At 39.5% G+C, this 274,384-nt stretch overlaps 6 protein-coding genes and 2 long non-coding RNA genes across 10 annotated transcripts in view; 5 read left to right on the forward strand and 3 right to left on the reverse strand.

Annotated features, from left to right (window-relative positions):
* thsd7ba (thrombospondin, type I, domain containing 7Ba) overlaps window positions 1-3,043 on the reverse strand; it is a 225,420-nt gene extending 222,377 nt beyond the window's left edge. Inside the window, exons 1-2 of the mRNA XM_037789632.1 lie at window positions 2,931-3,043; window positions 2,629-2,696 (exon numbers count right to left, since the gene is read on the reverse strand). The gene's annotated coding sequence lies outside the window, so the exon portion shown is untranslated. The remainder of the gene's footprint in view (window positions 1-2,628; window positions 2,697-2,930) is intronic.
* A 65,334-nt stretch (window positions 3,044-68,377) lies between these two features.
* LOC119500772 (C-X-C chemokine receptor type 4-like) lies at window positions 68,378-70,467 on the forward strand. Its single transcript, XM_037790681.1, has 2 exons — window positions 68,378-68,530; window positions 68,823-70,467. The coding sequence occupies exons 1-2, from the start codon at window positions 68,513-68,515 to the stop codon at window positions 69,948-69,950; spliced, it is 1,146 nt and encodes a 381-aa protein (XP_037646609.1). The 5' UTR covers window positions 68,378-68,512; the 3' UTR covers window positions 69,951-70,467.
* Window positions 70,468-75,539: 5,072 nt separating this feature from the next.
* Window positions 75,540-114,917, forward strand: dars1 (aspartyl-tRNA synthetase 1). The gene is made up of 18 exons (XM_037789264.1): window positions 75,540-75,696; window positions 79,881-79,986; window positions 82,207-82,236; window positions 82,612-82,669; window positions 85,882-85,974; window positions 87,915-88,017; window positions 94,454-94,556; window positions 95,928-96,008; window positions 99,776-99,835; window positions 103,613-103,724; window positions 107,344-107,478; window positions 108,828-108,975; window positions 111,044-111,190; window positions 111,542-111,584; window positions 112,648-112,728; window positions 113,862-113,973; window positions 114,149-114,220; window positions 114,337-114,917. Exons 1-18 carry the CDS (start codon window positions 75,674-75,676, stop codon window positions 114,426-114,428), a joined length of 1,599 nt encoding a protein of 532 aa, XP_037645192.1. The 5' UTR covers window positions 75,540-75,673; the 3' UTR covers window positions 114,429-114,917.
* A 264-nt stretch (window positions 114,918-115,181) lies between these two features.
* Window positions 115,182-124,032, reverse strand: LOC119499953 (protein lifeguard 3-like). 2 transcript variants are annotated; one of them, XM_037789267.1, is made up of 13 exons: window positions 123,895-124,032; window positions 122,332-122,506; window positions 121,284-121,560; window positions 121,126-121,193; window positions 120,954-121,018; window positions 120,799-120,852; window positions 120,603-120,653; window positions 120,455-120,494; window positions 119,000-119,037; window positions 118,803-118,890; window positions 118,363-118,458; window positions 118,173-118,226; window positions 115,182-116,454 (listed from the first exon to the last, which is right to left on the reverse strand). In XM_037789267.1, exons 3-13 carry the CDS (start codon window positions 121,555-121,557, stop codon window positions 116,305-116,307), a joined length of 978 nt encoding a protein of 325 aa, XP_037645195.1. In that variant the 5' UTR covers window positions 121,558-121,560; window positions 122,332-122,506; window positions 123,895-124,032; the 3' UTR covers window positions 115,182-116,304. The 2 variants fall into 2 exon arrangements, with proteins under 2 accessions (XP_037645195.1, XP_037645194.1); XM_037789266.1 differs by having other exon boundaries at window positions 121,284-121,565.
* On the forward strand, window positions 123,879-134,316 carry pnkd (PNKD metallo-beta-lactamase domain containing). Its single transcript, XM_037789265.1, has 9 exons — window positions 123,879-124,064; window positions 125,813-125,928; window positions 126,666-126,778; window positions 127,601-127,659; window positions 128,292-128,384; window positions 128,831-128,994; window positions 130,282-130,368; window positions 130,559-130,674; window positions 132,047-134,316. Exons 1-9 carry the CDS (start codon window positions 123,886-123,888, stop codon window positions 132,218-132,220), a joined length of 1,101 nt encoding a protein of 366 aa, XP_037645193.1. The 5' UTR covers window positions 123,879-123,885; the 3' UTR covers window positions 132,221-134,316.
* A 919-nt stretch (window positions 134,317-135,235) lies between these two features.
* Window positions 135,236-163,356, reverse strand: LOC119500282. The gene is made up of 4 exons (XR_005209587.1): window positions 163,091-163,356; window positions 160,596-160,601; window positions 135,546-135,556; window positions 135,236-135,249 (listed from the first exon to the last, which is right to left on the reverse strand). It is a non-coding gene; the product is annotated as an uncharacterized LOC119500282 (long non-coding RNA).
* On the forward strand, window positions 136,486-148,950 carry gmppaa (GDP-mannose pyrophosphorylase Aa). Of its 2 annotated transcripts, XM_037789945.1 has the most exons (13): window positions 136,486-136,676; window positions 139,319-139,416; window positions 139,701-139,804; window positions 140,024-140,216; window positions 140,391-140,450; window positions 140,539-140,669; window positions 140,819-140,833; window positions 144,334-144,468; window positions 145,233-145,330; window positions 145,413-145,459; window positions 145,616-145,708; window positions 147,820-147,988; window positions 148,326-148,950. In XM_037789945.1, the coding sequence occupies exons 1-13, from the start codon at window positions 136,637-136,639 to the stop codon at window positions 148,424-148,426; spliced, it is 1,284 nt and encodes a 427-aa protein (XP_037645873.1). In that variant the 5' UTR covers window positions 136,486-136,636; the 3' UTR covers window positions 148,427-148,950. The 2 variants fall into 2 exon arrangements, with proteins under 2 accessions (XP_037645873.1, XP_037645874.1); XM_037789946.1 differs by lacking the exon at window positions 140,819-140,833 and having other exon boundaries at window positions 136,489-136,676.
* On the forward strand, window positions 160,335-223,579 carry LOC119500283. Its single transcript, XR_005209588.1, has 4 exons — window positions 160,335-160,418; window positions 160,796-160,894; window positions 164,299-164,379; window positions 223,474-223,579. It is a non-coding gene; the product is annotated as an uncharacterized LOC119500283 (long non-coding RNA).
* The last annotated feature ends 50,805 nt before the right edge of the window (window positions 223,580-274,384 follow it).

A 274,384-nucleotide genomic window follows, 5' to 3' on the forward strand; every position in this document is an offset into this window, starting at 1 on the left:
GGTTTGTATCTGCGCAGCATCCGACGCAATGATTGTTACCGCTAATTAATCTGACAGCAAATGAGCCTTCGGATTTCTTCAGGTATAGAGGGCCAACAGATTTTATCACTTCCCTAAAAGAGCCAGTTTTCTAATTTATGAAGTGGAAAGAATATTCAGACAAAAGCTCTCGTCGTCAAGCATCGAATAAAAACTAAAATCAGAGCTGACTTACAGTTTCTCTTCGTTTGTGAGATTCCCCCTCACAAAAAGCCACATGGAGAGAACTCCCATAGTATTTCCCCTATAGCTACACAGACTGGAAAACACTTTCTGAATAATCAGTCACAAACTGAAAAGCCACAGACTAAAATGGAAATCTCGGGATGGCATTAATCCTGACAGTAAATTCAAATCAGCCGACGTTGCCGGTGCTGATAACTGACTCTCTGCATGCTCTCTCCCGTCCATGGAGTCACTAGCTGCCTGCGGTTTTGCTATCTGATTATGCGTTTTATTTAAAGCTGTTCTTTCCAAAGTACCAATCAGGCTTTCCATCAGGTTGCCTGTCTGTTTGCCTTTGGAGCATTTAACCTCACATGTCAGTGTCAGCCAGAGGCAAGCTCCTGAAGCCATATCTTTGAATATGGTTGTGGTTAAATTCACTTATCATATTAAGTAGTGTTGGAACTCATCGCTATCAGCTTCTTCATGCAATGGAATATCTCATTAATTACACCCAGCTATGGCGAAGGAGATAGCTTATCATCACCGACCTCCTGACTTTTACAATTAAGCCAGGCAGCATGTAAACACAACACAATATTGTATTAAAAGTATAAGGGATAAATGGGTAAAAGAAAACACTGTTATTTTCAGCATTTACAGAGAACCAATCTCTCTGAGAGCATAATGGCATGTAATTCAGTGCGCAGGTTGCATTCAAAAATCCTGTCAAATGAAAGCAAAGGCTGATTTAAAAATGGAGTAAAAGTCAGAGTGTGATTTACTTTATGAAACTGTTAACGGTGACAGATGAATTCCAGGTAATAGCATCGATTTTACAGTCATTTCCAATGTTCACTATAGGAACATAGAGTAAAATGTGAATTAAAAGTGATAAAAACTCTCTATGTATATTACTTACATTAAGATAATTACTTTTTGTAGTAAAAGTTTTCTGAAGTGTACGTTTAAATATGCAAATCAGGCACTATCTTATTAAATATGTGCTAATTTGCATACATTTCCAGAATTCGAACACTGGATAAAGCCAGGTTCAAAATTCTTGTTTCATTTTGTTGACAAATTAGATTCAAATGTTTTTACCGAGGGAATTTTTTATACCTCTTTTTATCAATCCATAAATCAGAAAATACTGTCAACAGCCATAAAAAAAAATCAATTTTTGCCATGTTTTTAGGAATAAAATGTTCTATTAATCAGGCTACAGTATAAATGATGTATGAACAAACCCTTCTGTAAAAACCTTTAGAATATAGAAACTGGAAAGTTTGTAAGTGCTACTGAAGTGGAAATTTCTGCCTCATTTTGAGAAAATGGCTTTTAATGATATGTATAGAAAAATTCTATACATTTTGCAAGACATTACAGATGAATGGGGTAAAACATTTAACTAATAGAAGACAATTATTTTTTTGTATTACAAGTTTTCTGAAATTCTATGTTAAAATATGCAAATGAGGCATTATCTAATACTAAGTTTTGGTGAATTTAGCAGAAATCTACAGATGCAAATAGACAACGTGTAGGAAAATAAACACCTAAATGTGTATTTTGGATGTTTTCGTTCCACTAGTCTGAAGAAGACATGTTATGGATGCAAAGGAGCCCAAATTCTCAAAACTGACCAGTGCATAAAAAACATGTTTTTGGCTGGAGGGTGTCTCGCCCTAATTTGTAGTATTTTGTGTCCTTTGTGTTGAGAAACGGCTGTCTCCAAGGTCAAGAATAGCCCAACACAGTATGTGGATTTATGTGAATATTATTATTGATGTTATTAATGTGCTTGCTTTCATAATGCTACTCTGCATCTGCAGCAAACTTTGGATGAAAACAAGACGTTGGAGTGATTGATGGGGTGAGTCTTTATTGTTCTGTTGAACTCTAGGCCAATGTAATGGGATGTGGCCGGTTAGTGAGGGCTGCAACACGTGTCCTGTCATCATGGTGTGATTTGGCTGTGATAGAGCGAGACCGCCAGCGTGGTTAGACAGCGAGACTTTGGGCTCGCTGTTGTTGGCGAGGAACTGACAAACTGCGCCTCGCTGGACGATATGCTACATTTTGTCCTTGAACGAGACAGTCACGGTGAAGATGATGATTGATTAATTTATGGCGGTGTAAAAAATGAAGAGGAGAGGTCAAACTTCTTCAGTGGCTATGCAAAGAACATACTCTAAAGAAAGGTGCTCATGCTTTTAAAGGGGATGTTTGCTGTACTTAAGTTCAGATTTGAGATATGTATACTTTACTTGAGTCTTTTCTTTTCATGGCACTTTCTACTTCTACTCCACCACATTTCAGATGAAGGGAGGGTTTAGACTATTGGTTTGGACAAAACACGAAATGTGAGGATGTCATTTAATGGATGTTAAATATGTTGGTGCAATGAAGGTTAAGACTTACTGAAAGTGTGTTTTTCCAAGAATGGCACCAACTCATCCTTGTAGAATGGTGTTTCATGTGTTATCCTTCTGTGAAGAGGCAAGCAGTACATGGATGATTAAAATGACCCGATGAAAAGGTAGCTAGCTGAGAAGGCTGAGGCTCAGTGTGGAGGCTATAATTAGGTTACTGTTTTCTGGGGTGGCTGGCTCTAGCTCCACTCGATTCCTCAAATCTGTATTCACCACTACACAAACATACCTAAGACATATTTCATAGGAGACAATTTGACAACCACAGGTGTAAATAACATAATAAATGACCTGAATTCAATTTAGCTGCTATACGGCTTCAGGACTTGTGTAACAGGAAAAGCACAGGTGAAAGAAATGTTGTTAACAATGTCTCAGCTCCATCAAGTGTGTGACGGTGAGCCAGAGCCGTCGTTAGTGTTATTAGTAACACCTGAATATGGCCAGTAGGCAATTTGTTCATCTTTAACAGAGGGGTAAGGACCCGGTTTGATTTGTTCACCAAACCCCACCAAGAAAAATAGTAGTTAAAGCAGCAGTGGGTAGAATTGGAGCAAATATGATTTAAAAAAATATATATCTTTATAAAACGGTCACTATATCCTGACAGTAGTGCATGAGACAGGTAATCTCTGTGTCCTCCGGGGTGCTCCTTATGGCATCTGCAAGATTTCACAGACCGGAGGAAAACAACCAATCAGAGCCGAGCTGGAGCCTGCCGTCTCTGAGCAGCTGTCAATCACTCGCAAACTCCGATCAAACGCTCAAACTAGGCAGCGCTGATCAAATATGAATCAGTATTGTAATGCCTATTTCTTACCTCAAATGTTTTCAGAAACATCTTGTAGTGTACTGTTTAGCTGTAAAATGAGAAAGTTTGTGACCCAGCAGCCATGTTGAGAACTGTTGAGGAAATATCAAGCACCGCCTACCAGCTGGAGTACAGCCAATAGGAACGCTCTCTCTCTGAAATGACCTGCAATTGGCCAAAGTCTCCCGTCACAGGCTAGATTTGTTAAAGCCTTCAAACAGAGCCAAGACGAGGAGCAGAAGTCTAGTTATCTCTCAGAACACTTGAATTACAATATGCTGAAAGGTTATTATGGAAATCTTTGCCCGATGATGCCAAAAACCTTCTGCCTACTGCAGGTTTAAGTGTGACAACTGAGCATCCTGTTTCATTATTTCATCTTGAGAGATTAATTAATTACGTTCTAACTAGATTAGTATGTAATTTTTTTAATGCTTTTAATTCTTTCCATTTTTTAATATGCATATCAAATATTTTCCATGTCACAGAATTAGTTAGCATTTTAATTTTTTTTAACTATAAATTGAATTCCTCTGTTTTTAATGTATCAGTTGAATTATAAAGCGTAACTCCCCGGCCGACCAGCAGCACCGATCAATCAGAAGGTGTAAGCCAAGGATGGAGCTGAAGGGGTCCCCAACAGGGTTATCAAAACATCAACATAAATAGCATGCATTTTAATTTTTCTCTTTTTTTTTTCATGGGACTAATCCTAACGGGTGTAATGAAAACAGTGCAGGCGAGAGACAGTGAGTAATTGCAGGCTTGGCGGTGTTATCCATTACAGCTGAGAGGACTGGGAGGAGGGGAAGCTCACCCACAAATGCTGTTCCTATTTACATTTAGACAAGCCTTTCTTTGATGTCAAACCCCCTCTCCCTCATGACGGGGTTAACAGTCTTTTAATCTGCACTTGACGGGCAAAGTCATGTGACGGATAAACCGAGGTGCAGGACAGTCTACATGGCGGCGGTGGAGTTGGTGAAAGCAATAAACACTTGTGTAATGCAGGTTTCCCTTACTAACAGGAAGTCATGGGCTCTCGTTGTTTTCACAAATGTATTAAAAGCAGCTTGCAGAGTCATACTGTTGGGCTGCAATCCATCATTATAAACCTGTTTTACATTTTTCCAGGTGCGATTTATAAGGTCATCCATAATCATTGCAGGTGCAATCACATCAACATTAAATCCATTCTGCCACATATGTGAGTAAGTCATCATGGAGTCATGATGCCTTAAAGGTCCAGTGAGTAGGATCTGGTGGTATCTAGCAGTGAAGTGAGGAGATTAGAGCCAACAGAAGCCTCTCCCGTGTGCCAAGCGTGTTGGAGATTAACGGTGGTCAACACGGACACGCAAATGTCCCTCTCTAGAGCCAGTTGTTGTAAGAGTATAGTAGGTCATTTGGAGCAGAGCCAGTGCTTCGAGTGTGTGTTTACATGGGAAGTGAGTGGTGAAGCAAGAGAGACAGCGGCGGCGATGGAGTTACGTTAGCGACTCCGGCCCAAGCAGGAAATGTTAACAGAGTTAGGTTTGTCCGTTCTGGGCTATTATTGAAATATGGCAAAGCAACATGGCGAACTCCGTGGAGAGGACCCGCTCCCTATGTAGATATAAACTTCTCATTCTAAGGTAATGAAAGACAACGATTCTTATCATCAGGTGATTATACACTAAAGAAAACATACTTATTAATATTATATTCCATTTCTGCCAATAGATGCTACACACTGGTCCTTTAAGTTTTGTTATGACTCTTCACCACCAGATGAAAAGTGTCACAGTCCAGCACTAAGTCCACACTCTCTTGGAATACAACTAAGCCGAAGAATAAAAATATTCTGTGCATAGAAATCCCCATGTAAGCTGCAATTTGTAATTGATTTTAAAAATAAAAACACAGTGTTATGGATGGCCTTTAATTGCACAGTCTGGCTTTTAATGTATGCCAAAATGTGATTAAATAAAGTACAAAGATTCAGTTTCAGAACAACTGGCTGGTTTGCTTTAATCATACAGGCTGGGAACAAAGCAATCTCAAAGTGCATTCAGTACAGCAAAGACGCTGCTGTAATATCAGTGTGTCCATCATAGCTACATAACTAGCATTAATGAATCAAACCTTAGTCAGGGCCTGCACACAGTAGTAGCACGTTTTGTTCCTAGATCAAGGCTAAGTAACTTGAATGGACTGACAAGAGTGTAGCCTTCGCTAGGCATTAAAAGTTATCTTTATGATATTCAGAGTATTATTTTTGCAGCAAACTATTTGCTATGTAAAAATATAGAGGAGTAATGTCTACCTGAGCAGAGAGTGAAGTCTCTCTCCCTCTGTGTAATCCAAGTTTCTCCATGCTTTTTTTTCCCAGGCTGGCCACACATGACTTTTAGTGTGTTTTTAGTGCATGTGAGCGTGCCCCACTGGCTAGCTCACGGCCGCCACTCTGCACTGCTCTCATACGGCGGTTACAGCTGATAACTACGTCCCGATCCGATGGCGTCGCCGCGGAGCCGTAGCACCCTCCCTCCAGTTAAACACCAGTTAACTCTGTCATCACAGCTGTTGTTGTTTGCACTCTTAGCACTGTTGGCACTTTGAATTTCAATTTTAGCACTTTTATGCGTCACATGCACACAGTTACAATTTTAAAGATGCTTTCCACTGATAAGACAGACCCTTAAACATTCATCCATCAGGCAGTAGCGTCTTGCGTACTGCCTTGATGACAAAAAGCAAAACATCACCAGCTGTATAAATCCTCATAGAACAACTCACTTTGACCTTTAAAGTTGGCAGCTTATAAAACTTGAAAATATTGTGTTCGTGAATCACTCTTTCTGCCTCTAATCTACCGCAAAGATTGTGCTAGCTTTCTTTATTTGTATCTTTTTTACCTCTTCTTGCTTTTGCCATTAGTCTCTTCTATACCAATGCATGACAAAAAGTCCTCCCATCTGCTCTGAATAATTGAATCTCCTTGATCCATTATCCTGTTTTCTCACTGATGATCTAACCAAATTTGGCTTCTTCTATAATTTAGTATGTGTTTATCCCATCTGGAATTCTTATCCCCCAAACTGAACTTTAATCTCCATGGTCAGAGCCGCCACCTTAAAGCCACCAGGGCACCACTTCCTTCTCATATATCAAAAAATTGATTAATACACAGCTAAAGAGACTATAATCAATGGTTTTATTGTAACAATGGATCAAATGACTATGTGTAATGTGAAAGGGGGCTGCTTGTAGCGATGAAGCGAGATAATCTGAAAATGATCACCCAACTCTGCTGTTCTCCATAGCTCGAAATGGAGCTTTATAGCATTTTTCAGCGCAATGTTTTGCTTCACTCTTACTGCTTTCATAGTGCAGCAGGCAGTTGTTTTCTGCAAAGCAGAGCTTTAAGAACCCACTGTATGCTGCAACACATTCTCATCACAACTCGTCACATACTGACGCATAAAGTACGTACTTAACAACCACTTGGCGTCACTTTTCGGTCGCAATAAACACATGCATAATGTTGTTAATCAAACAAAAGGTTTAGGTAACAAAACCTCTTAGTTAGGTTTAGGGGAAAAAAACATGGTTGGGCTTGAATTGCTACATTTTACAGTGCAAATGTGACTTAACATTGTGAACACAGGACACGAACGAATAGCTGATAGTAAAGTGAAAGTGAAACTTAACGCACAGGACATGAACAGCGGTCTCCTGGATGAAAGCCTTGCGTTTGTTGGACCACCTCCCCTCCTGCCCGCCCAGTGCGTCTCTTTTCGCTCTTTATAATACTTCACCACAGCACTTTCCCTGAACGTTTACTGTTGCCATGGATGGGTTTACATTGTAGTTAATGGAGAGCCAGATGCGTCTTTTACCGCAACGAAATGGTGCCTTGTGCGGCGGTAACGAATGCCGCTGTGACAAAGCGTTGTTATTAGACGCCCCATGGAATGAGAACAGGCTGCACACTACCTGCTCAGCACCAAATGGCAGACAGACAAAGTTAACAACTAGCTGGTGAACATAGTGGAGCATTTAGCAACTAAAGAGAGAAATTTCCATTGAGAGTTGGTGGAAACCAAAAACAGAGGTAAAAAGAGGTGTGAAAATTGGGCTTATATTCGACAAGTGGCCAGAAACACAAGTCCATATGATAATTTTGCTCTGTATCTGCTGGATGTGTAAATAGGACGCTGGTATCATTATTTTGCAATATCAACATGTTAGTGTTGGCCAAAAAAATCGCATGTTTAAATTCAATTTTATAAAGTACACTAAGCCCTACATCCTCTTCTCTGAATTAACTTTTTGGATTGATACCAACTACAGAAAAAAGAATATTATTGTAGTTGTGAATGTAAACTTAAGATGATGATTGTAGCAAAAAATATTTCAATATTTCATATTTTGTGCAAATACTCTATCCTATAAAATATCATGTCATGTCAGAGACTCAGTAGTCCCTGACATCAGTGGGTTTATGAGCAATAAAGGCTGCAGAGTGTTGTGTTTTCACAGATTGATTTTGGGGGACAATGACATCTGTATGTTCACAAGCAGTCATTAAATTAATTACTGGCTCTGGCTCTTAGAAATCATTACAAAAACGCAATTACAGTATGTTCTACTATATACATTTACACAGTTAGCGTGTGCTGTTTAAAGGACAGAGGTTAATAACTGCAATTTTGCTCAAAGATTGAGCAAAATGCATTGTGGCTAATAGTCTTTTTCATGAAAGCCATTTGCTGTGAGTCCAGTCTAAGGCATAGTATCAAGTATGAAAGGTGTGAGGAAAGAGCTCTAATGGATACTTTCAACCTCTGCCTCCAACCTCTTCCATAATGGCACTTCCACTGACTTCCATATAGCATGTCACACATCCTTGGTGATGCAAATACTGAGCAGTACACAGGGCACATTTGTTTTTGAAGATCCAGATCAAGATTGAGATCATACAGCGTCCTTGCAGCAACACCTCAGTGAGCATACTTCTGCAGCTGGATATTGGAGAACAGCTGTATTTCAGCCCGGCGTCATTGAGATGTAATTTGTTAAACACAGACATCCTGAGTGAGCACAATTACAAATGTGTTTACAGGGAAAGTACTGTAGCCGTTCCAATTACTCTGATGTACCAGAAAATAAATATGTTAAATAACGACTCCGTCTTACTTGCATGGGTGCATCTGAATCAGAAACGCAGACCTTTTGTTCGGTGGGGGATTCCTTTGGGGAACATTGGGGGCACAGTCAGGTGTGAGATGTGAGTCCCTCCGGGGCCATGGGTAAAATGATTAAAGTTTTCCATCTCAAGGAACAGAAACATACTGCCAACTCCACATAGTCTTAGTCTGTGGAGCATCATTGGATATTTAATTCTAAATAAAACCTGTGTAATGCTGCATGTCCATGCAAATAATGAAATAACAAACACAGGTAAAATAAGACTTAAAGGAGCAGAGTGTAGGGTCTGGCGGTATCTAGTGGTGAGGTTGCAGTATGCAACCAACTGAAGCCTCTCCAGTGTGCCCAACACATTCTCACTCCCAACTCGTCAAATATCGCTTGGTCGGTGCCCATCGGCATCGGACACCGACGCACGGGATACCCCTCTTATGTTACTTTTGGACAGACCAGGGACGGCGTGTCAATATAAGCTCGTTACATGCATAGTGTCCTTTCAAAATAAACTTCCGTTTTCATAGGAAGGCAACACAACCACTTAGGTAGGGTTAGGAAACGGTCGTGGTTGTCGTTAACTTCACTGACTAGTGACTCACGTGACTCATGGGACTGACGATACTAACGAGTCACGTGACTAAAGCCTGACTTGACAAAATAAGTCAACGTTACTTTTAGTTTCACACAGGCCACCAACAGTGACCGAAAGTCCTGTATTTGTTTGACCTATCCACCAGGACTCTCACGCTACCACATCACTTGCTCGACCGGCATGTTGAGAGTGTGTATGTGGGAAGTGAGTGATGAAGCAAGAGAGAGTGGGGGGCGGCGACGGGAGCAAATAACGTTATCAACTCCGGCCCAAGCAGGAAAAGTTAACAGAGTTTGGTTTGTCTCCATGAAGAGGACCCGCTCCCTACGTAGATATAAACAGCTCATTCTAAGGTAATGAAAACATTTATTTTCAGTCTTATTTTCAGGTGATTATACACTAAAGAAAACATACTTATTAATATTATATTCCATTTCTGCCAATAGATCCCCCTAATTGTTACACACTGGTCCTTAAACTGATCTCCAGAGAGGAAATCCACACAGTACATCTGTACAGGAGTCAGAAGACCACAGAAAGGGTTCTATTGTGCTTTAAAATTACTACACAAGTACCATTTGAAACTCCACTTCACACTGATACGACCAGACACAGCTGGCATAGAAAGACGTATTATAAAATACGAATTTTTAACTAAGTAGACTGACATAGCACCATCAATATAGTGTGTTGATTTAATTAACAGTCATAAATTCTGTGCTCGTTTCAAACAGCACATGTTGAATTCTGTCTAATATTCTCTGCAAGGTCATTTTATTGTTATTTTAGCAAAAAAAAAAAAAACTCTATCTGAAATTGGATGTGTTCAGCTCAAGAACAAAGACGCTTTAGAAGGCTCCCAAACAACAAAATAACGCCAAACAAAAAAGAAATTTGTAAAAAAGATAAAGAAAGGCATGTCTTTATTCTGCAGCCATGACGAGCAGGCCGCTGGATAGCTTTTATCATTGTGCAGTGTTGCTGCAAAGTGCTTTATTTGTGGCTGCTGAAAAAAGCCCAGTAGTTGTCAAAGAGGCTCGATGTCACACAGAGAAAGAGTGTGTTAATGCCGGGATAAACAAAAATAAAGGCCGTGGACAGAAACAAAGCTAAAAGAGAAGCCTTACGATGAACAGTTCAAACACATTTCTGCCTGAAAGAAATACTATACTACCGCTGTAGCATTCGATTTTTCAGTGAAAAACAACAGGAAACCGCCTGCAGATTCAAGATGATGTCTCATGTTTAGAGCAAAATGAGGAGGAGGGTCATCAGATTATTCCCACAGCAGGAGAGCGGAGCTTTCTTTCTTGGCATGGCGTTGGAATGATCGGTGTGAGCACAGAGGGGTGAAATTTAACTAAAATTATTCAGCGAGTCTTATTTTCACTCTGTATGGGGGGGCTGCCTGCAGGATCTGCAATGTCAAGCCTGCATCAACAGTTAAAACGCACTGAGAATGAGGAAAGAGAACACATGCAGTCTTGAAAGTCAAGACTAATTTACAGATTTTCCTTGAGAGGATGTTTGCGGATGATTGAATGTGCTGTGGAAATGGAAAAATATCAGATTTTCCTCTTCCAAAAACCCTCTATCCAAGCCTCTCAATCCTGTTCACGGTTTATCTCGCTCCCTCCACGACGCTCTGTCTGAAGAAAATATTGTTTAATCAATGTCCCGAAAGAACTTTGGTCATATCAGCAGATCCAGCTCCCCCCTCATCTCCCTTGACAGGCTCTATAGCGACTGTTTGTCCCATTATTTCATCTCTGATATCTCCGGCTCCCATGTCTGGTTGGTCCGCAGCAACGCTCACACCGCAATCAATCTCACCTTTGTCACCGTGCGGCAAACTGGGACTACTTTGTGAATGCGTGCGGAGAGAGAGATTGGCAGGTGAAGGAGAAAATAATCAGAGGTCACACAAGGTGCGATAACGTGACGGGGAGTGAAGGAACTAGCATTCTGTAAACACACACCGGGGAGTTACAGCAAGACTGACATACTGTCTGAGAGTTTAAATTCACATGGAAATAAAAACAAAATAGAGCTGATGGAGTTAGACAGTTTGCTGCACAATTATTCTGTGAAGGACGGAGGAGATACCACAGATGGATATTTTTATGGCCCGTTCATTTCCATGGGCCAGCTGCTGTATGAAGACACACACACACACACACACATACATACATTCTCTCTTCCATGCAAAGCTATTACCATAAAACTTCCCATGATGTAACATGAAATTAGCAAATGCAATGTGTCTCCATCCCACCCCTCTATGATAGATGGTTTATTACAGTGTGTGTGTGTGACATCCCCCTATTCTACCCCTGACATCATTCACTATTAGCATTTACAGGTCACAATGCATAGTCTCATCCACAGCTTATAGTCCACGGCGACACAGCGTTGGAATTACAATTCTGGAAATTTATAAATTGTAGAGGGACTTAAATTTAGGAAATGCCCTCCTTGTACTTCTTCACCCTGCCAAGGCAATTTCCTGAGGAAAAGGGTGGTAGTAAATATAGTTAATGTGCTGAGGCGGCAATGTTACGCCAACACGCTGTTAAAACAAGACGTGAGCTATCGGAGTGATTCTTCCCACAATTGGGATGTGAAATCCTGAAGCATAAACTAGTCCTGGATGGGATTAACCACGAGAGGACCACCGGGAAGGTAAGCATCTAGTCGTCCCTCCCCCTGCAAAAATACATCAAAAATGCATGAGGAACTGTCACAGCCTTGTTTCAAATTAGCCAAAATGTGTTGGAGCGTTTTATAATGTTTTGATGGCTCGCTACAAAGGGAACCAACAGGGAACCTCTTTGAACTCGGTCTAAAGTCAGATAGAATTGAAGTGATGTACAGTGCCACCAGTCAAACTGCACATAGCATGCTAATGTTGACCAGCTCAGCTTCTCTGTGATCAGCTCAGGGAAAACTAAACAGGCCAGAGAGGTGAGACGGGTTGACGGAGTGCTCGTAGCGTTTTAGGTGACAGATTTGAGATTTAAATTGGGTAATTAAGGTGGATTTCTAACATTATTTTCTGTTGCCACCTTTTAAGATGGGAGTGTTTTTGTGAGGAAATCTTGCTCGGTGCGATTTAATGAGGGAGGTAATGTACAACAATCAGATATTAGGTTCCAACAGAGTTAAACGATGAAAGGGTTGAGAAGCACAGACTCACTGTCATGTTTAAGACATGTGATTGGTTATGCAAGACGTGTCATTTCAGCCCGTTCTCATTCCGAGAGCGTCAAACACCGAGGCTTTGTCACGGCCATCGACATTCCATACCGCTGCACAAGCCACCCTTTAGAGCCTTTCCATTAACTATAATGTAAACCCATCTGCAGCAACGGTAAACACTCAGAGAAAGTGCGCCAGGAGTGTGGCTTTGTAGTTCTATAGAGTGAAAAGACACACCAAGGGTGGACGGGAGGGGTGGTGGTCCAACAAACACAAGGCTTTCATCCGGGAGGCCGCTGTCCGTGTTCTGTGCGTCACGTTACAATCAGTTTGTGTCCTGTGTTTAAAACGTTCAATTTCATTTTCACTTAACGAACATAGCAGTTCCAAGCCCAACCATGCAGTTTTTTCCTAAACCTAATAAGTGATTTTGTTGCCTAAATCTAAAGTGAAACAAACACAGGACTGTCACCCAAGAGAGCACTATTGTTTGTCTTTGTGTTCACACCATTAAGTTTCACTTTCACTTTACAAAATGTAGTATTTTTACCACCAGTCACGTTTTTTCCTAAACCTAACCAATTGTTTTTGTTTGAATTCACAACGTTAATCTCATGTTTACTGCGATCATAGTAGAGCATCATCGATCGATGCGCTGAGTCGGGATGAGAAGGGGTTGAGATATCACATAACCTTGATGACACAGAACTGGCACATATTGATAGAAAAATGTTTGCATATAGCATTCACATGTAGCATAATTGCAACCATAGAAACTGAAAGACATTTTACCTGAGGTGACAAAGTCCTGCATGGTTGATGTACTGTACGTAGCCTCAGTCACAGCTGCAAATGTATGTATGTGAGAAGCCAGAATCAGAAAGGCAGCCGCATCTTCAGCTAATCTGTAGCAGAACTGTCAGATGAAACTTCATGACCCTACAACCATAGCAACAGAGAGAGGTCCACCATGTTTACAGCCTCCTGCCTGACATCAAATGTTCTTTTCAAATGAAATAAAAAGTAAACATGTCTTAATTTGTAATCTCATTTACAAATGTCACTCCCACATGGTGATGTCTCAGTGACTCAGTGTCATTGTTGTTTACTTGTTTTTGACTCTTGATTTTGATTCCCAGCTACTGCTGTTCATTTCTTCGTCATCCCACGCCTGAACCACTGGCAGTTGTTGCCTGCCAGCTAAGCCACTAGCTTAGCTTGATTATATTTTAGCCAGGAGGCCAACCTTTATAGTACAGGCACTAATCCTGCTCTAATCATCTGGATTGTTACATAAAACACTAAAATGCGCTGTGATGAAGCAAACTCAGACATCATAAACCATATATGAAGTTTGTCAGATAAAGAGAATAAGAAATCCCTTCTGTCTAGTTTCTACACGGACACAGCTGTGAACTTCACACTATCTCTGTCTGTCAACAGGCCTTTCTCTGACATGATTCTGTAGGATTTCTCCTCTTCTTCACTCCCAACCTTGTGGAACTCCCATGTGTATGTGGATGGAGTTGGTGATCAGAGACCACACGGCTGAGCCCGGGAATTAACTCTTGCTTGGTTCATCGTGTTGATGCCTCAGGGGTGGAAACATTCCAGCTTGTTATGACTGGGACTTGTGTAATAATTCAACTGTGCAATACTCTGATTGACTCTGGCATTAATGCTGTATTATACTGTGCATTTACAAGCAATATTCTTATTTATACTATTATTGTATCTTAAAAATTCAATCCCATTTTTAGCATTTATATTATTTACACAAATATTACATATTGTGTATTTTACATATTTATTATTTATATGTTTCCATATGAATTGTTGTTTTATATTGTAATACAATGCACACATTTTACACGTACTTATTTATGATATATATTGTTCCATATTTATTGTTGTTAAATATTGTAGTACAATGCATACATTTAACATACTTATTTATTATCTATATTCATCCATAATTATTGTTATCTATTGTTGTTATATATTGTAGTACAATGGATACATTTTACATACTTATTTGTTATTTATATTTACATATTTATTGTTGTTTTATATTGTAGTACAATGCACACATTTCACATACTTATTTATTATCTATATTTTTACATATTTATTATTATTTATTGTTGTTAAATATTTTAGTACAATGCATACATTTTACATGCTTACCTCTTATTTATATTTACATATTTATTGTTATTCATTGTTGTTATGTATTGTAATACAATGCACACTTTTCACATACTCATTTCTTATTTCAATTTTTCTTATAACCCCTCATTGTTTCTATATATTTTATTCTAAAATGGAACAACTGTAACATAACCCAACATGCTTGATTAACATGAATGTGTCACTAAAGCTAAAAAAAAAAATGTGAGTATAGGAAATATTATAATGCTGTAATTTTTTTTGTAACTTCTCCACATGAATCAAAAATGTTTTTTGTAAAAAACTCACAATACACATTTTCTAGCCATACTGTTGCCTTGTATCGTAGTCTATTATTTCTACTTGTCTGAGTGAAGCCTCTTTCATTGTAATGGTGGACACTGTTCCTTTGTCAGAGTGATGGGGTGCAGGGCTGACATTAAACCAGTCCTTCCCTGTCCTCAGGGAGCCGCTGGTGTTTCTGTGCATCAGATTTTCTCTCTAATCTGTTTCTTCCTTCATGTCTCTGTGGGACCTGCACTTATCTGTGCTGAGGGAACGGACCTCAGACTGAGAGAGAATGGAGCCCTCGCTGCATTGAAGGTTGGGAACAAAAGGCCTGCCGTCGTCACAGTCCCCTTATATCTTTCCACAACTCTTTAATAGCTATTCTGGTGGCTGTAGGCTGTTATCTCCCATCCACTCATTTACCCCCCTTTTTGCAGCTGTACAGGCCATTATCAGATCCAGATTCAGCTGTTTTCATTTCCCTTTATTGTAAAAACATGAGCAAAGTTGGTGCTGGAACGCTTACCAGGCACAATCACAAATGGCCGCTAATGCTGCGAGGTGCCATAATGTGGCTGTGAAATTGAGGAAAAGCTCATTGTTTCCACACCATTTGGAAAGCCCAGTAGAAAAGAATAAATGAAGGTGGATGGATTGATGGTTGAGAGGTGCTGTTACCAGTGTGTGGGCCTCTGATCTACAACAGGTCAGCTAACATTTAACCTGGCTATCGATTCAAGCAAAGAAATCCACCTGAGAAAATGGAAGCAGACAATCATTCAAAACTCAAGGTGCGTTTGACACATTGTGTGTCTGTATTTTTGAACCCTTTTCTTGAGTTTGAGGTCAGTGCAGGCAGGATTAGTGTCACCAAAGGACATTCAAAAATATTCAGCACAAAATACACCAGCTTCCCACGTTTTAATGAAGTGAAGGTGAAACACCTCGGTTCACACTTCAACATTTTGCACAGTCCCGTCACAAAAAAACATTTTAAATTGTACTGATTTCCTCCCATTAGCGGGGAACAGTTTTAAACCGAACAGTGCCTTTCATGATGAAATATCGTGAAATGACAATAGTTTAATGGTCTCTCTGAGTCTACATTAGCCATATGCCAGCTTGCACTTCCTTAGTTTGATGAGTCATTAATACAATGTCTCCGAACTGAAATTGCATCATCTTTAAGCTTCAGTAGGCTGTAATTTGAGGCAATTACACTCTTTCCAGTGACTTGTTTATGAATAATGAATAGGTGGACGAGTGGAGAACTGCCACAGTTGGAGTGGGCTCATGATTGTGCAGCTTGGGTGACCTCTGTCAAATGCCATCTGTCTCCTGTCACCGAGATGCATGGGACCCAGCTACAGACAGCTCACCCGACCAGACGCTGAGGAGGGAGATGGTTTTGTCACAGCGTGCACTGTGAGGTTTAGTTTAGCCTTTGCTCTGTACAGTATTATCATATGCCATTATTCAAGTTCCAAGAATGATTCATAAGCTCACTGATGTCAAAAAAATTAACTGCACCGCTGTGTTCATTTAATTTAACCGGCCCTTAGCACATATAACCACAGTATATCATTTCCATTTTTGCGGATCACTGCCGGTTTTTCCTCTTCTTCCAATGTGTTCTCATCCCAACTCATCACATTGTGATGCTTTGTCAGAGCAGTAAACACATGTTTAATGTTGTGAAGTAAACAAAAACGCTTGCTTAGGATTGTCACGACGACCGTGACAAAGCGGCGGTATCTGATGCCTTGGGAATGAGAACCGGCTCCTCTCAGCTGCTGAGATTTGAAGCTTCCTAAACGTGCTCTCCGCTCAGACACCTTGACCCAGGGTGCCCAACACACTCTGGAACTTGAGTGAACATGAATGCAGCACGTAGAAAGTGAAAGCAGCTTCAGACTCAAGCTGTACTGTAGTGAACATATGCTACTTAAAGTTAGTGTTTGTTTTGTCAGACATTCAGTTATACAGTATATTTATAGTACTTCGCACCCCGTTTTCATTCCCAGAATACAGAGGCTTTGTCACGGCCATCAGCGTAACATAGTGGTGACGTAGTTTAAAGAGTGAAAGAGATGGGCGGGCGGGGAGGTTGATGGGTCCAATAAACCCAGGGCTTTCATCCAGGAGACCACTGTTTGTGTCGTGCGTCATGTTACAATCAGCTGTTCATTTGTGTCCCGTGTTCACAACGTTCAGTGTCATTATCACTGTATAAACATAGTAGTTTTAAGCCCAAGCTTCTATCCTAAACCTAACTATCGTTGTTTTGTTGCCTAAAATAAAGTGACGTCAAGGGGAATGACAAAGCGGCGGTATGTGACGAGTTGGGATGAGAACGTGTTGTATCTTGTCTTGCAAGTTGTTTGTAAGACTTAAAGTTTAACAAGTCATGTCATTGTAATATGTACATGCAGACATGGAGGCGAAAAACAAAGTTAATATAGTCGGATATTTTTTGGATAGATGTAAATAGAAGAAACTGCAGATAGCTGTAGAAATCCATGAAACAAAAAGTTTGTGCTGTAGGCAGGAGGATCAGAGACAATAATGGCAAATGGGGAGCCGTCCTCTAGCTGAATATGGTGGCAGTGGATTGGTGATCTGAGGTTTCAGCCTGAAGCGTTGGACATTGTACAGTTTAGATATAAATAAATAAAAGATGGGGTTATAGCTGCTGAAAGGGGTGAAATAAGGCCAGTGTATCGACTCAGAGTATCTGACACACTGAGGGAGGAGTTGAAAAGTTTGATGGCCACAGGCAGGAATGATTTCCTGTGGCGCTCCGTGCTGCATCTCGGTGGAACGAGTCCAGCACTGAATGTGCTTGACCAGCGCGTCATTGAGTGGGTGGGAGACCAAGATGACACAGAACCTGGACAGCGTCCTCCTCTCTGACACCGCCACCAGAGAGTCCAGCACCACCCCCGCAATGTCACTGTTCTGGCAAATCAGTTTGTTGAGTCTGTTGGCGTCCGCTATCCTCAATCTGCTGCCCCAGAAAATAGCAAACACGATAGAGCTGGCCACCACTGACGCATAAAACATCCTCAGCATTGTCCAGCAGATGTTGAAGGACCTCAGCATCCTCAGAAAACAGAGACGGCTCCGGTCCTTCTTGTAGAGGTTCTTATTCCAGTCCAGTTTATTGTCAATATACACTCCAAGGTACTTGTAGTCCTCCACAATGTACACACTGACCCCCTAGATGGAAACAGGGGTCACCTCAGTACCACAACCAGCTCCTTTGTCTTTGTCACGGTAAGGACACTGTTTTGGATTTCACTGTTTTAATTTGTTCCTTCATATGTGGTAAAGATTCCCTACCTGTGACAAGAATACCAACAACAGGTTTTAATTTAAATCTTCTCTGTTGGTGGCCCGAGTTAAGATTCATATTACTGAAATAGGATGGAATTTAGATAGTAAGATAGCTTCACAAAGTCAGACGACATCTCAGGGACTCAGTTTTTGCCGCCTCTCAAAAGTTGGGAACTTTGCACAACTACTTAATGTTGCAAATGTAAAATGAAGCTAATACTGGAAGTCACATCTGTCTCAAACGAAAGATTATTAAGCTTTTAGTGTCATAATGAATAATAATAACTTTATGAGAGCATATAAGGTGAGGTATTAAAAGAAGCCGCAGGTGTGCTGAGGGTAAAAGGGCTCACTGAATAGCATACAGCAACTTAATTTCCTCGAAGAAAAGCTGAGCTCCCCCGACATCATCACCCTAAAAAAATAACGAATCCTCGAACAAAATCAGTTAGAATAAAATGATTCAGTGTATTAAAAGAGTCTTTTTTATCAAATCAACTTTCTTTAATGAATATAACTCGTCGGTTTTGTCAACATAAATAAAGTGATGACGTCTTGACGGATTTGCCAAGCAAATGCAGATACAAAATATGATTTTTTTTTTTTTTATTAATTTACTATAACAGCATTAGAGCCAAAATAGTTTTTTTGTTATCATGGTTAGAAAAAAAAAATGTATGGTGTTGTTAGATTGGTCTCCCTCCATTTTTGACCACAGTGAAAATGTTGTTTTTGAAAGGCTAAATGCCAACAAATATGGACTGAAGCAGAATATTTAGTTCGATTTTGCTTCCAAGCAGCAAAAAAAAAAATAGTTTTAAATTGTTTTATATACAGACTTTTGTTTAAGTTATCCAACATGTTATTATGATTTTAGTTATACATAGGCAAATTTAATTTTGACAACCTCAGAGCAGACAAATCCTGGCGCACCCAATGTGATCTTTGGCGCCCCCCAGGTTGGGAACCACTGGCATACAGTAACCAGAATGATGTTTTTCCCATATCCCAGTAATCAGTTTTCTGATTCTGGGTGTTTGCCAAGTGGACTTGAGGGAGCTCTGCGTGGTAGACAGACGTTGGATGTGATAATAGCACTCATCTAGGAGTACCTTAAGCACTCTGTGGCAGTGATAGTCCTACTACCACTTCAGGTAGAGGCTTGAGTGCTAATCACTAAGACAAGTATTCATAGCAGTAGCTGTTTCGTAAAAAAACATGCTAGATATCAAAAATCAGATTTAGTCCAATGCAGCTCCAAGTCTCAAAGTTTGAATCATTTTTCTACTTCAAAGTATGATGAAGTAATATGGGTCCAAAGAGGGCTTTGAGCACTGTTCAGTATGTGGAAATATTCCAGTTGATTAGTCAAACTTCTAAGAAAGTCATAGCACACCATTCCCACTCAAACCACTCATTTCATGTATTTCTTTGTGAGTGCATTGGCAACGCTGCAAGACAAGTTTTTAACAAAACTTCATTACGGAAGATGAATAATAATAATTATAAGAAGAAGAATACTAAGTAGGCTATGGCCTGTGTGTTTTGCATAGCAGGTACACTAAATTCAGTCTCAACCCAAAATCTCAGCCAGTTATTGCTGAGCCCTGAGCAGGAATCAACCTCACAGGTGGCAGACAGTCCATTAACACATTACCTAGAATGGCACATAAAACTTTACAGCCAGGACATCTTCCATTTATCAGACGGTCACCTCTGTTTAAGGCCTGGCAGAACCTCTGTACTCCTGACAGCTGACTCAAAGCTTGATTGAAGTCCGACCATCTCTTCTTGGCAAAACTAGAGCAATAATTAATCTTTATTACATTGAAAAGAATCCCCTTCTATTCATCATTCATCAGTAGAACAATCCCAGGAGGCTCAACGAGTGGCATTTGTACCTGTTTTATAATGCCTGATGGCAATTTCTATTTTAGTTCACCTTTCTGGAACAAGACTTGACAGCCTCTTAAATGCAAGTGAAATATGAATTGAACTGAACCTTCTGTAGGCTAACAGGATGGCTCTAGGGATGGCAATCTGTCAATATGTCGATCCACCACTTTGCTGCAGATTAATCCCGATGACTTTGAGTGAAATGTCTCAATGACTGCTAGATGAATTACCATGAAATTTGGTACCGACGTTTATGATCCCCTCAAGATGAATTGTAGTAACTTTGATGCCCTGACTTTTCCTCTGGCGTCATAATCAGTTCAAGTCTAGTTTGTACAATATCTGCAAAACTAACAACATTCCCATCAGCCTCAGATATATGTTGTTATTATGCTGATGTTACCATTTGGCTAAAATCAGTTCTGTACCTACAAGGTAGGTTGGTACAAAAAAAGAGACTATGAAGAACATGCAAAGTTTTAACAAATTCACACACAGAATTATACAATGAAGTTTTATTTCAACACTTAATGGTACAGTGTGTAGGATTCGGTGGCATCTAGTGCTGTGGTTGCAGATTGCAACCAACCGAGTGCCCCTCCGCTCACTCCTCCCTTTCCAAGAGTTCTTTCTGTTGGAGAACTACGGTGGCCTTCAGGTAACGTAAAAACGTGAAAAACTGTCTCTACAGCCGGTGTTTGTCCGTTCTGGGCTACTGTAGAAACATGGCGGAGCAACATGGCGAACTCCATGAAGAGAACCCACTCCCTATGTAGATATGAAGGGCTCATTCTAAGCTAACAAAAACACAACCATTCTTAGTTTCAGGTGATTCTACACTAATGAAAACATAGTTATGAATATTATATTTCTACCATTAGGTCCTCCAAAATGTTACACTCTGTTCCTTAAACCTAGTATCGATACAGTGCAAATAGTAAATGTTAATATAATGCACCAAATATCAAACATTGTTTTTTCAACTACATGTTATTAGGTAAAAATGTAGGCTATTTTCTATTTGATTAGCACCAACAAAAGGTGTACAAATCAAGTGTTAATAGGAGTTGCAAATTCAGTCCAATTTATAACTAATAAGGAGCTACACATGTGTATATAGCAGTATTTAGTATAAAAATCTCTTTTAATGTGTGAAGGAGAAAATAAAGTGTTGCAATTAGATTTTTTAGCCTGCAGAGAATCTGCAGCCAGAAGCAGATCCACCACATCTTGACTGTATGTCACTGTCATTTATTGCTAAGGTATCCATTTTTTTCTGTTCAACCTTTGGTAGCAGAGCTGAAAAAAAGGTGGGAAAATTACAGCAGCGAACGAGCGCAGTTGTGCGAGCAGCGAGATGTTTTGTGCACAGCTTGGCATTACAAACGACATTTCATTAGGAGGAGAAGGTCAATTGTATCCATCACCTTTGTTGAGATAAATGAACAATTGTGTGGCAGCTAAAAGATCATCAATTGATGAAAGACTAACATTGATCTGAAGAAATAGGCCTCTCGCCTAAAACATTATTTAGACTGTGTTTCTTTAACAACATCAGCCTCTGAGGCACCGCTATAAATGCTAAGCCTTTAATTAGCATGTTAAATGAATGCAATTCTGAACTATTATACATAATTACCAGGTGTCTGAGATAAGGGCAGATTATTCATTCGTTTATCTATATTAATTAGCACAGAGGTGACCTATGAAGACTTGTGTTTATAATGGTGTTTATAATGATGTTTCATCTGTAGACTGCGGATCTAAAAATATTGCAGTTTGCTTTAACACCAGCCATCTTTTTACTGATTATACAGTTTTGTTCCCAAGACCAGAAAATGCCTGATTTATTCTGAACGCTAACTTTTAAAAAAAAGATAAATATAGTGTATTTTCCCTCCAGGTGTGCTCTTTAGCCTAAACAAAGCTGACACAGACACAGGCCAGTGTGAAATCTCTGAGGGAAGTCTAGTTTGGGAGAGTCGTCCCACCAGTCAATGCATGAATAATGCATGAAGGATCTGGAGACATCACTTAGAGATGCTGTCAATATCAGCTGGGGCCCTGCCCACCCCTGTGGCTGCTGCCCTTTACCACAACCTTTAAAAGGTGGTCCCCCTTAATGCAGAGACGCACTTGTTTTCTAAAATACCCAAATGATAAGATGGAAATAGGACATTCAGTTACCACAATAATGTGGGTTTGTGTGGGGACAGGGGAACATTTCCTTATCGATATAATAAGGCTGAACTAGATACTCCACGTTTCTTCCTCAACTGTGTTTGGTTTCACACAAAAGAAACAATAATAAACAAATCTGGTTCCTTGGTTTGACGTTTTGTGCATTATTTAATATTTTACTCTGTTGTAACTCCGGCTCCTTCTAACATTTTCTAACATTTTTTAATGTTCACTGGTAACGTTTTGTTCCAATAGAGTGCTCCAGGGATGACGAATTTTTGTAGGCCAACCAGGAAGTTAGCATCGCACTGGTTCCCTCGACAAAAAGCCAATGGGATTTTTCTTTGGGTTTTGGATTATTGCAAAAAATAAGCTACTGTATATGGCAAACAACGATTATGACACGCTTTGTTCAGCAAGATATTTTCCACAAATGAACACCACTTTTATGATTTTTGAAGTGTAATTCCAATCGCCAGAAGTAAAAAGTTAACGTTAGGCTATTAACAAACAACACCATGGTCGCATGAACACGAGAAAACACAACGAGGCTGTAAATGGGGACTGGTGTTCGGCGTGATGGCGCTTAGTGGTCTCATTTAGCCACTCGTTAGCAATCACCTTTTTTAAGACACGTAAAACCTTCAAAATTCATGAGTGGGATATTTACTGACGTATTTTATATCGTAGAACAAAACGTTATAATCTCTTCAGCTTGTGTTAACCGCAGACCTTATTTCAGGCATCTAACTAACAACCCATTAAAAAAAAAACATTGACTTCCAGACGAGGGAACCGGAAGTGCTAAAATGCTGACTCCTTTCCAGGTTTTAGGACTCATTCCTGTAGCCCTTTATGAGTGAAGTTTTATGTTCTTATACATATGCTAATCAGCACAAACGTAAGGCTGGTCATATGTAGCACAAGATGCCCCATGTCCCATGTGTGGTTATGGTTAGGCTATTAAAATAATGTGTTTAGGATAGGGAAAGACTGTGGTTTTGGTAAACATTTGAAAAGTCAACGCATCACATCTCATTCGTATGAACACTTAACCAAGGTTCCCTAACCTTAAGCAAGTGCTTGAGTTACCTGAACATGAGCATAAAAATAGTAGGGAAAATTAATTTAACAAGTTGACAGTGGACATTTTGCAGATACATACAAACATTTCATAATTATGTTGATAAAAAAGAAACATAAGCTGGGCAGCATTATGCTTCCTACAAGGTTAGCCAATGCAATTTAGTTGCAGATAATATATAATTTTTAGGAAAAATTGCGGAGATCTGAGACCCTGAAAATACATTTTCACATCACTCCGTGCTTCTGTTTTACTCTTCCAGATTATCTAAATGATTCAGTACTACAGGACACACTAATAATTCTATAGAAAGAAGTCACAGTAGGAGAAGAAAAGAGTTATCTTCAAGATGTAACACACCATCCTTTCCAAACTCTTGAAACTGAAATGTGATGTTTCATGTGTGATGTGCCTTCTGGTCCATGAATTGCCAAAAAAGTGTCCTCTCTCTCTTTCATATCAATCTCAATATTTGTAGACGGATGAGGCTGCATTCATTCCTTTGTTTATATCCCCAAAGTCAAGGCGAGTCTCACTTTTAAGAGAGATAAAAGCTGATGAGAGGAGTCTCTTCTCAGTTGCTCACATGAATAATTAACATTCACCATCTCTTAATGAAAAGCAAGTGCTCTGTTAAGTCAGAGCTCCTCGGGGGATGACTCCTGGTTCATTTTGCAGACTACCTGAAGGAGATTGCAGCAAACACAAGGCCTTTCAGATCAATAGAGTATTCATGTGTATATTTACGTGAATGATCACAATAGTATCTCCCGACCGATTAGACTGTTAAGCTATTAAATAGGTGTCGGTCACTTTAAGCCCCATAGATGTGGGTCAATAGGAGCCTACTACACCCACTAGTAGGTGTTATCATCTGTTCACATGGTAGATCACCAATAGAAGGTCTAAAAGAACACGACAGTGACCTCTATAGCGACCGTAGTAATTATGGCAGGAGCAGAAGCCGAAGTCAGGCGCTGTGGAGGAAGAAGTACTGAGATCTTTTACTTCAGTGAAAGTAGTAATATCACAGTGTAAAAATACTCCTGCATTCAACGTTTTACTAAAGTAAAAGTGCAAAAGTTTTTGCATCAAAATATACTTAAAGTACCAAAAGTTCTCATTATGCAGAATGGCCAATTTCAGAATCATATATATTTTATCACTGGATTGTAATTACTGATGCATTAATGTGTTTATCGCTAATGTTGTAAAGGTGCAGCTAATTTCAACTGCTGAATAGCTTAACCTATAATAATACATCATAATTATTAATTGATTATATATTAATAATCTAAATATGTAAAGTAAATAGTAACTAATGTTATCAAAATAAATGTATTGGAGTAAAAAGTACAATATTGGTTTCCAAAATGTAGTGCAGTAGAAGTAAAGTAGCATAACATGGAAATACTCAAGTAAAGTACAAGTACCTCAAAATTGGTTTTAACCCAGGAGACTGTGGTTTCTTAAGCCAAAACATTTTTCTCTAAACTTAATTGTTTTTTTTGCCTAAACCTAAAGAAGCCATTTAGTTTGTGTTCAAAAAGTAACGTTTTATTCAGTTTTACAGCATATTAGAACGTGTTGTTTTAAGTTTTGCTTTCACTTTTACAACATAGTAGGCGTAGTAGGCCTCTGATGACCCACATCTATGGTGCTTATAGCGACTGATAACACCTGTTTAATGGCCTGATAACAGTCAAATTTCCAGCTCCCCACTCGCAGGTAATTTTTAGATATTTACTTGTATATTTAAAGAGCAGAGTAAACACTGTTGACAGGACTTTATACAGCTGAATGAATGACAACCGAGTTGTTGGAAGGTTTTCAGGAGAGCGGAGGAGCTGCTGCTCTTTGGCCTCTAGAGAAACTGAGGAAACAAGAAAGACAAACCTTTGAGTGAACAAACTCACAAAAACAGAGTAAAAAGCTGTTGTGGGATCTCAGTCCCAGCTAACACTGTGCAGGTGAGTCCAAACAGAGCTTTGCACTCAAGGCGTCTCCTGGCTCGGTAAATACTGTACAGTATATCACATTAGCGGTTGATGAAATCAATGCGTAGCTTTACCCACGAGGTGAGACGAACCATCCTGCTGTGACAGGTCACAATTTCTAGCCTCCCCTTAAAAGGCAATGTGTCTGTCTCTGTGGGAGTGCTTGATAGTAACCCAAACCTGCTTCAGGTCTATGAAAACGCCCACCATGCACTCATGGTGGTTGAATGCTCAAATTCCCAGTCTGCCCCATTTTAGTGTTTTTATCCCGCCAGTCACTGATCAGAGTTTTATACATCAATGAGTTCTACTTTGGTGCCGCTGCAAGATTAATAGTGTGTTAATAATTATGATTCTGAATCTAGAGAAGGGAAGAGTCATTCTTTGATGTACTGACTATGATATGAATCGCTGGTGTTCACTCAGAGTCATTAGTATTACATGAACGAACAGGCATCCTCGCGGCGGATCACCCTGAGGTGAACGCCATGCGACTGCATCAGCGAGGGTTAAATCTGTCCTTTGTCACGTCAACCAGCTGTCTTTGACAACTCTGTAAAAAGAAATTCCTAAAAGGCACAATCTGTATTATGGATTCAACCCGTATCCACGTTCACAAGCCAATGAAAACTTCATCCTGTCTGAGAGGAGTCTCCCGGAGAGACAAACAGGGACGGTTCAAAGTATTCTCATGTTAGAAACCAAATCGTCAAAGTGTGTTTAAATCATCCCCAGGCTGAATAAAGTAGCAGGGGAGTTTCATGCAGAGTCAAAAAAAAATAGAGCGCCTTTAAGCACAGTCCCTTACTCTCCTTGACAGGTGCGTGTTTGTTTTCTTTTAGAAACAGCCTCTGTTTATGGAGCTCCTTTAAAAAGAAATGAGCCCCATATTCCACTTCTTGCCATATGCACCATTACGGAATCAGATTGTTTCTCCCGTTGCGGCTGCCATACTCATATTGTTGTATTGCTTGTCATCATCTCAGCGGAGGATTTGCTGATGGCTGTTTTGGAAGCTGAGAGGTGGTAAACTGAGCCCAAAGTGTGTCCAAATCGGTCCAGCGCTGTCTTACCAGGCAGACAGATTCTGTGACAGCTGTTGAACTTGTTGAAGGTCTCAGTTTTTTCCTCGAGGCGTCAGAGATCTTTTCCTGAATCATCGACTTCAGCCCACAGCCTCGACTTCGCTGCTCCAAAGACCTGGAACCAAACAGCAGACAGCAACATGATTAAAAACACTGGCATCACTAAAAATTAGGGCTGTCAAAGTTGACGCGATAATTTATCATTTATTTATAATTTTTTTAATGAAATTCGTTTTAACGCCACTAATTTCTTTAATGCATTAATTAAATTGATCTTTCTGAGGTTGTAGCGGGCTCAATTTTAAAGCTAGAGTGAAGATACTGGCATCATGTGAAACTAGAAAACCTAAAGAATCCATTGGTACCTTGTCGACTTACTTGTGACGCTCAAAACTTAGGCTAAATTTTGTCAAGGAAAAACTGTCATGGTCATTTTCAAAGGGGTCCCTTGACCTCTGACCTCAAGATATGTGAATGAAAATTGGTTCTATGGGTACCCATCAGTCTCCCCTTTACAGACATGCCCACTTTATGAAAATCACATGCAGTTTGGAGCAAGTTATAGTCAAGTCAGCACACTGACACACTGACAGCTGTTATTGCCTGTTGGGTTTCAGTTTGCCATGTTATGATTTGAGCATATTTTTTATGCTAAATGCAGTACCTGTGAGGGTTTCTGGACAATATTTGTCATTGTTTTATGTTGTTAATTGATTTAAAGTAATAAATATATACATACATTTGCATGAAGCAGCATATTTGCCCACTCCCATGTTGATAAGAGTATTAAATACTTGACAAATCTCCTTTTAAGGTATATTTTTTAATTTGCGATTAATCGCAATTAAATATTTCAATATATTGACAGCCCTACTAAAAATCATTAAAAACTATAATAACCAAATAATGCAATAGTTAAATTCTGGTTTGTTTGCCTACATTTCTCTTTAAGCTTTAATTTTGCATGGAGAGCTAATAAATCTAGCATTTTCTCCTTTAGGCAAATGCTGAGAAGAAGACATTTTGACAGGGTTGAAGTCAGAGCTGAGCCAAGCGGTGTGGAAGATCTATCGGAGTCACCTGTGTAGTTTTGACAGTTCAACAGTGGCAGATGAGTCGGCAGAGTTGAGGAGGAGGGGGGGTTCATTATCTCCTAATTACACGAGATAGAGCCGAGGTTTACTGAGCTGCAGCAGGAAAACACCTGCAGACTCAAGTGTGCCTCCCCAGACTCCAGCACCATGTCTGCAAAACACTGCATACTAACCAAAGGATTACAGTGCAAGATATTGCCAGGCACCTTTGGAGAGACAGAATAGAAAGGGAAAGTGGTGATGGATGTCGTCAATTGTAACCGGGGAAGTACATTCAGCCAGTCCAATCAGTAATTGAATAAACATGTCAATTTGTTTCGCTCCCCTCGGCCAAAAAACCCAACTGCCCACCAAACAGATTGAGCCACTGCAGTCGTGACCATGCAGCATCTGCTGTATGGTCTTTGAGAGAGTGTTAGACACATCTGGGACATAAATAGCCACAGGACACCGTGAACTCTTGACTAGATGCCATGTTGTTAACAAAGAAAGGTTGTTTGTGTCGAGCCATGTTATTAGAGTAAATGAAAACTTTTTCTTTTTCCTCCGGCAAATTCATCCAGCAAGGACCAGCTTCCTGTGAGTGACACCGCGACAAGGAAAATCTAATTTGTTGGGAGCTGAACGTAAGAGCTATGTAGTGGCAGCTTGTTCCAGATGTTTGTCTACAGAGAGAGGAATGTACAGGAAAGTGCTTTTACCTGCAATACTCCTACAGCGTGCTCTCTGGCCTCGCTGAGCAACAGCTGTGACAAGCTCTCCCCCCTCTCTGCTACACACACTAAATCTAACAAAAGGAGCACAAATCTCAATCTGAAGCCTGACCTGAGAAAACCTGACTCATCAGTTGTTCCATGCAATAAAGGTCATGCAAAGATTTATCTTTTTTTAGGAGGGATCTGGTTATGACAGAGAACCGCATGATGACAGAATGATTATTCACCCACAAGCGAGATTTGAGCAACTAAGTTAGCTGTACACAAAAGGTTTAAAATTGGATTGCGGTGTCTCATGTGGATATAGGCAGTGAATTGAGAGCAGCCCCTCCTCCTCTGCTGCTGCTGCTGCATAATGAGAAGATGCTGTGCCACCTAGTGGGAGGCTGGAGAACGACACCATTACAACCCTTTAGAAGGAGTAAACAAGTAGCTGTGAGCATCCAAGCTTTGCATTTATTTACCAGCCACTCCTATAAAACAAATGTGCCTCTCCAAACAAGACTAAATGGTACAGCCGGCTGGTGTAATGAGGCAGGAACAGAGGACAGGAACACAGTGCTTAATCAGAGCGCATTATTGCCCCCGTCTTCTCATCGGATTTTGAAAATTGGAAATGTTTTTTTAGTATTTTCTTGCACCTGTCCTCTTTCTGTAGCGAGCTTGAAGAGAAGCAAATGAATAGGCGCCCACAGAATAGCTCCATTCATCACACAGAAATACATATTGGTTACCAATAGAGCATTACCTTGATCCAACACTGTCGGCCAACCTCCAGTTTCGCTGCTTTCTGCACCGCGGAGCTCAAGCAGTCTGGATTTGATTGTGTTTACAGGGCCGGGTAAAGGTATTAACTTCACTCTATTTTTCTGTACTGCAAACAACAACACATGAGGTTTTTTATACAGAGGTAAATACTGGGACGTTGGGCCTCATGCAGTGACACTCTCTTAAAGGTCTTATTAAGGTCCAATAATATTTATTTAATAATCCAATCATAATTACTCTAAAACATATCATAATTAGGGCAATCAATTGGTTAAAATATTTAATCGCGATGAATGGCATGATTGTCCATAGTGAATCGTGATTAATTTGCAAATTAATTACACATTTTGTATCTGTTCAAAATGTACCTTAAATGGAGATCTGTCAAGTATTTAATACTCTTATCAACATGGGAGAGGGCAAATATGCTTGCTTTATGCAAATGTATGTATAAATTTTGTATTGGAAATCAATTAACAACACAAAACAATGACAGATATTGTCCAGAAACTCTCACAGGTACTGCATTTAGCATAAAAAATATGCTCAAATCCTAACATGGCAACCTGCAGCCCAACAGACAACATCAGCTGTCAGCGTGTCAGTGTGCTGACTTGACTATGACTTGCCCAAACTGCATGTGATTATCATAAAGTGGGCATGTCTGTAAAGGGGAGACTCGTGGGTACCCATAGAACCCATTTTCATTCACAAGTCTTGAGGTCAGAGGTCAAGGGACTCTTTTGAAAATGGCCATGCCAGTTTTTCCTCACCAAAATGTAGCATAAATTTGGAGCGTTATTTAGCCTCTTTCGTAACAGACGTGGTTGGTATCAATGGATTCCTTAGGTTTATCTAGTTTCATATGATGCCAGTTGCATCAGTGCATTAAAAAAATTAGTGGTGTTAAAACAAATATGCGTTAACAGCCCTAATAATAATCTAAATTTGATTATATGATATACAGTATTTTTTTTACGTTCCTCAAATTTAAAACCAGCGTTTCCTTTCTTTGGACAAACAACTTGCAGACTGTGAAAACAAGATGTTTTTTCTTATCTTGGTAAGAGTGCTCTCGGCCACTTGTAAAAATGTTCTCTTACCTGAGAGAAGAGCAAAAATAAGAACACATTGGTGAATCGCAGAAATCAATGAGTACTAAAAAAAAATAAGAACAAATCCTGGATATGAACAAAAATAAGAGGAAATTTGTTCTTGGCTTCCTGCATGAAACCCAATGACATAAAAAAAATTGCTGCACTCAAGAGTTTCAGAGGCAATTCATTTGGTTCAATACCAGGTTAGTTCAGAGAGTGAAATTACATATCATGCCAGCGCTGTAGTCGGACATAGCCTCTATCGCTTAATGGAGTACACTGTTTGCTGAGTTGCAGGGAGTACAGAAACATAAGTAAAGCACCGGGAGATATAGAACTGCAAGAGAACTATAATAGTGCACACTTTCTGCCTGATCTTTCCTCTCTTTACACAACCACAGTGGGTTTCATCCCAGGAGATGCATATGGGAAACACCAGTCAGACCTGGTCTGCAGAAACAGACGGCGAACCCGGCCTGGTCAGTCCATCCAATTAGCAATCACGGCAAAGCCTCAGCCCGAGGCTAATGGAAACGTAGATAAGAGCCTATGTACAAATTCAATTGGAGGTAGGATATAATAAGAGACTGGCAGATGGAGACCAGGAGCCTTAAGAGATGCTATCTGACACACGTGCCGCCGGCTGGCCCCGCTCCTTCTGCTGACCAAGCATTCAGAGCAGCCACTGAGCAAGAAGAAAGAGAGATAATTATGTCATATAATAATGAATTACACTGGCACCAGTTCAGAGGATTGCAGATAGCGTTCGTCAGCAGCACACCAATTGCTTTGCATGGCTTCCAATTTGGTTGAGACGAATAAAACCCTGGCAGTGGGGAATCTATTCTTCTCTTTCCTTCACAGAAGAATGAGGAATAATCAGAGAGAGAGAGAGAGAGAGGAGTGGGAGTCTCTGTGTGCCAACTCTTTTTCCATCACAATGTCTGAATTCAAGCCGCTTTGGCGCTCAAGTGGAGACCCAAACTTTGTGCCTTTTCTGTGTTGTGTCTCAGGGCAGCATGCATATTTCATGTTAATTCCCTTCTAATTGCATCAATGAGCAGTGAATGGAGAATCGCATGTGTCTGGTGTGACTACAGGGCAGGAGTTAAGACATGCAGCGTGCTGCTCAGCGGAGTAGATCACTGCAGACCGACTCCCTCTGTGTAATAAAGCTCTGGGCGGCTCAGCGGGGCGGAGGGTGGGTTCACTCTGCATGCAGTCAGAGGTGATTTGTCAGTATGGTTGTAGGAATATAAGTGTGGGGGCGGATCAGTCTCTGTGTGTCTGTGTGTGAAGATATTTTTCTCCACATTTCATCACCTCAAATTATCCGTCTTTTTTTTCGTCGTTGCTTGTAAGCAAATAATTGATTTCCCTTTTTTTATTGTAGGCTGATTGAGTTTTTTTTGTGTGTTTGCTTCCAGAAAGGTGTCCTCGGAGTATCGATTCACTTCAAAATCAGCCCTCATAGCCAGTTTGCAACGCTAAATGACTGCCAGGATCTAAACACAGTGTTAGTTGTGTAATGATCGAGGTGTTGGCACTCTAACCTCCAACGAGCTAATGAGTCCCTATACTCTCTCATTGCAATACACAATTAGAAACTTTTTTTGTTCCATTTGATTGGGATGAACTGCAAAGTAAGTGTGCCAAATCTTTTAGTGTAAGTAGAGTGTTACATCTAATGAAGGTAATTAAACAATACTAATTAAGCTTCCTACACAAACAGCTACAGTAATTACCTTAACTCCAGCTTCTGTGAGATAAAGCAGAGTTGCTTCATCATGAGCGACTGAGGTGAGGTGAGAGAGATTAGTCAATTTTTCTGGTTTGATGCAGCCTGCATATTCCACACTCAGCAGCCCCGGCTGCCTTATAATTAGAGAACATCACAGAGAAGACGCAGCTAAGGCAGATATTTACCTCAAGCAGCTTTTCATTTAGCCATGTCTGAGCTGCATTCAAATCTTTTTCAGAGACTCTTTGTTGCCAGGCAACATGAACCCGAGGTACTTTTATGGCATTCTAGTTAGAGAGTTTTCCCTTCAGGCTTTGACAATTCATATATCTGAGATATACACTGACATCCTCGTCTTCTGACCTCGACAAAGTCAATCTTCAAAATTAGAATCCTGCTATGAGATGTGCTGCTGATAACAGCGGTGCATGACTGGGAAGGATTTCCTGTAACTCTCACATGGAGAGTATCTTCTGCTTTTTTTCCTTAGGCTATAATTGGAAATGTATAGGGAAAAGGAAAGGGGTTATGAAATCATGTTCAACAGAAAAGTACAAATCCATAAAACTAGCTTGATATCTCCCAAGTAGAATCATTCACTCAAACAAACTTTATTTGTATAGCACCTTTTATACAGGTTAGTGCAATTCAAAGATTACTGATAAACTGAAAATAAGACAAGCGTGAACTCTGAAGACAACAGAAAAGCAAAAACAATTTAACAATGAGAAAATGTTAGACCAATGCACACAAGACAATCAAATTATAAAAATGTAATAAAATAGAATTAAAAGCTATAATAGCAATAATAGTAGTTCAACAGTGTGAATTAATAAATAGATTAATAAAATAGCAATAAAATAGAATCAAATTGGATAATTTAATACAATAAAATAAGTGATGAATAAAATGGCAATAAAATATAATAAAATTAAACAAATTTAATTTAATAAAATAAGTGATTAATAAAATGACAATAAAATATAATACAATTTAACAAATTAAATATAATAAAATAACGGATTAATAAAATGACAATAAAATATAATAAAATTAAACAAATTAAATATAATAAAATAAGGGATTAATAAAATGACAATAAAATATAATACAATTATACAAATTAAATACAATAAAATCTGTGATTATTAAAACAACAATAAAGTATAATAAATACAATAAAATAGGTGATTATTAAGACAACAATACAATATAATAAAATTATACAAATTAAATACAATAAAATACGTGAATAAAAAATATAATTAATAACCAGTCTTAATCAACAGCCTAAAGAATATTATATTCAGTAAAGAATATTATATTCAGAACATCTCCATCTCATTCTACCACTATAAAGACTCAAGAAAAGATTCCTCTACAAAAAAAAGTATATTATATTATATATATTACCCTCGTTGCTGAGGATGCTGTTGTTCTCCGTTGGCATGCCACTAAACTCACGCTCAGGGAATCTGGCAGTGAGTCTGGCTGACATGGGCGAGGTCAGAGAGTGTGACTGTCTTCACGCAGAACAGCGTTGAAAAGTGACAGTTTGGTCAAGACTCACTCTCATGGGGTGAGAGATGAACCGGAGTGGGCCTCTCACATTGTTGGAAGCTGTCCAGATTAATTAGAAGACAACTGAGAATACAGAGAGCTGACCCCCGCCACCGCCGCCGCCATCTTTTCCTCCCCCCCTCCCTCCTCATCTGACAGGGATGCCATCCCAAGTGTCTATGTGGGGATCTTGGGGGGAAAAGGAGGCCTGCATGATTTATCAGGAATAATTTCACAGCCTACCTGCTGAATTTGTAAACAACATTGATCAATCTGGTGCAGCTTTTACAAATGGTTGCCGTTTTTTAAACATGACAGATCATTACAACACCGGTGCAGGGGCAGGAGGGTTGCTAATATGGATCATGGCCTGGAGATAAACACAGATAGATTCTCAACAGCATCATTGATTCCTCATGCATCAAGAGGACCAACAGCACTTCAACACAGCACCTCACAAAAGGGGAGAGACTGGGGGAATAAAGTGTTGGAAAAGACACACTGGAACAAACCGCAGCTACTGGGACAAAGACAGCACATCAACCTTTTGTGATTAAATAGAAGACGCTCACTCTTTGTGTTTTATAGCATCGTCTCCGTGACAAGCGTCTAGCCCACTGTGCTTCTGCAGAATCCTCTTCTCTGCATATCAACTCCTTAATCTTTGAATGTGGCATTTTAATACTGCGTGGTGTTGAAGCGCAAACTCATAACACCGTCTGCACAGATACAAAGCCTGATATTTTTGGGTGTCTCTTTTCTGCTTGAGAGGGATCGTTTGCTGAAGAAATACATTTTTTTCCGGGGCTTTGATTCGGCATAGATAATATGACCAGACTAGGCGACAGTATGGAATATAGAATAGAGTGAAATGGAAAAGAATAGATCCTTTTTTAAAGCACAATGTGTCTTCAACCTTCAACAGAGCTGAAGAGTCTGAGAAGTAGGGCAGTGCAGTTTCCCTTGCACGCAGCCAAATGAACTGTAATTGCCTGGGGAGCTGGGAAACAGACTCGAGGGTACAGAGAGGAAGGCAGAGCTCATTCAGTACTCTGATCAGCAGCGATGACTGGCAGGTCATTGTTAACATTCAGAAAACAAACAACTCCGAGGGCCAACAAACAATGAGCTGGCAGCCACCAGGGACCAGCGATATAACTGCGTAGGAGTAGCTAAGCAATAGGCAAGAGATTTTAGATTATTCTGATAAAGCTTCGGGCTTGTAATTAGAAACAGAAAAGGATGATATTAAAATGTACTTAGTGTGGATGAACACAGAAACACAATGGTGCTTTGTTATTAGAATTTAAGACACGGTGTATATAGGATTTAGCTTAGGATCCTGGAAGTAGGGCAAAGACATGGTGGAGGAATTCATTTATGATCTATCAATTCCCCATTTGCTCTGTATTTAGCTAAGTATATATTACCTGAGTTACAATACCGTCAGCACCTTCCCACACCATATACACCCAGGCTCAACCAGCCAGATTCATTTTAAAGCTGCATTAATGGACTTTTGGCCACTGGGGGGCAGTGCAACAGGTTGTAAAGACAACACTGACACTATCACCTTAAAAAGTTAAGTAAACAGTTATTATATCCATAAACTGTATATAAGAAGTGGACGTAGTCACCGCGACGTCACCCATTGGTTTGGGGACTGCCGTTTTGAAGCCTGAAGCATTTTGACCATCGCCATCTTTGTTTTTTTGCAACCAGAAGTGACATGAGAGGATGATACAACTGAGCGCTGAAAAAGGCATTTTAAAATGACCAAAATGTTACAATTAGGCCTAACTTTCATGAACTAATAACTAATAAGTTAAAGGTTAAGGGGTTAAAGTTGTAAGACGAAAACACGGACAATTCCCAGACTGGACAACGCCATGGTAGCGACCTGTCAATCACAACGTAGCCACGTCTTAAAGCATACCCTGCTTTATGGTCTATTTGACTCTAAATGGGACCATAATTTATTAAATGAACATCATGCTGTATTGAAGAAGACGTGAAACTAGCGACTGAGACCATAAACTCATGTTTATAATGTTTACTGAGGTAATAAATCAAGTGAGAAGTAGGCTCATTTTCTCATAGACTTTAAGGCACTTCTGCATTGGCTTCACTTTTCGTTCATAACAGACGTTGACAAACAGCTCTGTAATATCAATAACACTTTAATTTAATTGTTTGTATAAGATTTAACGTAATATATTATTACTGGTTCAGACTTTATGATTCTCACAAATCATCGTTGGGTCACATGAGGTTGACACAGGTCATCATGGTTACATGTCTCCAACCGGCAAGGAGGCTCTCAGGAAGTGACGACATAAATAAAATTAGTGCTCAGTGCATCCGAAAAGATGCATACTATTGTTCACACAGTAAACATATTAGGTATGTAGTGCATATTATGCAATTTCGGACGCAGCCATAGTCATTGTTTCCATTGTTAATAGAACAATATTGGTTAGTGAAGCTTTAAGTCAATATATTGACATTAGATAGATGAAAAGAAAAATTGAAATTGAAAAAAATCATGGTGTCAGAAATGCTGTTGTACTGTACTGCTTGAATGTACAGTAATATGCCAAACAAGGCAAATATCTTTGGAATAAACATTAAAAATTGTAACCACTTTCCTTCCTCTACTATAGGTTGATATAATGAGGTGAGAAAACAATTTATATACAATCCTCTGAGGGAATACTGATTTGTTTTTTTCCTCTCAAGCAGCACGGTCCAAGGATGCCGATATTGGTCAGTCAGCAAGTCCATTTGTTGAATTCATTCAACCGTCTGCAGAGGAAAATAGAGTAATAGAGTACTTAGAGTACTATATGATTCGGTCAGGGTATGCACGGTCCACACAGGGCAATTTCTAATGATTACGGTGGCCTACTGACTTTTCGTCTCCTTCCATCCTCGGAGCCAAATGTTCCACTTGCACACCTCTCCAAATGTAATGGGCAGATTAGTGAAATTTAACTGAGCCTGTTCAGCCAGCGAGTGTCATCAGGTGCCCCAGTTAAGTAGACGGCTGTGGGCATGGAGGGTGAGCACCGTCCTCTTCAGAATATTCTGTGTGTCTATGATACTGTAGCCGTTTAATATGCAGATAAACAGACAGCTGTGCGGATGGAAGTGCCTCCCCCTGAGCGCTGCATTTGTTGACCTGCCGGGGGAAGCGCTGAAACACGCTGCATTTGTTTCACTTAGTGAGGAGGTGTGTGTTGGGAAGGGTATTGAGGCAGACTGCGTTTGAGTTCATTTGGCTTCATAAATGAGCCGAACACTTGAGGGTTGGAGTGCTATACCATATGAATTTTAAATGTGGCTGAAAAGCTACATGGACCATAAGGAGTCCCTAGTTACAAGATACCTATAAGTGCTGGACAAAAACAAACAAACAAAAGAATCATTTCTTAAAAATCATTCATCAGCGAGTCAGCAGCTTTCAGTGAGCTGAACCTCCCACTCCGAGTCCAGCAGCAGCTTTTTTCCAGCTAGTTGCCTTCTTCCTCCTTCCCACACACGCAAGCTTAGCTCTCTCTCTGTAGCCTCGGTGCAAAAACAAATGGCTTCTGCAAATTGCCTAAACACACACTGCCAATAATGGCAGTGTAAGCATTGCAAGAATGATTCACTGTAGGCTAAATCAATCTGAACAATGCTGTTAGGGTGGCAAACTTTTCTACAGTAAGCAGTCTACTTTTGAGATGTGCAGTTTTCCCTTCAGTGCTTGTCATTAATTACTTGGTTTGACATACCAGTATTGGTCCTGAATGCTGAAGATACATCACCCTTGTTTATTTATATGCCGATTTCTGACAGTTATGTTCCCCTAACCTAAACCATGTGCTTTGTGTTGCCATAAAAAACATAATCTGACAGTTGACAGAAGCAGATATGGTAATAAAAAACAATGAAAGATGTTGACACCTAACACTGAAGATATGTTCAACATACATGTCACAACACACTAAACATTTATATATCTAGCATTACATTTCCAACAAAAAATCCCATCCCTTGCACATTAAACGTGCACTTTGTAGGACTTGATGGCATTGAGTGGTGTGGTTGCAGATTGCAACCAAGTGAGTACCCCTCCGCTCACCCCTCCCTTTCCAAACTGCGATAACGTGAGCTGCCGAGTGCAAAACCGTGGTAGCGGCATTCGCCTCGCTCAGAGGCCATCCTTACCATAATAACACTACTTTAGGAGCAACCAACCTCCGGGTCTGAAAAGTGAAGCCAATGCAGAAGTGCCTTAAACTTGCTTTCTTTCTAATAGCCAGTAGGGGGCGACTCCTCTGGTTGCAAAAATAAATCCAATTGTATAGAAGTCTATGAGAAAATGAGCCTACTTCTCACTTGATTTATTACCTCAGTAAACATTGTAAATATGAGTTTATGGTCTCAATCACTAGTTTCAAGTCTTCTTCAATACATGATGTTCATTTAGTAAATTATCATCCCATTTAGAGTAAAATAGACCGTAAAGCAGCTTTAGGGCATGGCTACCTTGTGTTTTCAATTCATGAAAGTTAATTGAAACATTTTGGTCGCCTAAAGATGTCTTATTCAGCATTCGGTTGTACTTAGCTCCACCCTCTCGTGTCACTTCTGGTTGCACAAAGCCAAACTCGAGGCCAAACTCGAGGCTTCAAAACAGCAGTCCACAAACCAATGGATGACTTCACGGTGACTATACGTCCACTTCTTACAGTCTATGGGAACAACGGAAGTCAGACGGTGGCTGGCGGTACCACGGTTTTGCACTCTGCGGCTCACATTACCGCAGTTTCACAAGCGTGTCAGAGAACTACGATGGCCTTCAAGTAGCATAAAAATGCAAAAGGCCCTCTCTATAGCCAGTGTTTGAGTTGTCAGTTCTGACTCCATGAAGAGGACCCGCTCCCTGAGGGCTCATTATACACTAATGAAAACATAGTTATGAATATGACATTTCATTTCCGCTGATAGATCCCCCTAAATGTTACACACTGTTCCTTTGAGTGAATTAAATCGTCACTTTTAGGAGACGGGGTTGCTCACTGACAGATGGACGGACAGACCTGGGCAAAGGTATTGAGCTTTGAAAACGAAAAGTGTAATTTCCCCTCATCACATTTCAGGATGTCCCCTGGAATTGTTTCAACAGGAACCTCCCTCTCAGTCTCATCTTCTCCTAGATAAATTGGCTGCCAGCCAGCTGGTCTGGATCATTCGGGGTCTAAATGAAGACTGAGACAGAATAGACGGCCTTGTCAATTTGCTCCCAATATCCTGGCTCACAGTGCTCCCCGACCTGCCCACTTCAATCCTTCACACTATTAAGAGCATCTCAATCCATGCAGAAAGGAGCAGCGCTATTAAAGCAAAGTCGTGTCGAGACGCTCGGGTTTAATTATTGGCGTATATAAAAATTAAAACCTTATATTCTGTACCAGTGATGTCAGGTGGGAGTAATAGATGCGAGGGAGTGACTTTATTATGCAGCAGACTGTGATGCGTGGTTTACTACACAGTGGCTGTGGCATATACCTGTCAGGAGACTTTCCATTTCATTCAGATAAATGCTCCTGCAGCTCCTCCAGCAGCCTGTCTTCATCACTTTACTCTCCTTTTGGAGACTTTATGGCAGCGCAGCAAATGGAGGCAGCAGCCAGACAGGGTTTAGAGCAGGAGAAATGAGCGCCATTTCACCAACAACAACTGATATAAACGCTGACAAAATGTAATTTAAAGGCTTGTGTAACCTTTGACAAAACAGTTTGGTAAGACAACTGCTCCCCAAATAGCTTCGCTGACATTAGGAAAAACAATCTGCATTTACCTTGATTTGTGTAAACCCATTTTCGTGGACAAACCGCCTGTACCAAGAGATTAATGAGTTAATCCAAGCCATTCTCTTGTCCTCTCTGTGAATAAAGGGAGTAAATAATCATGGATGTGGGTGTCGTTTTGTACTTGGGGTCTTTAGTTCTCCTGGATGCCGAGTAAAATGAGAGAACTTTATCTCAATTGCGGCTGATAAACACCAAACTGTTTGTGGAAACAAGGAGAAATGCCTCAATGAATCAGGCCGAGGAGACGATTGGATTAGAGAGTGTGTCAGTGGCCCACTTACAGTAGCCACTTAGGGTTTGTTGATGCCTCAGATGGAGCCGGGTAATGCTTCATCATAATGTGCCGTACATTTTTTAACAAATAATGTCGCCTCTTTGTTGTCCGTCGTGGGATTACAATGACGTAAGTAAACAGAAAATGTAGATCAGCATTTTGTTTTCATGTGTGAAAAAGTGATATATTATGATATGATTCAAAATACATAACAGCAATAGCTGCCAATATTAAAATTTCCATTTCCCATTTCATTTCCCTGTCCTCCATAACACAACCCTGTCAACACAATACTTCAGTTTATTATGATAATCCCATGATCCCACGATGAAATGGAAATAGGGATTCAAATAGCCAATTGACATCTCATTTTCATGTTTTTTGTTTCACAAGAGTGTCAGTAATCTAATTCAGCCCCATTTACATGATTACGTTCACAAGGCTGTTTATCTACACCGCCAAAAAAAAATCAAATAAAAAACTGAAATTCTCCCTTTGCATTCTTATTTTCAAACAGGCTTGTAAATCAAACTGAGTAGGCGGAGACGGGAAAGAAAAGAACTGTTCAGTTCTCGTTTATCCCAGTCAAGTAAGCCTGAGAAGCTGAACATGAACTGGTGCAAAGAGCCAAACAAGCAGAGAGATCAGAGAGAATACGATGAAGACAATGACAGAAAGCAATGAGCGGTGTTCATTTTAACACCCGCTTTTGGATTTATTCGCTGTTTGGGCTTTTTCACATGACAATATGGTGAGAGACACAATCTGTGGTCATATTAGTCGACTCAGTGTCATTTTAATTCAGTCATATGTTACTTACTAATATGAACAATACTGTCTGAACCAAATTTATCCCATGATGGGATTATGGTTTTAGCTGCCTAAACCTACAACTACAGTGAATGATTGCAAAGAAAAATAAGGGACAAAACCACAATGTTACAAGTTACACAATATGCAGTAGTGTGATGTTAGCTAATATGGTGCAGTCAGTGGTCAAACTCCAGGTCTGAAAAGTGAAGCCAATGCTGAACTGCCTTAAAGTTTCATTATTTCTAATAGCCAGCAGGGGGCGACTCCTCTGGTTGCAAAAAGAAGTCTGATTGTATAGAAGTCTATGAGAAAATGAGCCTACTTCTCACTTGATTTATTACCTCAGTAAACATTATAAACATGAGTTTATGGTCTCAATCGCTAGTTTCAAGTCTTCTTCAATACAGCATGATGTTCATTTAGTAAATTATGGTCCCATTTAGAGTCAAATAGACCATAAAGCAGGGTATGATTTAGGGCGTGGCTACCTTGTGATTGACAGGTCGCTACCACGGCATTGTCCGGTCTGGGAGTTGTCCGTGTTTTCGTCTTACAACTTTGACCCTTTCGCAGTGTGTTTTCAGTTCATGAAGGTTAATAACATTTTGGTCACCTAAAAATGTCTTATTCAGTGTTCAGTTGTAGCTTACTTAGCTCCACCCTCTCATGTCACTTCTGGTTGCAAAAAAACAACATGGCGGCGGCCAAAATGCCGAACTTGAGGCTTCAAAACGGCAGTCCACAAACCACTTCTACAGTCTATGAGTGCAGTAGGCTACAGTGTGAAGGTTGAGGAAGTGTGAGCACATATACTAAATTGTTTGCCACCAACAATCAGTTACAAGGCTTGTGTCCTGTGTCATACTATTTGGCGTGTAAATTTACCGTAATTATGACCGCCATCTTTGTCTAACCTTAAAGTTGTTTAAGTTCCCTAGCTTTAAGACACAGCCCCTTTCACTATGAGCAGATATTAGACGACAACAATTGAGACATGTTGCATTTTTGGATCATCTTTGTGAAATGCTGAAGAAAACATTATCTGCATGTTTCCCTGCAAAATGAATTTGGTAATTTGACAACTTACAGCCAGGGTTGCTAAGAGACACGCTGTATGTCATAGACTTCAATGATACGTTTTTTTCCGTTGGTGTGTTTGTTTTTCCAGCAAGTCCACACTATGTATAATTAGCTATTCAAGCTGTCTGTTCACATAAAAAAATGTAATCATTTGGGATGACACTGTTGTTTTTCCATTTGGAAAGTGGAAGTTCGCTAGCCAAGCTTGCTAACATTAGCGCTGACGGTTTCCCATTAGACATTTTATGCAGGGTATTTTAACACCTGCTGAGAGCCATGCAAGTATTGTGTTTGTCCTGAATACATTTCCACCAATACATTTGTGTGTTAAAACTGTATTAATATTTCCTTAAGTGTCACAGTTGATGCAAGAATGAGCTGATAATCAGAGTCCACAAAGCAGGCAGGTAACATGCAGAACAGGTAACAGGTAGCAAAACATACAGACATCCAGACAAACTGACAAACAACTAGCGACAGCAAAGAGACTAAATACAGAAGGAAAGGAGGGAGATAACGAGGAACAGGTGAGAGCAGGGCTGAAGAGGAACAGGTGAAACTCATTAGGGCGGGGCGGACAATCACACAGGCGGGAAACAAACAAAGACAGGACGTAAAACAAGACAAGACACGAGAGGGGAGGACTTTCAAACTAAATCAGGACACAAACTATTTACAAAAACCCTCGGGCCATAACATAAAAGCATTACTATAATGATAGAGTAATGCAGAGTCAAATCCCTGTGCAGTGTTTGAAATACAACGTCATTTTATCCAGTTAGCTTGTTAATATATACACAAGAACTTCACCAGGCTCATTAGTTTTAGTTGTACGTTAAAGCCAGTGAAATGTGATTATAGCGTCTTTGAAATTATTCTGATTGCATAATGTTTTGATTGTAGATACATAAGATGCTCTGGGCCAATTCGACAGGGTTTTTCTTTAATGCTATGACACAATTCTTCATATGTCTTTAACATGATTTGAAGGAAATATAGTTGCAAAAATGCCAACAAACAGAAAGTATACAGGCCTCATTTGTTTGTTTTTTCTCCCATCATGTAATCCCCGTAGTGATATTCAACGCAGTTCGTGAAATAGTCACGAAGTTGAATCTATTTGATTTGTGTCCATAGACATGAATTTCCCTTATTTTTTCTTGACGCTCAGCACGGCTTTGAACAACACGTGACGCACGTATCAATTTCCGCTCCAGTCTTTTCAAAATAAAGCTACTTAGTTAGGCTTAGGAAAAGATCATGGTTAGGGTTAAAATAACACCGGAAGTGCCGTAACTGAAGTGCGGAAGTTCCGTGACAAAAACTACTTAGTTAGCTTTAGAAAAAGTTAGGATACTTAGTTCGGATTAGGAAAAGATTGACTTGGTTAGGTTTACGCAACAAAACTACTTACTCAGGTTTAGGAAAAGATCGTGGTTTAGGGTTAAAATAACTCTCGAAGTGCCGTAACTTAAATACGGAAGTTACGTGGTAAATAAATCAACTTTGACTTGTGGTTTCAAATGGGACACAAACACTGGTCACCTAGGCGAAAGTCTGGTTGTTTTTTGACGCACCCATCCACCCCTACCTCCTCACTACGCGGTTTTCACCACTCTCTTTACATCTCGGTTTGTAGTTTCGTGGATTGCATATGAATTGATTTTGTGCTGACCCTCACGAAAAAAATGTGAAATTCATGTCTATGTATACGAATCAATACATTCAATTTCGTGACTGTGGCCAGGACATGTCTGCAGTTTTGGGATGGGATAAACAGCTACTGTAGTTTCCACTCAACTGTCCCAATAACTAACTAACTAGCTAACTAGCACCTATGAAGGGTGCTATAATGATAAATGGACTTGCATAGTCTTTCTAGTCTTCCAACCACTCAAAGCACTTTTACACTACATGCCAACATTCAGCCCATTAACACACACATACACTGATGGCAGAGGCTGCCATACAAGGTGCCACCTGCTCATCAGGATCTAATTAAATGCTCATTCACAAACACTCACACACCAATTTGGGGTTCTTCGTTCTTGTGCAAGGACACTTCGACATGCGGACTGGAGGAGCCGCGGATCGAACTGCCAATCTTCCCATTAGTGGACGACCTACTTCCGGAGCCACAGCTGTCCCGATATGTAGAGGACATTACAGATTTCTGCTTTAAACCAATCTGATCTCATCCCTACTCGTAATATTTTGCCGTCTGAGCAAAAAAACGTTGTAGTTTGGCTGAAAATAAGTGCGCTTGTAATGTAACATAAGCTACGAACGTTTCATCATGTGACTCTATGAAAAAAAAGAAGATCTTATTAGCTGACAGAAGTCTCTTTCCCAATGTAAGTCTATGGGAAAAAGTCTTTTTGGGCCCAATGGCATCACGTGATGGACACAGAAGTTGTAGTACCACCGTCTGACCACTACGAAAATTGGGATGAATGACCGTCACTCTTTCTGGGGGCTTATCGATATCAAAACGCTGCAGGCCACTGCCCATATGTTGATATTTGACGCCCTGGGAGTGAGTCCAGGCTGTTTAAACTGAAAGAGAGAAAAAATCAGTGCAAGCCGCATCCAGTCACTTGTACTCTGATGACATTTTTATTTTAACAAGTATTTCACCCAAATTAAAGTAAAAAAACACATCTTTCTCTACTGCCAGCTAGCCATGCAAATATTTATGTGTGGGTTTAAAGACATCTGTCTCTGAGAGCTGCCTTCACCCTGATGCAATGGAGGTGAATGAAATATTATTCGTCATGTTCATTGCATTGAAAAACTACATTTTTACAATGCAATGTTTCATAACCAACGTTATATTTGAGTTTATGTGCCCTGGTCCTGAGGAAACGATGTGAACTGGCAGGGAGCAATTTTCCTGGAACTGGAAACTACACCTAAAAATCACTGTGCTGTGGATGAACGACTCGTTTGCTAAAATAGTTTCAAAAATAAACTCAACTACATCATTTATAGTGAATTCATTTCATTTTAAAAATGCATCTATCCACACAGGTAATGTAATTCAAACAATGAACGCCTTTGTATTATTCAAAGGCGTGCACAGTGCGCTGGATGCAATGGATTGCATGGTGCACATGAATGAGTTTAGTGTTTTTAGTGTTTAATGTTCTTACTAAGAATGCTAGTGTATCATCCATGAAGTAAGTATAATTGTTCCATCATCTTTAAATAGTCACTCAGTCGGTTGCTTCTTAACCCTCCTGTTGTCTTCGGGTCAAATTGACCCGAAGACAACAGGAGGGATAAATCCACAGAAATTCAACATTAGGTCATGAAAAATTAACAAAAGTATGCTCATATTATTAATCATAGCCAGACAAGAAAACATTATTGTCAAATAATAGCCTTGTTCATTATCATCAGTTGGCCTGTTTAACCCTCCTGTTGTCTTCGGGTCAATTTGACCCGAAGACAACAGGAGGGCTATTTGTGTGAAACCTGTGTATTGAAATCATATTGAGCCACCCAAGGACATAACCTCCCCTCATTCACGGCAACAACCATTTTCAAAATTGTGTGGTTTTTTTCTTTCGCTTTTTCTCGATTTGATATTGTGCCCAGGAGAGAGTGGCAATTAGGCAATCAATGGCCATCCAAACCAATCACTTTCCATTCATCTTAAACCCTCATTTATTTCCAACAAACACTTAAAAACCATTATCCCCTTTAAATGTGAGTGGGACTCAGTGGACAAAAAAATGAATTTAGTGACAACAAAAACAACAACAACAATTGACTATTTTCTCATTGTGGAATAGTTCATCTGAGGCTTTATACTGATTCACAAAGGGGCTAATCTGATATAATGAATGACAACATTTGAACAGCCGTCCACATGGAACTGTGCTGGAGAGGGAAATTGTGAATCTGTAATCTGTGGGAGAATTCATCTGTGTAATGACGCACATGTTTCCACTAGATGGCCCTTGCACCCAGCTGTGCTGCCTCTTCAGGAGTCATGTCTCATTAGCACTTGATCTGATTGCTGCTTAATTCTTGCCTCAGAAAAGGAGAACAGGCGATAATAGCATTTAACTTTTCCATTAAGTGACCTAGAGTCCATATTTTAAAGGGGACCTGTTATGCTTTTGTGCTTTTTCCCTTTCCTTCAATGTGTTATATAGTTTTTTGTGCATGTAAAAGGTCTGCAAAGTTACAAAGCTCATAGTCCACGCCAAAGGGAGTTACTCTCCCCACAAAAACACTGCTCCTGAACTGCCTGAAATGCCTCGCTTGATGTCCCGCCTTGTCTTCCGTAACCTGGTGATGTCACCAAGTAACACATTTGCATAATACCTGCCTAGTGGGTAGTTTGGCATGCCCTCAAACGAAGCTTGTTAGAGCGGAGCTGAAGCAGCATTTTCAAACGTCTCCGTTTTAGGGATTCTAAAACGCCGGAGTAGTGTGGACACCAAGCATAAACGTAGCAAAAGTTATGCGTTTTAAAACGAATACGTATTAGTGTGGATGTAGCCTCAGACGGAGGGTGAAAAGAGCTGCTGCAGCACAGCCTGTGTGAGAAAAATGAAGCATTTTTTGAACATTAAAGCTTGTAAACATGTTCTAGTAGAAACTCTGCACCTGAAAATAAGCACAATGGGTCCTCTTTAACTTAAAAATAGTTGAATTCAAAAAGCTGATGTAAACATGAACAACTTAGATGTATTTATTCCACAGTGTTATTTCTTATTATTACAGTATGTTGCATAAGGGATGCTGTTTGTTCTGCTTCATGCACGAAAGCATTGCAAACTACGTAGTAAGTCAGAAATAGCCCTCCTCATTGAAAAACAACAACAGTGTTACGCACAAGTACAATATGTTCTCCTCTTTTTGAGGAAGTGGTTTGCTCACCAGACTGTGTCACACGCGATCCTCATTTTGACACCTTATACTGACAGCATTTCACTAAGCAACTTGTAGCTCATAATCAACAGCTACTGTCTGCCCGAAATGAACAACGGCCTGTGTGCAGAGGCTGACAAACCCAATGCACTAAAGCCAAGAAAGTCTCTTTGCAGGATGGGAGATGTCAGTCACTATCTCATGTTGGACATAAATTGCTCTCTCCGCAATGATGGATTTCCCTCCCAAGGCCTCTCATAAACATCTCAGAGCTTCTTTTTTTTCAGCCCGTGGGCTCTCGCTCACAATATTACAAGGTTTCTTTTGTTTCCTCTAGAAGCATGGCACCCTGGGATCCATCCAAACTGGCCCACATGGGGATACTGGGTGTCAGAGGAGTGCTCAGCCTTGACGTGGCTTCAAGGCACAAGCTGAGCTGTATTGGTAGAGCTGGTGCGGCTCCTCTTGTTGATTTATGGTCCGGACACGATGATAAAATAACGTAGAGGGATGGATATTCTTCTAAAGGAGACAGCTCTGTGAGTGAGAGAGGGAGGTGGGGGTGTTTTGTCCAAAGCCAAGAAGTCATCGGCCAGAGGGCAGGGCGTGAATGGGTGTGTGTGTGTGCAGGTGGTGTGTGTGGGCTGTCCGGCCTTCCTCCTTTGCTGGGTCGGTTTACCTCTCTGTCCCCACACACTGACCCTTTAATGTGGGATATACCTCCTCTCCTTTCACCCCAGCTTTTATGGCCCCATGTAAATCTCTCTCCGGTAACACAAGCTTGTCAGTCCCCCTTTCTTTTCAACACATTTATCCTCATGGAGAAATCAAAGAGGCGCTGCTGCTGCCGCTGTGAGGGAGGTGGTATGTGGCCCTGCTCGACTTGAAATAGATTGAGAAAGGCCGAGGGATGATCAAAAAGGAGAAAGTCCGGGGCGAAACCTTAGACATGGGAACGGCTGGACACTTGAGTGGGCAAGAAAGCCCCTCTCAGATGAAAGGCAGTCGTCCATCAATAAGTCATTAAAGCAGACGTGGACGCAGAAACAAGAACGCTGACAATCACAGTCCGAGTGTGAGCTCGCATGAAGGCGGATTGCAAGGTGAGATTAATGCATGCCCAGGAATGAATAAAAGATTATATGAAAGCTCAGTCAAATGAGGGAGTGATGAGCACCACCTGGTGGATTTTGTTTTTTATGGCTTTTTTATTCGCTCTGCTTGTGATGAGGAAAAAACCTACAAGCTCCAGGGGCTTTCTATTTGAAATCAGGCTGTGTTGCAACAGTGGAAAGTCAGTGCGAGGAGGTCACTAACTGCTCAGACAGCACTCCCTTTAACAACATGATGCTCGGCAATAAAACACCACCCAGAGCAGTCTGTCAGCTTTACGTCTTCAGGGCTGTTTGTTGCTCTGTTTAGAGAGAAATACATGGATGGAGAAGCAAAGAAAAACACTTGACTCATGACAGACAGCTTTCTCCAGCTGGCTTGTTTATCACTGTGCATGTATTTGTGCGGATAAAAAGTGAAGCAGCAACCTTTAAAGGGCTATAATTGTATCCAAACTAGCATCTCTGACCCTGATCTGTCTTAGTTAACCCATGAGAGATATAATAGTCTGACAGGGGTCACAGAAACACTTAGTCATGCTGCAAAATGTCACATGTTGAAACCAGGAAGCTTCTGGAGAGAAGCACATAATAAAATTTACTAGGCAGTAAATCCGGCTGCTTTAGCGGGTATAGTGACAGCACAATGTTGGGTTTTATGCCATAAAATCGGTGCGCTGGGAGGGTAAAACCATACAAACATATTTCATGGAGTTTCTCATCTGATATGATTGCAAATTTTCCAACTATTTCAATAACAATGCGCGATGTCAACCTCAGGACGCCTTAATAATTTAGTGTTGTAGCTGCTGAGTGTTCATATCACCTTTTCAAATTGCTTTGTATTTTCTCAGTGTGACTGCCTTGAGGTGTTATGCATGACTTCAAAATTACAGAGAAATAACTGCACTCAATAGGGACTGTGTGCCGAATCCTAATCATCTGATAGACTTCAGTTCTAAAGCCCAGTAACGATTTGGATTGGCTTTGTCGCACTGATTGCGTGAAAGAATCATGACCAAACAAAGTCATTGTCCGAATGTCTCCCCCCCCCCTTTTCAGCCATTAGTTGTGTGTCACTTTAACTACTTACTATCAGGTCTTTCATGGCTCTGTGCTTGTTAGGGCTTTAATGACTTGAAATTCCCTGAACAAACACGGAGTTAGAGAGGAGGTCACACGGCTCTCCTTTCACTCTTTCACTGCGAGGTCGGTTTTGTTTGTTTGTTTGAAGGGTTCTTACACAGAAACATTAGCTTAATTCTGGATGAGGGGTCTCAGTTAACCCAAAGGTCCCAAAATGTCATACTCCCAAATCTTTGAAAGTAAATACATTTAAAGGGAAAAGTGGAACAATGAATTATATGATGGTGATGGCCAAAGCTTAAATAAAGAAATGCATTTGAATTTGAATGCCCAGGTCACTGACCTTTCACCTGTGCTTTATGGTGAACAAAATGAGTTGTTGTGCAATTTAGTTGAGAGAAAAACTTCTTTGTTCTTGAAATAGCACCATTCAGTGTGCTGGAGACGCTTCAGTACTGAGGTTTTCAGCAACAGTGGCAACAACACAACAACAGTCAAACTAAGCAATGTTGAAATTATCTCTTCTTTGTCGATAAAAGGGAAGTCTAGAAGGTAAAAGCTCTGACACACCAAGCCGACGGTTGGCCGTCAGACAGTTTGAGGTCGTCAGTGAGCATCTGAAGCTAAGTTGTGAGTCAGAGTATCATAACAACAGCTTGTATATCCTCAGTCCTCAGTCTTCCAGTTTCCCTTTTTGAATGAAGAATATAGACTGTCGCGACCTGCTGGTGTGGAGAGTTATTTCATCTCACACAGGTGCAGAACGTACGTGGTAGTTGTCCGTCGGTTATCGTCTTTGTGGTGTGTTTGGGTGCAACTTTTTGGCAAGACAAAGGCGACGTGAGGTGACTCAACGGTCGGCCTTCGTTCTTTGATGTCAGGTTGGTGTGTCTGGAACAAGCAAATTGCAACTCTCGCAAGACGGTTAAGGTTTTGCATGGACCTTGAACGGTTAAAGGTACAGTGTGTAGGATTTGGCAGCATCTAGTGGTGTGGTTGCATTTTGCAACCAACTGAGTACCCCTCTAGACACCACCTACCTTCTTGACATGACACCAAACTTCAAATGTAAGTCTCTTTTTTGGGGGGAAATGCTCTCCAGATAATCCAGATTTCTTGAGTAGTGGTGCAGATGTGATCTCAGACATTTAATAGTCGTGTGGTCTGTTTTTAAGAATTTTGACAATTCTGTTTTTCTGTTTTTGGTCTAAACGAGACTTCCTGAATAAACAAAGCTGAACTAAGCAACAAACTACACTTGTGATGGTGTCTTGGTGGAAATGGCTGTTTTTTTTTCAGGTGGCCAGTAGAAGAATTATATCCTGCAGTTCTGTCTCTGTAATGATGATGGCGAAACTTTTAGAGAACGAAACTGTGGACAGAAAGCATTCAACACGGATGCATTTCTTTCATCCACACTGGTGTGGACGTGGGCTGAGTGTGTTAAGTGATGCATCAGGAATGACTGGCAGTAGGACAGCGCTGGTCCTTTCCTGCCTAGTGAGCAGCTAATGGTGCAGAGAGCATACCCCAGTGGGGGAGACAAACACCGTGGCCCTGCTATGATGCCAGATGTGCTGTCAACTCCGTATTGTCTGCAGCAACAAAGCACACACAGACACACACACCGGGTTCGACGCTCGTAGGGCATTCACATTCAGAATGAGATCCTCTGCCATTAATGCTCCCTGCCCGCCTACACTGAGCACTACAAAACTGTCATTTATTCTCACATTTAGCGTTTAAGACTTATTTTTCTCAAAACAAGAAGAATAAATCTGTCAGGGGAGAGACATAATTCCACATTTTCCTGGTGCAGTTTCCCCTCATTTCAGAAATTTACAAGAAGCGAGTGTTACGATCTTGACAGAATATGGCAGATGGGCGCATTAGTATCAAAAAATTACACTTAATTTGAAATATTTCTCAGAGAAGTCGATCTGTATTGGTGACGCAGGTTATCTTATCTGAGCTTTTTCACCTGTTCTGATAAGAAAACGAGATCTTAGGACTCAATAATTGAGCAAATGACGCGTTAGATGGAGGTTTATTTTTTGCAGTGAACTGAAGTGACCGCACACACAAAACATACACACAGAGAAAAGTGAACACACCACACAGACATGACACACCCACACATAGACACAAAGACACATAAACACTGACACACACACACACAACCTCCCCCATTACTGAGGGAGGGGCGGCCATCTGCCCTCAACAGCAGCAACACAATGACCAGATCAGAGGAATCCACTAATGAGACTTTTCTGCTGTTAAAAATTCATTTGGTGCTTCTTGCTGTCAAACAACCCGCAGCCACACTACACATTACATTGCACATTCATCTGAGGAGGAGCTGTTTGTCTCCTGAGCACGTGGCTCAACCGCTTCAGCGCTGATGACTTAATCACCTGTGGCTTTTTTTACACAACACATCACAGAAAGGTCAACTGCGTGCCAGCTCCGACTTGAAATCGTTTGTTGCGCAAGATTTCATGACAAAACTAGCCGTGTCGACAAGAGAGCGATGGTGTTTTGACATAGTCTGACGCCAGCGCGGGAGCTAGAGTAGACAGAAAAACAAGCCTCTCTGCAGCAGTCGATAGTTCATCTTTTCAAACCTCTCACGCAATCCGAGATGAGGGGAAGTGCGACTCTGGGTCGGCTAGCTGTATTGTCCCGTGATCCGTGGCAGGGTGGGGGGTTGAGGTGTGGGAGGTTATTGATCTCACTGTGGACATCTGTGGTATCTATCAGGAGGGTTGTCAGTCATCAGAGAGGGGAAGTGAGGGCAGAGTGGAGTGGTTTTATGTGTGATGAAGCCGGCGGGCAGCAGCAGCAAGACAAACAAGTTCACCCTGAGTTCACTCTTCCAGTCCGATACAAGCAACTTGTTTTTGTTTCTCTCTGTCCTATTTCTGTTTGTTTCCCCCTTCTCTCTCTCTCTCTCTCTCCATGCAGCTCTCCCTTTCTACATTGCTGAACACTGCATGTTTGGATGAGAGAGTGTTTACTTGCACACAAGGAGTTAAAATGATGTATAAAAAAAGGCAGCAGTAAGAGAGATAAGCAGAGTATCTGCAGCTTTCATTTAATTATCGAGGCGGTGGGAAATGGGCTTGCTTGGGCCAAAATTCGTAGACGGAGCCAACAAAATGTAGAACTGGGCTGATGCTTCACATTCTTTTTGGAGATGCAGCCAAGCCGCCGGCTACATATGCGCTTATTTGTAGAAGATTTTGTCCAGACGTTCGCCTGAAGTTAGAGAGATTATCAGATTATCTGAAAGAGGAAAATGTTGCAACATCAGTAAACAGCGGTACTGACACTCTCAGGTTCAATAATTCTCCTCTATCCTCTATGTTTTGGAATGAAAGCATCTTACCATATTATTAAAGGACAGAATAGAGACAGCTCAGAGACGGATCGAAAGCACTTGTCGGCGATCTGCGTTATAAAAACTTGATTTATGACATTTTGCTGCCTCAGTGTTACAAAGCCGGTGTACTATCATTATCTATGTGGGAGAAATAGAAAAAGCCCTGCAGATGATTTAGAAACTTGATGACGGCAGAAACTCAACATATTATGATGGCAGCCAGCCGCTGGGCATTCAAACACGGTAAATTTAATGAATCACGGGGGATGAGAAAGATAGAGCCCACAATGAAAAGTAGCTGTGCACGGCGCCGGGAAGGGAAAAAGGTAAAGCGCAGTGGGTGTTGCATGAGTCACCATTACTGGAGCCCTGTCAGAGACTGCAGACAATGTGAGGTGAGTAAGACTAATAATAAGTCTGAACAACAGAGAGGTGAATGAGATCAGGTTACAGGTGCAGGAGAAAGTCTGTTGCTTTGTGTTTACCTTGACAATTGGAGCCTGTGAATACATGCATGGCATAAAGGCCCTGTTTGAGCTGAGCTGCTTGCGTGATAGAGTGTGATTACATATGCATGTTAACATGAGTAAAAACAGTTTTTATCACCTTCTGCCAGCCTGAACATAACAAAGAAACCAACGCCTTGTCTCGGTTAATAATAATGAATCACCAAATCAACCAGGACTTTATAATACTGCATAATAAGGAGGTTTAAAATTTTGGGAAATATGCCTATTCGCCTCTGCCAAGGGTTGAGATGAAAGGATCAATACCACTTCTATGTGTTAATTATGGAGCTGGAGTCAGGAGACAATTAGCTTAGCATAAAGACTGGAACCAGGGGGAAACAACTAGCCTGGGTCTGTCCACACAAAGAAACGGCGCCACTGCACCTCTGAAGCTCAATAATCAATGTGTCATCTCATGTTTGTTTAAGGCATATAAAAACTTAAGTGTAAATAACGTAGTTTCACAGGGGGTATAAATATTTATTAACAGGCCACAATTACTTCCCAGTTTGTATGCCAACCGTCTCCTGGCTGTAGCCTCATATCTAGCAAACAGACATGAGAGTGATGTCGATCTTCTCACCTAACTGTTGGCAAGAAAGAATATAAATTATAGCTGTTTTAAGGTTTTAAAGGTGCTAAATGTGAGATTGAGAGCATTTATTTATTTATTATTGCCTCCGCACAGCTCACTGTGTTTACCTGAGGGGGAACCAGAGAGTGGGTGCTACACTTCCGTTGGTCGAAACGACGTTGTGAGCTGTGACCGCCATATGAGAGCAGCGCAGAGAGGCAGCCGTGAGCGAGCCAGTGGGGCACGCAAACCTGCACGAACATGCACAATGAGGCACGCTAGGCCGGCCCGGCTATATAAACAAAGTGAGAGCGACTTCATTCTCTGCTCAGGTAGACATTACTCCATTATATCTTTATATAGCTAATAGTTGTTTGCTGCTCTATCTTATAGAGCGCCTTTCAGGATTAGACCTTTAAACCTGCAATAACTGATTTATTTATTTATTTTTACTACTTAAGTGCCGCAGAAACACATTATTATTATAAAAAATATAAATTATAGCTGCTTTAATTTTTTAAATAAAGATTTACAAATACATGGAAAACGTGAAAGTCATTTCTGATTGAATGATTCTCAACTGAGTGAGTTGTGATAAAAGCTGATCAAATCCAGAAATGCCACAGAAATCACCTTCAGGGCTTCCTTCCCTATATCTCCTTTAGCTAAGGACACATAAAACACCCCTTTATGATGGGGAAAGGACATTTTACCTTCCCCAAATTCCTTGTTTCCGCAACGGACAACCCCATAAAGCAGGTGTTTCCTGACTGACTGATTTAGCCTGGTTTTGACTATAATACAGTACATGTGTTTTTTGTTGTTTCTTTGTAAAACTTTGGATGGAATACCCCACATTTATTAAAAGTAATCACTGAACCTAACTCCCCGATCATATGATCATCTGTAAAATCTGATATATGCTTACACGCATTGATACTTCATCGGAAAAACATTCTTATAAAAAAATGTGACCGACGTCACATGTCATCTCATGACACTCCATTTATATGCAGTTCGTGATGAAAGGAAACAGGAACTGGTGTTTTTGTTTGTGCGTCGTTGGGTGTGACTGAAATGCCATGTCTACAGTTTTTCCAAAAATAGTAGCCGCAAACAGCAGCAGGAGACCCACAGTCACATGACATGAGGGGCATCACAAAAACTACGTCATCATCTCTAAGAAGTTACTCCTGTCAGTGCCCCAGACGACAAGTCTCTAGACATTTATTTCCCCCAAGACACTCAAAGCAGCCTCACCTCCACAGCATCCTGTCTCAACATCTGCTCATATATATATTTCAAAGTCTCCTAATTTTGTCAGATAACATATAAAACCAGATGGAAAGCTCCCAAGGGGGACAGGGGCCCTCTTTAATTCTATTACTCTGTGCACACACTCACGCACACGTCAGTCCGAGACATAAGCAGCTAGTGGATACCACAGAGAGCAGTTCTTACACATCCAAAGCTGCCCTGAAGGCAAGAGGCCCATGATGGATCAGACATTGATTTGATTTGAAGTGAATGTGAAAGCCGCCGTCCGTGCCCTCTGCCAGAGAGGTGAACCATGATTGAGCAATGGCTGTCTGGAGGGTTCACTCAGGAAACTGTAAGTGGACAGGCTGGACCTGCTGCTAACAATCACCTTTTGTACAAATCGGCTGGAAATGAATTGTTGATTCACAGAGTGGAAACAAAAAACGAGTCCCAGCTGCCAGCTATTCCACCGCACCGTCTCTAAGCTGTTGCTTCTTGGGGCACAGAAATAGACACACGCAATACATATGTTCAAAATTGTTTTGCTGTTTCAGCATGGCGTGCCATTAACGCTGTATTAAGCAAGAGTTTAATTATATTAATATGTTCACATGAGAGAAGAGAGCGCCGTACCTGAGATTCTCCTGTTTACCCATAATAAACTCCTCCGGTCGGCCAGGTTTCTCGTCTGAAATCTTCTCCGCCTACACAAAGTGATGAATCACAACTTCAGAGTAAAATACAAATGTGTGCTAAACAACAGTGAGCAGTTAGAAACAAAACTGTACCTGCCACAGTTTTGTCCCTCTCCTTTTTGTATAAAGCATCAAAGAGGAATGGAGTTGATAACATCACGTATGCAGTGGTGATTGAAGTATTCAGATCATTTATTTAAGAAAATATCACTATATAAAATGCTACAAATATGCAACACGTTTATGTTTTTGTTAGTGAAGGTTGAGCTCATTTTAACAGCTTTACTACTGTAGATTCAACACGTTCTCATCCCAACTCGTCACATACTGACGCTTTGTCAGACCCCTCGGCGTCACTTTTCGGTCACAGAAAACCAACACATTCTCACTCCCAACCCGTCAAATACCGCCGCTTGGTCAATGCCCCTCGGCTTCTGAGACCAACGTAGGGGGTACCCCTCCTGCATTACTTTTGGATGGACCAATATTCGCTCATTAAATGCATAAAGTCCTTTCAAAATAAACTTCCATTTTCACAGGAAGCTAGGCAACACGACCATTTATGTATGGTTAGGACGGTTGATGTTAACTTCACTGACTAGCGACTCACGTGACTCACGGGACTGACAATACCAACTACTACAGACGAGTCACGTGACTAAAGACTGATGTGACAAAATAAGTCAGAGTTACTGTTAGTTTCACACGGGACATGAACAATGGTGAACAGTGGTTGAAAGTCTTGTATTTGTTTAACCCATGCACCACCCGCCCGCCCTGAACGCACTCTCACGCTATTAATACTACGTCACTTGCTCCGACCGTTGACTCATGCCACGGGTCAGTTTACATTGGAGTTAGTTGAAAGCCTGGTTCGTCATGGCTAAAGGGTGCCTCCGTGCGTTGGTTTCCAAGTTGGGAGTGAGACCATGTTGAGTAAACTTAATGTTGTTAATTAAACAAAAACACTTGCTTATGTTTAGGAAACAAAACCACTATAGTTAGGTTTAGGAAAAAACTACATGGTTGGGCTTAAAACTGCTACGTTTGTACAGTACAAATGTGACTTGACGTTGTGAACACGGGACACGAACGAACAGCTGATTGTGAAGTGGAAGCGAAACTTAACACACGGGACACAAACAGCAGTCTCCTGGATGAAAGCCTTGTGTTTGTTTGACCCACCCGCCTGCCCTGTGTGCCTCTTTCACTCTTTAAACTACGTCACCACAGCACTTTCTCTCAGCGCTTACTGTTGCCACGGATGGGTTCACATAGTAGTTAATGGAAAGCTGGGTGCCGACGGCCGTGCGGTATTTGACGCCCTGGGAATGAGAATGGGTTGATTGAATTGTTTATCTAATGCTTCATTTTGTATGTATAATCTTAATCTGAAAAGTAACTGGTGATTAAAGTTGTTAGATAAATGTAGAGGGGAGTAAAAAGTACAATGACGTGAATTAGAAGTATACGGAGTAATAAATGAAAATGTTCTGGTATCTCAAAATAGCGCCTGAGAACAGTGGTTGAGATAATTTACTCAGTCATATTCAACCACTGTAGTTTCCTGACGTCATATAACTCGACCAAAGATGTTTCCTTCCTCTAATTTGAATTAATATTCTCATGGGAACAGTAGCTGAGTTACAGTAAGCTACTTTGCATTTTCTTTCATCAAATGAATCTGTTTATTGTTACTCTCGGTTTCCACAACAATGATTCACCCTGCAACCAACTCACAACAGCTTTTACACATAGCCTACTGTTTGAATTACCTCAGGAAAACCCCATGATGTGCTTTGCACCTGCGAGTTGTATGAAGTAAACAGAGAAGAACCGAAAGTAAATATTTTTCAACAGAAAAATTCATACACAAGAAACACCCCGGTGCTGTCCGCACAGTTTGACTGACAGCTGATCTCTGGGAAGAAGAGGAAACGCTGCGGCGAGGAGCACTTTGCAACAAAGAAGTCGAGACTTCAAGGACTAGCACGTGGAGGAAGTGGAGGGCACGGAGGTTACTAGTTAGTGTGCAGTAAACACTTCAAAACACACAAGGTTTATCTAGGAACAAGAGGAAAGTAAACAGTGAATCACAGCAGAGCGTGGAGCTAACTGAAACACAAACAGCGCTCTCGCTGTCATACAGATGTTATTGATGATAACCCAGAAGCTTTGTTGACACTCCTGATAATGACACATTCTGCCTGCTGCCTCGGGGCCATCCTCTCTGGCCACCGCTGCTCAAAGCAAATATCCAAGTGTCTCGCTGCTTGACAGATAATAATCAGTCTAAACAATATGAGTTCACAGGAGCTATAGCTCCTGCACCTGAGGACTGAAACACTTCTTCTATCTATCACATCCTGCTCTTCAAGCTCGCCGTGTTGATAAGTCATCGCTGCTAATAATTCATTAATGGATTCTTCCTGCCTCATTGTCTGTCACAGTGTTTTTTGAGCCAATCGGCCTGCTGAGGATGAGGGGAGACCACGGTTTTGTTTCCAGAGGCATAATGAAAACAAACAGCAGAAATAAGACCCAAAACAAACAGTGAAACAAACAGCACCTGTCATATCCTGATCAATAGGCTTCCTGTGGGAATACAGTGCTATTGGTATGCTGACGGAGTGACCATGCAGCGCACCCGTCCTATTTCCTGTCATAAACAACTCTAAAGCACGGGCCTGCTAAATAATCAAAAAGTCAGGAGAACCGGATGCTGGTGTATAGGCAGCAAACATCCAGATGTATTATTTACTCCACATCTTTGTTTACACAAAAACACAATAATCCTCACAGATTTGGGGCAGCGGGGGGGAGGTGGGGAGGAAAGGCAACACTTGGTATCAGTGGAGGGATCTACAGTCTTTAGAAAAGAAAAGAATTCAATTGTGCAGAGGAAATAAACCCAAAGGCAGCCGAGTACAAAGGGCCCGCGGGTCCCAAGCGAGCGCCTTTAGGATTCGACCGAAGAGCTGGCTCGAGGAGGAAACTCTATCACAGGGCTGGGGGAGCACAGAGGCTTGGTTTGTTTAGCTATAAATCCTGGTATTTCTTTAATTCACAGGGGGGCACTCCCTGTCTGCCTCGATGCATGAGGAGAAACAATCCTTTCATTGGCATTATGTGTGCTTCTTTTTTGACATTTCTAAGAGTTTCCTTTTGTTTCCACATGCCCAGTATAAAGGACATTCAGCAAAACAATGAGTACACCTGCATTTCGGTAAAATAGAAAGCTGGCTCATAACTTGAATTGCTTCACAATAGGCTCCAGCTTGATGAGTCAGCTATGATTAACTCATGTGACTCAGAACGAGAGCAGAAAAACAAAATTTCTTGTGTCAAAAGGCCGTGATGGTTTTTTTACTGCCCGCTCCTGAAGGCTGTCGGAAGAAGAAAATAAAACGACTATTTGTTTTCAGTTAGCTTCAGGCAGTCAGTGTAGACGGTGTCATCTTTCAGACAAGGAGGCACCACAGGGGCGGTAGAGCGTCCCTCTGGCCGGGGCTGATAGATGCTCCTCCACCGGTGCTTTGTTCTGGTCTGGTGCTGGACACTCGCCCGCCTCGCTCCAGACCCGAGCCTTATGTCACTCGTCACAGGACGCCCCTTCCCATCGACAGGGATACTCATATACACACAAATCCAGCTCGTTGGCTCTCCATCAGAGCGTTTAAATAATGAATGAAGTCTGTCTTCTTGTGCTGAGCGGTGCAATAAATCAGCACTAAAAGCAAAGTGCCAAAGGCGATAGTTTATATTTTACTCAGAGCCTCTCTGAAAAGGTTAAAATGTTCAGATTTGCTTGAATAATCTGGCACTGAGAGGCGACGTTCAAGTGTTAACTTGGGTGCTCTTCACAGCTTCTTTACCCTTCCCTGCCAAAGTATCTGATGAAAAAGACTCTTATATCATTGCAGGATTTTAAAAGAAGAGAAAAATAAATCCAAGATGAAACTCAAGTACATCATTCAAACACACACAACTAAGTGGATCATTTGAGATTGAAATACAGTGGTGGAATGTTACTAAGTATTGTACTTAAGTGCAATTATGAGGTACTTGTACTTTATTTGAGTATTTACATTTTATGTTGCGTTATTCTTTCACTCTACTCCATTTTTAAAGCAAATATTTTACTTTTTACTCCACTACATTTACTTGACGGCTTAAATTACTCTGCATATTCAGATTATAAATAGAAAATTTAAAAAATAAACTAATTAAGGTTGTCAAAGTCAACGCGATAATAACGTGCTGACACAGGAAAACCTAAGGAATCCATTGGTACCAACCATGTCATACCAGCTTGTCGCAAAGGAGGCTAAATAACGCTCCGATGCTGCGCAAAATTTTGGCGAGGAAAAACTGTCATGGACATTTTCAGAGGGGTCCCTTGACCTCTGACCTCAAGATATGTGAATGAAAATGGGTTCTATGGGTACCCACGAGTCTCCCCTTTACAGACATGCCCACTTTATGATAATCACATGCAGTTTGGAGCAAGTCATAGTCAAGTCAGCACATTGACACACTGACAGCTGTTGTTGCCTGTTGGGCTGCAGTTTGCCATGTTATGATTTAAACATATTTTTTACGCTAAATGCAGTACCTGTGAGGGTTTCTGGACAATATTTGTCATTGTTTTGTGTTGTTAATTGATTTCCAATAACAAATATATACATACATTTGCATAAAGTAGCATATTTGTCAACTCCCATGTTGATAAGAGTATTAAATACTTAACAAAACTCCCTTTAAGATACATCTTGAACAGATCGAAAATGTGATTAATTAATAATAATTAATGAATTAATAATAATTAATTGCGATTAATCCTTTTTAAATTGGTCCTATAGTCAGTATTCGACTCGTTCAAGTGAAAAAAACTAGGAGCAGTTTACAAAACACATCAAAACTCAACATAATTGTAGCTATAGGTGATTTTTAATCCATGATTACAAACCACTCCGCTCTTGAATGTAACTGTTTTTTGTAACTGATTGCTTCTTATTAATTTATGTTCTTGTGTGTATTTATTCTGCTTTATTGTTCTCTCGACATCATTGAAAATGAGTTCATGCCCTCAATGATTCCTCAAGATTTAAATAAAGGTTGAATGAATGATTTCAAATAATTTGTAAGATGATAAGCTTTTGTGCTGGCCATCGTTTGTGAGACTTTTAAATTGAAAAGGTTCTCCTTCCAGACTCTAGACGGCGGAGGTAATGAGGCGTTCTGGCTTGGCAGCAGGTCTATTCCCTCTCTCTCTCTCTCTCTCCCTCCTCCTGGTCACTCAACTCTGGAAAGCTTATCTGCTGTCATCTGGGCCTATTGTCCCCGTTATCTGAGGTGATCAGGGCTGAGCTGTTCGCGTTTGAGTCCCCTCCACCGTCCACACAGGCCAGATGGAGGAGCTCCACCTGCAGAGAGGCTGAAAGAACCCTCGCTGTGATCTTCTGTCATATACAAATGCAGCAGAGGGATCTCCACTGTGTCTGGAGAAAAGAGCGAGCAACTCATTCAGAACCAGATTGAAATTCTTACTATTTTAGAACTGCTGCGCCGGTGACAGTTACATAACCTCGTTTCTTTAGGAAAACCTGAAAAGAACAGGTTGTTAATTGAACATCTAAACAGTCATGCAAATGAAAAAATTCAAATCATCTATAAGCAGGCCAGTTTGCATTGTATTTGTATACCACAGATAAACCTGCATGGGGCACTGGAGGCCGTTTGCCAGCGTTTTAATACTGTTGCAAGGCAGAAACCACAATGGAGACGTTGGTGAAAAAGGAAAGGGAACCCCGGTTGCATTTATCATGGACTCATAGAAAACACCCTTCCTATGCAACAACAAGCAGCATTTCCCAACCGGCCTTGTGGCTTGCTTTTGGATCTGTGCCACATGTGGATATATATGTCTCCCCCTTAACTGCTTGAGGGCAGTGTCACCCATTTCACTTTTTATTGGTTCATAGCCCGTTGTCTAATTCTGCAGGGACTCCATGTCAGGACAGGCAGCGGCAGGATTCAGGGGTAATCAGCGTGAAAATGTTCCGGAGTAAAAAAAAAGTCGCCCACCAACATTGCAGACGAGGAAGAAGTCAGTGAGAAAATAAATCAAATGTATATTGCTATCCTGCGTTCACCCCCAAAATAACTTCAGCCCTACTGTTTTTCAGAAGGATGCATATATTTTAATCTGACTATGGAGCCTCAGAAACAAAGTTTAGATCTTCAAAAAAACAAAGGTTAGATACTCATAACTCTTTCTGTAATTGAAGACTCCAATAAGTTTTTGCTCCAATGAGTTCAGGTGTCATTCCTTTGTTCATTGCACCGTAACAGGTTATGACTCTTAACTGACACATTGAAATCAAATTCTCTCCTGGGAAGTGATTCATGCAGCCCATCCAACTTGTTAATACAATTCTAATAAGTTTCTCATGGGGAAAAAAAATCACTGAATAGCTAGATTGATTATTAATGTCAGTAATATTCATGTCATTTCAGTTGAGAGCACACCGGCAGTTTCTGCACACCCGTTGCATGTCATATTGAATTCACTGAGGTGTCGTGACCTTGTTTGAGGTCGAGGAAAGAGTTTTTAAAAGGGCCAACAGCAGCTCACGCAGCAGCCGAGTAGGAAGTTTAAGAGGGTGCCTTCCAAAGATAAGGAGCAAGCTTTGTTTTTTAAGTGGCTCTATTGTTCATATTCAAGCTCAAACACAAACATTTAAGCAAGCAACAATGCCGGACGCTTTTACAAATATTTCTTTCTGGAAATTAATATTTGTGTGTGCCAACAGTGGGAAGAAAACTGTTTCCACTGGCACTGACAGCTTCTACGTGTCACTGAGATTATGCTCTCCACAATATTTGCGTTCACGATTAAAGTCTTGTTATAAATTGTGTTCTGGTGTCATGCTTTACATGCTGAGGCTTGATGCGTCTTGTTCATAGACTGTATATAAGAAGTGGATGTATTGTCACCATGACGTCACCCATTGGTTTGTGGAATCACCATTTTGAAACCTGGAGTTCGGCATTTTGGCCATCGCCATCGTGTTTTGTGTCTTGTAACAAAGTATTTTTACACTAAAGTATTGCTATTTTCACTTATAAAAGAAGTCTTAAAGGAACAGTGTGTAGGATCTGGCGGTATCTAGCGGTGAGGTTGCGGATCACAACTTCTCCCGTGTGCCAAGCATGTAAGATTGCTACGACGGCCAACACAAATGCGCAAATGGCCCTCTCTAGAGACAGGTGTTGTAAGAGTAGAGTGCGTAGAGTGTGTGTGTAAGTGGGAGGTGAGTTGTGAAGCAAGAGAGAGAGAACGGCGGGCGACGGGAGCGAGTAACGTTATCGACTCCGGCCCAAGCAGGAAAAGTTAACAGAGTTTGGTTTGTTCGTTCTGGGCTACTGTAGAATCATGGCGGTGCAACATGGCGGACTCCGTGAATAGGACACAACGATTCTTATTTTCGGGTAATTATACACTAAAGAAAATATACTTATTAATATTATATTTTTCTAATTTCTGCCAATTTTGCAACCAGTAGTGACACAACAGGGTGGCGCTAAGTACAACCGAACGCTGAATAAGGCATTTTTAGGTGACCAAAAATGTTATTATCAACTTTCATGAACCTTAAACACACTGTGAAAGGGTTAAAATTGTAATACGAGAACACAGACATCACCATGGTAGCGACCTGTCAATCACAAGGTAGCCAAGCCCTAATGCATACCCTGCTTTATGGTCTATTTGACTCTAAATGGGACCATAATTTACCAAATGAACATCATGCTGTATTGCAGAAGACTTGAAACTAGTGATTGAGACCATAAACTCATGTTTTCAATTTTTACTGAGGTAACAAATCAAGAGAGAAGTAGGCTCATTTTCTCATAGACTTCTATACAATCTGACTTCTTTTTGCAACCAGAGGAGTCGCCCCCTGCTGGCTATTAGAAAGAATGCAAGTTCAAGGCACTTCAGCACTGGTTCCCCTTTTCAGACCCCGGAGGTAGCCCACTGGTCTCGTCTTGACAGAAGACAAAACCCAAACAAAGGATGGGAGAGAATGAAGGATGAATCCCTCACCTTGGGTCCAACCTCCCTACCGAAAAAAACTTCACAAACCAACCATGAAGAGACGGGAAAACAACAGCACCCTGATGGAGCCTTGACTGATAGATAGATAAAGAAGTTATGCATTCCAGGGTGAATAATGAACATGACTCTATGCACAAGAATGCAGAGACATTAAGGTCATATTAAATCATTTCAAAACAGCAAAATCCATACTTCAGCCCCCTACGGACATTACAGAGGTCATAGCTTTCCATTCAAATACACAATAAATGCCACAAAATAGATGTAATACTTAGAGTATGGATTGGGTTGCAATAGGAGATGGAACAAACACTACTTTAATAAGTGGAGGATGTTTTTGGTGCATTAATCAAACTGTCAGTGAAAAGGAGCTCTACAAAAAAAAAGCTTTTTAGTTACATTCCCACAAGTAAGTCTATCTACAATACAACAGTTGATCTGTGTGCAGCTGAAATACACAAAGCACTTTTCAGTGCTCAGACAAGAGATTAAAGTATTTAAGTTACCCAAAAAGCTTTAGTGCCTTCATGGGCAACACCCAAAGTCAGCTTCAACAATAAAAGCTGGATGTACTTTTGTGTACGTGGTGATTGAAAGGGAAAAAAAAGAAGTGCAGGTGATATTTGAACAGAGGTATCATTATGAAAAATGGTCCCGTGCCGACTTGCCGAGGGGGCCGGGATGAGTTGCAACTGGAGGGCTTTGGTGTTGACTGAACAGCGCTGCTCATTCTTCTCTTTATCTCTCTGGCATTCTTCTGCCTCATTTCAATAGCCATTCTTCACTGAAGAGCCCCCTTCGCCGCCGTTCACACTTCTTGTGATTTGTATTCTAAGTAGCTCACAGATCTTTTGTATTCCGGGCCGATAGCAATCTGAATCCTCACGCTGACAGTGGAGGCTGCAGATATCCTGCAGAAGCCAGAGAAGAAGAAAAAAAAGGTCTTATTTATTATGAGGAATGAAATCTCTTGTGTTGAAATCGTACAAAACGATAAGCTCAGTGTACACACAGACTCGACAGATGATGAAAGGTGCATTGCAAAAGCTGGTTGATTGCAGTGTAGTGATTATACCTGACAAGCTGCAAGACAAGGCACAAATGTTGCACTGGTGTTCTTCATGCTCTGTTTTTTAAAATTTTTTCATTTTAAATCAATTAAAGCATCAAAATGAATGACAAGAAAAAGAGAAAACATTCATAACTGCTGTGTCGCCCAATACGTCTCTACCAAAGCTACAGTATTTTGATGAATCTGGGCTTTATATATAAATTGCACTTTCCTAAAACCTCTAAACATTCACTTAGTTTTGATTCATGCACTCTTTGGACCTTATGAATGCTGCATTGTGGTGGTGGTGATGGTGTTATTTTGTAAATAATTTGAGTTGTAAATAAATTAGGGCGGTCAATCGATTCAAATATTCAATCGCGATTAATTGCAAATTAATCACACATTTTTTGTCTGTTCAAAATGTACCTTAAAGGGAGATTTGTAAAAGTATTTAATACTCTCATCAACATGGGAGTGGATCAATATGCTTTCTTCATGCAAATGTATGTAAATATATATTACTGGAAACCAATTAACAACACAAAACAATGACAAATATTGACCAAAAACCCTCACTGTATGCATACTACTACTACTACTGCATTTAACATAAAAAATATGCTCAAATCATAACATGGCAAACTGCAGCCCAACAGGCAACAACAGCTGTCAGTGTGACTTGACTATGACTTGCCCAAAACTGCATGTGATTATCATAAAGTGGGCATGTATGTAAAGGGGAGACTCGTGGGTACCCATAGAACCCATTTTCATTCACATATCTAGAGGTCAGAGGTCAAGGGACCCCTTTGAAAAATGGCCATGCCAGTTTTTCCTCGCCAAAATGTAGCCTAACTTTGGAGCGTTATTTATTCTCCTTCACAACAAGCTAGTATGATATTTGGTACCAATGTGATTCCTTAGGTTTTCTAGTTTCATATGATACCAGTATCTTCACTCTAGCTTTAAAACTGAGCCCGCTCCAACCTCTGAAACACTGATTGCATTTATGCGTTAAAGAAATTAGTGGCATTAAAACTATTTTCTTTTGTTATTATAGTGTTAACTTTGACAGCCCTAAAATAAATGTATGTTTCATGTAAGGATGGCCAAGTGATCTAATACCATGCAACTGCACCATATCAAGGACCTCACAACTCCAAACACATAACACTGAATTTAGAAACAGCCACAGGAAATTGGAGCAACATTTGTAGTAAAAATGCATGAACGCTTCAGAAGAAATACTTCTGAAAATGTAAAAAAAAAAAAAACTTTAAAAAGTGAGTCAGTGGAATTCCCCTCTGTAGTAAAAGGGATATCTGTGGAATGCAAAGAAACGAAACACTGTATGTTATTCAGCACACAAATCCAGGAGTTCTGCTTATAGACAGATAACAGAGAAACTGTCTGCGTCTGAATGACGTTGATAAGAGCATCATACCAATACAGTGGCCTTTCTCTGAGCTGCAGATTCCCCCTGTTCCTCTCCTCGGGAATCCTCCACTGCAGGAGGATCTGGAGACGACACACACACAGGATTAGTCATCTACCATCTGTCTGTGGATGCTGTATTAATGCTGATTATTAGATTATGCATTCATTAATCTTTTGGTATTGTATTAAAGTCATTATCACTGAGCTCCTAATTTGTTTCTTTCTACAAAGCGCTCACATCTGTGTGGCGTTTCAACACTGCGTTCTCAACAGATTGCTTGTAAATCAAACTGTTTCCTTTTCAGCAGATGCCTCACATGCTAACAACCCTTATTGTTAAAGAAAAATACATAGTTTCCTTCACACCAGGGGAGTTTAGTCATACCAGATACAGTTTGGAACTGCAAATATGAGAAAATATGAAATATGAAATTGAATATTTTTTGTCAAATTGTTCAGCTCAGTGTCAAAAATGTTAGAATCATTGGAAACTATTCTGAATTAGAGATGATATTTTGGGCGAACGTAAAATGTTAGTCAGTCATTTTCAGTGGAACTCAGGACAGACACAACACTTATTATTTATAATACTAGGGGTTTTTATGATTCACACAATATTTTCCTGAACCTTCCTCATTTTTATAAGCACCCTATTGTATAAATTGGCGTCACAACACGCTGCTGATGTTTTGAAACTTAACTGTAAATTGTGATGAGTTTTAGAGGGGTTTTCCAGGCTGAGGTGTTGAACCTCAATGACGCCTTAACTAACCTCTGATATAGCCGGTTGAAATGTTTTCAGCGCTGTTATGCACAATATGGATCATCTGTCTGATCAACCCAAGATAAGAAAAGCAAAACCTGCTGATGCAACATATTGTAAATGCGTGTAAATGTAATTTAGAGAAGTTAAAAGGTTTTTTTTGTTCTATGGAAATGTGCTGTTGTCCTTAATGTTATGTTGCCATGCAGCTCTAAGAGACCAGGAGGAGACATCAATAGAATCGATGATGCCCATCGACTCATTGCTCTCGTATATCAAAGACATAGAAACAGTATTTGCATGCCACATGCGTGAGGAGATTTGGTTTCAGTGAACCGTCAGCTCCGTCTGAGAAGGAAGGCGGGCGGTTTGGTGTGGCCCGGCCCTGTCATCGCACCTTAACTGAAATCAGAGAAAACTGTAAGAGGATGAATGTTCAACACTCTGAGGCTCGATAGCCGTTTGATAGAAATCCCACATTACAGGGCGTGTGGTTCTTTTCAAACCCACTGGGGGTCATTTAGCACTCGGCACCGCAGACATAACAGCACTTGAGAAGAGACAGGGTGTGTATAAAGGTGAGGACGGATTCAGACCTGCGCTGATGAAAACTGTCATCAGACACAGTTATAAAGTGATTTGTAGAGAGAACTGTGAGGCTGCTGGGAGGAGAGGCCGAACGACCAATCTAAATGCCAGGCCTCGCTTCATGCAGAATGAGGAGGGAGCTGATGATATATCACCAGAAAAGCGTGTAATCCTGAAATTGCTCTAATTTTCCAACACCTCTCCTGGACGGACGTCTGTATCAATTACTAGTGACCATATTGACGTTTACAGCATGTTTATCTGCTGTGATAACACTGCTACGTTCCTATATTCTTGTAGGTCTTCAGTTCACTTAATAGTAGGTTAATAATCATATTATCACACTGATATGAATTATACTTCTTATCATACTCCAATTCAATTCCTGAATGATCCTGGGCATACTTTTCCTTTTTGCAATTCATAATTTTTTCCAACATTTTTTTATTTATATATAATTAATGACAAATCAATCACAACGAAAAGCTGGGAGAAAAACAGAGAGAAAATAAATAAATAAATAAATAAATAAACAAAATACAATAGAATAAAATAAGTAAATGGGGTAGGGATTGGGGGGGGGGCTATGACATGACATTTATGTGCGTTAAATATATATATATATATATATATACATAAACATAAACACAATGACAAAGTAATCCAAAAAAAGAAAAGCTGGGAGAAAATCAGAGGTAGAAAAATGAAAATAATACCAAAATAATACTTAAATAAATAAAATAAAATAAAATAAAATAAAATAAAATAAAATAAAATAAAATAAAATAAAACAAAATAAAATAAAACAAAGGGGAGTTGGTTACTGCACACATTTTTTTTTACATTATATACAAACATACAGTATAAATATATGTATACATACACATAAACACATAAACATACTACTATACGTGTGTGTGTGTGTGTGTGTGTTTAAAGGCATACTTTCAAGATCACAAACTTTAAAAAGTATAGCTAATACTTTTTAAAGTGTTTCTGTGATCCTTATGTGGTGTTTTTGACTCTTAGGTGTCTCTATAATACTCCTACTATTATATTTATATATCAGTCTATTCTTCCCCAAAAATGTGGTCAGTATTTTATTTGTAAAAGTCTTTACTTCCCATTGCATGAAAAAAAAAAAAGTCTGAGTTGATACAGAGGAAAGCAAAAAATCCCTAGAAATACAGAATAATCTGAGCCTTAATGTGACATTAAATAATTGTCACAGTGGGCAATTAATAACGACATACTTCTCCAGTTTATTCCCAGAGATTTAGTTCAACCGTTTTTTTTTTGTTTGTTTTTTAAAAAAAAAAGGTGACGAATAACAGACACGGTTTTTCGGACTAAAAGTTTCACAAAGTGACGCCCTCACCACCACAGGCTGAGTCTTTATAGTCACCCGTTTTAGGAGAGTTTCATTCTGCTGCTCCTCCTCCTGTAGGCTGTAGGGGGGGGAGGGGTCCGAAGCAGCAGTTTGCTATATATTGAGCCGTTTGTCTGCAGACACACTACTGATCACCTCGCTGCACACACAAACACGCACTGGTCCTGCCGTCACGTTATCAACATGGACCTAAAGATAGAGGTGAGTTCCTTTACTGGTGTTTTTCTGAGCCAATATGTGGCAGTTAGGTCTGTTACTGCTTGAGGCTGTTTAATGGCAATTCATGTAGATTGTGTTATTATCATTTACCACCTGTGTTGACACTGGTATATAGTTATACTATTATTTTCTCATTTTAAATAAACACATTCAATGAAAAGTTAACTTTTAGACAACTCCAACTTTAGAAACAAGTTTGTTTTTTTTAAAAAAAAAAGAGCAATTGTGTTAAGTTATGTAAACAACTAACTTTTTTAATTCCTTTTTCTTTCAGTTTGACAATTATGACTATTCTGACAACGGTACTGACAACATCTCAGAGCAGTCTGGAGAATTTTACCAGGACAACTACCAGGAGTCGTGCGGCAGAGCGCTCAGCAGCGACTTCAACAAGATCTTCCACCCGACAGTTTACGGGATTATATTTGTTCTGGGAATCTTTGGCAATGGATTAGTCGTCGTCGTCATGGGCTACCAGAAAAAGGTCAAAACGATGACGGACAAGTACCGGCTCCACCTCTCTGTGGCTGACCTCCTGCTCGTCCTCACGCTGCCCTTCTGGGCTGTGGACGCGGCCAGCAACTGGTACTTTGGAGGCTTCCTCTGTGTGTCCGTGCACGTGATCTACACCTTGAACCTGTACAGCAGCGTGCTCATCCTGGCCTTCATCAGTCTGGACAGATACTTGGCAGTTGTGCGGGCAACAAACAGCCAAGCCACGAGGAAGCTGCTTGCCAGCAAGGTGATCTACGTGGGTGTGTGGCTGCCTGCAGCTGTGCTGACTGTACCTGACCTGGTGTTTGCCAGGGTGCAAGACAGCAGGTCTTCAAGCTACAATCTAGATCAACATGAAAGCCTGGGGACGGCAGACTCAAGGATCGTCTGCCAGCGCTTCTTCCCGTATGAAAGCCAAGTCATATGGACAGCCATTTTCCACTTCCAGCACATCCTGGTGGGCTTCGTACTGCCCGGTTTTGTCATCCTCATCTGCTACTGCATCATCATCGCCAAGCTGTCGAAAGGCTCCAAGGGTCAGGCTCTGAAGAAGAAGGCGCTGAAGACCACGGTCATCCTCATCCTCTGTTTCTTCTTCTGCTGGCTTCCCTACTGCGTGGGCATCTTTGTGGACACCCTGATGCTGCTGAACGTGTTCTCTGCCTCGTGTGAACTGCAGCACGGGGTGGAGAAGTGGCTTTCTATCACAGAGGCGCTGGCTTATTTCCACTGCTGCCTGAACCCCATCCTCTACGCTTTCCTGGGAGTTAAGTTCAAGAAATCAGCCCGGAATGCGCTGACAGCCAGCAGCAGATCGAGTCAGAAAGCGACTCTCATGACAAAAAAGCGTGGGCCAATTTCATCCGTGTCTACTGAGTCCGAGTCCTCAAGTGTTTTGTCAAGTTAACAAACAGTCAAACTCTGTGACTTGATACTCTCAGGAGAGAAACTAAGCTTCAATTTTCAAAGAACTTACTACATTTTGTACAGATGTAAAAAGAAAGAAAGAAGAGTTTTTATACTTTTTGATTTGTTCGCCTTGTTTGCTGCAATTGTGGTTTTTATTGTAATGTGTGCAACTTTTATGCTCCTCAAATCAGATTGTGTCCTCAGGCAGTGCCTCATTCAGCTTTACAATTTTCCCCTGTTTTCATCTTTACAATCTGTGCTGCTGTTTCAAAAGCTCAGGCAAAACAACGCCCTGTTCTGTTTTTCATGGATGGGAGCTGCTCTCGGAAACCTGTACATATAGTTTGTAGCATTTGTGTGTGTTCGCACTTAAGTTGTGTGATTCTCTGAAAAGCTATTATTTATTGTTGTCACTCACACTGGACGTTTTGTAAAAGAAACTGCATGCTGCTTTTTTTAAAATATTTCGAATTTGTTGTTTTTGTAATGTAAAAAATAAAAAAATCTTCTCATAATGACTGTGTTGTGTGCATTTTCACTAAAACCAACCTTCCCTCAGGGGGTTGGGGGATGAGTTGTGTGTTGGAGGGGTGGGGGAGTCTCCTAACACAAATGTCTCCACCTGATCTGGCTAGAAAGCAGAAGGAGGACTGAGCAGGAGGACCCTGTAATTGCAACAACATCTGTGCACTTTTACATCTTAAGCAGCCATGACACAAAAGCTCAAATCTTTGGTTATAATTAGCACCCATATGGCTCCTTAACAAAGAAAATAGCATGTTAAGTTCTCCTTTGACTTCTTTCTTCTCAGTTTTCATGATATACTGCCTCCTTTATGTTTAGCTTGTAAACAAGTGTTATCCTCGTTCGCTTCACACAGCAGGGCAGCGGGTCAACTTAGCTATTTCCCAGCTCACTAAACAAAAAAATAATAGTATTCAGGACGCAGGTTATATATTCTGAAGATGCAAATCGGCAGTCTTTGTTGAGCACTCATGCAGTATATCATTGACAATAAATCTGCTGGAATTATAGTGATGAGATAGGACATACAAATGACAAGTTTCAAACACACATCAATCTTTCTGTGACCTCTTCTATCTTCAATACGTACTAGAGATCTAATCTAAGTGGTGACAGGGTGATGTTCAAGTTGGAGACTGAAGGAAGCCGGCAACAATAGATGCCAAGGAGAATGGAGTCGTCAAACAGCCGCTGTGCAATGTAATGCCGGCATCCATTCAGGACTCCAATGGAGGTGCATTTCCATTTCTTTACATGTAAAAAAAAAAAGGTGTGAAGTGCCCCCATCAGGTTGCAAGGTTAATGGTTCTTTTGGGGGCTCTGGTGTCTCACAGTGAGGCAGGATGAAACAAAAGGGGCTTTTTTTCAGTTGGAAATGTTCCCAGATGTTTCAGGATTAGCATTTAAGAGCTGCGCTGCCTCAGTCGGAGCAGAGACGGATCTGTGATTAACACTTCAAGTGTTCACATGAATCCTCGGCTTCTTTCACCGTCTCAAGGAAAGGTTGTTAGAGGCTTCAGGATCGCATCAACTACCATATATACAGAATGGTACTTGATGTGCACAAATAAACTGATAATAGGGCGGATAATATCGACTTAAATCGCATGTCAGATATCCTAAATACATTTTTAGAACAAGAAAACAGTTAAAATGCACATATTAATTACCACAAAATCTGTTGCAAACTTCAATCCAACAAAAGGGTTTAAAGATATACAGATTAAACCCTTCTTAACAATGTCCCCTTGACATCATTTGCTCAAAACAGAGGCTGTATAGCTGGTAAAGACCACAGAAAGGACATCATGGTTCACAAATTACACAAGACATGAATAAGCTTTTAATACCACACAACGGTTCCTGAAAGTCACATTTTCAAGCCCTTTGTTTCATGAATTGTACTGATTATTTGGCTCCTGTAGATGTATTGCACACCATTTTTCTAAATACTTAACCATTACCGCCTTAACAAAACATAATGCTTTTATCCAAATTGTCCAAAGCGCCCACTTGAGTGCACAAACAGCACTCAGGGCCCCTTTGGGAGTAAACCCTTGGGTGCAAGAGGGCGTCCTTTCATTCATAATTAAAGCTTTTGTTCTCTCTCTGCGATGAGAAAATATTACTGCTCAACAACATACACATCCATATACTGCCTCTTCTGTTGTTTATTTAGCTTTCCTCACATAATAATATTCTCATGATATTGTAGCCATTGTCTCTTGCAAAACATAAACTTCCTGTGCAAATTTCTGCAAAAATCCAACCGCTCTGACGTGTAATATATTAGTTAAAACAAACTCATGTGTGTATGTTGAAGTAGTGAAGAGCTTCTTGTTTGCTTTATGGGTTAAAGGGCAAAGCTGTTGAAATGCAGAGGAAATGCCTTCTGCTGGTGATTCATTACCAGTGTGCATCTAACTGCAACTTGAGACCCTTGTCCAGTATGTGTAGGTCATCATTTAAGTTTAGTTGTTGAGATGTATTAAACTAAGTACATTATTTTAAAGGGCTATTGCTGAGGATGAAAGGAACACAAATACCAAAGGTTCCTTTTGGGCAGTGACCTGCTCCACTAATGGTCACATTGTTTGGGTTGGAAAGTGAGCAGCAGGAAGGCTGTTTCCTGCATCAGGAGCTCCTGTGGCCAACAGCCTGAGAAAAGCTCTTGATGACCCCCCACTGTATTCAAACCGACCCCACTCGCTCCGCTCGGCCGTTCCTGCAAAGGTCACTGCATACCTGGATGCACTCAGAGCGCTCGACCAGAGGCGTGAAAGCAATTTCACGGAGTGCCACTTTTAGTGTTCATGTAAAACCTCACATCACATGACCACACATGGTGGTGGTGGTTGTGAATACATGTTTGTTGTTGGTATGAAATGTTGATTTACTTTCTTCAGATAACATGTAATTTTTCTTTATCTTGCATACACCCAACAGTATTGTCTTATAAAGTTTTTCAGCATTAAGGAAACTTTTAATCAAAATACTTCAGACAACAGACTATTGTTTTCACAAGGTGGTCGTGTATTAATAATAAGATAATAAGAAGAATGGCTTTCTTATTATTTATTGGCATGTAGGCTTATCTCTGTATCTGAAACAGAAATACCAACACAGTGAAATCAGTCATGCACTGTCAAACATAATCCTCTAATACCAAAACATCCACTGCTGCCGTTATAGATTGTAACTTTACTGTTTTTGCACATTTTAAAAAAAATATATGTACATCTGTCACTGTCAATATAAATCCTAAACACTGTACACACAGTATATAGATATATTTACATGTACATACTGTACATAATCATCCAACCCATATCCATTCAGTATTTATTTATTTGCACTATTTGTATTGTTTACAACTTACAGAACACTTGACTTGTATATGGTTGGTCATTGGTGCCTTATATATATAATATATATAATATTTATACACCTATCTTTTTCACTATTTTTGTTAATAATAGTCTTGTCTATTCTTTACCTGTTTGTCCAGCTTTGTTGCCTTTACAGCATTAGCTGTAATTTATATATCTGTGTAAACATTGAGAGAGATGCAAAAAAAAAATCTGAGTCAAATTCCTTGTATGCACAAACATACTTAGCCATATAATATCATTTATTACAGTTTTACACGTTGATACATGCAGTCATGACAAGCTATGTCCATTTTCTCATGTTATTCAGAAATTTCACTTATCAAAGTAGCTTTCTTATTTCTAATTGGCATAATATGATCCCATTTCGTAGCAGTATGTATGATTATTTTTTAACCGTTCCAAAGACCAGGTTAAAATCAAAATGTGATCGAGCTTTTACAGTACTGGCTCCCCGACTCTGGAACAGTCTCCACTGAGCATTAAATCAGCAGACTCTGTCACGACTTTTAAATCCAGTCTTAAAACTCACTTTTATAGAATGGCTTTTCCAATCAGCTGAATTTTAGTCTTGTGATGCTTGTGTGCTGATGTGTACGTATGTGCATATGTAATTGTATGAATATGTATATGCTTGTTTCTTCTTTTTCTTTCAAAGGTCATTTTTATTAATTGTCAATAATCAATAGAACAGTCACTATACAGGGAAAATACATTTTTGTTTTTCTGAACAACACTCACCCGGGACACAACACATTAATCAATCATACCTGACAACAACACACACAGACAGCCACAGCTGGCCACAAAGGACCGAACTGATCCTCAATCATGGATAAATAAAATTAAAAATGTAGAGAATGCAACACAGGGAGAGTATCCACAAATAAGTCATGAAATAATAATAATAAGAAGAGAAAAAAAACAAAAAAAAAACACTTAAAATATATAAATATATACCTACATACACACACACATACACATATATACAGGTACACACATACATACATACATACATACACATACACATACACATACACATACACATACACATACATACATACACATACAAATACACATACATACATACATACATACATACATACATACATACATACACATACACATACACATACACATACACATACACATACATACATACACATACAAATACACATACATACATACACATACACATACACATACACATACACATACATACATACACATACACATACACATACACATACATACATACACATACACATACACATACACATACACATACATACATACACATACAAATACACATACATACATACACATACACATACACATACACATACACATACACATACATACATACACATACACATACACATACACATACATACATACACATACAAATACACATACATACATACATACATACATACATACACATACACATACACATACACATACACATACATACATACACATACAAATACACATACATACATACACATACACATACACATACACATACACATACACATACACATACACATACACATACACATACATACATACACATACAAATACACATACATACATACATACATACATATACATAAAAATAGAAGAAAAAAATAATGATAATAATGATAAAAAATAATAAATAAATTAAATTAAATTTAAAAAAGGGAAAAGAAGATACTACTACTGGCTACTCAGAGATTACTGTAGTGTGTTTCTCAAACTTTACTTTGTAAAATGTACTCTCTGTTCCCCGGGTGGTATAACGGATTTTTTCTAAATTCATACAGGACATAATATCTCTGATCCAATGTGAGTGGGAAGGAGGATCAGAATCCTTCTATACTTGTTTCTTTATTTTCCCATTCTATTGTTTTTTATTTAATTATTTATGTTTCTTTGTATTCTGCTGTCTATGATGTGAATTTCCTTGGAAAGCACTTTGTGCTTTGGGCTTGAAAAGTGCTCTAAAAATAAAATTATTATTATTATTATTATTATGATGATGAAGTTAACCCTAAATTAAACCATTTCCCATCAGGTGTTAATTATTATTTTGTCTATCTCAGGTGCAGAACTGAAAAAAAAAAAAAAAAAAAGAAGTCAGTCGGAACTAAACTTCAAAAGTCGTTTGTTTCTAGCCGGAATTTCCGGTATTTTGGTGCTGCGTCAAAACAAGTCCTTCCTTCCTGTTGCACGTCCATGCTGTGAACAGCTGTTGTGTTGCTCCTCTCTCTGTCAGACAGACGAGAAACATTCAGTCTTCACTCTCCAAGAAAAACAGCTCGACATGACTAAAGAGGAAGCTCAGGGGTAAGAACGGTGTGAGAGTGTCATGACTACCGTCTCCATAACAACGCTTTAACACCTGCTTGAAAGCAGGGCTAGCAACACCAGCTAGCATTACCTAAACATGCAGCAGATTGCATCATCTGACACTTTAACTAAAGACATCATGAATATGTTGCTCATATGCACAACATGTTTAAACTGCAGAAATATAAAGCTAAACACAAGATTAGACCATATGGTTAACTTAATCTGTGGTTGTGCTGTTTAAAACACCAGATTACATTAAAGAATCACTCAATTCATGATGTTGTTGCTTAATAAAGCAATTTGCATGGAAAGATAGATCTATGTTATAATATATTACAAGTCTCTTTAGGTGTCTGGTGAATTCGGCATGTAATAATTTGGATATTATGAAAAACAAATCAGCCTTTTTGTCCCTTTTATACTTATAGTCCACTATATTGTTAGCAGACTCAAAAGCAGAAATGTGGATTAAATAATAATGCCAAATATTGTATGCGTTTTGCATAGATGCCGAATTGAAGTCTGGCTCATTATGATTCAGATAACATCTAGAGTTATATTCCTGCACACATTTAAAGGTTTACAACATACAACACAATATTAAATGTTCAGTTTTATAAAGGGAATCTTGCAAATTCCCAACCTGTCAGGTTAGGGTTGTTGTGGTGCACATTCCTCTGCTGTACTTCTGTCAGTTTTGCCTCTGGTCATGGGCCACGTATAGTTTTCAGTTTTAAAGTTGGTGTTAAACAACAGCAATATCAAGTTAAACACAAGATTAGCCCCATATGGTTAACTTAATCTGCGGTTGTGCTGTTTAAAACACCAAATTACATTAAAGAACCACTCAATTCATGATGTTGTTGCTTTAATAAGTGATTTGCATAGAGAGATAGATCTATGTGACAAAATGTTACAAGTCTCTTAGGTGTCTGGTGAATTCGGCATGTAATAATTTGGATATTATGAAAAACAAATCAGCCTTTTGGCCCTTTTATACTTAGTCCACTTCGATCTTGGTAGCAGACTCAAATTAAATAATTGTGACAAATGTTGTATGTGTTTTGCACAGATGCCGAATTGAAATCTGGCTCATTATGATTCAGATAATGAGTCATATTCCTCAAACACATTTACTGGTTTACAACATACAACACAATATTAAATGTTCAGATTTAATAAAAGGGATCCCAACCTGTCAGGTCAGGTTGTTATTGTGCACATTCCTCCGCTGTACTTCTGTCAGTTTTGCCTCTGGTCATGGGCCATGTAGTTTTCAGTTTTAAAGTTGGTGTTATAGATAAGAAAGGAATGTTTGAGGTGTTAAATAAGTTAGTCTAACTTAAGTTACTTCAACTTATTGTAGAAAATTACAATCCTGCAAGATGCAATGCAATATACTTTGGTTGAGATAACTACTTTAGTTATTTGTGCATTACAACAAAAGACGTTTCTAATATTTTGTTCGCCACATTTACAAATAAGGAGTATAAATATTCAAAACACCTTACAGTATAATGAAAACCAATGTCACAAATAGTAGCTTCAGCAATTACTGGTGAATTTAATCAAACCATGTCAGCAACATTAAAAATGTCTTTGTTTCACAAATTGTAGGACGGCTGCATTGGATTTCATTTTAGTGCTTTCAATTGTAAGTTGGTGTACTTTGGATGACTGAGCCTCATATAATGACTGATAACAGTTTTTTCTTATGTGGCACTGTTCTATCTTTTTTAATTGTCTTTTTATGAATACACCTGTTGGACATAATATGTCAATATGACACCTGTTGTTCAGTAAGGGCAGTTTACTGATCGTCTGTAGTTGCCAAATGGGATTCACTATTTATGTTTAATAGCAACATATAAACATTTGTCTGTGAGGAGTTAAATATGCATTGTAAAGAATGGACAACAACAAGTTTTTTTTTGTATTGATTCAACAGCAGATTGTAGTTGTTTGTTGACAGCTGCTCCAGCTAGTCGGACTCGTCTCACTTGCCTGAGGGTTAAAAAAGATTGTTGATCCAGTTTAACAATTCCAACTGGTTGGTGGAAGATATAAATACAAGCCTGAGTGCATCTTTATTAATCTACTTCCTTAATGGAAAACTTCACCCACTAAAATGATCATCTGTATATCACTTACTCACCTTGTGTTACCTTGAATTCGTGAAGAAAACTTAGGTTTTTTTTTAATGCCATATTTCTCTGTAACACCTGAAACTCAATTTGGTCATACATTTGTATTGTACTGGTTCTGATTCTTTTGAAGAGCATAAGTCCTGCATCTATTGAACAAGCATCCTAAAACAGACAGATGTGTTATGAACCTGGACTACAGGTAGATTAAAAGAATACTTCACCCCCAAAATGATCATTTGTATACCAGTTACTCACCCCGTGTTACCTTGAATTCGTGAAGAAGACTTTGTTTTTCTCGCATGCCTCCACGGTGAACGGAGAATCAAAAAACGGAGAAAAGTCTTGATGAACTGGAGTAAATGGGGGCCGCGTTTAACAGCAGCAAAACTATATCAAAACATCTGTTTACAAACTCTCACACATCTCGTACAGTATAATCCAAGTCTCATTTATCCAGTCGAATGCTCAGTACTCTCCAAACACATGCATTTTTGCTAAAACCTTACTATTTAAAACACTTCTGCATAAAGAGTCTCACGCTTACGCAGGCGTGCTGCTCGTCTGTGCGAATACTGTTATGCGGAAGTGTTTTAAACAGTAAGGTGGTTATGAAAATGCATTTGTTTGGGAAGTAGAGAGCAAACAACTGGATAAATGAGACTTGGATTATGCTGCGCATGTGAGTAACTGATATACAAATGGTCATTTTGGGGGTGAAGTATTCCTTAATTTACCTGTAGTCCAGGTTCATAACAGAAGGCAGCATTAGGCTATTCATATGTTTGTTTTAGGAGCAGAACCATTACAAAAACAAAAAACGTATGACCAAATTTATTTGCAGGTGTTACAGAGAAATATGGGACCTTAGTGCAGTATTTTGTTGTATTATTTAAAAACATCTCATGGGAAATCCTAAAAGATTTGTCTGCAGGTTGTTGGAACCGCGTTAGTTTTACATTTGGCAGTAAGGGAAGTATAAAACCTGGTCTGAAGGACATCATCTGTTGTGACTTTTGTTTCTTGTTTGGGCTTTATGCTATGTATAGTTGGCCTTTGGTTTGTGTTATTTCCTGTGATTAAATAGAAGCAGTTCCCAATTTGCTCGTAGGCTTCCTTCACGTCTAGACACCTGGTCATTGGGGAAAACAGCACTCACTCATCCACCTACAGTCTTGGCACACTTTTAAAATATCTGTTAATGCAAGTGTGATTTGGAGAAGTGCAAAGTTCAGACTGTTAATAATACTATATCTGCCTGGTTTATTGCAGCTTTTTCTTTTACAACCTTTTAATCTTTGACCTAGAATATTGTCATTTCACTTCCTCATTAAGCCTCAGATACTACCCTGATGTTGCACCGATGCAGACCGGCACAAATTCCTTCCACTTTTATTTTGTTTTCAGTTTGAATGGCAGTATTTTAAAGTAAATATTATCATTAAAATCAATTACAAAATATGAGCTTGTGCTGAACATTCATACATCATTCTACATGTTGTGACCTCATTTTTCCATCTAGATAAGAAGTGTACTAGTGTTGTGTTTAGTCTGCTGTCCTGTTGCTGCTACAGAATAAACTTTACTTTATAGGCAAATGCCACATTCTTATCAGTGCTGACATTGTGTTGTGCGGTCTAGTGTGGCTGTGGCATTTAGCAAATAAAGACACTTTACTTTCAGATAAGACTAAATGTTATCATAATCGGATAAATCTGTATTCTTCACAAATTCTATAACGGATTAGAAAGTGCTGCTGGGACTACTGTCTTCTTGAAGTCGTAGTGTTTATCTAGCTAATCTTATTTCTGACATCTCTGCTGCTTTTAGCCGCTCTCCATTCACACCGGCTACAGCTGCTTTGTTTGAAATAACAATGGGATTAAAGGTACTGCACAGACTTAGAAGCTGGAGGTGGCGATGGCTCAGAATGAATTTTCCCAGGCGGTCAACAACTTCCTCATGGGATGCTGGAGAAATAGAAGGTGGAAGTAGACTTAAATGTTTATGTTTCTGTACCTCTTCCTGTTTCAGGGCGACGAAGGAGGAGGAGGAGCAGGCTCAGTCAAAGAAAGGCCTGAAGAAACAGCAGAAGGAAGCGGAGAAAGCTGCAAAGAAGGCTGAGAAGCAGGCCAAGCTGGTCAGTGTTGTTTTGTTTTTTCTGGTTTGTTGTTTCACATCCGTCGCCCCCCCCTCTTACAGCTGCTTAGGCTGTGACGTGTGCGTCTGCAGGGCATTGTGGGTCTAAAGTCGGTTGATCGCAGAGGGGGGCAATAGTATCCATTGTTTAAGTATTCCTGTCATTTTGGCGTTTGTTTATGTCCACCCAAACAAAGTGCTATTTTCTTCTACACTGAGTGCACGACATGTTAGCAGCTCTTAACATGCATGTTGAGAGAGACATTAAAGGGTCACACTCGCTTCAACATTCTTGCACTTCAGAACGTTTTGTGGACAGGTGTGTTGGGTCACTATCTCTGATTTTGAAAGAACCAAACACTGTCAAACACTTGTGCTCACTTTATTAACAATGTTTCGGGCATCAGACCTTTTATGGGTAAAATATGTCCTGATTTATTAATGTCATTAATAAAGTGAGTAAAAGAGATCGAGATTGCACAGAACTTTCTGGTCCTTTTAATAACATTTAATGTTATAAATCATATTCATCATTGATCGTTAACGTTACTTCGTAGTAACCTTGCTGGATTCTCGCAATGTCACGAGATCACGCGAGAATCGTGGATCAAATATCGCACGAAAATCCATCTTGTCAGGCTTCAAGTAATGCGTTTGTGTCCGGCAAGCCAGAGTCGACTGTTTGTTCTAAACAACTCCTAAAGAGGTTAGCGAAGATGCTGCAATTGCATCAGTTATATCAGAACTTGAGAGTAGTTCTTCATTGTTAGAAGAGCAAAGAATGGCACTGAAGGCGATGTTTTTGGGCTTTCAGTTAGTTTTGCTTTCGTTAGTTTGATTGGCAGATGGTTCATCCAATCACTTGCCAAGTGTGTTTTTGAAAGTGCCTGCCCTTTTCCAAGCAGTTTCCAATGACGGCTTCTCAGATGGTTCTGTAAAACAAACAGGGTCAGGTTATCTTTGTAGATTCAGTGTTTCCAAACGACTTCCAGACAAAAAGTGCAGAAAATGAACTGGTTGTAAAACGACATTGACTCAGTCTTTGGTGACATTCGTTAGCTGTGATGGCATAGTCAACACATCTGGTTTCACAGTAATGGCCTACCTATGCTTTCACATTAAAATGTATTTTATGTGAAGCTCATGCAGGAAGTGATGAGCAACAGAAGTAGATTGAAGTATCAAAATTAGCTCAGTATTTAATGTGGATTGGTAACGTTTTTGCCTGATATGCAATTTGCTTAATAAGGTCAGTAATTTAGGTCAATACATCCATAATTTTTTCCTCCCTCAAATCAAATTCTGCAGGAAATTAATGAGGAAATCTGTTTCCATTGTTATAAAAATGTGTCATCTGGCTTGACACCGGCTCCGAGACTAATTAGACACCCTGAGCATCAGTGTGTCATGACTCATCCTGTCTTCCAGCTCAATTCATCCAGTCAGCACGTTTCATGGAAGAAGCAGGTGTTGTCACTGTTTAATACGCAGGCTACTGCTGTCCACATCAGTGTGGCATAGTAAGCATTGCCTCGGGGAAGACCTGAAAGCTGACTTGAATGTTCATTGAGTGAGCGTTAGCTTTGTTATTTGCCGTTGTGCACTTTTTGTGCTGACACTTGTCACTTTAGTGGCTGCGGTGTCGCGCGGTTGCTTCATGGCTATAGGGGGTCTATATCCAGTTGATCATAAGCTGCAACATCATCCATCATGTGACTGGATTATCATATCAAGGATGGGCGATTCCAATTCACTCCACCGCCACCAGCCATTTCCATACTCCCAATATCAATTTGCATAGGAAATGGAATTGTAACTTTGCCAAGAGTCGATCTCATCGCACTCTGGGAGTCATTTGCCTAGAAGTCAGTGCAGAGATAAAGAATCTGTCCACTTACGCTGTTTCTATTACAAAGCAATATCTCCTCCTGCCATTGCTCATTGTCTATGATGTGTTGGGGCAATGTGTATGCATTCCAGGGATCTGAGGCTCGGCTCCAAGACCGAGCTATGATTTATTAATTTTATTCAAATCCCTGATAGCGCAAGATGAAAACACAATTTACATGGCCGCTGTAGCAAAACGTTTCAAGTTGCTCCGTTTGAAGTCAAATGATTTTGAAAATTTTTAATGTTTGAATTTAATAGATAGTCCTCTTGTTGTTATTTCCTAGCTATTTGCAACGCCCTTTAAATCCCTGTCGCGTCCTTTATGTTTCAGGCTGCCGAACAGCAAAGCACAGACGAAGATGTAAGTATCCCCTACGGACCGCCGTACTCATCCTCTAAGACCAATTCCCTGCCTTTGTGTCTGACTTTGATTCTACCGCTGCTTTCATACCTTGTGTAACAGTTTGTATGCAAATGCCTGCACGGCGAACTCCGTGTCTCTGTTTGACAATTTTCCCCTAAGATCGTGATAAGCCTCATTATCTGTTCTGTCTGTCTGTCTGTTATCTCAGATGTGGCAGACCGACTGACGCTTATGAAATGAAAGTGGCAGAGTTGCCTTTGTGAACAATAGAGAGTTGATGTGCCTACGCTAAAAGTGGTGTGATGTTTTATTTAGCTGGTTGATGAAATGGCTGGTCTCAACTGCTAAGATGTCACGCTTTTATTCTTTCAGGACTTCGCCAAGGACAGATATGGTGTGTCGCCGATGATCCAGTCTCAACAAAAACTGGGTTAGTATGAAAGTTACATCCTTCACTCATCAGCCAACCAAACACCCTGTCATCACTGGAAACACAGAAAGATAATTAAGATTAAAGCTAGAGTTGGTAATCTTCTTCAAATACATTTTTTTATATATTTGTTAAGATTCTCATTACATCCCGACAGCAATCAATACATCAAATGCTCTGACAAAAAAAAAAAAAAATCCGGTATCTGTGGCTGTCGCAGGACTGTAATAAGCCCGTCCAGTCATTACATTCAGCGTGCACTCTGCCGCTCTGCACTCATTGCTTATCACTGCGTCTTGCATCTTCCACAAGCTGCTAGGACTGTCAGTGTTGCAGACTTAGCGACTTTCTCGCTAGATTTAGTGACTCTTGGAGCTAGTGCTGCTTGCTACTTTCATTGGAAAAGAGATGGCAACACTGGGCTGGGTTTTTGGTTGGAAAACTTTTAAAATCTAGTGTACTTTAGCTAGTTTCTTAAGATTACTTAGCTTAGCTTTGATCTTATGTTTTTCTGCTCTTGAAGATTTGCAATGGAACAAAGTACAAAGGGGTAAAACTTTTGCTTCGTCTTGATGTGACTACAAGTTTAATAACCATATAGACCCATTTCTCTGTCACATGCGGTGATATTTGTTGTTTTAAGTGAGTAGTTGAATGCAGTTTCATTTGATAGAATTAACATTTTGCCCTGCTCCCGTCTCAATTCATCACATTTGACTGATCACTCTCTTTAGATATTTATATGCCTCCACGCTGCTGACAGCGGGTTGTCTGTCCAGCCGTACGTCTGCACTTAGACTCAACGATGAACTGATTAGATTTTGATTGGATTAGATCCTTTTCTAGCGGTTTACAGCGTACCCACCTATCAGCTAAAAAGCCATTGGAATGTATAGGAGAGTATACCCACTTTACCCTCGATAACCTACTCCCATCCACCTAGTAGTACACCCCCCTCATCAACAACCACTACACCACTGCATACAACCGCGAGGCAGTAATTCTAGTTTAGTATATTCCATTATGTGCCAGCTGTCCATGTTGCCGCTCTGATTTCCAAACACGTCTGCATAATGTCAGCATAGTGAATGAAAGACGAGCATTTCAGAAAAATGTATTCGCCCATTATCACAAACAAATTCACAGAATACGATTATACAGTATACACCGTAAACACAGGACTTTCTTTTGGTTTGAACAGACGTCTGTTTAATGTTATTTCCAGGTACCAGTGTTGAGGGCTTTTTTGTTTTCTTATCTCTGTGCTGCATTATTCTCTATTTCCTGTCAATCATTTGACTCTTACCACAAGTGGAAGTTTCTTAAAAGGCTCCACAAGCTGCTGTGTCTTTTTATTTTCATGTGTTTGGCTCTGCCTGACCAAGGATAGGTGTTCATTTAAAGATTTGCTTGACAATGGGTTTTATTTTTTTGAAATTGGGTTAATATCTTTAAAAAATATATTTGTGTAATTGTAAACTAGGCTAGTAGCAAGGTCCATTTAAGATCACTCTTTCCTTCCTTTTGTGTTAAAGGATATTTCAAGTCATTAAAGCAGAAGTGGAGTAAAATATATCAAAATAATCATGTGTGTCTGTGTCCTTCGGTGCTCCTAATGGCATCTGCAAGATTTCACAGACCGGAGTAAAACAACCAATCAGAGCCGAGCTGGAGCCTTGCCGTCTCTGAGCAGCTGTCAATCACTCTCGAACTCCGATCAAACAGTCAAACTAGGCAGCGCTGATCAAATATGAATCAATATTCTGTTACTGTAATGCCTATTTCTTGCATGAAATGTTTTCAGAAACATCTTATAGTGTACTGTTTAGTTGTAAAATGAGAAACCGGCCCAACCTGGCAGCCATGTTGAGATCAGTTGAAGAAATACAAAGCAACGCCCACCAACCAGAGCAAACTTTCTCATTTTACAGCTGAACAGTACACTACAAGATGTTTCTGAAAACATTTGAGGCGAGAAATAGTCATTACAGTAACAGAATATTGATTCATATTTGATCAGCGCTGCCTAGTTTGACTGTTTGATTGGAGTTTGCGAGTGATTGACAGCTGCCTCCGTTGAATGAACAGCCAATAGGAACGCTCTCTCTCTGAAATGACCTGTAATTGGCCAAAGTCTCCCGTCACGGGTTTTAGATTTTTTAAAGCCTGAAAACAGAGCCATGAGGAGGTGCAGAAGTCTAGTTATCTCTCAGAACACTTGAATTACAACATGCTGAAAGGCTATTATGGACTTTTTGCCCAATGATGCCAAAAACATTCTGCCATGCGTCACACCTGCGTCAGCGCCGTGTTGGGAAACGCAGGTTGATACTTTGGTGCGAAGGGTTAAACGGCATATTTCACCTTAACATCCACTCGAGGGGTGATGAAAAAAACATGATGAAAAAATATGCATCCTGAAATTTGAGGACGTGCAGCAACTCTCAAATTATATGTTGTGATACAAGTTGACATCCTGATCCAGAACTTCTCAGATTACCTTAGTCTGGCTGTCAGAAAGTTACAGATAACACGATTACGACTGATAAACATCGCGAAAAATGCTCCTGGTCTCTTCTCTCAACACGATTGCAGCAGCGATAATTGCAGTAACTAATAGCGTGTGATGGCTCACGGATGAAAGACGCAGAGTGCGGACCTGTCGAGGTCGTCCATCTGTCTGGATGCTCTTTCAGCTCCAGTGGCAGCAAACAAACTAGGGCCTCCCTCACCTGCATGCCAAGCCCAGCCATTGGGACGGGGTGGGGGGGTGACGGCTTTCATGTGGGTTGACGCGGAGTTCTCAGCCAAAAAGGCGGCTCTGTTTTCTCCGCTGTAGCCTCGCTGTCTGCTCCCTCGGCTCGCTGATAATAAGGAGAAAGCATGCCTCAGAGTGACACAGGTGAAACTGGAGTCAATTTGTCATAACGCCCACAGAGAATAGCTGAGTTAGACAGCTTTTCAGCAGCCCTCCTAGTGTGTCTTATTTATTAGGCACGTCTGTAATTTGAGCATTTTATTGTGTGTTCGTCTGCACACGCACATGCGTGCTTATTCACATTTCTTTCTGCCGTCGGGAGTGTGCAGGGGGGTGTTAGATTCTTTACACAGAGGTGGGGAAATACACGCAGAAAAGTCCTTTGAAGTAATAAATTCTTTATTCGTGTGTATGTGTATGTGTGTGTGTGTGTGTGTGTGTGTGTGTGAGGCAGACAGGGTGTTGGTGCGTGTCCAAGACCTTATTCCTGAGAAAGCCGACCAGCTGATCTGGCTGCGTGCCCGAGTCCACACCAGCAGAGCCAAAGGTGAGATCACCCCCACTTCTTTGTTCACCTCTTTTTCTTCAGCTTGGAGACACTCTCTTTGTGCAACAGACACAAACAGCTCAGATTAGATGACCCCCCGTGCTAATCCTCAGTGTACTCTAGTGAGTTGACTAAAACGTCTGCCCTCGGGCCAGCTCGCCACGTCACCCCCTTCTCTTTATGACCAAAACACAACACTGGGTGCCTTTGACTTGCGTTTATGTTTCCCATGACTGAGATGAATGATATCGCTCTCTTCAGGTGCATCAACATTGAAGTTCACAAACTTCAAAAGAAACAGCTTTTACTGCGAAAACACAATCCAAACTGTCCTCTGTATAAACCAGCAATTTGATGTAGGGTGGCCGCTCTTAGGCAACTAAGATTTCTTTAATCAATTAGTCACTCAAGCATAAAAATCTTGTGCTTTTTCATGCTGAATGACTTCTTTCCAAGAAACGTATGAGCACATCTCTGGTAAACACAAGATTTAAAGAGGTGCTTTCGTGTGATTCTTTGTTTTACAGTATCAAGGCCTTTGCACACCAAGTCCGTATTTTTTGTCCCAAATTATTGCGCGTTTGTAAATAAATTCGACCGATTTGATTCAATTCAGCGGCCTGCAATCGATATGAGACAACATCATATGTCTATTTAACACAATCAGTTATATTTATATCAACTCACTAAAAGCAACTAAATTATGAATAGACAGGAATGCAATCCAAAATATTAAAACAAGTGGCTGCAGGTCTTCGTCAGGGCTTAAAACCGTAGACCTTCAGTGGTCGAAACATGTTGGCTTTTTTTAATGATTTAGCCACTATAATAAAGGCTTTTTAATATATTTCCTTCTAGTTTTTTAAGTAGAGTGGAGTACACAAAGCAACCAGTTATCTCCCTTTCCAACTAAAATATGATTTGGCAATTTTATTTCTGGCTTCTTTCAGACGTTTAAATTAAAAACAATCTGTTCTTTTTAATTAAAAGAAAACAAATAAAGTGTGAATTTCAAAATAAAAGGCTTAAAGATGATATGTATCGATTTTCACTTTGCATCGACGTATTGTTACATCCCTATTTTCTACAATGTACTCCTCTGTGGGATTGTGCAAACACTTCTTCAGACAGTTTTTTTTTCTCCATTCCTTCCATGTTAAGCAGAGTTTGACAACCTGAGGGTGTTTTTGATATCATTGTCAGACTAGCATGTCGCTGCCAACTGGAAGCTCAGATAACCTCTATTTGTCGGGTTGCAGCTTCTGGCAGCCATGGAGTTGCTCCATTTGAATACAATGAACCTGCTGAGCCTTGCCAGGTTATTATATTTCTGTATCAATGCCAAGCCTGTTTGCTGCTGTGCTGCACCTCTGATTACAAATAAACTTAAGGTCTCAATGATTATCTTTTGGCCATTTCCTCTCAAGATGACTTCCAGAGTCAAGAGCCACTTCCACTCCACTCATGTCTTCATTCTCACTGCTCGCTATACGGATGTCCGTGGGAGCAGAACAACATCCTGATTTGGTCTGGGATGAGGTGCATCTGTTGGTGGGATTTTGGCTTTGCTATTATCCCCACCGCCCACCTCCTTCTCACAGGCAACAAACATCAAAGTACCTGGGTGGTCTGACTGTCTACTGCCCTAGGTTTTTGTTGGCTAACTTGTTTACACTCTTCCTAGGTAGGTGTGTGTGTGTGTGTTTGCTAGGAAGGTAGCAATCACTCTTTCTCCACACAGTGCTCTTCAAAGAGATGGGTCCGTTCACAAATGTTTGACACTTTACCTGTAGATGACAAGGAAGGTGCTTACAGCCGGGGTCATCTGGAGTCGCACGTAGCCTTTTGACTGAACAAACCCAAGCTTTTATTGTGACACACTTGCATAAAAGAGACCTTTAACAACCCGGCATTATCTTTTGTTGTTGTTTTGTTTTCAGGGAAGCAATGCTTCTTGGTCCTGCGTCAGCAGCAGTTCAACGTGCAGGCACTGGTCGCAGTGGGAGATCGTGCCAGCAAGCAGATGGTCAAGTTTGCCGCAAAGTGAGTATCGAGACTGCTCTTCCTGTCAGGGAGGGCACAAACAATGGTGGGAAAGCCCTGGGCCATAATCGTCCACCGATCCATTTTCACACATTCTGAGTGAGGTGGAGGGTAGTGAGGGGGGAATCAATCATTTTTCACTTGACAACAAAAGCTGGCTGTTAACAGGGCGGGATACGGCAGCGTCTTAATGGAGCGGTTCCTGTCGAGATGGCAGATACAGTAGTTTGGATCAGAGGAGGAAGAAATACTTGAGAGCCAAGCATCATTATTCATGTTCGCAGCCAAATGGTAGCCCATTACTGGTAGTCTATGAATGAACGCCACTATCAGCGGATGTGAACTTTATTAAAAGGGCTAAAAAGGGTTAGGGCTGATAAAAAAAGCTGCTTTAAGATTATAGATGTTCCCAAGGGGGCTCCTTTTTGTGAAATAATTCTAAACTTGGACTTTAAATATAACATATTAAAGACATAAATCATAGGTGTTTGCAAGCATTTGTTTTCCATCACTACCATCGTTTGATGAATTCACTATATTTGTAAAGAGGGAAGGATATAATTATCATGTATTACTTAAATGAGCACCTCCTCAGATATTGCTAAATTAGGCAAAGCGCAACACCCGCAACTGTAATCATCCGAAACCAAAATGGCAGTTAAGACATTGGATAATAAAGAGCTTAAGCAATGCAGAGATTGCAGCTGTATTTAAAACGTGCCTCCTATTGAGTAGCCGCTATCGCAGCATTACAGCCTCGTAAAAAGCTGCCATTAAGACTGAAGACGGAACGAGTGTCTGCGGCTTCATCCTCCCTGAGAATCTTATAAAAAGTTGAAAGAAATCAACAGCACATTACTGACAAAGCAGTGACCAACATCATTGGGATGCGTTAGTCTCCCTTGTTGTTCCAGGCTGTTACCTCATTCCAAGCGCTGAGGCCGACTGTCTCTCCCGAGCTTCTCACTTCCTGAGCAGCAGCAAAGTAGCTGCAAAACAGTCTGTATTACAGAATTTCAAAAAAGTATATTAGATAATAGGGGTGGGAATCACCAGAGGCCCACTATACAATGCAATTTTAGACATTTTGCAATATGCAATATATGAAATGAGTATTGCAATAAGATACTGTATATTGCGATTTATTACCTTTTGTCATCTACAAATATTGTCAACATCTCTTTTATCTAATACGATACAGTTTTCACTTTGTTCATCTCTGAGTTTTCACTCACATATCTTGAGGTCAGAGGTCAAGGGACCCCTTTGAAAATGTCCATGACGGTTTTTCCTTGCCAAAATTTAGCGTAACTTTAGAGCATTATTTTGTTTTTTTCTAGTTTCATATGATATCAGTATTTTCACTTTAGCTTTAAGACTGAAACGACCTCTGAAAGACAGAATAGCGTCGGATTGTTAAGAGGTTAATAGATTATACAAAAGATCGATGCATGACGTCACTGTGTCGATACAATATTGCCATGCAAAATATCACGATAGGCCATCTCAATGTTTTGGTTTGTTCCAGTATTTTGAGGATTACAGTAGGGCTGCAACTAACCATTATTTTCATTACTGATTAATCTGTTGTTTTGGTTTTTTCTTGATTAATCAATTAGTTCTTTGGTCTATAAAATGTTAGAAAAAGGTGAAACATGTTGATGAGTGATGACGTCCTCAGATGTCTTGTTTTGTCCACAACTCAAAGATATTCAGTTTACTGTCATAGATGAGTAAAGAAACTGGAATCAGAGAATTTTGACTTTTAAAAAAAAGAAAATACTCAAACTGATTGATTATCGAAATAGTTGGCGATTAATTTAATAGTTGACAGCTAATCGATTAATCGTTGCAGCTCTAGTTTACAGAAAACTAAACCCAAACTCAAGTTTCTAAAGAGGGTGAGGTCACTCAGACCTGAGTCTTGACCTTTGCTGTCTGAGCACATTGACCCCACTTTGTTAGACATGTCAGGATCCCCTGACCGCCGTAGTTCTCCTCAGTCACTCAGCTGACCTGCTGCCAGCCGTCAGTTTGAGATTCAGCTTTCTGATACCCTGCAGTGCTCTGTAGCTTCAGCACTGAACACAGGTACAGAAAGGGCCTGTGGTTTCAAGCTGCATGTTGTTTAATATTGCTTTATTTCACAGGATATTGTGTTCAGACATCGTACGTGTATTTCACTATATTTTCGTAACGGTTGGATGATTTGTTTTATGTGTAGCAGTTTTTCAATCTGCTTCTGCAATGTTGTGGTTAGGCAGTTAGACTGTTGTGCAATATAACGCCGCCTAAAACCAGAGTGAGTGAAAGTGATGACACGGTTGCCAAGACAACATGGTCTTTCAACAAAAATTTAAAAAAATAGCGAAGTCACGCTGCAGTGTAACAATTCAACAAGAGGGTTTTTACTGCTGGGATCAAAATGTTTTGTGCTTTTAAATCTTTAAGAACAGATGGCACTATCAGTTCCTGTGGCTTTCTGGCTCCCGTCTAGTTTCACACACTTTGGTGTGATGATTGACAAGCGGAGTAAGACCCTGGATTACAAGTAAATCCTCTCATAATCATGTTGAGGGCAGTTATGACACTGCTGGGGGAAGTCTCCTTTCACATATTGTATGTCCAAGTCATCCTCCTCTCACTCACACAATTTAATTAAGTGATCTTCAGTGCTCTGCAACCTTTACTCCTCTCAAGTAGCTCAGGAGTGTAAAGCTGAAGTGAACTGTGGCTGATTTGGCTTCAAAAACTGGAATAATGATAATAAACGTTTCTGATTGTTGTGCGCTGTGAAGTTTGTAGGTTTGATCCAATCCTGAATCACCGGATTCTGTCAGAGCATCTTAAAGAGTATCTGATTTGGATGACACACACGTTTGAAATGATCATAGCATGTCCTGCGGAGTGTGTGAGACCCTCATTAGTCAGTGAGAGCAGCAGCCTTATGGAGTTACTTTGTGTCTTTATTATCCCATCAAACAGAATAGGTCTGAGAGCAGAACTTTCCACGGTGTAATCAAAAAATAGATTAAAGAGCAAAGCTTATGACACTGCAATCAAAATATGATTTATTGCAAGTAAAATAAAATTGTGATTAAATACGTATTAATGGAAATCCAAAAGTCTTGTTTGCAAATCCACAAGCTTTGTTTGCAAATCCACAAGCTTTGTTTACGAATCCACAAGATTTGGTTGCAAATCTACAAGTTTTGGTTGCAAATCCACAAGTTTTGGTTGCAAATCCACAAGTTTTGTTTGCGAATCCACAAGTTTTGGTTGCAAATCCAAAAGTTTTGTTTGCGAATCCACAAGTTTTGGTTGCGAATCCACAAGTTTTGGTTGCGAATCCACAAGTTTTGGTTGCAAATCCACAAGTTTTGGTTGCAAATCCACAAGTTTTGGTTGCAAATGTATAAGTTTTGGTTGCAAATCCACAAGGTTTGGTTGCAAATCCACAAGTTTTGGTTGCAAATCCACAAGTTTTGTTTGCGAATCCGCAAGTTTTGTTTGCTAGTCCACAAGTGAACTTCAAAACTTGTTTACTAACTGGATGTTGCCAAGCTTTCACTCCAATCAAGACTGGCTAATCGAGACTGGCCAATAGAGACGTGTCTTACATCTTTCAGCGTAGGTCCCGCCCACGAGATTCAGTTCAACAGCAAACAAAATTTTTGGATTCGCAAACAAAACTTTTGGATTTGCATTAATACATTTTAATCATAAATGTCCAAAGTTTTGCTCTCAAACCTATTCTGTTTGCTTGCATAATAAAGACACCAAAGTGACTCCATACAGCCCTACCACTGCAGAAAATATTCATAGTTTAAAGGGTCGATTCAGCCATATTTAAAAAAGAAAAACATGTTCTCACTTACCTCTACTGGTATTTAAACATGCAGATTTGTTTTTGTGTGGAGATCTTTAGATATCTGTCACTGAGATTTCTGGCTCCACACAATGGCGGTGAAGGAAATTTCATAGCCGCTGCTCACTTTGTTTAGAAACTGCATTTAAAAGACTCGATAGCAACGTCTCTTTACGGAAACAGTCTATCCCCTTACACTGAATGTAATAGTGGACACCAAACAGTAGCTGGTTTCCTGCAGTAGACTGGGAAACCATAATGTTGATCTGCAAAAGGCCTGGTTTTGTAGCTTATGTGTCTTCTGAATCTACAATCTTTGGGTGTCTTTTTTTTTTTTTTGCCTCAGCGATAGAGCGGTCAAAACGTCTTGCAGGATAATGAGAGTTTGAGTGAGATCTCAGGGTCTGAGGGTAATGGTTGGCACCGGTACTTGTTTGGACTGAAAGCAACATCATTGGTGAAAGCATCCATTATGTGTAGGGTCTTTCACCTTTAGAAATTGAAAAGTCAGTCTAGTGAGCTCTGCTTGCCTATTACGTTATTTAGCGGTGCATTAGCAGCTGAGTAATGGCCACATGTGTCTTTGATGGCCTGAGTGTTTTGTTCCTGGGACATTGATTCAGCATGAAAGCAGCCTCGCTCTTTTTCTCTCGTATTTCTCATCTCCATGTGATATTGTCAACTCTCAGTCTCGAGTTAATCAGTCTGTTTCCCTCAGCGTGTGCTGAATGCGTTGTCGTCATCCTCTGGGCCGTTCAGCAGAGGTTATTAATGTGTGGATTTATTTATCTAACTGATCTCCTACTAGAGGGGAAGGAGGAAAGACTGGCGGCAGCTGTTGTGGGGCTGAAGGGACAGCGGTACCCCAGTGTTCAGTCCCTCATTACTGCTTTTTAATGAGGAGGAGTGAAGGATTACAGCAGGTTTCCCATCTGGCTTTGCCCTGCTTGACAGTCAGCGTTGTTCCTCTTATCTCTGATGGTGCTCTGGGTTTCAGTGAGAAAGCCTGTGTGGGAAGATGTGGCATTGTTTTGAAAACCCATAGTTCCCTTTCACACGCTGTAGTTCACTTTATAAACTGGTATGATGGGGGAATTCTGGGGGTCAGTATCAAACCGTCTTTGTAGTTGAGCTAGGTACTTTCCAGGAGTTGTAAAATGATGTAAGCTGCAACCCTTTTGCATCAACACTCAACAACACTTCAACAACACTTCAACTCTCCTGCTTCCATTTATTTACTTCTCCTTTTTAACTGATATGAAATGAATAACTATATGATTATGCACATTAATAATACATTATTATAATGTTCTCCTGGCTGCCATCTGCCTTGAAATTAGCTGGTGCTGGTTTAAAGGCCCTGACATACCAATTACAGGCCATTGGTGAGCGTCTGTCACCCTAGCTTTTGCACTGTGTTTCGCACTGTCACCGCACTCTAGTCTGCCCGTGTCTACGGCTTTTAGGGCGATTCAGCATCTTGAATTGGGTGGCATAGCCCGTCGGTGAGAGAAATCACTCTGATTGGCTGTTCAGCTTGAGCGAATAAGTGCATGAGAAGAGAAATGGAAGTGAGGAAAGCAAGCAAACGAGTAAAGACCTAGGGCTGACAACGCCAGCGCCTTTTTGCAACTTTTTATCACCCATATTCTCGATTAGAAACAGCTATATTATGAAACCGTCGGTGGTGAGAGTGGTGTGAAAATAATGGTTGTCAAACGCTGCTTCATTTCATGTATGTATCACAGCAGAACGTACGTGCTACCTGGTCGTCAGCTGTAGTCTTTTGCGGTGTGTTCGAGTGCAACTTTTTGGCCAAGACACAGGCGACGTGAGGCGACACAACAGTCGGCCTTTGTCACTGTGAGTTCTTTCATGTCACTTTGGTGTCTCTGGACCTTAATAGAGCACACCCCATTTGATAGACAGTTTGGGCAAATAGGGCCTTTATACCTCTCTAAATCACAGTGCGATGCCACCGGATGCAGAGATTTGTCTAAAAGCAAAAAAAAAAATGAAATGGGCTCCTTTTGGAGACAAAACAATAATATGGTGACTGGAATCATTCTAGGGTCCCAGAATGTATTTTGAAGTGAGTGAAATTGTGGTGTAATGGTGTATTTTTTTGAGCTATTGCATAACAGACTGCCAAATCTGTCTAAAATAAGACAGCTGCAACCTGTTTGTTTGAGCCTAACGTAAGTAGACACATGTTTATTTTGAGCAGAGGAAGGAGGATAGAGGTTTTATTTTGAAAGCCACAAGCTGGTGGTACTGTATATCTCAACTTGCCTCTTTCCCCCCGTTAGCTAGAATCTGTGGTGATTTGGTGAGAAAATTCTTCTTGTCGTCACCCCAACACCCAACTCAAAATCACTCCAGATTCACACTACCCCCTCTGCACATCACACCATGAAAAGTGAGAATGCTCGTCTGCATGCACGCATCCGTCACAGCTTAATGGACATATTGTTCTCAGGCAGTTTCTCAGGCCTCCCACACAGATGAGTTTGTTATCTAAGTGCTATTCGTTGTTTACACTCCACCCTCCCAACTGTTCACCACCAGCATCACCAAGGAAAGCATCATAGACGTGGAGGCGACGGTGAGGAAAGTGGAGCAGAAGATCGAGAGCTGTTCCCAGCAGGACGTGGAGCTGCACATCGAGAGGGTGAGCATACAAACCACCTGCAATCATAACAAAAACAAACACAGAGTTCTTCACTCAACAAAGTTCATGATCATTAGTTACTCCAAAAACATCTTATTTATCTATTTTTATTTATTGCTTTATTTAAGACATGGTCAGTGTACAATAAATGTGTTGCACCAGATATAGCACAATGCTAGTTTCCATCCGTTGTCCCTCAGACCTTAATGACAATATAACAATATAAAAACTATAAATCCACATGAATAAATTCACCTACAGGACAAATATCACACCTTAATGACAATATAACAATATAAAAACTATAAATCCACATGAATAAATTCACCTACAGGACAAATATCACACCTTAATGACAATATAACAATATAAAAACTATAAATACGTATTAATAAATTCACATATAGGACAAATATCACACCTTAATGACAATATAACAATATAAAAACTATAAATCCACAAGAATAAATTCACCTATAGGACAAATATCACACCTTAATGACAATATAACAATATAAAAACTATAAATACGTATTAATAAATTCACATATAGGACAAATATCACACCTTAATGACAATATAACAATATAAAAACTATAAATACGTATTAATAAATTCACCTATAGGACAAATATCACACCTTAATGACAATATAACAATATAAAAACTATAAATACGTATTAATAAATTCACATATAGGACAAATATCACACCTTAATGATAATATAACAATATAAAAACTATAAATACGTATTAATAAATTCACCTGTAGGACAAATATCACACCTTAATGACAATATAACAATACAAAATGATGAATCCACATGAATAAATTCACCTATAGGACATATATCAAGCCTAAATGACAACATGAGCAACCATTTTTTAACATTAGTTTTAAATTAACTAAAGCTAATACTCTCTTATACATGTGTGTTTTTTTGTTGTAATTAGTACACTATACTAGTTGCACTTAAGGTAGTGAAAACATAACATTTGAAGGATATGGGGCAAAATATTAGGCATGCAATCCAATGCAACACCTCAAACTCTCTGACACTGTCTCTAAAAAGAGAGAAAAAAACAACATAAATGTGATACAACATGTACAGTAATGCAGGGCTCAGTGAGGCATTAGATTCTACTTTTTTTTTTTGTACTCGATCGTTCGTCGCCTGATGACCCACTAACACCTGGTCAGTCACACATAGCTGAGGTTTTAACAGATGAGGCTGTCGGTGCCTTTCACTTTGACTTTTCGTGTTTGTATGTGAACTCCTGGTACTTTCCATTGTCAGAGCCTCTAATGGAAACGTTGGTGGTTTGTCACCTTCTGAATTTTAATGCACTTTCGTTTCTTTCCTCTCTCAGATTTTTGTCATCAGCCAGGCAGAGCCTCGTCTTCCGCTGCAGCTGGAGGACGCCGTCAGGCCTGATGGAGAGGGAGAAGAGGTGAGGATGAGTGTAGGGATGGATGAGAAGTCATGGAAACACCCCCAAACTCACACTACTGATTCACCAGTGCTATTTTCTCCACCGTGCCTACTAATTAGGGGTGTAAGAAAATATACATACACTTGCGATATTATGATCGATTCTCAAAAACTCTATTGGTTTTTAATTAATGTGCAAAGATTCGTGGCAGGCGGTGGTTCATTTTGTGTTGTGTTTCAACCCCCGACTGCACGATAGCGGTGTTGTAATCTATCTTCAGCCGTTTGACTCGTACACTCCAACGTAACAACACTTTTTGTAATCGTTTTCAATGAGAATGAAACGCTCTGTGCACTGCTTTTGCGTTGCTGAGCACCTCGCGTTTATCCGCTCTGTGCGCTTCGTGTTTTTACATGAGCGCCATGAACGCATCAAAAAGATGAAGCAAACTGCAAAAAAACACCCTGTTTGATCGGGCAACAAAAAGGCAGCCTTTTCCACCTGCAAAACGCACTCTGTATAGTCAGGGCCACAGGAAGTAGTGTAAAAGTAAACTTTTTAAAGCTCTGATTTTATACATATGGTGGTGTGTTGTACTGCAACAGGTTTCCTAAAGTAAGATTTTAAAATATCGCAATATATTGAATCATAACCCCTGTATCATGAAACATATATCGCCAGATTCTTGCCCATACACAGCCCTACTACTAATGTGAAGTATTGGCTGACACCCAACGCTGATCTTACATTTTCTTTTCACTGAAGCAGTGCACTGCTAAAGTAGGTGATTAATGCCCTCTTAAGAATCCACTTTGTGTTGTTGTTTGGCTGAAAGAGAAAATCCAACCACCAACAATATAGGAGACTTGAAGTGGAAGAGCTAGTCAAGGTGAAACCTTTTACTGTCAGGTGAAAAGAATCAGCGTGTAATGGCAATAAGATGACTCAGTCTCAGCCAGACACACAGAAAAACATCTGTCCACTCTGCTCCAGACTCTGCTTTAATTAAAAATATTCTGACATCAACTTTTCAGTGTGAGAGTCCACTGGCTAAGACTCATGACGTGCATGGATAGGTTTGGTCCGACTATACAATGACAACAACATAATAAACAATTAAGCCTTAATGTATCTGTATACTTTATATTAAAAGCAGCATACCCATGCGTGAACTAACTTCGTCCTTCTCAGTCAAGACGTCAGTAAGGAGATGTGTTTTTGGCAGACTCGAGGATTAATTAGACCTGTTTAAATTAAACAAGATTAAGAGCAGAATGGTTCGTACTGATTAACATCACATTCAGTGAGTAACGTCACCTTGTTTGGCTCACAACTGTGATTTCATCTCGCCGTGTTTATAAGAGCCGGCGGACGGGGTTTAGGGCGCCTTCTGAATTCCGATTAAGGGGGATTTGTGCATCGATGCTGAATAATTTGAGAGAATCGTGATGCATTTAATAAGTCATTATATTTCCCAGCCACAGTTTAGGTGGTTATTAATGGTCATTAATCTATGAGGCTGCTGGCTTAACAGCAAGTCAGTTAGATACAGGTGTGATTGGTTGGTGATTCAATTCAAGAAACATTGTTTTTTCTTTTGAATTCAGTTTTGTAAATTTTAAACCAGCTTGTAATATCTAAAATTATATAACCATTACACAACTATAGGTCTGTGCAAATAGCTGCTGCAGTAGGTTATGTGTCTTGTGAAACAGACTGACAACAGTAACACTTGTCAGCAGGTTAGGAGAACTAGCTGCAGCCTCCGAAGTTGCCAGCGGAGATGTGTCTTAAACTGGTGGATGCTTTAGTAGTGTTCTTGCAGCTTTATGAAGTTTACATAGAGCTGTCCATCTGCTGTAAACCTGAATTTCCCTCGGGATTAATAAAGTTACTATCTATCTATCTTTGGGGAACTAAAATGTTGCTATTGTTTTGACTTAGGGCTGTCACAATATCAGATTTTCACTACACGATTATTGTGGCCAAAATAATTAACGATAACGATATTATCACAATATCTATAGACAATTTAAAAAATAAAATTATAATAGTATCAGTCAAATTCATCTTTAACTTGATAGGCAAATGTTGTTCGGGGGCGTTTTGGGAGGGAGACAAAGCAAGAACGGAATGAAACAGAAATTATTTATTAGGTGCTATATTATTTACACGATATTGTCATGTGTATTATTAACATGACATCAATATTACATTTTTTAAATATCACGGTTATCATCAATACCAGTATATCACAACAACCCTATTCTGACTTGTGGTCGGAGAAGCATACATGTGTGGTCGCTCTCTTTGGCTGACATGCTTTTTTTGTGAAATGCATCATCTGGAAAGTCAAATTTTGACATAGTGACCTCGAGAACAAAAAGACCCAATGAGCTGCATTTTGGGAAAAATATATATTTTTCTAAAGAATTTTCATTTGCTCAATTCAAAGTGTTTCATAGTGATTAACAATAATCCACTGCTGTTTAATGCAAACCTTTCTATTAATAGGGGTGTAACGATACATCAATCTGGGTCGATGTATTGATTCAATGATCAACGATGCAAAGTGAAAACATCGATACACATCATCATCTTTTAAGATACGCCTTTATTTTGAAATTCCCATGGCACGTTTGTGTCAACATTTCTGTCAAAGCGCACCTCCTTCCTACAGAGCCCAGCAATATAATTGTCAAATCATATTGTAGTTGCTTTTTGTGAGTTTATATAGGCTTAAATGTAACTGAATGTGTTTAATGGCCGTAAGATATCGTCTCATATCGCCGGCCCCATAGAAGCAAAAGCGTATTGTGGCAGACTTTGTGATATCAGCAAACACCATCGTTGTCCAAAGAATCTATATGATATCGTGATGAAACTTGTGATTTACCTCCAAATCTATTAACAGATTGAAGCTGACGAATCAACATACTTCGTAATGGATTCAGTGAAAGACACCCCAATAGCTATTGTTTTTCTATAGCTGTGGATCAATCCTATTCAATATCCAATGCTATATTATCCTATTACTTTTCTATATATGTATCATGAGCAAATCAATCTCCCCACACCAGAGACGGCCGAGAGCCGCTCCGTGTTTATCCAGTAAGCCGATCTGTGCAGCTGCAGCAGCATCCCAGGTCCTTTCTGCAGGGACTCAGCATGTCAGTCACACACTCGTAGCAGCACCTGCCTTCCCGAGAGACACGGGCCTTAACAGGCCTGCCTATCCGACTGTATGCCTGTCTAACCTTTTGTCCCTCTGCGTGGGGCTGTTTGGAGCAGGATGTGGCCACACAGGCTATTAGCTCAAACCCCAGCGGGTCCTGAGGAAGCCTGACATCCATGACCCTGGAAGCAGTGGTTCCTCCTGTGATGAAACATTTATTCCTTCATTTGTATTTCTTATTCTTTCCTTTTCTCTATTTATTGCCCTGTTGTCCAGCATTGGATATGTCTTTTGTTGCAGTTGACCCTGTCATAGTTGCTGTTACTTGTCGGTTTAAGTTGTATAAGGATGGTAAAATAGCTTGTGGATTATTGTTTTTGCAGGCTGATAATCTGTCAATAGCTCATATGTGAACTAGGATTTTTCTTGTATTGAACATTTCCTTGTATTGTCTTGAGATCTGAACAGCCTCTAAAAAGCATTTACACATCACTGGCCACGAACACAAAGAACAGAACAGGAGCTGAACGGTTGCATTGCTGAATATTTCATATTCTGAGGGGTTTTTTTTGGTGATGTGCTAATGTTTGTTTTTTTGTTTTGCCCTCAGGAAGGCAGAGCCACAGTCAACCAGGACACCAAGCTGGACAACAGAGTGATTGATCTCAGGGTAAGTTGCTACCAGAGTCGAGGAAAAATAAGTGAGAGAAACACCGAATGTGTGCCACAGCCTGCAGAGTTATCTGTCTTGATATATCTAATCTCGCTAGTGACATGTTCACATTTGAGGTTCGAGTGCTTGTCTGGAGAGATGAAGAAAAGCTGTTAGTGTAGATATTTGAGGCCTCACCTGTTAAAGTTGACCTTTTCAGGGCATTATTTCTTTCAAAATAATTTGTTTTATTAACCCTTATTTAAATTTGAAAAAATGCCTCAATTCAGTTGCTCTAATTTGATCTAGTAATAAAGGACATGTAAAGCATCGTTTACGTTAAAGGGAAAGCAGACGACCTTGTAAGCTAGTAGCATTTTGAAATGCAAAGCAAACCGCTTCACCTCTAAAGTGTGAAAGAGAGTCTGTGATTTAGCAAGATCAATCTTTTGCAGTGTGGGAGATGTGCTAAACCTATGCCAGCAGCAGCAGTAGATACGGAGCCACAAAGCGTCTCATTGTTTTGATCTGTGCCTCCCACGTGTGTGATGCAGCAGGCAGGAAGGCACTAACACCACAGCTCTGAGTCGCGTAGCTCACAAGCCTCGCAACAACACCTGTTTCTGTAACACGGAGCACTTTGAGCTCGTGGACTCGGGTCTGTCATCAGTTTTGCACTTTAGAGCCCAGCGAAGCTATAAAGTGGTTCCCACACTGGCAGACAGACACTCCAAAAGGGAACCGTAAACCTCCCCCCAATAATAATTTAGTTCCTACGGAACTCCCTGTGTAACTTGACCGTCCTTAAACACAAGGTGCTTCACGCCTAAACACAGTGGAAAAGATCACTTGAATTCATTTGAATTCACCCTGACTAGTTAGTTGGTGATGAATAGAGTCGAGGCAAACCCCCCCCCCCAATAGTAGAGCCGCTGTTACCTCAGCATCACAGACATGTAAGAAACACTAACTGTATACGAGCGTAAGTGCACCATATGTTCATTTTAGTGCTGCAACTAACGATCATTTTTCATATTGATTAATCTGCCAATTATTTTCTTGATTTATCATTAGGGTTGTTTGGTTTATAAAACATCAAGCCCCAGGTGATGTCTTAAGTTCTTGTCAGACCAAACTTGAATGATTTATGCAAATAAATCACACGTCAATTCATGTTCATTGCAGTGGGGTTTTTTCCATAGCTGAATTTCGTATGCCGATAAAACAAACCAACCAATAAGATAATGACTTTTGCTCACACGATCAATAGATTTTCTCGTACGCCAATGTCATAATGCCACACAAAAATAATGGCTATTGAGCTCACAAAATAGTGTCCTTCTATGTAGATTTACAAATGAGGCTTTGAATGTCTGTCGTCATATTTTATGATGCCATCACCCTAAAAACAATGGGGAAAATGTGATTTTGTGTTATTGTGGTTATATAAATGTAATTCATGGTACTGGTAGACCTCCCCGTTAAGACACCCGGGGATAGATGTTTTATAGACCAAACAATTACATGATAAATCAAGGCAGATGAAGTTTTAGATGTTTTTTAAGCAAAAAAAAAAAATTAAATTGTCTGATTGCAGCTTCTTAAATGTGAATATTTTCTAATTTCTTTACTCCTCTATGACAGTAAACTGAATATCTTTTGAGTTGTGGACAAAACAAGACATTTGAGGATGTCGTCTTGGGCTTTGGGGAAACACGGATCGACATTTTTGACAATTTTCTGACATGTTATCAGTGGGGCTACCTCGGGCTCTGAAAAATGAAGCCAATGTTGAAGTGACTTAAACTTGCATTCTTTCTAATAGCCAGCAGAGGGCGACTCCTCTGGTTGCAAAATGAAGTCCGATTGTATAGAAGTCTATGAGAAAATGACCCTGCATCTCACTTGATTTATTACCTCAGTAAACATTGTAAAAGAAGGGTTTGACGAAAAATGGATGATGTCACCGTGACTATAATAATAATAATAATAATAAATTAAACTTATATAGCGCTTTTAGAGAACTCAAAGCACTTTACAATATCGGGGGAAACGGTGTGAGACAAACAGGGGACAGACGACACACACAGGCGCACTCATACATACGGACAAATGGGTACGGGGAGGGGGGGCTAGGAGTAGGCAGCGGAGAAAAGGTGGGTTTTGAGGCGGGATTGGAAAAGGGGGAGGGAATCAGACTGTCTAATGAGTTGTGGGAGGAAGTTCTACTATGTCCACTTCTTACATACAGTATATGCATTTTACAGACCAGACAACTAATTGATCCATCGAGAAAATAATGAACAGATTAATCAAAATTTAAACTAATCGTTAGTTGCAGCCGTAAAAGCAACAAATACATTTGGGAAGCTGGAACAAGTGAATATTTGGCATTTTGCCATAAAGTAAATTAATTGATCCTTAAAATAGTTGATTATTTTCTGCCAATAAACTTATTGATTAATTGTTTCAGCTTTAGTTTATTTGGCTGTGCTTGAAGGAGAATTTGGCTACTGGTGTGACATTCTCCCAGAACACCTCCGTATTACCCGTGTTACTGACCTGTAGCGTGTTAGACAAACACAGAAGCTAATGTCAATATAAACATTTCAAGGACAGAGAATCCAATTGTTCAACTGTCCGTATTACTAAAAAGCAGAATCAAGGTGAGCCCAGGAGGGAACCAAGGCAAACATTTGAACTTTGATTTTTGTGCTTTGAAACCTGCGTGTGGTGGATCGTCACCACAGGCACGTTTCAATGCAGCACCACGTGCCACCGAGAGGCGTATCAGGTTAGGATCTATTTCATGACGCCCCACATTGTAAGGGCACCATCAGAGTGCCAGTTTGTGAGCGCACTAACCGCCACCCACCTGCCTTGACACCTTCTCACTGCAGACATGCAGTAAACAGGAAGTGCTTTCTAATTTCTGACTGTGGTCCTGCACAGACTGTTTTTTTAAGTTGGGTTTCCCAGGTTTAACACGCGCCACCGCCCAACGTGACTCACACGCGTCACATGAGGTTAACATGGTTAATTTGGTCCGCTGCTTTTGAAAGGTTTGAGTAAAAGTGTTTTTTGACGCTGGAAAGTTTTTCTCCACTTCTTCTTTTTGTATTCCGATTGGGGCCAGACAGCCCTGAAGCACCGTCTGAAGATTAATGAGCTTGCCAATATTTGGACATTATCACCTTTCCATTCTGAAAACTGTTAGTCAGACGAGGCCTATTGAGGACTGGACAGCCACTAGTAATGGAAAAAAGGGAGAAATGAGATCTGTTAATTAACGCAGACCTTGTGCATGCTGCATTGAGAGGACCAGGCTCTGTCGTCATGAAGGTGTATGATAACTAACTGGAGTTGAAAGCTTGTAAAGCTCAATTGCAGAAATGTTGTGGTGATGAGTCAGTAGATTAATGAGTGCTCTCTTTCTTTTTGACATGCTCTGTCGTTTAACTGGTGCAGATTAGGGGGATTTAAGTTTTTACAGTAATCTCTCGGTTCAGTTTGAGCTGTTATTCCCCCCGCCTTGGTTTCAGCATTTACATTTATAATGATAGGTTTAAAGTACCCGGGGCCTCTTGCTGGCTTCGAATGCACGTCTCGCCCTTGCCAGCAGATAAATGTTCTCGCCCTTCATGTCGAGAGGAGTTGCATGAACAGAAATTGCCGGTCTTGTTTTCACACATCTGTTATGATTGTGCCATAAATCCAATGAATCACGCTAAGTGTGGTAATGTCTCTCTGTGTGTGGCTGCGTGTTTGTTCGTGTGTGTGTGTATCATCCCAAAGACAACCACCAGCCAGGCCATCTTTCGCCTGCAGTCGGGAGTGTGCCAGCTCTTCAGAGACACCCTCACCAAAAAGGGCTTTGTGGAGATCCAGACCCCTAAAATCATATCAGGTACAAAACACACTCTCTGTCACGTTGATCCTGCCCCACGGGGGGGAAAGTAAGACTAACGCGCACTGAATCATTTTTGATTAGATGCTTCAGTAGAGGCACGCTTCTTTCCATATCGCCACCCACAGGTGTCCTGTGAGTCACCGTTGTGACAGTTGCGAGGTTGACTTCCTGTATGAACTGTCCAATTCATATCAAACGGTTTTAGTGTGAGTTTCTGAACCCAAACACGGTCACGCACATCTGTGTTGAACCAAACGACAGACAGGGATGTATAAGAGAGAGTTATATTATTTTAGACCTATCAGGATTTTAATCCAGCCCCACTGGGGATTCTGATGCATCGACCAGCTCTCACATCAGCTCCTCTACTCTCACATTTCCACACGATGCCTTTCTAATTTGACAGGGGAGGCCTTCCTTAAGCTCGCTCCCAAAAGACCTTATCCCACTTCACTGAAAGAAGGGAAGACAACTTAAGATTCAAACAGAAATCTTCCTACTGACATTCAGAAGAGACGGTTATTCTGAGCTTTTCCTTGCACAGTGTCTCTTTTATCCTGGTATCTTTTTCTCAACATCTGACGTAGGGCTGTGGCGGTGAAGTAATTTCCCCTGCGGTGATAATGATTGTCTTAATAGCACAATATGTGGCATTATTGCCTCTTTATTTTTTGCTAAATACTCAATTTATCCTTATTTTAGTGCTACATAAATAAACTTTTTTTGTCAGGCTATTATGAGGTATATTGTTGCTTTTTAAATGACAAAGTAAAACTAATGAATTACTTGTTTATTGTTAAATGCAGAACACAGAAGGGCATTGAGGCGCAGCTGAATTTCAGCTGAGACGCTTTGGTGGCATCTGCGCAGCGTTTTACCCAAATTTGAACATTTTTCAACTCTCTGCGATCACAAAAAGACAACAAACGCGCAGAATAGAAACTCAGCGCCTCGTCACACTGCTGCCGTTTGTAGCATAGTGTAAATACTAACGCTGTCAAAGTTAATGTGATAATAACCCGTTAACACAAATTTGTTTCAACGCCACTGATTTCTTTAACGCGTTAACGCAACTTGCATTTTTTTGGTTGTAGCTGGTTTAGTGTTATACTACAAAAACCTAAGGAATCCATTGGTACCAACCATGTCATACTAGCTCATGGCGAAGGAGGTTAAATAACGCTCCAAACTTACGCTAAATTTCGGCGAGGAAAAACTGGCAATTTTCAAAGGTGTCCCTTGACCTCTGACCTCTGACCTCAAGACATGCCCACTTTATGATCCCATCCAGTCAGCACACTGACACACTGACAGCTGTTGTTGTCTGTTGGGCTTGAGTTTGCCATGTTATGATTTGAGCATATTTTCTATGCTAAATGCAGTACCTGTGAGGGTTTCTGGACAATATCTGTCATTGTTTTGTGTTAATAAATGATTTCCAATAATAAATATATACAGACATTTGCATAAAGCAGCATATTTGCCCACTCCCATGTTGATAAGAGTATTAAATACTTGACAAATCTCCCTTTAAGGTACATTTTGAGCTGATAAGAAATGTGTGATTAATTGTGATTAATGATGGACACTCATGCGATTAAATATTTGAATCGATTGACAGCCCTAGTGAATACGTGGCGCTCCCATTGCAAAGAATTAAAAAAAGAAAGAACATGAACATAGCGGCTGTGGCGGTTGCTTTCCATCCCCTCTGGTTGGCTTGTCAATAGTTATTGCAATATTGCGGTCATTGCGACAGTCCTAATCAGGCCTGAGAGATGACTTAGTATTCTAAGTGTATACAATTTACCTTGTGAAAACCCTTTCTGCTTTTCAGCTGAAACTAATTAATTTTTTAAAGCCTTGAGAAAATGCTCAGTTATGTGTTTATAATTTATAATGAAAGCTGTATATAACTGAATAGGAGGAGGATTTGCGCTAAAATCATCAATTTGCAGTCAAGACAGATGAAGATTCTTTGTATTTCTTATAGTCTTGTACACTAATCTCCCGTCCTCTGCCTCCCACGTTCCTCTCAGATTTGAAATGAACTGTGGCGAAACATGGGACACTCTCACTTCCTCTTTTCTTCAAGAGCCAATCACATCGTCTCAGCCCGTCACTACTAAATTCAAAACTGGCGGTCTTTTATTTTGGCGGCACATGTAAATCAACCCAGTGTGCCTAGTTTTTTTTTTTTTACCAAAACCGCATCTTCCTGCCTGCCAACACCCATAGAACATACAGTGCAGTGAACAGTTTGTGCTGTGTGAACCCCCACCCTACTATTGACGACATGAAACTTATCAGATAATGCCCTCTGACGTGTTTGTGTCGTTTAGGGAACCGCAGATGTGTTCGTGTTATGTTATCTAAGTCTGGCCTGAGTGAAACCTGTGTTTGTTTGTTTTGGCAACTGTCTGTAGTTTTTTTTATTAGATGAACGTTAAAAATCTATTACTTTTATCAACATATCAGCATCCAATAATTTGCAGTCAAAAAAGTCTGCGGCATTGTTTCTTTTGTTTCTATTCTTATTTTCAAAAAAAGAGAAAAAGTGACTGTAAGCTGGCTAATTAGAGTTCCAACTGAAACATCTACTGACAACAATATTATTGTCATTAGGTCTCAGTTTGTGAAGCGAGAAACCTCAGTTTCCTGCAAAATGTGTGTTTGTCAAAAAACACATCAGCTTTTGCTGTTAACCCCTTTCACCATGCCACCGTCTCTTTTAGACGTTAGTGGTGGGGGACACAGGATGTTCAGGGGGAGACGAATAGTCAACAGTAGATGTCACATAGAAGTGGTGGACATCATATGAAAGATAGGAACCTGAAGATGTATTTGAGATGCAGCTCAACACTGTGTGTCAAGTTGTTCTAGTCATTAATAAAAAATAATGAATCAATTAAAATAAACTGTGAAAGTGTATGAGTGTAGAACATGATGATAGAAGTTTGTGATGGTCATTCCCATGCTCTATTGTGTCTCATAAATGTTGCAACAAGTTCTGGGTTGATACCATTTGTTACACAGATTTGGTGCTAAATTTAACCATTTTTTTACCACTCAAGAATTGATAAAAAATGAACAATAATCCCTCCAAAATACCACATTAAGACACCAAGACCTTGAGGAACACTGTAGAAAAAGCCATGCTGTGATTTGGTATCAAAAATTTTTGATATTTGGGGATTTCTGCAAGAATTGCATTTTTTGGCAAGCACTCCTGTTCTGAAAACTGCTCAGAAACCCCCTTATCATCAATCTAGCTAGGAAAGCCATCCATCCTCTGAATGCTCTAGGTCTCTAGTTTGTGACTGTAAAGTTTCATGAGGCTGTGACTATCCTTGAGGTCACCACAGTTCATTTTATACAGTGAGGTCAAAAAATGCTCTCAACACAATGAAATTGCTTCCTGACAAGCTAGCATGACATGGTTGGTACCAATGTATTTCTTAGGTTTTCTAGTTTTATATGATACCAGTGTCTTCACTCCATCTTAAAAACTGAACCCACAACAACCTCTGAAAGACAGATTAGTGGCTCGGCCGTGTGCTGTGCTGTGCAGTAAATCCTCATTTCATGTCTAAAAGTTGTCTTTGTCCACTTCTAGCTGCCAGCGAAGGTGGAGCGAACGTCTTCACCGTGTCTTACTTCAAAACCAGCGCCTACCTGGCCCAGTCCCCCCAGCTCTACAAGCAGATGTGCATCTGTGCTGACTTTGACAAGGTCTTCTGTGTGGGTCCAGGTAAGAATGCCTCCCGAGTCGACCGTCCACTCGCACGCTCTCATTCACTTACGGCGAAACGAGCAGCGAGAGTGTCGTGAAACCCGCAGACCCTATTAACGGAGATAACAGTTTGAAAATGGCTGCATTTAGATAGTTAAACTTTAACAGACCTCCCTCTGTTGCTTTCACTGTGGTCAGAGCTGCTATAGAGCTCAGTGACACAATGGAACTTGTAACAAAAACGTTATGGTGCTGTAGTGAGTTTAAGAGATCCCCCCAACTCTTTAGGTAAGCAAACACTGCCACCATCTGATTGAATACATACAGCATAAATAGGTCCTTCCTTTTTAATTTGCTACTTGCGTCTGATTTCAAGATGAAAAACAATTCTCCTCCGGGATAAATAAAACATTTGAGAGGAGGATGCTCACTCATTCAGTATTCTGGAGACTGGACCGAGGTCTTTGTTTGCTTCTCACCGGAGAAATCAAAGGGCTTAAGGTCATCACTGCTTCTAAAACAACAATGCACTCACCGCTGTTGCCTTAGTTACAGTCGCACCAATTGAGCAAGTAAAGAGAATTGAGATCAACTCTTCCTCGGCCAGAAGTACTGTGATGTGATGTGCCACTATCTTAAATCAGCTACGGAGGTCCATCAGGGAACAAACGGATGTAAACACAGCGCTGGTGTTGAGCACAGATGAGCAGATGTCATGTTAGTTGTGTTTGGAGTAGTTACAGTAAGGTTCTAGACTAAAACTATGTGTGCATACAGAAGCAGAAATATACATGAACCGATTTATAAAGCCATACGTATGCACGGCTGCGTTCTATAAATCTCAATCATTGTGAAATTGTGTGCATGTGCACATAGCTGATTTCCACCGCATTCAGTGGGATGTAGACGCATATTTAATCAGCTGCTTGCATGCGTGTGTACAGACTGCTGCACCCGTCTGAAGACCTGTCAATTAAAAGAACAGACGGAAAGAATTTCACCTGAGTGAAAGGCCCTCCTGCATTGACAGAGCAGTCATTCTTCTGTGCGACCATAATGCACAGCTTCTGGCTAATTATATGTAGCACTCACAATGTCATTAATTCATCATACAAGTACCTGCAATCTGTTTTTTTTTTTAGTTTAAAAAAAACGTGCATCACTCACACAAATATACGAAAAATGCGATGTGAAAATTTCAGTAGGCCAAATTTCAATTTCAATAAAATGTGTATTGTATGTGCAGCCCTAGATTCAGTGCAGCCTGGACAATAACATTTCCCTAGAAGACGTGTTGCAACCTCCCACTTCTCCTCCACTTCCATTGACTCCGTCGAGACGTTGATATTAAACCTGCATCGTTTCAGTTTTCCGGGCGGAGGACTCCAACACCCACCGTCACCTGACTGAGTTTGTGGGTCTGGATATTGAGATGGCCTTCAGCTACCATTACCACGAAGTGATCGACTCCATCACCGAAACCATGGTGCAGATCTTCAAGGGCCTGAGAGACAAGTAAGATTAGGATTCATAACAGTAAAACTCATTTAACTTTGACCGAACAAGTTCTCATGGTATTTGTTTTACCCAAACTTTCTGTGAGCTGTGGTGAGGTGACTGATTGCAACAGAAATTGATGCTAATTACATGCCATAGAGGCTCAAGTGGTGTCGGCACAAGAGGTGGATTGTGACAGGATCAATTCGTAGGGTGGATGGCAAAAAGTCCAAATATTGTGTTTCTGAGCAGAACTATTTTAGCTGTTGAATCCATATAAAGTGTCGTCACCCACTGCTGCTGCTGCTGCTGTCTGCTCTGTTGAAAGTCTGTCGATGTGGCTTTATTGCCTCCTAGTGGTGTGAATCAGTGCAGCATGTGAAGAGAGCTGTTGAAGCAGAATGAATGGAGAAATATAAACAGTGGGTAAAGCTCTTTTTCATCCCACTGCTGAAGAACAGCTTTGACCGGATATGACACCGAGCAAGGAGAGCCTTCTAAGCTGCCATATAGGCTGCCTAAATGATGGATTTTAAAACTTATTCTGCATTTTAGTATCAGTTTAGACTAAGCCATCAAAAGCTACAAAAAAGTCGATAACTTTGAGCAAATATGATTTAAAAAAAAAAGAAGAAGTTATTTTTTATAAAACGGTCACTATATCCTGACAGTCGTGCATGAGACAGATAATCTGAAAAAAATTAAGGTTCCTCCTGTATCCTCCTTTTAGGGCTCCTAATGGCATTTGCAAAATGTCACAGAGCTGAAGGAAACAACCAATTAGAGCCGAGGAATCTCAGAAACATGTTGTAGTGTACTGTTTGGCTGTAAAAGGAGAAAGTTTGATCCGACCGGTGGGTGGTGCTTGGATTTGGCTCGATAGTTTTCAACAAATCTCAGGAGTGCATTCAGTTTCATTCCACTGAGATGCACTACAGCGTGCCACAGGAAATCATTCCTGCCTTTGGCCATCAAACTTTACAACTCCTCCCTCTGAGTATCGGACACTCTGAGTCAATAGACTGGCCTTATTTCACCCATCAGTAGCTACTACCCCATAATCATGTGCAATACTGACTTAACTCAACTGTACTATAAGTTGTGCAATAATTCAACTGTGCAATCCCCTGGCATTTAGTTCAGTTCAGTTCAGTTCAGTTCAGTTCAGTCCAGTCCAGTTCAGTTCAGTTCAGTTCAGTTCAGACAACTTTATTTATCCCCAAGCATTCCCAGTCCATCCATCCATACATACAACAGACAACCAATAATTAGTTAAGTCAAAGGAAACATATTAAATACTGTACATTTCAAGAAATAGTCTTATTTAATTCATATTTATACTATAATTGCTTTTATATTTAACGCACTTAATGGATCTCATTTCTCAGCATTTTGTATTGACTTATTTGCACTGTGGTTATATGTTATATATTGTATGCCTTTAATGCAAATATTTGTTTATATTTCTTATATTCTCATTTCTTATTCTTATTTGTATTATTTAGCTATATTTCTCTACATATATTGTGTTATATATTGTAGCATTATGTACATAATTTACATGTTAATTTACATTTCTTACATTTCTTTTTTTTATATAAGGGCAACTCTAATGTCCCACTTTCCCCTTGGGGATCAATAAAGTATTTCTGATTCTGAACATGGCTGCTGGGTAACAAACTTTCTCATTTTACAGCTGAACAGTACACTAAAATATGTGTAAAATATTTGCTCAAGGTTACCGACTGCAGCTTTAATGCCTTTTTGTTCACATGCTGAGGATCCTGTAGCTACTTGTATTGTTGGATTTGTGTCTTGTAAAGCAGCTGGCATGAATGGAAGATAAAAATGTAGGGAGATTTGGCCGATGTGCCTGAACATTTATTAAGGAAAGAAGAAGGGGCTTTACATCCAGCAGGGACAACGTTTGTAAGAAGAGTTTCAAAGCTACTGAGCAGTGTGGGCTGTGACCTCGTGAGGTTAACCACCAAAAGGCAAATTTGTCTGGCATCTGGCTGTGTGTGGGCAGGAATCCTGAACCCTTGTTAGGAGGTTTTTAATGTTTGTGCGTGTCTGTCTGCATCAGCTACCAGACAGAGATCCTGACGGTGAACAAGCAGTACCCCAGTGAGCCTTTCAAATTCCTGGAGCCCACTCTGAGGCTGGAGTACACCGAGGGCTTGGCCATGCTGCGCGAGGCCGGAGTGGAGATGGGCGACGAGGATGACCTCAGGTCAGAATACATCACACGGCATGACCTGTGTTCCACATCACACTCATCTCGTCAGATGATTTTAATTTGATGACAGCAGAAATACATTCAGACTCGAGTTTAAGTGGAAAAGTGGAAGTGAAACGTCGGACCAATAACTCAGCAGTATTTTGATATTCAAGTAATTCTTGTGATCTGTGTTGTTTTATTTAATGATTAACAGCACAGTTGAGAAATGCATAGAAGTAGTTCTTAGTTATGCTGTTGGTGTAAAACCTCTACAAGATTATAGTATAATATTCATTTTCAGGTAAACAATGTGACACAATAAGATAAAGTTTTAAAGTTCATGTCTTTTTGGTTGTTCTGTAGTACGCCCAATGAAAAACTGCTCGGACGTCTTGTCAAGGAAAAGGTATGTTCAAATGTGTTTCATTCATTTCATGTATCATTTAGTGTAAAAAGAAATATGAGTATTGGTGGTTGGACACTGTCGCATCCAAAACTTGTAGCGGAGTGTAAACCATAAGGTGACACGTGTTTCTGGTTCAATGCACACAGCTCACACTGACACCGCTCGTAAGCGAAAGCAAAAAGGGGTTTTATTGATCCACTTTCCCTCGTACAAGTTGGTGAAAACAAAAAAAATGACTTCCCAAATATGCGGCTGTTTACTCTAACAGTCCACAGGTTTATCCACAACATGTACCACAACATGTACCACAAAGTAATCCACACAACTGTGCGGCTCCACTCTGCCCAGCCGCTACTAACTGCCGCAAACTAAGTGCCAAAAAGTTTACTTTAAGTGTCGGCAGTCTGTCCTAAAGGCACTTGTGTATATTTCTTACAGTAACATAAATGTAATATTCAAAGTACAAACACATGAGTAAATATCAACATGTAAATAATAAATAATGTTTAACTACAAATTGACTTTGGCTCTTACAGACACTGACTGCAGAAAATTGTGTCAGCAGGTTAGAGAAAACTGTGATTTGGATCTTGTGTAGGTGGATTTAAAGTATTAAAAAGCCGTCATGTGGTGGGTTGCAGCATTAAAATCAGCACATATCAGCTGCCTTCATCGGTGTGTTCCAAAAAACCCCAAGGTGATCTGACTATCAAGTCATAACACAGTGAGCATTTCAGGAATTTTCCACTTGGAGTTTCTCTCGGTGGAGTTAAAGAATAACATAGAAGATCGTTTACAACTTCACATAGTCTTCAATATCACTGCAGTTGGCAAAAAGGACATGTATTTGCCTGTAGTGTGGAGGAAGATGTAGTTATAGTGCAGAACGTGGTAGCAACCACCATAAACAGGAAGGTCAAGTAACTCATGATGCAATGTTACATCATATAAAGAAAAGGGGAGATATCATTGTCTTGATTCCTCCACAGGTATCTGTTGTATCCAGAAAGTGTCTTTTAAAACAGCTATTAACTGTTTGCACTCTGTTTTCTCCCCCCCTCAGTATGATACTGACTTCTATGTGCTGGATAAGTACCCGCTGGCTGTTAGACCCTTCTACACCATGCCTGATCCCAACAACCCTGTAAGTCTCTCACTCACTCACTCACTCTCTCTCTCTCTCTCTCTCTCTCTCTCACACAACACACTCACACACACACACAGTCACTGGCTACATGTCCTGTGACAAATGTTATGCAAATCTTTGCAAATGAGTTTTGTGGTTGACCTGTGGTTAAACTTGCGTTGCGGCCAGAGAGCAGCTTTAGACGACTGTAGCCAAAGACTCTTCAGCCGTCTGTCCTCCTTTCCTGGTTGAACCGGCTGATAAACACCACAGTGGATTTTGTTGCACAAGTAAAGATCCCTGCAGTATGTTCAAGAAGAATTTAACCTAAGTGCTAATAGAATTTGCAGCAATAGCATCATCATCATCATAGAAACCTGCTAGCAGCCACTGCACTGCTAATTTTTTTCCTGTATGTGGAAAAAACTCCACATTTGTCTTCTAGTACAGGTTTGTCCATTTACTCCTGTGTAGATCCAGACACCATCAACTTGCAGTCCTTCTTTTAACTTTCCAAGTATTTATGTTTTTGTCTATCTGGGTCTTTAGACTGGACCTGGATTTATTTCACCCGTCAGCAGCTACTATCTCATAATCTCTTATTATTCTTATGTGCAATTTACAGACTTAACTGTACAATTATTTGTGCAATTATTTATGCATTTATACAACATTTATTATGTACGTTTCATGAAATATTCTTATTTAATTCATATTTATACTATTCTTACCTTCATATTTAACACACTTAATGGAGCCCACTTCTCAGCATTTGTTTTTATTAATTATTTATTTACACTGTGGTTATATATTGTATGTGTTTGATGCACATATTTGTACATATTTCTTATATTTTGGGTCAACGCTACAATGTACTGACCCGGAAAAAACAACTATCTATCTATCTAAATTCTTATTTATATCATTTATTTATATTACTCTACATAAATTATGTTACATGATTTGCATTTTACAAACTCCTTTATTTCAATTTTTCTTAGATTTCTTTATGCTTTTAAATATAAGGGCAACTGTAGCATCCCAATATCCCCCTGGGGATCAATAAAGTATTTCTTATTCTGATTTTCCCTCCTTTCTTTGAACAGATTGTTGACCTCCTATGTGATGTTTTTCTTTTTGTTTTTGTCCAGAAATACTCCAACTCGTATGACATGTTCATGAGGGGAGAGGAGATCCTGTCTGGAGCTCAGAGAGTCCACGACGCTCAGATGCTGACTGACCGGGCCAACCATCACCAGATCGGTAAGAGTAGAGAGTGTAGAGATGGCTCTGATAAAGAGGCATTTACATATCATCTCTGTCTCCCTCTATTGGTGACAGGTTTGAATTACAACACCAGGAAATGTGTTGGATCGATGCTTTAGTTAAGTTCATTACAAGGTTTTTTAGCAACCTCTTTCTTTTGATGATGCAACAGATCTGGAGAAGATCAAGGCGTACATCGACTCCTTCCGGTATGGAGCTCCCCCACATGGTGGTGGAGGCATTGGTAAGGAATCTCTGTTTTTTTCTGTTTTACTGAACACAGATGACCTGCATTATCAGAATATGTGAATATGGCAGAAATAAAGATGTGTTGAGTGACTGAACTGTCGTCCCTCCCAGGCCTGGAGAGAGTCTGCATGCTGTACCTGGGTCTCCACAACGTGCGTCAGACCTCCATGTTCCCACGTGACCCCAAGCGCCTGACGCCTTGAACCTTCAACCACGAAGCAGATGCTGGTGATGGGAAACAATACTAATCCACAATCCACAAAATGGAGAGAGTATAGGAGCTAGTGCCACCCTATGACTCTAACGTGCCACTATGATTAACCATTTAAGATGAGAGGATGAAGCATTTGCAACAGTAGGGTGTACTTTATTGATTGGTGTACGGAGTTGTCTAACAACAACAACAAATAACATACATAACGGAGAAAAGGGAATTGGCTAGTTGGTGATTTAAGGTAGGTCCTGTAAAGCTGTACAAACTTAATCCATCTTTTAATCAAGTCAGTGTTTTGTCTTTTCTATGGAGATGTTGAAAAAACAACCTTAATACAGATCTGAGTCCCTCCTACTACCAGCACAGACTAAGGACTACTGATTGTTGTCTGCAGCAGTATCTACCTGTAACTACAGGTGTTTTGTATGTCGTTAAAGGACTAATCACAAATGATAATAAAAACTTCCAAAACCATCAATTACTTGGTTCACTTTTTTTGAATGTTTTGTATGTGTACTGCTTCTGAATCTGAACGTTTGATACAAGTAATAGTTAACAGACTGATGCATTGTTTAAACATGCACATTTTATGTCCCTTCCGATAAAGAGTGCTGCAAGAATCAGCTCTAAAACCCGTAAATGAGTTAGCATTTTAGCACTTCTGGTTCCCTCGACTGGAAGTTAATTGGTTTTTAGTTAGATGTCTGAAATAAGGTCTGTGTTTAACACAAGCTGAGTAGATTTAATGTTTTGTTCTACAACATAAAATACGTCAGTAAATATCACACTCGTGAATTTTGAAGCTTTTACGTGTCTTAAAAAAGACGGTTGCTAACAAGTGGCTAAATGAGTCTACTAAACGCCATCGCGCCGAACACTAGTCCGCCTTTAGCTCAGTGGTGGCGACGTGAAGTCCTGCAACCGTGATGCAGTTCATTTATAGCTTAACGTTAGATTTTTACTTCTGCCGATTGCATTTACGCTTCAAAAATCATAAAAGTGGTGTTCATTTTTGAAGATTATCTCGCTGAACAAAATGTATAAGTATCATAAATGTTTGTTTGCCACAGAGCAATAATCCAAAACCCAATGGAAAAATCTCTTTGGCTTTTGTCGAGGGAAGCAATGCGGTGCTTCCTGGTTGGCCGAAAAAAATATGTCATCCTTTTTCATTGCCATTCTGTTGCTAGGGCAACAGCTTTGGTCCAAGTTTACTTCCTGTCAACTACCAAGGAGGGTGAAAAGGGATGTCACGCGTCATCAACACGTCATATCTTTGGGGTACAACATATGCGCATAAAGTCTGGTCTTCAATCGCTGAAATTGAGCCAATCACAACTCAGGATCGCTGCTCCAATTACACTAGGCATGTGTTATACCCCAAGACCCCTTGTCAGCTACTGCATTAACAAACATTGCAACAGGAAATACAAAGGGGCCCATTTAGAGTGTTTATGTTGTCAAGTTTGAAAAGGTCCATCGGCTCCATACATAGACTGTTTTATATCTATGATCGGATCAATTTAATCTCTCATGGCTACATGACACATGCATCATCTACTAAAATACCACTTGCTGAAACAAAAAGGCAAGACAAAATGTTAAATAACAACCATACATGTGCTTTAGTCTCTCTCCTCATTCACAGACGTAACTCACTGTCCTGCTTCAAACAGTGCAAGAATGAATCAAAGTGCTCAAGTGTTACAAAAATAAGCTTATATGTGGTTAAATTAGTAGTTTTGAGCTTCAATGTTGATAGCTGGTAATGAAACATCCTAGTTGACACACTTGTGTACATTTAGCATGATGTTTATCCTGTAAATCCAAACTTGTAGACAACAAGATGTGCTCTAACCGTGGGATTATTCAGTAGCAGCTCCACCGACTTGAAGGATGAAGAGGAAGATGTGAACAATGTCGATGTAGAGCGAGAGAGCTCCGTAGATGTACTCCTCTGGGCTGATGGCCAACTCCCGATTTCCAATAAGTAGCTGGGTGTTGTATACTAAAAACTACCACAGAGAAAGAGAAGATGGGACGAAGTTGAGTAAAAAAAAAAAGAAGGAATATGTGTTTGTTCAGTGCAGGATGGAGAAACCAAGACAAGATATCTCTCTCTGGCTAGATTGTCCTAACAATTGACAATGATTTTCTTGATTCCTTATCTGATTGAATCCTAATGTTTTTGTGGCCCTTGAGTACTACCATCAGGTAACTAACATGCTGATGTTTACTGTGTTCACATCTAAGCGTGTTGGCATACTAATATGTGCTAGTATACAAAGTACACCTGAGGCTGATGGGAATGCTATTATTTCTTAAAGGTATTGGGTCATAAAGAATAGAAAGAATAGAGAAAAAGTCAGAGGTACACCAAAGTTATTAAAATCATCCTGGAGGTAACATGGATGTCATGGCAACACATCCAATACTTGTTGAGACATTTCACTCAAAACCATCACTAATGTCAACCCCTTGGTGGGGCTAAAAAACAAGTCAATGGACCACAACAGCTATTTAGACCACTGGGTCCGAACCTAGGGGTCCAGACCCCCACTAGGGGTCACTAAATCTTCACAGGGGGTCATGAGGCCCTCTTGATTTTAAGAAGTGTAAGACAACTTCTTCTTTTTTTTTTTAAATATACAGTTGGCCTATATCTCAGCATTTCATTGATTTCTGTGAAGAAAACTAAATGAAATTGTTTTATTTTTAAAGTTTGGATTATTATTTAAGAAATAAACTTCTAAGCATCAGGGAGAAGAAAACACTGAATTTGTCAAAAAAACAAAAGAAGCCTTTTAAGTATGAATGATTGCTATACAACACATAATACAGACAGAGAATTGTATTAAAAATTCCTAAAAATGCATATTCTCAGGAAATAATCTGCTCATAACTCATCCAAATTGTTCGTTTTACACAAACTTCCTGCAGTTATTGCGTTCACCATTTAGGTTAATTGTGCAGTTTATCTGTTGTTCTGTACTGTTATAATAATATAATAAGAAATATCCATAAAATATGTCACTTATTCAGGGGTCGTCAGTTTACTCAATGACAGAAAAGCGATCCCTTAAGGAAAAAGGTTGGGAACCACTGATTTAGATACATCCACTGGGAACTTTAAATATCTTTTTGTGCCAACCCATCAACTGGATGTTGAGATATTTTACTGAACAAGTAAAAAACGTTGACCCACTGGTGGTGCTAGAGGAAAAGTCAGGGGATAACCAGGGTCATTTAGGATACACTGCTCGGGAATCATGGATGTCTGTACAAAATTTGACAGTAATCCATCCAATAGTTGTTGAGATATTCCATTGTGGACCAAACAGAGCGACTGACAGACCCACAATGCCACCCCCAGATGCCTCAAACACTTCTCCAAATGTCAAAATCTAGTAGGAAAATTGCCATGAAATTTAGTCGTCATGTTCAATATCCCCAGAGAATGAAACCTTTCTATTTTCAGACCAAAACATCAATTTACCACAGATGATATTGCATAAATGTATGTAGGCAGCGAAATTTCCTGAGCACCTTCATGGTCTTAAGGTGATAAACCATTTAGATATTCCTGCTGGCCTTTCCTCTTGTTAGGTCTAACGAACATTTATGTATTTGGGGGGTGTAAGGACCATTAAGCCTCTTGTTATTCAACAATAACCTTGTAATAAATATCAGGGTCAAATTGCTCTCCTTTAAATTCATGTGAGTGTGGACTCACCAGAGTGTAAACGATGGCTCCAAGAGCGCCGTACAGCATATGCAGCCAGGGGACCTGTTGAGTGACACAAGAAAGGCCTCTGAATGTGGAATCAGTCACGGAGATACACCCTACTGAGCTGCTACTCCTCTCGCACTGAGAAACACGAGTAGAGGGAATAAATTAAAGAATTTGACCAAAGCGTCCTCACATAGTGGAAGGAGAGGACGATGCTCGTGACGATCCCAATGATCATGAGCACGACGGAGGCGATGCAGAGGAATCCCCCGCAGGAGGTGAAGTCCACCTGTGATGAGAAACAAGTCATTAACGGGATGAAAGTGAAGTTAATGCGCTTCAAGCTGCGTGAAAGAGCAGTCGATGTAATTTGAAAGAGGTTTAGAATGAGGTATAAATGAACGTTGGGTGGATGTGTCATGTACCAGTCAAAAGACGTGTTCATCTCGAGTTGCATCAGACAGAGAAGTTGGATTCACATCTTATCCCGAAATGTTAATAAATATTTAAAGGAACCCAGTGCCCCATTGTAATGCGAGACAAAGGCGTTCTTTTACAGTGACAACAAAGACGTCCTCTGACAGGCCGTATGCTACCGAGCCACAGAGAGACACAGTTTACATCTCCATCTACCTTGGTCTGGAAGCAGAAGACTGTGACAGCTATACAAACTAATGCTGTTATTCCCATGGCGAGAAGCACTGCCTTTGTTTCATAATAGCTGTAAGAGATACATATTGTGATTAAAACAGAAACTTAGGGTGTATTACATCGTCATCTAAATGTGCTGTGTTTGTGGTGTGTTGCCTGAGTTGGAGCCAAAAACGAACCTAGAAATCGTTCCCGACACGTAAGACAAGGCGAGAGTCTGCAAGATAAAACATGAGGACCATGAGGGGGTTTAAACCTTTTTAGATAGATAGATAGATAGATAGATAGATAGATAGATAGATAGATAGATGGATGGATAGATAGATAGATAGATAGATAGATAGATAGATAGATAGATAGATGATAGATGGATAGATGGATGGATAGATAGATAGATAGATAGATAGATAGATGGATAGATGGATAGATGGATAGATAGATAGATAGATAGATAGATGGATAGATGGATAGATGGATAGATAGATAGATAGATAGATAGATAGATAGAGAATCGATAGATAGATAGAGCGATCAATAGAGAGATAGATATAGAGAGAGCGATTGTTAGAGAGTGATCGATAGAGAGATAAAGTGATCGATAGAGAGATAGAGCGATGGATAGAGCGATCCATAGAGAGATAGAGCGATGAATAGAGAGATAGAGCGATCCATAGAGAGCGATCCGTAGAGATAGAGCGATCAGTAGAGAGATAGATAGATAGATAGATAGATAGATAGATAGATAAATAGATAGAGCGATCGATAGATAGATAGATAGATAGATAGATAGATAGATAGATAGATAGATAGATAGATAGATAGATAGACAGGTAGATAAATAGATAGAGCGATCGATAGATAGATAGATAGATAGATAGATAGATAAATAGATAGAGCGATCGATAGATAGATAGATAGATAGATAGATAGATAGATAGATAGATAGACAGGTAGAAAGATAGAGCGATTGATAGATGGATAGATAGATAGATAGATAGATAGATAGATAGATAGATAGATAGATAGATAGATAGACAGGTAGATAGACAGGTAGAAAGATAGAGCGATTGATAGATGGATAGATAGATAGATAGATAGATAGATAGATAGATAGATAGATAGAGCGAGCGATAGATGGATAGAGCGATCAATAGATAGATAGATAGAGCGAGCGATAGATGGATAGAGCGATCAATAGATAGATAGATAGATAGATAGAGCGAACGATAGATGGATAGAGCGATCAATAGATAGATAGATAGATGGATAGATGGATGGATAGATAGATGGATGGATGGACAGATAGATAGATATCTATAGTATACACAATATAAAGAATATAATACACTATAGATATAGCAGACTATTACAACTAACTTAGAATCTATAAAATATAAACATAGGATAACAATAACATACTATATTCATTAGCAAAGTGTGCAAGTTAAAATTTTTGCTTTAAAATAAAAATTAAATGAGGCAGAGAACCCATGTGCTAATTCAACATGTGCAAGATTATTGCAGCGTCTTTGTTTTTGTCCTCCAGTCACTCCTCACAATATGCTCTCAGTCTGGCCATATGGACGGTGGATCAAACCCAATATTGGCTTCTGACTCTAACAAACAGTACTTACAAATACTCCCAGCAGCACCAGATTCCATGGGAAACGCCTCCTGAACACAAGATGTGATAAATATGTTTTAAATGTATCATTACTGGTTATGAATATTTAAACAAGACAAAACATTATTAGTTGTAAAACTATTTTCATTCGAGCTTACCTCGGCTCTTTGCAGCAGACGAGAACGCAGTAAACCACAATATAAACCACACTATGGAGAGATAAAACACTGTGATTGTCACTGTGTACAACAGCATGTCAGGAGAATAATATAGAATGAGAATATTGTTGATCTAGTGAGCTGCTCTGTCTGTTTTTTTATTAATCTAATTGCACTGAAAGTATGTTTAACTCACAAAGATGCCCAGTAGATGCCGGGGTATTTGATGACAAACTGCCTCACTGGCTCACTATATATGAAAGCACAGACATAAGGGATCACTGGGAGCAAACCCTCCATCATATACATTAAGCTGTGGAATATTAAACTGGGATGAACTGGGACACTTACACAAATGTAAAGACAGCAACAACTGAAAAGGTGACGGCAAGCTGTGCTGTTAAAATCAAATAAACCTGCCCATAAAACAAAGCAGTTCTGTTGTGAGCACACAAGGAAACATTGTCACTCTGAACAGAAAGAAACACAATAAAAGTCTGTGACCAATGATGAAAATCTTTACCTTTCTAATGAAGGCGTGCCGAACAGATGTGCTTTCCCACTGGGTGCTCATATAATCCTCCATGTCTCCTGCAGAATTGGGAATAGCGGTTCTTATTACACTTGGAAGCTGCTTTAACATAATGCATTAACTGAAGTCCTGGATCATTTCCTCAGAACCTTGGTTGGGCGCTGACACTCCAGCAGACAGAGTCGGTATTGTGGTGGGCATCTGAGATGGAGAGAAGCCAGGGGCTGCCCACATCCCAGCTTGCGGGTAGCCGCCGTCTTGGCCCCAGTAGCCAGGCGGGCCGGGGCCCATGCCCGGACTGGGGCTGTAGGATGGAGGTGGTGGAAGAGGGTCGCCAGGCTGTGGCTGGTGGGGGTAGTTTCCATACTTAGGGTGGTGCAGTGCATCCTCGTAGGGTGGAGGATTATCAGTTTTAGATGTCATGATCTGACCTTGAAGAAGAGGGTAAGTGAGCTGGCGTGATATTGACACGAAGATATGATGCACATAAAAAGTAAGCAACATCCAACTCATCAGGGCTTTGTATTGGGAAGAATCTGGCGATACCATACGTATCATGATACAGGTTATATTGCGATATATCGCGATACTGTAAATTTGTTTAATCTAATTATAGGAAAACTGTCATAGTATAAAGAACACACCACCATATGCTTAAAATCTGACTTTAAAAAGTTACATTTTTTATGCAATCAGAACCGTTTTAGAGTCCCTGTAACATCCAACATACTTTGACACGGCACATATCTTTGCAAATGATATAAAGTATTGACTATTATAATATTAATCTTTGCATGTAAGCTATTAATTAAAAATTGATACAGTTTCACAAAACATAATATCATGATATTCAATGTTTTCTATATTTTCTTACACCCTTACAACTCACTACTGGTCAGCATGTTATACACAGTTATCCAATCAATTGTTATGTGCTTATACTTTTCATTGTCACAATTACTAAATTAAATCTGGTTATTATATGATTGTGCAAAAACTACAACATGATTAAAACTACCTTGTAACAAAAGTAACAATCCAAATTTCTGTATTAGTCATCTGCTGGAAAAAGCTATGTCCGTGCACAAATAAATACACCTTATAAAATAACTTAGTCATACTAGAAAAGTCTAGGAGAACAAATGAGAACATAAACCAAAAAAAAAGGAGAAAGAAAGAAATTGAAGGCCTACTCACCCAGTGGCTTTAGCTCTGAGATGGGAGCACTGTTCCCTTCTGTCCTTTCTCTCCTTGGAGGTTTGCAGACTTACACCACAGGAGGATGTCATCATTGTAATAGGATATGTTCACTGAAACTTACACTAGTACTGATGTGTCTGAGAGAGCAGGGGGACTCCGGTTGCTCAGTCTCCTAAACAAAATAATAAAGAACACAATTATAAAAACAAAAAAAAAACATAGACTATTGTGTCCTTACGTACTCCTAACGTTGATTTCAGTAGAATATTAACATATAAGAACATTTTTCCTAAAGGTCTAGGCTATATTTCCCCTATAAGTTGACCCAAAATGTTATATTGTGGCATATTACTATACAGCCTACTCTAGACTACTGTATTGTCAAATTAAAATACAAATTAGCCTAGATAAATTATTGAGAAGCGGACCGACACTTGGCTTGATTCCATATTGACGCCATATACAATTAATTAATTAAAAAATATGTTTAAATGATTTACAATTAACACTATTTATGTTATATAAAGGTGTACTACTATTTTATTTTTATTATTGTTTATTGTTATTTTACTATTATTTACCTTTTAGACACCACTATTTTCTTAAACCCAGGGACCTTGTGGACAATCATCTCAGTGCTTTAAGACTAATGAATGGACAACATGCAAAGTCTCTCCTCAGAGCGTATGAAGTACTGAACATATATGATGATGACCCCTAGAGCTACTATGGAAGAGTGCAGTCTTATTATTTATTTATTTATTCTTTCCTTTAATTATTTTCTACCCTCTTTTATTTTTGTTATTGTATTATTTTTTTAATAAATTAAGTTATCTTTCTTATCCAATTGTGCCCTGTATGTTAGAAGTATTGAGTTTAGATTACAATGCCTTACTGTTTGTAAATGAATATCTTCTTTTTTGATGTTTCTTTTTATTTATTTATTTATTTATTTATTTATAGGGAATAAACAGACACGAGCAGGAAGTTGAGTTTACAGAATATTTCAGATCTCTGCAGGTTTGAATGAAGCATCAGCTCTGTGTGTAAAGTTACACATAATAATAATAATAATAATAATAATAATAATAATAATAATAATAATAATAATAATAATAATAATAATAATGATAATAATAATAATAATAATAATAATAATATGGTTATTGTTTGACAAAAACAGAGAAAAGACAAAAACATACAAACTAGATTTATTATATTTATGTGTCAGTTTCTCATCTGTGTTCCCTGCAGAAAAATGTTGCACTAATATAATATATCATATAAAATATAAAATATATGATATATGTAATATTTATATATATTATATAAGGAAGAACAAGAGAACATTAATGTCAGTAAAAACATCATTATATGATATATTTACAATTAAATTGATTATTAATGTTAATAAATAATATGTACTTGTAGTATTATCCTTTTCTTTTTTTTCGTAAATGAATTATCTTCAATAAAAAAATAAAAAAATAAAAAAATAAAGAAATGTTCTTAATCTCCTCGCTTCCGGAGTTTTGCGTCTCGCCTGACGTCATGACGTACCGCTCAGAGGCTATGGCGCTTCCTGACTGGATGGTAACGCTGGTCTTCGCCGCATCCTTCTTCTGTTTCTTATGTTTATGTGTCCGCTACAGACGCAAAGCACAAGCTCTCTGGAGGAAACTGTTCAGCAACATCATGGCCCGCTCGGAGAAGCCGTTGTTCCGGATTGCGTGAGTATAATATGAACCCTCTCCTTAAATGAAAACAAGCGTTTGTTATCATCGCGATGATTGTCGCTAGCGTAGCAGTGCGACGTCTCCAGCCAGAGAGAGGCCGTCCCACCAAACTCCATTCACATAATGTTTAATTTATAAATTGCTCAGCCAGTCGACCACTGGCATTTAGATTAAAAGCATTTCCTTAAACTATAATAGCCACTCTTTAATTCGGCACACTTAATTATAGTTTGACGACGTTTATTTTAGGAGATTTTTACAATAACATGATGCCAGCCAGCCAGCTAATTGTAAGCTACTAACGTTAGTTTATGTTTAAATTACCTCTGCTGCTGGGTGGAACACGCTACATTTGGCACTTGAGTAGGCATGACTCCCTTATCTTTTGAAAGATGGTGACATGGAAGGGTTTATTTTATTTATTTATTTTTTATTTCAAAATGACAGTATACATAGTAACAGCAGAAAACATTAAAATCATTTGCAAACGAAAGAAGCATAAAACATAAACAAAGAGCTGTGACAAACATAAAAGGAGAACAGAAATGAAACAAAACCAACATAAAAAAACAAAACAATAAAAATAAATAAATAAGTAGATAATGATATATTTAAAAACATTAAAGATATTGCATACATTCATTGTTTTCATTGCTTTTTTGTTTTGTGAGGAATAAATTGTTGCCACATATAGATCCATTTCTTTCATAAATACAAAGAAATTAGGCTTTTTTTGGGGTAGATTTACACTTGTGAATGTGGAACTTCGCAAGAATTAAAATTAAATTAATAAGAAAAACATGCATTACTGTCTTTGTCACTGTAATCATAGCAACCAAATATAATAATTATATAGTACAGTGCAAAATCTGAGAAAATGTTAACAAGTATAAAATTATTGACATCTTTCCACAATTCACATGTCAATTTACAGGACCAGAATAAATGAGTGACATGGAAGAGTGTGTCAGCTCTGTCCACAGAGACAGGTGGAGACAGAGCAACATGTCCTGCTACAATGTAGCACATATGAAGAAATTAGGAAAAAAATCTCTACAAAAATTAAATGTAAACTCCAACATTTTGATTCCCTCTCTGACCAAAATGAAATACAACATCTACTTAGAGAAAATAGTGTCATCGCCATAGAAGCTGCAGGATATGTCAGTGCATGTCACAGCCTAAGAGACAGCCACAACAACAACACATACTAGATGTAACTCACACTCTTTTATTTACTCTTCTTCTTCATGTTTTTTTTTTTTTTTTTTTTTTTCATATGACCCTTTGATATTGCAATATATTGTTATTAATAGTTTTTTATTTGTTTGTTTGTTTTATTGACACAACAAACATTAATTACTTCTTTATTGTTTTCTTCCATTGACATGTATGCATGTCAATGGAAGAAAACAATAAAGTAATAACAAAAGTAAAGTAGTAAAGTAATAACAAAAATATTTAATTAGTAAAGTAGTAAAGTAATAACAAAAATATTAAATTTTTAAATATCTATATATTGTAATTTGCTTAATGAATTGTATATATGTATATATATGTTTTTGTTTTTATTTTGTTCTTTTTTAAAATTTGTATTTATTATTGAATTGACGCTTTGGCAATATTGTTCACCTGACAGTCATGCCAATAAAGCAAATTGAATTGAATTGGAAGGGTTAGCATTTTTCAGCCGCTGCTACCACACACAAAGTTTCCTAAAGCCTGTTTTACTTGTTCCCCAGGTACACACTCTACACTAGGACCAGACTGGGCTACATGTACTACAAGAGACAGATGAGGAAAGCCCGAGAACATTACCCTGGTGGACACTCCACAGCTCAGCCCGTGGAGTTCAATGGTATGCAGCAGTCTGGGGTTTTTACAGTTTACCATGTTCATACATGCTGGGTTGTTGTGGGGGAGATGCTGAGTGCCATCCACAACAATGAGAGGTACAGAGATATGTTGTACAGCATATACAAGCACATTTGTATTACCATCAGTAGAAAAGATGCTGTCATTTCAAGACACACTATGAACATTATCAATCAATCAATTTATATAGCACATTTCATATAACAGGTGTAGATGACTGACGGCAGACTCAATTTGTCCACTCCCATGTTGATAAGAGTTTTAAATACTTGACAAATCTCCCTTAAAGGTTTATTTTGAACAGAAAAAAACATGTGATTAATTCGCAATTAATCGCGATTAACTATTTTAATCGATTGACAGCCCTAATAAAAACATAAGATTAGAAGGTATTACAATAAAGTGGGAATAAGTTAAGAAGGTATTATTATTAAGAAGGGTAATAACAATAGTAATACTGATTCTAAAATACCACACACTAAACACAACTAAAAGCTTGCATTTTTAGTTTGCTTTTAAAAGCAGACACTGTTGTAGCAGACCGTAGTTCAAGTGGTAGAGAAACCATGAGCTGATTTAGAATTTATTCGTGGTATAGTGGGGAGACCTTTACAACTATATGTATACCTTTTAATACTACATGTCTACTTCTATCATTCTAACTGAAAAAGTTTAATATTGTCCTGAATACTTAATTTATAATTCTTTGTCTGCCCACAGGTATCAAAATAATCCCCATCCCGGTACTGTCTGACAACTACAGCTATCTCGTAATCGACACAGCTTCCAGTGTTGCAGTTGTTGTCGACCCTGCAGACCCTCAAACAGTTCAGGTGAATGCCTCTCCTGTCAGCTGTGTGCATTGAGTCTAGATATCATTTAGGGGCTTTCAGATCAATGTTACTATGCAGATAATGAGGACATTTCACTGTGCAATTGCTGTAGTCCTCTATGTTGCAAGAGGGGATAACTTGACTTGGCTTGCTGAACAACGCATTGCTGCAGAAAAAGTTGAGACATGTCGAATACTTGATGTCATTGCAACACCATCTGGGTTCAAAATTAATGGTTGCTTTGTCTTTATTTCAGCAACATTTTTTAGATAGACAGATTTTGTACACCGTGTACCACACATCTGAAGTTATATAAAGACCTCTGAAGATATCAAATGGTCCCACAGATGCTTCAGTTATATTGCCAAAAAGTGAATTGTTGAACATGACCCATAACAATGTGCAAGTAGATAGGTACAATGGGACTGGAACATTTGTGTTATGTGTGAGATTGTTTTTCTTGACCACAAACCAAGCTCACAAACCCAAAGTGACTCTGTGGCAATAATGCCTTTCTCTTATTTGGTCAGCTGTCGTACATTTTTCAGTATCACTTTCAGTGCACTTCCATTTTTATTGCCCTACAATTATATGTATTTTACTACAGCTATTGATTGTTAATAGTTGTGGTTGTAGTGAATGAGCGTTCGTGCATTCTCAGCAACATCCATTACAAGCACCCAAGTACAGACTAATGCCATACTGTGTCACTGTCAATAGTTGTAAGTACTTTGCAGCTCAATGGGCTTTTGAATGAAATGCTGCTGAAGTGTGGTTTGATATGGTGATTGAAGGTTGTGACGGCACTTGTCATTTTTTCAGGCAGTTCTTGAGGGAGAGGGAGTGACTTTAGAAGCAATACTCTGCACACACAAGCACTGGTGAGTTTTATAGCTTCATTATTAGTTGTTATGCATGCATCCATATTGTTTTAATGTGTGGTTTGTTATTACATTTTTATACACGAGGAGATGGGGCTAAATATACCAAGTATGACAGATTATAAAAACTATATTCTGTGTTAAGTAAATATAGGTGAACATGATGTTCTCTTTTTTTGTGATCAAATTATATAGGTTTTAAAGATGTGCATTGGAAATTATGAAACAAAAAATTACATAACTCAAAACAAAATTTAAGTAATTAAAAAAGAAATAAAAATAACAACAATAATGTAATAATATATAAAAAATATATAATAATAATAAATAAATGAATTAAATACAAATAATAAATATATTATTATAAAACAAATAAAATAAATACAAAAAAATAAAATAAACATGGTGTTCTCATGTACACAATTGCTGGTGTTGCTATTTTAACATGTATTATACCTCATCAAAGGGAAACACCCACACTAATGTGCATACATTTGAAAATTACATTTATGTAAAATATTTCTAAAATAAAGAGTATGTGGTTGAAGTGTAGATTGAAGGCCAAAACAAATGCGCAACCTTCTAACGTGTCCACGGTACTGACAAGCCTCTGTTTTCTGTTTCATTTGCAGGGATCACAGCGGGGGAAACAAATCGTTGAAAAGGATTCACAGCTCGTGCCGAATTTATGGAAACGCAGCTGATAACATTCCTGGCCTCACGCAGTAAGTCGCTGCTCGCTCAGTATCCAGCACACTGCTTCCCACAGAATCAGTCGGACTGTACTGAGTCCTGTCTTGTTCCCTCTGTCAGCACTAGTAGCAGCTGACTGCACGGCACATTATCATGGTTTGATAAACTGCTCTGTTATGCCTCGGGTAAAAAGTGTGTTTTCCAAAATGACTGACTTCACTACATAAACCAGAAAAACGGCGTTGCCTCATTTGTTTAGATTGGCAAGTACATTTTAACATCAACGTTATTTCAAAGAAGGGGTATCCTTTATGTTTCAGAGATACTGCACATACAGTATATCAAAGTTATTCTTATTATATAAGTTTAAAAATGTACTTCCCAAGCCCCTTTCTGCTTATTAGGTAACAGGCTGTCATGAAAACTCTACATCTTACATTCTTCTTAAAGCACTTTTCTTTTCTCTCTGTGTTCCCAGCCCTCTCTCACACAAGGACACGGTAACAGTTGGCCGAATGCACTTTAAGGGGCTCTTCACTCCTGGACACACAGTGGGCCACATGATCTACCTCCTGGATGGCCGGGCGGTCGACGCCCCCTCCAGCCTCTTCTCCGGCGACCTGGTGTTCCTCTCAGGATGTGGTGAGTTACAACACAATGGGATCCATAGAAATTATCATATAGAACTGACATTGTGCTTCACAGCAACTCGTGTTTTTATGTAAAACACAGAAGAGACAGAAAAGACCCCGTAATGGGCCAGTGAATGACTGTAAGGAGATAATGAATTGGCTGTTTGCCAATGCTAAGCTGAAAAGTCAGCGAAAATAAATGCATGAACTTGTCCTCATGCAGAGATCTACCCACAGACAACTTGAATATGAAATTAATTATTATAATAGGTTGTAATGTAGAACAAGCATTATCAGGTCAACCAGGAAATCAGGGCACTGTGAACACAAAAATAGAGTGCTTCTGACCTGTTTTTACTATGTAGAGCTGCAACGATTAGTCGACTAATCGATTAGTCGATCAACAGAAAAATAATCGACAACAATTTTGATAATAAATTAATCGTTAAAGTCATTTTTTGTGCAAAAAATGACAGGAAATGCTGTTTTCTGCCTCTCAAATATAGCGATTTTGGGTTTTTCTCTGTTTAATATCATATTATACTGGATATCTTTGGGTTTTGGACTGACAAAACAAGACATTTAAAGATATCCCCATGGACTTTGAGAGACTGGGGTGGACATTTTTCACTATTTTCTGACATTGTATTGACCAAACGATTAATCTAGAAATTACTCTACAGATTAATTGATAATGAAAATAATCGTTAGTTGCAGCCCTAGTACTATGATATTTTTATGGCTGAATCCTATTAGTGCAGATACCTGGTGGCTTACCTAAACATCAGACCTCAAGACCAGCTGTATTGTACAGCTCCTATCTGTCTTGTACAGGGAAGGCATTTGGAATTCATGGCTCTGGCTCATATGCCTACTTTTGATGCTCACACACACAGAGCACTTAGCCTCTCCACATGCCCTCAGCATGTCCAGTAAACAATGAACACACGTCATTGTCATCTCTACTGAACACTACTACTACATGCAAATCGTACCCCTTTCTATTTCCACCAAAGCATGCAAATTAGTTTTGCTTTGCCAATCCCAAGTGTTAGTTCTTGAAAATGCAAGGCACTGTAAATGTCCTTATAGCATGATTAATGTTGAATATTTACCATGTTTTCTTGGTTGTGTTTTAATCTCATTGTTACTTATATGGTTGTTGTTTTTACTACCCTGTTCCCTAGAGGCTATAAGGAATTTAATAACAGGAAATCTGCAGGTGTCTAACACATCATAAAAGGATCAAATTAAAAATACCGTTTACTTGAGTAAAACCTGATGTTGTGGTTTTCAGGGAGGATGTTTGAAGGCAGCGCCACAACAATGCTGTCATCTCTGGACACAGTCGCCTCCTTGAGTGATGAAACTCTTCTATGGCCTGGTAGGAAAATCTTCTCACTTGTCAGAAACGATGTAGATGTGGCGGTGGTTTGAATGTGTTGCTGTTGCTTGATTTCTGTACTTTGATAGACATACTGCAGCAGACGAGGTGGTGTGGGGACTTCTATAGGGTGTAAGCATTTAAGTGCGGGCATGACTTTTTATTTTTGTGCCCACCGGCTATCCTTCAGGTCATGAGTATGCAGAGGACAACCTGCTGTTTGCTGCTGAGGTTGAGCCTCGCAACGCTGCCAGGGAAAACAAATCTCAGTGGGTGCTGCTGCAGCGAGGCCAGAGGCTGTGCACGGTGAGAATGATGTATTGCCATTGTTATGCCTCTGTAGCACGCCGTTCCAGAGAGGATTCATGTTGTCCAGCACCTGGGAAGAAGGGTTTATCACCTGCCTACAGTGGATGTGTTGTCGGTGCCCGAGCGCTCCTCATCCAGAGCTCTCTCAGACGAGTCTCATCTGTGATACAGTCTGCAGCAGAGCAAAGGTTCACTGTTGAGTGAAGGGCCTATCCAGAACTTAGATTAGTTTTTATCTGACATCTATACAGCACGGCACCAGAGGCAGTTTCACTCATCTGCAATAATAGGCCTTTTTTACAAAGGATATTTTGACTTGTCATAACAGCAAAGGCATCGGTGTTACTGATAACATTAATGATGGCTCCGTTGTATTAAAGTGTCCATCATGCACCATACCAGGACCCTGAAACTGAAACAGCTAAATGGAAGTCATCATCATTAATTTTAGTATTTACACCTGCGCTTTCCCCCACAGTAGCCGTGTTTCCATTCACATCTTTTTATGCACATTTTGAAGTATCACATTAAAGAAACTGTATGGAAACGGCAAAGTTCAGTAAAACTTCCTCAATTGTGGAAAAAAAAGTTTTTACACTTGCTTGAGGAGGTTTTTGCCTTTTATCAAAAAACGAGTTGATGCGCTAAATGGGCGTAGTGAACATTTAACTCGCATGACTGTTTCTGCTGTCGGCGTCTTCTCGGATATTCCCATAACGTGTGAATGCTCGTCTTTGTAACCAGACAGAATGAAACATGGCCAATACTAGCTGGCATGAAAGAACAATAAAAACTTGTGCCTAATTCACATTTCTCTTTTTTGCAACGTTTCAAAAGTTCACTTAAACTTCACTCGACAATTGAATGGAAACTCGGCTAGTGACATGTTACAACACATTAACAACTAGAGTGGTTTATCTGGCTTGCTGTGATACTACCTCCGCCTCTGCTTGCTTATTGGCAGTGCTGCTTTTGCTGGATATCCATCAGCTACACATATTTCAATTTGCTTTGTGTTTGGAAGGAGAGATTTACATTAAACAATATGATAGCAGAAATTCCCTTTAACACTTGAACTCCTTGTTTTAGCTGCTTTTAACTTCTGTGATCCAGGGCTTTATCATCTGGATTGGCAATCACTGTGTATTATGCTCAAGTAAATGCATGAAATGGAAAGCTAAAAGGTGATTTATTGTTGATGACGAGGACGTTTTGCAGCATTTGAATTGGGGCAGAGATGCAGAAATGCAAAGCAGTGCTGTTTTAAATTGGCAGGAACCCACTTGAATGAATGGCATGTGAATCACTGTGGCTGCTAGAGTCACATCAATTCTCGGAGGGCTGATTTTGATGTGCTTTTCATTTTCAGTGTCCCTCCACTATTGGAGAAGAGAAGCAGTACAATCCTTTCCTGCGCAGCCACTCCACAGACCTCCATCTGGCCCTGGGTGTGCAGCAGTTCCAGGATGAAGACTGGACCCAGTTCAGGGCTCGGGTGCTGGAGGAGCTGCGAAAAAGCAAAGACCAATTCAACAGGAGATAGTAGTGGAATCACTAAAAACCAGCTGAACACGGGCAAACAGAGGAGGGAGCTCACCTGTACTGGACAGTGGTACGTTGTAAAAGTAATGCTGAGCGGAGCGCCGAGGTATGAATGAAACGTTAAAGAAACCAGTTTTGTAAATTCGAAGGGGCATTAAGTCATTTTTGACCTTTATCAACCTCTATCAGAGACCACTAGGAACAATAGTCACAACATAGTCATTACCTCTCCATTTACTGTATATTGTGCTGGTTTTGTGTTTGCAGACAGAACAGTGCACAGTGTTGCCTCTTTAACACGGAGACATAAACAATAATCTAGATCTGCATGAGAAGCTTTCTGTTATTTTACATGTTGGTACAAGTAGATATGTGATTCTGCTCTGCATACTACATGGGTTCATTTAGCATGTTAAGTACTGTATTTTTATTGCATAGTCTGGTTTATTTTTAAGACAAGCAAATAGTGCATTGTTTAAAAACCTTACATGAAAATCTTTGGTATGCTGGTTTCACGTTTACAGTGTTGACTTGAATATTTGATTTTGTTATATGATTTTCAGCAACAATGGTACGTTTAATTTAACAAATCATACTTGTACTTTGTGTTAGCACAATGGATGGGTATGGAGAAAAACAAGTCTGTACACTAGCCTTTCATGTGAATCTTTGTTTGCTGAATCTAAGAGCAAATCTTGTTTTGATTTTTTGTTTTGAGAGATGTTGCTGATAGTAGTTCTTGATGCTTGCGATTGGGCTACTAGCCCTGTTTCATTTTAGAATTCACTAAGGACCTGATCACACTGAGACGCGTCGCTAGAAATATGTAGAGTTGCACCGCTCGTCATTGTCACATTTGGCCCAGGCAGCCAATCATATCAAGCAAGAAGCGGGCTTTACTACTACTACTACTACTACTACTACTACTACTACTACTACTACTTACTTACTTTACAATTAAGATAGCAGCCCCCGCTCCACAAGTTTTTAAAGTGGCCGCGCCTGTATCGAAGCGTCTCGGTGTGATCAGCCCCTTAGATGTTAGAGGTGGAACACATGTTTTCTACTTCAGCCCTTTTTTGAATCTCTCAGCAAATAATTTTTTTCTCAAAGGCAGAATGAGTAGGATTTGTTGGTTGCGGTTTGGAAACACAACATTCAAAGTTAGCCCCTCCTCGCCTGCTCAGCGACACCAGAAGCTCACGCCCCTTTACCGCGGTTAGGTTTAGGGTGCTCGCCAGCGGGTGAAAGCCAACCCCAGATTCCCTCTCGTTTTGGAACGAGCTTTGTCCGCTTGGTGTTTCGCCTCGCTATATTTGCATTTATTTCATCATTTTCTTAGCTTCCTCTTGGATGTGTGGTACAATCTGGCACCTGGTCGCTACGCTTTTATAGAGGTTGACGCCCAGAAATGTCCCAAACACAGCAAAATAAGAGAATCCAGGCAGAGGGCAGGTTCTCTGCAGATACAGACACCGTCACACACTGATAAGTGGGTCATAAGTGATGATTGACAGGGATTATTTTTGTATCGGTCTATTCATTGTTTGGGGTTTTCTAGGTAAATCCTACTCAATCTGCCTTTAAACTAATTGTTCCACATTTAGCACTGTACTGTTCAAGTGTTAGTAGTTGCACCGTGTGAACATGAACATGAACATGAACATGAACATGAACATGAACATGTGTGTGAAGGATTTGACTGGTAGCGCATTGTACTGTATGAAACGGACTGAATTACTGTAGAAGGGATGATTTCTTCTGTTAGCCTGTAGATAACTAAACATACAGGGTGATGTTGAATCAAGCAATCTGTAGGCAATACACTAATGTTTTGCAATGATTTTCGTTTAAAATGTGTAATATTTAAGAGTTAGATGATGATGGAAAGATCTGTCATTTTCTTCCTAATATGAGAATACAATGTGACATTGACTGCGGTACTCACTTTAAATTACAGAAGGAATATTTTATAGCCAATTTGAAAACCAAAATTGTACATATTTTTAATATATTGAAGGATTTATTATACTGTGACGAAACAATGGACGCAAATTATTTCAGTATAATAATAAAAAAGTATTCTTCCCATGCACATTTGATTATTTCTGTTGTCTTTTTTATAAAGGAGATGCAGCATCTGATAAGGTGGAAACGGGCAAGAATGCAAAGGAATAATCCTTTAAACTTTTGCGGCGCTGTGAACGCTCCTCAGATTCCTCCCTTGCTCCTGCAGTAGGGCGGGTATCAAAGCTCCTTCTCCCCTGGTGATTGTTGACTAAAATGTTATTCTGTTTGTTTGATGCGGATTCCCATCTTATTTGCATATGTTTGAGTTATGAATACCACCACATGGGAGACTGTTTTACTTCAGGTTACGTTTTAATGAGGGCATATGAAAGTAAACTCCTTCATTAGAGCTGTGTATGTGTTATTTGTTGTCTTTAGGAGTGTTAAAAACTGACAGCTGAGTTATTTTTCCCTCTGCTATAACTTCCCTAAACTCAAATAAGAGAGTAACCTACTTTATGCACATGCAAAAGATACTCAAGTAAAGAAAGACGAGGGTGAACTGAACTTTCTGTCGACAAAGCGGTGTGATAAAACAGAACAACAAGCAGTAGTGGGTTGTGTCTTGGGTCCACCTCAGGTGCTAGAGTTTAAGTCTTGTCTCTGTGTAAATCAGAGGGACACTGATGAAAGTGGGATTTATTACTATGATAATACTGTTTGAGTTTTTGCCTATTAATATAAATACAGTCAGAAGCAGACATGCATCAGCTCCTGAAACTCACAGGCTCTTAATACAAAACAACCACAACCAGAAGCTGCTGCCCTGACTAACACAAACTCAATCTACCATAAAGCAATGTACAATCCAAGGACAATTTACTGTCTTCCAGGTCATTAGTATTACTATTACCGTTATATTTTATTACTATTTCCTCCATTTAGGTCTTTTTTCACTAAAGATATGTTGATGTGTCTCAGTAGTAAAAGAACAGGTGTGAATGATAAAGTTAATGATGGCTGAATTCCACCGAGCTGCTTCGGTTAATGTTGGTTGGTAACACCTGTGCTTTTCCTGCCATAACAAGTCTACCTTGAAAAAGGCTTATTACAGATGCAATCTTTGTAAATCAAATAACATCATGATCATGAATAATTTTCCAGAAGATAGGACAAACATCATTTGACAAGATAACTCAAAACTATTAGTGGTAATTTCAGTAACACAAGGGATTGCTTTATGTTTTGTTGTAATCTTAGATTAAAAAAAAACATAAGGTATGATTGCTTAATATTTCAGGAAGCATCAGTATCACACATCAATACACTTTCAGAGCATTTCTTACAATGCCGATTTTTTTATGATTGTCGATTAATCGCAAATAAATCACACATTTTTATCAGTTCAAAATGTACCTTATAAGGAGATTTATCAAGTATTTAATACTCAAATATGCTTTCTTTATGCAAACGTGTATATATTTATTATTGGGAAATCAATTAACAACACAAAATAATGACAAATATTGTCCAGAAACCCTCACAGGTACTGCATTTAGCATAACAAATACATGCACAAATCATAACATGGTAAACTGAAGCCCAACAGGCAACAACAGCTGTCAGTGTGTCAGTGTGCTGACTTGACTATGACTTGCCCCAAACTGCATGTGATGATCATAAAGTGGGCATGTCTGTAAAGGGGAGACTCGTGGGTACCCATAGAACCCATTTACATTCACATATCTTGAGGTCAGAGGTCAAGGGACCCCTTTGAAAATGACCCTGAGAGTTTGGAACTAACTTTAAAACTGAGACCGCTACAACCTAAAAATCGCAAGTTGCGTTAATTCGTTGAAGAAATGAATTTGCTAATCATCTGATCTACCAAGTGCAAAACTGACTATATACACTTTGTTTTATGATTGATTGTTCATTAGGTTTCACAACAGAAGGAAACTAATTATAAACTTAATTCACTTTTTATAAATATGTATCAATATGAGAAATTCAACTTTTTTTTTTGTATTAGTTAATCAATTATTTCACTAACTGGACTATTATTTTTTTTGTATTTATATTTTTAATTGGGATGCCTTTGCTGCCTCTTTTATTAATCAATAATTAAATACAGATAAATATTGCATATCACTTAAATAACACCTACTGTTGCTCTCTAATCGTCCCCCATAAACCTCTATAGTCTCTATAATCTCCTCCGCTCCGGTCCACTAACTGAACTCCGCTCCGTGTTTTCATCCTGATCCCGTCGACGTCACAACCAGGAAGTGGATACTGAATCACTACTACTCTCCAGACAGCAGCTACCTGACAGCTACAGGTCCTACAGGTGGAGTCTTCAGGTAGTCTTCAGGAGTCTGTCACTAATCACAGCTTCTCGGTCAACATGTTGAAGGCGGTTATTTTAATCGGAGGCCCTCAGAAAGGTGAGAATAACTCTTATATACTTGTGTCGTGTGTTTCAGAGTGAAGCTAGGTGGCTAAAGCTAACAATAAAGCCCCTGCAGGCTGATCTGGTTTCTATCACTGACGTGGCATCATGAGGGGACTCCTCACAAACTACAGGAACACAACAACATTAAGACTTAATCTGTTATGAGGAACTGACAACATGTTAATAACAACACTGTCTATGCAGGTAGAGTAACGTCCTGTAACTGTTTTTACCATACTTATTGTTATTGGCTCATTTAATCACCCACTAGATCAGAGGTCTCTCAGAAACCTGCAGCTCCTCAGCTCCTCTCCAGTGGCTCCATGTGGATTTATAAACATGGAAATCAATAACTGTTTTTTTGGTTTACATTTTCATTTTTTTTCTCATTGTTGTAGGTCTATGGTACGACGTTATGACAGAGTATTAGGGCCATATTGAGGACAATAAATAAATCAGAGAATTTGAGAATAAAGTCATAATATTATGAGAATAAAGTCATAATATTATGAGAATAAAGTCATAATATTATGAGAATAAAGTCATAATATTACGAGAGTAAAGTCATAATATTACAAGAATAAAGTCATAATATTACGAGAATAAAGTCATAATATTATGAGAATATAGTCATAATATTACGAGAATAAAGTCAGAATATTACGAGAATAAAGTCATAATATTACGAGAATAAAGTCATAATATTACGAGAATAAAGTCATAATATTATGAGAATAAAGTCATAATATTACAAGAATAAAGTCATAATATTACAAGAATAAAGTCATAATATTACGAGAATAAAGTCATAATATTACAAGAATAAAGTCATAATATTACAAGAATAAAGTCATAATATTACGAGAATAAAGTCATAATATTATGAGAATAAAGTCATAATATTACAAGAATAAAGTCATAATATTATGAGAATAAAGTCATAATATTACAAGAATAAAGTCATAATATTACAAGAATAAAGTCATAATATTACAAGAATAAAGTCATAATATTACAAGAATAAAGTCATAATATTATGAGAATAAAGTCATAATATTACAAGAATAAAGTCATAATATTACAAGAATAAAGTCATAATATTATGAGAATAAAGTCATAATATTATGAGAATAAAGTCATATATTACAAGAATAAAGTCATAATATTATGAGAATAAAGTCATAATATTACAAGAATAAAGTCATAATATTACAAGAATAAAGTCATAATATTATGAGAATAAAGTCATAATATTACAAGAATAAAGTCATAATATTATGAGAATAAAGTCATAATATTACAAGAATAAAGTCATAATATTACAAGAATAAAGTCATAATATTACAAGAATAAAGTCATAATATTATGAGAATAAAGTCATAATATTACGAGAATAAAGTCATAATATTACAAGAATAAAGTCATAATATTATGAGAATAAAGTCATAATATTATGAGAATAAAGTCATAATATTACAAGAATAAAGTCATAATATTACAAGAATAAAGTCATAATATTACAAGAATAAAGTCATAATATTACAAGAATAAAGTCATAATATTATGAGAATAAAGTCATAATATTACGAGAATAAAGTCATAATATTATGAGAATAAAGTCATAATATTACAAGAATAAAGTCATAATATTATTATAATAAAGTCATAATATTACAATAATAAAGTCACAATATTACAATAATAAAGTCATAATATTATTATAATAAAGTCACAATATTATTATAATAAAGTCACAATATTACAATAATAAAGTCACAATATTACAATAATAAAGTCATAATATTACAAGAATAAAGTCATAATATTACGAGAATAAAGTCAGAATATTACGAGAATAAAGTCAGAATATTACGAGAATAAAGTCAGAATATTACGAGAATAAAGTCAGAATATTATGAGAATAAAGTCATAATATTACGAGAATAAAGTCATAATATTACGAGAATAAAGTCAGAATATTACCAGAATAAAGTCATAATATTACGAGAATAAAGTCAGAATATTACGAGAATAAAGTCAGAATATTACGAGAATAAAGTCAGAATATTATGAGAATAAAGTCATAATATTACGAGAATAAAGTCATAATATTACGAGAATAAAGTCATAATATTATGAGAATAAAGTCATAATATTACGAGAATAAAGTCACAATATTACGAGAATAAAGTCATAGGTTTAAGAGAAAAAAGTCGTAATATTATGAGAGTAAAGTCATGATATAAAGTAGTAATTTTACGTGTTATTTTCTTTTTTTCTTGTAAAGGATTTTATTCTCGTAATATTACGACTGTTTTTCTCGTAAAGTTATGACTTTATTTTCGTAATATTACAACTTTTTTCTCGTAAAGTTATGACTTTATTTTCGTAATATTACGACTTTTTTCTCATAAAGTTATGACTTTATTCTCGTAATATTACGACTTTTTTCTCGTAAAGTTATGACTTTATTCTCGTAATATTACGACTTTTTTTCTCGTAAAGTTACGACTTTTTTCTCGTAAAGTTAGGACTTTATTCTCGTAATATTACGACTTGTTACAAGTAATATATTACGAGTGATCTGCATTATAATCAGATTTGCAAGTAATAATCCCCGACATTGCTTTGCAGGCACAAGGTTCAGGCCGCTGTCATTTGAAGTGCCCAAACCCTTGTTTCCAGTAGCTGGTGTGCCCATGCTCCAGCATCATATTGAAGCATGTGCCAAGGTGAGTGTCACTGCAATACTATAGTCACTGTTGCTGCCGAGTATTAGCAAATGTAGTTTACAATGTAGGGCGATTGTGGAAGTTTAGATTGTTCAAAGGTTAATATGTTAGCCTATATATTCAAGATAGAGATTATATTTGTGTTTTGTGTTAAACTTGAATGAAACCAAATAGAAATTAAATTTAAGTTTAGTCAGTCTTTACTAACTGTTGTCCTATTTGTTGTGATGTAGATAATAGCCCTTAACAAAATCAGTCCAATAATGAACATCTTTTGTTACAAGGTACCGAATATGAAGGAGATTTTGCTCATCGGCTTCTATCAGCCAAATGAAGAACTGACCAGATTCCTGTTTAATGCACAGCAGGAGTTCAAAATTTCCATTAGGTAAACAACAGAGCTCTTAGCTACCTCATTAAACAACTACAGACATACCAAGCTACTTGCATATGGAGCATTCATAGCAATGACTTATATTTAATATATTGCTTCTTCTTTTTAAGTAAATGTTGTCTGTACCGGTGGTGCTACTTTTCCTGCTGTGGTGCACTGCCACTGCTGAATGACTGCAGCAGCTATGCTGTTCTTCCTGACTGTCCACTTCAGGTATTTGCAAGAGTACGCAGCCCTGGGCACCGGAGGGGGCATCTATCACTTCAGAGATCAGATTGTCTCAGGCAGTCCAGAGGCTTTCTTTGTCCTGAATGCTGATGTTTGCTCGGCGTTTCCTCTCGCAGAGATGCTCAGCTTCCAGAAGGAACATGGAGAACCAAACAGCTTTGTTATCCTTGGGACAACGGTGAGATTGTTGTTACTTTCTTTAATAGATCTTGTAAAATGTAGTCAGCTAAACTCCCAAAAGTTTTTTCTTTCTGCTATATATTTGAGCTTTTTTTCCTGCTGAATATGAAGAAACATCAGATCTCAGTTCTTTGATGTGTCCTAAATTATTCTGCCATTCTTCTCTTATCAGGCAAACAGACAGCAATCCATGAATTACGGCTGTATTGTTGAAAACGAGGAAACACATGAGGTATTTAACCCTTCCTATCTTATTTCCCTAAATAGTCACTAATTACTATTTCACCTTAAACTAACAACTACTCCTCTTTTTTATTCAGGTCTTGCATTATGTGGAAAAGCCGAGCACATTTGTGAGCGACATCATAAACTGCGGCATATACCTCTTTAAGCCCGACATCTTCCAGCACATCGGCGCCGTGTTTCAGAAGAACCAGCAGGACATGTTGTTGTGAGTTGAAGCTCTCCCCTCGTGGGGATCCGTGTGTGGGGGAATGCATGTGAATACCATTTATTCCATTTCTTTGGCTCTCTTCATTTGTCCTTTTTCCTTCCCTTCTCCTCCCTGCCATGATTTCTGTTTGCTCACACAATCATCAGATATCCATACGATGGGTAAGTCGGTACGTTTAGGCTGCACGGTGTAGTTCTAGAGCACTTTGTGTCTGGTGTGAGCTGTAGAAAGATGATAAAGGCTGAGATTGCACAGGCTGATTTGTGAATGTTGGCCTTTTTCTGTGCACTTTTTTCTGCCAAAAATGATGCACCTCCCGTTTTGCAAGCAGCTTGTTTTTATGTATTTATTTATTGTGTCTCTTGGCAAACTTTGCCCTTGAAACGGGCATTACAGCCCGTCAGAGATTAAAGGAATAGTTTGATATTTTGGTAAACATGCTTATTTACTTTCTGTCGGAGAGCTAGGGCCTGTGTCCATATAGCGTCTCTTTCTTGGCAGAAATCTCTCTTTGTTATGATAATGTCTCTCTTGACATATCGTAAAACTCTGGATAGACAGACAAGGCCAAAACAAGCTCTTCCTCCCATTTCCTTGGTAACCGTGGTTACGAGTCCTGCAGGATGATTTGTTTCCTGAAAAGGATCTACGGTGACGTCACCAGCGCTTTCCTGAAAAGTTCAGAGATTGTGAACTAGAAGAGCTCCAAGTGGCCACACAAAAAGGGGGAGTGCTCAGAAAGAGAGACACTGGGTGCAGCACTTTTTCTACACTCTCTCCTCATTAGGAACATTTGAAAAAAGACGCTGGCGCTCAGAAAAAAAGCGCTATGTGGACACAGGCCCTTTTGATGTCACTCTCATATCTGTTTTGTAAATGGGAAGCTACAGGGGTTAGCTTAGCTTAGCACAAAGACAGGAAAATAGCGGCCAGCCTCTGTCCAAAGGTAACAAAATCCACCTACCAGGACGTCTATTCACTAATTAACACTCAACCGAAGTGTAAAAACAACAATTAGATATTTACAGTGGGTTGTGTGCTGGACTATTTCTAGGTTGTCTGGCAACTGCTCAGAGCCAAGAGACAGTCCGTCACATGACCTGTTCTTGTTTTTACACTTAAGATTAAACAAATGACATATAGGATTTTAATAAGTGAACTTTAGAGGTGCTTGTTAGTGGATGTTGTTACCTTTGGACGGAGCCAGACTAGCTGTTTCCAGTCTTTGTGCTACGTTAAGCTAACCGGCAGCTGGCTGTAGCTTCATATTTAATGGACAGATATGAGAGGGTTATCAATCTTCTCATCTAACTCTGCCAGAAAGCGAATAACATTTTCCCCAAATTTAGAACGTTGGCCTTAAATTGATAGTTCGGGAGTTTTGAAGTGGGGTTGTATGAGGTTCTTATCCACGGCCCTCAGTTTGGTGAAGCAGACACGAGTACCACCACGGAAGCGAAGCAATGTGCTGCTGTGGACGAGCCTGTCAGCAAAACACATTTTAGCCACCTAAAAGAAAGGCCCACTTAAAATAATCATTATCAGTTTAAGTGTACACTATATTTAGAATATTTTCACAGCTTTATCTTGCCGTCAGACAGCTCTCTCTGACGGGGAATTGAACTGAAAATGTAACTTATCAATGCTCTCTTCCAAGCGGGGAGCGTGCCGACTGTCATCTACAGTAAGTAATACACTGACTATGGATAAGTATCTCATACAACCCCACTTGAAAACACCCAAACTATCCCTTTAAGTCGTAGAGTAAAGACAGAATTCCCTTGAGATAGATAACCATATCTTTAGGTAATAAACATCCCTTTGTCTGGTATTAGGTTTAGTTTTTGTCGACGCTGTTGTAGCTTGCTCTCCCGAGTGTCAAACACTGCATCCTGCATTTTGCAATTGTCTGTTCATCTTCTTCAGGGCGAGCACTAAACTTAACTGACCTCCTCACGTCTATTTTTATTTACTTTTAAGTTGTCCCTGTTGTTTCTTTAGGTTAGCGAGCAAAGACTCATTAGATAGCTGAAACGTTATGTTACACAGTTGCCAGTGAGAATTATGTAATGGTCTTTTACTGTATCTTATGAATTCTTGCTTTATTTGTTAGCTGTGCTTTTCTTCTGAACATTAGAAAGAGCTTGCTGTCTGATCACAGCTTGAATGTGCATGTGGACAGACTGCATCCTGGTCAGAAGCTACAACACATGGGATCAATATATGGACTTTTTTGGACACTTTTCTCACTTTCAGTGTTTTCAAATGTTCACTGTAGTGTAGTTGACCAAACATTTGGCATCTCAAGGACACTTGAAATATATTACAAAAAGGTCAAACCACACTGTGCATAATTCACCTGCTAACATCAATAGCACTTAAATGAAGCCGGGCACCGAATCAGCAAAACTGTTGAACACATCAGAGATACTTGATAGAAGGGAGATGGGTTGGACTGCTAAATCTCTAGGGGAGCACTTTGCCTCTAACCACATCCCCTCCTTTTTGGTAAAACTTCGATTATGGGTGCAATCCTTTAAAATATTCTTTTCATCAATATTTAACACTCTGTTTCATCTTGGGGCTCTCACAATACACCACGCCAGAGACCCTGATTAATACGGAGCACGTACTGTAGACTCTTCTACTTAAGTTTTGGATCACTACGAGGTAATCAGCCCTGGTTTCAACCCATCAAAGTTAGTATCATCGATGCATTTTAACTCACTGCCCTCGTTTTACTCTCGGGGGCTGGATTATAGGGCAATAAATTCCTGTTTTTCTTTGGCTTTAGAAAAACTTTAGAGGTAATGGTGCCACTGGGTTGGTTATAACTGGGTATTTTAGAAAATATCAAAGACTATTTGAGCACAAGTGGGGTAAAGAGAAAGCAAACTCATCCTCAATTCTTGTGTTTTCTTAACTGGCACAACTTCTAGTACAAGAAAATTATAATACATTCTGTATATTTGAATTGTTCATTAGGTAGTGAGGGAGAATGGTGAATCAGTGTTAGTGGCTGTCGAGGGAGAACTCCAGTCTGCAGTGTCTCATCATCTGCTTAGTATTTAGGTTATCATTTAGTACATCCACTTTAGAGGAATCAGGGGGCTTCATTTAAAACAACAAATAATGTTTCACTCGATTCTCCCAAAAAAATATGGAGAGATAGGACTGCAACTGATTATTCTCATTGTCGATTAATCTGTAGATTATTTTCTCAATTAATTGATTAGTTGTTTGGTCTATAAAATCTCAGAAAATTGTGAAAAATGTCAATCAGTGTTTCCCAAAGCCCAAGAGTACGTCCTCAAATGTCTTGTTGTGTCCACAACATTCAGTTTACTGTCATAGAGGAGAAAGACACCAGAAAATATTCACATTTAAGAAGCTGGAATCAGAGAATTGTGTCGTTGTTGCAGCTCTAGAGAGAAAAGATATTGATATAATGATACCCAGATAGTGGCTGGGTTTAGTTTTGATGTTGAAGTGGAAATTGAACTAAATAAATGCATTCTTTTGTGTTTCTGTTCATATAACGTTTTCTCGGATTTCATTCTAACCCATACTTTGTGCACAAGATTGCATTTAATTTAATAAATGAGGCCCCTGGCCCTGGTTTGTAACTCAGTGCCATGAACTGGTGATCTGTCTCTTGCAGAGAGGAGCCAACCAATGGCTGGCACCGAGCGGAGGCCATCCGGCTGGAGCAGGACATTTTCACCGCCCTGGCAGGACAGGGCAAACTCTACGTGTATAAAACCCTCAGCTTCTGGAGCCAGATTAAATCTGCAGGGTGAGTGCACATGTCATGAATGCTGTCACATTCAAAAGGACATAAATTTGTCTTTGTGACAACCCCGTAGTCCGTAAAAAGGTTGGAGGAAACGAGAGAGGCTGGACTTTCATACATAGAGGCTTAAATAGTATTGAGAAAAAGTGATGATGGTGTGTTCAGATTGAACCAAGGTTATAATAGTTTGGAATTTTTAATTAGTTTTTATTTTAATTTAATTTTGTCTATTCAATTTCATTTTAGTTGAGTTTTAGTTAGTTTTCAGAGTGCGTTTGCTAGTTTTATTTTAGTTTGAGTTTTTCAGAAAGGTTTAGTTTCAGTTTGTTCAATATTTAGTCTTTGTGCTACTTAAGGGTCCGATGTGAAGCACCGTCTCCTGGAATGTCAAGTCTGTTCAATTTCTGTGGCTTAACGTCTCAAGAGTTGACGGAAATTCATGCTGTCTCCTTTTTTCAGCAGTGATATATTATGGCTATAAAACTTCATTAATTTGCGTTTATTTTAATTTTATTTTTATTAGTTTTTAACCAGACAGTATAGTTTAGTTTCAGTTTATCAAAAGTATTTTTCAATGCTTATTTTTGTTTTAGCTTCAGTTTTAGTTTACTATAATAACCCTGGATTGAACACAGTTGGACACTATTTTTATTCTTTTTAAAGCAAACTTTGTGCACTAAAACCAGACATTACAGCCCTCATTCAAAAGATACAGTGTGATATTGATAGATATTGATGCGACCATACCGTTTGTAATCTTTTCCTAGCTCTGCAATTTATGCCAGTCGGTTGTACCTGAACCAGTATCACACAACTCATCCTGAAAGACTGACCTCAAATAAGGAGGGAGGGCCAAAAATAAGTGGTGAGATTCATTCATCTTCTGCAGCTTCGTTCCTTCCTTATATTGGAGACAAATCTATTAATACCTTCTCTCTTTTCCCTAGGTAATGTCTATATTCATCCTACAGCCAACATTGACCCCACTGCTACGGTAAGCATCCTTCCCTGTTGTGTTGCACCATAAATACATACAAATGAACGGTTGCCTTTAACAGAACAGCCTTTTGTTAAAAATATTTCGCCGCTATTGGAGTAAAAAAGTAAAATACAGGTGTATCTTACTTTTCTTTTTCCTTCATCGATCCAGTTGGGTCCCAATGTCTCGATTGGCACTGGAGTGACTATTGGTGCTGGGGTCAGAGTTCGAGAATCCGTCATCCTTCATGGTGCAACTCTACAGGTGAGTCCCTGTGAAAAAGGACCAACCAGGGCTCCGATTTTATGCACACACTGGCTGGTTGTTCCAATACCCATACTACCATACTATTTAGTATGAAAGAATAACATTTAGTATGTCCCAATACATAGTATGTCAAATGCAGTATGCCAAAAAATACCAGGATGTCTTAATACAACCGGTCGCATTTTGCAGTATGCAAGCCAGCATGCTTTTCTGGCTATTCTGACCCACAATCCTCTGTGCAGCGGAAGATACGTCACTAGTGATGTATCTATGAAATACACAAGAGAGAGAGCACAGACAGATGACCGCCGATGACAGCTCACTGACAGCGAATAGACAGAAGCCGTAGGCTACTAAGGTTACACATTTTTGTGACTCGTGTGTATGTTAATTAATACATTAATATAGGCTGCATTCCAAAACGCATCATTTTTCTTTTTACTTTAAATTTTGCTCTACGGAGTGCGATGGATTTGAGCAAGACGGTCAAAGTTCAAGGTACAATGTTATGACAAAGTAGTGTGTCCCAATTGTGTGCATACTGATGTAAGAGTAAGTACTTTGTAAGAGCAGCTGCAGTACGTACTGAAGTAAAAAGAAAAAGTATGCGATTTGGAACACGACCTAGAGCTTTTTCCTCACCTGCACTGGTTTGGTATTTTGGTGTTTTGCCATGCACAGTAGGTACTGTTCTGTCTGACATGAATTGCTAATGCCATTTTCAACTGATTGCCACATAAATAGGTCAACGAAGGTTTTGTTTAAATAAGAGCAGCCTTTGCTGAAAATACTCTCTCTCTCTCACAGTACAACCCTCAAGTTTGGAATTAAACTGGAACTCAAACTGAGTGAGCTGAAGGCAAATTTATCTGCCCATTCACTGCCGGTGACATCCTAACATTTTATTAGAAACATTATCCACACTTCAACAGTGACTTGTCTAGAATTTATCTTTCAGCTCTTTTGTCACACCAGAAATATTGTAGCCTGTGCCTCTCACAAAGATGTCATTTTTAACGATTTGGAGGCTGGCAATAATTTAATCCAATGTCTCCCGTGATGACTGGGTGCCTCTAAAACGAATTTAGACTGCGGGTGACTCATTGGCTTTCATAGCATACTGCCTACAAGGACAGTTTGTTAGTTGAGCTATGCAGCACTTTAATCTGAAGTAATAAGTACTCTCATTTGGCCATGCTCACATGTAGGAACAGTATGTAACACTGTTATGAACACAGGTGGGATCCAAACGCAGGACGCAGGACAGGGTGGTGGTGGTAAGAAGAGAGAGTTTTATTGTAATAGAAGATCAGGATGAATGCAGTGCCAGCGGGGAGGAATAGAGCTGATGGAGAGCGGGGTTGGCGTGAGCGGGGAATGAGGGAGAAGTGTGGCAAGCAGGGGTAGGTTGGAAGCTGGTAGATTACTGGCAGGCAGATGAGCAGGAGGACAGACAGGCGGATGATAATCTCGGGACACAGGAGAAACAGGTTAGTGATGCGAAACACGAAGAAGCAAAATCACTGGGAATCTAAATCCTGAGTTGCCTTGAAGTGGAGCTGCCACTAAGGTTGAAACAGCAATCTTGCAAGGAATGCTTGAAGAGCCAAAGTAGATATACTTCAAGCTGGTGAGAGGCAGGTGAACTGATTCCAGACAGGTGTGCATGATCAGCAGAGCCAAGAGAACCAAGCGGGAACCTCCGGTGCTGAGAAATGAAGCCAACGGCAACTGCAGTTCCTCAAATGGCCACTTGAGGCTGGCTCTGAAACGCAGCATTAGGCTGTGTCTTCACTGCCAAGATGGCAACGGCTGGAGCAACCCACTTTGAGCTTCACAACGGCTCTTCAGAAACCTTTGTGCGACGTCAAAGGAGACTACGTCCGTATTTTATACAGTCTATGAGGACAAAGAGGAAGGGAGACCACACCAACACACAGACAAAACATAAATAGACAGACAGGGGAGCACTGTGAACACGAGGGAATCGTCACAGCTGTAACACACTGCACATATAGATACCTGAAACCCTTTGATTTTTCAGTCATTGTAGTTATCTGCTGATGAATGAACTTGAGATGTTTTCTGTCATGTCGTTTCTCCTGTAGGATCACTGCTGTGTTTTGAACAGCATTGTGGGATGGGACAGCACCATTGGCAAGTGGGCGAGAGTAGAAGGAACCCCGAGTGACCCAAACCCCAATGATCCCTTCGCCAAGATTGACAGCGAGACCCTCTTCAGAGACGGAAAACTCACACCCTCGATTACTATTCTCGGTAAGCGTGCTCTGACCTTAAAGTGAAACCTGCATTGCTCAGATGCATTATTAAATATTCATTATATTCAGGAGCGTAATTGTATTTTTCGCTTAAGCATGTTTTCTTCTCAGAAATGAAAAGTCAGTGGATTAATGAAGGAAATGTTTCCATTTTTCTAAATGTTGGTTGCTTAGACAACGATCCCAGCAGTTGTCTAAAGCTTTTATTTGAATAGTAAACAAACCAGAAATGTAAAATACATCACATCCTATATGCAGGAGTTATAACAGAAATGTACTGTTTTATGTCCTCTATACTGTGCTACACTAAACACAACCTTGCTTTTTCTCCTCAGGTTGTAACGTGAGCATCCCTTCCGAGGTGATTATACTCAACTCGATCGTCCTCCCGCACAAAGACCTCAACCGCAGCTTCAAAAACCAAATTATTCTCTAGTTAATCTTCCTCACTCTCCTGTCCACTTACTGTCACTGATGAAGGATGCGGCTGGACGCACGCCAGTGCCGCCGCTGAGTTACTGTATATAAGATGTCAAAAGTGAAGATATGGGGCATTCATTAAATAGTTTTGAAAGATAGATTTTTATATATTTGTCCTCGAGCCTTTATGCATCATTGGGTGTCAGCAACATTAGAGAGAGGCTAATCACGCATGTTGATTCACCTTGAGAAGCGCCGTCATGCCAGAGGTTCATATTGGGTTTTTTATTAACTTTACCGAACTGTAAAATTACTGCAGACACCTGTGTAATATATTTGGTCGGATGTAATATGATGTAAAGAAAAAAAAAGTTTATAGACGACCACTCTGTTGTCTCAAAGGCGTCCTTGACAAACTTGAGACTTCAGCGTGAGAAGAGGAATTATTAGAGAATGAAACTCCCTGGCTTACTGACTGTTGTTAATTTTTAGAGGTGATTATTTGTGTGCAGCTCTGATTAAAACCGTTTAACATCTCCATTGTTTGTCTCAAAAATTGACTACCACCATAATAAATCAGCGGGCTCGAGATTTACATTGCAATCAAGGGATGTTGCTTTTTTAAAATGTGAACTTAGCAGGGGGCCTTGAGACTCTGCCATATGAGAAGCAACAGCACATACTTAAATTGTGCATCTGCAATCACTGGAGGAACTGTTCCAATTTATGGATACAGCACATTAACATTTACTTATTAAGCCCCCGAGCACTCATGATCACTTCAGCACTTTTGTTCCAATTATTGCAAAGAGAGTGTCTATTAAGAAGCGATGTAAATTTGTGATACAGGAGCTGCAGCATAATATATTTTAATCAAGTCTCTTCACAAACTAGCCTCCAGTGAAAGGTGAAAAAACAAGTTAATGCATGTTTTTTAAATATTCCAGGTTTTATATGCAGGTGCTGGTGCTTTCCAATGTTGATTCAGGTGCCTTACTGCTTCTGAAGACTGCATCATGCCAGTCTAGATCATTACAGTGTTTTTATCCTCTTGGTGGGATGTTCATCAATTAGGCTAACCCCCCCCCATGCTCTTCACATGAAAGGCAATCCTAAAATTCATTAGATCAAATAGGCTTCCCACTCTCAGACTTTAACTTCTCTGCTCCTTTAGTTTTTCTGATAGCTTTTCTTGTCTTGTGTTTTTTTGGAAAGGTTGTTTTCATCGATTTCCTAATTGTTGAATGTGTTCATGAAACATGTTAACGGCTGCAACTAACGATTATTTTCTTGATTAATCGATTACTTGAAAAATGTTGATCAGCGTCTCCCAAAGCTCAAGATGACGTCCTCAAATGTCTTGTTTTGTCCACAACTCAAAGATATTCAGTTTACTGTCATAGAGGAGTAAAGAAACCAGAAAATATTCACATTTAAGAAACTGGAATCAGACAACTTTTTACTCAAACCGATTAATCGATTATAAAAATAGGTGATTAATTTAATAGTTGACAACTAATCGATCAGTCGTTGCAGCTCTCGACGTTTTATTACCCTCACATAGAATAAAAGTACATAGTACAGTATTAATATAAATTAACAGCATTGCCAATGGTAACAGTAATAGTCTGTGTAATCTGAAGTCTCCAGCTGAGGGGAAATATGCAAATGAACACATATTTATTAAGATAATGCCTCATTTGCATATTTAAACATACATTTTCAAGAAACTTGTAATACAAAAAATAATTGCCTTAATGTAAGTAATCAACTAGGGAAGTTTCATAGTGATATCTATTAGTAACAAATGTTACCCTATTCACCTGTAGTGTCTCCCCTTAATGTCTGTAATGTGTCAGAGAGCTGGTCGCTAAGCATCTGCACAGGAAACACTGCCGGTTCTTTTCAGGGAAGGACAACATGTCAAACTGAGACACAATCATCTCAGTAAAATGGTTCTGAGACGTTGCAGTTCAACAAAATTCAAAAACAAATGTAAATTGTACGGCCCCTGTGATATTTCGTCAACGACTCAATCATCTCTCTCATTTGCCTCTGATTTACAAACTGGAGTTACTTGCACACTGTACTCTCGGGGGTAAAATTGGACAGAACGAGTCAACATCAAGGCAACATCCAAGTGGTGTTGGACTAAATATCTTCCCTCAGAGATGAATTGTTTGTGTCTCTAACAAGGAAAATCAGAGATACAAAACCACACTATTTGTATAAAAAGTACAGTGTACACTCCAGCTGGATCAGACGGGATTATATCGAAGGTGTTGTATTCCCATGACATATTAGCTACTCATCTCAAGCTTTCACACTAACAGCTCCCATAATGTGACAAGTCCTTGTTGTGCCAGGGGTTGTGTTTAACATGGGGCAGTCAGCACAATGTAACAGGTCTCCTGTAAATGAAGCGTGAGGAAAGCCAAAGTGTCTCTATTAGCCTCTGGAAAGTCTCCGGCAGCTGGATGCATCCTGTATTTAACAGGAATCTCTGCTGAGGACACATGATCCAGTTATGAGGCGTTCTGTAACTAGGGAGGGTAATGAGAAACAAGCCAAGGTGCTCGTACATTTTCACATCAGTTCAATTTAGTAAAGTATAGAGCTGCTGTAGATGTCAGGGTGTCATCCTGCAATGATGGAAAGACATACACATTTAAATGGATGAAGTAAAAGCATGCACACGCATACCAGGTGAAATGCTCCTAAGGTCACTACATACATGCTGAAATTCCTAACTTCATTTAAATTTATAATGCTATATAGGAATGTCAATTTGTAGAGGAAAATACTGAATTTATATTGTTGCATCTGTCACGAATTGTAACTTTTTGAAAAGGAAATAATTTGCACTAAGGACCAGTGTGTAGGATTTAGTGGCATCTAATGGTGAGGTTGCAGAGTGCAACTACCTGAATACCCTTCTGGTCACCCCTCCCTTTCCAAGCATGTAGAGAACTGCGGTGGCCTTCAGGGATCATAAAAACGCTAAAGGCAGGTGATTATACACTAATGAAAACATAGTTATGAATATTATATTCCATTTCAGCTAATAGATCCCCATAATCCTAATCAATAATCAACTGGGCATAACGTTTATCAAAGTCTCGAACACTTTTCAGTAGCAACTCCAACCCTTGGATCTGTTATCCAATAGATTTAAAATCCTGTTAGGGTTCATCCCCCCAGAACCCTAGCCTCGTAAACTTTCATTGATTTCCGAATTGTTGAATGTGTTCATGAAACATGTTTACGGATGCAACTAATGATTATTTTCTCGATTAATCAATTACTTGTTTGGTCTATTAAATGGTGAAAAATGTTGATCAGTGTCTCCCAAAGCCCAAGATGACGTCCTCAAATGTCTTGTTTTGTCCACAACTCAAAGATATTCAGTTTACTGTCACAGAGGAGTAAAGAAACCAGAAAATATTCACATTAAAGAAACTGGAATCAGAGAATTTTGACTTTTTTTCTTAAAAAATGACTCAAACCGATTAATCGATTATAAAAAATAGGTGATTAATTGAATAGTTGACAAGTAATCGATAAATCATTGCAGCTCTCGACGTTCTTTGAACTCGTAAACTGCAACACGCATTCAATATCACAGTGGTTTTAAGACTAAAATTCAGATTTTTATTTTCAAAAATAATTTTATTTATTAGAATATTTATTTATTTTATTATTTATTATTTGTTCATTTGTTACCTCAATGCAGAAAATGAGGAAGGGCGCGCACCGGCATTTCTTTTTTTTCTTTTTTTTTAGAGGGCGACCAGCTCCCCCCAGAAGGTGGCGCCCTAGGCGACCACCCATATGGCCTATGCCTTAAGCCAGCCCTGGGTGTTGAAAGATGCTGTGAGCTTTATTCAACTAAAAAAGTTGTCTGAGAGGCTGAAGTTCCTCTGAAGGCTGTGAGATACTGTATCCAGAAAAGAATTGGTTGTATGGGTGTCATATTAGGATACTAAGGCTTAAAGATACGGGTGTGTTTATCTTGATAGAAAAACTCCAGGCTTCAAAAAGTCTCATCAAAAAGTCATGCAGACATTAGTCACTGTCAGTGTTGTATTTGCTCTTGATGATTGTCGAGGCAGTTCCAGTGCCACTCATTCCCCACTTGAGAGTGAGGTGATCTTCATCGTGTTTACAAAATCTGTGTTCTTGTTGTGTGTGACATCTTGAGACTGCAATGAGAGGCTCCTTTAGTTTCTCCAAAGCAATCCATAACAAGGCGACAGAAAACAAAAGTCCACTTTGCTGAGCAGAAACAAACCCACGCCTCATTCCTGAGCTGATCCCCTTGAGGTTTCTCTGTCCTCAAATATGAAGGAATAAGGAGATCAATCTCTATAATAGTTCTCATACAAAGTAGGAATACACATTCCCACCTGCTGCATGGATCCCTTTTGGCACATCTCTTCAAACTCTGGCAATAAAAAAGATTTCAAAAGAAAGAAAATTAACAACGGGAGATGATGAGAGTATGAATACTGTCGTTATTATTACAGCATTTGATTATACTAAAATCTGGACTTGAGATTCTTTATTTCCTTTTAGAAAAAGGTAAAACATCCCAGGAAGTTCATAGAGTTCATGATGGGACATTTCATTAATTTTCTGAACTCTATACCAGTTTGAAAATGAAAATAAATCTGGGGTTGTGTCTGTGAATGTTGTCACTCCCAGGGTGTCAAATACCGACGCTTTGTCACAGCCGTTGGCGTTAGATACCGTCGCACAAGGCACCCTCTAGTGGCGGTATGAGATGCACCAGGTCTTCCATTAACTATGATGTAAACCCATCCGCGTTAATATTAAACGCTCAGGGAAAGTGCTGTGGTGCCATAGTTCAAAGAGCAAAAGAGACACACACGGGGCAGGAGGATGGGTCCAACAAACACAGGGCTTTCACCCAGGAGACCGCTGTTTGTGTCCCGTGCGTTACGTCTCACTTTCACTTTACAATCAGCTGTTCATTCATGTCCAGCGTTCACAACGTTCAGTTTCATTTTCACTGTAAAAACATGGTCATGTTAAGCCCAACTATGTTGTTTTTCCTAAACCTAACCAAGTGGTTTTGTTGCCATGACAAAACACCCAAATGTCCAACCACCAAGTTGCACTATGGGTTATGTAGGTGCCAGGTTTTTGCAAGAAAGAAGGATGCATGGAATAAAAAAAGATGTTATCTTTATCCGACAATATTATAGGAGTGCAATACTAAATCAGTGGAGTACTAAGTAGTAGTAAACAGGCTCCCATATTTATCCTGTCTTGGTAGCTTGAATGCAGAGATGTTGATAATGATGCATCTCCAACTTTGACATACTGAATATGAGGTTTGTTTTGAAAAAGCAAAAGAACCAACTGAAAGGTTAAAAAACTCAGTGGACAAACAAATGTCTGCTCATATTAACCAAATAAACAAAATCAAAGCAGCTTCAGTGGTCATTGTTTCCTCCCAGCTACAGTACTGCGTGTGTGTGTGTGTGTGTGTGGAGGTCTGGCAGCACAGGTCAGACTGACTGCGGGCGCCGGTCCAGGGATGTTTCCACGTGAGAGGGCAGGTGGAGGGCTTGCGTGTCTGTACACTGAAAAGGATGATGCCTACCAGGAGCCTAAAGGACTGACAAATGAGCTGTCAAATAGAAACTGACATCTCGCACTGCACAAATTCATACGGTAAAGAAAAAATAGCATTTGGCTGTCATGCATCAGCGGTGAATACTAATGTTGTGCTAAACTGTACTCTGAAGCATCAAAGAGCGCCAGTCTCTCCGGTTCCTCCGAGAGGTGTAAAGCTGTCGTTTTTGTTCCTCACTCAGCAGATGTGCTCTGTTCCAGAAATGTTAAGTCAGACTTTTTGACTTCTGACTTTGATAAATGCGGCGTAATGCCCCCTGAAACAGGAACGCCAACTAGACGACAAACTTGTCTCAACGCTGAAGATTTCAAGTCACATTTATGGCACAAACATGACAGCACACATTCTGTCAACACTGTGCAGAAATGTGTATTTTAACTTGTTAAAATACAAGCTATCTTTCACTACTGAATGACCTGACTTATATAAAAATCTGTTTTCTTTCACTGTCTTCTCTTCATCTCTGAGGTTTCACTTGCATGTTCTGTCTGAACATATAAACATATGAACATATTCTTTGTCAGACCCCTTGGCGTCGCGCTTTTTGGTCGCAGTAAACACGTTGTCAATGTTGTCAAGTAAACAAAAACACTTGCTTAGGTTCAGGCAATGAAACCACTATAGTTAGGTTTAGGAAAAAACAACGTGGTGGGGCTTAAAGCTACTACGTTTGTACAGTGAAAATGACACTGAACATTATGAACACGGGACAAGAACGAACAGCTGATCATAACATGACGCACGGGACATGAAGAACGGTCTCCTGGATGAAAGCACAACACACTCCCGGTGCACTTCCCCTGATGGTACATGTCCGCAGGCGTGTTTTTTATCGCGAGGGATCACCTCGCTTCCCAGCAACATAGACACTCGGCACCTGATTGGACGAACGCTTTCCCTCGTGGGCCGCTGCTCCCAACTTTCAAACCGGAACCAACATGGCGGCTCGTTTGGAAACTTTTCTTCTCTTATATCACGAAAATAGTTCACCGAAATGTGTTTCTGAAAACATTTTATGCGAGAAATGAGTCACGCAGTTGCTAAATCTGTCTTTATTTTAGATCGACAGCAGTTAGTTTAAAAGTTTCTAGGGAGTTTCCAGAGACTGAGAATTTGACGCCCCTGATTTGCATAAGGTAGCCGAGACCTCAACCTTATGCAAATGAGGAGCGGGCTACCAGAATGCATTGCATTGCTGCTTACATAGACAATGAATGGGAAGCGTGGAAGGGAAGGAGGCTGTGGACATGTACCATGAGCGTTTAATATTGACACGGATGGGTTTACATTGTAGATAATGCGTTTCATAACGACGCAAAAGGGTGCCTTAAGAGTCTGTAATTAACGCAGACGGCCATGAAAAAACATCGGTATTTGATGCCCTGGGAATGAAAACGGGCTGCTTATGTTGCCTAATCCTAAGCAAGTGTTTAATTCACAACATTACGCACGCGTTTATTGCGACCGAAAAGTGACGAGTCTGACAAGGCGTCAGTATGTGACAAGCTGGGATGAGAACGTGTTGCAGCTACACTAAAAGAAGAAAACTGAGCCAAAAGAGATTGTATTCTTGTATCATAAATAAGAAGTTGCAAACAATGAGCAACACATTAAGCAACTTCAATAAGTCTGAATTTGTCGTCTTTATGATCAGCACCATCTGTTCATTTCAGCCACTGCAGGCCATACTGAGTCAAAGTTTAGCAAGATAAATACAGCGCTGGCACATTTCTGCTCAAATGTTGACAGTCTGACTAATATCGCTGTGATTCATCACTTCATAGCACTAAATACCAGCTTTTAAAAAACGGTCTGTGTGGTGTTGTAGTGATTGCACTCTACCGGCTTTGAATGTAGCATTAGTTACAGCTCCTGAAATATAAAGCCATGAAGTTGCCATGCAGTTTGATTAAAACCCAATTTTCTTGTTTTGTACCTCCATTTGTGTTTTTGTGCCTTTCACTGTATGCTTTGGCAAGTTTAATACCGGGGAGCTAAGCCAAGTCAGAATCCCCACATTGAAAACAGTCTTAGTTCCACTTCTCAGCAGACTGAACTTTCATAAACTCAGCTGCTGGTCAAATACGACTTAGCACAGGATTTAACACAAACAATGAGGGAAATCATTAAATGTGGAGCAGTACGACTGCACTGACGGGAAATTGTGTAAACTTTTTTTTTAAATTGAAATGCACAATGATGTGATGAACTTGTACAGTATGGCACAACACGCTGTGGTTTGTCCTGTAAATCTCATACAGGGATTCATAAACAGACAAACTAATCTCAGGTTTCATTCTTCCTTCCCTCAAAAAGACTGTGAATCAGCTAATCAAATGAGTTGACACTTCACCCTGAACGGTTGCTGTAATTGCTGTGATTACATTTCCCTAAACAGTCATGAATTACATAAATAAATCCCTGTAAAGCTGAGACTCTTGTGGATCCAATGAGCCCAACTGTATTCATGTGTGATGATGTTAGTCCCCATAGTAGCCATTTCATTGTAGTGAGACCATTTTTTAAAACTTGACCTCACTGTATAAAATGACCTGTGGTGACCTCTAGGATAATCACAGCCTCATGAAACTTTACAACCACAAACTACAGACCTAGAGCATTCAGAGGATGGATGGTTTTCCTAGGTAGATTGACAATAAGGGTGTTTCTGAGCAGTTTTCAGAACAGAAGTGCTCGCCATCCAATCGTCAAAAAATGCAATTCTTGCAGAAATCTCTATATGTCAAAAATTTTTGATACCAAATCACAGCATGGCTTTTTCTATGGTGTTCCTCAAGGTCTTGGTGTGTTAATGTGGTATTTTGGAGGGATTACTGATCATTTTGATCAATTCTTGAGTGGTAAAAAATGGTTAAATTTAGCACAAAATCTGTGTAACAAATGGTGTCAACCCAAAATTTGCTGCAAAAACTTATGAGACATAAGTGAGCATGGGAATGGCCATCAAATACCTCTGTCACAATGTTCTAAAGCCTTATACACTTTCACAATTTATTTAAATTAATTAATTCATGTTTATTTCTGACTTATGACTAGAACAACTTGACAAACAGTGCCCCCTAAAAAAGACAAAAACGGGTCTTTGTGGGTCACAGAGTGAATTAATGTCCGCATTCAAAGCATGGCAAATTCCAAAGACTTCATGTAATATCAATAATATGTCAATACAAACACAGTACACACAGTACATACAATAGTAATTCAAAACACCACTAAGCTTATATTCAAATGGAATCAAATGTAGCACTGGAAATCAACACATCATTGTGCATCTTTGTGCAGCTCATGTTGCTGTTTAATGCCGATACTGTATAGTGAAGTCCCACCCTCCCCGAATATAAAAACATAGCTGCTCCTGGAAACATCTCTGTGCAAACAGAATGTACTACATGTCCGATTTTAAACAGTGGAGAACAGAGTAAACCAGAGGAAGACGAAGAGAGTCAAATTTAGGAGGCAGGAGGTGGTGGATCAGAGAACAGCAGTTATCCTTGGACTAATGTTTGACAGGTAGCTGGAGAGAAACCACTCAAATGGTCGGGTGTCTGTGTTGTTTTGTTTCTGTAAGTAAGCATGTCCAAAAGCACTGGAGAAGTCAATATTATATCGAGGCTCTGCTGCTGTGCATTTGATATCAACCCTCTGTGCCCCATGGGCGGTCAAAAAGCACATTATGCAACGTAAATACGATATTGTTATTTTTTTCCTGCACTTATACATCCTAAGTTTGGAAGGTGTATCCAGTAGGTTCCTGTTTCACAATATAATGTGCTTTTTTTCCATTTTCAAGACCTCTGAATCATTGCCATCTCAGAGAGTATGCCTCTTATTTAATATATAACATAATAATTAAATGAAATGAAATGGCAATTCAGTCTCAAGCTCTTGATAATGAGCCATCAATTATAGTGTTTTTCTTCTTCACCTACAGTATGTGTGGCATAATGCTGCTTATCCTCTGTCCCCACGCTCAGATCATGTGTCCCCTTCCTTCCAAGTCATATTAGTTTCTTCTAGTTTAATGCATCGTGTCATCTTGCTGTCTAAGCTGCAATTATTATGTTTTTTTCAGGAACATAATCACACTGTGTCTGTCTGTTCTGTTAAAAGAAAGAGCTCATCAGTGACTGACAACCAGGGGAAAAATAAACATTTCAGTAATTAATCACAAAGGACTTTTTAATATTTGCCTTTTTGCAAAAGGGCGATACATCTATTACAGTTTACTGCTCTTGTGCAGAGTGACATCAGCTCCCTTGTGATCCAAATTAGCCCAGCGGAGACTTCTGCCCATCATTCAGACATGCAGATTTGCAGTCGTGGGACCAGAAACCACACATCAGCTGCATCTACAATTGCTGGGAAACCGACAGGGTGCCAAAGTCTGAGCCTGCCCTCGGGTTAAAAATACTCAAATCGCCCACTTGTACTTGAATAGTACAAGTTTTCTAATATAGAGTAGAACACATCAAGCAGCAAGGCAGTGCAAAAATGATAAAAAATGACACGACAGCTGAATTCTGGTCTACTGCAATATCAGCTTTGTCCATATTATGTTTCAGCTGACTTCTTACCCCGGAGGAAACATAAGTTTACTTCACATCCATTATCTTGTTTTGATAAATAATGATAAATCCAACAGTCTAGATCTGCAGAAATGCAATGCAAAGGCATAAAGAACATAACCTATAGCTGCCTCAGTTTGGAAGAGCTTCTTAATATCCACATCCACCTGGTTGTGGGCACGTTTCAGCTTCTACTCTAGAGCGGCTTTGGCCAAGACTGATTTCATCAGCAGCTCTTTGTATTTCCTGAGCTCCAGCTCCACATGAAGCTTTCCAGTTGCCTCAAAGTCTTAAACCACTTCAGCTAACTCTGAGATACAGGGGGGGGGGGGGGGGGGTAGAAATCATAGTGAAAATCCATTATCTATCTTAGCTCCTCTAGGCCTCTTGGAGTCCACTGACCAGATGAAGGAACCAGTCACTGCTGGGACCAAACTCACCCCTCCTCACTTGAAGTGAGGAATGCAAGGCATCATTATAAACAATAATAATGCACGCAACACAGGTCTTATTAGCTACTGTTGACATGCAATGAATTTGCCTCCTTCTTCACCAATAAAATTCAGAAAATTAGACAAGTCAGTACCTTTATATCATGTATCGGTTCTGTATTGCATTCACTTAAAACCAATTTTCAGTAAAAGGAACATATTTCTGGAACGCCCTACCAACGGAAACAAAAATACAACCTGACCTGAAAACGTTTAATGAAAAGGTGAAACACTGGCTGAAACTAAACCAAACCTGTGATCACTGATTATTGATTGGGAACATACAGTACATTATGTAAATTGATTGTAATGTACGATGTTGTATTATGTGATATTATGTAAGATGTGCTATTCTGTATTTTTTTAAATTTATTTTCTTTTTCTTAAAAGCCTAACCAGCGACAAGGTCTGCAAATTAGCAATGGATAGAAGTCCTATATACCTTGCATCGGTTGCACTTTAATGAAGTGTAACAATGCCTACATGTATTGTCCCTGTCAAATAAACTAATAAAATAAAATAAAATAAATTCAGGGTAATAAATAAATAAATAAATAAATAAATAAATAAATAAATAAATAAATAAATAAATAATACAAAATATTGTTTTCATTTAATTTCATATATTATGAAAAACTACTTGGAATTTGTAATTTTGTTTATACTTTTAGTTTGGGTAAATTTTAATTAATAAAGGATTATGTAACACTGACGCCTAGCGTTTAAATTGGGTACTGCAGGAAAAATTCCTCCAGCCTCTCCTCAGGTGATTCAATTAACCTCACGGATGGTCGGCAGATTCACTGAACCGACACAAGCCCAAGACAAGCGAACGAAAATAAATTTAGAGTAAAACTTTCGGTTTTCCAAGCTTTGTTAGCCTGACAACGTGCAGCTAGTCGGATGCACTTCAACCAAAGAGTATAGAAGCAAAGAGACGAAACTCCGGTGCTTTTTTGACAACAGCCGCTGCTGCCATCTTGGACTGAAAACACTAATTAGATTTTTAATGAGTTATTTTTCAACACAGGCCGTTTCAGTAGAATATGATAATATCATAGAAATTATTTTATCTTTTTTACATGTTCAATTCTGCTTTCAGTCCGAAATGGCTGAAGGATGGGCGCTGATGTTGCAATGGAACCAACAATGGAGTTTCACTTCTTGTTAGTCTTTGAGAATCGAACCCGGGATGTTGAACCACTCTGCTAAGAAGGAGCTCCAGAGGGAATATGTTTTCACCCCAGCCTCATAAAGGATGTTCTCAGGGTAAGTTCAGACTTGTGTGATGTTTTTCAGTGTTATGTGTTGAGAAAGTCTTTGTGACTGCATGTAATAATCAAGAGAGGTATTTGTAGCTAAATGTTGACTTTTTAAACAACCACATGGATACTGATGCAAATACTGCACATGGTCTCTTCAACTTATAATGTGACTTCTAGAAACATTTGTCTGCAACAGTAGTGATTTAACTAACTTTAATTAACATTAACTGTGTGGAAAATAACTTCAATACTCCTTTTCAGTGGATCAAACAAGGCTAATTAGCTATTCTTCATGTACTTCAGTGTTAAACAGGTATTGTTATATTATGTCATAGCAGTAAAAGCACAGGTGTAATTCATATCATCACTGTTTGACTCTAGAGTCATGGTGGTATTGAGCTCACTGGCTAGCTGGGACCATGGAAGGGATTTCCTGCTGTGATAAAGCATGCTGCCATGAAAAAGGCCTCTAAAACACGGGTACATTATTTAGAGATGTACTTCTAGCTAACTATCTAGCTTACAAAATATGTGTGTAGGCTTCTGCATCCTTGGGGCTTACATTTTTAAAGATGTTTACTGTATGTATTGACAGTCTAGCACAGTGGTTTTCAAAGTGGGGTCCTTGAGGGGATTCCAGGGGGAATCATTTATTATCATATATAATTCCATCCATAAGTAACACAATGAATATATGACAATTTTGGTCATGGGTTTCATAAACTTTCTGTTATCATGTAAACATCTAAATGCAAAAATCCTATCAGATGGGGGACCCTGGGACAAAATCTTATCAATTGGGGGTCCGTGGTCTAATTTGTTTTTCAGTTTAGAGGTCCTTGACGTGGAAACGTTTGGGAACAACTGGTCTAGCAGATGTGCCTCATTTGCTGCCATTCATTTTTGCCCGGCATGCCATTGCCTGACTGGGAGAACTCCAGTTATAGGATTTGTCCAAATGTTCTTTTATTATGTTGAAAAATCCAAACTGCAGTTATGATGAAGTGTATAAAGTTATGGGGTTAAGTAAGTCATTCTTTTGAAAATTTTGAAAACAAAAATGTTTTGCTGAAGGACCTCCAGGCCATATACAGTACCCATAGCTATTCTACTCATTAACTTACTCTTATGTACTCGATTTAAACCGGCAGTAGGCGTAATGTTTTTGGCATCATTGGGCAAAACATCCATAATAACCTTTCAGCATATTGTAATTCAAGTGTTCTGAGAGAAAACTAGACCTCTGCACCTCTTCATGGCTCTGTTTTCAGGCTTTAAAAAATCTAATCTAGCCAATCACAGGTCATTTCAGAGAGAGAGCGTTCCTATTGACTGTTCATTCAACGGAGGCAGCTGTCAATCGCTCGCAAACTCCGATCAGACGGTCAAACTAGGCAGCGCTGATCAAATATGAGTTAATATTCTGTTACTCTAATTGCCATATTGATTCAAATTTGATCAGCGCTGCCTAGTTTCACTGTTTGATCTGAGTTTGCGAGTGATTGACTGCTGCTCAGAGACGGCAGGCTCCAGCTCGGCTCTGATTGGTTGTTTTCCTCCGGTCTGTGAAATCTTGCAGATGCCATTAGGAGCACCGGAGGACACAGAGGCACGTATTTTTTTCAGATTAAATTCAATTTTACCCACTGCTGCTTTAAGCAAATCAAAATATAAACAGACTACATTGAACTTTACGTAGCGTGGTGTAGACACCCAGTCCATAGAAAGAGAAGACAAACATGGAGGTATAGTCACACAGATGCTTATGAGTAACCACTGACAGTTGCTGGAGAGCAGAAAAGGCCGAGCAGCCATGCAGCTAAGTGAAGCCTTGATAATGTGGGGCTGGACTGCTTCTTGATTTATGCAGTGGGGTAGATGGTCCAAATGTATCCTCCTGCAATATTTATTAGACATGCACACCATCACTCTGCATTCTGAATGCAAGAGTGGTGGGTGGACGGAGCACTATGCATCGCATTGCATAATGCAGGGCTGTCACACACACATAATGGAGGATGGCAGTGTGATTATTTGCATCATTTCCATAAGATCATAATTTTGCACATTCTGTACATCTAAGATTAAAGCGTCTGAGGAACACCCTGTCCTGCGGGGTGTTTGCTTCTGCTGCGCTGGCAGCCGCTGTCAGACAGCTCCTGCATTAAAATAGACTTATGTATATTGATGTCTTGTCAAAGTATAGTTATGTTCACTAACACATCAGCTTCCCGTCCACTGAGTGAGCTGGTTACTGAACGAGAATGGACCGCACATTGTGCAGTCAGAATGATATGTTCTGTGCCATTGCCTGCCTACTAGTAGCAGTGTTTGCTTCTACTTATTTTTTGGGATATTCCATTATGTTCAAAATAAGTTCACAACAAACAGAAACCTATAATGCCAGTGTTTTCAACTACTTGCCATATTGAATATAACTTTACTGTGACTATATAAAAGTGTTTCACCACTCGGACAGACTTTGGAATAGAAAGGAACCCCCAGATGTTTGGGCAGACAAGTGTAACCACACTATCCAAAACTTGCCAACATTTAGCTCAGGCTGAAGTTAATTTCCCAACATTGTCTGCTGTAACAGACTCATGCAAAAACACTTTAACTAGTTAGTAATGGGAGTCCTGCAGTAGTTGTGTGTGTAGTCATTAAAGGAGCAACATGTAGCATTGACAGCTTGCTTTTTAAAATGGGTACTGCGTCCAAATTCAAAACATTGGAGCCATGGCCCGTCTGCTCCTCCAGTGTGACTGATAACAGTTAGCGTGTGTTAACATCATGGCATTAACTTCTGGCCACCAGCAGTAGTCGGAATCACGTCACCGGCTGTGTGTCTCAAATACTCGCTGCCTTGATAACCCAGCTGCACACGGACCACAGAGAGATGTGCCGAGGCTTTTCAGGTCGGGTAGAATCTAATGTTATGTTATCTCTGTTGATCCACTCCGTTTGCTTGCTTCCACGGCTGCAGAAGGCTGTGTTTACGTGCCAATTTGTGTCATATGTTGCAGAGGGGTGTTGAAATGGACAGTGGGCGGGGTCACACAGATCTAAAACAAAAACAGAACGTTCCAGACCGGAGTGGAAATCTCAAAGGAGAACACACCGAGTGTAGCATTGTGGTCGGAGAAGCCAGTATTTCAATTTTAACATGTTTCCTTAATTTCTGATGACATATCATGGTCATTTTTAATGATTTATTACAGTAAATATATTTTACATATTGATCCTTTAAGTTCAACCATGGAACATTTTACATGACTGCACAAACTGAGCTTTGCTGAATGTTGCTGTGCCACATTCGTGAAGTTGCAGGTGTGTTTTCCCTTCGGCGAATGATAACCTTGAATCTGTGATCAGCGTTGCTTGCGTCATTGTTGACATCTGCCCGGTGCTTGTTGTTATAATCGCTTTGCTGACATTATCAGGCAAGCACAAAGTGCACACAGGTGTGTGAATTGACCTGGATATTAGGGGTGGGAGATACGGTCAAAATCTTCTATCACGGCATATGTCATTTTATGTCACGATAACGGTATATATCACTATACAGTAATTGTTCTGTAAATTAAATTAATGAAATGGTTTAATAATCATACATTTAGCTGTAACGGACTCATGCAAATACACATGAACTAGTCAGTAATGGGGGTCCTGTGGTTGCTGTGTATAGTACTTAAGTCCAACCATGGTACATCTTACATGACTACACAAACTCAGCTTTCGAAAACTAAAACAATATTACAACAATATTTCCTACTGATAGGAGGTTGAGATTGCTATTATAAAAATACATACTATAAATATATATATAAGAAATTAGATTGCCTTGTTGTTTATTTTCTTGTTTTTTGGACTGTTCTTTCCAGAGATCTCCAGAGGTTCACCATCCAGTCAAGTTCTACACCTATTTCCCAGTGTGACTGAGGCACAGGGCAGTGCAATTACAGGTAGGAACAAAATTTCATTTTTTATTGATGTGAACACCTGTTTCTCTAAACTGGGACTCCTGTTCAGCATTTACTCTTGTCAAAGCTGAAGTTTAAAGGTGCATTTCTCTGTCCCCAGTAGAGGGCACTGTGGGTATTCATTGAGGCCAGACTTGTCTAGTGTGTCTGTGTGTGTGACCCCCCCAGTGATTACAGTGTTTGAGCAAAGCTGTTGTATTGGGTTGACTTTGTGGCACTCTGTAAATAAGATGCAGGGTAGCATTAGAGGCTTTTCCCCCGTTACTTACTTCTAGTATCCTCTGTGCACCTGTAAAGACCGCAAAACACACAACATTAAAATACATCACATTTCTTATTGATCTAACAAACCTTTGCATTGGATTAGAGGGGTTTTGATCCTCCCGCGTGATGCAGATGCAGGCCTATTCCTGACTGCAGGTGTTTGTTTACTCTTTGATATATTCATGAGGAGTTGTATCACTGGGATGTTTGATTCAGACATGTAAACTTGGATATCTCATGACTCATGCTAGTGAATGTTATGCAGCATTGTGTCATGCAAAGCACAGGTACAAACATTAATATAAGACCAAATGTGTAAAAAACATCTTCGAACATTTCTGTGAAATTGATGCAAATGAGAATTGATACATCAGAGAAGAAGAATGATTTTTGAAATCTTGTAGGTGAGTCTTGACTCCACCAGCACTTTCATCATCCAGTCTCTATAATTCTGTCTGTTGGATTGAGAAACGGGCAGAGTTATATTAAATGGATCCTTTGTGTGGAGTAATTTCTGATTTATCTTTTTTCTTTTGCACCTTTTTCCTTTTTGTCCACACCCTACCAACCCTTACTCTTCTCCTATTGCATATGAATACACTCACACACACACACACACACACACGTTTTCTTATCTTCTCCAGTCTCCTCATCTATCGTTTCCTATGTATATAATCCTACTGTGATTATAGAAGTAGACTTTTGCTCTCTAAATGAAATGCTTTTGCCGAGTTGATTAAAAAAAAAAAAAGTGTCATTCTGATGGAGACAGTCGTGCAGAATCTGTTATGCTCCTGGCTGTACAAAAACATTGTTTATAAAACACTCAGAATTATCAGCAGGCAGCAATAAGACATTGGATTCCCTTGGCACGTTAATTTAAATGAAATGGGCTTTATCTATATGAGACGGGAACTGACATTGCTGTTAATTGTCCTCTTTACTGCAGTTAAGTCTTGAGAGAAATGATTTGTTAACAAGTTGGTTTACTCTGCAGCTATATATGAGACTGTAAACTGGATATCAGATAATTGACATCATGTCGGCTGTATTATCTTGCCTGATATTACGAAGTTAACATTAAGCTTTAGTTGTTTAGTTGCCTCGCACACAGGTTCTTTAATTTTTTAAGAGATGTCCTCACTTTGTTTATTGAATTGGAATGGCAAATTTACAAGAATACAATATCTGTAAGACGTTTGTGTTGATATTTGTGTCGATTCACCACAGTAGAAAAAGATACTCTGTGACACATGGACTTGCGAGCTGCTGTGTTTCACCTGTTTGCAGTGAAGCTTTCTATAATGCAATTTCTTGTTATTTGCAGTCAGACATATACACCAGTACTGAGAGATTTTGCCATATAGGCCTTTTGTTTCAGTAGAAATGACAAGTTCACAGTGAGATCTGTGCATCTGGACATTGTTAGAAAGACACACTACTATTGAGTTTTTTTTTTTAAAAAGTAACTTTTTAACGCTTTCACCTCATTCACAGTTTTTGGTGGAGTTTATTTTTCTTGGTGCGAGATAGGTAAACAAACCATTTAAAATCATACGTTGGTTCATACTTCCTAACCCTGAAGTTTAAATGGCCAAAAATAATAGACATTCAGCTGGTCAGTGTGGCTCAGTTTGCTGGATCATTTTCACCATTTAGGATCACACCAGAAGTGCCCCAGTGGCTCAGAGGAAAATGCACTTATCCACCCGAGCAGGAACACCAGTTCAATCTCCGGCTGCGGGGCTTCTAACTTTGGCAAAGAGTGTTAAAGAGTTAAAGTTTCCAAAAACATTGTTGTACGTGTTGCAAATAATAGTTTGATCCCTTGTAGATACAAAACATTTTCCTTGATTTATGACTAAGTAATATAGCTTCAGTGTTACTGTGAAAACTAAAACATCGACTGCCGAGTATCTCATTTGCTTAAAGGACCTATGTGTAGCATTTAGGAAATCTATTGGCAGAAATGGAATATAATATTAATAAGTATGTTTTCTTTTAGTGTATAATCACCTGAAAATAAGAATTGTGTTTTCTTAACCTTAAAATCAAGCACCCAGGAAGAGCGCCAGGCTGTGAAGCAAATTTTCGTAGTGGCCAAACGGTGGTACTACAACTTCCGTTTCCGTCACCTGATGCCATTGGCCCCAAAAAGACTTTTCCCCATAGATTTACATTGGGAAAGAGACATCCGTAAATCAGCGGATATGTTTTTTTGAAGTAAATCAACTTCCCAGTATGAACACTTGAATAGCCCTTATTTAAATCATTAGGTCCTAAAAGTTGTAAAGTGCACTAATAGAGTTATTTCCTTTCCTCCGAGACCCAGACCGAGGCTGGACCCCAGGCGGAGTTAAAGGAAACGCTACTGCGCCTATATCACAAGTGTTCTCTGCATCTTTATTTTATTTCTTAATAGAGTAACTGTGCTTGTATTCATATCATCTCCCTTGCTAAATCATACTTGTTTTCCTGCTGAAAACACTTTATTTCCATCATTAAATGAAGCCTTTGCAGATTTTCACCCGGCTTTGTATCGTTGCAGTGTGAGTGTTATGTGCAAATGAATGATGTTTGACTTCCCTCAGGCGCCCAGAGCTACCCGCTCATTTGCCGGCGAGGGTCAATGAAACACGTCATTTTGCGTCATCCGGCGGACTTCAAATCAGCAAAGTTTTCCTTTTAAATTTGATCTAGTCAGGTCTCATCCATCATAGGTTATATTGCCCATGTAATCCAGATCCTGGATGCTAAAACTTCAGTCTCGATTGGATAAAATAACCCTAAGACTTTAGTTAACTTCATACTTTACTTGAAAAACTGGTTCTGCAATAGCATGATGAGTCACATAAAACTCCATTTAGGACCAAAGGCTTTTTTGAATTCAACCATACTGTTCAGCCATACTCTGGCCTATCCGCATCACGTCTTTGAAACGCCTTCAGTTGGACAGAGAACACTGACAAAAACCCTTCACTTTGCCAAGAACAGAAATTCACTTAGTAGAGTACTTTGCTAAACACCGCAAGCCCTTGAAACATTGATTTGTGTGTTTGTGTGTGTGTGCATGCATGTTGAATTTGTTTGCAGCACTATTATGAAGGCAGTGTGTTATAAGCAGTGGAGGTGAAAGCGTGGCACTCCACAATCCTCTGGGAGCCATTACTGGCATCGCTGATGCAGGAAATAGATTCAATGTAGAAAATAATACCCTTGAATAATTAATTAGATGAGTTTTAAATCAACAGCGAACACACTGACTGCACAAAGGAAGCAGGTAAAATTCCAAGTGTTCTTTAAGAATGCTGTTGGATGCTTGTGAAACTTAAAGATTTAATCAATAATAAGCTGAGGGTATGTGGTTAAACTTAATGAAACACTTTTAAAGTCTATAATTCATGTTCTTACTGCATTTATTTCACAGTATGCTTGTATAGCAAGAGCTATATCTCCACAGCGCTGTGTCAGTGCTAAAGAAAGGTCTGGCTCCACATATTATCATTCTGATATGCTCTGGCTTGTTAGCATTTTATTTTCATTCATTTCATATTTTATTTCATTTTAAACCAATCACAATTGTCTTGGGCGAAGCACTAGGGGTGACAGGATGGATCGATATATCGATTATATAATGCCAGTTACGTAACAAAGCTACTAATTTAACCCAAACCACCATCTTTTCCTAAGCCTAACCAAATACTTATGTTACCTTAAACCACCAAGTAGTTTTGTTGTGCAAGTAAATCTAAAAACTAAGTGAACCTACGTTGGAAGTTTATTTTGAAAAAGAGACTGTATGCATTTAACGAGTGGAAACTGTACGTTTCCTGTGAACATGGAAGTTTATTTTCAAAAGAAACTGCATGTAATGAGCGTAAACTGACACGCCGTCCCTGACACGTCCAAAACTGACACTAGAGGGGTACCTAGAGAGTCATAGTTGGAAGCGTAGGGCCACTGACTAAGCGTTGGTATTTGACGAGTTGGGAGTGAGAATGTGCTGGACGAGTGTTTTAATGAATTGCAAATGTCAGACGAGAGGAGTGCATTTAAGATAGATGAAAGTATTTATTTAATCAGGAGGTTTCTGTTGTTGCTGCAGAAAAAAATGAATAAGTTTCAGTGGGGTAAAGAATCAGCACAAAACTTGTTAGTTATGCAGTAGCACGTTGTGCTTCGTAGTGTTTATTGACTCAAATCAAGTTGAGATACACCAACTCAGAATTATATTGGCCTCTTTCACAGCAGACATTTTGACTTATCATAGTAGGACAAGCAGGTTTTACCAATAACATTAATGATGGCACTGCTCTATTCAAGAGTTCCCGTAAGTCGTGGCAGTGAGCCAGCATGCACAATACCAGGACCCTGAAACCAAAGCAGCTAAATGGAATTCAGCAATCAATAATTTTATTATTTACACCTTTACTTTTCCTATTGTTACATATCAAAATGTCCTCCGTATTAAAGATCTATAAAGTGTCCAATTAAGGTTTTCTACGGTGGCCAAGAGAGCTCAATGCGTCGTAGAAACACAAGCAAATGAAGAAATCATTCAACAATTTGACCACATGTACGTGACATGAATAAATGTGCTGCAAAATCCAGAAAACAAAAGCAAAGAAAGGAGCACTGCCAGCTGTGCCAGCGTTTTTTAAGAGTCCAAGTAGACGGGAAGCTCTTGAAACCCGTGGAAATTAAGTTTGTGATTACAAGTGGCTGTTACGTTCTGCTGATTTCACCTGTGGAAGTTGTCAAACTTACATTCGAGCTACACCAAAGAAAAGTGAATGTGAGAAAAGGAACTCAATCCCGACATTTATAGCATGGTTGATAGTAATATAAAGGCTGAAACATGTGAAATCATGGTTATTTTTTCCTTTTAAGAATATATATATTTCAACATCACAGTATTGCTGTCCAAAAAATCCACGGTATTGAGCAGCTGACATTTTCCACCCACCCCAGAAGCTTCAACATGATTCATAGAGCCTTGGGGTTGAGTGCTTTTTCAACTCATTATGATATACCTATTGAGTTTGTTTAGTATATATATTTAGATTGTACTACAGAAATAGCTCAAATCAAACGGGACACATGATCACTTTATGTTTGATAGAACACTGAAAGACCGTAAGACTGGCACTGCCTTTCAAGGTCAAACCGAATCAGTCAGTCCCCCCTGGAGATTTTGCCGCTTTATTACTTCCATCTGTTCATCTGGGATGTTTCTCTTGAGAATAACACTTTTTTTTTCCCTCAAAAAAAGTCATCTTTGCAAAACCAGGTCCCAGTGATTGGAGACAGGAAGGTCCTGTGGGGTTGGGGATTGAATGAAGAGAACAACTGGACTGAATGACTGATTTATTTTTCTAACAAGCAGCTTGAGAAACAGTTGTAATCTTTGTGAGATGTCTTTGTTGAATATTGAATAGTGAATAAGTGATGGTACTTTTATTAATGACTTATGAGAACAGTCAGTTTGAAGTCACGTCTACTCGAGCAGTAATATGTTTAGTGCTTTGTACTGTATGAATGTGGTTAACAAGATCCCAATAATGACAATTTACAACAAACAATACCAAGAAAATGGAATACATCTGACTTCTAAATGTACCCAGGCATCTTTCGAAGGCGTATACAAGTACAATCTGTCCACACAAGTACATTTCTTTTATATTGTAGTGCTATTTTTCTGGCTTTGTCTGAGTGTTTGGCTTGTGATAAGATCATGGTTTGGTGTAAGAGCCCAGTGCAGATACAGTGCTACAAGGCTGTCGGCCTTGTAGTCTTTGGGCACCTCCCCATATATAATGAACTCTCAATGCTGCCTTTTCAGAGGAGCTCGAAACCGCTTGCATTAGACCGGATAAGTTATGATTGTGATTGGCCAAAGGAGTAGGACATTTTCCTCCAGCATATAATTCACAAATAATGGCAGATATCCAGGTAGCTGTAAAGGGCTGAAGGACTGTGTATATTGGTGCATTTGCCAATAATATAAGAAATGGGAAAACATTAAATGGCTATATTTTTGTCCACAAATTCAAATTGTTCCAGTTATTTTCTTTAAAAAACAAATATATAATGCGGACCTGCCAGCCTCTTGGGCATCCTGGATCATTAGTGTTACTACGGTGCCAGAGGTCCATTTTTGGTACCTCAGTTTCTTAAAGTGGCAATCCGTAAGATTTCAGTCCCGGCTGATTTGGCGAGAACAGGTCCCAGAATACTGGGGGCAGCAAAACAATGTATTGTCGTTTTAATAAAGAAGTCAGGAAATAATTGGCCTTTTTCCATAATTCTGTGAGCAACCGTGATCTAATTTTATGCTGCACACGGCATCAGTCTGCAAACAGCAAAAGTAAAAGTAGTTGGTTGCCTCGCTCTTCACCTAACAGCTCACTGTGGATGCTCCTTCTTGTTCCATGACTTTAATTTAACTTCCATTAATTAGTATTTCAAACTGATCCACTGTCAAAAGATGAGGAAAATGAGCGTTGTCTTGTTTTGTAGAAGCTTTTTTGATGAACGATAGCGGTCAGTGTCAAGCTCACTGACAAACGCTGCATTTCCTGTTACTTATTCATAATAAAAGTCAGTTAAATACTTTTAATGTGAAGCTGCAGCAGTAAGAAATGTTCAGTTTGCATTAGCAGTAACTTCATGCAGCATTTTCGTAATACTGCAAATATATAAATATTGCAATACTTTCATCAGTGGGCCAAAGACTCAATCACCATTGTGTTACCTCCTTCGGCGATAGATGGTGACTTAACAGACAATCATTTATATGAAAATCTTCAAGATTATTACTTTAACTAAGAGTGCAAAATTTGCCTCACTTTAAAAGTCAAGATGGTAATACCCAGCAAATAGAAATGTCATCATGACCTGTGCTGCAGTTGTAGGACCTGCTACCTGAATCCCTCCTAAAACCTTCTCCCTACTCGCTACTGACTTGGTGATGATGATTCCTCTCTCTCACAGCAATCATAGCATTTATTCTAAATAGATGTGTTGCATTTATCTGGCAGAGTGTGAAGTGTCAGCGAATTGGGCACAATCTTTATGAGCACGACCTCTTCTTCAGATAAAATCAGTTTGTTAGATTAACATATCATTTCCATTTGGAATGGGAATCAAGAGTCAGTGCTGTGGGACTTGAACCAATGCAGAACTGAAAAGATGTTCATGTGTGTTGTACATTTGACCATATATAAAGACAAAGCCTGGGCGATATTGAGAAAATCAAATATCCCGATATTTTTGATCAAATACCTCCATCAATATTGCAACGATATTGTAGGGTGCTTTTACAAAAATATCTACACAATGAGATTTTTGATAAGAAAATCACCAGTAATGTTGATATTATGTTGTTATGTATGTTATTATATTAAGTGTGTAAAAGCAAATAATAGAACAACTAGAACAGTCTTGTAAGTTCAGAAAATTACATCACTTTACTGTAATGCAGCCTTTAAAACCAGGAAAAGACACTTATGCGATATTACGATATCCAAAATCTAGGACGATATCTAGTCTCATATCACGGTATTGATATAATATACAGTACTGCCCAGCCCTAATCAAGACACAATACCAATTTTGACGACGCAATGTTAAATTATTTGACACCGACAGTGACGATATGTTGATGTAGCAGGTGTCATGTTTACCATGTTCACCATCTTAGTTTAGTGTGTTGGCGTATACCAAATTTGGTGCCAATCTGTTCAGTGTTTGTTGAGATATTTCACTGAAGAACTGAAAATGTTGATTATCTGTAGCAAATGTCAAGATATTCACCCTGAACCACAAATGTCAATCTCACGGTGGCTCTAAAGGAAAAGTCAGGGGCTCACCTGTATAACATTTCACAGCTATCCGTCCAATAGTTGTTGAGATATTTCAGCCTAAAGTGGTGGACCTGCCATCCCTAGAGCCATGTGGCTAGCGTGGATAAAAGTAAACTTTTCAGTGCTTTCTAATGGACTAAGTATCTAATTGCGTAACTGTTTCTAAACTACCTGTTTCTGTATTGCAATTTCTTGTTACTTGTCAGGCAAAATATACAACTATATATAATTAAAAAATGCTATTAAACTTCCACCACTAATACAATTTAGACGAAGTACACATATTCTTGGGAATGGGTCTAGTGTTGCCAAATTTACATTTTCTTGTCTGTTTTTTGAAAATCCATTTTTTCAAAGGGTCTGTTTTCCATATCTAGATGAAATATACTTTGCAATTATTGTTTTAGTTTAACAATAATAAACATGTCTGAGAGAATAAACATCACAGTGGATGTAGCTCAGTACTGACATATGGTCATGTGTAACTATTTTGCCATAGTGACATTTCAGTGGAAATTAACTTGTCAAGATTCAAAAAACTTTATCGGCAAACACATAGTGATAGAAAATTGTCTGAGGTTAAGGGCTCACAAGTAACATAAAAACATACACCCATGAAAACCCATAAGATTACATTAAAATCATATAACTTCATGAATAAATCAATAAGAGCAGGTGTGCAAAGCTGCATTAATAAGGAGTGACAGTCTATTTGAACTTGTTTAATATAGATATGCAGTGGGAATAAAACATTTTTTGTAAGTTCTGAAGCGGCGGCCTGATGGGAGTAGCTGGAAGGAGTGGTGAGGCGTTGTGAAGGGTCCTTAGCGATGATGTTTGCCTGACTGTAAAGGTCTGATAGTTGGGTGTGAGAGGTGCCGGGGATTTTGGTTGCATGCTTGATGATTCCTGTGACTTTTTTCTTGATTTTCTGTGTGACAAAGTTGTACCAGGATGCAGTGTTGAATTGTGAGGACTGATTCGATGAGTGACCGGTAAAAAAATGTTCTGCCTGACATTAAAACCGTTCAGCCTCCTCAGGAGAAACATGCACTGTCGAGCCTTTTTTTGTAGACACCATCCACATGTTATGGAAAGGACGGGTGGTGGACGACCTCAGTGCCCAGTTACTTAAAGATCTCAACCCGTTCTGCAATACAGGAAATATTATTCTATTCACATAGCACCTCGGGATACCTTAATTAACTTTAAGGCAATAAGTGCCAAAGGCAATTTGACATCTGATATAATGCCTCTATGACGGCTTGCACAGTTCAGAGCGGTCAAACATTAAATGAGAGCTAAACATTTAATGGTTGACATGATGTAAAATACACTACAACAAATACCGTAGTATAGTTTTGCCTGTTTTTTGGTGAGTTCTGACGCATCCAACAAATCAATGCACCATTTTAGTCATGGTGGAGGTGGTCCAGTTTTCCAGCAAGTCAGTGAGGCTGCATACAGATGGTGTTGCAGTTTAATGAGTGAGGGACCTCATATCATGCATATACGAGTCCCCCACTCACATAGCACAAGAAATAACTAAAGCCGACAGATTTAAATGAAAAGGTCTGAATAAAAATCTACAATAGCATGTATGGAAAAAGAATAAGGAAGCAGGGAAGTCAACTGTAATGTGGTACACATGAAGTACATCAATGCCAATTGCACCACAGGCTTGTCATATAAGATAAGCCATAGATGTGGGGTGCAGGATATGCTATTGTATTTGACACATGCCCCTAATACACAAAATGCATTTTAGCATCCTATAATGGACCTCGCATCACGTTTTGCGCCTCCAGTAATTAATATGTTTCAGTAGTCTCCTTCCTAGGAAAATACATGGAAAGCAAATTCATGAATATATTTTCAAATAATTCCCACTCCCCTAAATGGTCTCAAAATGTGCCTCTCTTTGCATGTATTTATCGTCATTTTAGCTGAGCCTTGCATGGGGGTAGTGCAATTCATCAAGTCCATCATTTTATTAATGTGCATAGACATGAAAATATTAATTAGCTGGGTGTTATAATTTTGTGAAACTAATTATATAGACAGAGCATTGCTTTTTCAGTCTATTTGGGATGATAAGAGGTAAAACCATGGCTTGCTTCTGCTCCGCTACTTCAGGGTAATTCTGGAGCATTATGGAGAAACTCAAATCGAGTGAGATTAAAAAATCATTATCACTGTTTAATGAACATCCATTGTCATCCTGTGATTTTAATATTTATACATTGCTGCAGTAATAAACAAACACTAAGAAGATTACAGATTATTATTTTTCTCTATTTTGCTGCCTCGTCTAACAGACTAGTGTGTGCTCATGACCACTGATGGCTTGACATTATTGAATAAATTATACAATGGAATGTAAAAATGAAGCTGCACATCCTGTTTATACACAGATATGCTGCATTTGTGACTGACTTTGCTCCGATAATAAAAAAAAAAGAAGAAGTGATAATCGTGTTGTTGAATGAGCTGATAGCAGTAATGGCATGGCAATGATGCAGCCGTCGAGCGACAAGTAATATGACGAAAAAATGATAGTTGAAAGTTTTATGTGAAATTATTTATCATAAACTTTAAACATGTTTTAAAACTCACTGGTCTGAGAGAGCGCGTACCCCTGAAGCAGAATCGACATGTCCTCTAGATGTAAGCGGGCTGTTCAGTCGGTGTTTGTAGGCAGGAGAGTTAAATCCCTAATCTGTGATGACACTGAGAGATAGCCTGGGGCTTTATCAGGAACAATTAGAGGGACACTGAATTTTCTTAACTCAATTAACAACTCTGAAATAAGTGCTGCAGAAAGTGCATTTTCACAAATCCAGAGTTAACATACCGAGATAAGTCGTTTGAGCTGCATGTGAATTATTTAAGAAGGGATTTTTCCGTTTTAATATTGTTTGGAAGGAAACTGTAAAAGGTCATTATGGAGCGCTTCAGGGAATATCAAAATAATTTCAACAAAACAATGTGCTGTGGACATTGAATTAATGTTTTCATTGCAACAACGACCAGTGAAGCAGGCAGCATGCCTTTTTCCTGCGTTCAGTTCACTTTGTTCCCTGTTGCAAAAGCTCACGTTAATTCAGATTAATATGTATGCTTTATGCAGAGCTTTATATCAATAGAAAACAAAGGAATAATGGGGAAGATATTGGAAAGACATGATAAAACAATCTTTATCCTGAAAATACAGTCAAGAAGGTAACCCGCAAATTGTGAAACCTTTCAAAAATGCTTGTGAGACTTTAAAGGCATTGATAAAGTTTAAGAGATTGATTATATATTATTGTTCTATTGTGTTTGGAGTGTGTGTGATGTGGAGAAGGCAGTGTTGTTGAGGTTGCATGTGTCAAGGTTGCTTTCCTCTTTGCTTAGTTGTGAAGATATGATGGAGAAAACATGCTTTGTCTGGTTTTATTACAAGTTAGACAGTTAGTTTCACACAGTATTGCACACATCCAGACATGAGAGTTGAAGAGAGGAGAGTTGAATGATACCTAACATCCATCATGTGTATAGACATCCATCATGTGTATAGCACTCGGTCAGCACACCCCCCCAGCTAAATGAGTTGACAATATACACATCCAGATACTTGTATGAGTTGACCTGAGTTATAGCTTGGTTGCCACTGGCTTATGATCCCAGGGTCAAGAACCATCTTCTCTTTTTCTTTACATTCGACCCACGTTGGTTATGATCCCGCTGGTGCACTTATCTCTCAACTTCAAAACCATAAACTGATGCAACGCCATCATAATGCAATAGTCCGAGGATGGCTCATCACCAGTAGGGTGGGTTGTTCCCTTTTACTAAAGCGCTTTGCGATGGAAACTGCTTGTTAATGAGGGGTCTCTCTGTCTGCAGACATGTTACAACATTATAGGTTTTACTCTCTCACTGATTATCTTTGTAAGAAACGTACTGAGATTTCAAATATCAAGTGAAAATGTAAACTTTATTCCAGTAGTTGTCTACATCCAGGTCCATAGATGAAATATGACCCATCCTAAGCATTTAGGAGCAGTGAGCTGCTGGGAAGCGTCCGGGGAGCAACTTGGGGTTCAGTGTCTTCCTCAAGGACACTTTGACATGCAGACAGGAGGGGTCGGGTATTGGACCGCGAACCTTGTGATTAAAGGACGAGCCGCTTTTTTCCCTCCAGAGCCACAGCCGCCCCAAAGTGCTCATGTTTACCACTAAAACATCTGTTATTCCAGTGTAAGCACTGATGCTGTGTATGATGCAGGAGTGCTGTCACTGTTACTGCTCCCATTTGTCGCTATACCGCCTGAGTTGACAATTTAACTTTTCTGACTTGGCAGTTATTGTGGCCATAGCAACCACAGGAACCATACTGGGGAAAACTACTACTTCTACTACTGACATAGGAGGAGTACTCTGTATTATATGACACCTCTCCACCAGTACAGCTCCAAAACATCAGTAAAAAGACAAAATCACTTTAAAAGGGGAGTTTTCTAGTATGGACCAATATATTTTTTTCAATGAGGACAGTTTGACATGTCACAGTAAGACTGACGCAGAACTCAGCCTGTCAAGCTCTCATGGCTTTGATATATTAATTTATCAAAACTACTAGGGCTGTCAAAGTTAACGTGATAATAATATATTTACGCAAATGTGTTTTAACGCCACTGATTTCTTTAATATATTAACGCCACTTTTATTTTTTAGGTTGTAGCAGGCTCATTTTTAAAAGTAGAGTGGAGATACTGGCATCATATGAAACTATAAAACCCAAGGAATCCATTGGTCATACATACATGTCATACTAACTTGAAGGAGGCTAAATAACGCTCCAAACTAGCGCAAAATTTGGATGAAGAAAAACTGGCATGGTCATTTTCAAAGGGGTCCCTTGACCTCTGACCTCAAGATATGTGAATGAAAATGGGTTCTATGGGTACCCACGAGTCTCCCCTTTACAGACATGCCCACTTTATGATAATCACATGCAGTTTGGGGCAAGTCATAGTCAAGTCAGCACACTGACACACTGACAGCTGTTGTTGCCTGTTGGGCTTGAGTTTGCCATGTTATGATTTGAGCATATTTTCTATGCTGAATGCAGTACCTGTGAGGGTTTCTGGACAATATTTTTCATTTTTTTATGTTGTTAATTGATTTCCAATAACAAATATATACATACATTTGCATAAAGCAACATATTTGCCCACTCCCATGTTGATAAGAGTGGTAAATACTTGACAAATCTCCCTTTAAGGTACATTTTGAACAGATAAAAAAATGTGGGATTAATTTGCGATTAATCACGATTAACTATTTTAATCAACCGACAGCCCTAAAAAATACCAACATAAGCACGAGTTTTATATTGAAGTTGACGGCCAATCAAAGTCAAAAAACACCAGCAGTGTTAGGTGGTAGTAGACTAAGTGGTAGCCACCCGCTGTCTCAAAGCACCTTCACCTCTCTATGACTCCCTGACGTCCTCCTCAGTCCCTCTATGTTCAATCATTCATCTATTGAGGTTTAATACTTGCAGGATAAGTGGGAGTGGAGGATGGAGTCTGTTCCAGATTACATTAATAAACACCCTGAACAGATTGTCAGCCTTTGGCACAGATTAGGGTTTAGCAGTCATTTTTATATTCAAATCATGATTTTGAAAGATTGCAATTTTCAAATCGCTAGCACTGTGATTTTATTAATGATATACTATAACAAGCTGTCAAATGTTGAAGTACAGTTGTGACAATTGATTTTACTGATTATAAAGATAGTGTTAGTGGCAAGTTTTAAATCTCAATAGTAATAAAAGCAGTAAGATATTTTCCTCAAATAATTTCTGCATGAAGCCACTTTGTGCATGAGAAAATGTAAATTGCAAACTAACGCATGTTGTCTTTTGGAGTTGTGTAACTGCAGTGCACAGTATACTGACCTAATTGTGGGTCTGGAGAAGAGATGACACCTGCACTTATGTTATGCCCTTATTCCCCTAGAAGCTGCCGTAACAGACACACACATGCACGTAGGCATTGGTCGTTCTTTGTATGAATTTTTTTGTACTCTACACTTTCAAGCCAGAGTTATACAGTCATTGTTTTCAGAGTAAACAATTACAAGACAAATTTGTTTTGCTGTAGTGCTTTCAAGCTAAAACTACACTTTGAAGCCTCTCAAATTTATTGCTGCTGTGGCAGAGAAATTAAACTTAATTGTAGATCAGTGAACCTTTATCATGCCTTTTTATCAAGACCAGTGGGAACAAGTTTCATTAGAAATTCCTCACTCTCACTCAGACAAAAAAAAAGCTTTAATGGGAGCTTTCATTAACTTCCATTTTGCATGAACCTTGCGTCTACTTTTTTTTTATAATGGGCTAAATAGATTTGAACTTGGCTTCCTGTTTGTGTGAGATGGATAGTTGATGAAAAAGGTTTTGTTATGGATAAAGAGAATGTATTTGAATGGAAATTCTCCCCTACTGTTTCCTGCCTCACCCATTGTTTCCTATAAAAGCCCATAGATTTCATTTTGTTAGATGATTATGATCTGCACAACAACAGATTGACTTTTCAGAGTCTGGGGTGAAACTGACCCAGACAACTCCATTCCACCATTCCCGCACTAATCCAGAGGAAGGGAGTTTCTTAGTAGTTTGCCGAGAGGCCTCCCGACATGGTCTGGTGCATGTCGTCAACAAGGGATCCTCTCGAGTCAAGCGTTGTCTCTGGACCTTTGCTTTCATAGGGTGTTTCAGCTTCTTCATCTAGCACAGCATTAGCTGGATGGTGTGCTACTTTCGGTTCCATCATATCACCAAGCTCGAAGAAAAGGTGGCATCAGAGAAAATCTTCCCTGCCTCGTGTGGATGGTGCACACTCGCCTCTGTCTGCGCTCAGACAGAGGCGAGTGTGCACCATCCACACCTCAAAGTACCTCAAAGCCACGTTTGCCAGTCTTTAAGTCGTTGTTGTTTTCACACAACATGACTGACCGGTTACAGGGGGTCACACACTACAAGATCTTCACCAGGAGGAATGCCCGATGAGGTCTCCAAACTACGTTTTGTCACGAAAACTTTGGTCCTTGTTGCAAATGCAACACATACAGTAAGTTCCTGTTGTTACAGGCCACCCCTCTTCCCCCAATTTTCCCCTCAAACCGTGTCTTGCGCTCGCATTGACTTTAGCGCCTGGCTGGAGTTCCCAACAGGTCCAGATATTTAGCATGCTACATATCTGGAATGTGTCTGCGAGGCGTTGGTGAGCGTCTTTGAGCAGTTTACACATGATGTTCGAGCGGCGATGTGCGAGCGACGATTTGCGAGGGGTGGCGCCAATGCCAATTTGGCACTGATCTGCGTAAAATCAGGGCTAAAGTTGTGTAGTGTGAACTAGGCATAAATGGTGGCGTTTTGAGGCAGATGTCCCCACATTGTGTAACTCTTCTTAGGCAGTGTCCGGCTGCAAGTCCGTGCGTAATGTAGGCTCCGGCCCAACCCATGGGTTGCATCGGAGAACGCTCCAACACAAGCTATTGCGGCGATAGCTCTGATTTGGCTTGTGTTCATGACAGCCAAACATTTCTCCGTTCTTGGCCGAGATGGATGGCATAGCCCTGCAACACGTGTCTTGTTGGTTTAATTAAAGGCATTCATTTTGAATGATTCTATTATTCTACAGTAGGTGATGTTTGTATTATTTGTTACTGAATAAAAACATTCTCCAAAAGGTTTGGTATGTTATGAATCCGAATCCCGAAATTGAAAATCAAATACGAACACAACGAGCGAATAATCGACTAGTCGAATATTTTGGTCCAGCGCTACTTTACATTCTGTTTTATGAATCCTCTTAGGAAGTCCACACTCACTACCTGTGACATAGAACATCTGAGGGAGATCTAGCATACAACTACAGACAGAGAACATCACAAGTCCTATGTCTGAGGTGAATAGGGAAAGTTTCAAATACCTCAATGGGACCAAAGCAGAGGTACCATGCTGTGGCCAGTTTGGCTGGAAAAGGCTGTCGGACCGTTCAGCTCACCGCCTGTGGGACATAGTGAAGTCTTGTCGCTTTAAGAAGGCCCACTGCACGGCTGAAGACTTTGAGTCTGTGAGTAATTTTCTCGCTTGCCTTTGAACTTAATCCTTTCAGCAGAGGTTTTGGCCTTAAGGCTTTCACAGTTGTATGGGAGATATGAATAAACCAAGAAATATGCATATAAACCACAGTGTATTGAAGAATCAAAGACTTCCACCCCCCCTTTTTTTACCTGGTTTCAGAGTGTGATTGGTTTCATAGGAGATGGACAATGGAGTTTTATATATATATAAATATATAGCTCTTTTCTTCCAGTATAGAGGATGTGCACATTGCCTCATTTTGGACAAGATCACTGGGAACTATTTCATCTATGAAGACAGTAACTAGACATCAAAGCAAGAAACTTTTTCTGTTTGATGTCCGTGTCTTACTGTAGATTTTTCTGCATCAATTCATTGTATTTTTTAGTTAGTGGTCTCACACAGGAGTACATGCTTATCATGTGGCAACCTCCGGTGCTGAGAAGCCAACGTCGAAGTGCCAAAACCCACAGTTCTTTGAATGGCCACTTAAGGCTGGCTCCAAAAGCGAGTCAATCCCCAGAGACCCCCATGTTAAAATGCCCAACTTTACAACTGAAGTAAACATGTTGGCAGCCTGGTAGAAAAAACGATTTTGCTCTCTATAAATCATTTCCCCGTTCATGACAACTGTACGGGGGTGAATTTTGTATGTAACTCACCCGTTTAAATTATATGAAGACTTAAAGTTAGGCATAATTAAGGGCATGGCTGCTTTGAGTGACAGGTGGGTGCTGTCTCAGGTGGCTAGCTGTCTGCTCTGCTGCGTCACCCGGGCCCGCCTCCACATCTTTGCCAATTTTTTGATTTGCTGTGAGTTAGGCTGTGTCGTCACTGCTAAAATGGCGATGGCTGGAGCCACCCAATTTGAGCTTCACAACGGTTGTTGAGAAGCCTATGGATGACGTCACAGAGACTACGTCTATATTTTATAGTTCTTATGTGTGAAATTTGGACCAAAATAATTAAGATCAACTATATTGTAACATTAGTGCACTTCCACAACCTACTGAAAACTGTTAAACATAAATATTCAATATCTAAAGTAATATATAAAAATAGATTAGACCAAACTAAATTAGATCAAATATGTCATAGTGCACTGCCACAATGTACTGAAACCTCCTAAAGATATATTCAACATTTTGGTAAACTATATTCAACTATATTCCAGTCAGTAACTCAGAGAAAACTTGCCAAAGCGCACCACTGTAAAGGAAAGGTGGGGTGCGCAAGAACATCATTGGGAAAAGGAATGTGGCACTTATCGTTTTATCATGATTACCTTGTTTTCATAATCATTGGAAGCCAAAATCATGATTGGAAATTAAATTTGATTAATCAGCCACCTAGCCCGAACGTGTGCTTTTAGTTTATTCTGTGTTTCAAGGTTTCTTATGTTCAAACTTAGCTTTTGGGTAAACCAATTCAAAAGACGAAAGACCCAATTTTGTTTTTTTTCATGCATTCTGTGCTGAGAGATGTGCATGATAACAGGCGCACCAACCTGGGAGTGCACTTCGCCTGTCATCTATGGCACATCTCGCATGCAATCACTGAAATACCCCTCTATTCCGAATGCATTTGCATTTTAGTGAGGGTTGTGCATGTAGAGAGGGAAGTGTAGTTAATTGTATATTCTGCTGGGTTTACCATGGTTCATGCACTTTGCAAGGGACAGTTCAGCATGGAGAATTATCCATGTCTGAAATCAGTTGCAGATGTGTATCTATAAAGGAAAGCTGATGTGGGGAGGATACATATTTATTTATCTGTATTCTACTGAAATCTCAAACCCAGGAAAGTGTGAATACTCCACCAACAAATGCAGGGGAGTTGCAGTGAATTAGCCAAAAACATGTGTGATGTCTGAGAGCTAGAATGCTTGACAAACTGTGAACGAGGTAAAGGCATAAAAGTTGGATTTGAACCCAAGACCTTCTTGCTCTGAGTGACCAGTCTTCACCACCAATACACTTGTGTGGGTGGTGGGAGTTTGGTCTGAACGCAGAGATGGCAGTAACACTACTACTACTACTACTGTGCATCTGTGTCCTCCGGTGCTCCCAACGGCATCTGCAAGATTTCACAGTCTGGAGAAAAAACAAACCAATCAGAGCCGAGCTGGAGCCTTGCTATCTCTGAGCAGCTGTCAATCACTCACGAACTCTGATCTAAAGGTCAAACTAGGCAGCGCTGATCAAATATGAATCAAGATTCTGTTACTGTAATGCCTATTTCTCACCTCATATGTTTTCAGAATCATCTTGTAGTGTACTGTTTAGCTGTAAGATGAGAAAGTTTGTGACCCAGCAGCCATGTTGAGGAAATATCAAGCACCGCCCACCAGCTGGAGCAAACTTTCTCAGGAATGACCTGTGATTAGATATTTTAAAGCCTGTAAACAGAGCCATGAGGAGGTGCAAAGTCTAGTTTTCTCTCAGAACACTTGAATTACAATATGCTTAGAGGTTATTATGGAATTTTTGCCCAATGATGCCAAAAACATTCTGCTTATTGAAGGGTTTAAGTGGACAATGTTTAAATTTGGGCAACTGAAACAATGAAAATGTGCATGTGTTGAAAGATTTTAGGTTACACTTATGATGACCGTCAATGAGAGACTAGCAGTGAACTCATGTAAACCAATGAATCTTGATTGGCCAGTATGGGTTGGAATCGTTTGAAGTGTTTGACTGAATCTTTATTGAGTCACTGTGAAAATACAAACGGTAGTAATGTGTTGTTTATGGTAGCTAGAGTCGGACTCTCCTCAACCCACGAGGTTCTGGGCTTGGAGCAGCCACTCCACCTCCGTGCTAAAGATGCTAGTGTAGCTAACTAGTTTCTTTTCAGCCGTCCCAACGTTCCTCCGCCCAATCCTGTCACACATATCACCTTCAAACTGAATGAGCAAATTGCAATTTCAGACTTGAAGCGGTGCCACGTTGCGCTGCACTTTTATGTAAGACTTGGCCTTCGGTTGCCTTTGTCGATCAGGACGAGAACTTCACACCCCTATGGGTAGCTTGACACACCACTCATATAGGAATAGAGGAAGTAATGCTCTCACAAGAGTATTTACTACACATACTGTATGTTCAACTCAACCATTTTTCACTTTATAAACTCGGGAAGTCATCTGACTTGAGTTGGGTGGATTATTCTGTGGTATTTACAATCTCTTTCTATTTGATTAGAGATCTAAGAGCATCAAGGCAGATTAACTCTGCCCCTATGGTGTAAATAACCCCACCAATCTCTTCACATCCATGGCAGCAACTCACAAGGCATTAAGTTGTGAAGACTTTTATCGATAGCTCTTGTGTTTGGGGGTTTAATTAAAACGCTGCTCACTCAGAAGCCAGTGTCACTGCACTGAGATATCTCCCACAAAAAAAAAAAAATCAGGTTTTATCATCGTGTTTGTCACTACCTCATGTTAATATCTGTTGAATTACAATGTTGGCAAATCATATTGATGACAGCCATAGCTTAGAAATATTGCACTACGGAAGAATGTCACATCCAATATTCTGCCAGTGGGGGAAACACTGGAGTTTTCCTAAAACCCTAATGAGTTTCTGGCTTACTTTCCTAAATCTAAGATAATAATGTAGCAGATTTTTTTTTTCAGTACCATCAGCAGATGGTCAAGACTTAGCTTTTACATTGATGTGCTGAGGTATCTCCCTTTAGGCTGCCCGGTATAAGGTGGAAAACTCGAAGTGATTGGTTTCCTCACACCTATCTGTGCCCCCGGGGTGAAGGGGAGCATGCTGCTTGACACTTCCCATGTTCTAATACATATGGGGGTTTGCTTCTCTGACCTTGTGGTCCACGAAAGTGTAATTGGGCTGTTAATGTAAATTACCATTCTATTCATTCAGCTAATCATATAAATAATGCGTGAAAATACTAGTGTTTACTAATTAAAATGCTGAAGTTCTGCTAACGTTCCTATCAGTAAATGTATAGCAAAGTAGACAACATATAGAATATCATAATGTTAAGGGGTGAGCCTGGTTGGATATTATTACTGTGCAGCATTAGCAGAAGTATAATGGACTTTTCATATTTGAAAAATGTGTCAATTGTTGTCTTTTGCTCTTTGTCTTAACCTCTGGTACTGCTAATCAATGAGCTACAGAATCTTTATGAAATGACAAGGTGCTTATTTCATGAGCAATAATAATGTGATTATTTTATTGAGAGCTAATAACAATATAGTTCAGCATGGATTTGATCCCCTTCTTGTGTCTATGAAGCTGAATGAATTGTTGACTGTAATCTGCTGACGTCATGTAACATGATATCTTGGAGTATGTCTGAAACTGCTTGCTAGTTGAGTTGGTGGTGAGCAGTGGGCTACCTCCGGTTCAGAAAAGTGAAGCCAATGCTGAAGTGCCTTAAACTTGCATTCTTTCTAATAGCCAGCAGGGGGCGACTCCTCTGGTTGCAAAATAAGTCTGATTGTATAGAAGTCTATGAGAAAATGAGCCTACTTCTCACTTGATTTATTACCTCAGTAAACATTGTAAACATGAGTTTATGGTCTCAATCGCTAGTTTCAAGTCTTCTTCAAAACAGCATGATGTTCATTTAGTAAATTATGGTCCCATTTAGAATCAAATGGACCATAAAGCAGGGGATGCTTTAGGGCGTGGCTTCCTTGTGATTGACAGGTCGCTACCACGAGGTTGTCTGGTCTGGGAGTGTCCCATGTTTTTGTCACAAATTTGTTTGTGTTTTCTGTTCGTGAAAGTTAATTGTAACATTTTGGTGGCCTAAAATTGTATTATTCAGCATTCGGTTGTACTTAGCTCCACCCTCTAATGTCACTTCGGGTTGCTTTGTTCGTGGTAGTGTAACAGAGAACTTCAGTGGTCATTGAACTCCTGATGAAGTAACACCACATTTTATAGTGGTGTACGGTATTTGTACAGTTTTTTTTTTGTTAAATGCCTAAATAAAAAAATGACTTTATTATTACATTAATCTCACACTGCTACATACATAATGATTAGGACACTAGCCATTTAAATCAAGTCTTAACCAGATTCACACAAAGCTTTGCTTCACATTATGTCCTTTTCCTACCTGGAGAGCCTGGCAGTAAGAAGTGTGTGTCTTCTGTGCAATCACATCCAATAGCACAAAGTATACTGTAAGCGTGCTATCCTGCAATTGAACCAGTTTCTCCCGTTGAATATTTAGGAGAAATCCATGTGTCCAACTTTACCCACCGCCAAACAGAGATGTAATGAATACATTTAAGATGTTGTCATGTAGGGTAAGCATCTCCATTTCCTGCTCAGCAAGTATCCATGGCAACTCCAATTGTGCAGGTGGGGCCAGATCACTGGTGGTAATTGCTTCAAACCGTTGCATACTTTTACCAAATTGACCTTTATCAAAACCTTGAGCCATATTAATCATTTGTTTAGTCTCCATTGAGGCTTTGGTCTGACTTTGTGGAGTCATATTGATTTATAAAGCCGTCTGCATGGAGGCACCAGACAACAGCTTTTCAAATAGGGCTGAATGGCGCCGTTTCATCCAGTATGTCAGGCTGAATAGATAAATAAATAAATCGGTAACATCATAACAGACTTTACTATAAAGGCTTTGCTGTGTCGCTCGAACTTTATACAGGATCCATGGACTACACTTCAGACATTGTCAGCTCAGACGAAAGTTGAGTCATCAGGGATCTTGGAGGAAAGTTGGAAACATAATGTGCTTAGCCAGCTAAGTTATGGTAGACATACTAATAATACTGGTTATACAGGAACAGAATTAAATCCTTGATGTTGTTTTGGAAATGCAGAGAGCAGAAGAACAGTGGAAGAATTGCATTTTTGTTTTAAAGATGTCTGTCAGACCAGATCATATTAAACTCTGTTTACATCACAGACATTGTGGTTTTATACAGCCCTAGTCCTGCGTGAAACATAGTTTTATTTTGTTTCAATTTACAACGTTAACCACGTGTTTAAAACTCTGAAGACAATATATTTCCCTCAGAACGTATTTTGGTTATGCAGTTTAATTGTATGGGAGCGTAATTGTTGTCATCATAACAACTAACAACAATCGCCATTTTCTTTTGTACTAGTCAAATTACCACAGCAAACAGTTCAATGACCCTTCTACTCTTATTTTATTTCTATGAAAGCACCACGGCGCTCTGAAACCTATTATTTCCAGTGGCTTGTGCAACACCACTTGTCGGGTGCTGCGTGCGCTGAACCCAGCGGCGATCGCAGCTCAAACCACACTGTATGAAAGACCCTTAACACGAATCACTGTTTTGCGTTGCACAGCTCATTGGATGTTCTAATTTACTAATTTGAGTTTTTATGTAGATGCATGTTCTCAAAAGTACAAAACAGACCGACGTCCACTGCTCTTCTCCGTGTATAATTAGATTCAGATCCTGTTCTGTGATCGTTGACAACACATTATCCTCTATGTCATTCCCACAAGCACCATTAGGGTGAGTGGCCCTGCTTCATTTGCCTATCTTTTTTTTCTTCGTCTTTAGCTGTGACCCCAAAGACATTCGCTAAGCAGAGGAATCGAGAAAGGATTCACTTAGATGAAATGACAGGCTAATAGCGTTTAATGCGCCGTTTCGGCATGATGTCGTCCTCCCGAGCTTGTTTGCAGAGCGAGGCTATCTGACACTGCCCATCTGCAGCCTCCAACTGTGTGTATGTGTATCTCTAGCATGCATCTCTGACGTTGTGTGTGTGTGTGTGCATGTATCTATGTCTTTGTGTATGTGTGTGGCTGTGATCAGAGAGGGACAGGCTGACACAACTAATGGAGAGAGATGTACAGTAGGCAGACCTGGCAGCGCACAAGAGGCTTTCAGCTCCTTAGCCTTGATTCAGAAACTCAGAAAGAGTGATGGTCTGTGAAGACCCCAGCTATACTAAAATCACTGGCAGGATAAGAGCTGTAAATGTGTTTCCAAGAGGAAAGACATGATTTGAGTGAGATGGTTATTAACCAAGATGAGAAGCAAACCTCCCACACATAGCCAAGCAAAAGCCCAGCAAGAGCCTAGGGGTCTCTAAACTTGGATGTGCATATGTATACCACTAAAAGATCCACTTCCTAAAGGGATGATCAGTCGTTTTTCACAAAGGCACAACTACTGTAAAGGTTTGTGTGTGCATTTTCAATTCAAGAGTTTGCCATTTAAATGACAAATCAACTGACCATAAGAGAAGATGTCAATTTATAGAGATAAAACAACAAAAAATAAGTTTTTAGATCTGTCAGATTTCGGCATTTTCGGCATCTAATTTTTCGTCCAAAATTGTCGCACATTTAGAAATATATATATATGTATATATGATCTCACGTTGTGTTAATCACGTTTACACACAGACTTTGAAATTGTAGTCATTCAAGTTTTCGGAACAGGTTCAATTTTCTGCATTTTATTCCCCATCTAAAGGCCACTTGACCACTTTAGTCAAACAACTTTGATTGTGGCAGGTGATTGCAGAACAGCTTGAAATCAGAACGATAGCTTCTTGCTAAATGTATTCATTCATTAGCCCTGTTTGCGACTATAGCGCTATCCATTGCACCCACATAACTACTTCAGTTTTGTCTCATATTGCGAATTTTTTGCAAGAAATAGAATAATAAAACACATCGGACTCAGTGTACTAGGTTTCTGTGTTTTATCGGATGACGGATCAAAAAAATGCATACCAAAAAATGTGGACTTGGTGTGGAAAGATTTTTTATTTTTTTTTATTTGACCTTTATTTAACCAGGTAAAATCAATTGAGAACCAATTCTCATTTACAATGATGACCTTTTGAAGATCTTTTAGATGTGTGCTAAAATCAGCTGTTTTAGCATGTTTGATACTGACATTTTCTTTGAAGAACATTCTTGTACCTGTATCCAATAAAACACCAATAACATGATTATGAGCCAAATGTGTTTGCATCTGTGGTAATGCAATTATTTGAGAGACTTGTAGTTTTATATCTGCTTCCAGAGAGCTTTGCCTATCACCTAATAGGTCAGTTAAGGATGCCGTTTCCTTGTCCTGCACACTGCTCTTGAACACCTTAACGCTAGTAATGCCTATGTCAGATTTCAGTTAATTGATTTTAGCTCTGCTTTTATAATACCATTGTGCCAACAAAACTGGTATTTAAACTCCGAGATGTGGGCTTATGTCACATCCATGATTGATTGTAGGCTTTTTTTTCAATTGGCAGAGTTGGAACAGTGAGGTTGGGAGGAAATCATTCATCCATTATCTTCCTTAACACAGAGGGATTTCACCATAAGCCTTTACTCTATAGTATGTTCACGCATGACTGTGTCACTAAAAATCGTAATAGTCATAATATTGTCAATTTTGCAGGTGATAAGCTCTGAGCTATGACAACAATATGGATGCCTGTAGGACGGAGGTGAGAGAACTTCCACTGGGGTGCAGAGATAATAATTCATCCTTCAGTGTAGACAAACCAAATATATTATTGTTGATTTTAGGGAGCACAATGTGAACCACTAACCAGTAGCTATTGAGGGTACAGCTGTTGAGACTGTGACTTGTTTTTAAAGTCTTGTGAATACAACTGTCTGAAAACTCTGTTTACACTTTAAGCAAAGCTCAGCAAAGGCTTTACTTGCCGTGATGTCTTAAAAAGTTTGGTATATCTGTAGTTTACTTTCGTTTACTTTCCAAATGACTTGATAAAACCACTGTGATTTTAAGGGTTGTGATAACAGGCTCTCTTACAGTACCTTTTCCTATCCTGAGATGGCTTTCATGAAACACAATCTCGACCTAAAGCACCGTGCAATAATTGTTGATTATAGTGTTTTACAAAAGAACTGCTGTTGGAGATTGTTAAGTCCAAGGGTAAAGATGGGCAGATAAAGACTCTTTATTTGACCTTGAAGGGTTTGTATAAACATACTGTTTTTAGCCGTATTCTGCGCTGTTAAAATAAAGGTTAAACCACAGTAAATGGAGCAGGAATGGCCACACACTAGTAAAAGTTTCATCCTTTAAGAAACCAGTTTGTAACAATTTAAGGCCGTTTGAAGTACACATGGAAGACAATCAAACTAATTTGTCTTTCAGTCCTGAAAAAGACAAGAACTGGTTACAGTAAATGGTTATGCAGTGAATATGAATTAATTTCTCATCTACAGTAAACATTCGCTGATGAAGCTTGCGTTGCCGTGGACCTCACTGAGTACCAACACTCAATAATGCAGTGTTGGTGCTTTCTATTATCTGCTGGGGTAATTCTGTTTGTCATGCAATTAAGGAAGTCTTGCATACCTAAATGTTACAGAAAGGTATGCTCACTGCTTGAAATTAATTTCCACAACCACAGTGAACTTTGAATTTAATAAGCTATTATCACATAATCTGTATTATAGTTAAATGCAATAACTACTGCAGACGCACACTCACAAAAGGAAAGCCTAATGAGGTTTGCATGACTTATTGTCTGTCTTGCAGTCAGCTTCATTTATAGCCATGCTAAATTGATTTGGAAAATATTATTAAACCTACTGAACCGTCCTTTCTCTAATTATTACAGAGCAACCTCAACATTTATATTACTATATATACACACACACAGTGAAGCTGTTTCATTCTGCAACCCAAACTAAACCTTTTGAGCCCCTCTCTCATCTCTGTGCTGCTGCATGCCTGGAATGTTAAACTGCTAAAGAATACAGACTATTTCTAAGGCTTCCTCCCTCTTCCCTTGTGTTTAAACTGGAAAATCACCATACACCCACCTTTGGTTGATGTCTAAGTGTGTGTTGAGCAGCTAAAGGGATAAAGTCCTAACAGCTTTAGCATCCCGAGCCATTATATTTGTCCAGCTCTTTCTCCTTTTGCAAGACCGTTGTCAATATGAGCCCCAAAAAAGAAAGGAATGGGACATTTTGGTGCATAGATTAAGCCTATTTATTTACAAAGTGTTTATTCTTGACATTCTGCCCTGTAGCCTCTTGAGCTTGAGTATGTTGTAATTGTGAGCAAACACATTATACGCAACATGATCAGTATAAAACAGGGTTCGACATTAACCATGGCCCGATGACCTGTGGACACAAAAAGTTACTCTGTGGCCACCAATTGTCCCCTGTAGGTGGTCTCATGTGGCCACCAAGTTTTATCAGGTCTCTCTTGAGAATGCGATTACGGTGTCCATGTCCTAACTGAATGTAACGCGAGCAAGCGTCCGCAACAAAAGTGTTTGATTGCATTGTTTTCTATTTGATGGTCCTAACTGGCCTCAAGTCTCGTGACTGCCCTGTTCTATTGTCGTTCACTTATAAAGCGTTGCAATGGATGGCTGACGTTAACAGAGGTTCCATTGGGTTTCATTGCATTCAGGCTGTATTCGGTAAAAATGAGTTTTGAGCGAAGGTTAATTCTAATGTTATGTGTTTAAATGTAATCTTGTAAATTTTTGTTTTTGTCTAGAAAGTTAAATAAATCTCAGTTGTTTGAAGGAGATGTTTTCACAGCAATATTAAATATACATTAGAGGGAATTATAACCTGTTTAACTTCCTAAACTAGCTCTAAGCAGATTATAATAATTAAAAATACTGATGCCAGGATCTTTTTTAATCAACGCAAATATTTACATAAAAATATGATAATTTATTTCCTAATTGCTTGAACTGTGTGTTTTAATGCAAAATAGAGATACCACCAAGAGACTGGTAGAGAACAAAGAATTTGAGTTTTATCTAAATAATTAATTACATATTTTCATTCTGTTAATGTCACAGTTGAGGAAGACTGTGTCAAGTTGCATTCAATTTCCTTTTCTGTATAGTTTTTTATTTAAAATTACATTTGGGCCACCAACATTTTTTTATTATGGACACCAAATTTAGGGGCTTTGTGGCAGAATCAGCAGCTACTCTAAAGTATACATGTGTGAATCCAGGGGATGTTAGTAATTGTTAGATAATTTCATCACCACTGTTCCAGTAGAGGTGTAAACCTCTAGAGGGGTTGGTAACTTGGTATCAGATTACACTCCTGGCCAGATGATAGGTGTATTGTGTTTTTAGTTGAACCAGACTTGGCGGTCGTGGTGTGTTGATAATGGCAGATAAGGCACAGGTTGGCTCAGTAATTCAAGGGGATGGACGCTAATTTACGCTGAAAGACACTAGCTGTGATTTGTTCCTCTTATCTATATGGATGGCCGTCTGCATGTTGTGCACTTTAACTGGCGCTGCTGCCATCATTACCGCTGCTATGGAGACAGGAGGGCGGACAGGGTCTCATCCAAATCCATCAGCACGTCTGAGTTATTCAGCCCTGCCCTGCTCTGGACAGGCTCATACGTAGAGTTCATACCAAGGGAGGGGCGCGAGCGCTGTTAAATCATTCTACATCAGACGGCAGCTTTAGAAAATCAATGTTGCTTGGGTTTTTTTTTTTTTTTCCTGCAGATAGAAGTGCATCGGGTGAGGAGAGGATGATGCAGAGTGGAGAAGGAATAGTGTCTGTTTGCGTGTAAAGGGTGGATATCATGTTAATGAAGATGAAGAGGTCATGGAGGTAGTGGCGGTAAGCAAGAGCCAAGTACAGATAGCCAAGGCGTAATCAGCCGGGGCTACTGTACCATGTAGAAATAGTACACACTGTGATCACATTGAGCTACATGCTTCATAAAGCAAGCCCAGTGAAGTCACAGCTACATGAGTGGGGTCCCGCTGAGCCGAGCCTGAACCATGACCTTGGAGCCGTACAGCGTGTTGTGTGGCTTAAAACACCCACCTGTCCACATCTACTAACCAGTTAAGGACGAAGTGGAAGCCTGTGACACTGAGACCAATTCACAAATGTTTTCTTATTTTCTCTCTTATAAATAGCCGAAAAATACGAGAACCCTATGTCTGAAACATGAGCTGAGCACTAGGGTTAGGCGATTGGACGAATATATCGGCTATTGGTGATTGGCTGAGAACATCACCGATTTGTTTTTTTGTGGGCAGTTATTTTTGGGCGATGTTTGTCATTTTATTTTGATAATTTAATGATCTGCCTCCGAAGAACGAGAGCTGCTCAGCGGGCAGAGAGAGATACAGCGGGGGAAAACAACATGCAGAGCTGGCATATTCACATCAAACACAGTTGATTAAGGGTTTATTTAGACCAAACCAGAGTTGCTGATTGTTGAAAAGACTAACCAAGACTGTTTTGCTGAGTTTTATTTTTTTTGTTTCTGTTTGAATGAAGTGTGTTTTACGATGCTCTGCTGCTCAAACAGCTGATTTCCCAGCTGAATCTACGGCAGCATGAATATATCAGCGATCGCCGGTTGTTGGGCTGACGATGGCCGGTTGGAAAATTTTAACATATTGCCCAAACCTACTGGGCTGGCGATGTATCTTTCAATGGCCAAATAATCCTATATGAAGGCAGCATTCATCTGTCCCCTGTAAAAAGTGAAAACTCAACATCATAGCTGATGAGACCAAATGAATGAAATGAGACATAATAAAAGTGGATCGACAGCAGCAACTGTTCACACAAACAGTCGCCAGTGAAATATCAGCTCAAAACAGCATGTGTGGAAGTTTAAAAGTAGTAGTTTGATTCGACACAAGAAAGGATAAACATCTGTCAGCTGCCAGGGATAGAGGGGCCATGGGAGGGGACAGGCAGTTCCCAAACAACCCAAATGGATGAGTGCATTGGATCTGTAATTGGAGAGACTGGACTTTTGGCACTGCAGCCTCAAGTGTCACAGGACAGTGAACTGTAAGCACACGAGAACATCCCACTGTGAGGACAAACATTCAGGCATCACTTCCAGTATATTATTTCTATGATTTGATGTGCAGTAGTCTGTTGCAGTGTATTTTTGTTTTGCTTTGCACTATATAATATCAAGGAAATTACCAATTGGTGTGATTTAGAAAATAGGTAATGTTTCTGTTAAGCTCAATGGAAACTGTCTTAGGAGCAGACGAATATTTTATCATTTGTAATTCCCAAAACTCAATTATGCATTAGGGGAAATTTTCAAAGGTAATCAAAGCTACTGTGCACACACGCTCCTCTACACATAACAAACAGCCATATCCGTCTGAGAATAACTAATAATAATTAATGTTGAATATGAATAATTACTAATGTTGTGGGATTATTCCTTATTTCATGGGCTATTTTGGGATTTCTATATTATTATTACATACTTATATATATATATATATATATATATATATATACATATATATATATATATATATATATAAACAAACAAAAACGCGGCTTTTGAATACTGATTTGGAGGTTGATTACCATGGCAACGATCGAAGCTTTCGGGTTAGCCCTAGTGGCGATATTGTATCGATACACGGATGTCAAGTATTGATCTTTTATTATACAAACTTTTCCTCTTAACCTACCTCTTAACAATTTGGTGCTCCGCCGGCGGGCCCGGATGCTACTCTGGTTTCAGAGGTTGTAGTGTGCTTAGTGTTAACAGTTAGAGTGAATATACTGGTATCATATGAAACTAGAAAACATAAAGAATCCATTGGTACCAACCATGTCATGTTAGCTTAGCAGAAAGAACTCTAAATAAAGCTTCAAAGCTATGCTAAATTTTGGCGAGGAAAAACTGGAATGGCCATTTTCGAAGGGGTCCCTTGACCTCTGACATCAAGATATGTGAATCAAAACTCTGAGTCAAAACTGTATCTTATTAGATAAAACAGATGTTGACAAACTGCATAATTTGCATTTGAAATAAAGTTAATAAATTGCAAAATCGCAATAAGATTGCATCGTGACTTAAGTATCGTGATAATATCGTATCGTGGAGCCTCTGGTGATTCCCACCCCTATTATTTACTATTCTAATTTTGAATAGGCTATGCGTTCAGCACATGCTTAAAGACTTCAGTGATTGCATTGTGTGTGTGTGTGTGTTTCAAGTTGTGCCATCCATTCCACAGTTAACAGCAGAAGTTCGTAGAACAAAGCAATTTTGTGTCAGGTTGATATCTGAACTGTTGGAAAAACTCTCCACCATTACCTGTTCTCTCAGTCCTCTGTGTTATTAGTATCCCATCGCTCACCTCGTCTGCCACAGCTCAGCAGTAGATTTATATCCTTGGTTTGGTGCTCAGGCCTTCTCAGGTGAGTGAATAGGCTACAGTCTTAGTAGTGGAGGCAGTAAGCAAGAGAAATAATGGACTGGAAATGGTTTTCTGCGTCATCATCATGAGTGATGGCACTCATTCACTGGAGAGACAGGCCTCTACAGTGGCTTTCATATTAATTGTTTTAGTTGAAATCTTAGAAAAGTTGTAGACTAAAACAACAAAGCCATCATTCTAAATTTTCCAAAGGATTGTCTCTTCTACTTTAATCCAATACAACCATGTTGATGGAGATGCTGCAGGGATCTATTTAACTGCCTCTTTGAAGAGATGGCCAGTTGACTGGAGAGTTACATGGAGCTACACTAATTAAACTCACTGCATTTGTGTACAAGGAAGTAAACAGACATCCAGTATGCCTACCTCTCACACATTCCCATGGGGGCCATGCTCTTTTCACTTCAACACATTAACCAGATGGACAAGCAGAGCTTTTAGCAAGTCCTGGATCAAGTCAAATTTGGACGATGTTATCGACAATTCTGTTAGAACATTTAAGGCGTAATGTGTAAGATCTGGCAAGAACTAACATGATCAACAGAATGTGAAGAGGTTACAGTGTTGATGTTATGTCAAAGACGTCTGCGTTGTGTTGCAGAGATATCTACGGAAATGAGAATGCCAAGGCGTGCTCGAAAAAACCCATTTGAGGGAACCGGAAGTGCTAAAATGCGAACTCATTTCTGGGGTTTAGGACTCATTCCTTTAGCACTTTTTATTTATTTAATACAGACATCACACTGTTAGACTTGTAATATGCAACGACTAGATGCACTATGTTAACGTGAATTTACAACACCGTAATAGTATAGTAGAGCTGCCCTGAGGACTTGTCAAACACGTTGAAGGAACATGTGTCCGTGTGCATATTGATAATATGTTTATTGGATTAAATTAAAAATGGAAGAAATAAGAAAAACGACTTCTGTTTTCGTTTCGTCCTCCCCTCCACCTCTCCGGGACACAAACTTTCAATTAGCAGTTAGCTCAAATTATAGATAACAGAGAGGGAATGATAACCTTCCTAACAAAAAACAGTATGCAAACGGTAATAAAGGAGTGGATGTTGAAGTACATGGAGTTTTTTTTTAATTGTTTATTTTTTTACCGTGGTCTCTAATCGAGAATCATGGAATTACACTGGTATTGATATCGACTGCTAAATTTCTGGTATCGTGACATCCCTACCCAGCTGTGACTCCCCGCGCTAAGGTTCGTATTTGGTCTGTCACCCGAAGCCGCTGCACGCTCTACTCCTGGCGAGTAGGTCTCCTGAAAGGCGTGGAGGTCGAGACAAAGGTGCGGGTCATTTTCTCGTTTCCACATAGGATTTAATCCAATAAACAAACTATCAAAATGTACACGGACCGTGCAGCCTCCGCTTTGTGGCACAGTAAACACAATATAGACCCACGCCACACGTGAAGATTATAAGATAACAGTGTTATTTTCACCGTCTCTCAGAGTTTGAGCAGTTTGGATGAATTTTGTGTATTCTTGCCCTGCTGTTAGCTAGTAGTTGGCTTTTTTTTTTTTTTTTTTTAAGTTACTGATGACTGCATATTGAGATTGTATGGACCCAGTATAGAGGTGAAATGCTGCCTCTTACATATTTGGAGCATGAGGCTAGATCTTACACAGTGCTCCTTTAAAACCAATACCACAGTCAGTATCTCCATCTGAGCTGTGTTTCACTCATGTAATAATCATGCACTTTATGGAATTGGTTTATTCCTGGTATATGAGAAGTTCCTTCTATCTCTCTCAAGAGATTGTGTTATTAGTTGGCTAAACAATGCATTTGTATTGACTTTTGAAAGAGCTGGAGTAAAGGTGATCGGAGGGAAAAAATAAATACTCTATCTGAAGTGTTATTAAGCATGCTCATCCTTTTCTGATCTTTTTAAAATTCCAGTACATAAAAATCAAAAGAGGTCATTTTCCAGCTAATTTGCATTAGAAATATCATACTTGCATATCGAGCTTTGAAATCTAGGGCCCTGTGAACCCTAAGGGCTTGCATATACAATGCTTTATAGTAGACATGTTAATGCGTGTAACAAAGCCCTTCTCTAGTGCCCTCATCACCTCACTCAGATATCTGAGCTTTTTCTGAAGCCCATCTGAACAGTAATGTGTAATTATCTCAACAAATCTCCTCTCAGTTGGGTGTTTTATTTAGTAGCAGAATGGCTGGGAGGTAATGCAGATGTTGAAACTTGAAGGATTCTGTAATAATGTTGTTGATATTGCACAGAATGCTTTTCCTGTTTTATTTTGTAAGAAACATTCTTATTTTTAACATGTTATGCCACACAATGGTGCATACACACCTACAGGTTTACTCCCAGGGGTGAAGGAACTTTGGGGCATTTATTTACAGCGGCCTGTTTATGTTTTATAACACAGACCTCGCTGTGGGTGGGCACCTAGCTGAAGCAAATCTCAAAGGCCACTATCAATAGCTGCTGTGGGTGGCTAACACACATGTGGTGGCATGAAAGGGAAGGCCAGCAGGTCTGCAGGGCAGGCGAGCTGTCAGGAGGAGCAAGAGCTCTCGTATAAGCAGCATTTAAATATCAGCCTATTTTGAAACTGCACAAATCAACTTATTAATTGGTCAGTCAACCTTTAAAAAATGGACTTGTAAATTAGTTGTTTCCCCATATAGAATATATTTATCATGGTGGCCTGCCACAAATAGAAATGATGATGTAACTGCAAAATTGGTTTCAAAATGATCTCATTTAAGATTAAAATGATCTCTCTTGTAGGGATACACAATTAATCGAATATTAATTGCGATCACGATTTTGGCTTCCCACAATTAAATTAACATGATTGCCTGCGATATTGATGTTTAAATTGTGCGTTCTGCTCAGAGAAAACTCTGCTGCATATCAAATCAAGCGCATCTAGCTCTTAATGTTGCTAATTTTGCTCTCGAAGTGCACCAGATTGAAGCATTTCACTTTAAAATATAGCTAATAAAAGAGTAGGTTGAATATTCCTATATTTTTTTCATATTGCATTAGATATAGCAGAAAAGAAATATTGCAAAGTCAGTTTTTTCCAACATCATTCAGCCCTAATGTGTTCATTAGCAGGAATGTAGCACAGCAAAGAGTAAAAGCAGTGCTCTGTTTATTTTAATGTGAAAGTGCAATAACAATATGTTGTCGCTAAAATCAATGAATAATCGTGATCTCAATGTTGATCAAAATAATCGTGATTATCATTTTGGCCATAATGGTGCAGCCCTACTCTCTTGGTAGTCTCGCCTGTCACCTTTACAGCATCTGTGACACAATTATTGGCTTCTGGTGACACGTGTCTTATCGTCACATGTGCCCGTCTTTTTCCTCCTGTTGAGTGCGTCAGCCGTGTTGATCTGCACACTCTGCAATACAGGCTAGTCTTTGATTCTCTCAGATCAGACTGCCATCCATCAACAAATGAACAGGGAAGAGAGAGGGTAATTTGTCACTGATTAACTGTGATCAAAGTTAGCTTAAAAAAAACAGTCAATGACGATCTGACAGCAGGGGTGGGCTGGCCATCTGGAGTGGTGGGATTCCCTCCGTAGGCTGGTCGACCTGCGGGTCGACAGTGAATCTGGCGACACTGACACAAACAGAAAACTGTCACAAAGTATTTTATAGCCCTGCGTCAGACTGGTGGGTGGGCTTCATATACATCTGTCTAACCTGGCTTCTTTGCTTCTGATTTCACTTTTAATATTCATATCAAAATGACAACTGATTAGTTGCAACTTTGTCGACAAAGGTGATGCAAGTATGACATGTTGTCTACAACAACTGCGTCGCAAAAACAGCAGCAGCAGCAGGAGCAGTAATGTCTCTACGACACAGAAAATGTATTTACTGTAGTTACTAATGTAGCTGGTCTGCTCTCACGGTCAAGCTACACAATCTACATTGTGTGTATGGAGATGAAGCAAACGAGGGCCAATGTTCTTTTGACGGCTGGGAGGTTTAGTCACTCCGTCCAAGGCTTCCAGTTAAAGAAAAGAAGGTATTTCAGTACAGAAACATCATATGACTTTGCTCTACCTTACACTTCTCCTCAGCAAGGCTTTCAGCTGACTGAATAAATACATAAGCCATTACAAATGTCACAGTTCTCCTTTCCTGAAAGTCAAATACGTTTTTAACAAAAGTGTTTAATATTAACTACTCTGACATTAGTATGTCTAAAAAGAACGTTTTTTTTCATCCACTCCATCTCCAAAAATGTTAACAATAAATATATATAAAAAAACATAGATAGGACTGCAATATGTGTCTACAAAATATGAAAGTCTGTACTAAAAACCCCAGCAGAAGCAAAACAAATAAAAAAAAAAGAAAGTGGGAGTTTTCATACCTGAATAAAATAAAATAATATTTTAGAAATAGCTTTATATAACACTGGGCTTCTACGTACACACCTGTGAAGGAAAAAGCCAGGAGCCGCCTGCATGCTATAACAGGATTAGATTGAGATCACTAAAATAGCATGTTATGAAAAAAGAGCTGTATTTGGCAAAAATACTTTTCACAGGTAAACACCAGACTATATGTGTGATCCCTAGAAAAGATTTACCCTACTGTTCAGCATTTTGACCAGGTTTTACAGCCCTTTGTCAGAGCACGAATCACTCACATCATCATAACTGTCAACTAGAGATCATCCTGTGATGGGATCACACCAGCCGTGACGCCACATCGGACCACGGGCGTGAAAGTGTGTGTGTGTGTGTGGGTGGGGGTAATGGCTTTTTCCCCCGATTCCTATACCCCTACTTCCGGCGCCCTTGCTCGGACCACATTCATCTTTGAACACGGCCTTCATTTTAATTTCAGCTGCACACCTGTAATGTTCCGTGACGCCAAATTGGACCAGTGGTGTAAAGTGTGTGTGGGGCGGCACTGGCTCCTTTGCCGTCCCCACCCCTTGCTCGGACCACGCCCATCTTCGAACTCGACCTTCACTTTGATCTCAACTGCACACCTGTAAAGTTTGGTGACTGCGTCTTGCACAGTTGCAACGCTATCACAGAGACAAGATCTGGATATATTAACACTTGGCTAGCACTCAAAAGTACTCTAAGTACTGAAAACCTCCTCTGTGGTAGTTCCCGCTACAGTAGGTGTCTCCAGGACCACATTTTGCCATGACGACTCACTCACAGACTCACAAGGTGAAAACAATACCAGCGTCGCGGTCGCGGCTGGTAACAAGGTCGTAGGTCATAAAAAAAATGAAAAAGAGGAAACAAAAGATCCCCAAATTTTATAGCAGCATGCATCAAGATGGTAACTAGATATATACAGAAATGAAAGCGGTATGATACTCAAAAGATGGGTGGGTGCTATAGCTGGTATGCAGCAATTTAGGCTAAATTATTTAAGAAACTTCACATGTCTGATGACCACAGCTCACATACTGTATGACTACATCGTCACTCTACTTTTCCTCTTTCTGTACAACTTGTTCAACATCTCTTGGTTGTCTCCAGAGCTGCTGGGCTGATGGGGGATGCTGCTGTGTGTGAGGACATTATCGGTCCCAGCTTTGCCCCGACCTTTGACCTCTGTCACTTTGACATGACATTTTAACATAAGTCAAACGTGAGGGAGTACACTGGGCCAGAAACCCCGCTTGTCATCACTCACCTCCCATGATCACAGCCTTATTTACAGTCATCTCCCACAGCCCTTGATTGATGGCAGCCATCTCATTAACGCCATGGCAGTCCAAGGCCTCCTAACATGTCCGGTCGGCACGTCCTCCCTCCCTCACTCAGGCTGCTGCACAGCAAGTAAAAGTCCCTTGGAAACCAACTGTACTCCAGAGAAAGAGAAATGAAGCATACTATACTTTGCAGCTTTGATGATGTTTGAGAAAGCAGAGAGAGAGAAAATGCAAAGAGGCAAGTGGGGGAATGGGGCAAAAGGAGAGAGGTTAGAAAGAGGGCTGTCGGTGTGATGTGAATGATTTATTAGTGGAGCTGGACACTTAATAATTACTTAACACACACACACATAGATCACCTTTACAGTATTTCTGTCAGGCGACGGCACAAGAATGGAAATGATATGTGATTGATACCAGGAAGCATAGGCACGGCCCAGGGGGAAAGCAGTGCAAGGTCTTACTTATAAAAACATCAATCAGAGAGCATGGGCTGTGAAGCCATGGGTTGTGAAACACCAGAGGTCCCCCACCCCCACTCCTCACACTGTGAACAAGACTTGCCTTTGAGGGAAGTAAGGTTCCTTCGCTCGCTTAATGAAGACACTGACACCGCACACGGCTGCTACATACAGAACAAACAGATCACAATGCTGTCATCATGCCAACCGGAGCATAACCTTTGCTGTGAACAACCACGCCATGGAGCGGGCCACATACTGTACAGCCACGACGATATGAAAGTGAGCATTAATGCTACCGCGTAACAGAATATGTGCTATACCTGAAATACGTTTTGTAGAGTACACTTGGCCCTGTCATAATGCTCTCTGTAGCTGCACCAAAACACATTTTATCTCGGTCGTGGGAGGGGAGACAGTTCATTAGGGCCTATTTCAAATGGGATTGGATTACAATAAATAAACCTGCAGTGAATCTAGACTCCACAGCGGCACTAAAATCACATTTTAGTCAAATTAAGCATACACACATACTGTACGAGATGAAAAGCCCACAAGCTAATTAATTCTGATATACCCCGCTGCTTGATAGAGGAAAACTGGGAGGGTATAATTCAGGCTCTGATGCACGGCAACTTTATCAACAATAAAGGGCAGAAAAGTCTTCACGTAATTGTGTAGGAGTGGCTTTGTGTGAATAGAATAAGGCAGTTCATGGTTCTAAAACGTGTCTTGGGATTGTGGGGGGTTTTCTGAAGTGAGCGGTGTATTTTGTCTTTTGAATTTTTGACAGATGAAACTAATAGCCTGGGTTGCGTCACAGTAACTGTCGCTGTTATGAATAAAGGCTTTATACTGGCAAATCTGTTTTGCACAAAGTATGGCTCTGGATCATTTCAGGTTTTTTTTTGCTACTATACAGAAACCTAGGGATTTTAAGGAGTTTTAAGAAATCTATAACTGAAATAATTATTAATTTTGGGCGCTTTCACAAGCCATAGTCCGTATGGTTAGTCCGAATCAGAGTGAAATTCATATTTTTGGTTCGTTTTCTATTTAATCTGGCTCGGTTTCACAGTGCACAAATTAAAGCAGACCAAATAAGACGATAATTTGCTGAAGGGCGTGTACGAAGGTACAAAGTTTTTTCATTTTGACTCGACACTGATCAACTGTTTGCATGAATCCCTTCTCCTCTAGTTTATCTCGAATGATTTTATAAATGTCACTACTTTTGTGGACTTTATTTAGCATATTCTGTATGTTCTCTTTGGCCCAGATGTCAAGCAACATCGGAGTCCTGCAGAAGTCCAGGTCCGTCCTCTCCCGCTCATCGACAGCCTGCGTTTTGGTTCGCTTGGAAACAGTCCGAGACCACCTCTTGCATGTGGTCTCGGTTGTTTTAGTCCACACCAGAGTACAATAACGTTAGAAATTGCCCAAATGAACCGCACCACAGGTTGATTAAAACGGACTAAATGTCTTGTGAAAGCGCCCTCAGAAATGCTTTCAGTTCCTTTTGAATGTGTTTGGTTCTGTGCTGGCTGTGATTAGAAACAAAAACAGCCTAGACGATGTGTATTGCAGCGAGCTCGTATCTCGGCTTGTCATTCGAGAGCAGAACTAACATGAGTGCTGCCCCAAGTCATGGAACCTTTGTGTTTAGTGTTTCTCAGTACAACTGTTTACCGGGCGCTATTCTGCTCATTATTTTTACCTTCACAAAGGTCATTTGTCAAGCCTCTTTTAATTGGGTTATTTTTCATTGGACCAACACAGCCCTCTGGAGAGCATTTCATTTAAAATGTTGATAAGCACCTGATTGTTCCTGTGCCTGTCATCTGCATGATGTGGTTATAACGTGGAGCAGTGGTGACGTACGGGCTTTGTAAATACGCTAATTAACATTTTTATGCTCTAATGCGGATGAAATTGGCATGTTTCTTTTAACAGAGAAAAAGAAACTCGTGGTAAAGCCACATTATTGTCCACGTGTGTTTCTTTATAAATACGACCACTTAATAATGAGCATTTTTCAACAGTTCGTTTGCCATCTGTGAGAATATTTGTTGTTTGTTTTTCTCTTTTCCTTTTCTGGCCATTTCATTTGAGACTTCCTTGAAGGAAATGTGTGAAGCACTTCACTTCCCCCTGCTACCTATTTGCATTGCATTATGGTGCAGGTGCAGCGGCTAGGGAAGGGGTCTGGAACCATGCTAATGAACAACCTTGTTTTAATTAACTCCAAGTTAAAATGGCGTGAAATTGAAAATGATTATTGCCAAAGTAAACATGCCTAATTAGGATATAAGGGGTGTAAGTAAATTATTTGATAACTATTGTTTATTTGGAGCTGTGCATCACCTGGTTCGAGTCAGGAATTAATCTCCACGGCACAAGCTGAATGCACGACGGCGGCAGACAATCTCATTTTCTATGAGTGGTAAAGAAATTATCAGCACGGCTGTGCAGTAATTTAAAGCTCTTTTACACTTTAGCTTCCCTAATACATATTCTGCTTTTAATGATTATAACAGACTGTGGAGGACAAGACCCCGGCAAGTAGGAGTGCCAGATTGGCCTGCGCTCCATCTGCCCGAATAAACGAGATAAAGTAATCAATAATATAAGTCAATTAAAAAACAGTGTATGAATTGTGTATTGTGTCGTTGTCAGTGCTTCTACAGTCACAATCGACAACAGAAACAATTAATCTGTGTACAGTGTTTATGTGTGTCCTATCCTTTTATAATCATCACTGAATCACTAAATATTAAGAGGCTTTTTAAAATTAAGTTTTATTCTGAGCTCGTTGAAAAGTCTCAGTACCTCCACTGAACAATACTTTTCATATTTCAATCAGTGCAGCTCAGCAGAACAGGTTGAGATGCTGGCACTGACAGGAAGGAATCTGCCATTGGGTGATGAATGAGCCTGTCAGATTAGGGACAATTTGATCATGTCTATCGACTCCAAGTTTAATTTCACTGATCGCATCATGAGCAGCGATGCATGTACGGACATATGCTCACTCATTACAACTTGGACTGGCACGTCCCTCCTCGCTTCCTTACCATTTCCATTCTGACCAGCAGTTGGTGTTGACATGACAGTGGTGTTAATTTTTAGCAGCTATTTTTAGATTGTAGTCCCGTCCGGATGGGATTTATTTCTCTTGGTGAGGTCCGGTGATTTCAATATTGCATGCGCTGGTCAGTGATTTTAATCCTGTCCAGAAAATAGCAACTGCACAATCCATCAACGCACATGTTGTGCTTTTGCACGTTTAAGACCACGACTCATTCCCAGCTCAATCTAGAATAATGTGGTTAAAGCTTGTTTGTAGTTTTTGTCAAAATAATTGTAAAAATAATAAGGCTGTCAAAGTTGAAGCGATAACGCAAATTAGTTTTAACGCCACTAATTCTTTAACGCATTAATGCGACGTACAATTTTTAAGTTGTAGCGGGCTCAGTTTTAAAACTAGAGTGAAGATACTGGTATCATATGAAACTAGAAAAACCTAAGAAATCCATCAGTACCAACCATGTCATAGCCGAGAAGGACAGCTGTTGTTGCCTCTTGGGCTTGAGATTACCATGTTATGATTTGAGCATATTCTTTTTATGCTAAATGCAGTACCTGTGAGGGTTTCTGGACAATATTTGTCATAGTTTTGTCTTGTTAATTGATTTCCAATAATAAATATATCCATACATTTGCATAAAGCAAGCATATTTGCCCACTCCCATGTTAATAAGAGTATTAAATACTTGATAAATCTCCCTTTTAAGGTACATTTTTAACAGATGATTAATTTTGTGATTAAATATTTGAATCAATTGACAGCCCTAGAAAAATAAATATCCACTGTCAGGTGAATTAAAAGAACCTTGTAAACATATTCGTCCCATTTGATCAAATACCATGCTAGAAGCGTGTTGCAGACCCGGACTCAATGCAACCTTTGCAATTATTATTGTTTGCTGAAAAAGATCCACATATCCAGCTCCACTTTTATGTGACGTTGGCAACATAAAAGTTTAAGGGGGAAATTGTAAGGCATTTCTAAGGAACCAATTATAACACAGTAGAAGGTTACATAATTGGCTGAATACAGTAATAATAAAAAATAGGCACAATAGAGCATGTGTCGCAAAAAGAAGTGGAATTAAACAGCATAGGATACCTAAATATTAAAATGAAAATAGAGAGCAAGCGGCCCCAGTAAATAGTGATCCCTAACGGCAGCAGTTGTTTCAGCTTGGCAGTTAATCACTTGGCAGAAGTGGGCACTTACTGCTACGGGACTTTTCACAGCTTAAAACTCCTCTGAGTAGCTATAGCTCGCTGTAGCTGGCACGCTTTAGTAAAGCATCTAGCATCACAGCTCTTCACCCACAGAACATAGTCATTTGGACGCTATACCATTTTAGTCTCTGTTATACGACATAATACTTTGAAGCCATGACGCAGAGGAAACGATTAGATCCTGGCAGATATCTCAGCCACATGTGCCCAGCCTTGATTCAGTGAAAGGTATTTTATATTCTCACACTTCAGCCAACAACAATTTGCCTAACTTCATCTTAACTGTAATTTAAGATAAGAGGATCAATAAAAAGCAATACAACTGCAGCGGCCCTTTGCACACTTTCACCAAATTCCAGTGGTGCTGGCAGGCTATCCTGAGGCCATTCTTCTTACTCGTGTTTCTTAAAGATTGGTACAGACAGTCTTTTTCTCCACCTTGGATCACCTACACATAACCAATTTGAAAGTGCACTAGTGTTACACTACAGTATGATCTATGATAGGTGCAGTACACAACGAAGCAAGGGTAAATTCTCTCCTGTTTTCACATCTGTTTCTTTTTAACCCATTCATCCAAAGACTATATTTAGTATGATATGGAAATAATGCCACAACATTTGTTCTGATTGGTCAAAAGACTTGAAATTTGGTATGGACATACTTTGGGAAAGTGTCCAACAGTAAAACTTTCACATTTTTAGATCACATAAAAAATCGCACTTGTATTAATAGTCAAAATCAATTTTCGAAAAATTTGGAAAATGCTTTACATTGTGTTTATTCAAAGTTTTCAATATGATTTTTTTTACACTGCATATGTGTGCATATCTCTGATATTCAACTCCTCATGAGTTCAAAGATACCAATCACTTGATTGTGCTTATTGCAGTTTCTGAGATACAGCCATTTTATCATATCATATCTTGCATTTGACCACATGTTTGGGCACACATTCTCCTAAAATATAATGGAGTCCATTGCAGAAACAGTAGTCCCATGTGCCCAAATACTATATAGTATGATAAGAAAACCCACTTTATAGCCAAACCGTTTGACCGATCTTGAGAATGTCTTCACATTTATGCTAAGGCAAGCCCAGAGAACATTTTTACCAAAGGAAATTAAAAATTTCAGTTGCGGGCACAAATTGGTTAAGCATTTAAATACTCAAGTATTTTAAAAAAATACTTGTGCACTGATTGTGATTAATACTTTATTCATGTTGAAAAATCTGGAGATGCTTTCTGGGAGCACAGTGGCTCCCCGTTCAGAAAGAGGGTGTTATAGTGTTGGACCTCGGCTTCTCTGCATGCTGGTGTTTTACTATAGCTGGTTACAAGCTCCACCTTCTTTCTATGAATGTTTAGGAACATACATTTGAAGGATTTGATCAGTTCTCTCGTGCTGAAATTATCTTTTTTTTTGTTTTTTTGGACACACTTTAGAGGTTTTATAATGTGTAGTGGATAATCTTGGGACTTTTGGACTGTTGATCAGATGAAAAAATCGATTTGAAAACATCCGTTGTGCATAAAGATCTTAACGCTGATACCGTTTTCATCAATGCCTTTTGGATAATGTGTTGGTTGAAAGAGAGTTTCTAAACAGAAACATTATCTAGACCTTCAAGATTTAAAATGGGTAACAAAGCACCATATTAGCATTTTGTAGAAGCAAGTCCACTTTCGAAAATAACACCCATAAAGTTTAGACATGAGGCAAAGTGATGGCTTCTACAGGGTCTGCTAACCCAGGCCTTTTTCTGAGAAAATGTTGCTGATCACTGTTTAGATAACCAAGTGGTTCTTATTGATCACATTAAATCCTTATCAGCACTAACAACCGTGACTGGAGCATCCCTGCTCATCAACAAAAAGAGAGTTAAAAAGTAGGAATAAAAGAATTAAAGCTTTCTAGTCCACAAAGTAACTTTGTTTTCACTGTGAGGTGTCTTCTGGGTGGGATCTGAGGTGCACACTTTTTTTTACAGAAACTTTAAACCACATGAGGTCAGTGAAGTGGTGTTTTTTCTACTTATAGTTGCTGTTTGCCAATCATGTATTTCTATGTCCAGTTATCGTTGTTAATAATTCCACTGCATTGCAAAGGCTTTCTTGGAATATTTACATGTTTTCCCTCGTGTGTCATTGAACATGAATCCTCAATGCATAATGTTTGAAACTATTATAAAGCTTTTCTTGAAAAATAAGTAATAAAATAATGAAAAACCTCCCAGGGTCTACCTAAAGTGGTCTTGCTCCCCAGTTTAAAGTATTGTAATATAATTGTGTTGAAATAATTTGTATTTGGAGGGAACTGTTTGTCAGAGGGAAGGCCAAATACATCTCCTTTTTCCCCCCATCAGCACTCTCATATTTTCGTGTAATATCCTTGCATCAGAATGCATTAGTACAACCTTAAGCTGTGACCATGTGAATAGCACAAAAACAGGCTGTAAAATTGCCAGCACTTAGAAGACAACAGAAGGAAAAGATGTTGGTGATAGATAAAAAGCCAGATTATACTCCTATTTGTTGGAGCAATTTTACCAGAAGTTTGCTGTGCAGAAAATGTGTCCTGCTTGTTCTCTATGTTCAATTGTTGACCTGACCGCTTGCCCATGAATTTAAGTTAAAAAAAATATTTTTTTGCAGTTCCTTTTGATGCGTTTTGTCAACACAAGATGCATGTCCTTTTTGGTCCACTCCAGTCAGTGACGTCCTTGGTTGTTGTTGACTGTTCCTACACTCTCCAGAATTCTTGTGCATCTGGTCTTCACAAAATAAGCACATTACAATCCCCAGCTGCTGGGGAACGCAGCAATCACAGCCAAGGCGATGGAAACATGCCACTGGGAGCAGCCCAAAGAAAAACATGTACTGTGCTCTCAAAGTCAGAATAGCTGTGTATGATTTCAGAAAAATACAGCTCAGGGACAGTCACATTTTATTCCCATCATCCAGAGCAGTTATGTCTGCTCAGACTGTCTGTCTGTAGCAGTATAATATGATGAAATACTCTGAAGTGTTTTTTATCTGTTTATTTGGGGTTTGTCACAGCTGCAAACAGTACACCTGCTAAAAATGAATACTGTATAGAGGCCTTGTGGTAAGAGGAAAACCAACCCACTATTCTACATTTTCTACCAACTTCTTCTCAACCCAACTGTCTCCATACAACACAACTCAACACCTGAGGCTTTTGCTTTAAAAGCAAAACGGCGATGGGGTCGGTGGGCAAGTAATGTAGTCGTGTTTGTCTGAAAACGCCGTCTAACACCGGTAACACTGACCTCCGCGACAAGCCTACTGGGAGCTAATTAAAAGTCAGTGGTCATTTTCTCTAATAAAAACCAGTGGGCATACTCTTAATGTATTTATTTAATCCTGATAAGTCTAAAAAGATTCAATATTCACAGAGTCGTCCCATGTTGTCCTGAGTTGCAGTGATTGAAGAGAGTGTAATCGCTAATCATCAATCCTGTCGGCAATGAAACAAATATAGCAAAACAACTGTCATTCAGTCTAAATATGATCAAATCTCCTCCCGATTTGACACCAGATTGGACAAATGGTCCTGCTATAAATGAACTGTTAATTGCTCTGTGCCCATTATTGCTTGTCAAGTCATTGTGAATACAATAATTTTGTCTGATGATGACTCAAGCGTACTGAAATGTGATCGAGGCCTTAAACTCACAGATAGCTGGCCAAACTGCTAATCTGGATTTATGATAGCAGCTCCTGGTGGTCAGTCAAAACATGGAGTTAATGAATGAATGAAAAACATTTACATACACTAACATGTACATCATGCCAACATTTGCACACTTTTCTGTGTAAACGTGTGGGTATAAGCTTTTCATGTTGTTTTCATGCTGTTTAATATGCTCTCTGTATGTCGGTGTCTGTATTTACCCACTCTGCAGTTCCCAAAAACGAATAGTTTTGAGTCTATCTCTAGTTCAGTGTTTTACGTTTAGTAATTGTGTCACTCTATTTTACAGCCTAAAAGTTAATAGGTTGTAATCAAGTGTAAATCGAGTGTAAATGACCACAAATGTCGCCCTTTATTAGAAAAATGTCTTATTCAGCATTCGGTTGTACTTAGCTCCACCCTCTCGTGTCACTTCTGGTTGCAAAAAAGATGGCGACAGACAAAATTTTGAACTCGAGGCTTCAAAACGGTAGTCCACAAACCAATGGGTGACATTATGTTGACTATATCTACTTCTTATACACAGTATATGCCTATAACATAGAATAAAGATATAAATATTTTTAAGTGTTTACACATTTAATAAAAATGTTTTATTTAGTTTTAGCAGTATAAACTTGTGAAAAGTCTGCTTTTGCACCAGATAAGGGAAGAAAATACACAAACTGTAGCTTCTCTATTTCCCACTATCTGCACTGTCCATCTTTCTGAGTTGCTTGAAGCACAATTTAAAAATCGTGGAGATTCTGGAGAACCCCCCCTCTGCTTACAATAAAACACTGTGATTCCCGACCAAAGGAATCAGTGTGCCTCCTCTTTCAAACCTCAATGACTAACTGGCTGCCACCAAGTTGCACAATACATGGCCTACATGGCCCGACTTTGCATATCAATCAGTGAAGCAGTGATCATAGAGCTTGTCAAACTGTTGCGCTGCTCATTAAAAGCAGATTTTTTCCTTGCCTTCCTTTTTTGAAAATAAACCACCATGCTATTAAACTCTGGAGCTCTGACCAAATCTGATTTTATTGTTGTTAAAATGTTGAAGGAATCCTCACCAGAATATAAACACCAAGTAATTAGGGTGCACTAAGGAAGTGTATATAGCTGCTTGCACAGGCACTTGATTCCTTCTTTTGAGGGCACAATCTCTGAGAATTTCAGTCCCTGTTAGCTCCTATCACTTCACGGTTTTCATCTTCTGCACTTGGCACTTAAAATGCGTAAATTCACCTTCTTCCTAAATATTCTTTTTGTGGTTGTCTGTTTTTTGATTGGCTTATTTTTCTTTTTATAAAATAAATCTAAAAACATTTCCGCATCAACTCAATACATGCGCTCTAAATGGGTGAAACATTCTCCGGGCAATTAAGCACTGAGTGATGGGCTCACACTTGAGACTGCAGGGTTTCAGGAGGTTAACCTGGGAGAAGCCGGTTCATCTTTCGCACTGCGATGCTGTTTGATAATCAGCGTATGTTTTCACAGCTCAACTCCGCGAAGGGCAGATCTCTGTGGAAAATGCTCCAATTTAAACAAAAGAACAAAGTACTGGCAAAAGCAGGAAGAAAAGCTCCTCCAGTGTGCAATAAATTCTGACAGAGGCAGACTTCTAGTGTTTATTTTATAGTCGGTGACACACAAGGCACTTTTTAAATTCAAGAATTGATATTTAAAAACTGAACTTCAAATTAAATGGCACTTGCTTTCAAGTATGTGAAATTCCTTTTGTCTAATGGGTGTGTGCGTGGTGGGGATGCTCTATTTACTCACGCTGTGGCATTCTTAAATAGCAAATAGTAAACATGTAATCACACCCAGTGTCATGTTTATACAGCTGGAGTCAGCATTAGTTATTATTATTATTTATTAGGGTAATTTCCTACGATAAGGATAACGTTAAACAAATTGAATAGATTATTGTTTACCTGAATTATTCCTCAACTCTCCAAAGATGTAGCTAGTTAGCAGGCCTGCTAGTGCTCAAGACTCCCCTGTTTCTCCTAGAATAATAAGATGATAATCTCATGATAATGAGACAATGTTGGGCACAGAAGTAGGAAGCATACAAACCTTTTTCTTTACGTGGAATGAATGCCATGCCAGTAAGTGAGCTAGGTTAGAACGTTTTTTAACCCATGTAGGGATCATGAGGTTGTGGGCATGTGGCAAGATCAATAGCTGGCTGTGACAAAGCAGTGTATTTAGTCTCATTTTAATAGAAGTATGACAACATACTGAGCATACAGATCTTGTGGTTTGAGAAGTTTCCATTGCGGCTTTATAATATTTTCTGCCATGAAAAAATGTAACTTGATCCGACTGCAAATAAATCTAGAAACTGTTTACAGGCATCTTTCAAGCCTACAGGGGATGAGCGTACATAAAATACAGATACATCTTCTTGTAAGCATCAACACATACTTCAACTTTAAAACTTTTATTAGACTTGTCATATACAGTACATACAGATATACTGTATATATGACATTTTGACCTCTGCATTTAACCCATAGGAGCAGTTGGCTGCTGTAGAGCGCCCTCGCTCAAGGACACTTCAACATGCAGAGAGTAGGAGCTGGGGATCGAACCACCAAATTTGCGAGTTAAAGGACAACCACTCTCCCAATTGGCAGATGCTTTCCATTAGTTATGACAGTCCATTGCAGCATCAACTGATCAAAAAGTCCCTGTAATGTCCCTATGTGTAATATTCCCTTTTGAATTGATAGTGTAGGTAGTCAACAGCTAGCCTTGTCTATAGCGCAAAATGAGACATAAAACACTGTAATAAGTGTAAACATTATGATAGTGACTGATAGTTTGGCTGTGTGCCTGTTGTAGTCAACATTTAGTTTGCAGTATACAGTGAAGGTGTAATAACAAGGGGGGTTAATATGTATTGTGTAAACTGAAAGTTGCAAGATCAATTCAATCTTGTAGGTTTGCCTCGTAAAGGTTTTAGTTTAAATCCATTGAATGCCGAACAGCACACGTAAGTTGCATACATTAACAATGTGAACTGTCATTAGTCTGCACGACTGCTTTCCCTACCCTATACGCCAAAAATGTGTTTTGTGGCCTCGATTAATTAGAGCGTGGTGAAGTTCAAACATTTGCTCTATTTTAAAGAGGCCATCCTTGTTTTACATTATTTATAACATTTTATTTGCAGTTTTATTTGGATATGGAGCTGCTTTTTTATTAAAATTATTCAATTTTTTTGCATTTTCACTCAAATCTATTGTGTATGTAAAAACTAGGGCTGTCAAAGTTAACGCGGTAATAACGCGTTAATGCAAATTTGTTTTAACGACACTTAAAGCAATTTCTAGGTTTTAGCGGGTTCAGTTTTAAAGCTAGAGTGAAGATACTGGCATCATATGAAACTAGAAAACCTAAGGAATCCATTGGTACTAGCTTGTCGGGAAAGAGGCTAAATAACGCTCCAAACTTCAAAAGGGTCCCTTGACCTCTGACCTCAAGATATGTGAATGAAAATGGGTTCTATGGGTACCCACGAGTCTCCCCTTTACAGTCAAGCCAGCACACTGACATACTCACAGCTGCTGTTGCCTGTTGGGCTTGAGTTTGCCATGTTATGATTTGAGCATATCTTTTTATGCTAAAAACAGTACCTGTGAGGGTTTCTGGACAATATTTGTCATTATTTTGTGTTGTTAATTGATTTCAAATAATAAATATATACATACATTTGCATAAAGCAGCATATTTGCCCACTCCCATGTTGATAAGAGTATTAAATACTTGACAAAACTCCCTTTAAGGTACATTTTGAACAGATACAAATTGTGCAATTAATTGTGATTAACTATGGATAATCATGCTATTAATCCTGATTAAATATTTTAATTGATTGACAGCCCTAGTAAAAACTATAAATGGTTATACTGAAGGAGGAATAAATCATTTTCTAGTGTCATAAATCTTTTTCATTCAATCGTTAAGAAGTACAATGAACCCTGTATCTTAATCTTAATCATGAAACACTGTATTACTATATGCATGAACATAACACAAAAACAAAACGTCACACAAAACTACACAACATAGAGTCTCTGTATATCACAGCAGAGCAGCTTGTATCAAGGTCACAACATAATTATTTTTCCTATAGCAATTACTACGTGATATGAAGAAAATAAAAACATAAAAAAAAACTAATAACATCCACGACTTCTACGGACTAGTTTATGTAATTTCCTTCTCTAAGATTTGCTACTGTCTACAAAAAAGGAAAAAAAAAAGATTTAATGTGGCACCATCATTTCAGGAATAAACTATTTGTAGAGTGACATTGTTCAAATCGTGGATTTCCTCAGTATCACACAGCTTGTCTTTCTCCATTTTCTTTCCACTCATAATGACAACACACCCCCACCCCCCAAAACCGATTAGCACCATACAATAGCAGCTGCTGATGTGTTAAAATCAATAACTCCAGAAACACAGTGAGGAAACAAATCAATTATTGTTTAAACACGAGGCTCCGATGTCCAGGAGTCAATACATGAGATGTATTAGCCTACATTGCAGACTGAGACTCATTTTTTTTCCCTCCGTCGGACAGAAAAATCACATGGAGCTCTTTGTCATCTGTGACCCAGTTAGAATCACCGCTGCCGTTATATTACTGCCATTACCCAATGAAATGTGGACTTGAGAAATCGAAATCTTATTTAGTGGAAGAGAAAATCTGACATTGTTACGTATTGCGATATCACCGGGGGGATAACCACGTGTCCCTGCTTAATAAGTACATTTGATCACTTCTGTTTATGTGTTTACTCTTCAAATCTTGTTTTCACTCCTTCAATTTGACAAGAGATAGTTTGTGTGATTGTGGCATTTAAGCAGAAATGGATGTTGCTTTTATAGCAGAATAAATAGACTGCCACATTGACCATTTCATTCCTAAAACTTTTGCTTTTTTTGGTTCCATCGCTGATCTCTTTAAGCTTCGCCAGGAGATTATGTGCACACTGACAAACAAAAATGATATTTATTTTTCCCCGGAGGAGAAAAAGGTTCTCAGCAAATGTCAGTTTTCCCCTTTTAAGGTGTTTTCTTCCACTTGAACAGTCCTGAATAAAGGTGGTCTTTCAAAGTCTATTTGCTCAGCTCCTTCCAGCCGTGTGCTCTCAGTCCCCCCTGCTCCTATACTGCGTTTTTGAAGCTCTTAAGCCCTGCTTCAATTAGGTGGCTTAACCAGCTACACCTGTGTGAGTGGTGAGGCATTCTGGGAGATGTAGGCCCAATTCCGATCCAGCCCCTACACCTTCCCACTCTGTGACGGAGTGAACTCTCCGGCGGAAACAGGAACTGTCGTAACTTTTCATAACCATGTTTTCGTATCAGCATCTTTCAGAAGCGGCAACCTAAGCCTATTAGGGGTGTGACAAAATATGGGAATATGGGAAGTGGGTAGGAAATCGGCCCGTTGTGTGTGCAATGGTGGTCATTTTGTGATGTGGCTGCTGATCCTGTATGGGAATGAAGCACCCCTCTACTACATGACCCCTTGTGATGTCACAACATGTTGAGGTACTGCCACATTCTGAGAAATGAAAATAAAAGATTAATCTATATTTTTCTTTGAGGAAAGAACGTATTCCGTTTGGTACTGTGCTGTAATGCACAAACAGTTGAATGTAAAATGCCATGGCAGAGAGGTACAGCACATGGTGTATCCAGCTCTCACGTGAAGGTCAGCTGTGAGCAATGACTCCATGAGAGGTTTCATAACAACATGTCTGAGGAACCCAGAGAGGTACAGCAACGACGCTTTGGTTTTACCTCCATAAAGCTTCACTCACCAAGATTTTATATGCCAGGTATGAAATTTGTGATCTGCAAAATGCTTTGGGACGTAAATTTAGAAACTAGTATGTGTTGCATGTAAAACAGAGATTTTTTGGTGTCATTTTTCATTTCACTTGTTAAAATTTAACTATGTTGTTTTTATGCCTCTGTGCCGGCAACAGCCGTGACCAGAGGCATTATGTTTTTGGATTATCTGTCCGTCCGTACGGATTTTGGTGGTCAAAGGTCAAGGCGATTTTGGCTTGGGTGCAAGGGTTTCATTTTTCAAATTTTGGAAGTTCAACCTCAGCTCCTAACTCTATAATGCGCTGTAGCCAATTCTATTATCAGGCTGTTTTTTTGGGCAGTTTTCACTATTTTCCACCAGATTGAACCATTTTCTCATGTTTGTCCTGTTGGGGTAAATACATGCTATTTTCCAGGTTTCCACAAGGGTTATTGCTGCTGTATTATGGAGCACTGCAGTGTTTCAAAATAAATGTTGTTGCTAAACATTGATATATCCCAGACTGCGACAACAGTGGCATTATGTAAACAAAAGGTAATTTAAAGAATTAAAATTCTGAAAATGAATGAATATTTGGTGTTTGTGATGAGGACTAAAGTTTGTTAAAAGATTTAACATAGTGACAGTGGAAAATAATATTTATATACATATAATTGTATGCCAGTTTTTTTACTCTGACATTTTGGTCATCTACGGACATCAGAGCAACTCTTTTAAAGGGATGCACAATGGTTAAACAGCCCAGAAAGACACAATTTACACCTCCACATTGAGGATTTCTGGATTGTATCTTTGGAATATGAAGTCACGACATGATTAACTGCTTTTTTGCAGTCATTACTCCACCGCCATGCTGTCACTCAAATAAATTGTGGCAGAATTATCCATGATTGCATTTGAAATGCAAAACAAGGAAACCATTTTAAGGCAGTGGAGCTGTTGGGATGCCAGCAGTTTGCAAGGTAATGCAAACTTCATCACAAAGGTCTCATTAGATATGCCTAAATGTACATCTGTAATAAAAATGACAGCACACAACAGGCAGCCATCTCCTGTATCCGGCTCCTCCTATTAGGACGCATCCAGTAATCTCATTAATTTCTCTCTGTAAATCACAAGCTTTATGCAGGGGGTCCAGGGTTCATATTTGATGAATGACATGAAATGAAGGAAGACGTTCTGGTGATTCTTGCCTTCAGTTCAAGTCATTTCTATCTGTGGTTTCCTTGACTTCAGCCAGGATGCTCATGGTGTTATTTATCAGAAGTCTGCTACCTGTGATGTCTAGTTCCAAGCAGAACAGCAGGTGATGCAGTTGACACCCCGGTAACTCAGTTGAATCATGCAGTGGAGCAGCTGCCCTTCAGCAATTATGGTTATGAAGCCATAAATCAGAGCTTAATAGGAGAGAAAGTGGAGTGAAGCTAAAAGACATGTGCTTCCTCAGTGGAATTGTCTCCTCATGTATATTGCCAGTTAATTTATTATAAAGAATTCCTCAGACTCATATCTTCAAAGTGCGTTTTCATTTGATCAGTATTTTTTTACACAGCTTCTAATGGTTCAAAGGTATAATATGTTATAATGTTTTACCATCATAATGTCTAAAAACGAGTATACCTATGTTATATATTTTGTCGAGTTGTAGACTTACATTATCCCAAATGTAATGTTTGTGTGTTTCAATGGGGTCATATCCCCTTTACCCATTCTAGTTCATCTAACTTCCGGGGAAATGCGGGAAACATCAGATGGCACGACAACTACACATGCCCGAGGGTAGGTGTAAATCATACAATGTCACAGAGTTATACTCAGTAACAGTAATACAACATATATTCATAAACCACATGCCATTTTGCAACACAGTAATCCAGGGATTTATTGATAAGATATTTCAATATCGATCCAGCTTACTATGATGTGCTACTATGACAAGTGACTCATGCCACCCACCAATAATGAGTACGGTAACGTTATGAAATAACATGACATGAATAAACGTGACTAAACATAACATGAATACATTTGTAAGCTATTTTATTGAGTTGTATTGGGCCCCGATTCCCCCCCCCCCGACAATCGTCAGCCAAGCCTTGATTTTTTGATGGTTCTAAAGATTATTTTACCAGATAATCCTGTGGTGTGACGTATGTTAAGAGTTCTTTTTACATCCCCCGATCTGCTCAGAAGTCCGTCCTAGCTGCACCGATCTCAAATCACAAATATTAAACATGTTCAATATTTACGATCGGATATCATGTTATGTGTGGGGAACCCAGAGGACAGCCGATGACGGGGTCACGTGGGAAAGAACGATAGCCAATTGGGAACCAAGCTGTCATGGAGGCCGCGGCTAATGCATGCACGCGAAGCATAAAGTAGTAAGATGGACCTCAGAAATGGAGAACCATCTGATTGTTTCTTTAACGTGTCTCCATGACTTCATCCATTATTTTTATTTTTTCTTTATGAATATTTAGTACAAAGTAGTGCAAAAACTAGCGTTCCACCAGCGTTCGGTTGTATTTAGCTCCTCTCTCTCGTGTGCCTTCTGGTTGCAAAAAAACAAGAAGGCGAAGGCCAAAATGCCGAACTCGAGGCTTTAAAACCGCAGTCCACAAACCAATGGGTGATGTCACGGTGGCTATGTCCACTTCTTATATACAGTCTACGGGCAGCAATGACATACTGTGCTCTTAATTGGCATACATTCATGGTGCAAAGTATGAAATTGTAGGTTTGTATATTTAATGCATTTCTTGTCAGTGGATTAATACTCACTCCATGCTTTCACACCGAACTATGTTTATTTATTTTCATTTATTTCACATGTTTTCATCATTTGAGTGGAGGTCTCCATCGCGGTTGCAACACACTTTGAAATTAAATGAGCAAATATGCGGTGGTATTACAATAATGATTTACTGTTTGATATTCTCAGCGCGATGGCTCTATATTGCATGTGCTTTCCTATATTATTGTGTCATGTATAACATTACTGAAACACAAATTAATTATACTGATAAAATACCATATCTGTATTCTTGAATAGATTGTGAGGGGCCTCCTGGGCACCGATATGTAAAACTACATAGAAAGAAGACTAAACTGAAAAAGACAAGTGTCTCTTTGTACTCGTTTTTGTCTTTTTGTGGTCGCTTTGTGTCTCTTTATAGTAATTTTTTATTCGTTTTGCTAGTCTCAGTGGGGTTTTTGTGAACATTTTGCATCTCGTTGTAGTGTTTGATTTACTTCCCAATTAAATGTTAACAGTCACTTCAAACAGGGGCTCCCTGATCCCTTAGGCCTGTTCCCTGTAGGTCCATTCAGTAGTCCATCAATATCTGTGGTACAGTTCTACAAAGAATTTAAATTAATTAGTTGCACACTCTAAAGAATATACATTACATAGTGCTTATAACATTTACAATCCAGTCTTAATCTACTTTTAATCAAATTAATAATACTTGTAATAGTAATAATGAATTACATCACCTCACAGAGAGGATGTGAGGTGGGTGGAGGCCTGAGGAGAGAGGATGGCGGAGCCTCTCGTGCTCTGAGGCGCCCGGCTGGCTGTGGAAGGAAGCCCTTTGAGTGGAGGTACCGGGATAAACAAAGGTTAATCCTCTCAGACAGGCAGAGGAGAGCAGCTCCGGTGTGACAGGTCTCCTGTTCATTCAGCAATGCCTCTGATACCTGGAGGCAAAATCCTCCCTGTCTCGCCTTAAAGGCTATTTGCTTAAACACGGATAGACACTTGCTGTCCTTGAGTGAGTGGAAATGCACAGTGGAGTTTTGCTCTGAAATTCAGGCATTAAGTTAATTTCTGTCATTTTTCTCACCTTAAGCACATAGCAAAATCACTTTTGATAAAGCCCTGGAGCCCGACCGATACCGATATTAAGGAGTAAAAAAAAAATGTATATTGAGATATATATGTGTGTGTGTGTATATATATATATATATATATATATAAAAAACAACCAGCGACGTACTCAGCCAATCGCTGATGTATTCGTCCAACCACCCAACCCTAATACATATATACATATATGTATATATGTATTAGGGTTGGGTGGTTGGACGAATACATCAGCGATTGGCTGAGTACGTCGCTGGTTGTTTTTTTTGCTAGTTTAATCAAATGAGCTGCTGCTGCAGAAAGCGAGACAGCGGGAGGGGGGAACAGCGTACAGAGTCCGAATATTTTCACATCTAACTCTGTGAAATAAGGATTTATTTCGACCAAACCAGAGTTGGTGATTGTTGGAAAGTATAACTAAGACGATTTTAGTGAGTTTTATTTTGTTTCTGTTAGAAATGCACCGATACCGATACAGGATTGGATATCGGGCCGATACTGACTCCAATAGCTGGATCGGATATCAGTGACAATGGGGCCAATCCATTCAATTCAATTTTATGTTTATAATCTATACACAGTATATAACGTAATTTTAATTCCTGTGTTAATTTTGAAGATTTTTTTACCAAGTTGCTGGTGTACGATTTATTATTTAACGATAAATAACAATTAAATAATTTTATATCTATGTATTTATTGGTCACATTTTGTTTTACAAAGTTAGGAATACAATGTTTAAGTCGAGTCTGATGTTTCCATACGATCCCAGTCACTTCCACACAGTGAGGCATACAGCTTATTAATTAAACACTGGTATCGGATCGGTACTCGGTATGGGCTGATACGCAAAGCCCAGGTATCGGTATCGAGACTGAAAAAGTCGGATCGGTGCATCCCTAGTTTCTGTCGAGTTTGAATGAAGTGTGTTTTATGATGCTCCACCACTAGAACAGCTGATCTCCCAGCTGAAACTACGGCCTACACACACGTCTGCGCAAATATATCGTAAATCTGCGGTTGTTGGGCTGACGGTGGCCGGCTGAAAAATGTTATCATATCTGTCGGGCTCTATAAAGCACATTTAAATTTGAAAAAAATACTTACACTGCTGGACTTTTTTTTTTATCCCTGAGTGGTGTCTGCAGCCTTCCTTGCATACAGCCCTAACAACCTCCCCCAGAAGATAGGACAGCTTGTGTTTTGCCTGAGAGGCATTATCCAGGGCAAAATCACAACACTACTTCTTGAAAAGCTTAAATACTTTGAGTGCACGTAATAACTGGACCATTCAGATGAGCATTTCAACATTTTGATCAACTCAGAGGGTCTTTCGTCTGGATTTTGGTGGTTAGACAGTAAGAGGACACCGTTTTATGGTCTTTTAGCAAATTAATCAATCTGAAACTGTAAGAGCATGGACAAAGATAGGATTTTGGAAACTGAAATAGTGGCTTATTGCAAATTTATTTCTTCATCATCTCAGCTGAACACCTATACTGTGCTCTACAATCTAATCTGGTCTATCAAGTCCCCTAATGGACCTTTCACTGTGGACATTTTCAAATTCATTATGTTACACCTGTGCTTTTCCTGCTATGTCGAGTTGAAATGTCTGTCACGAGGAAGACCTTAACACGGGCTTGTTGATAATCCTTCAGTTCACTTCTACCTGGCTGCCAGTATAGATTTTAAGTAATGATGATTATCAAAATATATTCCTGTGACATATTGATTATGGACATCAGAGAAAATGAGGCCCAGCCTTTTCATCAACATGTAAAAAAGAGCAGTAAGCTAAACCCCTGGAAGGAATGTATGGGGCCGTTGGGGAAATAGGGCCGCTCCGCTCCCTCACCCCTCCAGGGTGGCAGGGGCAGGTCAAGGTCTCTGATTGTCAGTGTTTATTAATGGGCCCTGCAGAGGGGAGTGACAGCGGGGTGATCTCTGTGATGATGATGTCTTATTGCTTTCCATGAGCGCCTCAGGTACATACATATTTATGATGCGCTGCCACCTTGACGCCAGCTAGAAATATCTGTTTAACACCCGGCCCAGTCGGATGCTTACCAAGGCAAAGCCGGAACAAAACGACCCTTTAGGACTAATAGATCCTGTGCCACATTAACCTTAACAAACCACGGCGTGACTTTCCACTATCGTTTACATTTAAGGTGGCACAAAAACGTGGAAAAATGGGTTTGACATTGTGTGCAGTTTGGACAGAAAAATGAAAACGCCATCATGTTACACAAGAGAAGCCACCGTGACAACGTCAACCGCACTATAAATCTCCACAGTACCGATGTCAGCACTTCATGTTAATCAGATGGCTTTTTGACCACCAATTGAATTAATTTGAACTAATTTGCAGGACAGATTGATTTGTGACACTACACGTGTGCGTATTAAATATTAACAGCCAGCACTTCCCCAGGGACAGCTGGGATTTTAAAGGGCAACTCATACGCAGTCATTTAGTTGATTAATATGGACCGCTCATTTCCGGCAGACAGATTTGTTTTAGTTACTTATTCATGTCTTCAAAGAATATAACTCTCCTCGGTCTTATCCCTGGTTTGTTTTTTTCCCTCAGCAACTTCATCAGGGTTCAGTCGATGAAACAGAACGGTGTCGCACTGTAGTTCGGCTCTGTTTACTGTCCAGACTGTGACATTCATTTTTTTCCACAAAGCATTGGCATATTAATGCAATCAAAGTTCTTCATACCAGACAGACACAACAAAGAGGCAAAGAGCAAGACAACGGTGACATTTAGTGAACTATCGCTCATAGTCTTCCCAGTACAAATAATGCTGAACAAATTACGAACAAACACATATTTTGTGAGCAAATTATATGCGTTTTGCTGTATGACATTTGAATTTGGAAGGATACTTCTTATTGAGGCCAATGCAGTATAGGGAAACGACTAGAAATTAAACAATTATATCAATGGATGAGTCCATTACACTGAAAAGTAATCCACAACAAATCTGATAATTGAGTAATCGCTTAAGTCATTTATCAATCAAAATCTCCAGCTATTCTCTGGTTCCCGCTTCTCCAATGAGAACTGCTTTTCCCATTTTTATATAATTGTAAACTGAATATCTTTAGAGTTTGCACTGTTAATTCGGGGTGGAAGAAAATATTGATATACATTAGTATCATGATATTATGTTTTGTGATACTGTATGGATTCTCCAAAACATAATATCACCGGCAGCTATTCTGTCTTTCAGAGGTTGTAGCATGCTCAGTTTTATGGCCATTTTCAAAGGGGTCCCTTGACCTCTGATCTCAAGATATGTGGTTGAAAATGGGTGCTGTGGGTACCTACGAGTCCATGCAGTTATTTGCATGCAGTACAAATGTGTATTTCTGATGTGTTCTTTATACTGTGACAGTTTTTCTAAAATTTGATTTATAAAAATTCACAATATATCACCTTGCTTGTAGTATCGCGATATATCGCAATATATTGAATCGTTACCCCGGTAGACATGATATGTATCATATTGCCAGATTCTTGCCAATACACAGCCCTACTGTTAATATGAGAAAGCAAGACATCTTTTTGTTAAGTATATTTTATAAACCAAATGATTAATCAATCAAGAAAACAATCACACTAATTGATAATGAAAATAACCATTAGTACGTGACTGTATATACCTTCACACACAACTTCAATGAGGCAAAAACAAGAGCCTGTTGTCATAAAGGATGTTAAGCTGTGTGCGGGTGGTTTTTCTGGCCACTATTTTGTTTAGTGTGCAGCATAAATGCACCAGCAGTTCATGTGGATAAATCTCAGGTCAAATAGCTGTTGAAGCAAACTCAAACTCAGAGCGTCGGCGTCTTTGCTCCGATGGCCCACAAATCATTTGGCACTTGATCTCATACTCAGGTTTTGGGTGTTTGTAGCACAAGATTTGATCTGGGCTTTTAAATCAAATGGCCTTTATCTTTCTTACCTCTCCCTTTTAAATAAACAGAAAATATCTCTCCCCTGCAAACAAGTTGGAGGCTTTATCAAGCGCGCAGCACGCTGTGATTTGTGATGACAGGAGCTGAATATTACGCTGATACTGTGTGGCACTGTAAATCCACCGCCTCATCTCTTCTCCCGCTGTCAAATGTATTCTGAAGTTGTATTTCAGCCATGTCCCCTCAGCACTGAGCTCCCTGAATAGAGAACACAATGAGTGCTGTCTAGAGACAATGTCACTATTATTTTAGATCTCCCAAATCTCTCTCTTTCTCTCTTTGCATTTTTCTTGGAGGTTTCTCCTCCACTTGGTGTCTTCCCCACATTCTCAACACATCTCTGGCTCTGTCCCCTCAACGCACAGTCACACCACCCACTCTCATAGTTGATTCACTTGTCTCTCCTCCCCTTTTCTAAGCTGCTCTGTTAAGATCCTGTCATTTGTGAATATGTGCAAAATGTGCAAAGGCATCTTGGAAGAGGGGTTGCAGTCGGTCCCTGTGATGGTGTTTTAGAGAAACTAGATGTCTTAATTGCAAAACCAAGAGCATGCTTACAGATTGAATGCATAATGCCATCTATTTCGGTGTTGTTCATTATGTCTTTGCTACTGTCACACATATTGATAGTAAGTAATCACAGTTACAGCACACAGATGAACATTGTATATGTTGTCTGTCCCCGCACAGGACAGGACTTGATCCACTCCTTGTACTCAAACATTACATGGGTGTGTACTGAGGTTTCCTACTGTAATACACACTTTTTCTTTTACTTACTGTTAGTACATGTTTGTTGACGTTGTCAGAAATGGCAGAGACCATGATGGAAGTTCATTTTCCGCACATAATAAGTTAATATTTTGTCATTTTTCGTAATTTTATAATATGTCTGAGGAAAAAGATGAGGGAACATTTTCCTCTGTCATTATGCCTTTGCATTTCCTGCATTATGTTACCCAGTAGCTTGCTAAATTGCTAGCCTCTGTGGCTTCTAGACGCCGACAGTAACGTTAATATTCCCGTTGCTTAGCAGCGGTGTTCTCACGACTTAACCACTTAAACGCCAAGCATACTGTGTACACGACTTCCCATGTTGTAAACATAAGCTCACAAGTTTCATATGAAGGCACCGTATGTGTATTAATTACGCCTCCATTGTTGTTGTTGTTGTTGTTCAGCAATTGGTACATTTAGGATGTGACGGTTGGTCTTTGTGGTATTTGTCCCACACATCCTCCATTGTGATTGATTGATAGTGAGAGGGACGAGCGCAGCGTTTTACCATAAGTTGAACATTTTTCAAATCTCGGCGACCAGAAAAAAAACACCAAACGTGCAGCGGTCAGGACAGAATAGACGCTTGGTGTCTTGTCACGCTGCTGCCGTTTGTAGCACACCGTAAATACGCGGCACACCCATTGCAAAGAATTCAAAAAAGAAAAATTGTTAACATAGCAGTTGCTTGCCATCCCCTGCGGTTGGCTTGTCAATAGCCCAATATTGTGGTTATTGCGACAGACCTTCCTCTTGGTGTTTATGGACAGTACCTCCCACAAGGGTTGGATATTGTTTAAAGGGTCAATGCAGTGATTTAGTAGTGTACTTCCATAAAGTTGGGGGACTTGGATGGTTAAAATCAGTGTAACGGAGGCCAAGATATCCTGACTTTTCGTCCAAAACCATAGGATCCTACAGTTTCCATAACTCAGTAGCGCCTTTCATTCGACCCTCCCTGACACTGGAATTTCCAAGCCCAATGTGAGACCATGGATATTCTCCCTCTATGTATTTTTATGTGATTATGATTATAGTATTTTTCATTTATTCAGATGGAATACATTTCAGGGTCAGCACACCTCGCTTTTTGTCACTGTGTCTTTTCCAATACTAGCTGTAGGAGACAGGAGACATTATTTAAGACCTGCACACACTGTAGGGACATTAATATAGGAATTATCCTATGAATTTAAAAATGTCTACACAAAAAAATTCCTGTGGCATATTTTTCTTTCTTTTGACAGGGTTGCATTAAAAGTAGTGCAAAGACAAATAACAACTGCAGCTGCCACCCCTTTGTATCAGTTTCTGAATAGAATGCAATTTGTTAAATACATTAACACCTCAGTGAAGGATCCGATGAGGAAATTCATCATTCTGCCAGATGCTGAGGGAGCACCTGATTACTTCTCTGTTACTTGGAAAGGAGATATTATTTAGTCATGCATCGGGGAAATGCAGCCAAATATTCTCGCTGAGGAAAAACGCATTTCTCTTTCTCTCCCAATTCCTATGACTACGTTTATTCAACCTGTGCTTTACCAAATCCCAGGTTCTGAATTGGGTGTCTACAGTAGAGAAAACAGCATTTTTGTACCCTTAAATGTTGCCTTTTAACACGCCCTATTTTAACATGAAATTATTTTCCAGTACAATAGTGAGCTGCAGCCTCAGCTTGTATCACTCACTTGGCAGGGACACAGCATTTTCACAGTCACTTAAATGCTAAATGCCATCTTTAAATGGCCATGCTGGCAGCCAAAATGTAAAGACAAGAATAGATTATTGTTCTTCAAAAGTGGGTTCTTGATGAGACTCAAGAAATCTTTGTAACGTTTAAACCTTTGTGTAAAGATTCAAAAGGTAGGTCCATACAGCATTTCTATGCCTAGAAAAACAGACAAACATATGGCAGATTCTATGTTACACATTGCAGGTTTTTAAATGGTGCGGATTGAAAGCCTAATTATTGGGGCAGATTGGTGACTGAAAGCAGTAAAAAAAAAAATCTAAAGAATCCATTGGTACCAAGCTAGTATGACATGGTTGGTACCAATAGAGGTTAAATAACGCTCCAAACTTCGATAAATTTTGGCGAGGAAAAACTGTCATGGCCATGTTCAAAGGGGTCCCTTGACCTCTGACCTCAAGATATGTGAATGAAAATGGGTTCTATGGGTACCCACGAGTCTCTCCTTTACAGACATGCACACTTTATGATAATCACATGCAGTTTTGGGCAAGTCATAGTCAAGTCAGCACACTGACACACTGACAGCTGTTGTTGCCTGTTGGGCTGCAGTTTGCCATGTTATGATTTGAACATATTTTTCATGCTAAATGCAGTACCTGTGAGGGTTTCTGGACAATATCTGTCATTGTTTTGTGTTGTTAATTCATTTCCAATAATAAATATATACATACATTTGCATAAAGCAAATATATTTGCCCACTTCCATGTTGATAAGAGTATTAAATACTTGACAAATCTCCCTTTAAGGTACATTTCTGAACAGATACAAAATTTACCATTAATTTGCCATTAGTCTCGATTTAAATATTTTAATCGATTGGCAGCCCTAATATATATACATACACTATACATATATGTGTAAATGTTACTGTTGAGCTTTGTTAGTTTATCCACAATCCAAATGAGCAGGATACCTTGTGAAATATATGAAAATAAACTAGATTTTGCCTCACTAAGCACTCCCACAAACAATCATGCAATCAGGAGGATTTCCCCCCGATCCACTGTATGAAAGTGACTTTGAGTGATATCGTTCACAGGCACAAACAAAGGTAATTTAGTTCCTGCCTTATTTTGTTTGTTTTAGTGTAACCCAAGGCTATTTAGAATGGATCTATCCAAGTCCTCTAACCTAATCTGCCATTTATGGGCCGAGCGGTGGGGGGGTGAGGATAGGCATCAAGCTTTGTGATTGGCCCAAAAAGTAACCAAGGAAACCATACTGCTTTAAGTGTTGTAAATTGGTTAAAACTCGTTTATCCGTAATGTGAATTGCGAGATGGGCGAGGTAAACATGATCAATCAGCAGCTGTGTCACAACTCAATTTGTTTAGACACCAAGCTCTGTTCCTTCGATTGCTGCGTTGGGCGTGTGTTTCCAGGATGTTTTCAGTAGACTGCACAAGTCCTGTATGGAAATTTGGAACATAATTAAGGAAAGCATTTCAAAGGTAGCCTCATAAATAATGCAAATTCTGTGTTAAATGTCCCTGACAGCCAATGCTGGCGCTGCAGAACGTGGACCTCGAGAAAGGCTGAGCTGGTCTATCTGGTCATCAGGTGCCTCCCTTGGAGTGCTATAAATTGACAGAAATGGGAGACAGTGCAGAATAGATGAGATAGCTCAAATGAGTAACACTCCCTATTAATAAGAATCTTAACGGGACACTGAAACTCCAAATTGGGACATAAATAGTTAGTGCAACACAAAACACATGAGGCTTAGCCAACACTACTAACACTATATTGCCTGAAGCAAATGTAAGCCAGTTTGAATCATTCTTCACAGTTCAGGTGTATTTATAAACCAGATATCAGTTATTGCATTTTAAATCAGCGATGCCCTCAGTGATTGATGTGTTACTGTATGTAGCTCCTTACTGTGCTTCAGGACAAAACAACTAAGTGGTTTGTTTGACGCCATCATCCATAATAGAACAATACTAATTCACCTGCACGTTTGTACGACATATGGTGGTCATACTGCTATTTGATGCTACTGTAGATATTCCAGCAGAATGTAAATAATTACCTTTCCAAATGTTTTATGATCATTACAATGCCAAATGCAGCAGAATGTTTAAACTTATTAACATTATGTAAATCTCCAGGTTACCCTTTTTTTTCGTAATTCATGGTCTGGAAATAGAAAGAAATATTTAGAATATAATGCATAAAACAATCTTCATGATTTATTTTTTTCATGCAAAAATGATCGACATAAAAAACAAGTGTGACTTAATAGTTAATCCAGCATTGACCAATTGCTGTGCCAGTGTTTCCTGGCGATCCACTTTTTAAAAATGACAAACCATCGTGACCCAATTCACAATAAACCTTATATCCATAAATCATGAGAAGAGCGAATTTGTGCATAAATGAACGTTTCTTATTATTTTTACTGCCATTTCCACATCATCTTATATTATCTTGAATATAAACCAGTCATTTTGAAGAGATATACGTTTAATAAATCACAACTTAATTTCCTCTCATCAGTAAAACAAGCAGAATGTGCGCTAGCCTTTCATATTAGATTCAATGTTATAAGTAGGCGACATTTATCAGAACAATACGAACATTCAGGCTCCCTCGTGTGGCTCAATACTGCAGATGTTAAATAAAAGACTTTTCTACAAATTTATTTGGCGACCTTAATATAATCTCAGTCTTTGAGAATGACTGGTCTAAACCAACCAAAAGAATCATTATGATGTTTGTGTATTTAGAAAACGAATAAATCTAAATAAACATGAACATTTAATTTTTACAAGCATGGCTTTGTATCCCCTTGACAACAATTAAATAAATGTCGTATGAATCATGAAAATGATTACATATTAACATTTTTACCGCGATGTAAAAATGTCTTTCAAACTGAATAGTTGACTGATTTTATTTTCTGACTTTTCTCCAACTACTGAATAGCATCTTTTGAGTGGTCCTGCACTCACAGAATGCACAAATTAGACAGAGCCAGTCACTGATTACATAATTACCTGCTGCCTTACTTAATCAGACGCTAATCTCGTGCAGACGGTGAGCACAAGTTGAACGAGAGGGCACAGCACGGGCGTAAATCGGGCCCTGTGTGCTGGTATGGTGCCTACATATACAGGTAGTAAAAGACATCAGTCATTTTTCCTGCTTTGCTCTGGTCTGGGCTGTGGCACAAAGAATGTATTTGTCTGAGTTTTATAGCAACCAAAGTATATCCACTTTACATGTAATTGCCTTTTTTTCTTATCAACAATTTCCTCCAATGTTTGGAGGTTTGCTGTAATTTTGTTCTCCTAGGTTCTATACTCATCTTGTATAGTTTTTACTATACAGGCTGCTTTATTTTATATGCAACTGTGACAGCCATAGACTGTATATAAGAAGTGGACGTATAGTCATCTTGATGTCACCCATTGGTTTGAGGACTGCCGTTTTGAAGCCTTGAGTTCGGCATTTTGGCCATCGCCATGTCATTTTGCAACCAGAAGTGACACGAGAGGGCAGAGCTAAGTACAACCGAAAGCTGAAAAAAACATTTTCAGGCAACCAAAAAAGTTATAATTAACTTTCATTCAGTGAAAACACACTGTGAAGGGGTTATAAAGAGGAAAACACAGACAATACCCAGACTGGACAATGCTGTCTTAGAGACCTGTCAATCGCAAGCCCTAAAGTATCCCCCTGCTTTATGTTCAATCTGACTCTAAATGGGACCATAATTTACTACATGAACATCATGCTGTATTGGAGAAGACTTGAAACTAGCTATTGAGACCATAAACTCATGTTTACAATGTTTACTGAGGTAATAAATCAAGTGAGAAGTAGGCTCATTTTCTCATAGACTATTTTTGCAACCAGAGGAGTCGCCCCCTGCTGGCTATTAGAAAGACTGCAGGTTTAAGGCACTTCAGCATTGGCTTCACTTCTCAGACCCGAGAGTTGCCCACCGATGACATCGTACAAGCAAACTACAGCCTGATTGGCTTCAGCTTGAATGGATGAATTATAAAAACCCTAAGAACTAACCAATTAAAACAGTTTGATTAATTAGAGCTTCCATAATCAAGGAAATGTTGTCACGATGTAGTTTTCAGGTTAATTTATTGCTCAGCTGCACTTATATCATCTTACTTTCTCTGTGTGCACACACACACACACACACACACACTCCTCCAGCCTCCCAGGGTTTTGCCAATACCTTAAGTTAGGGAGCCCACTAAAAGTCTGATATTTTCCTCGGAGTATGGTTCAGCCTCTCCAAGAGTTGGATTTAGCCCAGAGGTGTGTGACGGATGTGGGTGATGTCTCTGCCCCAGATCTCCAGGACTGTGTCCCCTTTGATATTCCTTGACTCCGGGGCTCGCATAAGCACATTGAGGGAGAAGTCAAGGTCACTCCCACTCCGTCGCAGGAGCCTCATGAATATTATGATTAATCAGAGTCTTTTGGCTCGAATTAATAACAAACCTGGCATTGTTGCGCTCGGCCCATAAATTCAAGGCTATAAGCTTTTGAGGAACTGTTTGTGTTGCCCTCCCCAACCCGCCCCCAATCCCTTTTTACCCACACGCCCACCCAACACTCCCTGATGACACTTCTTACTCAAAACAAAAAACACATACTGTAACTGTAGCGTTGCCCTTTGTCTAGGAATACTGTTAGATGTGACACAAGTGGAGACGAGATGCATTAGTTCCTTTAGGCTTCATCAGAAAGTGAATAGTTGTGTTTGAAATACAGTCTTGACATGAAACAAACAAACCATCACCCGTCCTCCTCTCTCATTCTAATATTGCAATCAGCGTCATTTTCAAAATGCCAAAACATAGAGCGATGTTTTAGCCGGTTTAGTAAATTCAGCAGCGTCTCAGATGTCAAATTTGACACACAGACATAAACAATCAGTCAGACTTAGTAAAGAAAAAGGTTTTGTTGTCTTTGTTGATTGTAACTGAATAAAACAAAGAACGAGTTGGCGTCTTCAAGTTGTACTGACATTTCTAAACAGTGGTGCTTGCTGTAATAGCAGTGTTGATTATGCATATTGATGCTTTTAATATACGTTTTTCAAATATATGACATGATTCAGTAAATAAACTGTTGCATGCGTGATCAGTTGACATCATAATTAGTGTACTGAAGATGGACTAATTTCATATAAATGCCTTAGGGGGTTGAATTATGATCAAGTAATAGTGGCTCACCCGTGACACAGTGTAAACAAAGGCTACGTTTGATGCATTGATGTGTTAATGCATGAAATGGTAAGATTGTCTAACAGGTAGTTAGAGCTGTGAAGCAGAAGATATGAGACAGAGAGTTTGCCCTAATTCAGGATTGATTTGTTTTATGTCCTGTTAGGGATGCAAATTTAAAGCCTTTTCTTTAACAGATAGTCGCCGGCCTTAATAATTACCGGTTAATCAGAGTAGGCTACATGTGGAGTGAAAAGAACAGATCAAGTAAACACCAAGTAACTTCATTGATAAACTAAATAACACAAAACTGAAAAAATTGTGGCGCTCCCGTCCGTCTCTATGCTACAACTCGCCCAACAAAATCCAAAGTATTACACACAGCAAACAGCTGCACAACTTCATTACAGGATGTTGATTATATCAGACTATGTGTTGGACATATCTAACAATTAATTAACATTTAATCAAAATTGCTGTAGCCTACTACAGTAAATATAATCCGTAACATTATTGAATAAATGTAAAACATGTTACCCTAATTTTCCCACAACAGACTGAAGTAAAAAATAATCTGCAGACCTGATCTACATGATGAAGTGATGTGTTGTTCACTGTAGCTAACGTTAGTCCAGATGCTGGAAACAGCTGCTCAGCTGGACGGATGTCCCGGGAACGGACAATACTGGCGCTCCGACTTTATCTGTCCATTTACTGCCAACGCTAAAATGCATTTATACTCAGAGCCGGGGACTTTCGCTTATACAGTTCATCACTGTTGTGTTGATATTGTTGGAAGCCTGTGTAATTATTGGAGTCCTTTCTGTCTGATACTCCGGCCTCAGCCTGCATTAATGGAGCAGCTGCTTCTGTTGAAGATGCTAGTTTAGTGTTAGCATGAGCCGCAGATAGCTAAACTGTACAGCCACCAAACACCAACTCTTTTCACAACTTAAAGGTCCCATATCATGCTAATTTTCAGGTTCATACTCGTATTTTATGTTTCTACTAGAACATATTTACATGCTGTAATGTTAAAAAAAAACTTTATTTTCCTCATACTGTCGGCCTGAATATGTCTGTATTTACCCTTTGTCTTAAACGCTCCGTTTTAGCGCATTTCGACAGAATTGCGACGAAATTGCAACAGAATTGCGTTGCTGGGCAACAGCTTGGGTCCATGTATACTTCCTGTCAGCTGATGACATTCACATACACTGCAACCAGGAATAAACTGGGACACATTTAGAAATATACGTTTAAATCTGTGTAAAGGGTCTAAATATTGTACATTTGTGACATCACAAATGGACAGAAATCCTAACAGCTTGTTTCAAATGCAGAGTTTCTGAATACGGGCTGTGTGTATTTCCCTGTGGATTGAGCGTTTCAATACTTTCACAGTATTTATATAGGACTTAAGCCTGCTTTATAATAAAAAAAAACATGAAAATCTCACTTATTTATAATATGAGACCTTTAATGCTTCAGAGTTCATCAGCAGTGTCTCAGTGAGCAGAGCGAGGCACGCTGCGAGGGAGGTGCGTTTGTTTTGCAATTTGTGCTGCCCTTACCAAACACAACTGTATCTCAATCTCATTAAAACATAAGTGGTGCAACCACATACTACAGCATATCTACGTTTTCTGACAGTTACACCACACATCCATTGTCTTCTGCATTATTGGTTAATAGATTTTTAATTGGTTGAATTATAATTGACATCCCTGCTTCCCGTATGTCCACATAATTTTTGCAACTGGCGGCTAATTATAAGTGTGAATTTGTTTGTTTCTTCTTGAAGCTGACGCATCACCTTGTCTGCCGGGATGTGGCCGTGTTGAGAAGGTCCTGCTCTGCAGAGGGAGCCTCCCCCTCCCCTTCTTTATCTGTCACCATGTTACTGGAGTGGAAACAGGTGTCTCATCTGATGTTCTCCAGGCCTTCAGTGGCTTTTCCCCGCATTTATTTATTTATTTTTTTGCTTCAATCTTGCACATGGTCCTTTCAAATTGAGTTGTTCCTCCCACTGGTGCACTCTGCTGAGTGGCTGACAGCTCCTGGGACATCAGGGGAAAAGCTTGATGGGCGGCGGACAGACACACATACAGTAGAAAGCGTAAATCTACTCAGAAGGTCACCAGCACAAATTGATCAAATAGTTCACGTGCATGTTCTTACCGTTGATATGTAACTTGGAAATCTACGGAGAAATAATGACCTCGTGCGTGTGGGCTTGAGGCTTTGGTTTAAAATGGTATGTTGTGAGATTGGTGCATTTTTATTCGTAGCTGCATCTTCCATTAGTATTCATTTCCTCTGCTCTGTGCACTGTTATGTATCAAACCTTGAGAACATACAGCTAATCTTGAAATTAGCATCTGTTGCACTTGTACTTTCTCGAGTCTTGCCGGAATGCAGACCTTTACCTCTAATCTCAGATTGTTTTTAGTCCTTTCCCTCAGTGTGAGAAAAGAAAATGGAAAAATGGAATAGTTTGAAAAAAAAAAACAACAGCTTTATCACAAATGCTGACCTTTAATTACAAAACCTTTGCAGCGGGAGACCTTAGCTTTTACTTAAGTTGACATTTATAAATACCGAAATGTCCCGGTGAATTGCTTTTTGTTGAAGTCAATGTATTGTTGGGCGAGATAGCATCAGTCCATTTGTCAAATACTGTAACTGTTGGCTCAAGGGCTGGCAGGGTGTGTGCAGAGGACAATGTATAGCTGGTCTGAACTGTCCATGTGCCGTATGTAGCGGACAGACCTGTTAGCAAAGGGCCCTCTCCTATCAGTCACAGCAGCGATGGAAAGTCGAGATAAAGATGGTACTCTACCCTGCTACTGTGTTTGTGTGCCCAGGACAAGAAATCGATACGGCCGGTTTCAGAGACTGTTTTACAGTCAAGGCAGCGCTCAGCTTAAATGTTTGTCTGTTTTATTCAATGACACTTGACTGTGCAAACTATTACCCGCAGGGAGCGGAGAACAAACGTGAAACAAATAAACTAGCCGTCCACCCATCTCGCCATTGTTTGCGCTCACAGATGGAAACCTGGATAGTGTGGAAATTTTCTTTACACAGTGTCAAAGCAAAAATCTATCACGGCTAAGATCCAAGCCATTATATTACAGCCTCGGAGGAAATATTACTTCTCTGGCTGGCTTGTTTTATCCCTGATCTTTCTGTCCACCCATCATCACAGGGAGATGGAGGCATCTGTGGGGACACGCGCCTTCCATTGCCTCTCCCCTGATGAAAGAGGATTTCCCGTCTGATATGCAGTAAAGGTTATCTGGTTCGCAGTCATGTTTCTGTATAACATGCACTGCCAAGCAAAAACAGGAAAACATTTCTCCCTCCAAAACTCATTTCAGCTTTGCTTTTCATTATTACCACCACCAACATACTGCACTTATGTGACCATAATTCTCCTTTCAGTGAGCACAACACAACTCTGATGCCTTTTGGTTTGAAATGAAAACAAAATCTCTTGGTGATTCCAAGAAACCTTTAGGGGTAGTCTTTTAGCTCCCCCCCTACTGTATAGAGGAACATTAGCTGGAAATGAAATGTTAATAATTGGACTCCTGCACAAACCTGCAGATTATTGCCTTCTCACAACAGGATACTTTCACAGATTTACCAGGGCCAGAGAGGAACAGGATAAAAAGAATAGGATAATGTTTTCCTCCTATATTTTGCAAGACATCGATGTGCTTTTGCACTTAAGTAATTATTTTTGGAAATTATTTGATGCAATTTCTCAAGCAAAAGCTTTTGCTTCTAACAGTAGGCCTCATTTGACAATTCAGTGTAAAAAAAGAAAAGAAAACAAGAGAAAAGAAAGGAGAAAATGGTGCCTGAGGCTGAGTAGGGCAGACAAGCAACAGCTTCACATCACTCACCTGGATTCAAAAAGGACAGGAATAGCACTAAAAGCACCCACTCTCACTTTGTAACTGTTCTTTTGTTTCCCCCGTCTCTCGCGTTTTAAGCTACCTTCATGGAAGCCTGCACACCCTGTGTCTCATTTCCCAAAGACCTATTCACCATCACATTACAGCCAGAGCAGAGGTCATTCAAACTGTGAGGCACTCGGACACATTTTGCAGGTTCACAGTTCAATAAATCTATGTTATAAATACCTATTTCACTTACAATTAGGGCTGTTTGTCAATCGTTACAAAATATTTAATAGTGATTAATCGCATGATTGTTAATGATGTTTTTTTTATCTGTTCAAAATGTACCTTAAAAGGAGATTTGTCAAGTATTTAATATTCTTATCAACATGGGAGTGGGCAAATATGCTGCTTTATGGAAATGTATGTATATACAGTATTTATTATTGAAAATCAACCAACACAAATATTGTCCAGAAATCCTCACAGGTACTGCATTTAAAAAAAAAAAAAAATGTTTATAAAAAATATATTCAAATCATAACATGGCAAACTCAAACCCAACAGGCAACAACAGCTGTCAGTGTGTCAGTGTGCTGACTTGACTATGACTTGCCCCAAACTGCATGTGATTATCATAAAGTGGGCATGTCTGTAAAGGGGAGACTCGTGGGTACCCATAGAACCCATTTTCATTCACTTATCTTGAGGTCAGAGGTCAAGAGACACCTTGTAAAATGGCCATGCCAGTTCTTCCTCGCCAAAAGTTTGGAGCGTTATTTAACCTCCTTCGCGACAAGCTAGTATGACGTCGTTGGTGCCTATGGATTCCTTAGGTTTTCCGCTTTAACCTAAAAATCGCAAGAATGCGTTAAAGAATTTAGTGGCGTTAAAAAAGGCATTATTATCGCGTTACCTTTGACAGCCCTACTTACAATAGATCATTTAAGTTCAGTTTGGTGAAGCAAAAGAGACAAGATTTTGGGCTGCATATATTGTATATGACTTGACTTCACCCCTTTCTAACAATGTACCACATTGTTACAGTACACAAAACAAAAGGTGGATTAGATGATATGCAACTTGTGAGCCAAATTTATCCCCCATTGTCTAAAGGATCTATGACATGGAGCAGGTTTGTCAGTCAACACAGTTTTTACACACACAGCCAGCTTTCCCACACTTGCAGTGAAAGGTGCTGGCTGGAGGTCTTTAACACTTTAAATTGGTGAATAGGTATTGGTATTCATATTTCATATTGTATTTTTGGAATAGAATGGATTTATAAATCTGCAATATTATAGACTTAAAAGTTCTGACGGATGTGAATGGAAATTCATGACATTTTCCATTAAGATAGGCTACAGTCAAAGTCAGCACCTCCAGATAAAAGATGTCTCATTCAAAACCAAATGAAAGGTAAGTAATAAAAACCTTGTGCTGTCTATTGTACGGCCTTTTGAATAGCCAGCATCGTGGTTCAAGGCACAGCGTCTGAAAATTATTTATTCTTAGATGATTATATACAGTAATGCAATTTGAATTGGGATTTACATTAGTTTTATATGCAATTTAATCTCATTTAGCGTCAAATCATAACAGAAGTTATCTCAACTTTTGATATAGAGCAGGTCTAGACAGTATTCTACAATATATGAATAGTTATATCTACTTTTATGAAATGATTGAACTGGGGAGAAAAATAATTTTGAGGGCCAGATTTAGCCCAAGCACAACTATTCTCCAACGCCTATTAGAATTAATGCAGACTAACTTTCTACATTGGTTGCACTGGTGCGCCTCACTTGTTCATTTAGGTGCACCAGCACATAATTTTTTGTTTATTTTAATAATTAATTAATTAAATTATTAATACAATAACAAGCAACCAGACGGCTTTATAACAATGTAATAGATATTGAAATCTACATTTTTGGAGAAACTCACAAAGGCTGAAATTCTAAATAATTTACACTTGATGTTGCCTATTCATTGATCTGAGCCTGCATGTCCCAGAGGAAGTTGTGGCTATTCAGAAGGTTAACGTTTTGTCATAGAGCTGATTAGATTCACCCCCAGTAACTGAATGTAATTCCAATAAGTAACCAATACCATGTATAGTATCTCAAGTTTATAACAAACCAAATTTCATAAAAATCGGTTTAGAAATAAGCAAGTTACAATCGATTTTGTAGAGAAGTCTACATCTCTCAATGCACATTTTATTTGTTTACTAGCAGATCTTGACCTATGCAATATGGCGGACACGCAGATGCACATCAAATCCCAGATGCGGTATCTACATTTCAATATGTATGGGTGCATTTTTCTTGACGAAAACACAATCAATATTTCTCTTGATATTGAATTAGTATGTTTTAAGGTTGTGATGTTACTCGAGGAGGAGTAAAGGATGCAGTTTCACACATACAGACATGCCTTATTTATTTTCCCCACCCGAATCAGCGAAGAAGAAGAAATAAAATTACGCTACACACACACACACACACACACACACACACACAGACAGAACAATGAAATTGTTTAGTCCCATTTGATACATTTTTGGGCCATGTGGAGCCCTGTAATGGTGTAATGGTATTACTTGCTTATGCACATAGGGAAAGATGGTGGGGCAACAACAACTTTGGACAGATGCAAAACCAGAAAATTACACAATTTTACAAATTCACATAATGCACTATTTCACATTTCCCACAGACATTTCAACACAGGTGATAATCCAACTGAGCAAATACCTGTTCTTCACAATTTGCTGTCATACTGCTGAATTCCCCGTCTGTATGCGCTGTCAGTTTGGGTAGCTATGTTTGCTCTCTAATCCTCTCAGAGAGATGCTTGAGATCCTGAAAGCCGGTTCTTGACCAGGTACGATCCCTGCCGAATAACACACAAGGGAAGCAAAAAAAAAAAAGCGTCTTCTCTGATGCTTCTCTCCCCCTTTTTCCTGGAGAGCCACTCCACAATAATTCAGAATTTTTTTTTCCAGCAGTTTGGTTTATAACAATATCCCGCGGCTTGGTGGCACAGAGGTGTTTAATCTCAAGTTTTTCTTCAAAAGGCAGACTTTCAAATTTGTGCAGTAGAAGATAATCCGCACTGTTCATGAGGAACAGAAATTTTGACTTCAGCCAGCTATGGGCAAATGATGACAACAGGACTTGGTAAATAGCCAATCAAATTGCAGTAGGGCAACAGGATATCAACCCCACTTGGCATCAAGCTTCTGTCATCGGCTTTCATTGCCAAAGGCTTTGGGCGTGCGTATATTTGTTTTTCCACACACGGGGCACTTGGCATTGCCAGCGTGGGGCTATCCCCTCATAGCGTCCTCTTGAGGCAAGCACAATTAAAACAACCACTGATCTTAAATTGTAAAATAATGATAAATAATATACTGTATATTTTTTTATGTCATGCATTAATCCAGAATTGTATTTATTTATAAGTTACTCAGTAGTGCTTAAAGCACACTCTCTCATACATGAATTGCCTGTAAATACTTCAGCACCTACTAAGGCTGCCGTGGTGAAGGAATTTCCCCACGGATGATAATGATTGGCTCAACAGCGCGATTTTTTTGCAAATTACTTTATTTATCCAGCGTTTAGTGCTATAAAAATAAGCTTTATTGTTAGGCTATTATTTGGTATATTGTTGCAGAACACAGAAGCAATGAGGCGCAGAGTTTTTTTCAACTGCGCTTTGGTTGCGTCTGGTTGCTATGATACAGAATATTAAAATGTCGGCACAAGATAGAGTACTTGCTCTGGATGAAGGGAAGGCTGAAACACGTATAGGCAGAGAGGATGTACTATGTGTATTCATTTCTCCTCCTTTGCTTATAGCCTACATGTAGGATGTGACGGTTGGTCATTGTGGAGTTTTACCCAAGGTTGAAGATTTTTCAACTCTCGACGACCAGAAAAAAAACACCGTACATGCAGCACTCAGCGCAGAATAGATGCTCGGCACTTCAGCAACTTTACACCGTAGTGTAAATAAGCGGCACTCCCATTGCAAAGAATACAAAAAAGAATTAACATGCACATAGGGGTTGTGGTGGTTGCTTGCCATCCCCTGCGGTTGGCTTGTCAATATTGCGGTTATTGCGAAAGCCCTAGCACTTACTTCTTGACTAATTTTCTCTTTGAACTTCACAACATACCATCAAATTTAACGTCAGCAAGCTGAACTGTGAAAAGAATTTTTCACATAATCATCAGTTAAGGTCTGTATTTAGCAATCCTTTTCAAACTTTGAAGCTTTCAAACTGCAGGCTTTTAATGACTTGAAAATGGGAAACATAGAAAAATGTCTGGACTCGCTGCCATTAGAGAGATAAATATACTGTCTGTAGGTAAAACATCCAAGCTTGAAAAGACGGGCTTGAATGCAGACTCACAGTGATGATTATGTAAGTAGCAAAAGTGCATGCAAGGTTAATCGAAGGTGAAGGGACAATAAAACCGGACGGAGGCAGTTGTGAATCAGTCACAAACTCTGACCAAACAGTAAAACTAGGCAGCGCTGATTAAATATGAATCGATATTCTGTTACTGTAATGCCTATTTCTCATCTCAAATGTTGTCAGAAACATCTTGTAGTGTACTGTTTAGCTGTAAAATGAGAAAGTTTGCTCCAGCTGGTGGGCGGTGCTTGGTATTTCCTCAACTTATCCCAATATGGTGCCTGGGTCACAAATTTGTATTCATATTTGATCAGCGCTGCCTAGTTTGACCCTTTGATCGGTGTGATTGACAGCTGCTCAGAGACGGCAGACTCCAATTCGGCTCTGATTGTCTGTAAGATCCTGCAGATACCATTAGGAGCACCGGAGGACACAGAGGAACATGATTTATTTTCAGATTACCTGTCTCATGCGCTACTGTCAGGATATAGTGACCATTTTATAAAATAACTTTTTAATCATATTTGCTCCAATTCTACGCACTGCTGCTTTAATGTGCTTGTATGCCAAAACATGAAAAATCTTTTCAGGCAAATTAATTCATACAATGTAGTCAAAAATGTGGCGATAATATCTTTTTCATTCCACACCATACCTGCATCTGCTGAGACAGTTTTTGTCAGGTAAGGACGATTATGAGCTGCTGAGAGCTTGACGTTGCGCTGGTACTGCAGCCAAGGCAATCACTTGTTGTGACAGGGACAAGGAAGCTCCCTCTCCCTGCAGGAGGCTGATTGATTGGGCAGTCAGGAAGAGGGAAATGTCCTTCACAATGGGCAGGGAAGGACGTCGGGCCCGGGATGCTCTCACTCTTCTCCAAGAACTTTGCGTTTTGCTAAACTAATCCTCACTGTTGACATCAAAGAACCGCGCCTGACGTGGGAATGAGCTCCACTGGAAATGCTTCTGTCAGACGAGATGGATGCAAGCGGTCCAGATTCATAAAGTAGTGCCTCCTGCTTTGACTGCACTTTTCTCATACTCATCCAAAAGTGCCAAAAATGCAAGGCCGACGCATCAGAGTGTGTTTCTGCAAATCCTAACGGAGAGGAAGCTGCAGAGCTAATATTGTATGTGAACTGCACCGTGGGGTGGATCAGCAAGATTATGTCAGTCCATATATCTTATCCACTTCCTAATTTGTCACTCCCCTGATTTAGCAAAAAATGCTTTGCTTTGTAGATTCCAACATCGCCCTTAATTGTCGTAGCAAGGAGAAGAACATTATTGTGCTCACTACAGCTTTATCCTTATTGCTGCTGTTATGAGTGAAACATAAAAAGATTCTGTCTAGTGTTGCTAAGTTGAACACAGCAAATTCCCACACCAGCTCTCAATAGAAAGTATATATTGTACTTCTGTGACGGATGTTCTGTACTCTTTACACTGTTTGATCATTAAACCTTTTTTGAATGGGTCTGTTTTATACTGTAATGTTTTCAGTTCTTTGTCTTATTTCATTTCACTGGTACATTACACCTCAGGGCTTTTATTAAACGTCTGTCTAAACAATAGTGCATCACTGGATGTTTGTATGGAGTTACCAGTTTTTGCAATGTGTTATTTCTCTAAAGGATAACTTCGGTGGTTTTCAACCTGGACACTATTTTCCAATAGTTTTGTGTCTAAGTAACTAATGGGGACAACACTTTTTGAAACTGGTCCAGTATTGAGGGAGAACACTGCAGCCTCCAGCCGCTAAACGGGCTGTAATGTAATCATTTGGGGCAACCTGGCACCGTCAGTTTACCTCACAAAAAGTGCTTGTTTTTGCCACTGACAGGCTCAGATTGTTATTTTAAGTGTCTGAAAACATTATGGAAAGGACCTTACAGAGGAATAAAACCTTTTTCTTACCTCTTGCTTGATCCAGTCTGTTTGTTATTGTGTGTCTCGCTCTGAGAAGTCTCGTTGTGAAATCTTTCGTCGCCGCCACATTGTCGATATCATTTAAATATTCACCCATGACACTGAAAATCTTTTAGATAACACTAAGCTACGCTTTCTGTACTCCAACACAACAAAGTCTGACAACATCGGTGTCCTGTGGCACTCTCCAACTCTCACTCCCTTTTCCACCGTTGTCTTCCGGCAACAAGTCACATGACACAATAACAAACAGGAAGCGAAAGGTTAAAAAAAAAAGGCTTTATTCCTCTGTAGGGTCCTTACCATAATGTTATCAGACACTTAAAATAACAATCTAACCCTTTTGGCGGCAAAAACAAGCACTTTTAGTGGACGTAAATGACGCTGCAAGGTTGCCCCAAATGATTACATTGCAGCTTGTTTAGCGGCCGGTGGCTGCAGCGTTCTCCCTCAATACTGAACCAATTTCAAAAATTGTTGTCCCCATTAGTCACTCAGACACAAAAACATAAGAAAATAGGGTCCAGTTTTAAAAAATACCGAAGTTACCCTTTAAGACTACACATACAACCATTACTATTTTGTTACTTTTATAAAAGTTACCAGCAAAAATGTAATATATATACCGTGAAGTAGTATGTATCTTAATCAACATTTTATCATTTCTCTTAACATAATACTCAAAAATCTTTCTTTCTTACATCTAAGATGTAAACAAGTGCAAAGCAGAGACAGTATTTCTTCTCTCAGACATGAAATTCTATCTCCTTCTTTGCATTCATTCATTTCAGTGAGTACCTTGTTAAATGTTTGGACTGTGCCAAGTCATACAGAGCCACGGCACCACCGCCATTACCAATGAGGATGGCTCCGTTTTTAAATGTTAATTGCTGCTCATCACACTTTCTCATTACGCAGTCTAAATGATGTGTTGTGAGCTCCACTGAAAGTGTTCCCATTTATTCTCAAAACCTTTTCCACATTTCCAAGGATCCAAGATCCTCACAGTCGTGTCATATTGCATTCACATACGTGCCATGAAGGCAAAAAGAATTGTTTCTGCTTTATTTTGTGTGTAGATGGGAGATATTGGACTATTTTGTGAAAATAAACAAAACAAAAAGAAATAGTTGTATTTATTCCACTCAGTAGAGTACATTGATAGAGTGAAGAATGGCCACATGCATGAATGTGTATGTGGATAGGGATGTCACGATGAGGACATTTTCCCACTGGTTCTCTTGTGACAACACGATCACACCGGTAATTTTACAAGAAAAGATGACGCTCATTATATGCAGAGTGCTTACTTTGTCTGGACTCTGGTCGATCTTTTGTTGCGGGGCCGCAGGTTTCCACCTGGTGGCGCTGCGTCTCGCACACTGGCTGTGACCGTTCCATCCTCTGCATGGCAATTGCCTCATTAACGTTAAGGTTCCTTTATAACATTGGGTTTAAATCCGAAGTATTGCCAAATAGGCGTTTTTGCTTTTCACTTTGACAACAAATCCTCCGCCATCGTCTTGTCTGTCAACTCTCTCTTGTCCCGTGTGTGTGAAATCTGATTCCTGCTAGTCTGAGCTGAGACTCTGTACGAAGAACACACTTTCACTCTCAGTTCGTAGCGTCCGTTGTCCGTCTAACATGGTGCTGAAACACGGAAATTAACTAAAAGAGTTTTATTTTTATTTTTAAAAAAGTGAAACGCCATTGGGGGTGGTGGGCAAGTAATGTAATCGGTGTATGCCAGAACACCGGTAACTAAATGTGGTACTATTTTATTGGGTTTCTCCAAGGATACGGCTGATTTTGTCACTTACTTAGCTTGTGCAAAATGCAATGGACAGCGTCATTAAATGTATAGATGTAATTTATCCACAGAATAAAATGAACCACCACTCAGTAACACAGATGAGTTTACAACATTCGAAGATATTTGCTCGTTTTATATGTTTAATTTAGTGGTCAACATCTTAGTTGATTTTTTTATATATTAAAGTCTCTTGTTTGGGACTTATACAATTATTATGACATGAAACAAAGCAATGTACAGTTATTTGAATATAAGATACAACATAGAAATAAAAAAAATGGCTAGTAGAATCACACCAATTAACCAATGATATGAAACGATCATCAGTTTAAAGCAAAAGGCAACACTGGCCATTTTAAAGATCTTCACATTATTTACAATATAAAGATAATGGTATAGATTGTTGTTGAAGGTGCATGCTGCACCATGTAACCATTATACTGTATGTTGACTCTGAATCACATAATCCCACTCTCTCTGTCAACCGTCTCAATGTCAAACTGTCCAACAGGGCAAATGTGCTAAAAATAGCTCCACATGGAAGTGGAAATGGAGTACAGAAATGATGTAAAAACCCAAAGAAGCAATGTTGTTGTAATGGACATTAAATACTTTTAAAACAGAAAAAAAAATATATGCCATACCTTCCAGTTTGTCAGGTGTTCAGTTAGTGAGTGTGCTCCACCAGTCGCCTCCTATCATTTGCTGTGGAGCCGGTGTTACAGTGTGACCTCTATCCTCGCTCTGCCAGTGCTTTTATTAATGATAGGTACCTCCATATTTTCCTCGAAGTTACATTAAAGCAAAAATACAGCTGTACTGTACATCACTACCAAAACCATCTTTGTGGTTTATGTCTAATGCATGACGTCTGAACATTAAAACAATTACAAAGCTAAACGTGCATTGAGACTGTGATGGGATTTACATAAACTATGCATAATGGAACAAAACAGAAATCTGAATAGCTTAAAGTTATGTTTTTTCCCATGTATGGACTGTGACATGACATTTATTTAGATTGCAAATTTAATTGCAATGGTCCATTTACTATCGAAGGACAAAGGATTATACAATGAGGAGGCAGCTTTGGCCTGTATTGTATTCCTACTGACTAATTAAACCGTGTGCAAGTATAAGCATTTAATAGCGTCTACTAATAATTGCCTCATGAATAAGTATTGAAATGTTTAAAATGGCTTTTATTTGTCCTATGGCGTAACTTAGGTTTGTGGATAGTCAGACCAGGAAAGACATCTGTGTGCAAATCCATCTGGGGGTTGCCTCGTGTCAAAGTCTTTGCAAAGAGGAAGATTAGTGTGCCAGTCACCAGGGACTGAGGCCGTGCACCCTCGTCATCTAACATGGCTGTAACTCGGTGTACTGTAACACCAACTGGCAGAAAGGTCATACCAACCTGATCTTCAATTTAAGATGCTGTTCACGCCAACGCATTGGCTTTCTCTCTCTTGTTTCACTTGATGGGTACCGGCAGCGTCGCACTTTGTGTATCTAGTTCCTGGAAATTGCCATTTGACAAGGACTTTCAAAGGGAAGTTGAAGGTTTTGAATTATTAGAGTAGAACACGAGTAGAGGAGGAATTTTCAGTAGGGTTCAATGCTGAGGAAGGGTTGTCTGAAGGGATGGGAATCACCAGAGGCCCCACGATACGATATTATTACGATACTTAAGTCACAATATGATCTCATTGCGATTTTAAGCATTTTGCGAGTATTGCGATAAGATATATTGTGATTTATTCCCTTTTTTTCAAATGCAAATTATGCAGTTTGTCAACATCTGTTTTCTCTAATAAGATACAGTTTTCACTCTGTTCATCTCAGAGTTTTCATTCACATATCTTGAGGCCAGAGGTCAAGGGACCCCTTTGAAAATAGCCATGCAGTCTTTCCTCACCAAAATTTAGCGTAACTTTGGAGCGTTATTTGGCATTTGTCCTAAGCGATTCCTTAGGTTTTCTAATTTCATATAATACCAGTATCTTCACTAAGGGTGGAAAAAAAAATCAAATCTCCTATGTATCGCAATTTTTTATTTTTATTTTTTTTTACTCCAGTTAAGAGGTTAATAGTTTATACAATAAAAGATCCATACTTGACATCTGTGTATCTATACAATATTGCAACACAAAATACTGTGATACTATACTGTATTCCCCCAACTCCACCCCCATCCTTTGTTGTTTGGCACTTCGTTAAACCAGTTTGCATCATCTCCAAGCGTCATATATCATCTGTGGATGATCTAGCTGAAGATCCCATGCCTGGGGGGGATCACCACAGCAGCACAGAAACTGTCATACACAGACACCTCCTGTGATCTTTCAGATATGGCATGGAGACAGCTTTGATTGGACATACTGCCTACCAGGTAGCACAGTCAACTGTTCAGCACATGCATATTTATAGAGTGCACACTGGCTTTGTATCAGGGTGTGGAGTGCAAGGCAAGAATAATGGGGTTCATTACAGGAATCCACCCACTTCTCTCTACATGTCTTGACCATGTCAGTGTGTGTGTGTGTGTGTGTGTGTGTGCGTGTGTGTGTGTGCGTGTGTGTGTGTGTGTGTGTGTGTTTAAATCTTTAATAAGTAATTAACCTGGTTGAAATGCTAGAGTTAAAATGGCCTGAAATGGCAAACCCACAGCATCTTGCTTGATGCCTTGTTGCCTTGGAAACATTGGATTGGAAGCACCAAGCGGTGGAAAAGATGATGTTGGAAAGAGCATCAGCTCAGTGAGGAGACAGAAAAAAAAGTTAATTGGTTTTGAGATTCAACCATAACTGACCAACAGCAGCTTTTGTAAACACAGGACGGGAACAGAAATATTGAAAAAAGTTTTATAATCTGAGAAATAAGGATTGGTTCACGCCACGGACAGGAATATGCTGCCTTAGCCTGTGAAGGCTATTTGGAGCGGGAGCTTAAGCTTGACACAATGTGCCTATACAATGGGTGGATCTGAGGTCTTGGGGATCTGCGGAAGGAAGCGCAGCCATAACAGAAATCCCCACTACAAAGAGAAGAGGTGAAAAGGCAGTTATTTAACCAGATGCCCCACTCAGCAGAGAGAGGATTAAAATGCACTACTGCTTATCTGGCATAAAGACTTTGACTTTAAAACTGCAGGTTCCCTCAAAAACATGGTGTGAAGGTCAGCCTTTTATTAGATGCCTTTTGTGTGCTAATGAGAATGCGGAGGGATTTATGTGTCATTCCTCTGTTCTTCTACGCACTTCAAACTTTAATGTAGAAAAGAAAGGATTACAAGGCTGTGAACAAGTGCTTTTTGTTTTCAGCCATTAGCCATGTAGCATAAAGTGGATTCTGATTGCAAAGCAAACACGTTGAAAGCGCATGCAGGTAACCCTCCAAGGTTCAAGTGAGCAGTTCAAAGCGTGTTATAAAAATGGCTTAGATATTGTAAAAAAGAAAACAAAGACATTGCTTTTGAGTATAAACACATTTGTTTTGTTTTCTTTACAGCTTTCTTAGAAAACAGTTTTTCTCCTTTTGGCCATTTTTATGTGATCATAGAAGAACTAGAACTTGAGGCATCTCCTAAATTATACTACCATGAAATGATTTTTTGTCTATTTTTAGCACGGGGCCAGTGCCGCTTGGCATTTTACCCAGAGCAGTGGCTTAGCTCACAACAGTTGTTATTTCTACAATACATCATTTGATCCGTGTTGGAACATTGATTTTACATGTTGCGTTACACCTGGTGCATGTGTGTCCTAGTTGTACAAAATACTATGATGAATGTCACACACGCTCCACATTTAAAGGTGCAATGTGTGAAATCTGGACAGATTTTTAGTTTAAAACATTCAAAAAATTAACTACACAGAATGTCAAGAGGTTACAGTGTTGACGTTATGTCAAAGACGTCTATGTGTTGTGTTGCAGAGATATCTACTGAAATGAGCACGCTAACCAGCGAGCCTCCGGACCGTCTTGTCTTGTAAAACCACTTGTACCTCGAGAGGTGATAGTGATTCACTATAGCATCCAGTCAGCCCTCAGTCCAGAGGACGAAGAAGTAGAACAAGGTTGTGTCTAGGCAAGGCAAGCCTCAAATTGTGAAACCTTGGCGAGACTCACTGCCCGACGACCTATACTAACCTTAACCATCTCACGAGAGTTGACCGTAGAGCTGCCCCGAGGGCTTCCCACGTTGAAGATGCAGGGTTTGTCCTGTTTATTTTAATAGCATACATATTTAATAACTTTGATTATCGTTTCGTCCTCGCCGCCAGCAAGCGATCACTTCGCCGGGGGGAAGGAGGGCGGTGGCTCCAGGAGACAAGCTTTCAGTTGGCAGTTAGTTGTAGCAACTAGCATTCAGCCAGCTCAAACCCCTGCGTCGGGAGTCACAACGGGCTGTGGCGCTGGGTCTTCATCTATGTAACAGCTGCAACAGAAAGTTTGTTGATCCGGCGGGGAATTGGGGCAGCAGACTATAGCCCCTTTCACATGGCCTGTTCAAGGTTATTCCGCTTCACTGTTCTGTATTAAAGGTATTGAGGCGTAAATATTTATTTATTATATATATACATTTTTGTCATCTGGATTGTCTGTGTTGTAATTTCATTATGTTGTACACACGACATCTATTACACATCTTTCTGTCCTGGAAGAGGGATCCCTCCTCTGTTGCTCTTCCTGAGGTCTCTGAGGGTCGTATACTGTAAAGGACAGAGGGTGTCGTATGCTGTACAGATTGTAAAGCCCCCTGAGGCAAATTTTTTGATTTGTGATATTGGGCTATACAAATAAAATTGACTTGACTTGACCTCCACTGCTGAGCCGGCAGCAGAAGTAGTCACAGAGCCAAGCCGACGTCTGTGTAAAAGGGAAAGCCGGCACGACGGGAATACACCTGCAGACACACGCTAGAGGCCGACGCTGTGGTGTTGCACATCACGCCTCTTTTGCTCCTGTGATGCCAGCATGCTTTCTAAAATCACGCACCGCCGTTGTTTGGTTCAGTGTGAAAAAGCAAAGCCGGCGTAATGGCGGATCTTCTTTACGGCAGTATTGCGGAGTCTCTGTGTGAACGTAAAAGCATGATTCAGGAGTAAATATAGAATCAGGTATTTTTCCACTGGCTGTATATTTTCTTTTGCACATTCCAAACATCCTGCAGCATCTGTTTTTTTCACCTCTCCCCTTTTTATATAACATGGCATAGCCATTATTGAACCTGGTGACACTGGGAACAATGCAATATCAGACCCGAAGCCGCCTTCTGCCGTTATAAACCCCCAGCTCTCATGTCATCGAGGCGGGTAACAATCTCTTGATCCTGCGGTTCCATGTGAAAGTCAGCTATCTCACTCATCGCCTGCTTTAGATATGATCCTGTAGCCACAGCACAGAATCTGGAGTGGCTGACTTAATGGCACTTGAATCAGTTCATCTTTTTTATTTTATCATGAACAGGTATTAAACATCAGTTGCTTTTGCCTTTTGTCAAAGCAAACTCAATCATACATACATCATCAAAAAGCAGCATAATTACCTACCAGCAGCATCCTGGGAAATTAGTAATGATATTTAAGTAGCAGTTTTATCAACAAAATAAGCCAGTAACGTATTAAAAACAGGAAAACATGCCCCTATAAGCAGGTGGCTGTAATCGTTGATATATATATACGTAGATGCTGCATTGGCTTTTGGATTGTATACATCAAAGTCTCCGCCATATTTGGGAATCAGGACTGACGAAGTGAACAAGGAGCTGCCGTTTTTCTGGATAAAAAGCACTATAATGTCTACATCTCTCAACCGATTTCAATGAGTCATTTTTATATTATATAATTAAATATAATTAATATATATATATATATATATATATATATGACTTTAATCACCCTGTTAATTGTAGTGATATATTCCAGGATTTTGTAAATCACACATCATTAAATGTTACTTACTGCCTTGTAAACCTTTGTACCAATTATAATATGAGTTTATAATGTAATAAATCCAGACATTGCAGGAAGGGACAGCTAATGTTAAAAGCAATATGATAAGATAATAAGAGGAAAGTAGTAGCAGTAATGTCAAAGGTCAGTACAAGCCAAGTGGATAGATGTAGATGGAGGTCATGGTACAAATCAGAAACTATGAAATGTAAAGTTTGAGGTCACTTTTTCAGGGCAACGTTAAATGGGTTTTTCATGCTTTGAAGCTTTATGTTGTGGCCTTGATTTTAAAAACAGGTCTAAGAAGTCGGGATCATGATGTTTTCTAAAAGGAGTCAAATGTGAATGTAGAATAGTTGGAACAAAAGGAATATTTAGTTGCACCTTTGAAGCTAAATTCAAAATAGATAGGTTTAGTCCACAAAGTATGTTGGGATTTTTTTTACACTTGAAAGTGTGGGACAATTACAGTGAGCATTTAAATATGTATATATTCTTAAAATGTAGTATTACTTTCTTTTTTAAAGATATTTTAATTAATTTGACAAATGTGTCCGTTTCAGTCTTAATGAAGCCTTTTTGCACTTTTCTCAGCTCCTCAGCACATGTACCATTAGTATTCTGCTCACGTGCACAATAGCCTGTAAGCAATGGACATTGAATAAGGGGAGAGGTTTACGCTGAAGGTATGGCCACAGAACACATCAATCTTTTATTTTCCGTCAATAATAGGGACCAACTAATGATGAGGGAAAGATTAAGCCACGGTAAACACAACATGTTGTACAGTATATAACGGTGCAAGGCTGACAAGGCCACAAAACTGTGCTGGTGGGATTATTTGTTGGTGCAGTTTACTATTATTTACAGACAAAACATTTTTGCAACACATGCTGTATTCTGTTTAACTGCCTAATAAATCTAAAACAATATATATATTTTTTGCAGTCTATACTTATATTCTATATTTGAGGTAAAACAGTATTCACAATTCATTGCACCCTGCTTTATTATAGCAGTGGATGTTTCACATCACAATAAAGAAACTCAAGCAATAAACGCTATTCATTTATGTTTGGTCACACATTTGTGGCGTGCATGGACTCTCAAGGGGCAGGAGGTGAAAATATAAAAGCACATAGTTAGGGTCATCTGGCTCTCTCAAGTTCCCTTCTGCTGTGACATTATAGGTTAAAAATTAAGCAATGAGGTTTCCCATTAGGGTGCAGGCATATGCTAGCTGGAGAAAGGTTTTAAAATAGGTCACTTTGACGCACACAGCTCTAAAGGCAGGAGCTCTCGCCCTCATGCCACAGATGGTATAATTCTGTGAATGAAAATATGCATAGTCTTGGCCCGAGACAGCCTTTTGAGTCCGCATTTCTTGCAGAGGACTGTGTTGAGTGGAATTCTACTAATGTGTTGTTGTTTGCTACTAAATAGCACATTAACCCCGCGAGGCTTAAACTAGCCTGCAGCTGGTCTGGAGTATTAGAAGAACAAGGCGTCTACAGGGACCCTTCTTTCTGTCTTTATCTTGTTTCTTTTTAGTCCAATCTGAGTTACCAGAGAGAGGGATTTCACACGAAAGGTCAACAATATTCAAGTTATCAGAGGAAAAACAGACAAAAGGTGGATGAGGCTTAAGGAAAGAGACAGTTTTATATCATGACAAGGTTAATTTTAGGGAGCCCAGGTTGATTTTGACAAGTTCATCCTGATGATTAAGAGCTAAAGGATTTTTAATATGAAACCAGAAAAGCTTCCAGATTCTTAAAGGTATAGTTCAACATTTTTTGAAATTCACTTTTCCGCTTTCTTGCGGAGGGATGAGAAGTTAGATTGTCATGTCAGTACGGTCAATATAAAGCATAGACTATATATAGATGGACGATGCGTCTCCACTTCCTCCCACTGTACAAAAGTGAAGCCACAATATCCCGGGTACAGGAGCTGCCATTTCGCGATTTTGACGTCATTTGGAGTCAGAGTCTATGCAGTAGTGATCGGGGCTGGAGCTGGGGTATCGAGGTCCCGCCCATACACCCTACGTTAGTACCACAGTAGCTGTTTGGCTGGAAAAACACAAGAGCTAACCACAATATGTCTATAACTACATTTATGATCACACTGACACATGTTCTATCACACAGACTAGTGACGATTATGGAAAGTTAAAGTTACATTAGCCTCTCTCGTAAAATTCCTGAACCCTCCCGCTGCGCGACTACTTCACTCAGAGCAGCTGTCAATCATGATGTCCCACCTCCTTTTTATAGCATCAAATAACTATTTATAGCCAAACATATTTTAAAACTTAACACTTGTGTGATAAGAACTACCTAAAATGACAGAAACCATCTTTGGGAAAAATATATTTGACCTGTACTTTGACTTTTTAGTTTGCCCCATGTCCCATCTGCTAACACAGAGGGGGCGGGAATTATGACGTATACTGCAGCCAGCCACCAGGGGGCGATCAAGATGTTTTGGCCTCACTTTTGGGGAGCTGTCTCCCCGTCTTTGTGCTGTGCTAAGCTAACTGGCTTCATATATACACACCGTACAGACCTGAGAGTGGTATCGACCTTTTCAGTTAACTCTCAGAAAGCAAAATGTGGAACTATTCCTTTAACCAGCAATAATTAGCATCTAAATCAGCACTTACAATAACAATAAAGCGTCTACTCAAACAAAAGCCTCTTCAAGTTGTTGAAGATAACAGCCTAAAGCAACCATATCCCAGTGGTGCTTCTGTGTTGATAGTGATCAGATAAGGGGGTTGTAATATTGTGGTTTTTTTATCTGTTAATGATGATAATAGCAGTGCTCTTCTTAATTACACAGTGATGTGTTTGAAAGGGTCAAAACCAGCCTCATGTTGCCCTAAAACCCTAATTAAGATTCATTAGGATCTGTACACTGACTGCTGTCAATGTCAGCCTCTGGGCAAGTCATTTATTTATAACCATGTTTACAGTAGGTGGTATATGCTTTGTTGTTGTACAGTTCAATGTTAACGCCCTTGGGATGCTGTAGAGTTTGCCTCCGTGGCTTTGGGGAGGGCTCTGTAAACATGGTCGGGGTAATTGTCTGAATATGACAGGGCTCACTGCAGCATCTGAAACATCAATTTATTCCTCCTCACGAAGCCTGTTTTTCTTTTTTTCATATGTCATGTGCTGTTTTTCTGATAGATCTTCCTTCATATAGTCCTTTTTACGAGAAATGTGCTGCCTAAAATGAGAGCTCCCGAGTCCTACAATGTGTCTTACGAGAGCACAAAGCATATGGGGGAGTATTAGAGGCCTTCTGAGGTTGGAGAGAAAATTGGCCATTTGTCTGTCACATTCGGCCCATTCCCCCATTACCTGTACAGGCCCATTACAAGCTACAACCGTAATAACTCCTCATGATCTATGACTGTGATGTGGCAACCAGTGAGACACGTGAACCCTGTGCAGAAGTAAGGTTTGTATATTCTTGATGTGGGGTTTTAAAGCTTTGTTTATCTTCGTTTTTTAAAGTGCAGCTTGTGGAGGGTTTTTCTACGTGATCCCCAAATGACTTAAATTCTTAATGTCACTGTTTTCAGCTGCACTGTAGTGTTACCGCCTAAGATTATAACGCCAATGACATATTCAAAACCCCAGAACTCATTCCTTCTGCTCAACACTTTCCATCCCCCTTTTCAAGTCCTTGCCACAGAAGGGGAGCTCATGCAGAAAGGATTTGCCCTATCCACGTATTGTACCTGCTGTAAATGATAGATTTAGAGAGAGGCAGGAAAACGGCAAAAAAATAATAATCTCTTTGACGCAAGACATGACAAGTGAATAGACATAAAAAAGAAACCAAGCACACAGAAAATTGGATTTTCAAGAGTGCCTTGTCTCGCAAAAAATGACCAGTCAGAGGGTGTTAGTGAGGCAGACTGGCTTTCATTAGCCTAGTCATTTGGCATCACTGAACCATGAAGATGGTTAAGTGATATTATGTTAACCTCCTGTTTTACATCTAAAGTCGAGATTAAATGTAATTAGGTAGCTTTTGTGCTTCCCACATGGTCTTCTGGGTAATTGATGACTGACTGAAGTCATTTACTGACTGTCTGCTCTATTGTTCTGATCTCAGCCCGGCTGTCTGCCATTTTTACAATGATTGACCAAGACCACAGACATCAGCTAGTTTGCTAAGGCTTTGATTTTCACTGTGGCCACATCAAAAGGGAAATAGTGTGTCCCGTTAAGCAATTTATGGTATCTCTGCCCTATTTTTAGCCCAGGGTTGGCTGAAAAGATGTGATGAATGAATGTGTAAAGTCTCTATAATCATCAAATGCATACAGAGAAAAGTGGAGCCAAAACTCTACTCTTCAGTATCGTATGGGTATGTTTGACCTTTAAAATATGGACCTGATTCTGATTCTAGTGGCCTTTTTAACCAGAAACATTTAGGAAGCATTTATACAAGAAAGTACATATTACAGTAGGTCTGCAGTTTTTTCACAAAAGCTTCACATTATACAATTGTGACATATCTCGATGGTTGTTTGTGTGCAACATGTAATTGTTAAATACTCACTAGGCAGGACTGAAAGACTTTTTGTTTGTCTGGTAAAGTTACAAATCCCTGCAGTGCTATCTGAGAAGATATAGGTCAAGAGCTTTTTATCCCTGGAGAGGCAAGAAGATTTTCTTGGCCGTCCTTTTTGTGTTAAAAACTTAAAAAAACTGAAACAACAGAAAGTCCTGTACACTCAAGACAAACAACCCACTCACACACTATTATACCTAACAGGGAAGTCACGAGAACCGATGCTTCAGTACAAAGTTGATGCTAAAATTCTGAAAACGTGACTGTACTTGTTGACGGTACAATTAGGGCTCGAGACTAGTGGCGTCCCGTCGTCCCGGGGATGATAGAAAACAAGTTTGGGACACAGTAAACTCACTATTGAAGTGTCCAGGGGTCGCATCTTATTTTTTCCCTGATAATGCTACATTGCGAACAACAAATCCGTGTTGAAATCGGCTGGATGAGAGCCAGTAATCTCTTTCTGCCGACGTTAGATGCCCTTCACATTTGAGAACATCTCATGGGGAGCCACACATTCACAGAGGCAGAACCACCACTGACTATAACGCTAGAAATATTGCATTTGGTCAACGTAAGTCAAGGGCCCTTGGTTGTCTAGACATAGCAGTGGTCACATTATCTACGGTGTAATTGGCTCATGTTCAAGTGTCTCTGTGGTTTATTAGTTTTAGATCTTGTTTCTTTGTCGCCACAAATTTATTGTAAGAAAAAATGTGGCATCATCTACTTGTAACCGAGGTCTAGAGAGAGGTCTTTACCAGATTTTATTATAGGATAATCCCAACGCCATGTTGAGACTTTCACTCAAAGAATATGTAGTAAGTTTCAGAATACTTTTCCCACTTATTCTCTCCACCTCTACAAGAGGGTTCTTCTTTATAACCAACATAAAATGTGAATTTTACCGGTACCAGAGCTCCATCCAAAATCCTTCCACTCATAATCCACGCTCGCTCACGCTCAACTCCGCTCACATGCTCTGACAAATAGTAATTTTTTTCTAGATCTGGGCACACAAATATTGGATTGTAGGTATCGTTTTACTGGAGAAGTTTCGATACTACTTGGTACTCGGTTATTTCGGCTGGTACCGATCGAGTACTGATACCCAGCCCTACCACTTGTATAATCAGCTTCATGAAGGTGGAAATCAGTCACATTTTGTCCTGTCCACCCAGCTGTTTGGAGACAGGGTGTGAGATATAAGAGACAGTAAACAAAGTGTGAACCAGAGGGCATGAGGAGATCCGTGCATCAGTGATTGATTTTCTTGATCAAAAAGTCTGAGATTCTCATCTTATGCAGGAAGGAGTGTTATTTTGTCAATGTCAAGGAAGGAATGTGTGTTTGATTGGGTTCGGGTGTTGCAGTGGAAGAGGTTATTGGCCAACCAGTGAAGGTGATGTTAGCTGACCAGAAAGTGAACTCGAGCAGTAAGCTTTAGCATTGCTGTTAGAGTCTGATGAGACAACATCCTTAACAGCTACTGTCGCCTACTGTTGTATTCACGTCAGGTTCATGAAGTGTATCAACACAAGCAGAAACAGGAAACACCCACATATCATCATATGTGTCATCAGTGTAAGACAGTAACAACATGTATCAATAGTCACTCTGACACCGTCAGCACTTCTTAGAAAAATGAGCAAGAAATGCTGCAGTTTGTGAAGTGGTTGATTTTTAAATTTGTAGATTAAAAGCCATTTTAGATGCTAAAGATATGATCCTGATCTATCACATGACTACTGTGATATTGTCAGTCAGTTACTGTTTATCTTCTCCCACCAATGATTTGCTTTTTTTTCCTCTCATCAGGAAGCACAGTAACATTTTTTGCTTGGGTCTACTTATGACAATTGTGGTCGCTCCACTACTTTGGTCCGGATGGAAATATCTCAACAACTACTGGATGGGTTACTATGAACTTTTATATAGACATTCATGGTTTCCAGTAATGAATCCTAGGGACTTTGGTGATCCTCTGACAGGTTGACATTTATGGTTACAATATGATTGAAATGCCAAAGTGCCTTAAACTTGCATTCTTTCTAATAGCCAGCAGGGGGCGACTCCTCTGGTTGCAGAAAGAAGTCTGATTGTATAAAAGTCTATGAGAAAATGACCCTACTTCTCACTTGATTTATTACCTCAGTAAATATTGTAAACATGAGTTTATAGTCTCAATCGTTAGTTTCAAGTCTTCTTCAATACAGTATGAAGTTCATTTAGTAAATTATGGTCCCATTTAGAGTCAAATAGACCATAAAGCAGGGGATGCTTTAGGGCGTGGCTACCTTGTGAATGACAGATCGCTACCACGGCGTTGTCCGGTCTGGGAGCTGTCCGAGTTTTCTTCTTACCACTTTAACTCTTTCAGTGTATTTTCAGTTCATGAAAATTAATTGTAGCATTTGGTCGCCTAAAAATGTCTTATTCAGCGTCCTCTTATGTCACTTCTGGTTGCCAAAAACCAACATGGCGACGGCCAAAATCAAAGATTGCGATGGCTAAAATGCCGAATTTGAGGCTTCAGAACTGCAGTCCACAAACCAATGGGTGACGTCACAGTGACTAAGTCCACTTCTTATATACCATCTATGGTTCAGACATTTACATCCCCCTCAGGATGATCTGTAATCACTTTGGTGATCCCTTAACTTTTCCTCTAGCGCCATCATCAGTTCAAACTTTGGTTTATTAATGAATATTTGCAAAACAAATGGCATTCCCATCACCTTCAACTGTACTTTGTGTTTACTGTTAACATGCTAACCAACACAGTTGTCATTTTGACACCCAGTGCCCACGTTGGGTAAGTAGAAAACGTACTTGCGCCCTCTGTGCGTCCATGGGCTTGTTGGTCTTAAAAATTAGGTGTGGTCAGGCGCATTGTTGGCGCATTGCTATACTGAGGCAGCAGAAAACGGTTGCGCTATTGGCCAACACATGAAAAACTACCAAAAGTGGAGTTGGACACCTCCTAAATGCACTTGTGCCATGAGCTATAGATCATTTAAATAGGGCTCTTAGTCTTTAGTTGGTCCAGGTTCCTGAATGTGACCTCAGAGTCGACACAGTTTGAAATGCTACTCTGGCTGCTGGCTCCTCTTTCCTCCAACGTTTCTGCCCTGCTGGATGATGATGATGATGATGATGAGAGTAGCTTTGGGGCTAGAGAGGCAGATGGGCCCTCATCCTACCTTCCCCCCCGGCGCTGGTCTGACCTCCACGTCCCTTGAAAGCATGATACCTGTGAATACCCTGATTATGGCCTGGCCAGACTGCAGAGGCCCACGGACCCTCACTGTGCAGGTGAGTGTTGAGGCAGTAGAGTGGACATGATTGACTCTCACTGCAAACCCTGTCGGAGAGCTGCATTCCAACAGAGAAAGACAGAGAGATAGAGGGAGTGGGAGATGAGGGGAGAAAAGAGAGAGCCCGCCCTGCATTCTCTGGCTAATTAAGTGTTATTATCCCGCACAACAGGAGGTACCTGAGAAATAATTGGCCACAGCGACAGCTAAATGTTCCAATCTGGAGGTGAAGCCAAAAGCACTGTAAAAGGTCACATGCCATTATGCATTGTGCTGATCTTATTAGCGCGGCAGTCTGTCAAAAGACCTTCCATTAATTCATAGGCAAAATAATTCCTAGATTAAAAATATCCCCTTCCCTTTGATTTAAAGCCAATCAAGAAAATGTGATTTTTTTTTTTGTGTGATGTTTGACCTGTTAGTCAAAGAGAGTCCTCTCCAATTTTGGCTTTTTATACCCACTTACCCAGAGAGGATTATGCCTCTTTTGTAGTGCTAATGCCAAATTGAAAAAAAAATTATATCAGAAAAAGCATGTAGAAATAATCTACCAAATTATGATATATATTAGGGTTGGGTATCGTTTAAAAAATGACGTTGCCATTACCAATAATAGTACCCTTAAAGTGATACTAATACCAACAGAGTATGTCATTCGATACCCATCATGTGAATGGAAGGCAAAATAAATGCTCCCAATCTCAAAATTAGCACCTTTAAGCATAATGAAAAAAGTCCAAAATGATTTATTTCATTTCAGTCGAATTTATGTTAGCTTTAAATTGCTTGATTTAAATGGGTTTAGCTTTAGTGTTGAAAAAAGGCTAGGAAAAAAAGGTTATCTTGATTAACAGAAATATATCTCCGGATTACAAAGACTCTGAACTGAATATATGGCTCAATGTATGAGCCTGCAGCTGTTTATTTCATTTAGTTTTCATGCTAGAATGACTGAGTCCAGCTGTGTGGCAAAATTTTGTTGGAATAATTGTCAACAAAGCAGAGTGCACAAATTTCAAATCAGCCAGACAACTGAACAAAATCCTGCTGTCACATTCCTCTAATGGCACTTAACTCAGTAATTACCTCACATAGCAATTAATAAATATGACCATGCACCATGATTTTTAATTTTCATTGCTCTATTTGAAAACAATACTCAATTTCATAATGAATATTAGAAAATCACAGTAAAAAAGAGAATATTCACCAGTGTGAGACTGCCTCCAGATAAACAGCATTGACCAATGTGTATGTTTGGTGTCTAAGCCAGAAGTGGTGCACCGTTCACACTGTCTCTGAAAAGGACTACACTTCTTTCTAATATTTCTCATGGATTGCTTTCCTTTTCTCCACATTATCTGGAATTTGAGTCATAAAGCCTCAGGATTAGTGCAAATAATTTTTGTTTCAATTTAATAAGTGTGACCTCCTGACCGTGCCCCAACTCGCACCTCCCTGGAGCAAAGTCAGGGCAACTTGTATCCCTACATTGACTTTATACTGAACAAAGACTTCAACAATGGAAATTTCAGTTTGAATTAGCAGCAATGTAATATCATTTAGAGTGAACAGTAAACTGTGCTGGATTACATACATGCATCCTTTCCTGTTAATCTACTGTCACGTATTCTTATGCCTCCACGCTGGCGACAGCCATGGCCGGAGGCATTATGTTTTCGGGTTGTCTCTCCGTCCGTCCGACGTACGTACCTTGAGGGAATTTCTTCAAATTTGGCACAAATGTCCTCTTGGATTCCAGGATTAACTGATTCAGTGTTGATGGTCAAAGGTCAAGGTCACTGTGACCTTACGTCCGTCCCATTGTCATGATATCTCAGGAACGCCTTGGACAAATTTCTTCAAATTTGGCACAAACGTCCACTTAGACTCAAGGAGGAACTGATTTTGGTGGTCAAAGGTCACTTTGAACTCACAAAACACGTTTTTGGCCATAACTCAAGAATGTATATGCTAATTATGACAATTTCACACAAATGTCTAATAGGATGATGATGTGATGACATTTTGGACCGACATGGATGTAAACTGCAACTTGACTGGTTGTTGGAGGACTTCAATCATGAGGCGCTAATTCCAGTTTATTCCAGTTTTCCTGGAAAAATATACTTTAGTTTAATCTGTATAATGGACCTGAACATTTCATTATTGGAGCCGCAGAATAATGACTGGACAAGATTGATACTGTGGTTGTGCGTTTGTCCCTCTGTGATGATGAAGTGTCAGGAGTGTTGTTCTATTGATGCATCAAGGCAGAGTAATTTTGGGCCACCCATTCTCCTTATTACCATATACTATTTGTGAATGCCCTTATCGGAAATCAAACTTTTACTCTTGGCGACTTGCCCACTTTCGCTTTTAGTGTAGTTCTCATTCACTTCTTCGCTGAGCCACATCTTCATATCAAAAGGTCAAAAAGTGTGAAAGCTCAGTGTGAGGCAAACTCTTTGATGCTGGAGCTCGATAAATTTAATGATGGTCAGTGGATCTGCGTGGTTGTGTAGACGTTTACATAGCATTACTGTCACAGGGGAGTTTTAAGCAACACTGGAGCAATATTTCTAATATTTTACCCTAACTCTGATCAGAATAAACAATAATATATCACAAGTCGCGTCTCAAACTACAGTAAAGGCAGACTCAGTGGACAGTATAGCGTTTAACAATAACACATGCTGTTTGCTATTCATTGCTTTTTTCTCGCACTGATGAACAGCCTCTGTAATTCAAGGCTTCCTCCAATGTTTCATCATTGCTCTGAATTGAATTTCAAAGTTGTATTTTCCTGGAGCCAACTGAAGGCCTTCACTTGGTGTATTTATGTTTTCAGGCTGGTTAACCAACATTTATATGGATTATGGAAACATATTACCAGGGTTATTAGGGTTTTTATTGTTGTGATCAATTATGTATTCATTGTTTGTTTAAGTGAGGGGAAGCACTATTTCAGTCATAAAAGGGACATAAGGCAGAGTGTAAAACCACAGTTTCAGCATGAACAATACCAGGACCCTGAAACTGACGCAGCTAATTGGAATTCATCCACCATTCATTTTATTAGGGGTGTTATTCTCCAAAACACTATTGATTTTTAATTAACCTCTTAAAAATCTGATGGCCCGTTGTCAGACCCGGCCGCGAGTTGATCTTTCAGAGGTTGTAGCAGGCTCAGTTTTAAAGATACTGGCATTATTTTAAACTAGAAACCCCTAAAGAATCCAGTGGTACCACCCTTGTCTTACTAGCTTGTTGCAGAGGAGGCTAAATAACGCTAAATTTTGGTGAGGAAAAATTGAAATAGCCATTTTCATAGAGGTCCCTTGACCTATGACCTAAAGATATGTGAATGAAAATGGGTTCTATGGGTACCCACGAGTCTCCCCTTTACAGACATGCCCACTTTATGATAATCACATGCAGTTTTTTGCATGCAGTATAAATGTGTTATTTTTGCCTATTCTGAAAATGGTGTATTTCTCTGTGTTCTTTATACTATTCCTAAAATTCGTTTTAATAAATCGCAATACATCGCCTTGTTTACAGTATCGCAATATATTGCAATATATTGCAATATATTGAATTGTTACCCCAGTATCATGATACGTATCATATCGTGAAAAATTACTCATTTTCGAAATAAACCAAATTCAAATTTTCATTTTGTAATCCGTGATGACTGATGTGCCACCATACTAACAAATAGGGATTTGTTAATATGGCAATTAGATTCTAATAACCAAATACCTAGCTACAATTTATCAAAAATATGTAATACGTAACACCCAGTACATCCTCACCTCAAAATGAAACCTGGAAAGTGAGTCAAATATACAGTATCTGCTCATAAAAACCACATTGATTCACAGTAGAGTTAAAATGTTCTCTAATGAGAAAAATGAGTAAATAAGTCCCTGTGAGATTGTGGAGTGCGACTCTTTGTTTGTGCTGTGAACAAGTGTTACATGAATTAATCAGCGACTAGTAGCACGGTGTGTTGTTATTTCACAGAGCGCTTTGAGGAACTGAGGGAGCCATGGCGATACTTTTAATACAAAGGATTATTGCTTTCTTTATCTTTGCTCCGCAGAACAAAATCAGAATCGACGGGCATTCATAAACTGACTGAACAATATGAGGTGTTGTCAGATAACTGAACATCATGCTGTGAATAGCCAGATTCTGTTATGAACAACTGACCCAGAGTAGGGTATTATTGGCAAGAAATAATAAGCAGTACTCATCTCCCGAGTTTACACGGAGCAGATGGCTGATGTGAAAGCTTACCAAATAGTGTAAAATTGATCGGTTGCTATTTGCAATTGCATGAATTCTATTATTGGGTGACCGTTTTGCAATATTTATGCTTTTCACCCCTCGTTGCCCCTGCTGTAATTGCCCCCTCTACCCCCACTGAGCCTCTTTGTCAGCCAATCATTCACCTGATGCTAATGACCAGTTGCCGGCCCTACTGTCCCTCAGATATCATGCCTGAAGACTGATGTATTGATCGGCTGAGATTGATCAGGGCAGGGATGATACAGCAACATTACATGATTTATTCAGGTTCTAATATCTTGCGTCAGGACTGCCCTCTGGGACTTGGCTGTTTAGGCCCCGTGCACTTTCATCATCCATCCAAGGATCAGACCTTTCTTTACAGACAAGACACAGTGACAGTCTTTACTTAGCAGTGAGAATAACTATTTAAACAAATCCCCACAAAGTTTGAAAACTTGGGCTTTTTTATATTCGTTATGTTGTTGATAGAAGACTGTTTTTCCTTTCTGTCTCTCACTTTACTAAACAGCCACACGATTTGCATTCTGTGGATGGAAAAATTTTAAATCGAATAAGCAGTTTTCCATTTCTCAAAAACAAGACTGAACCAAAACAAGACAGCCTTGCCTCCAAATAACGTATTAGTATTCAGTTGGAAACACTAATTTGTGATGCATTAGACATACTCACTACATGCTGTACTTAGAGTACTTATGCCATTTGTTTACAAAATCTCCCAAACCTAATGTACACAAAAACTGTCTCCCGGTGGCAAACAGAGAATTTGTTCAGGCTTCAGCGGGGCAGTGGAGCAGGCTGTTCTGCTCAGCTGACAGTAAACAGCTTCAGGTTTGCACTCAAGAAAAAGCAACAACAACAACAACAAAAAAGACGACCATATGATGCCAGAGGCTCCTCAGTCAATTTAATGAGCAGCTGACACAAGTATAAACGCTTTAGCCTGTGACCTTCATCAGTGCACCAGGATACACCCTTTATTCCCGCCTCTAAATCACCTCCCTGCAACTCTGCACACTACAGCAAACACACTTTATACACACACACACATTAGAATGACATCAACACTGCAGTTATATCAAAGGTCGACACATATAAACACATAAATTTAAGATTACTAATCATGAAGAGCACTACTCAGCCTGTGAAAACACTTGTATAATGTCCTCTTTAGTTACTGAAATCGAACAATAAAGAGCTTTCTAAACTTAAAAAATAACTGTGAAGGGTTATCTCAGCTAGGGCTTTTAGACTACTTTGTTACAGAAAGCCTTTGTTACAAACAGCTTGAAAGATATGGTTGTTTCCCAGGCAGGGAGAGTCTAATGAAAGACTCTATTGAGTTGCAATATGGGAAATGTAGGCTCCACTGTGTTTGGAGAATGCCCCATGCTATAAGTCTGCATCAGTTGCTTCATTTTAAATCTGTCTCTTGTGAGTCTCCCAGCTTTATGGAAGTGCGATACTAAAATGCTGGAGTACCCCTTTAACTTCCTATACCAGGCGATAAGTTATTGGCATACAACTGTAAATTCTTATGCTGTCCCTGGCCCACCCTGTCTCCTACAAAATAACGTTCCCATACAACTAAAAACAAAACTACTTGGTTAGGTTTAGTAAAAGAAACATCATGTATTGGCTTAAAATGACAACGTTTGTTACGTTATTTAAAGTAAGTCAACATTACTTTTAGTTCACACGGGACACTAACAGCGGTCTCCTGGGGGAAGGTCCTGTGTTTGTTTGACCCACCCGCCCGTAGTGGACTTCCTTGCTTGTTATACTGGTTATTATACCACGTAACTTTCATTAAGGGTCGCTTGATATACTGCGTCACTTGCTCTGCGCATTACTTGTTGTACTACGTCACTTGCTGCAGCCTTCCATGGACTATCATTACAAACGCATTGGTGATATGTCAAAGACAAACATAATCCACGACAATATACGTTTCCCGCCAAATGTAATTGATAAGACTGTCAAAGTGAACGATAGCGCATTAACGCAAATTCATTTTAACGTCACTAATTTCCAGTTTGAAGGTACTTGCATCATATGAAACTAAAAAACCTAAAGAGTCCATTGGTACCAACCATGTCATACTATAACCTAAATAACGCTCCAAACGTACACTAAATTTTGGAGAGGAAAATCTGGCATCGCCATTTTCAAAGGGGTCCCTTGACCTCTGACCTCACAATATGTGATTGAAAATGGGTTCTATTAGTACCCACGAGTCTCCCCTTTACAGACATGCCTACTTTATGATAATCACATGCAGTTTTGGTGAAGTCATAGTCAAGTCAGCACACTGACAGCTGTTGTTGCCTGTTGGGCTTATGATTTAAGCACATTTTTTTAATGCAAAATGCAGTACCTTTTAGTTTTTTTAGACAATTTGTCTTTGTTTCGTGTTGTTAAATGATTTCCAATAATAAATACTGTATATACATACCTTTGCATAAAGCAAGCATATTTGTCCACCCCCTTGTTGATAAGAGTATTACATATTTGACAAATCTCTCTTTAAGGTACATTTTGAATGAAAAATTTGCAATTAATCACGACTAAATATGGACAAATGTAATAATCCATGACAGAATAGGTTTCTATCCAAATGTAATTAAGAATGCAGTTTAGTTGTATTGGAGCACCAGGGCTCCCCTGGCCAGATGTTAAAAGGAACCCTAAAATGATATTGTCTGTAACCAAGGATCCCCTCAGTAACTCAGTACCTGGTATCTATGATTGCTTCTCCTCTGCTCTCTTAGATTTCTGTAAAATTTCCCTCACATTCTTCTGAACATTTTCCCCCAACAATACTTATCTGTGTCATTGTTTATGAAATGTCACAGCTCTAATGAACGAGAAGTCTCCCAGTGGCTAGCGTAGAATTTGTTCAGGCTTCAGCGGGCCAGTGGTGCAGGCTGTTAGACACAGCTGGCAGGGGAGCGTGCCTTGTTGTTCTGGGGGGCTTGAGGGCAGGTGAGCTTCTGTCAGAGTAGAGGATGGGTCGGGCCCATGATGCGTGTGGTATGTTGTTGGTGCAGCTGATGGGGAGGGGAAGAGGGTCGGCGGTACCTCCCAGGCTTCCCATCCCGCCCCCCATCCCATCTGTCCTGCACTGTGAGCAGAATAACAAGTCGGCATCTGTCCAGTACTGAGGTCCCCCGCTCAGCATCAAGATATCAGATGCTAACAGGTAGATGATGATGGTAGTGTAGCCTCATCACTTCACTCACTGTAATCACATACTCCTCTACAAAACACCCTAAACAATAATTACTAGACAGTTCTGCATTGCAAATGCGAAGATCTGTACACTCCGGCTGTCATACAGTAATTCTCTTAAGACAGTGACAAGTGTTCAGAGGAGAAATCATCATTTATTTTGGGATGCACTTTCCTCTTTTTTTTCTAAGAGTGAGATAATATCACTAATTTTTGTACATGTACAGAGAGAGAGAGTACAGAGAGGATCAGTTATCCTAGCTAAGCGCCAAGATCAGAAACGGGGGGAAACATATGCCCTCCAACAACTCTAAAACTCACTAATTAACACATATCAAATTTTTTAAAGCTGTTCACAAACAGAAATGTAAAGACTAGGGTTGGGCCGGCATAGAAAAATTCAAACCGGTTTGATAATAAGCCATACACCGGATCAAACCGTATACCTTTACCACTGGGTATCACACTTGACTGAGCAGCCGCTCCACCAAAACTCAGAGGAGCGGCTTGTTCCTAAAATGAGAATAGCTGGTCCACCTTAAAGGTCAGCTCACCTTAAGTGAGCCTGGGCCGGAGTTGTCGCTAACTTCGGGGCTAACTGCCCTCACTTTAATCAGCAGTTGGCCAGCAAGACACGGGAGGTCTTGGCTTAGGTCTTGAGGAGTTGTACCATTTATTCACCGACAGCCTAAACTGCACACACACACTGCTACGTTCACAGCTATAACGTTACTGCTAACTTCATACTCACCATCAGTCAAACGCTCCCTCCCTCTCTCTCTCTCGACTGCATACTCGCTAACGTTATGGGCTCCCGGGCTTGCAATTCACTGGCAGGCAAAAACCCGTCTTGTCTCGTCACCCCTAAAAACACATGAATGAACTTTCTATTAAACAATCATTTATTCCATTGGAATAAAAAAAACAGTCAGTGTTCGTCACAGCCTCCTTCCTGACTGCAAGACATATCCATCCATCCATTATCTGTAACCTACGGGCAATTTAGAGTCACTGCAAGACTAAAAAGACTAAAACAATGTTGAAGTTCTTCTCTGTGTGGTATCATTTTGTAGGTTTCTAACAGTCTTCAGTTCCCAGCTTCAGTCGAGTCTTAAATAACTACCAGTCGTGTTCCCTCCTCATCCCATCGCAGCCCACTCAGAAAGCCTGACACCATGAACTCTGGAAAGAGAAGTGAGTGTGTTTTTTATTAAGAGGCTGTAAGAAAGTGAGTTCATTTATTATTTATAATAAACAACATATATTGTAGATGTTTCGCATGAATGGTTCTTTGGCCAGAAAAGATTCAACTGGTGACATTTAGCTTTTGTTCCACTTGCTTATGGGAAAGAGGGAATTTCTTTCATTTTTCATGCGGGGGTCAGTTTAGAGAACTCAAAAATGCACTTTAGAAGGAGGAAGCAAAGGCTCGCCTCAGTTACCTGCTCTGCTGCTGTGACCTTCAGCTATAAAGGCAGATCCCTGCTATTTTGCAAGTCGATAATTGGGTGCCCTTTGTCAACAGCCAACTTTTTTTTAATTCAGAGTTCAGATCAATAATATTACAAGTACTTCCGTTTTCTTTTGTTCCCGTGGGAGGATAGTTGCAAGTCATTCTGTAGAAATCACCAACATTGATCAGGTGACAGGTCAAGTTAACGCCAAATCTTCATGTTGTGACATATATTTCAAGCCTCTGGAGAGGTTACGACACATGTACAATTTTTTTTACCTCCAGCAAGTGACACAGTGGTCGCGTTCATTGTTTAACTTTTTTTGCATATGAATATTGAGGGTGTGTATGAGTAATACGTTGCATTGCCGCATACAGCAGCGTGCTGTGTGTGGTCTTGAAGAGAAGTGATCCTCAGGGCTATAAAAAAATCACTGAACCCTGCTCTTTGCGCTCATGTGCAAAGCATGGCAATTCCTCAGTCCACTGCACAAGCTTCCCATATTTTTTTCTTCATCCCTTTGGGCAGTGTGTTCTTACATATACAGAAAAATGAGTACCCATATGGTCCTTCAGAAGATAGTACGACCTTAATAATGAGAGCTCTCATTGGGCAGTGGAACCTCTGACTTTCATCTACTATTATAACATGCCAGCAGAATTTGTGCTCGCAAAGGCTGAACTAAGCTACCGAACCACACCATGTCCAATCTCAGCATTAATGCAAGCTGATATGATACCTAGCAAGCCACACCAGTCATTTCAACATTTTCATAGTGATTAAAGCCACTGTAAAACTCAAGTGTTCTGAATTTGCAATGAAGTGGTGAGTGAATTCCCCTCTGTATTTCTACAGTAGAATCATCCTAATCACAAATGAACAGACATTTAGACTGTGTGGGTTTGCATGAGCTCTTTGATCCTTCTGTCTCACCGTGTGTGTAGTCATCATCAAGTTTTCTATTAACTTATGGACTGGTTATTCATTTTATTCTCCTTATTTCTCTGCCTCAACTTTCAAAGCACTTAGTTGGTGGCCTGCTGTGCTTTATTTTCTTACACTGTAATTCATATATATCCCACAAAATCAATTCGTATGTAATCCAGGTAATTGTGAACTATTAAGAGCGACAATACGCCGCGTAGGGAGGAGGTCTGGGTGGGTGGCTGGGTCAAGAAACACCAGACTTTACCCCAGGAGGCCAGTGTTGTACCCCGTGTGAAACCAGAAGTCAACGTTGATTTATTTGTCACCTAACTTCTGTACATAAGTTACGAGTTATTTTAACCCAAACCACGATCTTTTCCTCAAACTTAAGCTGGGCATACACTGTACGATTTTAGAAATGTTTTTGTGTAATCCCTACTTCTACTGTACGTCATGTCAGACATTCATCCGACTGTCCGACCAATTGGTCAGGAGGAGTTTGTCAGTCTTCTTTTTCGATATCACTATACAACTAAACCTGTTTGAAATTGTCATTGTCTTTCATAGATCAATCTAATCTCAGAATACGTTCAGTCTTAAACTTCTACATAATGTCAGGCACTGCTGTTTATTACATTTTCTCTTGAAAAGCAGTACATTGATAATTATATATGCTCTTATGTTTTGTAAAAAGTATTCAGTGCACTGCGTCATCACCATGACCAGAATAGAAAGCCATGGTGTTCACTAACCATCTGCAGCAAGGGGAAAGCAGCCAAGTAGTGCTGATCGCAAAATGAAACCACTTTGTGGCCGTCATGGTCATGATGCCATATAAATTAAATGTTAATTTTATTTCAAACATTTAGTATTCATTTATATAGCAATAGAGGACGTGCATATTACATTTGCTCTCTCAGTTTGACACACAAACTGCTACCAATTATTGCAGTGTATATATAGATGGATAGATGAGTCACAGCAGTACACAGAGCACACACACACACATTATACACACTAACACCATGCACACACTACCAATACACATTATAGTGGACATAAGGCACCTTGATGTAGATAATTGAGTGATTTTAGTCCTTTAGCATGAAGCCAGCCCTCCTGATTGTCCTGTACATTCAGCTTTCAGCCTTCTGGCGATTAACGCAGGATTGTGCGGCGATGTGGGAGTGTCACTTAATGGCCCAGTACCACCAGGCAACTGCTCGACGATTATCGTCTTTTGTTCCCTCATGGCTGGGTTTTACAGCTCTGGATCATGGGTGGCCGCCGGCCTAGTTTTTTCAGTGTGACCCGCACCGTCTCCTGTAGTCAGCCCGTGTTGGATGTTTTTCGGCCGATTCAACATGTTGAATCTGCGGCGGCGCCCGTCGGTGTGAGAAATCACTCTGATTGGCAGTTCTGCTTAAACAAATCCGTGCACGACAAGAGAAACGGAAGTGAGGAAAGCAAGCCAACGAGTAAAGTCAGGAAGAAAAACACAGAAGGTTCTTCTTATTTTTCATCTTCATCTCATCTGATCATTCCAAAACAGATGTTTCCACAACGACATGGCCATCTGGAATGAAGCTAAGTGGTGAGTGAGAGTGGTGTGAAAATGGTCGGCAAACACCACTTTGTTTCATGTACGTATCATAACAACAGCTTGTGTCTATACGCCGTCCTCTGTCTTCTGGTGTCCCTTTTTGAATGACGAATACAGACTACCGCGACATGCTGATAGGTAGTTATTTCATCTCACGCAGGCTTAGAAAGTCCGTTTTAACTGGCCGTCGGCTGTCGTTTTTGCGGTGTGTTTAAGTGTAACTTGTCGGCCAAAACAAACGCGACGTGATGCAACAGGTGGCCTTCACCGCCGCTAGTTCTTTGATGTGGCGTTGGTCTGGCTTTAAATGCACTACCATAATTCAAATGAATGGGAAGACTGGCATTTTCGCTGCAACGCCTAATTTGGTGTTAATGCAGCCTTAAGTGGGGAGCGGGTGGTCGGAGTCTGTAACGACTATGCATGCTCCCTGTGTTAGGCTTCAGGAGGTTAACAAATTAGTAGAATAAGAGATAGGGAGAAGAATAATTTTATGTGAAATGTTGGCCACAGTTCAGTTTGTGATGTCAAACCAGAACAAATGTGGAGAAAAAGCAAATAGTTACATATAACAGGGCCAATACAGTACAGACATGTCTTACATATACCATGACTTGCTTGAACTGACTGTGACGTGACCGTGACTCGTCAACCTGTCAATATATGATCCTTTGAAATGGCAGTTTTGCATTGGGAATAGCTGTCATCACTGAAAGTCTGATCTTTTTGTGATTTGGTTCAGATGTGACCATCAAAGAGACCGGTGAGGGCATTGGGAGGGCATTGGTGGGTCACCACCATGTCATACGTGTAGATCAGTGAGGCCTGATATTATAAAGGGGCTTAAATGAGCTGTGAATTCAATGTACAGCATACATGGTGATGAAGATGGCTTTTTGCTTTTGCAGCTCTCTTTATCGTGGCTTATTTATGCGCATCTTGGTGCGCATAAATTTCTTGTGAACAAGACAAATTTGCTTTGCTTTTAGCTCAAGCAACTGAGGCTCAGAAAACTGCAGAAATTTCCATCCCAACATAATTATACTGAATAGCCTTCAGTGTACAAAGCTTTACCCAGAGCAGGTACATCTAAGCAAAAGCTATGACGTGGATTTAGCTATTTCCTTGATTGTTGTGATGGAAGAAAGTGCGTATGAAACAGACAGCACCGTTTAAAGATAGGCTTCTAATCCCAAAAGTAAATTGCAATTTTATAACATGCAAAAGTAGGCTCTAGTTAGATATCCAGATCTAGATGCAGAAAAAAACTCTGCAATGGAAGCCTTTGTGAACACAGACATTAGTGACTTAATTCACTCAAGCACCCTTCGGTACATTTCCTCATTAGATTGCAACAGTTCAATCTAAAGTTTCCTCTCACTGAGCCGAGATCTCTGATGTTAGCCCAAGGAAAAGAAGAGCAAATATCAGCCTGCCGTCTGCAGCCTCCTCAATTCCACACCTTCAAATATGAAACATCGAGAAAAACAAGAAATACAATATTTTGTGGCTTCTATGCAAATATGACATTTCCCCTGCCGGTTCCACAGAGCCGGGTTCTCTGTTGACCACAGATACCTGCCTGTGTTACTGCTGAGGTAGCAGCAGCAGCCTCTGTTGCATCGAGTCTTCATTATTTGTTATCAACACATTAATACCTGTCAAATAGAAATTACACACACGCAAGTCTAAAAGTTGTACGTCAAATCTATCAGTGGAAAGGCTTATCTTGTGGCTGCACCTTCGGGGTTGAATTGCAGTGCATAGCTAGCTTTTTTTTTCATTTGTTTTTATTGAAAAGAGATTGAAAGATACGGCACAGTCCTAATATACAAAACAACAATTCTAATGTATCTTAAATAATACTCTAAATGTGCGATGTGCATTTCCCTGTTTGAATTCAGAGCATTAGCAAAAACATAAATACAAACCAATCTATAAAATGTATTAGTTGACTAATAACTAACTGCTGACAGTTTTAATTGCATTTGTTATTCGCATTCAAAGTAGGAACTGCAGTGTTCAGACGACTGATGATTTAAAATATCCCCACCAGCTTTTTGAAGGACATTTGCAAGAATTTCACAAAGCTGTACGTTTATAGTAAATCTTGATCATAGCTTAAATTCCATCCTGTCCAAATATTTTTTTCATCATATAGCAGTTACATACAACATTTCAGAGCAAACACATAACCAGCACATCATCACTAAATAATGTGTCCAGTTAAAGCAACAGTTGGTATATATCTTAAATATGTGTTTTTAAATTACTGTTTAATTGACGATCCACTAAATGTACAAACTGCCTTCAGCAGCCCAAATATTTTTAAAGATGATTAAAGAAATCTTCATCCGAGGAACACAATTATGAGATTATTGTGAAGATTATTCACTTCAGACCTGTAGTTTTTCATCATTTGTGTTTTTTCTACTTGTCCAACAAGAAAACTCCGGAGTTATTTTAAGCCAAACCAAAATCTTTTCCTAAACCTAACTAAGTAGTTTTGTTGCCTAAACCTAAGGAAATTGTTTCCTGTGAAGACGGAAGTTTACTTTGAAAAGGCCGTACGCATGTAATGAGCGCAAATTAACACGTGTTGCTGGACATTCGTAGGAAAACGAACGAAAAAGGAGGGATGACTTTTTCGTAAGATATCATATGAATCATTGTATGAGAATACGTTGAGCCTCTTCAAGTTCAGATGAAATTTACCTCCAAATGTACAGTTAGTCTTTCTAAACATTCAATCCATATTTCTAAACAAAGCTTGTTGGAACAAATATATAATTGGTTAAATTATGTCAAGTCAAATCAGGTTTGACAAAAATATCTCAGGACCATTTACTAGCTTTGCCCAGAACCTTCGACTGCATGTCACGGTCTTCCTCAGACACTGGAGCATGCTCAGATGCAGGTTAAAGCTAGTGACAAACCTTGAGTTAATATTTCTTTGTTTCATGTTCAACTAATTAAAGATTACTTATATCGCCTTGGTGAACATTGTAAGCACTAGCGAGTTTTTAGACCGGGCATCACCGAGTGACGCTTCTATCCGGTTCTATCCGGACGCTTGACCAATTTCTGATAAATTAATGAGAATAAATAATCTTCACAGAGCGTTTTTTTTTTCTGACGGTCGCAGCTGTTGATTGCGGGCACAACTAATCCATTTAATACGGCAACATCTTCACTCAATTGAGCCAATCAAATCGATTGTTTACCGTGTAGACAGTTCGCTAGAGAGAACAACAGCGTAAAAAAAGAGATGTGAGAGAAATGACAGCTGCTACTTTCTGTCTGAGGCTGTTTCCCTGGACTAACCAAAGTAGCTTTACACACCTTGACCATGTTTGGATCGACTTACAGCTGTGAGTCAGCTTCCACCGCTATGAACATTATTAAAACCAAGGACTGTTCCTGGCTCGCCAGCGAACACCGACACAAGAGAATGGCTCTTAACTCTATTCAAGCCAAGATTCAGAATACTGGCAGAACAGTCACAGGTTCATTTCTCTCTCTAGGAAAGGAAGTAGGAACTGTAGGCCTTAAGGTCATTGTGCTAGGACTAATTATATTTATGGTAAAGATATCTTTTTGTTTTCCATACAAGTTCAATGTGTCTGTATGTTTTAAGTATCCTACTTTCCAGCAATTGATAATATTGTTGAAATAATATGGAAATGTACGTAGTTTATTTTATTTGGTAGATGTAGGGGTAGGATATAGGACGCAATTTAGACATTATGAGATTCAGACCTTTGCAGGGAGGACATTTTAGTAAGTGATTATTGAATAACCCTGCTTTTTACCCCTGTTTCTATGGATCTGTTCTCAGTACCACAGCTTTCACAGTCACAAACATACATCAAAATGTTGCCATGAGCCTCCTTTCTCTCACAATGCAAAAATCTAACCCACATGAAATACACTTTTGACTCTTAATTGATAGATGTGTCATTCATTGCCATAGAAACTGAAGGCTGACTCTTTCTTTACTTTTCCTCTTCTAACTTAAAGTCTCTCCCTTAATTTAATGGCGTTTAAAGACACTATGTACACATCATCATGTTTAGGCACATCTGCTGCCCCTCACGTTGTACAAATACCGAAGTAATACTTTCAAGGCTGTTATTTTCCATGTTTCTCTCCAAACCTTCTATCCACACAAGATTATCCTGCTCACATAGGTGTAGGGTGGTCGGCTAATTAGTCTTCAGGAGTCTTGTGCAAAGCAGGTTTCCTGGCTGACGCTCTAGTTCAGCTGCTGGCTGCCTTTTGAAGGCTCAGGTTCCTGCAGGTAAAAGCTCTGTGGTTCACACCACAGTTTAGCTATAATGCATGTATGATGTCAACAACCACCACCCCTCACTAAGAGGCTGGCCTCACAACTGGAGCTGGTTAATTAGGGATTTTAGATTCCGTGATATGTACTGAAATTGCCTTTCAACCAAAGCAAACACACTTTTCTTCAGAAAGTTTTAGCTTTACTACTATTAAAGATTTTGCTTACCAATTGGGGGGGGAAATGAAATGCTGTATAGACTTTGATTAATAGTTCAACATATACTGTTTATGCTCTTTTAGATAGCCCTGTTGAAAACAGAAACGTATTGGCAAGAGACCAGCCAAATAGCCTGTCTCCATTGCAACTTTTCCAGGAACTCTAGACCCTCTACTGTGTTCTAATTGGAGGAACCAGGGTCTAAATTTTGACCTTTTGCTATAGTTCCTGGACCCAAAAAGTCCCTGTTCTAGTGGAACTTTTTCCAACACAACTATCAGCAGCAAGTTTGCAGGGCTCGGTAACTGGTTATTGCCAAATATCTTTAAACGGCCAGTCCATCTGAATTCTTTTCCATTTTTTCTGTGCTGTTTTACTCAATATCTGTTTCTGAGATTAAAATATGTTGAATTTTATATGTGAAAATATCTACAAACAAAGAAAACTGATTAATCATACTTAATTTCTTTTGGTTATAATATGAGCATGTCTGCCATCCATCAACCATCCTCTTTAAATCAAAGCAACAATTGACCATGGAATGTCCATTTGATGGAGCTTTTAGATGAAAGAACTGTCAGCGTGTTCTCTCAAGGAGGACATCATCCGTCCACATCCTCCAGTTCTTCCATCTTCATATATTTCTCAATAAACAGACCCATTCTAAACGTTCTCAAGCCTATTGTTGAACACTTCACAGATGAACCTTGCATTTGATAGTGAGAAAAACACTTAGATCATGGCATTCATGTGAAGGTTTCATACTACTTATCGTTGTTAGAAGTGGCCTTAAAGCCTTTTGCTAATGTATTCGCGATACAAATAGTCCTGCAAAATGACACATGATTCACAACGTGATAAATAACTTGAATGTCAGCAAACTTTTTTATCCATCATATCTCATTTTTTGGGCATCAAACACAAAACAGGCCTGGGGTTTGGAGTGTCATTGGCTCTGACAAACAAACATAATGCCATGCACTCCTTGAACGGTTTTCATGTGCCAGATGTGCCTGCGTGTTTTTTATTCACATTTGGTATTTAGTCATGGCGTGGACTGTGAGCTTTCATTTCCTCTGTGAGACTGTAAATAAGCCCGGCATCCTCTGGGAGTGACTACATAAAACACTCTGTGGTTAGCAGACCTCAGTGGCTGCCAGAGGCATAGCTAAACCATGGACGCTTCACTTCCACCAAGTAAAGGCAATATCCTAGATATCTCTGTTTATCTAGCCGAAGAACACACCATCAAAAGACAATTCCGCTATAAAAAAAAGTATAAAAAGCAAATGTCTGAGTCACTGCAATGACAAAAAACATAAAGGAAAAAAGGCATTTTTGTTGTTACAGTGTTTTGTCCCTAAAGGAGATGCTGTTTTTTAAAGAGATTAATTATACAATAATCTGATTAAGCTCTGATTATTCTTAACATTTAGTGCTTGATTATGCCATAATTTCCCTTTTATTTACAGCAAAAAAATATGTTTCCGAGGTCAACATCATCAAGAGAGATAAAAAGCAGATTTACCCTTATTCATTCATTCTGCAGTCTTTTGAGTAATGGTGCATTTCTGATGCTCTCTCGGACTTGACTTGGCACGTGTGTTTGCAACGGTTGAATTCACTTTTAAATATGCCTTTTCTCTAGAGGTCCCAGCCCCTTGTGATGCGAATGTGACCCGCATGACTAATTCCACTTAAAGGGGAATAGCATGCATTAGGGCTCTCACTTTTCTGCCTTGAATTTGCATAATTTTGTTTGGCAACTTGGAAAAGGGCCATTAACAGCACTAGGACGCACACTGTAAAGGATAGGGTCGGAGGCAGATCAATACTTTATTTCAACATCTTCAGCAGCATCAGGGTCCAGATCAGGAGG

Source organism: Sebastes umbrosus, chromosome 13 (genome assembly GCF_015220745.1).
Source record: "Sebastes umbrosus isolate fSebUmb1 chromosome 13, fSebUmb1.pri, whole genome shotgun sequence".
Lineage (NCBI taxonomy): Eukaryota > Metazoa > Chordata > Actinopteri > Perciformes > Sebastidae > Sebastes > Sebastes umbrosus.

Coding starts and splice junctions, on each gene's coding strand:
- dars1 (XM_037789264.1), top strand. CDS start 75,674: ATGACTAAAGAGGAAGCTCAGGG. Junction 103,725..107,343: donor GACCCCTAAAATCATATCAG/GTACAAAACACA, acceptor GTCCACTTCTAG/CTGCCAGCGAAGGTGGAGCG. Junction 113,974..114,148: donor GGCCAACCATCACCAGATCG/GTAAGAGTAGAG, acceptor ATGATGCAACAG/ATCTGGAGAAGATCAAGGCG.
- LOC119499953 (XM_037789267.1), bottom strand. CDS start 121,557: ATGACATCTAAAACTGATAATCCTCCACCCTACGAGGATGCACTGCAC. Junction 118,459..118,802: donor TCTTCTGCTTCCAGACCAAG/GTAGATGGAGAT, acceptor TTCTCATCACAG/GTGGACTTCACCTCCTGCGG. Junction 118,227..118,362: donor TCGTCCTCTCCTTCCACTAT/GTGAGGACGCTT, acceptor GTCACTCAACAG/GTCCCCTGGCTGCATATGCT.
- pnkd (XM_037789265.1), top strand. CDS start 123,886: ATGACGTACCGCTCAGAGGCTATGGCGCTTCCTGACTGGATGGTAACG. Junction 125,929..126,665: donor TCAGCCCGTGGAGTTCAATG/GTATGCAGCAGT, acceptor GTCTGCCCACAG/GTATCAAAATAATCCCCATC. Junction 127,660..128,291: donor CTCTGCACACACAAGCACTG/GTGAGTTTTATA, acceptor TTTCATTTGCAG/GGATCACAGCGGGGGAAACA.
- gmppaa (XM_037789945.1), top strand. CDS start 136,637: ATGTTGAAGGCGGTTATTTTAATCGGAGGCCCTCAGAAAG. Junction 144,469..145,232: donor AGCCAGATTAAATCTGCAGG/GTGAGTGCACAT, acceptor ATCTTTTCCTAG/CTCTGCAATTTATGCCAGTC. Junction 145,331..145,412: donor GGGAGGGCCAAAAATAAGTG/GTGAGATTCATT, acceptor TCTTTTCCCTAG/GTAATGTCTATATTCATCCT.